A 236786-nucleotide genomic window follows, 5' to 3' on the forward strand; every position below is an offset into this window, starting at 1 on the left:
AACAATCTCCTGTTGCTTCTATGAAGGCCATAATAGACGACATCACCAAACAGCTCCATAGTCACATACACAGCAAAGGAGAGATGTTGTTTACACCTAGTGATGTCAGTGGTATTGAGTGACATCACAGCACAGTGCTAAGGCTCCTGGGCCTGGACACAGCAGCGGCTGCAATATCTCAACGGAGAATACGTTTATATATATGTGTGTGTGTGCGCGTATATATATATATATATATATATATATATATAATATATATATATATATATTTCTCCGCCGAAATCACTTTTAAACCCATTTCCACCTTTTTTTCCCTTCTCTTCCTCTTACTTTTTTTTCACGTTTTTTTACGTTTTTCTCCTTTTCGCCTCTTTTCTGGGCGTATTATTCTTCTTTTTCTTCTTTTTTTTCGTCTAATGCATACCCCATCAGTGCAGCAATGCTTATTCAATACCGCCAGCAGATGGAGACACTGGGGGATAATTTTCTAAGGATTTATACTGATTTTTCCTGTCTGAATTTGTCGCACAGAAAGTTGCAGGCCAAATATGTGTGACATTTCTGCGACTTTAGCTTCTAGAGCATTTTTACAACATTATACATAGGTGCTGAATACATAAAAAGCGACTGTTCAGCGACAGACAAGTCACATCGGCTGAAAGTAGGCCAGAATGTCAGTCCATGTTGGAGCAGGTTTAGATACAGTCTAAAGTATAGATCTCAAAGTCTGTGCACAGAATTTAGCAAGGGCCTCGCACCTTCTGATGCATCAGGTAGGTGCACAATAGCATAGCCTAACCCTCTGTACTTTGGTCTATATTGATGCGGGACATAGACAGCCAGCTGATGACCAATCCATTAGTGCAATGGATGGCTGGAAGCATTTGTCTTTGCCTTTGCAATACCACAGAAGCAATGCATGGTCAATGTACAGCAATGACACACCTGTGTGAACAGCCAGGAGACCCCCCCCCCCCCCCCATGTTATGTTACATAGTTACATAGTTAGTACGGTCGAAAAAAGACATATGTCCATCAAGTTCAACCAGGGAATTAAGGGGTAGGGGTGTGGCGCGATATTGGGGAAGGGATGAGATTTTATATTTCTTCATAAGCATTAATCTTATTTTGTCAATTAGGAACATTCAGCACCCACCCGCTATCAAGGCAGCTGCCTATCATGTCATGCCCTACCTGCACAGGTGTGCTGGCTACTCAAATGATCCAATTAAGGAGGCCATTTAGTCAGCAGCAGCAGAAGTCCTGTGCCTGGACGCTCCAACAGCGGCCAGACACAAGCAGAAGCAGAAGCAGCAGAAGCAGCAGCAGCACCACCTTTTGTTTTTTGGCTGCAGCAGCAGCAAGGCCCACAGGGCTGGCTAGCTGGCTAGCCAGCAAGCAGGTAGCAATGAAAGTAGGAATCTTTCTTTTTAACCCTGTAAGGGGGTGGTGCACTGTACCCGAAGATACTGCCATATCGGGTCAATGCATAGGGCGACGGAAGCAAGCTTCGAAATCGGCCCCCGTTCTCAAAAATCCATTTAATATATGGTCCCCAGATAGGGGACGTATCAGATATTAAACTGATAAGAACAGATACTACACTTGATCTTAGCCAAAAGGCCGAGAAGCGATAACCGTGAAAGGGGCGGGCCCAACAAGGTGCCCTTCATGGGCACTATCACTGCTTGCTGTCAGGGAGGCTGCCAGACAATTTTCCATGCACACTCTGGGCTGGGGGGCAGTCAACCACCAGTACACACAGCAGAACCTAAACCCATACCATTATTGCTAAGCAGCAAGACAGGGGCCCATTGCACTCCCACGGGGCCTTTTTAAATGCAATCCATAACCCGGATTTGCCAGGAACCCTTCTTACTCCTCTTACTTGCATGTGACACTGGGCTTAGGATCTGCATAGGAAACACACACACAAGCACACACCTACCTTTGTTGCCTGCAGATGCCTCCTTGGCTGTCCCCAAACGGTATCAAACCAACACCCACGGGAAGCTGTAAGCATAGAGGACATGCCTGCACCCCATTGGACTTACCTGTGTGGGTTAAACCCGGGTTATTTGACAACCTATGGCGGTGATGGTTCTGCTCAGGCAGAGCAGTGCTGATGCTCCTCATAAAGCTGTCGCTGCTGTGAAGGTTCTAGGTGACATCACAAATCCCTATGGTTACATACACAACAAAGCTGGGTTGTTGTTGTTTACACTCTGCAAGGCCTGTGGAAGCGAGTGACATCATAGCACTGTAGTTCTGAGGGTTCTAGATGGATGCAACAATCTCCTGTTGCTTCTATGAAGGCCATAATAGACGACATCACCAAACAGCTCCATAGTCACATACACAGCAAAGGAGAGATGTTGTTTACACCTAGTGATGTCAGTGGTATTGAGTGACATCACAGCACAGTGCTAAGGCTCCTGGGCCTGGACACAGCAGCGGCTGCAATATCTCAACGGAGAATACGTTTATATATATGTGTGTGTGTGCGCGTATATATATATATATATATATATATATATATATATATATATATTTCTCCGCCGAAATCACTTTTAAACCCATTTCCACCTTTTTTTCCCTTCTCTTCCTCTTACTTTTTTTTCACGTTTTTTTACGTTTTTCTCCTTTTCGCCTCTTTTCTGGGCGTATTATTCTTCTTTTTCTTCTTTTTTTTCGTCTAATGCATACCCCATCAGTGCAGCAATGCTTATTCAATACCGCCAGCAGATGGAGACACTGGGGGATAATTTTCTAAGGATTTATACTGATTTTTCCTGTCTGAATTTGTCGCACAGAAAGTTGCAGGCCAAATATGTGTGACATTTCTGCGACTTTAGCTTCTAGAGCATTTTTACAACATTATACATAGGTGCTGAATACATAAAAAGCGACTGTTCAGCGACAGACAAGTCACATCGGCTGAAAGTAGGCCAGAATGTCAGTCCATGTTGGAGCAGGTTTAGATACAGTCTAAAGTATAGATCTCAAAGTCTGTGCACAGAATTTAGCAAGGGCCTCGCACCTTCTGATGCATCAGGTAGGTGCACAATAGCATAGCCTAACCCTCTGTACTTTGGTCTATATTGATGCGGGACATAGACAGCCAGCTGATGACCAATCCATTAGTGCAATGGATGGCTGGAAGCATTTGTCTTTGCCTTTGCAATACCACAGAAGCAATGCATGGTCAATGTACAGCAATGACACACCTGTGTGAACAGCCAGGAGACCCCCCCCCCCCCCCCCATGTTATGTTACATAGTTACATAGTTAGTACGGTCGAAAAAAGACATATGTCCATCAAGTTCAACCAGGGAATTAAGGGGTAGGGGTGTGGCGCGATATTGGGGAAGGGATGAGATTTTATATTTCTTCATAAGCATTAATCTTATTTTGTCAATTAGGAACATTCAGCACCCACCCGCTATCAAGGCAGCTGCCTATCATGTCATGCCCTACCTGCACAGGTGTGCTGGCTACTCAAATGATCCAATTAAGGAGGCCATTTAGTCAGCAGCAGCAGAAGTCCTGTGCCTGGACGCTCCAACAGCGGCCAGACACAAGCAGAAGCAGAAGCAGCAGAAGCAGCAGCAGCACCACCTTTTGTTTTTTGGCTGCAGCAGCAGCAAGGCCCACAGGGCTGGCTAGCTGGCTAGCCAGCAAGCAGGTAGCAATGAAAGTAGGAATCTTTCTTTTTAACCCTGTAAGGGGGTGGTGCACTGTACCCGAAGATACTGCCATATCGGGTCAATGCATAGGGCGACGGAAGCAAGCTTCGAAATCGGCCCCCGTTCTCAAAAATCCATTTAATATATGGTCCCCAGATAGGGGACGTATCAGATATTAAACTGATAAGAACAGATACTACACTTGATCTTAGCCAAAAGGCCGAGAAGCGATAACCGTGAAAGGGGCGGGCCCAACAAGGTGCCCTTCATGGGCACTATCACTGCTTGCTGTCAGGGAGGCTGCCAGACAATTTTCCATGCACACTCTGGGCTGGGGGGCAGTCAACCACCAGTACACACAGCAGAACCTAAACCCATACCATTATTGCTAAGCAGCAAGACAGGGGCCCATTGCACTCCCACGGGGCCTTTTTAAATGCAATCCATAACCCGGATTTGCCAGGAACCCTTCTTACTCCTCTTACTTGCATGTGACACTGGGCTTAGGATCTGCATAGGAAACACACACACAAGCACACACCTACCTTTGTTGCCTGCAGATGCCTCCTTGGCTGTCCCCAAACGGTATCAAACCAACACCCACGGGAAGCTGTAAGCATAGAGGACATGCCTGCACCCCATTGGACTTACCTGTGTGGGTTAAACCCGGGTTATTTGACAACCTATGGCGGTGATGGTTCTGCTCAGGCAGAGCAGTGCTGATGCTCCTCATAAAGCTGTCGCTGCTGTGAAGGTTCTAGGTGACATCACAAATCCCTATGGTTACATACACAACAAAGCTGGGTTGTTGTTGTTTACACTCTGCAAGGCCTGTGGAAGTGAGTGACATCATAGCACTGTAGTTCTGAGGGTTCTAGATGGATGCAACAATCTCCTGTTGCTTCTATGAAGGCCATAATAGACGACATCACCAAACAGCTCCATAGTCACATACACAGCAAAGGAGAGATGTTGTTTACACCTAGTGATGTCAGTGGTATTGAGTGACATCACAGCACAGTGCTAAGGCTCCTGGGCCTGGACACAGCAGCGGCTGCAATATCTCAACGGAGAATACGTTTATATATATGTGTGTGTGTGCGCGTATATATATATATATATATATATATATATATATATATATATATATATTTCTCCGCCGAAATCACTTTTAAACCCATTTCCACCTTTTTTTCCCTTCTCTTCCTCTTACTTTTTTTTCACGTTTTTTTACGTTTTTCTCCTTTTCGCCTCTTTTCTGGGCGTATTATTCTTCTTTTTCTTCTTTTTTTTCGTCTAATGCATACCCCATCAGTGCAGCAATGCTTATTCAATACCGCCAGCAGATGGAGACACTGGGGGATAATTTTCTAAGGATTTATACTGATTTTTCCTGTCTGAATTTGTCGCACAGAAAGTTGCAGGCCAAATATGTGTGACATTTCTGCGACTTTAGCTTCTAGAGCATTTTTACAACATTATACATAGGTGCTGAATACATAAAAAGCGACTGTTCAGCGACAGACAAGTCGCATCGGCTGAAAGTAGGCCAGAATGTCAGTCCATGTTGGAGCAGGTTTAGATACAGTCTAAAGTATAGATCTCAAAGTCTGTGCACAGAATTTAGCAAGGGCCTCGCACCTTCTGATGCATCAGGTAGGTGCACAATAGCATAGCCTAACCCTCTGTACTTTGGTCTATATTGATGCGGGACATAGACAGCCAGCTGATGACCAATCCATTAGTGCAATGGATGGCTGGAAGCATTTGTCTTTGCCTTTGCAATACCACAGAAGCAATGCATGGTCAATGTACAGCAATGACACACCTGTGTGAACAGCCAGGAGACCCCCCCCCCCCCCCATGTTATGTTACATAGTTACATAGTTAGTACGGTCGAAAAAAGACATATGTCCATCAAGTTCAACCAGGGAATTAAGGGGTAGGGGTGTGGCGCGATATTGGGGAAGGGATGAGATTTTATATTTCTTCATAAGCATTAATCTTATTTTGTCAATTAGGAACATTCAGCACCCACCCGCTATCAAGGCAGCTGCCTATCATGTCATGCCCTACCTGCACAGGTGTGCTGGCTACTCAAATGATCCAATTAAGGAGGCCATTTAGTCAGCAGCAGCAGAAGTCCTGTGCCTGGACGCTCCAACAGCGGCCAGACACAAGCAGAAGCAGAAGCAGCAGAAGCAGCAGCAGCACCACCTTTTGTTTTTTGGCTGCAGCAGCAGCAAGGCCCACAGGGCTGGCTAGCTGGCTAGCCAGCAAGCAGGTAGCAATGAAAGTAGGAATCTTTCTTTTTAACCCTGTAAGGGGGTGGTGCACTGTACCCGAAGATACTGCCATATCGGGTCAATGCATAGGGCGACGGAAGCAAGCTTCGAAATCGGCCCCCGTTCTCAAAAATCCATTTAATATATGGTCCCCAGATAGGGGACGTATCAGATATTAAACTGATAAGAACAGATACTACACTTGATCTTAGCCAAAAGGCCGAGAAGCGATAACCGTGAAAGGGGCGGGCCCAACAAGGTGCCCTTCATGGGCACTATCACTGCTTGCTGTCAGGGAGGCTGCCAGACAATTTTCCATGCACACTCTGGGCTGGGGGGCAGTCAACCACCAGTACACACAGCAGAACCTAAACCCATACCATTATTGCTAAGCAGCAAGACAGGGGCCCATTGCACTCCCACGGGGCCTTTTTAAATGCAATCCATAACCCGGATTTGCCAGGAACCCTTCTTACTCCTCCTACTTGCATGTGACACTGGGCTTAGGATCTGCATAGGAAACACACACACAAGCACACACCTACCTTTGTTGCCTGCAGATGCCTCCTTGGCTGTCCCCAAACGGTATCAAACCAACACCCACGGGAAGCTGTAAGCATAGAGGACATGCCTGCACCCCATTGGACTTACCTGTGTGGGTTAAACCCGGGTTATTTGACAACCTATGGCGGTGATGGTTCTGCTCAGGCAGAGCAGTGCTGATGCTCCTCATAAAGCTGTCGCTGCTGTGAAGGTTCTAGGTGACATCACAAATCCCTATGGTTACATACACAACAAAGCTGGGTTGTTGTTGTTTACACTCTGCAAGGCCTGTGGAAGTGAGTGACATCATAGCACTGTAGTTCTGAGGGTTCTAGATGGATGCAACAATCTCCTGTTGCTTCTATGAAGGCCATAATAGACGACATCACCAAACAGCTCCATAGTCACATACACAGCAAAGGAGAGATGTTGTTTACACCTAGTGATGTCAGTGGTATTGAGTGACATCACAGCACAGTGCTAAGGCTCCTGGGCCTGGACACAGCAGCGGCTGCAATATCTCAACGGAGAATACGTTTATATATATGTGTGTGTGTGCGCGTATATATATATATATATATATATATATATATATATATATATATTTCTCCGCCGAAATCACTTTTAAACCCATTTCCACCTTTTTTTCCCTTCTCTTCCTCTTACTTTTTTTTCACGTTTTTTTTTACGTTTTTCTCCTTTTCGCCTCTTTTCTGGGCGTATTATTCTTCTTTTTCTTCTTTTTTTTCGTCTAATGCATACCCCATCAGTGCAGCAATGCTTATTCAATACCGCCAGCAGATGGAGACACTGGGGGATAATTTTCTAAGGATTTATACTGATTTTTCCTGTCTGAATTTGTCGCACAGAAAGTTGCAGGCCAAATATGTGTGACATTTCTGCGACTTTAGCTTCTAGAGCATTTTTACAACATTATACATAGGTGCTGAATACATAAAAAGCGACTGTTCAGCGACAGACAAGTCGCATCGGCTGAAAGTAGGCCAGAATGTCAGTCCATGTTGGAGCAGGTTTAGATACAGTCTAAAGTATAGATCTCAAAGTCTGTGCACAGAATTTAGCAAGGGCCTCGCACCTTCTGATGCATCAGGTAGGTGCACAATAGCATAGCCTAACCCTCTGTACTTTGGTCTATATTGATGCGGGACATAGACAGCCAGCTGATGACCAATCCATTAGTGCAATGGATGGCTGGAAGCATTTGTCTTTGCCTTTGCAATACCACAGAAGCAATGCATGGTCAATGTACAGCAATGACACACCTGTGTGAACAGCCAGGAGACCCCCCCCCCCCCCCCCCATGTTATGTTACATAGTTACATAGTTAGTACGGTCGAAAAAAGACATATGTCCATCAAGTTCAACCAGGGAATTAAGGGGTAGGGGTGTGGCGCGATATTGGGGAAGGGATGAGATTTTATATTTCTTCATAAGCATTAATCTTATTTTGTCAATTAGGAACATTCAGCACCCACCCGCTATCAAGGCAGCTGCCTATCATGTCATGCCCTACCTGCACAGGTGTGCTGGCTACTCAAATGATCCAATTAAGGAGGCCATTTAGTCAGCAGCAGCAGAAGTCCTGTGCCTGGACGCTCCAACAGCGGCCAGACACAAGCAGAAGCAGAAGCAGCAGAAGCAGCAGCAGCACCACCTTTTGTTTTTTGGCTGCAGCAGCAGCAAGGCCCACAGGGCTGGCTAGCTGGCTAGCCAGCAAGCAGGTAGCAATGAAAGTAGGAATCTTTCTTTTTAACCCTGTAAGGGGGTGGTGCACTGTACCCGAAGATACTGCCATATCGGGTCAATGCATAGGGCGACGGAAGCAAGCTTCGAAATCGGCCCCCGTTCTCAAAAATCCATTTAATATATGGTCCCCAGATAGGGGACGTATCAGATATTAAACTGATAAGAACAGATACTACACTTGATCTTAGCCAAAAGGCCGAGAAGCGATAACCGTGAAAGGGGCGGGCCCAACAAGGTGCCCTTCATGGGCACTATCACTGCTTGCTGTCAGGGAGGCTGCCAGACAATTTTCCATGCACACTCTGGGCTGGGGGGCAGTCAACCACCAGTACACACAGCAGAACCTAAACCCATACCATTATTGCTAAGCAGCAAGACAGGGGCCCATTGCACTCCCACGGGGCCTTTTTAAATGCAATCCATAACCCGGATTTGCCAGGAACCCTTCTTACTCCTCCTACTTGCATGTGACACTGGGCTTAGGATCTGCATAGGAAACACACACACAAGCACACACCTACCTTTGTTGCCTGCAGATGCCTCCTTGGCTGTCCCCAAACGGTATCAAACCAACACCCACGGGAAGCTGTAAGCATAGAGGACATGCCTGCACCCCATTGGACTTACCTGTGTGGGTTAAACCCGGGTTATTTGACAACCTATGGCGGTGATGGTTCTGCTCAGGCAGAGCAGTGCTGATGCTCCTCATAAAGCTGTCGCTGCTGTGAAGGTTCTAGGTGACATCACAAATCCCTATGGTTACATACACAACAAAGCTGGGTTGTTGTTGTTTACACTCTGCAAGGCCTGTGGAAGTGAGTGACATCATAGCACTGTAGTTCTGAGGGTTCTAGATGGATGCAACAATCTCCTGTTGCTTCTATGAAGGCCATAATAGACGACATCACCAAACAGCTCCATAGTCACATACACAGCAAAGGAGAGATGTTGTTTACACCTAGTGATGTCAGTGGTATTGAGTGACATCACAGCACAGTGCTAAGGCTCCTGGGCCTGGACACAGCAGCGGCTGCAATATCTCAACGGAGAATACGTTTATATATATGTGTGTGTGTGCGCGTATATATATATATATATATATATATATATATATATATATATATATATTTCTCCGCCGAAATCACTTTTAAACCCATTTCCACCTTTTTTTCCCTTCTCTTCCTCTTACTTTTTTTTCACGTTTTTTTACGTTTTTCTCCTTTTCGCCTCTTTTCTGGGCGTATTATTCTTCTTTTTCTTCTTTTTTTTCGTCTAATGCATACCCCATCAGTGCAGCAATGCTTATTCAATACCGCCAGCAGATGGAGACACTGGGGGATAATTTTCTAAGGATTTATACTGATTTTTCCTGTCTGAATTTGTCGCACAGAAAGTTGCAGGCCAAATATGTGTGACATTTCTGCGACTTTAGCTTCTAGAGCATTTTTACAACATTATACATAGGTGCTGAATACATAAAAAGCGACTGTTCAGCGACAGACAAGTCGCATCGGCTGAAAGTAGGCCAGAATGTCAGTCCATGTTGGAGCAGGTTTAGATACAGTCTAAAGTATAGATCTCAAAGTCTGTGCACAGAATTTAGCAAGGGCCTCGCACCTTCTGATGCATCAGGTAGGTGCACAATAGCATAGCCTAACCCTCTGTACTTTGGTCTATATTGATGCGGGACATAGACAGCCAGCTGATGACCAATCCATTAGTGCAATGGATGGCTGGAAGCATTTGTCTTTGCCTTTGCAATACCACAGAAGCAATGCATGGTCAATGTACAGCAATGACACACCTGTGTGAACAGCCAGGAGACCCCCCCCCCCCCCCCATGTTATGTTACATAGTTACATAGTTAGTACGGTCGAAAAAAGACATATGTCCATCAAGTTCAACCAGGGAATTAAGGGGTAGGGGTGTGGCGCGATATTGGGGAAGGGATGAGATTTTATATTTCTTCATAAGCATTAATCTTATTTTGTCAATTAGGAACATTCAGGACCCACCCGCTATCAAGGCAGCTGCCTATCATGTCATGCCCTACCTGCACAGGTGTGCTGGCTACTCAAATGATCCAATTAAGGAGGCCATTTAGTCAGCAGCAGCAGAAGTCCTGTGCCTGGACGCTCCAACAGCGGCCAGACACAAGCAGAAGCAGCAGAAGCAGCAGCAGCACCACCTTTTGTTTTTTGGCTGCAGCAGCAGCAAGGCCCACAGGGCTGGCTAGCTGGCTAGCCAGCAAGCAGGTAGCAATGAAAGTAGGAATCTTTCTTTTTAACCCTGTAAGGGGGTGGTGCACTGTACCCGAAGATACTGCCATATCGGGTCAATGCATAGGGCGACGGAAGCAAGCTTCGAAATCGGCCCCCGTTCTCAAAAATCCATTTAATATATGGTCCCCAGATAGGGGACGTATCAGATATTAAACTGATAAGAACAGATACTACACTTGATCTTAGCCAAAAGGCCGAGAAGCGATAACCGTGAAAGGGGCGGGCCCAACAAGGTGCCCTTCATGGGCACTATCACTGCTTGCTGTCAGGGAGGCTGCCAGACAATTTTCCATGCACACTCTGGGCTGGGGGGCAGTCAACCACCAGTACACACAGCAGAACCTAAACCCATACCATTATTGCTAAGCAGCAAGACAGGGGCCCATTGCACTCCCACGGGGCCTTTTTAAATGCAATCCATAACCCGGATTTGCCAGGAACCCTTCTTACTCCTCCTACTTGCATGTGACACTGGGCTTAGGATCTGCATAGGAAACACACACACAAGCACACACCTACCTTTGTTGCCTGCAGATGCCTCCTTGGCTGTCCCCAAACGGTATCAAACCAACACCCACGGGAAGCTGTAAGCATAGAGGACATGCCTGCACCCCATTGGACTTACCTGTGTGGGTTAAACCCGGGTTATTTGACAACCTATGGCGGTGATGGTTCTGCTCAGGCAGAGCAGTGCTGATGCTCCTCATAAAGCTGTCGCTGCTGTGAAGGTTCTAGGTGACATCACAAATCCCTATGGTTACATACACAACAAAGCTGGGTTGTTGTTGTTTACACTCTGCAAGGCCTGTGGAAGTGAGTGACATCATAGCACTGTAGTTCTGAGGGTTCTAGATGGATGCAACAATCTCCTGTTGCTTCTATGAAGGCCATAATAGACGACATCACCAAACAGCTCCATAGTCACATACACAGCAAAGGAGAGATGTTGTTTACACCTAGTGATGTCAGTGGTATTGAGTGACATCACAGCACAGTGCTAAGGCTCCTGGGCCTGGACACAGCAGCGGCTGCAATATCTCAACGGAGAATACGTTTATATATATGTGTGTGTGTGCGCGTATATATATATATATATATATATATATATATATATATATATATATTTCTCCGCCGAAATCACTTTTAAACCCATTTCCACCTTTTTTTCCCTTCTCTTCCTCTTACTTTTTTTTCACGTTTTTTTACGTTTTTCTCCTTTTCGCCTCTTTTCTGGGCGTATTATTCTTCTTTTTCTTCTTTTTTTTCGTCTAATGCATACCCCATCAGTGCAGCAATGCTTATTCAATACCGCCAGCAGATGGAGACACTGGGGGATAATTTTCTAAGGATTTATACTGATTTTTCCTGTCTGAATTTGTCGCACAGAAAGTTGCAGGCCAAATATGTGTGACATTTCTGCGACTTTAGCTTCTAGAGCATTTTTACAACATTATACATAGGTGCTGAATACATAAAAAGCGACTGTTCAGCGACAGACAAGTCGCATCGGCTGAAAGTAGGCCAGAATGTCAGTCCATGTTGGAGCAGGTTTAGATACAGTCTAAAGTATAGATCTCAAAGTCTGTGCACAGAATTTAGCAAGGGCCTCGCACCTTCTGATGCATCAGGTAGGTGCACAATAGCATAGCCTAACCCTCTGTACTTTGGTCTATATTGATGCGGGACATAGACAGCCAGCTGATGACCAATCCATTAGTGCAATGGATGGCTGGAAGCATTTGTCTTTGCCTTTGCAATACCACAGAAGCAATGCATGGTCAATGTACAGCAATGACACACCTGTGTGAACAGCCAGGAGACCCCCCCCCCCCCCATGTTATGTTACATAGTTACATAGTTAGTACGGTCGAAAAAAGACATATGTCCATCAAGTTCAACCAGGGAATTAAGGGGTAGGGGTGTGGCGCGATATTGGGGAAGGGATGAGATTTTATATTTCTTCATAAGCATTAATCTTATTTTGTCAATTAGGAACATTCAGCACCCACCCGCTATCAAGGCAGCTGCCTATCATGTCATGCCCTACCTGCACAGGTGTGCTGGCTACTCAAATGATCCAATTAAGGAGGCCATTTAGTCAGCAGCAGCAGAAGTCCTGTGCCTGGACGCTCCAACAGCGGCCAGACACAAGCAGAAGCAGAAGCAGCAGCAGCAGCAGCAGCACCACCTTTTGTTTTTTGGCTGCAGCAGCAGCAAGGCCCACAGGGCTGGCTAGCTGGCTAGCCAGCAAGCAGGTAGCAATGAAAGTAGGAATCTTTCTTTTTAACCCTGTAAGGGGGTGGTGCACTGTACCCGAAGATACTGCCATATCGGGTCAATGCATAGGGCGACGGAAGCAAGCTTCGAAATCGGCCCCCGTTCTCAAAAATCCATTTAATATATGGTCCCCAGATAGGGGACGTATCAGATATTAAACTGATAAGAACAGATACTACACTTGATCTTAGCCAAAAGGCCGAGAAGCGATAACCGTGAAAGGGGCGGGCCCAACAAGGTGCCCTTCATGGGCACTATCACTGCTTGCTGTCAGGGAGGCTGCCAGACAATTTTCCATGCACACTCTGGGCTGGGGGGCAGTCAACCACCAGTACACACAGCAGAACCTAAACCCATACCATTATTGCTAAGCAGCAAGACAGGGGCCCATTGCACTCCCACGGGGCCTTTTTAAATGCAATCCATAACCCGGATTTGCCAGGAACCCTTCTTACTCCTCCTACTTGCATGTGACACTGGGCTTAGGATCTGCATAGGAAACACACACACAAGCACACACCTACCTTTGTTGCCTGCAGATGCCTCCTTGGCTGTCCCCAAACGGTATCAAACCAACACCCACGGGAAGCTGTAAGCATAGAGGACATGCCTGCACCCCATTGGACTTACCTGTGTGGGTTAAACCCGGGTTATTTGACAACCTATGGCGGTGATGGTTCTGCTCAGGCAGAGCAGTGCTGATGCTCCTCATAAAGCTGTCGCTGCTGTGAAGGTTCTAGGTGACATCACAAATCCCTATGGTTACATACACAACAAAGCTGGGTTGTTGTTGTTTACACTCTGCAAGGCCTGTGGAAGTGAGTGACATCATAGCACTGTAGTTCTGAGGGTTCTAGATGGATGCAACAATCTCCTGTTGCTTCTATGAAGGCCATAATAGACGACATCACCAAACAGCTCCATAGTCACATACACAGCAAAGGAGAGATGTTGTTTACACCTAGTGATGTCAGTGGTATTGAGTGACATCACAGCACAGTGCTAAGGCTCCTGGGCCTGGACACAGCAGCGGCTGCAATATCTCAACGGAGAATACGTTTATATATATGTGTGTGTGTGCGCGTATAATATATATATATATATATATATATATATATTTCTCCGCCGAAATCACTTTTAAACCCATTTCCACCTTTTTTTCCCTTCTCTTCCTCTTACTTTTTTTTCACGTTTTTTTACGTTTTTCTCCTTTTCGCCTCTTTTCTGGGCGTATTATTCTTCTTTTTCTTCTTTTTTTTCGTCTAATGCATACCCCATCAGTGCAGCAATGCTTATTCAATACCGCCAGCAGATGGAGACACTGGGGGATAATTTTCTAAGGATTTATACTGATTTTTCCTGTCTGAATTTGTCGCACAGAAAGTTGCAGGCCAAATATGTGTGACATTTCTGCGACTTTAGCTTCTAGAGCATTTTTACAACATTATACATAGGTGCTGAATACATAAAAAGCGACTGTTCAGCGACAGACAAGTCGCATCGGCTGAAAGTAGGCCAGAATGTCAGTCCATGTTGGAGCAGGTTTAGATACAGTCTAAAGTATAGATCTCAAAGTCTGTGCACAGAATTTAGCAAGGGCCTCGCACCTTCTGATGCATCAGGTAGGTGCACAATAGCATAGCCTAACCCTCTGTACTTTGGTCTATATTGATGCGGGACATAGACAGCCAGCTGATGACCAATCCATTAGTGCAATGGATGGCTGGAAGCATTTGTCTTTGCCTTTGCAATACCACAGAAGCAATGCATGGTCAATGTACAGCAATGACACACCTGTGTGAACAGCCAGGAGACCCCCCCCCCCCCCCCCATGTTATGTTACATAGTTACATAGTTAGTACGGTCGAAAAAAGACATATGTCCATCAAGTTCAACCAGGGAATTAAGGGGTAGGGGTGTGGCGCGATATTGGGGAAGGGATGAGATTTTATATTTCTTCATAAGCATTAATCTTATTTTGTCAATTAGGAACATTCAGCACCCACCCGCTATCAAGGCAGCTGCCTATCATGTCATGCCCTACCTGCACAGGTGTGCTGGCTACTCAAATGATCCAATTAAGGAGGCCATTTAGTCAGCAGCAGCAGAAGTCCTGTGCCTGGACGCTCCAACAGCGGCCAGACACAAGCAGAAGCAGAAGCAGCAGAAGCAGCAGCAGCACCACCTTTTGTTTTTTGGCTGCAGCAGCAGCAAGGCCCACAGGGCTGGCTAGCTGGCTAGCCAGCAAGCAGGTAGCAATGAAAGTAGGAATCTTTCTTTTTAACCCTGTAAGGGGGTGGTGCACTGTACCCGAAGATACTGCCATATCGGGTCAATGCATAGGGCGACGGAAGCAAGCTTCGAAATCGGCCCCCGTTCTCAAAAATCCATTTAATATATGGTCCCCAGATAGGGGACGTATCAGATATTAAACTGATAAGAACAGATACTACACTTGATCTTAGCCAAAAGGCCGAGAAGCGATAACCGTGAAAGGGGCGGGCCCAACAAGGTGCCCTTCATGGGCACTATCACTGCTTGCTGTCAGGGAGGCTGCCAGACAATTTTCCATGCACACTCTGGGCTGGGGGGCAGTCAACCACCAGTACACACAGCAGAACCTAAACCCATACCATTATTGCTAAGCAGCAAGACAGGGGCCCATTGCACTCCCACGGGGCCTTTTTAAATGCAATCCATAACCCGGATTTGCCAGGAACCCTTCTTACTCCTCCTACTTGCATGTGACACTGGGCTTAGGATCTGCATAGGAAACACACACACAAGCACACACCTACCTTTGTTGCCTGCAGATGCCTCCTTGGCTGTCCCCAAACGGTATCAAACCAACACCCACGGGAAGCTGTAAGCATAGAGGACATGCCTGCACCCCATTGGACTTACCTGTGTGGGTTAAACCCGGGTTATTTGACAACCTATGGCGGTGATGGTTCTGCTCAGGCAGAGCAGTGCTGATGCTCCTCATAAAGCTGTCGCTGCTGTGAAGGTTCTAGGTGACATCACAAATCCCTATGGTTACATACACAACAAAGCTGGGTTGTTGTTGTTTACACTCTGCAAGGCCTGTGGAAGTGAGTGACATCATAGCACTGTAGTTCTGAGGGTTCTAGATGGATGCAACAATCTCCTGTTGCTTCTATGAAGGCCATAATAGACGACATCACCAAACAGCTCCATAGTCACATACACAGCAAAGGAGAGATGTTGTTTACACCTAGTGATGTCAGTGGTATTGAGTGACATCACAGCACAGTGCTAAGGCTCCTGGGCCTGGACACAGCAGCGGCTGCAATATCTCAACGGAGAATACGTTTATATATATGTGTGTGTGTGCGCGTATATATATATATATATATATATATATATATATATATTCTCCGCCGAAATCACTTTTAAACCCATTTCCACCTTTTTTTCCCTTCTCTTCCTCTTACTTTTTTTTCACGTTTTTTTACGTTTTTCTCCTTTTCGCCTCTTTTCTGGGCGTATTATTCTTCTTTTTCTTCTTTTTTTTCGTCTAATGCATACCCCATCAGTGCAGCAATGCTTATTCAATACCGCCAGCAGATGGAGACACTGGGGGATAATTTTCTAAGGATTTATACTGATTTTTCCTGTCTGAATTTGTCGCACAGAAAGTTGCAGGCCAAATATGTGTGACATTTCTGCGACTTTAGCTTCTAGAGCATTTTTACAACATTATACATAGGTGCTGAATACATAAAAAGCGACTGTTCAGCGACAGACAAGTCGCATCGGCTGAAAGTAGGCCAGAATGTCAGTCCATGTTGGAGCAGGTTTAGATACAGTCTAAAGTATAGATCTCAAAGTCTGTGCACAGAATTTAGCAAGGGCCTCGCACCTTCTGATGCATCAGGTAGGTGCACAATAGCATAGCCTAACCCTCTGTACTTTGGTCTATATTGATGCGGGACATAGACAGCCAGCTGATGACCAATCCATTAGTGCAATGGATGGCTGGAAGCATTTGTCTTTGCCTTTGCAATACCACAGAAGCAATGCATGGTCAATGTACAGCAATGACACACCTGTGTGAACAGCCAGGAGACCCCCCCCCCCATGTTATGTTACATAGTTACATAGTTAGTACGGTCGAAAAAAGACATATGTCCATCAAGTTCAACCAGGGAATTAAGGGGTAGGGGTGTGGCGCGATATTGGGGAAGGGATGAGATTTTATATTTCTTCATAAGCATTAATCTTATTTTGTCAATTAGGAACATTCAGCACCCACCCGCTATCAAGGCAGCTGCCTATCATGTCATGCCCTACCTGCACAGGTGTGCTGGCTACTCAAATGATCCAATTAAGGAGGCCATTTAGTCAGCAGCAGCAGAAGTCCTGTGCCTGGACGCTCCAACAGCGGCCAGACACAAGCAGAAGCAGAAGCAGCAGAAGCAGCAGCAGCACCACCTTTTGTTTTTTGGCTGCAGCAGCAGCAAGGCCCACAGGGCTGGCTAGCTGGCTAGCCAGCAAGCAGGTAGCAATGAAAGTAGGAATCTTTCTTTTTAACCCTGTAAGGGGGTGGTGCACTGTACTCGAAGATACTGCCATATCGGGTCAATGCATAGGGCGACGGAAGCAAGCTTCGAAATCGGCCCCCGTTCTCAAAAATCCATTTAATATATGGTCCCCAGATAGGGGACGTATCAGATATTAAACTGATAAGAACAGATACTACACTTGATCTTAGCCAAAAGGCCGAGAAGCGATAACCGTGAAAGGGGCGGGCCCAACAAGGTGCCCTTCATGGGCACTATCACTGCTTGCTGTCAGGGAGGCTGCCAGACAATTTTCCATGCACACTCTGGGCTGGGGGGCAGTCAACCACCAGTACACACAGCAGAACCTAAACCCATACCATTATTGCTAAGCAGCAAGACAGGGGCCCATTGCACTCCCACGGGGCCTTTTTAAATGCAATCCATAACCCGGATTTGCCAGGAACCCTTCTTACTCCTCCTACTTGCATGTGACACTGGGCTTAGGATCTGCATAGGAAACACACACACAAGCACACACCTACCTTTGTTGCCTGCAGATGCCTCCTTGGCTGTCCCCAAACGGTATCAAACCAACACCCACGGGAAGCTGTAAGCATAGAGGACATGCCTGCACCCCATTGGACTTACCTGTGTGGGTTAAACCCGGGTTATTTGACAACCTATGGCGGTGATGGTTCTGCTCAGGCAGAGCAGTGCTGATGCTCCTCATAAAGCTGTCGCTGCTGTGAAGGTTCTAGGTGACATCACAAATCCCTATGGTTACATACACAACAAAGCTGGGTTGTTGTTGTTTACACTCTGCAAGGCCTGTGGAAGTGAGTGACATCATAGCACTGTAGTTCTGAGGGTTCTAGATGGATGCAACAATCTCCTGTTGCTTCTATGAAGGCCATAATAGACGACATCACCAAACAGCTCCATAGTCACATACACAGCAAAGGAGAGATGTTGTTTACACCTAGTGATGTCAGTGGTATTGAGTGACATCACAGCACAGTGCTAAGGCTCCTGGGCCTGGACACAGCAGCGGCTGCAATATCTCAACGGAGAATACGTTTATATATATGTGTGTGTGTGCGCGTATATATATATATATATATATATATATATATATATATATATATATTTCTCCGCCGAAATCACTTTTAAACCCATTTCCACCTTTTTTTCCCTTCTCTTCCTCTTACTTTTTTTTCACGTTTTTTTACGTTTTTCTCCTTTTCGCCTCTTTTCTGGGCGTATTATTCTTCTTTTTCTTCTTTTTTTTCGTCTAATGCATACCCCATCAGTGCAGCAATGCTTATTCAATACCGCCAGCAGATGGAGACACTGGGGGATAATTTTCTAAGGATTTATACTGATTTTTCCTGTCTGAATTTGTCGCACAGAAAGTTGCAGGCCAAATATGTGTGACATTTCTGCGACTTTAGCTTCTAGAGCATTTTTACAACATTATACATAGGTGCTGAATACATAAAAAGCGACTGTTCAGCGACAGACAAGTCGCATCGGCTGAAAGTAGGCCAGAATGTCAGTCCATGTTGGAGCAGGTTTAGATACAGTCTAAAGTATAGATCTCAAAGTCTGTGCACAGAATTTAGCAAGGGCCTCCCACCTTCTGATGCATCAGGTAGGTGCACAATAGCATAGCCTAACCCTCTGTACTTTGGTCTATATTGATGCGGGACATAGACAGCCAGCTGATGACCAATCCATTAGTGCAATGGATGGCTGGAAGCATTTGTCTTTGCCTTTGCAATACCACAGAAGCAATGCATGGTCAATGTACAGCAATGACACACCTGTGTGAACAGCCAGGAGACCCCCCCCCCCCCATGTTATGTTACATAGTTACATAGTTAGTACGGTCGAAAAAAGACATATGTCCATCAAGTTCAACCAGGGAATTAAGGGGTAGGGGTGTGGCGCGATATTGGGGAAGGGATGAGATTTTATATTTCTTCATAAGCATTAATCTTATTTTGTCAATTAGGAACATTCAGCACCCACCCGCTATCAAGGCAGCTGCCTATCATGTCATGCCCTACCTGCACAGGTGTGCTGGCTACTCAAATGATCCAATTAAGGAGGCCATTTAGTCAGCAGCAGCAGAAGTCCTGTGCCTGGACGCTCCAACAGCGGCCAGACACAAGCAGAAGCAGAAGCAGCAGAAGCAGCAGCAGCAGCACCACCTTTTGTTTTTTGGCTGCAGCAGCAGCAAGGCCCACAGGGCTGGCTGGCTGGCTAGCCAGCAAGCAGGTAGCAATGAAAGTAGGAATCTTTCTTTTTAACCCTGTAAGGGGGTGGTGCACTGTACCCGAAGATACTGCCATATCGGGTCAATGCATAGGGCGACGGAAGCAAGCTTCGAAATCGGCCCCCGTTCTCAAAAATCCATTTAATATATGGTCCCCAGATAGGGGACGTATCAGATATTAAACTGATAAGAACAGATACTACACTTGATCTTAGCCAAAAGGCCGAGAAGCGATAATCGTGAAAGGGGCGGGCCCAACAAGGTGCCCTTCATGGGCACTATCACTGCTTGCTGTCAGGGAGGCTGCCAGACAATTTTCCATGCACACTCTGGGCTGGGGGGCAGTCAACCACCAGTACACACAGCAGAACCTAAACCCATACCATTATTGCTAAGCAGCAAGACAGGGGCCCATTGCACTCCCACGGGGCCTTTTTAAATGCAATCCATAACCCGGATTTGCCAGGAACCCTTCTTACTCCTCCTACTTGCATGTGACACTGGGCTTAGGATCTGCATAGGAAACACACACACAAGCACACACCTACCTTTGTTGCCTGCAGATGCCTCCTTGGCTGTCCCCAAACGGTATCAAACCAACACCCACGGGAAGCTGTAAGCATAGAGGACATGCCTGCACCCCATTGGACTTACCTGTGTGGGTTAAACCCGGGTTATTTGACAACCTATGGCGGTGATGGTTCTGCTCAGGCAGAGCAGTGCTGATGCTCCTCATAAAGCTGTCGCTGCTGTGAAGGTTCTAGGTGACATCACAAATCCCTATGGTTACATACACAACAAAGCTGGGTTGTTGTTGTTTACACTCTGCAAGGCCTGTGGAAGTGAGTGACATCATAGCACTGTAGTTCTGAGGGTTCTAGATGGATGCAACAATCTCCTGTTGCTTCTATGAAGGCCATAATAGACGACATCACCAAACAGCTCCATAGTCACATACACAGCAAAGGAGAGATGTTGTTTACACCTAGTGATGTCAGTGGTATTGAGTGACATCACAGCACAGTGCTAAGGCTCCTGGGCCTGGACACAGCAGCGGCTGCAATATCTCAACGGAGAATACGTTTATATATATGTGTGTGTGTGCGCGTATATATATATATATATATATATATATATATATATATATTTCTCCGCCGAAATCACGTTTAAACCCATTTCCACCTTTTTTTCCCTTCTCTTCCTCTTACTTTTTTTTCACGTTTTTTTACGTTTTTCTCCTTTTCGCCTCTTTTCTGGGCGTATTATTCTTCTTTTTCTTCTTTTTTTTCGTCTAATGCATACCCCATCAGTGCAGCAATGCTTATTCAATACCGCCAGCAGATGGAGACACTGGGGGATAATTTTCTAAGGATTTATACTGATTTTTCCTGTCTGAATTTGTCGCACAGAAAGTTGCAGGCCAAATATGTGTGACATTTCTGCGACTTTAGCTTCTAGAGCATTTTTACAACATTATACATAGGTGCTGAATACATAAAAAGCGACTGTTCAGCGACAGACAAGTCGCATCGGCTGAAAGTAGGCCAGAATGTCAGTCCATGTTGGAGCAGGTTTAGATACAGTCTAAAGTATAGATCTCAAAGTCTGTGCACAGAATTTAGCAAGGGCCTCGCACCTTCTGATGCATCAGGTAGGTGCACAATAGCATAGCCTAACCCTCTGTACTTTGGTCTATATTGATGCGGGACATAGACAGCCAGCTGATGACCAATCCATTAGTGCAATGGATGGCTGGAAGCATTTGTCTTTGCCTTTGCAATACCACAGAAGCAATGCATGGTCAATGTACAGCAATGACACACCTGTGTGAACAGCCAGGAGACCCCCCCCCCCCCCCATGTTATGTTACATAGTTACATAGTTAGTACGGTCGAAAAAAGACATATGTCCATCAAGTTCAACCAGGGAATTAAGGGGTAGGGGTGTGGCGCGATATTGGGGAAGGGATGAGATTTTATATTTCTTCATAAGCATTAATCTTATTTTGTCAATTAGGAACATTCAGCACCCACCCGCTATCAAGGCAGCTGCCTATCATGTCATGCCCTACCTGCACAGGTGTGCTGGCTACTCAAATGATCCAATTAAGGAGGCCATTTAGTCAGCAGCAGCAGAAGTCCTGTGCCTGGACGCTCCAACAGCGGCCAGACACAAGCAGAAGCAGAAGCAGCAGAAGCAGCAGCAGCACCACCTTTTGTTTTTTGGCTGCAGCAGCAGCAAGGCCCACAGGGCTGGCTAGCTGGCTAGCCAGCAAGCAGGTAGCAATGAAAGTAGGAATCTTTCTTTTTAACCCTGTAAGGGGGTGGTGCACTGTACCCGAAGATACTGCCATATCGGGTCAATGCATAGGGCGACGGAAGCAAGCTTCGAAATCGGCCCCCGTTCTCAAAAATCCATTTAATATATGGTCCCCAGATAGGGGACGTATCAGATATTAAACTGATAAGAACAGATACTACACTTGATCTTAGCCAAAAGGCCGAGAAGCGATAACCGTGAAAGGGGCGGGCCCAACAAGGTGCCCTTCATGGGCACTATCACTGCTTGCTGTCAGGGAGGCTGCCAGACAATTTTCCATGCACACTCTGGGCTGGGGGGCAGTCAACCACCAGTACACACAGCAGAACCTAAACCCATACCATTATTGCTAAGCAGCAAGACAGGGGCCCATTGCACTCCCACGGGGCCTTTTTAAATGCAATCCATAACCCGGATTTGCCAGGAACCCTTCTTACTCCTCCTACTTGCATGTGACACTGGGCTTAGGATCTGCATAGGAAACACACACACAAGCACACACCTACCTTTGTTGCCTGCAGATGCCTCCTTGGCTGTCCCCAAACGGTATCAAACCAACACCCACGGGAAGCTGTAAGCATAGAGGACATGCCTGCACCCCATTGGACTTACCTGTGTGGGTTAAACCCGGGTTATTTGACAACCTATGGCGGTGATGGTTCTGCTCAGGCAGAGCAGTGCTGATGCTCCTCATAAAGCTGTCGCTGCTGTGAAGGTTCTAGGTGACATCACAAATCCCTATGGTTACATACACAACAAAGCTGGGTTGTTGTTGTTTACACTCTGCAAGGCCTGTGGAAGTGAGTGACATCATAGCACTGTAGTTCTGAGGGTTCTAGATGGATGCAACAATCTCCTGTTGCTTCTATGAAGGCCATAATAGACGACATCACCAAACAGCTCCATAGTCACATACACAGCAAAGGAGAGATGTTGTTTACACCTAGTGATGTCAGTGGTATTGAGTGACATCACAGCACAGTGCTAAGGCTCCTGGGCCTGGACACAGCAGCGGCTGCAATATCTCAACGGAGAATACGTTTATATATATGTGTGTGTGTGCGCGTATATATATATATATATATATATATATATATATATATATTTCTCCGCCGAAATCACTTTTAAACCCATTTCCACCTTTTTTTCCCTTCTCTTCCTCTTACTTTTTTTTCACGTTTTTTTACGTTTTTCTCCTTTTCGCCTCTTTTCTGGGCGTATTATTCTTCTTTTTCTTCTTTTTTTTCGTCTAATGCATACCCCATCAGTGCAGCAATGCTTATTCAATACCGCCAGCAGATGGAGACACTGGGGGATAATTTTCTAAGGATTTATACTGATTTTTCCTGTCTGAATTTGTCGCACAGAAAGTTGCAGGCCAAATATGTGTGACATTTCTGCGACTTTAGCTTCTAGAGCATTTTTACAACATTATACATAGGTGCTGAATACATAAAAAGCGACTGTTCAGCGACAGACAAGTCGCATCGGCTGAAAGTAGGCCAGAATGTCAGTCCATGTTGGAGCAGGTTTAGATACAGTCTAAAGTATAGATCTCAAAGTCTGTGCACAGAATTTAGCAAGGGCCTCGCACCTTCTGATGCATCAGGTAGGTGCACAATAGCATAGCCTAACCCTCTGTACTTTGGTCTATATTGATGCGGGACATAGACAGCCAGCTGATGACCAATCCATTAGTGCAATGGATGGCTGGAAGCATTTGTCTTTGCCTTTGCAATACCACAGAAGCAATGCATGGTCAATGTACAGCAATGACACACCTGTGTGAACAGCCAGGAGACCCCCCCCCCCCCCCCATGTTATGTTACATAGTTACATAGTTAGTACGGTCGAAAAAAGACATATGTCCATCAAGTTCAACCAGGGAATTAAGGGGTAGGGGTGTGGCGCGATATTGGGGAAGGGATGAGATTTTATATTTCTTCATAAGCATTAATCTTATTTTGTCAATTAGGAACATTCAGCACCCACCCGCTATCAAGGCAGCTGCCTATCATGTCATGCCCTACCTGCACAGGTGTGCTGGCTACTCAAATGATCCAATTAAGGAGGCCATTTAGTCAGCAGCAGCAGAAGTCCTGTGCCTGGACGCTCCAACAGCGGCCAGACACAAGCAGAAGCAGAAGCAGCAGAAGCAGCAGCAGCACCACCTTTTGTTTTTTGGCTGCAGCAGCAGCAAGGCCCACAGGGCTGGCTAGCTGGCTAGCCAGCAAGCAGGTAGCAATGAAAGTAGGAATCTTTCTTTTTAACCCTGTAAGGGGGTGGTGCACTGTACCCGAAGATACTGCCATATCGGGTCAATGCATAGGGCGACGGAAGCAAGCTTCGAAATCGGCCCCCGTTCTCAAAAATCCATTTAATATATGGTCCCCAGATAGGGGACGTATCAGATATTAAACTGATAAGAACAGATACTACACTTGATCTTAGCCAAAAGGCCGAGAAGCGATAACCGTGAAAGGGGCGGGCCCAACAAGGTGCCCTTCATGGGCACTATCACTGCTTGCTGTCAGGGAGGCTGCCAGACAATTTTCCATGCACACTCTGGGCTGGGGGGCAGTCAACCACCAGTACACACAGCAGAACCTAAACCCATACCATTATTGCTAAGCAGCAAGACAGGGGCCCATTGCACTCCCACGGGGCCTTTTTAAATGCAATCCATAACCCGGATTTGCCAGGAACCCTTCTTACTCCTCCTACTTGCATGTGACACTGGGCTTAGGATCTGCATAGGAAACACACACACAAGCACACACCTACCTTTGTTGCCTGCAGATGCCTCCTTGGCTGTCCCCAAACGGTATCAAACCAACACCCACGGGAAGCTGTAAGCATAGAGGACATGCCTGCACCCCATTGGACTTACCTGTGTGGGTTAAACCCGGGTTATTTGACAACCTATGGCGGTGATGGTTCTGCTCAGGCAGAGCAGTGCTGATGCTCCTCATAAAGCTGTCGCTGCTGTGAAGGTTCTAGGTGACATCACAAATCCCTATGGTTACATACACAACAAAGCTGGGTTGTTGTTGTTTACACTCTGCAAGGCCTGTGGAAGTGAGTGACATCATAGCACTGTAGTTCTGAGGGTTCTAGATGGATGCAACAATCTCCTGTTGCTTCTATGAAGGCCATAATAGACGACATCACCAAACAGCTCCATAGTCACATACACAGCAAAGGAGAGATGTTGTTTACACCTAGTGATGTCAGTGGTATTGAGTGACATCACAGCACAGTGCTAAGGCTCCTGGGCCTGGACACAGCAGCGGCTGCAATATCTCAACGGAGAATACGTTTATATATATGTGTGTGTGTGCGCGTATATATATATATATATATATATATATTTCTCCGCCGAAATCACTTTTAAACCCATTTCCACCTTTTTTTCCCTTCTCTTCCTCTTACTTTTTTTTCACGTTTTTTTACGTTTTTCTCCTTTTCGCCTCTTTTCTGGGCGTATTATTCTTCTTTTTCTTCTTTTTTTTCGTCTAATGCATACCCCATCAGTGCAGCAATGCTTATTCAATACCGCCAGCAGATGGAGACACTGGGGGATAATTTTCTAAGGATTTATACTGATTTTTCCTGTCTGAATTTGTCGCACAGAAAGTTGCAGGCCAAATATGTGTGACATTTCTGCGACTTTAGCTTCTAGAGCATTTTTACAACATTATACATAGGTGCTGAATACATAAAAAGCGACTGTTCAGCGACAGACAAGTCGCATCGGCTGAAAGTAGGCCAGAATGTCAGTCCATGTTGGAGCAGGTTTAGATACAGTCTAAAGTATAGATCTCAAAGTCTGTGCACAGAATTTAGCAAGGGCCTCGCACCTTCTGATGCATCAGGTAGGTGCACAATAGCATAGCCTAACCCTCTGTACTTTGGTCTATATTGATGCGGGACATAGACAGCCAGCTGATGACCAATCCATTAGTGCAATGGATGGCTGGAAGCATTTGTCTTTGCCTTTGCAATACCACAGAAGCAATGCATGGTCAATGTACAGCAATGACACACCTGTGTGAACAGCCAGGAGACCCCCCCCCCCCCCATGTTATGTTACATAGTTACATAGTTAGTACGGTCGAAAAAAGACATATGTCCATCAAGTTCAACCAGGGAATTAAGGGGTAGGGGTGTGGCGCGATATTGGGGAAGGGATGAGATTTTATATTTCTTCATAAGCATTAATCTTATTTTGTCAATTAGGAACATTCAGCACCCACCCGCTATCAAGGCAGCTGCCTATCATGTCATGCCCTACCTGCACAGGTGTGCTGGCTACTCAAATGATCCAATTAAGGAGGCCATTTAGTCAGCAGCAGCAGAAGTCCTGTGCCTGGACGCTCCAACAGCGGCCAGACACAAGCAGAAGCAGAAGCAGCAGAAGCAGCAGCAGCACCACCTTTTGTTTTTTGGCTGCAGCAGCAGCAAGGCCCACAGGGCTGGCTAGCTGGCTAGCCAGCAAGCAGGTAGCAATGAAAGTAGGAATCTTTCTTTTTAACCCTGTAAGGGGGTGGTGCACTGTACCCGAAGATACTGCCATATCGGGTCAATGCATAGGGCGACGGAAGCAAGCTTCGAAATCGGCCCCCGTTCTCAAAAATCCATTTAATATATGGTCCCCAGATAGGGGACGTATCAGATATTAAACTGATAAGAACAGATACTACACTTGATCTTAGCCAAAAGGCCGAGAAGCGATAACCGTGAAAGGGGCGGGCCCAACAAGGTGCCCTTCATGGGCACTATCACTGCTTGCTGTCAGGGAGGCTGCCAGACAATTTTCCATGCACACTCTGGGCTGGGGGGCAGTCAACCACCAGTACACACAGCAGAACCTAAACCCATACCATTATTGCTAAGCAGCAAGACAGGGGCCCATTGCACTCCCACGGGGCCTTTTTAAATGCAATCCATAACCCGGATTTGCCAGGAACCCTTCTTACTCCTCCTACTTGCATGTGACACTGGGCTTAGGATCTGCATAGGAAACACACACACAAGCACACACCTACCTTTGTTGCCTGCAGATGCCTCCTTGGCTGTCCCCAAACGGTATCAAACCAACACCCACGGGAAGCTGTAAGCATAGAGGACATGCCTGCACCCCATTGGACTTACCTGTGTGGGTTAAACCCGGGTTATTTGACAACCTATGGCGGTGATGGTTCTGCTCAGGCAGAGCAGTGCTGATGCTCCTCATAAAGCTGTCGCTGCTGTGAAGGTTCTAGGTGACATCACAAATCCCTATGGTTACATACACAACAAAGCTGGGTTGTTGTTGTTTACACTCTGCAAGGCTGTGGAAGTGAGTGACATCATAGCACTGTAGTTCTGAGGGTTCTAGATGGATGCAACAATCTCCTGTTGCTTCTATGAAGGCCATAATAGACGACATCACCAAACAGCTCCATAGTCACATACACAGCAAAGGAGAGATGTTGTTTACACCTAGTGATGTCAGTGGTATTGAGTGACATCACAGCACAGTGCTAAGGCTCCTGGGCCTGGACACAGCAGCGGCTGCAATATCTCAACGGAGAATACGTTTATATATATGTGTGTGTGTGCGCGTATATATATATATATATATATATATATATATATATATATATTTCTCCGCCGAAATCACTTTTAAACCCATTTCCACCTTTTTTTCCCTTCTCTTCCTCTTACTTTTTTTTCACGTTTTTTTTACGTTTTTCTCCTTTTCGCCTCTTTTCTGGCGTATTATTCTTCTTTTTCTTCTTTTTTTTCGTCTAATGCATACCCCATCAGTGCAGCAATGCTTATTCAATACCGCCAGCAGATGGAGACACTGGGGGATAATTTTCTAAGGATTTATACTGATTTTTCCTGTCTGAATTTGTCGCACAGAAAGTTGCAGGCCAAATATGTGTGACATTTCTGCGACTTTAGCTTCTAGAGCATTTTTACAACATTATACATAGGTGCTGAATACATAAAAAGCGACTGTTCAGCGACAGACAAGTCGCATCGGCTGAAAGTAGGCCAGAATGTCAGTCCATGTTGGAGCAGGTTTAGATACAGTCTAAAGTATAGATCTCAAAGTCTGTGCACAGAATTTAGCAAGGGCCTCGCACCTTCTGATGCATCAGGTAGGTGCACAATAGCATAGCCTAACCCTCTGTACTTTGGTCTATATTGATGCGGGACATAGACAGCCAGCTGATGACCAATCCATTAGTGCAATGGATGGCTGGAAGCATTTGTCTTTGCCTTTGCAATACCACAGAAGCAATGCATGGTCAATGTACAGCAATGACACACCTGTGTGAACAGCCAGGAGACCCCCCCCCCCCATGTTATGTTACATAGTTACATAGTTAGTACGGTCGAAAAAAGACATATGTCCATCAAGTTCAACCAGGGAATTAAGGGGTAGGGGTGTGGCGCGATATTGGGGAAGGGATGAGATTTTATATTTCTTCATAAGCATTAATCTTATTTTGTCAATTAGGAACATTCAGCACCCACCCGCTATCAAGGCAGCTGCCTATCATGTCATGCCCTACCTGCACAGGTGTGCTGGCTACTCAAATGATCCAATTAAGGAGGCCATTTAGTCAGCAGCAGCAGAAGTCCTGTGCCTGGACGCTCCAACAGCGGCCAGACACAAGCAGAAGCAGAAGCAGCAGAAGCAGCAGCAGCACCACCTTTTGTTTTTTGGCTGCAGCAGCAGCAAGGCCCACAGGGCTGGCTAGCTGGCTAGCCAGCAAGCAGGTAGCAATGAAAGTAGGAATCTTTCTTTTTAACCCTGTAAGGGGGTGGTGCACTGTACCCGAAGATACTGCCATATCGGGTCAATGCATAGGGCGACGGAAGCAAGCTTCGAAATCGGCCCCCGTTCTCAAAAATCCATTTAATATATGGTCCCCAGATAGGGGACGTATCAGATATTAAACTGATAAGAACAGATACTACACTTGATCTTAGCCAAAAGGCCGAGAAGCGATAACCGTGAAAGGGGCGGGCCCAACAAGGTGCCCTTCATGGGCACTATCACTGCTTGCTGTCAGGGAGGCTGCCAGACAATTTTCCATGCACACTCTGGGCTGGGGGGCAGTCAACCACCAGTACACACAGCAGAACCTAAACCCATACCATTATTGCTAAGCAGCAAGACAGGGCCCATTTGCACTCCCACGGGGCCTTTTTAAATGCAATCCATAACCCGGATTTGCCAGGAACCCTTCTTACTCCTCCTACTTGCATGTGACACTGGGCTTAGGATCTGCATAGGAAACACACACACAAGCACACACCTACCTTTGTTGCCTGCAGATGCCTCCTTGGCTGTCCCCAAACGGTATCAAACCAACACCCACGGGAAGCTGTAAGCATAGAGGACATGCCTGCACCCCATTGGACATACCTGTGTGGGTTAAACCCGGGTTATTTGACAACCTATGGCGGTGATGGTTCTGCTCAGGCAGAGCAGTGCTGATGCTCCTCATAAAGCTGTCGCTGCTGTGAAGGTTCTAGGTGACATCACAAATCCCTATGGTTACATACACAACAAAGCTGGGTTGTTGTTGTTTACACTCTGCAAGGCCTGTGGAAGTGAGTGACATCATAGCACTGTAGTTCTGAGGGTTCTAGATGGATGCAACAATCTCCTGTTGCTTCTATGAAGGCCATAATAGACGACATCACCAAACAGCTCCATAGTCACATACACAGCAAAGGAGAGATGTTGTTTACACCTAGTGATGTCAGTGGTATTGAGTGACATCACAGCACAGTGCTAAGGCTCCTGGGCCTGGACACAGCAGCGGCTGCAATATCTCAACGGAGAATACGTTTATATATATGTGTGTGTGTGCGCGTATATATATATATATATATATTATATATATATATATATATATTTCTCCGCCGAAATCACTTTTAAACCCATTCCACCTTTTTTTCCCTTCTCTTCCTCTTACTTTTTTTTCACGTTTTTTTACGTTTTTCTCCTTTTCGCCTCTTTTCTGGGCGTATTATTCTTCTTTTTCTTCTTTTTTTTCGTCTAATGCATACCCCATCAGTGCAGCAATGCTTATTCATACCGCCAGCAGATGGAGACACTGGGGGATAATTTTCTAAGGATTTATACTGATTTTTCCTGTCTGAATTGTCGCACAGAAAGTTGCAGGCCAAATATGTGTGACATTTCTGCGACTTTAGCTTCTAGAGCATTTTTACAACATTATACATAGGTGCTGAATACATAAAAAGCGACTGTTCAGCGACAGACAAGTCGCATCGGCTGAAAGTAGGCCAGAATGTCAGTCCATGTTGGAGCAGGTTTAGATACAGTCTAAAGTATAGATCTCAAAGTCTGTGCACAGAATTTAGCAAGGGCCTCGCACCTTCTGATGCATCAGGTAAGGTGCACAATAGCATAGCCTAACCCTCTGTACTTTGGTCTATATTGATGCGGGGACATAGACAGCCAGCTGATGACCAATCCATTAGTGCAATGGATGGCTGGAAGCATTTGTCTTTGCCTTTGCAATACCACAGAAGCAATGCATGGTCAATGTACAGCAATGACACACCTGTGTGAACAGCCAGGAGACCCCCCCCCCCCCCCCCATGTTATGTTACATAGTTACATAGTTAGTACGGTCGAAAAAAGACATATGTCCATCAAGTTCAACCAGGGAATTAAGGGGTAGGGGTGTGGCGCGATATTGGGGAAGGGATGAGATTTTATATTTCTTCATAAGCATTAATCTTATTTTGTCAATTAGGAACATTCAGCACCCACCCGCTATCAAGGCAGCTGCCTATCATGTCATGCCCTACCTGCACAGGTGTGCTGGCTACTCAAATGATCCAATTAAGGAGGCCATTTAGTCAGCAGCAGCAGAAGTCCTGTGCCTGGACGCTCCAACAGCGGCCAGACACAAGCAGAAGCAGAAGCAGCAGCAGCAGCACCACCTTTTGTTTTTTGGCTGCAGCAGCAGCAAGGCCCACAGGGCTGGCTAGCTGCTAGCCAGCAAGCAGGTAGCAATGAAAGTAGGAATCTTTCTTTTAACACCCTGTAAGGGGGTGGTGCACTGTACCCGAAGATACTGCCATATCGGGTCAATGCATAGGGCGACGGAAGCAAGCTTCGAAATCGGCCCCCGTTCTCAAAAATCCATTTAATATATGGTCCCCAGATAGGGGACGTATCAGATATTAAACTGATAAGAACAGATACTACACTTGATCTTAGCCAAAAGGCCGAGAAGCGATAACCGTGAAAGGGGCGGGCCCAACAAGGTGCCCTTCATGGGCACTATCACTGCTTGCTGTCAGGGAGGCTGCCAGACAATTTTCCATGCACACTCTGGGCTGGGGGGCAGTCAACCACCAGTACACACAGCAGAACCTAAACCCATACCATTATTGCTAAGCAGCAAGACAGGGGCCCATTGCACTCCCACGGGGCCTTTTTAAATGCAATCCATAACCCGGATTTGCCAGGAACCCTTCTTACTCCTCCTACTTGCATGTGACACTGGGCTTAGGATCTGCATAGGAAACACACACACAAGCACACACCTACCTTTGTTGCCTGCAGATGCCTCCTTGGCTGTCCCCAAACGGTATCAAACCAACACCCACGGGAAGCTGTAAGCATAGAGGACATGCCTGCACCCCATTGGACTTACCTGTGTGGGTTAAACCCGGGTTATTTGACAACCTATGGCGGTGATGGTTCTGCTCAGGCAGAGCAGTGCTGATGCTCCTCATAAAGCTGTCGCTGCTGTGAAGGTTCTAGGTGACATCACAAATCCCTATGGTTACATACACAACAAAGCTGGGTTGTGTTGTTTACACTCTGCAAGGCCTGTGGAAGTGAGTGACATCATAGCACTGTAGTTCTGAGGGTTCTAGATGGATGCAACAATCTCCTGTTGCTTCTATGAAGGCCATAATAGACGACATCACCAAACAGCTCCATAGTCACATACACAGCAAAGGAGAGATGTTGTTTACACCTAGTGATGTCAGTGGTATTGAGTGACATCACAGCACAGTGCTAAGGCTCCTGGGCCTGGACACAGCAGCGGCTGCAATATCTCAACGGAGAATACGTTTATATATATGTGTGTGTGTGCGCGTATATATATATATATATATATATATATATATATATATATATATTTCTCCGCCGAAATCACTTTTAAACCCATTTCCACCTTTTTTTCCCTTCTCTTCCTCTTACTTTTTTTTCACGTTTTTTTACGTTTTTCTCCTTTTCGCCTCTTTTCTGGGCGTATTATTCTTCTTTTTCTTCTTTTTTTTCGTCTAATGCATACCCCATCAGTGCAGCAATGCTTATTCAATACCGCCAGCAGATGGAGACACTGGGGATAATTTTCTAAGGATTTATACTGATTTTCCTGTCTGAATTTGTCGCACAGAAAGTTGCAGGCCAAATATGTTGTGACATTTCTGCGACTTTAGCTTCTAGAGCATTTTTACAACATTATACATAAGGTGCTGAATACATAAAAAGCGACTGTTCAGCGACAGACAAGTCGCATCGGCTGAAAGTAGGCCAGAATGTCAGTCCATGTTGGAGCAGGTTTAGATACAGTCTAAAGTATAGATCTCAAAGTCTGTGCACAGAATTTAGCAAGGGCCTCGCACCTTCTGATGCATCAGGTAGGTGCACAATAGCATAGCCTAACCCTCTGTACTTTGGTCTATATTGATGCGGGACATAGACAGCCAGCTGATGACCAATCCATTAGTGCAATGGATGGCTGGAAGCATTTGTCTTTGCCTTTGCAATACCACAGAAGCAATGCATGGTCAATGTACAGCAATGACACACCTGTGTGAACAGCCAGGAGACCCCCCCCCCCCCCTCATGTTATGTTACATAGTTACATAGTTAGTACGGTCGAAAAAAGACATATGTCCATCAAGTTCAACCAGGGAATTAAGGGGTAGGGGTGTGGCGCGATATTGGGGAAGGGATGAGATTTTATATTTCTTCATAAGCATTAATCTTATTTTGTCAATTAGGAACATTCAGCACCCACCCGCTATCAAGGCAGCTGCCTATCATGTCATGCCCTACCTGCACAGGTGTGCTGGCTACTCAAATGATCCAATTAAGGAGGCCATTTAGTCAGCAGCAGCAGAAGTCCTGTGCCTGGACGCTCCAACAGCGGCCAGACACAAGCAGAAGCAGAAGCAGCAGAAGCAGCAGCAGCACCACCTTTTGTTTTTTGGCTGCAGCAGCAGCAAGGCCCACAGGGCTGGCTAGCTGGCTAGCCAGCAAGCAGGTAGCAATGAAAGTAGGAATCTTTCTTTTTAACCCTGTAAGGGGGTGGTGCACTGTACCCGAAGATACTGCCATATCGGGTCAATGCATAGGGCGACGGAAGCAAGCTTCGAAATCGGCCCCCCGTTCTCAAAAATCCATTTAATATATGGTCCCCAGATAGGGGACGTATCAGATATTAAACTGATAAGAACAGATACTACACTTGATCTTAGCCAAAAGGCCGAGAAGCGATAACCGTGAAAGGGGCGGGCCCAACAAGGTGCCCTTCATGGGCACTATCACTGCTTGCTGTCAGGGAGGCTGCCAGACAATTTTCCATGCACACTCTGGGCTGGGGGGCAGTCAACCACCAGTACACACAGCAGAACCTAAACCCATACCATTATTGCTAAGCAGCAAGACAGGGGCCCATTGCACTCCCACGGGGCCTTTTTAAATGCAATCCATAACCCGGATTTGCCAGGAACCCTTCTTACTCCTCCTACTTGCATGTGACACTGGGCTTAGGATCTGCATAGGAAACACACACACAAGCACACACCTACCTTTGTTGCCTGCAGATGCCTCCTTGGCTGTCCCCAAACGGTATCAAACCAACACCCACGGGAAGCTGTAAGCATAGAGGACATGCCTGCACCCCATTGGACTTACCTGTGTGGGTTAAACCCGGGTTATTTGACAACCTATGGCGGTGATGGTTCTGCTCAGGCAGAGCAGTGCTGATGCTCCTCATAAAGCTGTCGCTGCTGTGAAGGTTCTAGGTGACATCACAAATCCCTATGGTTACATACACAACAAAGCTGGGTTGTTGTTGTTTACACTCTGCAAGGCCTGTGGAAGTGAGTGACATCATAGCACTGTAGTTCTGAGGGTTCTAGATGGATGCAACAATCTCCTGTTGCTTCTATGAAGGCCATAATAGACGACATCACCAAACAGCTCCATAGTCACATACACAGCAAAGGAGAGATGTTGTTTACACCTAGTGATGTCAGTGGTATTGAGTGACATCACAGCACAGTGCTAAGGCTCCTGGGCCTGGACACAGCAGCGGCTGCAATATCTCAACGGAGAATACGTTTATATATATGTGTGTGTGTGCGCGTATATATATATATATATATATATATATATATATATATATATATATTTCTCCGCCGAAATCACTTTTAAACCCATTTCCACCTTTTTTTCCCTTCTCTTCCTCTTACTTTTTTTTCACGTTTTTTTACGTTTTTCTCCTTTTCGCCTCTTTTCTGGGCGTATTATTCTTCTTTTTCTTCTTTTTTTTCGTCTAATGCATACCCCATCAGTGCAGCAATGCTTATTCATACCGCCAGCAGATGGAGACACTGGGGGATAATTTTCTAAGGATTTATACTGATTTTTCCTGTCTGAATTTGTCGCACAGAAAGTTGCAGGCCAAATATGTGTGACATTTCCTGCGACTTTAGCTTCTAGAGCATTTTTACAACATTATACATAGGTGCTGAATACATAAAAAGCGACTGTTCAGCGACAGACAAGTCGCATCGGCTGAAAGTAGGCCAGAATGTCAGTCCATGTTGGAGCAGGTTTAGATACAGTCTAAAGTATAGATCTCAAAGTCTGTGCACAGAATTTAGCAAGGGCCTCGCACCTTCTGATGCATCAGGTAGGTGCACAATAGCATAGCCTAACCCTCTGTACTTTGGTCTATATTGATGCGGGACATAGACAGCCAGCTGATGACCAATCCATTAGTGCAATGGATGGCTGGAAGCATTTGTCTTTGCCTTTGCAATACCACAGAAGCAATGCATGGTCAATGTACAGCAATGACACACCTGTGTGAACAGCCAGGAGACCCCCCCCCCCCCCTCATGTTATGTTACATAGTTACATAGTTAGTACGGTCGAAAAAAGACATATGTCCATCAAGTTCAACCAGGGAATTAAGGGGTAGGGGTGTGGCGCGATATTGGGGAAGGGATGAGATTTTATATTTCTTCATAAGCATTAATCTTATTTGTCAATTAGGAACATTCAGCACCCACCCGCTATCAAGGCAGCTGCCTATCATGTCATGCCCTACCTGCACAGGTGTGCTGGCTACTCAAATGATCCAATTAAGGAGGCCATTTAGTCAGCAGCAGCAGAAGTCCTGTGCCTGGACGCTCCAACAGCGGCCAGACACAAGCAGAAGCAGAAGCAGCAGAAGCAGCAGCAGCACCAAGGCTGCAGCAGCAGCAAGGCCCACAGGGCTGGCTAGCTGGCTAGCCAGCAAGCAGGTAGCAATGAAAGTAGGAATCTTTCTTTTTAACCCTGTAAGGGGGTGGTGCACTGTACCCGAAGATACTGCCATATCGGGTCAATGCATAGGGCGACGGAAGCAAGCTTCGAAATCGGCCCCCGTTCTCAAAAATCCATTTAATATATGGTCCCCAGATAGGGGACGTATCAGATATTAAACTGATAAGAACAGATACTACACTTGATCTTAGCCAAAAGGCCGAGAAGCGATAACCGTGAAAGGGGCGGGCCCAACAAGGTGCCCTTCATGGGCACTATCACTGCTTGCTGTCAGGGAGGCTGCCAGACAATTTTCCATGCACACTCTGGGCTGGGGGGCAGTCAACCACCAGTACACACAGCAGAACCTAAACCCATACCATTATTGCTAAGCAGCAAGACAGGGGCCCATTGCACTCCCACGGGGCCTTTTTAAATGCAATCCATAACCCGGATTTGCCAGGAACCCTTCTTACTCCTCCTACTTGCATGTGACACTGGGCTTAGGATCTGCATAGGAAACACACACACAAGCACACACCTACCTTTGTTGCCTGCAGATGCCTCCTTGGCTGTCCCCAAACGGTATCAAACCAACACCCACGGGAAGCTGTAAGCATAGAGGACATGCCTGCACCCCATTGGACTTACCTGTGTGGGTTAAACCCGGGTTATTTGACAACCTATGGCGGTGATGGTTCTGCTCAGGCAGAGCAGTGCTGATGCTCCTCATAAAGCTGTCGCTGCTGTGAAGGTTCTAGGTGACATCACAAATCCCTATGGTTACATACACAACAAAGCTGGGTTGTTGTTGTTTACACTCTGCAAGGCCTGTGGAAGTGAGTGACATCATAGCACTGTAGTTCTGAGGGTTCTAGATGGATGCAACAATCTCCTGTTGCTTCTATGAAGGCCATAATAGACGACATCACCAAACAGCTCCATAGTCACATACACAGCAAAGGAGAGATGTTGTTTACACCTAGTGATGTCAGTGGTATTGAGTGACATCACAGCACAGTGCTAAGGCTCCTGGGCCTGGACACAGCAGCGGCTGCAATATCTCAACGGAGAATACGTTTATATATATGTGTGTGTGTGCGCGTATATATATATATATATATATATATATATATATATATATATATATATATATTTCTCCGCCGAAATCACTTTTAAACCCATTTCCACCTTTTTTTCCCTTCTCTTCCTCTTACTTTTTTTTCACGTTTTTTTACGTTTTTCTCCTTTTCGCCTCTTTTCTGGGCGTATTATTCTTCTTTTTCTTCTTTTTTTTCGTCTAATGCATACCCCATCAGTGCAGCAATGCTTATTCAATACCGCCAGCAGATGGAGACACTGGGGGATAATTTTCTAAGGATTTATACTGATTTTTCCTGTCTGAATTTGTCGCACAGAAAGTTGCAGGCCAAATATGTGTGACATTTCTGCGACTTTAGCTTCTAGAGCATTTTTACAACATTATACATAGGTGCTGAATACATAAAAAGCGACTGTTCAGCGACAGACAAGTCGCATCGGCTGAAAGTAGGCCAGAATGTCAGTCCATGTTGGAGCAGGTTTAGATACAGTCTAAAGTATAGATCTCAAAGTCTGTGCACAGAATTTAGCAAGGGCCTCGCACCTTCTGATGCATCAGGTAGGTGCACAATAGCATAGCCTAACCCTCTGTACTTTGGTCTATATTGATGCGGGACATAGACAGCCAGCTGATGACCAATCCATTAGTGCAATGGATGGCTGGAAGCATTTGTCTTTGCCTTTGCAATACCACAGAAGCAATGCATGGTCAATGTACAGCAATGACACACCTGTGTGAACAGCCAGGAGACCCCCCCCCCCCCCCCATGTTATGTTACATAGTTACATAGTTAGTACGGTCGAAAAAAGACATATGTCCATCAAGTTCAACCAGGGAATTAAGGGGTAGGGGTGTGGCGCGATATTGGGGAAGGGATGAGATTTTATATTTCTTCATAAGCATTAATCTTATTTTGTCAATTAGGAACATTCAGCACCCACCCGCTATCAAGGCAGCTGCCTATCATGTCATGCCCTACCTGCACAGGTGTGCTGGCTACTCAAATGATCCAATTAAGGAGGCCATTTAGTCAGCAGCAGCAGAAGTCCTGTGCCTGGACGCTCCAACAGCGGCCAGACACAAGCAGAAGCAGAAGCAGCAGAAGCAGCAGCAGCACCACCTTTTGTTTTTTGGCTGCAGCAGCAGCAAGGCCCACAGGGCTGGCTAGCTGGCTAGCCAGCAAGCAGGTAGCAATGAAAGTAGGAATCTTTCTTTTTAACCCTGTAAGGGGGTGGTGCACTGTACCCGAAGATACTGCCATATCGGGTCAATGCATAGGGCGACGGAAGCAAGCTTCGAAATCGGCCCCCGTTCTCAAAAATCCATTTAATATATGGTCCCCAGATAGGGGACGTATCAGATATTAAACTGATAAGAACAGATACTACACTTGATCTTAGCCAAAAGGCCGAGAAGCGATAACCGTGAAAGGGGCGGGCCCAACAAGGTGCCCTTCATGGGCACTATCACTGCTTGCTGTCAGGGAGGCTGCCAGACAATTTTCCATGCACACTCTGGGCTGGGGGGCAGTCAACCACCAGTACACACAGCAGAACCTAAACCCATACCATTATTGCTAAGCAGCAAGACAGGGGCCCATTGCACTCCCACGGGGCCTTTTTAAATGCAATCCATAACCCGGATTTGCCAGGAACCCTTCTTACTCCTCCTACTTGCATGTGACACTGGGCTTAGGATCTGCATAGGAAACACACACACAAGCACACACCTACCTTTGTTGCCTGCAGATGCCTCCTTGGCTGTCCCCAAACGGTATCAAACCAACACCCACGGGAAGCTGTAAGCATAGAGGACATGCCTGCACCCCATTGGACTTACCTGTGTGGGTTAAACCCGGGTTATTTGACAACCTATGGCGGTGATGGTTCTGCTCAGGCAGAGCAGTGCTGATGCTCCTCATAAAGCTGTCGCTGCTGTGAAGGTTCTAGGTGACATCACAAATCCCTATGGTTACATACACAACAAAGCTGGGTTGTTGTTGTTTACACTCTGCAAGGCCTGTGGAAGTGAGTGACATCATAGCACTGTAGTTCTGAGGGTTCTAGATGGATGCAACAATCTCCTGTTGCTTCTATGAAGGCATAATAGACGACATCACCAAACAGCTCCATAGTCACATACACAGCAAAGGAGAGATGTTGTTTACACCTAGTGATGTCAGTGGTATTGAGTGACATCACAGCACAGTGCTAAGGCTCCTGGGCCTGGACACAGCAGCGGCTGCAATATCTCAACGGAGAATACGTTTATATATATGTGTGTGTGTGCGCGTATATATACATATATATATATATATATATATATATATTTCTCCGCCGAAATCACTTTTAAACCCATTTCCACCTTTTTTCCCTTCTCTTCCTCTTACTTTTTTTTCACGTTTTTTTACGTTTTTCTCCTTTTCGCCTCTTTTCTGGGCGTATTATTCTTCTTTTTCTTCTTTTTTTTCGTCTAATGCATACCCCATCAGTGCAGCAATGCTTATTCAATACCGCCAGCAGATGGAGACACTGGGGGATAATTTTCTAAGGATTTATACTGATTTTTCCTGTCTGAATTTGTCGCACAGAAAGTTGCAGGCCAAATATGTGTGACATTTCTGCGACTTTAGCTTCTAGAGCATTTTTACAACATTATACATAGGTGCTGAATACATAAAAAGCGACTGTTCAGCGACAGACAAGTCGCATCGGCTGAAAGTAGGCCAGAATGTCAGTCCATGTTGGAGCAGGTTTAGATACAGTCTAAAGTAAAGATCTCAAAGTCTGTGCACAGAATTTAGCAAGGGCCTCGCACCTTCTGATGCATCAGGTAGGTGCACAATAGCATAGCCTAACCCTCTGTACTTTGGTCTATATTGATGCGGGACATAGACAGCCAGCTGATGACCAATCCATTAGTGCAATGGATGGCTGGAAGCATTTGTCTTTGCCTTTGCAATACCACAGAAGCAATGCATGGTCAATGTACAGCAATGACACACCTGTGTGAACAGCCAGGAGACCCCCCCCCCCCCCCATGTTATGTTACATAGTTACATAGTTAGTACGGTCGAAAAAAGACATATGTCCATCAAGTTCAACCAGGGAATTAAGGGGTAGGGGTGTGGCGCGATATTGGGGAAGGGATGAGATTTTATATTTCTTCATAAGCATTAATCTTATTTTGTCAATTAGGAACATTCAGCACCCACCCGCTATCAAGGCAGCTGCCTATCATGTCATGCCCTACCTGCACAGGTGTGCTGGCTACTCAAATGATCCAATTAAGGAGGCCATTTAGTCAGCAGCAGCAGAAGTCCTGTGCCTGGACGCTCCAACAGCGGCCAGACACAAGCAGAAGCAGAAGCAGCAGCAGCAGCACCACCTTTTGTTTTTTGGCTGCAGCAGCAGCAAGGCCCACAGGGCTGGCTAGCTGGCTAGCCAGCAAGCAGGTAGCAATGAAAGTAGGAATCTTTCTTTTTAACCCTGTAAGGGGGTGGTGCACTGTACCCGAAGATACTGCCATATCGGGTCAATGCATAGGGCGACGGAAGCAAGCTTCGAAATCGGCCCCCGTTCTCAAAAATCCATTTAATATATGGTCCCCAGATAGGGGACGTATCAGATATTAAACTGATAAGAACAGATTTTTTTTTTTTTTTTTTTTTTTGATTGAAAGAGCTTTATTTTCCGTTCAGTCATTACAAGTCGTACAATAAATTACAGTCACACAAAGCATGATAGTACAATACACAGCAAAGGTTCCCTAAGCTATACATCGCACACCATGCTACTCTAACATTCAGCTCAATCCTGCAATAGAAAAGCACAAGAGATCAAACAAAAACCAAATAATACAATCTGTGATCGGGGTAGGGGTGTGGGCGACTATGTGGGGTAGGGAGGGGGCGGATCACAGGGCCAAACTGTTGGGCTGTATCTTCAGGGAGACATGGGAGAAGGAGAGGGTCTTCACTCCTCTTCTTCCTCATCAACGGCCGAGCTGTCCAAGATGGAATAGTCTCTAAGCAGGTTCTTGATGAACCTGCGGCAGTCCCGGACGGACATGTTTTCCCTGTTGATCACGAGGCGGTTCCTGGAGAGCCACACTGCGTCCTTAAAACAGTTCATAAGGCGCCAGGCCTCCTGGATGGCCTCCACGTCGTGGGTCCCAGGGAACAGGCCGTAAAGCACCGAATGGTACGATAGGCAGCTCCTGGGCACTGAGTCTCTGAGTTCCTGTTCTAGGGCGTCCAACAGACCCTGTGCAAAGGGGCACTGCCAAAACACGTGGAAAGATGTTTCCTCCACGTAGGGGCAACGGGGGCAGTACCGGGTCTTGCACAGGTTGCGGGCATGCATGAATGACCTGAGAGAGAGACCTCCCATGACGGCCATCCACGACAAGTCCTTGTGTCCATTGGTAAGCCGCTTTGAGGCCACATTGTTCCAAACTGTCTCTGCAGTGGCTGCGGGGAGTCCCGGAACCAGCTCGGTCGAGTCCTTAGCTCGGATGAGCTTGTGGATTGTCTTTGGCTTCCATAGGTCGGGTTTCAGTCCTTCCAGCTGGTGCTCCCTCACAAACCGGACAACATCCCCATAGAACCAGGGAGTGTTCCAGTTGTAAGGGATGGAGCTGTCCCACTTGTCCCAGCCCAGCTGTCTCCAGAGGGGCATGAGAAGCAAGCGAGACATGGACCTGCCCGCTGAGCCAGTCTTTTCAACAAGAGTCCGCTGCACCGTGACACATGCAAAGGAGGCCCTCAGCAGAGCGGGGATGTCGGGTATTCCCTTCCCACCCTTGCGGGGTTCCTTGTACATCACGGTCCTCTTGACTCTGTCCATTTTGCCCCAGACGAAGCCAAACACTGTCCGGGTGATGGCCTTGCAAACGGTGGTATGGGGAGGCCAGGCCTGTGCGGTATATTGGAGCACAGGCAAAACTTCACTCCGCAGGACAAGTGCCTTGCCTTCCATCGTGAGCTTTCTGGAGCTCCACAGTCCGATCTTCGAGTTTATCCTTCCTAGTCGGTCTTGCCAAGACTTAAGGGCCGCTCCTTCCTTCCCGAACCAGACTCCAAGAATTTGAATGAAGTCCGGCTTAACGGCAAAGGGGAAGGGGGCGGGAGAAGCCAGGTGCCATTCCCCGAAGAGCATGGCCTCCGACTTCCCGCAGTTGACTTTTGCCCCCGAAGCTCTGCCGAAGTCCTCGCAGGTCTGGACGAGTGCAGTCACCGAACGCTGGTCAGCGCAGAAGACGGTCACGTCGTCCATGTAGAGCGAGCACTTGACCTCGTGGCGATCTGGTCCTGGTGCGGTGATCCCTCTGATCTCTCCATTCTGCCGGATAGTCTCAGCGAAGAGCTCTATAACACAAACAAAAAGGAGAGGTGAAAGAGGGCAGCCTTGTCTAACCCCTGAAAGAATGGAAAAGGGGTCAGTCTTCCAGCCGTTCACCAACACCGTGCTGTAAATGTCAAAATACATAACGTTAACAAAAGAGCAAAACATCTTCCCCAGACCCAGCCTGCGCAAAACCCTGTCCATGAATGCGTGGGAGACACGGTCGAACGCCTTCTCCTGATCTAAGCTGACCAGGGCGGCGCGGCCCCCGCGGTCCTGGATGTAATGGACCGTGTCTCTCACAAGGGCAAGGCTGTCGGCAATCCTGCGGCCAGGAATGCTGCAGGTCTGGTCCGGATGGACGATCTGCCCCATGACAGGTTTCAGCCTGTTGGCCAGCACCTTGGCGAGGATCTTGTAGTCCACGTTCAGGAGAGAGATGGGACGCCAGTTTTTCAGGTCACATCTCTCCCCCTTCCGCTTATACAAGATCGTGATCATCCCTTCCCTCAACGACGGAGGCATTCTGCCCCCCACCACCATCTCCTCGTACACCTCCAACAGGTCCGGACAGATCAGGTCACCCAGCGCTACGTAGAGCTCGGCCGGGAGACCGTCACTGCCCGGGGTCCTGCCGGGCTTAAAGGATTTAGCGGCAGAGAGCAGCTCCCCCACCGTCAAGGGATCGTCCATTGCCGCCGCACCTGCGGGATCAACAACGTTAGTGACACCTGACAGGAACCTCTCGGCGGCTTCGGGGTCGGATGACTTGGGGGCGTAGAGGTTGCTGTAGAAGTCGTGGACGACCCCCATCACTTCCTCCTTGCCGCTCCTCATGTGTCCGGTCTCATCTCGTAGCTCAGTCAGGGGCGTGTGGCCGGCATGGAGCTTCCTGAAAAAGAAAGAGTTACATTTCTCACCCTTCTCCAGGTTCTCCACCTTGGAACGAAAGACGATTCGCTTGGATTCCTCCTCAAAGTGCCTTTTCAAGCTCTTTTTGGTCTCCTCCAGCTCCTCCCTGACGTCCCAGCCACACTGGAGCAGGTCCTGCAGGGACCGCAGCTCGCGCTGCAGTTTCCTCAAGTCCCACTTCTTCGCACACGCCTGTTGTCTGCCTTTTGCCTGAAAGAAACAACGGAATTCGACTTTAACATATTCCCACCAATCGCTGATGCACTTGAACAGACATTTGTCATTTCGCCATACAAGGTAAGCATCCCTAAGTTCCTCCATGACCTCCCTCTGCTCCAACAGGGCACAATTCAACTTCCAGGAGCCCGGGCCAGGTGGGAATCCATGGCCCAGAGTCCCCCGGAATCGAATGGCCCTGTGGTCAGAGAAGAAGCAGGGGACCATAGAGTACGACACCTTTCTGACTGCTCTCGAAGTGAAGATGAAGTCTATCCGAGAACGGAGCGAGCCATCGGGGCGGCTCCACGTATAGTTTACGGAGCCGTTCCCGACGGACCCGACAACGTCCTGCAAGGATGCCTCCGTCACCATCTCAATCAGCAGTTTAGACGTCACGTCCAGGTTGGCGGATGTGCCAGAACTGCGCCCGTCCACCTCAATGGGGCAGTTGAAGTCACCACCCAACACTACTGCTCTAGTGGTGGCGAGTTCAGCCCGCAGGGCCTGGAGAACCTCCAGTCGGACATCCCTCTCAGGGGAGGCATACACGTTGATGAGCCGCACGGGCTCACCCGCCCAGGAACCGTCTGCGACAAGAAGTCTGCCACAGACGAGCTCCCGGACGGAATCAAGTGCAAAGTTACCTCCCCTGATCAGGATGGCCACCCCCGCAGACCTATTGTCGCCCCCACCAGACCAGTAGGAAGGGCCGTGAGGCCACTGCCTGGCCAGATGGTTGTAAGACCTAGAAGCAGACAAAGCACATTCCTGCAACATGTAAACATCACACCTCTGGGAATCTAAGAACGTAAGAACAGTCTGAAATCTAAACCAAGCTCTAATACTCCTCACATTAATGCAGAAGATGTTGAGATCAGCCATGGGAATAAAAAGAGAGGTTAGTTCTGATACTAGTTACCAGTCTGGTCGGACGGGTCCTCTTCTCTGGCGCCTGTCGGCTCCTGTGGCTTCTCGTAGCGCCCTTCCAAGAACTCGTCGTAGACCGTGTTGGACGGAGTGTCCAGGATTTTCTTAACCTCTGGGTCCTGCAGCAGCTCCTCCATAGATTGAGCTTGGACTGGCTCTGCTTGGACCTGCTCCACTTGGGCCTGCTCCATCACCTCCTCTCCTTCTGAAGCCTCAAGGCTCTCGCAGACCTGCTCCATCTCCTCCTCCTCATCTGAAGCTTGAGGGGTCTCGCAGGTCTCGATTATCTTTCTTTTGTGGGACTCTTCTGATACGTTGTCCCTTCCTTTCCTCTTCCTCTGTATGGTACCTGGGGGAGGAAGAACAGGAAAGTCCTCCGAAGGGCGGGTGCCAGCAGCTGGAGGGGGGTTAGGTGCTGCTGGGCCAGGAGAGAAAGGAGGCTGGGTGGGGCGGGGGGCAGGAGAGAGTGCCCGGGCAGGGGAGGACGGGGCAGGGGTGGGCCGGGCAGGGGAGGACGGGGCAGGGGTGGGCCGGGCAGGGGAGGACGGGGCAGGGGTGGGCCGGGGTGGGGTACGGGGGGCAGGGGTGGGGCGGGATGGGGCAGGAGGGGCAGGGGTGGGACGGGATGGGGCAGGGGTGGGACGGGATGGGGCAGGGGTGGGACGGGATGGGGCAGGGGTGGGGCGGGATGGGGCAGGAGATGGGGCGGGAGGGGCAGGGGATGGGGCGGGAGGGGCAGGGGAGGGGCGGGACGGGGCAGGGGTGGTGGCTTTCGCCTTCTTACCCTCCTTGGTCGGCTTGGCCATCCGTGGTGTTGGCTCCGGAGCTGGGGCTGGCTTCGGTGCTCTCGCTGCCACAGATGCCCATGTTCTCTCCCTCTGGGGGCAGTCCTTGTAGCTGTGGGCTGCCAGTCCGCAGAGGTTGCAGGTCTTGCTCTTGGGGCAGTCCTTGGTCGTGTGACCTGTCACACGGCAATACCTGCAGGCATCCTCCGTACAGTCCTTGCCCTCGTGGCCCATCTTGCCACATCTCCTGCAGGTCTGCGGCATGTCCGGGTAGAAGATAAGTCCTGTGGAGTTGCCCAAGGAAAATGTCGTTGGCAGGTGCTGTAGTCCGTCTGGAGAAGCAGGGTTCTTGTTGAGTCTGACGACCACAGACCACTTGCAGGTCCAGTATCCGAGTGAGTTCAGGATGCGGGTGGGCTCCCTCACCACGGTGCAGAAGCGCTTCAGGAAGGTCGAGATGTCCGTGCCTGGGGTGTGTGGGTTCCGCATTGAGACCGTCACCCGCCTCTCCTCTCTTTGAATAAGGCAGTTGCCCACAAAGCGAGAGAAAGGGGATTCGGGACTCGCCGCTTTCACCACCTCCCAGTATCTTCTACAGGTCCCAATGGTGGCAAAGGTGATGTAGAAGATTCCCGAAAAGAAGGTTGCTATTCCCAGGGTGTCAGCCGTGGGGAAGCCTTGATCCGCCAGCATCTTCTTGCAGAACACGTCGTGGGACATGTCCGGCACCCTTCCGTCCACGGGCTTGAGCTTCAAGGCAACAGTCTGCCTCATCCAGGGCTCCAGGGTTGGAGCTTCCAGGTTAGGAATTCTGCCGCCCTTCTGCCTTGCCGTGGTGGAGGTTGAAGCTTGCTGTGGTTGGGGCTGGACCTCCAGGCCTTGCCCTGCAGCCTCCTGGGTGGACTTGCTGGTTGAGGCCATGGCTTCTTCCAGCAGGCTCTTTTCCGCTTCCTTGCTTGCTTGTGGAGAGAGGCTTCGCAAAGTCTTCTTTCCCGGGTGGGAGGAGCTATGCAGATCCGGTCCCGGTGGGAGGAGCTATGCAAATCCTTCTCCAGAGGCAGCGAGTTTCTTCGAAAAGATTCTGCGCCGCCTTCCTCTTCGCCGCTGTTCCGGAATTCACCGCCGATTCCCTTCTTCCAGGTTCTTCGTCGGCTTCTTCCGGAGCTGCAGTCTTCAAGATCTTCTCCTTCTTCAGATGTTCCGAGGCAGGCAGGAGACGATCTTCAGGTGGTATGCTCTAGAGAAATGCGGTTCTAATAAGAACGAAAAGTACTGCAATCGTACTACGCAAAATCTCTACCACAATGCTTGGAGTTCTTCAGACCGTAGCGATCATGGTATCTCCCCTGCCAGGTCAGTATAAACTGATAAGAACAGATACTACACTTGATCTTAGCCAAAAGGCCGAGAAGCAATAACCGTGAAAGGGGCGGGCCCAAGAAGGTGCCCTTCATGGGCACTATCACTGCTTGCTGTCAGGGAGGCTGCCAGACAATTTTCCATGCACACTCTGGGCTGGGGGGCAGTCAACCACCAGTACACACAGCAGAACCTAAACCCATACCATTATTGCTAAGCAGCAAGACAGGGGCCCATTGCACTCCCACGGGGCCTTTTTAAATGCAATCCATAACCCGGATTTGCCAGGAACCCTTCTTACTCCTCCTACTTGCATGTGACACTGGGCTTAGGATCTGCATAGGAAACACACACACAAGCACACACCTACCTTTGTTGCCTGCAGATGCCTCCTTGGCTGTCCCCAAACGGTATCAAACCAACACCCACGGGAAGCTGTAAGCATAGAGGACATGCCTGCACCCCATTGGACTTACCTGTGTGGGTTAAACCCGGGTTATTTGACAACCTATGGCGGTGATGGTTCTGCTCAGGCAGAGCAGTGCTGATGCTCCTCATAAAGCTGTCGCTGCTGTGAAGGTTCTAGGTGACATCACAAATCCCTATGGTTACATACACAACAAAGCTGGGTTGTTGTTGTTTACACTCTGCAAGGCCTGTGGAAGTGAGTGACATCATAGCACTGTAGTTCTGAGGGTTCTAGATGGATGCAACAATCTCCTGTTGCTTCTATGAAGGCCATAATAGACGACATCACCAAACAGCTCCATAGTCACATACACAGCAAAGGAGAGATGTTGTTTACACCTAGTGATGTCAGTGGTATTGAGTGACATCACAGCACAGTGCTAAGGCTCCTGGGCCTGGACACAGCAGCGGCTGCAATATCTCAACGGAGAATACGTTTATATATATGTGTGTGTGTGCGCGTATATATACATATATATATATATATATATATTTCTCCGCCGAAATCACTTTTAAACCCATTTCCACCTTTTTTTCCCTTCTCTTCCTCTTACTTTTTTTTCACGTTTTTTTACGTTTTTCTCCTTTTCGCCTCTTTTCTGGGCGTATTATTCTTCACAGACAAGTCGCATCGGCTGAAAGTAGGCCAGAATGTCAGTCCATGTTGGAGCAGGTTTAGATACAGTCTAAAGTATAGATCTCAAAGTCTGTGCACAGAATTTAGCAAGGGCCTCGCACCTTCTGATGCATCAGGTAGGTGCACAATAGCATAGCCTAACCCTCTGTACTTTGGTCTATATTGATGCGGGACATAGACAGCCAGCTGATGACCAATCCATTAGTGCAATGGATGGCTGGAAGCATTTGTCTTTGCCTTTGCAATACCACAGAAGCAATGCATGGTCAATGTACAGCAATGACACACCTGTGTGAACAGCCAGGAGACCCCCCCCCCCCCCATGTTATGTTACATAGTTACATAGTTAGTACGGTCGAAAAAAGACATATGTCCATCAAGTTCAACCAGGGAATTAAGGGGTAGGGGTGTGGCGCGATATTGGGGAAGGGATGAGATTTTATATTTCTTCATAAGCATTAATCTTATTTTGTCAATTAGGAACATTCAGCACCCACCCGCTATCAAGGCAGCTGCCTATCATGTCATGCCCTACCTGCACAGGTGTGCTGGCTACTCAAATGATCCAATTAAGGAGGCCATTTAGTCAGCAGCAGCAGAAGTCCTGTGCCTGGACGCTCCAACAGCGGCCAGACACAAGCAGAAGCAGCAGAAGCAGCAGCAGCACCACCTTTTGTTTTTTGGCTGCAGCAGCAGCAAGGCCCACAGGGCTGGCTAGCTGGCTAGCCAGCAAGCAGGTAGCAATGAAAGTAGGAATCTTTCTTTTTAACCCTGTAAGGGGGTGGTGCACTGTACCCGAAGATACTGCCATATCGGGTCAATGCATAGGGCGACGGAAGCAAGCTTCGAAATCGGCCCCCGTTCTCAAAAATCCATTTAATATATGGTCCCCAGATAGGGGACGTATCAGATATTAAACTGATAAGAACAGATACTACACTTGATCTTAGCCAAAAGGCCGAGAAGCGATAACCGTGAAAGGGGCGGGCCCAACAAGGTGCCCTTCATGGGCACTATCACTGCTTGCTGTCAGGGAGGCTGCCAGACAATTTTCCATGCACACTCTGGGCTGGGGGGCAGTCAACCACCAGTACACACAGCAGAACCTAAACCCATACCATTATTGCTAAGCAGCAAGACAGGGGCCCATTGCACTCCCACGGGGCCTTTTTAAATGCAATCCATAACCCGGATTTGCCAGGAACCCTTCTTACTCCTCCTACTTGCATGTGACACTGGGCTTAGGATCTGCATAGGAAACACACACACAAGCACACACCTACCTTTGTTGCCTGCAGATGCCTCCTTGGCTGTCCCCAAACGGTATCAAACCAACACCCACGGGAAGCTGTAAGCATAGAGGACATGCCTGCACCCCATTGGACTTACCTGTGTGGGTTAAACCCGGGTTATTTGACAACCTATGGCGGTGATGGTTCTGCTCAGGCAGAGCAGTGCTGATGCTCCTCATAAAGCTGTCGCTGCTGTGAAGGTTCTAGGTGACATCACAAATCCCTATGGTTACATACACAACAAAGCTGGGTTGTTGTTGTTTACACTCTGCAAGGCCTGTGGAAGTGAGTGACATCATAGCACTGTAGTTCTGAGGGTTCTAGATGGATGCAACAATCTCCTGTTGCTTCTATGAAGGCCATAATAGACGACATCACCAAACAGCTCCATAGTCACATACACAGCAAAGGAGAGATGTTGTTTACACCTATTGATGTCAGTGGTATTGAGTGACATCACAGCACAGTGCTAAGGCTCCTGGGCCTGGACACAGCAGCGGCTGCAATATCTCAACGGAGAATACGTTTATATATATGTGTGTGTGTGCGCGTATATATATATATATATATATATATATATATATATATATATATTTCTCCGCCGAAATCACTTTTAAACCCATTTCGAACTTTTTTTCCCTTCTCTTCCTCTTACTTTTTTTTCACATTTTTTTACGTTTTTCTCCTTTTCGCCTCTTTTCTGGGCGTATTATTCTTCTTTTTCTTCTTTTTTTTCGTCTAATGCATACCCCATCAGTGCAGCAATGCTTATTCAATACCACCAGCAGATGGAGACACTGGGGGATAATTTTCTAAGGATTTATACTGATTTTTCCTGTCTGAATTTGTCGCACAGAAAGTTGCAGGCCAAATATGTGTGACATTTCTGCGACTTTAGCTTCTAGAGCATTTTTACAACATTATACATAGGTGCTGAATACATAAAAAGCGACTGTTCAGCGACAGACAAGTCGCATCGGCTGAAAGTAGGCCAGAATGTCAGTCCATGTTGGAGCAGGTTTAGATACAGTCTAAAGTATAGATCTCAAAGTCTGTGCACAGAATTTAGCAAGGGCCTCGCACCTTCTGATGCATCAGGTAGGTGCACAATAGCATAGCCTAACCCTCTGTACTTTGGTCTATATTGATGCGGGACATAGACAGCCAGCTGATGACCAATCCATTAGTGCAATGGATGGCTGGAAGCATTTGTCTTTGCCTTTGCAATACCACAGAAGCAATGCATGGTCAATGTACAGCAATGACACACCTGTGTGAACAGCCAGGAGACCCCCCCCCCCCATGTTATGTTACATAGTTACATAGTTGAAGAGTATAGGATTACTCAGCTCACCCTTTCAGCCAGACGCCTGTCGCACGGCACCGTGTGAACCAACACCAGGATAGCAATGAAGAAATAGATGGTCCAGCGCAGGATAACGTGCAATAAAAGCCAAAATTTATTGTAGATTCAAGCCATAGGACAGCAGGACACAAGGTAACGCGTTTCAGCCGGAAAAAACAGCCTTATTCATACAAAGATACAAAAGAAATGGCCATTCTTTTATGGGAAGTGGTGGAGGGGAACACCCAGGTGAACACCTGGTGTAATCACGCCCACCAGATCCCGTAGTAGAAATACAAAGACATGTGTATACATATAGAAATAAACACAGTTTAAAATACTGACAACAAACATTTTTTGAGATATAGCTATATAAAAATTAATATAATAATAGATATATAGAAATGGCCCAAACTGGTTACAGGTATGTAAATTTCTCTAATATACAAATATAACAGAAGGTATAAATTTCCAAATATATTGTATGGGCATATGTAGTATATACAAAAGTATACAGATGTGAATTACAATAACCATAAAACCATTAGAAAGGAGAGGCATTGAGAGACATGGGGTCGTAATCGTGGACATGGATGTCATAAATAGTTTCAATTGCATATTCATAATGAAAAATTTATTTAAATATTAGTAATGTAAAATCACATCCTGTCTACGGTTAAGGCCCTTGGGAAATCTACAGTCTAATTCCATAATCCAATAGACCTCGCGGTCTAACAATTTTTGTCTGAAATCACCCCCTCTTTTAGGTGGAATAACTTTTTCAATTCCGCATAAGATCATGGAAGAATAATCTCCCTGGTGTACTCGAGCACAGTGCTGGGATACCATTGATGTGTGTCGGGAGTTAAAATGGGCAATGTCTGAGATGTGCTTCCTGGTCCTAGTTTTGAGGGAATTGGAGGTGCATCCAACATATTGGAGTTTGCAGATAGTACAGGAGAACATGTAAATGACATGCATAGTATTGCAATTTATATATTGTTGTATTTTATATTTTTTTCCAGTGGAATAAGAACTAAATTCTACAACACTGTGCATGAATTTACAACAAATGCATATTTTATGTCCACATTTGTATGAGCCCTTGGTGGTAAGCCATGTTTGTGCAGTGGGCCTGGTGCTTGTGAAAAGACTCGGGGATAATTTTTGTCCCAAGGTGGGAGCTTTTCTAGAGACACATCTGTAGCCTGAGTCCATAATGGAACTGTATAATGGATCACCTGTAATAATAGGTATATATTTGTGGACTAGGCGACAGATGGTATTATAATCACTGCTGTATTGGGTGACAAACATGACTGGCTTTTTGCTTTTTTGTAATTGCTGTGGTGAATTTTCCGGTATAACTGTGCTACTAGACTCTGGATTGTTATGTACTATAGGGGCAGAGGAAATTAATTGGGAACGATTTTTGTTTAGTGCAATTTGCCTCGCTCTCTCTATGCTCCATTTTGGATAACCTCTGCATCTAAGACGTGCCTCAATAATGTCCGCCTCCCTGTGAAAGAGCTCCAATGAAGAGCAATTTCTTCTAGCTCTTATCATCTCCCCCACGGGAAGATTGCGGATCACGTGGGGGGGATGGCAAGATGAGGAATGCAAAATCGTGTTAGATGCTGATTCTTTACGAAATGTGGTGGTAACAATGGATTTAGAGACATGATCGCCCTTCAGGTAAAGATCCAAAAAGGAAATGGTGCTTGTACTAAAGGAGACTGTAAATTTAAGTCCTATCTGATTGTCATTCAAGAATTGAGTGAAGGTGTCATCTGCCGCCACATCGGACCCCCAGATAAACAGGAGGTCATCAATGTAGCGGCCATACCACCGAATGCAATTAAAAAAAGGATTGTTGGGGGCGAAAAGAATCCCCTTCTCCCACCAACACATATATATGTTGGCGAGAGAAGGGGAGAATTTCGCCCCCATAGCAGCTCCGGTGACCTGCAGGTAGTATACATCGTCAAACATGAAATAATTATGAGAAAGTAAAAATTCGACACATATGACAATGTATTCCTGGAGGTGACTGGGGTATTGTGAGTATGTAGACAGAAACCATGTTAATGCAGTGACTGCTTTGTCATGGGGAATAACTGAATATAATGCAGAGACATCTGCCGTGACCCATGAAAAATTAGATCCCCATTCAATTTGACTAAAAGCGGCCAGTACATGTTTAGTGTCCCTCAAAAAACCAGGCATGGTGACAACAAGGGGTTGAAGTAAGGTGTCAATCCATGAACACAATCTTTCATTCAAAGAAGAGATGCCAGACACTGGGGGATAATTTTCTAAGGATTTATACTGATTTTTCCTGTCTGAATTTGTCGCACAGAAAGTTGCAGGCCAAATATGTGTGACATTTCTGCGACTTTAGCTTCTAGAGCATTTTTACAACATTATACATAGGTGCTGAATACATAAAAAGCGACTGTTCAGCGACAGACAAGTCGCATCGGCTGAAAGTAGGCCAGAATGTCAGTCCATGTTGGAGCAGGTTTAGATACAGTCTAAAGTATAGATCTCAAAGTCTGTGCACAGAATTTAGCAAGGGCCTCGCACCTTCTGATGCATCAGGTAGGTGCACAATAGCATAGCCTAACCCTCTGTACTTTGGTCTATATTGATGCGGGACATAGACAGCCAGCTGATGACCAATCCATTAGTGCAATGGATGGCTGGAAGCATTTGTCTTTGCCTTTGCAATACCACAGAAGCAATGCATGGTCAATGTACAGCAATGACACACCTGTGTGAACAGCCAGGAGACCCCCCCCCCCCCCCCATGTTATGTTACATAGTTACATAGTTAGTACGGTCGAAAAAAGACATATGTCCATCAAGTTCAACCAGGGAATTAAGGGGTAGGGGTGTGGCGCGATATTGGGGAAGGGATGAGATTTTATATTTCTTCATAAGCATTAATCTTATTTTGTCAATTAGGAACATTCAGCACCCACCCGCTATCAAGGCAGCTGCCTATCATGTCATGCCCTACCTGCACAGGTGTGCTGGCTACTCAAATGATCCAATTAAGGAGGCCATTTAGTCAGCAGCAGCAGAAGTCCTGTGCCTGGACGCTCCAACAGCGGCCAGACACAAGCAGAAGCAGAAGCAGCAGAAGCAGCAGCAGCACCACCTTTTGTTTTTTGGCTGCAGCAGCAGCAAGGCCCACAGGGCTGGCTAGCTGGCTAGCCAGCAAGCAGGTAGCAATGAAAGTAGGAATCTTTCTTTTTAACCCTGTAAGGGGGTGGTGCACTGTACCCGAAGATACTGCCATATCGGGTCAATGCATAGGGCGACGGAAGCAAGCTTCGAAATCGGCCCCCGTTCTCAAAAATCCATTTAATATATGGTCCCCAGATAGGGGACGTATCAGATATTAAACTGATAAGAACAGATTTTTTTTTTTTTTTTTTTTTAAACCTTCAGGTTTAGACTAAACACCACTTAGATAACGCATCATTTTTGACTCATGGTGATGTCTAACTCATCATTAGGTCATTCTTTATTTGTTCAAAGCAAATTCAAAACAAATTCAAATACCATCACCATTACACCCTTACAACATGTCTCCACTTCAAAAATTTCCATATCCCCTCTGCATCTATTTCACCTAATTTCTTTTTATCACGTAAATAAACGGTGTACAACCTATCCAGAATCATTCTTAAACTTCCTTCCACAGTCACATCTTTTCTCTTAAACACATATAAATTTCTAACATCCCACAAGACTTCCTTCACAATCGCCAACAACACAAACAACACCCTTTCATTCTTTCTTCCAATCATACTAAGACCAAACATCACAACCTCATATGACAACCTATTTATCCCAGTCAACTCCTTACACAACGGACCTATCCCTCTCCATACATTCTGAGCCATGTCACAATTCCAAATCACATGCATCACACTTTCAACCCCACTACAATCTTCCCTCGGACATATTTCACTCCTTCCTATACCTCTATTCCTTTGGAACTCTCTTACTGGTAAGGCTCCATGCAAACACTGCCATTCTATCTCTCTCTGTCTATTTGATATTCCATCTGTCATTAAACTCTTCCACACCTTAGACACATCCTGGCCTCTTACCATATTAATCGGACACTCCACCTCACTTGCGGCGACATACCCAAACACATTCTTCTTACTTTCAAACAACTCTTTTCTCACACCAATCAACCTGTAACTCTCCAAAAACTTTTCCACATACAAATACCAACTCGGGCACACAAACGCATAAGGCACTCTCAGATCTCTCTCCAGCCAACCTAATTTGCATAACACACGCCCACCTAAATATCTCAACATACATGCAAAATTCTTTTCTCCTCTCATCATCCTTCTAACCGCAAACACCACATTCACTCCCAAATACACATCTAGATTTGGAAATCCCATTCCACCCTTACTACCATCCTTCATCACAACTTCTCTCCTCACTCTTTCCACTTTTGTACCCCAAAAAAACACAAACAAAATTCTTTTTAACTTCCTTAAAACCATATAACTTGGCGGAAACACTATTGCCACATACAATAAAATAGGCAATATTACACTTTTCACAACCAGCACTTTCCCAACCATAGACAAATCTCTCAACCTCCAAAGACTCAATTTTTTGGACACTCTCTTCTCTACATCATCCCAACTTTCTCTCCCATCCAATCTTTCATCCATTTTAACACCTAAAACCTGAATACCACCTTCAATATTCTTCATACCCACATCCTCACTTCCTTGCATACTACCAAAACATTTATACTCACTTTTGTCCCAATTCACCTTAAACCCAGACGCTCCACAAAACAATCCAACTAGTAACTTTGCCCTTCTCATAACAGCCACAGACTCTCCCAAAATACACACATCATCCATGTAGGCCAAAACTTTGACTTCTCTCCCACCACTCCCTGGAATTTTTAAACCTCTAACACACTTATCCCGCCGCAACATCTCTAATAATGGCTCCATAGCACATATAAAAGCCATAGGGGACAACGGACAACCCTGCCTTACACCAGAACATACTTTCACCTTCTCAGACATCCAACCATTTATCAAAACCTTACTATATACTCCATCATACAGCATCCTTACAACATTTACAAAATCACCCGGGAATCCCATTCTCACTAATACTCTAAACAAAAACCTATGTGACAGACGATCAAACGCCTTTTCAAAATCTATCGACATCACTCTAACCTCCTGTTTCCTACTCATACTATCCCATAACAAATCTCTCAACAAACACAAATTTTCATTTATTCTTCTCCCAGGCACTCCACACACTTGTTCTTCTCCAATCACCTGCTCAACCACATCTCTCATCCTATTTGTAATTATTTTAGCAAACACCTTATAATCTACATTCAACAAAGTTATCGGCCTCCAATTCCTCACATCATTCACATCACCTTTCTTATAAATCAACACAACCACTCCACTCTTCATACTTTCCACCATTCTCTCATTCCTCCACATATACCTATACACTTCCACCAAATCATCCTTCACAACATCCCAAATCCAAGCATAAAATTCAACAGGCAACCCATCCTCTCCAGGCGTTTTATTTCTTGACATACTATCCACAGTCCTCTTCACTTCCTCCTCTCCAATCTCTCTCATCAGAGTCCCATATTCACTACCATCCACCCTCTTATCAAGCACTCTCAACACTTCATCCTGCAAGTCCTCTTCACAATCTTTTACCGCATACAACTCTTCATAAAAATTTTTAACCACTCCCAACACAGCTTTACCTTTAACCAGACAGCCATCATCATCATACACTCTTACCATATCCTCTCTCTTCCCAATAACTTTTTTAAAGAAATATCTCGAACATTTCTCATCTTTCTCTAACTTATCAAGTTTTGCTTGATACATCAACTCTTTACCTTTCTCATTCAACCAATTTTTTAGATCACTCTTCACAACCTCAATCTGCTCACCCACACTCCAGCCATACTTCTTTAACTTATTGAGAAACACCAATCTTTTATTCAACCATTCATACTTCTTCTTCCTCCCAGCATTCCGCTTATATCCCTCTCTTTTAAAGAAAACTTTTGTTTGACCCTTAACCCATTCCCACCAACACAATATATCAGGAAAATCATTCTTTTTCTTACACCAACCCCTATACTTATTAACATATCTATCATACACTCCTTCCACTTCCAACAATTTAACATTTAATTTCCATACACCCCTCCCACTCACACAATCTGCATCCAATACTAACTCACAACACACATACTCATGATCTGAATATCCTACTTTTTCTTGCATATAATTCTTACATAACACACCCTTAGACACAAAACACATATCAAGTCTGGAACTATGACTTCCACTATCAGAATAATATGTATCTAACAAAGGACACACTCCACACGCTTCAGCCACATCCTTTAACTTAAAGTCACACACCATACTTTTAAGAATATTCCCAGATACATCCACATTCCCCTCAATTTCACAATTGAAATCCCCCACCCACACCAAAGGTATTTTACCCGGCAGAAACCTCTTAATTACCTCCAACAACCCCACCCGCTCCTCCCTCCTTACCGGCGCATACACATTTATCAACCTAAATTTAACCCCCTGCACCTTAACCTCCACCATGATACACCTCCCCTCCTCTATTACCACATAACTACAAACTTCAAACTTAAAGCTCTTAAAAAGCACCCCTACCCCATCATTCCTATTATGCCCAGACACCGACCAAACAGCAGGACCATAAGCCCATTCTCCCTTCCCCGGAATATCATTTAGCCCACATTCCTGCAAACAAATAATGTCCGCTTTTTTCCCTGCCAAGTCCTCCAAAATTACTGTCCTTCTGACTTTACTTCTAAAGACTCTAACGTTTATAGAACCGACTAAAAAAGACATACCACCATCTTAACAACCCTAAGGAAGAATTTGACAGAAAAGAAGAAAGTTATTTAGGTAGCTTTCCTCAGCGGTGTGGGAGAAGCTTCTCCCGCAGAGCACGCATCCATGTCGCTCTCAGATAGCGGTTGATACCGATTGTCCGTAGCCACCAGCGTCGACTCCATCTGTCCACCAGAAAGCTTCCTGGCCGTCTTCTTGGGGGGACGAAAAAGATCAAAGTCATCCTCTCTCTCTCTATGTCTCTCCTCACGGTCTTCACCCTCAGAAGAAGACCACTCTTCAATTTGCGGCGACTCCTCAGCCGGGGGACTGGGAGCATCCTCAATCTCCCCTTCTTCCACTTGCACCGCCATTTGCTCCTCCTCCACCACCACTTGCTCCTCCACCACCTTCACTTGCTCCTCTACCACCACAGGACTCTGTACCTCTCCAATAATAACGCTCTCTCTTGCAGGAACCACTGCAGCCGCAGCTGCAGCTGCCCTCCTCCTCTCCACCATTTCCTCTTCCATTCTCCTCTCCTCCTCCCTCCTCTTCAACACTGGACAGTTCTTGTACACATGGCCAGCTTCCCCACATAGGTCACAGGTCCTCGGGTGTGGACATGCACCCGCCTCATGCCCCGGTTGCTTACAGTTCCTGCATTTCTTACTGCCAGGGCAGGCCTCCTTCACATGTCCAAACAATAGACAATTTCTACAGAAAGATGGCTGTCCGTAGTAATAGAGATAACCTCTGAAACCAGCAATGGTAAAGTTCGCCGGAGGGTGCTTAACGCCTCCAATGCAATCTCCATCAAGCCGCAACTTCACAAAGAACTTATACGTGCCATTAAATACACCAATGCTGCTTGTCTGCTTAGTACCACCAGCAATAGACTCACAATAGATGCTCAAGAAGTTCTTAATCATAGAGACATCAACAAACGGATTGTACATGTGGATAAACAAAGTCTTTGTCCCCATTTCAAAAAGGGGATAAAAGGACACATCCCGCAAAACCTCACTTCCACTGTTCCGTTTTAAGCACTCATAAAAGTTCTGGCAGTCAGCATCATATAAGAAGGACACGTCATAAATACCTTGGCGCTTGTTCTCCTGGACACAAAAGAGGTCGCTCAAGGAAAATCCTGCCAGTCGCTCCACAATGGTATGGCCGATGTATTCAATGCTGTTTCTTAGACGATCCGTGGTTAGCACCTTGATGCGTACGGTCTTCTCCACTGCAGACATGTTGGATCCAGCCATCTTTCCAAATCTGTCGGTAACGAGTACCACAGTCTTGATCACCTACGCAGCTAGTCGCGGCGCAGTTCACTCGCACCCTCAGCGCCGACCGAGGCAATAAACCCCGATCTTAGCCAAAAGGCCGAGAAGCGATAACCGTGAAAGGGGCGGGCCCAACAAGGTGCCCTTCATGGGCACTATCACTGCTTGCTGTCAGGGAGGCTGCCAGACAATTATCCATGCACACTCTGGGCTGGGGGGCAGTCAACCACCAGTACACACAGCAGAACCTAAACCCATACCATTATTGCTAAGCAGCAAGACAGGGGCCCATTGCACTCCCACGGGGCCTTTTTAAATGCAATCCATAACCCGGATTTGCCAGGAACCCTTCTTACTCCTCCTACTTGCATGTGACACTGGGCTTAGGATCTGCATAGGAAACACACACACAAGCACACACCTACCTTTGTTGCCTGCAGATGCCTCCTTGGCTGTCCCCAAACGGTATCAAACCAACACCCACGGGAAGCTGTAAGCATAGAGGACATGCCTGCACCCCATTGGACTTACCTGTGTGGGTTAAACCCGGGTTATTTGACAACCTATGGCGGTGATGGTTCTGCTCAGGCAGAGCAGTGCTGATGCTCCTCATAAAGCTGTCGCTGCTGTGAAGGTTCTAGGTGACATCACAAATCCCTATGGTTACATACACAACAAAGCTGGGTTGTTGTTGTTTACACTCTGCAAGGCCTGTGGAAGTGAGTGACATCATAGCACTGTAGTTCTGAGGGTTCTAGATGGATGCAACAATCTCCTGTTGCTTCTATGAAGGCCATAATAGACGACATCACCAAACAGCTCCATAGTCACATACACAGCAAAGGAGAGATGTTGTTTACACCTAGTGATGTCAGTGGTATTGAGTGACATCACAGCACAGTGCTAAGGCTCCTGGGCCTGGACACAGCAGCGGCTGCAATATCTCAACGGAGAATACGTTTATATATATGTGTGTGTGTGCGCGTATATATATATATATATATATATTTCTCCGCCGAAATCACTTTTAAACCCATTTCCACCTTTTTTTCCCTTCTCTTCCTCTTACTTTTTTTTCACGTTTTTTTACGTTTTTCTCCTTTTCGCCTCTTTTCTGGGCGTATTATTCTTCTTTTTCTTCTTTTTTTTCGTCTAATGCATACCCCATCAGTGCAGCAATGCTTATTCAATACCGCCAGCAGATGGAGACACTGGGGGATAATTTTCTAAGGATTTATACTGATTTTTCCTGTCTGAATTTGTCGCACAGAAAGTTGCAGGCCAAATATGTGTGACATTTCTGCGACTTTAGCTTCTAGAGCATTTTTACAACATTATACATAGGTGCTGAATACATAAAAAGCGACTGTTCAGCGACAGACAAGTCGCATCGGCTGAAAGTAGGCCAGAATGTCAGTCCATGTTGGAGCAGGTTTAGATACAGTCTAAAGTATAGATCTCAAAGTCTGTGCACAGAATTTAGCAAGGGCCTCGCACCTTCTGATGCATCAGGTAGGTGCACAATAGCATAGCCTAACCCTCTGTACTTTGGTCTATATTGATGCGGGACATAGACAGCCAGCTGATGACCAATCCATTAGTGCAATGGATGGCTGGAAGCATTTGTCTTTGCCTTTGCAATACCACAGAAGCAATGCATGGTCAATGTACAGCAATGACACACCTGTGTGAACAGCCAGGAGACCCCCCCCCCCCCATGTTATGTTACATAGTTACATAGTTAGTACGGTCGAAAAAAGACATATGTCCATCAAGTTCAACCAGGGAATTAAGGGGTAGGGGTGTGGCGCGATATTGGGGAAGGGATGAGATTTTATATTTCTTCATAAGCATTAATCTTATTTTGTCAATTAGGAACATTCAGCACCCACCCGCTATCAAGGCAGCTGCCTATCATGTCATGCCCTACCTGCACAGGTGTGCTGGCTACTCAAATGATCCAATTAAGGAGGCCATTTAGTCAGCAGCAGCAGAAGTCCTGTGCCTGGACGCTCCAACAGCGGCCAGACACAAGCAGAAGCAGAAGCAGCAGAAGCAGCAGCAGCACCACCTTTTGTTTTTTGGCTGCAGCAGCAGCAAGGCCCACAGGGCTGGCTAGCTGGCTAGCCAGCAAGCAGGTAGCAATGAAAGTAGGAATCTTTCTTTTTAACCCTGTAAGGGGGTGGTGCACTGTACCCGAAGATACTGCCATATCGGGTCAATGCATAGGGCGACGGAAGCAAGCTTCGAAATCGGCCCCCGTTCTCAAAAATCCATTTAATATATGGTCCCCAGATAGGGGACGTATCAGATATTAAACTGATAAGAACAGATACTACACTTGATCTTAGCCAAAAGGCCGAGAAGCGATAACCGTGAAAGGGGCGGGCCCAACAAGGTGCCCTTCATGGGCACTATCACTGCTTGCTGTCAGGGAGGCTGCCAGACAATTTTCCATGCACACTCTGGGCTGGGGGGCAGTCAACCACCAGTACACACAGCAGAACCTAAACCCATACCATTATTGCTAAGCAGCAAGACAGGGGCCCATTGCACTCCCACGGGGCCTTTTTAAATGCAATCCATAACCCGGATTTGCCAGGAACCCTTCTTACTCCTCCTACTTGCATGTGACACTGGGCTTAGGATCTGCATAGGAAACACACACACAAGCACACACCTACCTTTGTTGCCTGCAGATGCCTCCTTGGCTGTCCCCAAACGGTATCAAACCAACACCCACGGGAAGCTGTAAGCATAGAGGACATGCCTGCACCCCATTGGACTTACCTGTGTGGGTTAAACCCGGGTTATTTGACAACCTATGGCGGTGATGGTTCTGCTCAGGCAGAGCAGTGCTGATGCTCCTCATAAAGCTGTCGCTGCTGTGAAGGTTCTAGGTGACATCACAAATCCCTATGGTTACATACACAACAAAGCTGGGTTGTTGTTGTTTACACTCTGCAAGGCCTGTGGAAGTGAGTGACATCATAGCACTGTAGTTCTGAGGGTTCTAGATGGATGCAACAATCTCCTGTTGCTTCTATGAAGGCCATAATAGACGACATCACCAAACAGCTCCATAGTCACATACACAGCAAAGGAGAGATGTTGTTTACACCTAGTGATGTCAGTGGTATTGAGTGACATCACAGCACAGTGCTAAGGCTCCTGGGCCTGGACACAGCAGCGGCTGCAATATCTCAACGGAGAATACGTTTATATATATGTGTGTGTGTGCGCGTATATATATATATATATATATATTTCTCCGCCGAAATCACTTTTAAACCCATTTCCACCTTTTTTTCCCTTCTCTTCCTCTTACTTTTTTTTCACGTTTTTTTACGTTTTTCTCCTTTTCGCCTCTTTTCTGGGCGTATTATTCTTCTTTTTCTTCTTTTTTTTCGTCTAATGCATACCCCATCAGTGCAGCAATGCTTATTCAATACCGCCAGCAGATGGAGACACTGGGGGATAATTTTCTAAGGATTTATACTGATTTTTCCTGTCTGAATTTGTCGCACAGAAAGTTGCAGGCCAAATATGTGTGACATTTCTGCGACTTTAGCTTCTAGAGCATTTTTACAACATTATACATAGGTGCTGAATACATAAAAGCGACTGTTCAGCGACAGACAAGTCGCATCGGCTGAAAGTAGGCCAGAATGTCAGTCCATGTTGGAGCAGGTTTAGATACAGTCTAAAGTATAGATCTCAAAGTCTGTGCACAGAATTTAGCAAGGGCCTCGCACCTTCTGATGCATCAGGTAGGTGCACAATAGCATAGCCTAACCCTCTGTACTTTGGTCTATATTGATGCGGGACATAGACAGCCAGCTGATGACCAATCCATTAGTGCAATGGATGGCTGGAAGCATTTGTCTTTGCCTTTGCAATACCACAGAAGCAATGCATGGTCAATGTACAGCAATGACACACCTGTGTGAACAGCCAGGAGACCCCCCCCCCCCCATGTTATGTTACATAGTTACATAGTTAGTACGGTCGAAAAAAGACATATGTCCATCAAGTTCAACCAGGGAATTAAGGGGTAGGGGTGTGGCGCGATATTGGGGAAGGGATGAGATTTTATATTTCTTCATAAGCATTAATCTTATTTTGTCAATTAGGAACATTCAGCACCCACCCGCTATCAAGGCAGCTGCCTATCATGTCATGCCCTACCTGCACAGGTGTGCTGGCTACTCAAATGATCCAATTAAGGAGGCCATTTAGTCAGCAGCAGCAGAAGTCCTGTGCCTGGACGCTCCAACAGCGGCCAGACACAAGCAGAAGCAGAAGCAGCAGAAGCAGCAGCAGCACCACCTTTTGTTTTTTGGCTGCAGCAGCAGCAAGGCCCACAGGGCTGGCTAGCTGGCTAGCTGGCTAGCCAGCAAGCAGGTAGCAATGAAAGTAGGAATCTTTCTTTTTAACCCTGTAAGGGGGTGGTGCACTGTACCCGAAGATACTGCCATATCGGGTCAATGCATAGGGCGACGGAAGAAAGCTTCGAAATCGGCCCCCGTTCTCAAAAATCCATTTAATATATGGTCCCCAGATAGGGGACGTATCAGATATTAAACTGATAAGAACAGATACTACACTTGATCTTAGCCAAAAGGCCGAGAAGCGATAACCGTGAAAGGGGCGGGCCCAACAAGGTGCCCTTCATGGGCACTATCACTGCTTGCTGTCAGGGAGGCTGCCAGACAATTTTCCATGCACACTCTGGGCTGGGGGGCAGTCAACCACCAGTACACACAGCAGAACCTAAACCCATACCATTATTGCTAAGCAGCAAGACAGGGGCCCATTGCACTCCCACGGGGCCTTTTTAAATGCAATCCATAACCCGGATTTGCCAGGAACCCTTCTTACTCCTCCTACTTGCATGTGACACTGGGCTTAGGATCTGCATAGGAAACACACACACAAGCACACACCTACCTTTGTTGCCTGCAGATGCCTCCTTGGCTGTCCCCAAACGGTATCAAACCAACACCCACGGGAAGCTGTAAGCATAGAGGACATGCCTGCACCCCATTGGACTTACCTGTGTGGGTTAAACCCGGGTTATTTGACAACCTATGGCGGTGATGGTTCTGCTCAGGCAGAGCAGTGCTGATGCTCCTCATAAAGCTGTCGCTGCTGTGAAGGTTCTAGGTGACATCACAAATCCCTATGGTTACATACACAACAAAGCTGGGTTGTTGTTGTTTACACTCTGCAAGGCCTGTGGAAGTGAGTGACATCATAGCACTGTAGTTCTGAGGGTTCTAGATGGATGCAACAATCTCCTGTTGCTTCTATGAAGGCCATAATAGACGACATCACCAAACAGCTCCATAGTCACATACACAGCAAAGGAGAGATGTTGTTTACACCTAGTGATGTCAGTGGTATTGAGTGACATCACAGCACAGTGCTAAGGCTCCTGGGCCTGGACACAGCAGCGGCTGCAATATCTCAACGGAGAATACGTTTATATATATGTGTGTGTGTGCGCGTATATATATATATATATATATATATATATATATATATATATATTTCTCCGCCGAAATCACTTTTAAACCCATTTCCACCTTTTCTTCCCTTCTCTTCCTCTTACTTTTTTTTCACGTTTTTTTACGTTTTTCTCCTTTTCGCCTCTTTTCTGGGCGTATTATTCTTCTTTTTCTTCTTTTTTTTCGTCTAATGCATACCCCATCAGTGCAGCAATGCTTATTCAATACCGCCAGCAGATGGAGACACTGGGGGATAATTTTCTAAGGATTTATACTGATTTTTCCTGTCTGAATTTGTCGCACAGAAAGTTGCAGGCCAAATATGTGTGACATTTCTGCGACTTTAGCTTCTAGAGCATTTTTACAACATTATACATAGGTGCTGAATACATAAAAAGCGACTGTTCAGCGACAGACAAGTCGCATCGGCTGAAAGTAGGCCAGAATGTCAGTCCATGTTGGAGCAGGTTTAGATACAGTCTAAAGTATAGATCTCAAAGTCTGTGCACAGAATTTAGCAAGGGCCTCGCACCTTCTGATGCATCAGGTAGGTGCACAGTAGCATAGCCTAACCCTCTGTACTTTGGTCTATATTGATGCGGGACATAGACAGCCAGCTGATGACCAATCCATTAGTGCAATGGATGGCTGGAAGCATTTGTCTTTGCCTTTGCAATACCACAGAAGCAATGCATGGTCAATGTACAGCAATGACACACCTGTGTGAACAGCCAGGAGACCCCCCCCCCCCCCATGTTATGTTACATAGTTACATAGTTAGTACGGTCGAAAAAAGACATATGTCCATCAAGTTCAACCAGGGAATTAAGGGGTAGGGGTGTGGCGCGATATTGGGGAAGGGATGAGATTTTATATTTCTTCATAAGCATTAATCTTATTTTGTCAATTAGGAACATTCAGCACCCACCCGCTATCAAGGCAGCTGCCTATCATGTCATGCCCTACCTGCACAGGTGTGCTGGCTACTCAAATGATCCAATTAAGGAGGCCATTTAGTCAGCAGCAGCAGAAGTCCTGTGCCTGGACGCTCCAACAGCGGCCAGACACAAGCAGAAGCAGAAGCAGCAGAAGCAGCAGCAGCACCACCTTTTGTTTTTTGGCTGCAGCAGCAGCAAGGCCCACAGGGCTGGCTGGCTAGCTGGCTAGCCAGCAAGCAGGTAGCAATGAAAGTAGGAATCTTTCTTTTTAACCCTGTAAGGGGGTGGTGCACTGTACCCGAAGATACTGCCATATCGGGTCAATGCATAGGGCGACGGAAGCAAGCTTCGAAATCGGCCCCCGTTCTCAAAAATCCATTTAATATATGGTCCCCAGATAGGGGACGTATCAGATATTAAACTGATAAGAACAGATACTACACTTGATCTTAGCCAAAAGGCCGAGAAGCGATAACCGTGAAAGGGGCGGGCCCAACAAGGTGCCCTTCATGGGCACTATCACTGCTTGCTGTCAGGGAGGCTGCCAGACAATTTTCCATGCACACTCTGGGCTGGGGGGCAGTCAACCACCAGTACACACAGCAGAACCTAAACCCATACCATTATTGCTAAGCAGCAAGACAGGGGCCCATTGCACTCCCACGGGGCCTTTTTAAATGCAATCCATAACCCGGATTTGCCAGGAACCCTTCTTACTCCTCCTACTTGCATGTGACACTGGGCTTAGGATCTGCATAGGAAACACACACACAAGCACACACCTACCTTTGTTGCCTGCAGATGCCTCCTTGGCTGTCCCCAAACGGTATCAAACCAACACCCACGGGAAGCTGTAAGCATAGAGGACATGCCTGCACCCCATTGGACTTACCTGTGTGGGTTAAACCCGGGTTATTTGACAACCTATGGCGGTGATGGTTCTGCTCAGGCAGAGCAGTGCTGATGCTCCTCATAAAGCTGTCGCTGCTGTGAAGGTTCTAGGTGACATCACAAATCCCTATGGTTACATACACAACAAAGCTGGGTTGTTGTTGTTTACACTCTGCAAGGCCTGTGGAAGTGAGTGACATCATAGCACTGTAGTTCTGAGGGTTCTAGATGGATGCAACAATCTCCTGTTGCTTCTATGAAGGCCATAATAGACGACATCACCAAACAGCTCCATAGTCACATACACAGCAAAGGAGAGATGTTGTTTACACCTAGTGATGTCAGTGGTATTGAGTGACATCACAGCACAGTGCTAAGGCTCCTGGGCCTGGACACAGCAGCGGCTGCAATATCTCAACGGAGAATACGTTTATATATATGTGTGTGTGTGCGCGTATATATATATATATATATATATATATATATATATATATATATATATATTTCTCCGCCGAAATCACTTTTAAACCCATTTCCACCTTTTTTTCCCTTCTCTTCCTCTTACTTTTTTTTCACGTTTTTTTACGTTTTTCTCCTTTTCGCCTCTTTTCTGGGCGTATTATTCTTCTTTTTCTTCTTTTTTTTCGTCTAATGCATACCCCATCAGTGCAGCAATGCTTATTCAATACCGCCAGCAGATGGAGACACTGGGGGATAATTTTCTAAGGATTTATACTGATTTTTCCTGTCTGAATTTGTCGCACAGAAAGTTGCAGGCCAAATATGTGTGACATTTCTGCGACTTTAGCTTCTAGAGCATTTTTACAACATTATACATAGGTGCTGAATACATAAAAAGCGACTGTTCAGCGACAGACAAGTCGCATCGGCTGAAAGTAGGCCAGAATGTCAGTCCATGTTGGAGCAGGTTTAGATACAGTCTAAAGTATAGATCTCAAAGTCTGTGCACAGAATTTAGCAAGGGCCTCGCACCTTCTGATGCATCAGGTAGGTGCACAATAGCATAGCCTAACCCTCTGTACTTTGGTCTATATTGATGCGGGACATAGACAGCCAGCTGATGACCAATCCATTAGTGCAATGGATGGCTGGAAGCATTTGTCTTTGCCTTTGCAATACCACAGAAGCAATGCATGGTCAATGTACAGCAATGACACACCTGTGTGAACAGCCAGGAGACCCCCCCCCCCCCCCCATGTTATGTTACATAGTTACATAGTTAGTACGGTCGAAAAAAGACATATGTCCATCAAGTTCAACCAGGGAATTAAGGGGTAGGGGTGTGGCGCGATATTGGGGAAGGGATGAGATTTTATATTTCTTCATAAGCATTAATCTTATTTTGTCAATTAGGAACATTCAGCACCCACCCGCTATCAAGGCAGCTGCCTATCATGTCATGCCCTACCTGCACAGGTGTGCTGGCTACTCAAATGATCCAATTAAGGAGGCCATTTAGTCAGCAGCAGCAGAAGTCCTGTGCCTGGACGCTCCAACAGCGGCCAGACACAAGCAGAAGCAGAAGCAGCAGAAGCAGCAGCAGCACCACCTTTTGTTTTTTGGCTGCAGCAGCAGCAAGGCCCACAGGGCTGGCTAGCTGGCTAGCCAGCAAGCAGGTAGCAATGAAAGTAGGAATCTTTCTTTTTAACCCTGTAAGGGGGTGGTGCACTGTACCCGAAGATACTGCCATATCGGGTCAATGCATAGGGCGACGGAAGCAAGCTTCGAAATCGGCCCCCGTTCTCAAAAATCCATTTAATATATGGTCCCCAGATAGGGGACGTATCAGATATTAAACTGATAAGAACAGATACTACACTTGATCTTAGCCAAAAGGCCGAGAAGCGATAACCGTGAAAGGGGCGGGCCCAACAAGGTGCCCTTCATGGGCACTATCACTGCTTGCTGTCAGGGAGGCTGCCAGACAATTTTCCATGCACACTCTGGGCTGGGGGGCAGTCAACCACCAGTACACACAGCAGAACCTAAACCCATACCATTATTGCTAAGCAGCAAGACAGGGGCCCATTGCACTCCCACGGGGCCTTTTTAAATGCAATCCATAACCCGGATTTGCCAGGAACCCTTCTTACTCCTCCTACTTGCATGTGACACTGGGCTTAGGATCTGCATAGGAAACACACACACAAGCACACACCTACCTTTGTTGCCTGCAGATGCCTCCTTGGCTGTCCCCAAACGGTATCAAACCAACACCCACGGGAAGCTGTAAGCATAGAGGACATGCCTGCACCCCATTGGACTTACCTGTGTGGGTTAAACCCGGGTTATTTGACAACCTATGGCGGTGATGGTTCTGCTCAGGCAGAGCAGTGCTGATGCTCCTCATAAAGCTGTCGCTGCTGTGAAGGTTCTAGGTGACATCACAAATCCCTATGGTTACATACACAACAAAGCTGGGTTGTTGTTGTTTACACTCTGCAAGGCCTGTGGAAGTGAGTGACATCATAGCACTGTAGTTCTGAGGGTTCTAGATGGATGCAACAATCTCCTGTTGCTTCTATGAAGGCCATAATAGACGACATCACCAAACAGCTCCATAGTCACATACACAGCAAAGGAGAGATGTTGTTTACACCTAGTGATGTCAGTGGTATTGAGTGACATCACAGCACAGTGCTAAGGCTCCTGGGCCTGGACACAGCAGCGGCTGCAATATCTCAACGGAGAATACGTTTATATATATGTGTGTGTGTGCGCGTATATATATATATATATATATATATATATATATATATATTTCTCCGCCGAAATCACTTTTAAACCCATTTCCACCTTTTTTTCCCTTCTCTTCCTCTTACTTTTTTTTCACGTTTTTTTACGTTTTTCTCCTTTTCGCCTCTTTTCTGGGCGTATTATTCTTCTTTTTCTTCTTTTTTTTCGTCTAATGCATACCCCATCAGTGCAGCAATGCTTATTCAATACCGCCAGCAGATGGAGACACTGGGGGATAATTTTCTAAGGATTTATACTGATTTTTCCTGTCTGAATTTGTCGCACAGAAAGTTGCAGGCCAAATATGTGTGACATTTCTGCGACTTTAGCTTCTAGAGCATTTTTACAACATTATACATAGGTGCTGAATACATAAAAAGCGACTGTTCAGCGACAGACAAGTCGCATCGGCTGAAAGTAGGCCAGAATGTCAGTCCATGTTGGAGCAGGTTTAGATACAGTCTAAAGTATAGATCTCAAAGTCTGTGCACAGAATTTAGCAAGGGCCTCGCACCTTCTGATGCATCAGGTAGGTGCACAATAGCATAGCCTAACCCTCTGTACTTTGGTCTATATTGATGCGGGACATAGACAGCCAGCTGATGACCAATCCATTAGTGCAATGGATGGCTGGAAGCATTTGTCTTTGCCTTTGCAATACCACAGAAGCAATGCATGGTCAATGTACAGCAATGACACACCTGTGTGAACAGCCAGGAGACCCCCCCCCCCCCCATGTTATGTTACATAGTTACATAGTTAGTACGGTCGAAAAAAGACATATGTCCATCAAGTTCAACCAGGGAATTAAGGGGTAGGGGTGTGGCGCGATATTGGGGAAGGGATGAGATTTTATATTTCTTCATAAGCATTAATCTTATTTTGTCAATTAGGAACATTCAGCACCCACCCGCTATCAAGGCAGCTGCCTATCATGTCATGCCCTACCTGCACAGGTGTGCTGGCTACTCAAATGATCCAATTAAGGAGGCCATTTAGTCAGCAGCAGCAGAAGTCCTGTGCCTGGACGCTCCAACAGCGGCCAGACACAAGCAGAAGCAGAAGCAGCAGAAGCAGCAGAAGCAGCAGCAGCACCACCTTTTGTTTATTGGCTGCAGCAGCAGCAAGGCCCACAGGGCTGGCTAGCTGGCTAGCCAGCAAGCAGGTAGCAATGAAAGTAGGAATCTTTCTTTTTAACCCTGTAAGGGGGTGGTGCACTGTACCCGAAGATACTGCCATATCGGGTCAATGCATAGGGCGACGGAAGCAAGCTTCGAAATCGGCCCCCGTTCTCAAAAATCCATTTAATATATGGTCCCCAGATAGGGGACGTATCAGATATTAAACTGATAAGAACAGATACTACACTTGATCTTAGCCAAAAGGCCGAGAAGCGATAACCGTGAAAGGGGCGGGCCCAACAAGGTGCCCTTCATGGGCACTATCACTGCTTGCTGTCAGGGAGGCTGCCAGACAATTTTCCATGCACACTCTGGGCTGGGGGGCAGTCAACCACCAGTACACACAGCAGAACCTAAACCCATACCATTATTGCTAAGCAGCAAGACAGGGGCCCATTGCACTCCCACGGGGCCTTTTTAAATGCAATCCATAACCCGGATTTGCCAGGAACCCTTCTTACTCCTCCTACTTGCATGTGACACTGGGCTTAGGATCTGCATAGGAAACACACACACAAGCACACACCTACCTTTGTTGCCTGCAGATGCCTCCTTGGCTGTCCCCAAACGGTATCAAACCAACACCCACGGGAAGCTGTAAGCATAGAGGACATGCCTGCACCCCATTGGACTTACCTGTGTGGGTTAAACCCGGGTTATTTGACAACCTATGGCGGTGATGGTTCTGCTCAGGCAGAGCAGTGCTGATGCTCCTCATAAAGCTGTCGCTGCTGTGAAGGTTCTAGGTGACATCACAAATCCCTATGGTTACATACACAACAAAGCTGGGTTGTTGTTGTTTACACTCTGCAAGGCCTGTGGAAGTGAGTGACATCATAGCACTGTAGTTCTGAGGGTTCTAGATGGATGCAACAATCTCCTGTTGCTTCTATGAAGGCCATAATAGACGACATCACCAAACAGCTCCATAGTCACATACACAGCAAAGGAGAGATGTTGTTTACACCTAGTGATGTCAGTGGTATTGAGTGACATCACAGCACAGTGCTAAGGCTCCTGGGCCTGGACACAGCAGCGGCTGCAATATCTCAACGGAGAATACGTTTATATATATGTGTGTGTGTGCGCGTATATATATATATATATATATATATATATATATATATATATATATTTCTCCGCCGAAATCACTTTTAAACCCATTTCCACCTTTTTTTCCCTTCTCTTCCTCTTACTTTTTTTTCACGTTTTTTTACGTTTTTCTCCTTTTCGCCTCTTTTCTGAGCGTATTATTCTTCTTTTTCTTCTTTTTTTTCGTCTAATGCATACCCCATCAGTGCAGCAATGCTTATTCAATACCGCCAGCAGATGGAGACACTGGGGGATAATTTTCTAAGGATTTATACTGATTTTTCCTGTCTGAATTTGTCGCACAGAAAGTTGCAGGCCAAATATGTGTGACATTTCTGCGACTTTAGCTTCTAGAGCATTTTTACAACATTATACATAGGTGCTGAATACATAAAAAGCGACTGTTCAGCGACAGACAAGTCGCATCGGCTGAAAGTAGGCCAGAATGTCAGTCCATGTTGGAGCAGGTTTAGATACAGTCTAAAGTATAGATCTCAAAGTCTGTGCACAGAATTTAGCAAGGGCCTCGCACCTTCTGATGCATCAGGTAGGTGCACAATAGCATAGCCTAACCCTCTGTACTTTGGTCTATATTGATGCGGGACATAGACAGCCAGCTGATGACCAATCCATTAGTGCAATGGATGGCTGGAAGCATTTGTCTTTGCCTTTGCAATACCACAGAAGCAATGCATGGTCAATGTACAGCAATGACACACCTGTGTGAACAGCCAGGAGACCCCCCCCCCCCCATGTTATGTTACATAGTTACATAGTTAGTACGGTCGAAAAAAGACATATGTCCATCAAGTTCAACCAGGGAATTAAGGGGTAGGGGTGTGGCGCGATATTGGGGAAGGGATGAGATTTTATATTTCTTCATAAGCATTAATCTTATTTTGTCAATTAGGAACATTCAGCACCCACCCGCTATCAAGGCAGCTGCCTATCATGTCATGCCCTACCTGCACAGGTGTGCTGGCTACTCAAATGATCCAATTAAGGAGGCCATTTAGTCGGCAGCAGCAGAAGTCCTGTGCCTGGACGCTCCAACAGCGGCCAGACACAAGCAGAAGCAGAAGCAGCAGAAGCAGCAGCAGCACCACCTTTTGTTTTTTGGCTGCAGCAGCAGCAAGGCCCACAGGGCTGGCTAGCTGGCTAGCCAGCAAGCAGGTAGCAATGAAAGTAGGAATCTTTCTTTTTAACCCTGTAAGGGGGTGGTGCACTGTACCCGAAGATACTGCCATATCGGGTCAATGCATAGGGCGACGGAAGCAAGCTTCGAAATCGGCCCCCGTTCTCAAAAATCCATTTAATATATGGTCCCCAGATAGGGGACGTATCAGATATTAAACTGATAAGAACAGATACTACACTTGATCTTAGCCAAAAGGCCGAGAAGCGATAACCGTGAAAGGGGCGGGCCCAACAAGGTGCCCTTCATGGGCACTATCACTGCTTGCTGTCAGGGAGGCTGCCAGACAATTTTCCATGCACACTCTGGGCTGGGGGGCAGTCAACCACCAGTACACACAGCAGAACCTAAACCCATACCATTATTGCTAAGCAGCAAGACAGGGGCCCATTGCACTCCCACGGGGCCTTTTTAAATGCAATCCATAACCCGGATTTGCCAGGAACCCTTCTTACTCCTCCTACTTGCATGTGACACTGGGCTTAGGATCTGCATAGGAAACACACACACAAGCACACACCTACCTTTGTTGCCTGCAGATGCCTCCTTGGCTGTCCCCAAACGGTATCAAACCAACACCCACGGGAAGCTGTAAGCATAGAGGACATGCCTGCACCCCATTGGACTTACCTGTGTGGGTTAAACCCGGGTTATTTGACAACCTATGGCGGTGATGGTTCTGCTCAGGCAGAGCAGTGCTGATGCTCCTCATAAAGCTGTCGCTGCTGTGAAGGTTCTAGGTGACATCACAAATCCCTATGGTTACATACACAACAAAGCTGGGTTGTTGTTGTTTACACTCTGCAAGGCCTGTGGAAGTGAGTGACATCATAGCACTGTAGTTCTGAGGGTTCTAGATGGATGCAACAATCTCCTGTTGCTTCTATGAAGGCCATAATAGACGACATCACCAAACAGCTCCATAGTCACATACACAGCAAAGGAGAGATGTTGTTTACACCTAGTGATGTCAGTGGTATTGAGTGACATCACAGCACAGTGCTAAGGCTCCTGGGCCTGGACACAGCAGCGGCTGCAATATCTCAACGGAGAATACGTTTATATATATGTGTGTGTGTGCGCGTATATATATATATATATATATATATATATATATATATATATTTCTCCGCCGAAATCACTTTTAAACCCATTTCCACCTTTTTTTCCCTTCTCTTCCTCTTACTTTTTTTTCACGTTTTTTTACGTTTTTCTCCTTTTCGCCTCTTTTCTGGGCGTATTATTCTTCTTTTTCTTCTTTTTTTTCGTCTAATGCATACCCCATCAGTGCAGCAATGCTTATTCAATACCGCCAGCAGATGGAGACACTGGGGGATAATTTTCTAAGGATTTATACTGATTTTTCCTGTCTGAATTTGTCGCACAGAAAGTTGCAGGCCAAATATGTGTGACATTTCTGCGACTTTAGCTTCTAGAGCATTTTTACAACATTATACATAGGTGCTGAATACATAAAAAGCGACTGTTCAGCGACAGACAAGTCGCATCGGCTGAAAGTAGGCCAGAATGTCAGTCCATGTTGGAGCAGGTTTAGATACAGTCTAAAGTATAGATCTCAAAGTCTGTGCACAGAATTTAGCAAGGGCCTCGCACCTTCTGATGCATCAGGTAGGTGCACAATAGCATAGCCTAACCCTCTGTACTTTGGTCTATATTGATGCGGGACATAGACAGCCAGCTGATGACCAATCCATTAGTGCAATGGATGGCTGGAAGCATTTGTCTTTGCCTTTGCAATACCACAGAAGCAATGCATGGTCAATGTACAGCAATGACACACCTGTGTGAACAGCCAGGAGACCCCCCCCCCCCATGTTATGTTACATAGTTACATAGTTAGTACGGTCGAAAAAAGACATATGTCCATCAAGTTCAACCAGGGAATTAAGGGGTAGGGGTGTGGCGCGATATTGGGGAAGGGATGAGATTTTATATTTCTTCATAAGCATTAATCTTATTTTGTCAATTAGGAACATTCAGCACCCACCCGCTATCAAGGCAGCTGCCTATCATGTCATGCCCTACCTGCACAGGTGTGCTGGCTACTCAAATGATCCAATTAAGGAGGCCATTTAGTCAGCAGCAGCAGAAGTCCTGTGCCTGGACGCTCCAACAGCGGCCAGACACAAGCAGAAGCAGAAGCAGCAGAAGCAGCAGCAGCACCACCTTTTGTTTTTTGGCTGCAGCAGCAGCAAGGCCCACAGGGCTGGCTAGCTGGCTAGCCAGCAAGCAGGTAGCAATGAAAGTAGGAATCTTTCTTTTTAACCCTGTAAGGGGGTGGTGCACTGTACCCGAAGATACTGCCATATCGGGTCAATGCATAGGGCGACGGAAGCAAGCTTCGAAATCGGCCCCCGTTCTCAAAAATCCATTTAATATATGGTCCCCAGATAGGGGACGTATCAGATATTAAACTGATAAGAACAGATACTACACTTGATCTTAGCCAAAAGGCCGAGAAGCGATAACCGTGAAAGGGGCGGGCCCAACAAGGTGCCCTTCATGGGCACTATCACTGCTTGCTGTCAGGGAGGCTGCCAGACAATTTTCCATGCACACTCTGGGCTGGGGGGCAGTCAACCACCAGTACACACAGCAGAACCTAAACCCATACCATTATTGCTAAGCAGCAAGACAGGGGCCCATTGCACTCCCACGGGGCCTTTTTAAATGCAATCCATAACCCGGATTTGCCCGGAACCCTTCTTACTCCTCCTACTTGCATGTGACACTGGGCTTAGGATCTGCATAGGAAACACACACACAAGCACACACCTACCTTTGTTGCCTGCAGATGCCTCCTTGGCTGTCCCCAAACGGTATCAAACCAACACCCACGGGAAGCTGTAAGCATAGAGGACATGCCTGCACCCCATTGGACTTACCTGTGTGGGTTAAACCCGGGTTATTTGACAACCTATGGCGGTGATGGTTCTGCTCAGGCAGAGCAGTGCTGATGCTCCTCATAAAGCTGTCGCTGCTGTGAAGGTTCTAGGTGACATCACAAATCCCTATGGTTACATACACAACAAAGCTGGGTTGTTGTTGTTTACACTCTGCAAGGCCTGTGGAAGTGAGTGACATCATAGCACTGTAGTTCTGAGGGTTCTAGATGGATGCAACAATCTCCTGTTGCTTCTATGAAGGCCATAATAGACGACATCACCAAACAGCTCCATAGTCACATACACAGCAAAGGAGAGATGTTGTTTACACCTAGTGATGTCAGTGGTATTGAGTGACATCACAGCACAGTGCTAAGGCTCCTGGGCCTGGACACAGCAGCGGCTGCAATATCTCAACGGAGAATACGTTTATATATATGTGTGTGTGTGCGCGTATATATATATATATATATATATATATATATATATATATATATATATATATATTCTCCGCCGAAATCACTTTTAAACCCATTTCCACCTTTTTTTCCCTTCTCTTCCTCTTACTTTTTTTTCACGTTTTTTTACGTTTTTCTCCTTTTCGCCTCTTTTCTGGGCGTATTATTCTTCTTTTTCTTCTTTTTTTTCGTCTAATGCATACCCCATCAGTGCAGCAATGCTTATTCAATACCGCCAGCAGATGGAGACACTGGGGGATAATTTTCTAAGGATTTATACTGATTTTTCCTGTCTGAATTTGTCGCACAGAAAGTTGCAGGCCAAATATGTGTGACATTTCTGCGACTTTAGCTTCTAGAGCATTTTTACAACATTATACATAGGTGCTGAATACATAAAAAGCGACTGTTCAGCGACAGACAAGTCGCATCGGCTGAAAGTAGGCCAGAATGTCAGTCCATGTTGGAGCAGGTTTAGATACAGTCTAAAGTATAGATCTCAAAGTCTGTGCACAGAATTTAGCAAGGGCCTCGCACCTTCTGATGCATCAGGTAGGTGCACAATAGCATAGCCTAACCCTCTGTACTTTGGTCTATATTGATGCGGGACATAGACAGCCAGCTGATGACCAATCCATTAGTGCAATGGATGGCTGGAAGCATTTGTCTTTGCCTTTGCAATACCACAGAAGCAATGCATGGTCAATGTACAGCAATGACACACCTGTGTGAACAGCCAGGAGACCCCCCCCCCCCCCATGTTATGTTACATAGTTACATAGTTAGTACGGTCGAAAAAAGACATATGTCCATCAAGTTCAACCAGGGAATTAAGGGGTAGGGGTGTGGCGCGATATTGGGGAAGGGATGAGATTTTATATTTCTTCATAAGCATTAATCTTATTTTGTCAATTAGGAACATTCAGCACCCACCCGCTATCAAGGCAGCTGCCTATCATGTCATGCCCTACCTGCACAGGTGTGCTGGCTACTCAAATGATCCAATTAAGGAGGCCATTTAGTCAGCAGCAGCAGAAGTCCTGTGCCTGGACGCTCCAACAGCGGCCAGACACAAGCAGAAGCAGAAGCAGCAGCAGCACCACCTTTTGTTTTTTGGCTGCAGCAGCAGCAAGGCCCACAGGGCTGGCTAGCTGGCTAGCCAGCAAGCAGGTAGCAATGAAAGTAGGAATCTTTCTTTTTAACCCTGTAAGGGGGTGGTGCACTGTACCCGAAGATACTGCCATATCGGGTCAATGCATAGGGCGACGGAAGCAAGCTTCGAAATCGGCCCCCGTTCTCAAAAATCCATTTAATATATGGTCCCCAGATAGGGGACGTATCAGATATTAAACTGATAAGAACAGATACTACACTTGATCTTAGCCAAAAGGCCGAGAAGCGATAACCGTGAAAGGGGCGGGCCCAACAAGGTGCCCTTCATGGGCACTATCACTGCTTGCTGTCAGGGAGGGTGCCAGACAATTTTCCATGCACACTCTGGGCTGGGGGGCAGTCAACCACCAGTACACACAGCAGAACCTAAACCCATACCATTATTGCTAAGCAGCAAGACAGGGGCCCATTGCACTCCCACGGGGCCTTTTTAAATGCAATCCATAACCCGGATTTGCCAGGAACCCTTCTTACTCCTCCTACTTGCATGTGACACTGGGCTTAGGATCTGCATAGGAAACACACACACAAGCACACACCTACCTTTGTTGCCTGCAGATGCCTCCTTGGCTGTCCCCAAACGGTATCAAACCAACACCCACGGGAAGCTGTAAGCATAGAGGACATGCCTGCACCCCATTGGACTTACCTGTGTGGGTTAAACCCGGGTTATTTGACAACCTATGGCGGTGATGGTTCTGCTCAGGCAGAGCAGTGCTGATGCTCCTCATAAAGCTGTCGCTGCTGTGAAGGTTCTAGGTGACATCACAAATCCCTATGGTTACATACACAACAAAGCTGGGTTGTTGTTGTTTACACTCTGCAAGGCCTGTGGAAGTGAGTGACATCATAGCACTGTAGTTCTGAGGGTTCTAGATGGATGCAACAATCTCCTGTTGCTTCTATGAAGGCCATAATAGACGACATCACCAAACAGCTCCATAGTCACATACACAGCAAAGGAGAGATGTTGTTTACACCTAGTGATGTCAGTGGTATTGAGTGACATCACAGCACAGTGCTAAGGCTCCTGGGCCTGGACACAGCAGCGGCTGCAATATCTCAACGGAGAATACGTTTATATATATGTGTGTGTGTGCGCGTATATATATATATATATATATATATATATATATATATATATATTTCTCCGCCGAAATCACTTTTAAACCCATTTCCACCTTTTTTTCCCTTCTCTTCCTCTTACTTTTTTTTCACGTTTTTTTACGTTTTTCTCCTTTTCGCCTCTTTTCTGGGCGTATTATTCTTCTTTTTCTTCTTTTTTTTTGTCTAATGCATACCCCATCAGTGCAGCAATGCTTATTCAATACCGCCAGCAGATGGAGACACTGGGGGATAATTTTCTAAGGATTTATACTGATTTTTCCTGTCTGAATTTGTCGCACAGAAAGTTGCAGGCCAAATATGTGTGACATTTCTGCGACTTTAGCTTCTAGAGCATTTTTACAACATTATACATAGGTGCTGAATACATAAAAAGCGACTGTTCAGCGACAGACAAGTCGCATCGGCTGAAAGTAGGCCAGAATGTCAGTCCATGTTGGAGCAGGTTTAGATACAGTCTAAAGTATAGATCTCAAAGTCTGTGCACAGAATTTAGCAAGGGCCTCGCACCTTCTGATGCATCAGGTAGGTGCACAATAGCATAGCCTAACCCTCTGTACTTTGGTCTATATTGATGCGGGACATAGACAGCCAGCTGATGACCAATCCATTAGTGCAATGGATGGCTGGAAGCATTTGTCTTTGCCTTTGCAATACCACAGAAGCAATGCATGGTCAATGTACAGCAATGACACACCTGTGTGAACAGCCAGGAGACCCCCCCCCCCCCCCCATGTTATGTTACATAGTTACATAGTTAGTACGGTCGAAAAAAGACATATGTCCATCAAGTTCAACCAGGGAATTAAGGGGTAGGGGTGTGGCGCGATATTGGGGAAGGGATGAGATTTTATATTTCTTCATAAGCATTAATCTTATTTTGTCAATTAGGAACATTCAGCACCCACCCGCTATCAAGGCAGCTGCCTATCATGTCATGCCCTACCTGCACAGGTGTGCTGGCTACTCAAATGATCCAATTAAGGAGGCCATTTAGTCAGCAGCAGCAGAAGTCCTGTGCCTGGACGCTCCAACAGCGGCCAGACACAAGCAGAAGCAGAAGCAGCAGAAGCAGCAGCAGCACCACCTTTTGTTTTTTGGCTGCAGCAGCAGCAAGGCCCACAGGGCTGGCTAGCTGGCTAGCCAGCAAGCAGGTAGCAATGAAAGTAGGAATCTTTCTTTTTAACCCTGTAAGGGGGTGGTGCACTGTACCCGAAGATACTGCCATATCGGGTCAATGCATAGGGCGACGGAAGCAAGCTTCGAAATCGGCCCCCGTTCTCAAAAATCCATTTAATATATGGTCCCCAGATAGGGGACGTGTCAGATATTAAACTGATAAGAACAGATACTACACTTGATCTTAGCCAAAAGGCCAAGAAGCGATAACCGTGAAAGGGGCGGGCCCAACAAGGTGCCCTTCATGGGCACTATCACTGCTTGCTGTCAGGGAGGCTGCCAGACAATTTTCCATGCACACTCTGGGCTGGGGGGCAGTCAACCACCAGTACACACAGCAGAACCTAAACCCATACCATTATTGCTAAGCAGCAAGACAGGGGCCCATTGCACTCCCACGGGGCCTTTTTAAATGCAATCCATAACCCGGATTTGCCAGGAACCCTTCTTACTCCTCCTACTTGCATGTGACACTGGGCTTAGGATCTGCATAGGAAACACACACACAAGCACACACCTACCTTTGTTGCCTGCAGATGCCTCCTTGGCTGTCCCCAAACGGTATCAAACCAACACCCACGGGAAGCTGTAAGCATAGAGGACATGCCTGCACCCCATTGGACTTACCTGTGTGGGTTAAACCCGGGTTATTTGACAACCTATGGCGGTGATGGTTCTGCTCAGGCAGAGCAGTGCTGATGCTCCTCATAAAGCTGTCGCTGCTGTGAAGGTTCTAGGTGACATCACAAATCCCTATGGTTACATACACAACAAAGCTGGGTTGTTGTTGTTTACACTCTGCAAGGCCTGTGGAAGTGAGTGACATCATAGCACTGTAGTTCTGAGGGTTCTAGATGGATGCAACAATCTCCTGTTGCTTCTATGAAGGCCATAATAGACGACATCACCAAACAGCTCCATAGTCACATACACAGCAAAGGAGAGATGTTGTTTACACCTAGTGATGTCAGTGGTATTGAGTGACATCACAGCACAGTGCTAAGGCTCCTGGGCCTGGACACAGCAGCGGCTGCAATATCTCAACGGAGAATACGTTTATATATATGTGTGTGTGTGCGCGTATATATATATATATATATATATATATATATATATATATATATTTCTCCGCCGAAATCACTTTTAAACCCATTTCCACCTTTTTTCCCCTTCTCTTCCTCTTACTTTTTTTTCACGTTTTTTTACGTTTTTCTCCTTTTCGCCTCTTTTCTGGGCGTATTATTCTTCTTTTTCTTCTTTTTTTTCGTCTAATGCATACCCCATCAGTGCAGCAATGCTTATTCAATACCGCCAGCAGATGGAGACACTGGGGGATAATTTTCTAAGGATTTATACTGATTTTTCCTGTCTGAATTTGTCGCACAGAAAGTTGCAGGCCAAATATGTGTGACATTTCTGCGACTTTAGCTTCTAGAGCATTTTTACAACATTATACATAGGTGCTGAATACATAAAAAGCGACTGTTCAGCGACAGACAAGTCGCATCGGCTGAAAGTAGGCCAGAATGTCAGTCCATGTTGGAGCAGGTTTAGATACAGTCTAAAGTATAGATCTCAAAGTCTGTGCACAGAATTTAGCAAGGGCCTCGCACCTTCTGATGCATCAGGTAGGTGCACAATAGCATAGCCTAACCCTCTGTACTTTGGTCTATATTGATGCGGGACATAGACAGCCAGCTGATGACCAATCCATTAGTGCAATGGATGGCTGGAAGCATTTGTCTTTGCCTTTGCAATACCACAGAAGCAATGCATGGTCAATGTACAGCAATGACACACCTGTGTGAACAGCCAGGAGACCCCCCCCCCCCCCCCCATGTTATGTTACATAGTTACATAGTTAGTACGGTCGAAAAAAGACATATGTCCATCAAGTTCAACCAGGGAATTAAGGGGTAGGGGTGTGGCGCGATATTGGGGAAGGGATGAGATTTTATATTTCTTCATAAGCATTAATCTTATTTTGTCAATTAGGAACATTCAGCACCCACCCGCTATCAAGGCAGCTGCCTATCATGTCATGCCCTACCTGCACAGGTGTGCTGGCTACTCAAATGATCCAATTAAGGAGGCCATTTAGTCAGCAGCAGCAGAAGTCCTGTGCCTGGACGCTCCAACAGCGGCCAGACACAAGCAGAAGCAGAAGCAGCAGAAGCAGCAGCAGCACCACCTTTTGTTTTTTGGCTGCAGCAGCAGCAAGGCCCACAGGGCTGGCTAGCTGGCTAGCCAGCAAGCAGGTAGCAATGAAAGTAGGAATCTTTCTTTTTAACCCTGTAAGGGGGTGGTGCACTGTACCCGAAGATACTGCCATATCGGGTCAATGCATAGGGCGACGGAAGCAAGCTTCGAAATCGGCCCCCGTTCTCAAAAATCCATTTAATATATGGTCCCCAGATAGGGGACGTATCAGATATTAAACTGATAAGAACAGATACTACACTTGATCTTAGCCAAAAGGCCGAGAAGCGATAACCGTGAAAGGGGCGGGCCCAACAAGGTGCCCTTCATGGGCACTATCACTGCTTGCTGTCAGGGAGGCTGCCAGACAATTTTCCATGCACACTCTGGGCTGGGGGGCAGTCAACCACCAGTACACACAGCAGAACCTAAACCCATACCATTATTGCTAAGCAGCAAGACAGGGGCCCATTGCACTCCCACGGGGCCTTTTTAAATGCAATCCATAACCCGGATTTGCCAGGAACCCTTCTTACTCCTCCTACTTGCATGTGACACTGGGCTTAGGATCTGCATAGGAAACACACACACAAGCACACACCTACCTTTGTTGCCTGCAGATGCCTCCTTGGCTGTCCCCAAACGGTATCAAACCAACACCCACGGGAAGCTGTAAGCATAGAGGACATGCCTGCACCCCATTGGACTTACCTGTGTGGGTTAAACCCGGGTTATTTGACAACCTATGGCGGTGATGGTTCTGCTCAGGCAGAGCAGTGCTGATGCTCCTCATAAAGCTGTCGCTGCTGTGAAGGTTCTAGGTGACATCACAAATCCCTATGGTTACATACACAACAAAGCTGGGTTGTTGTTGTTTACACTCTGCAAGGCCTGTGGAAGTGAGTGACATCATAGCACTGTAGTTCTGAGGGTTCTAGATGGATGCAACAATCTCCTGTTGCTTCTATGAAGGCCATAATAGACGACATCACCAAACAGCTCCATAGTCACATACACAGCAAAGGAGAGATGTTGTTTACACCTAGTGATGTCAGTGGTATTGAGTGACATCACAGCACAGTGCTAAGGCTCCTGGGCCTGGACACAGCAGCGGCTGCAATATCTCAACGGAGAATACGTTTATATATATGTGTGTGTGTGCGCGTATATATATATATATATATATATATATATATATATATATATATTTCTCCGCCGAAATCACTTTTAAACCCATTTCCACCTTTTTTTCCCTTCTCTTCCTCTTACTTTTTTTTCACGTTTTTTTACGTTTTTCTCCTTTTCGCCTCTTTTCTGGGCGTATTATTCTTCTTTTTCTTCTTTTTTTTCGTCTAATGCATACCCCATCAGTGCAGCAATGCTTATTCAATACCGCCAGCAGATGGAGACACTGGGGGATAATTTTCTAAGGATTTATACTGATTTTTCCTGTCTGAATTTGTCGCACAGAAAGTTGCAGGCCAAATATGTGTGACATTTCTGCGACTTTAGCTTCTAGAGCATTTTTACAACATTATACATAGGTGCTGAATACATAAAAAGCGACTGTTCAGCGACAGACAAGTCGCATCGGCTGAAAGTAGGCCAGAATGTCAGTCCATGTTGGAGCAGGTTTAGATACAGTCTAAAGTATAGATCTCAAAGTCTGTGCACAGAATTTAGCAAGGGCCTCGCACCTTCTGATGCATCAGGTAGGTGCACAATAGCATAGCCTAACCCTCTGTACTTTGGTCTATATTGATGCGGGACATAGACAGCCAGCTGATGACCAATCCATTAGTGCAATGGATGGCTGGAAGCATTTGTCTTTGCCTTTGCAATACCACAGAAGCAATGCATGGTCAATGTACAGCAATGACACACCTGTGTGAACAGCCAGGAGACCCCCCCCCCCCCATGTTATGTTACATAGTTACATAGTTAGTACGGTCGAAAAAAGACATATGTCCATCAAGTTCAACCAGGGAATTAAGGGGTAGGGGTGTGGCGCGATATTGGGGAAGGGATGAGATTTTATATTTCTTCATAAGCATTAATCTTATTTTGTCAATTAGGAACATTCAGCACCCACCCGCTATCAAGGCAGCTGCCTATCATGTCATGCCCTACCTGCACAGGTGTGCTGGCTACTCAAATGATCCAATTAAGGAGGCCATTTAGTCAGCAGCAGCAGAAGTCCTGTGCCTGGACGCTCCAACAGCGGCCAGACACAAGCAGAAGCAGAAGCAGCAGAAGCAGCAGCAGCACCACCTTTTGTTTTTTGGCTGCAGCAGCAGCAAGGCCCACAGGGCTGGCTAGCTGGCTAGCCAGCAAGCAGGTAGCAATGAAAGTAGGAATCTTTCTTTTTAACCCTGTAAGGGGGTGGTGCACTGTACCCGAAGATACTGCCATATCGGGTCAATGCATAGGGCGACGGAAGCAAGCTTCGAAATCGGCCCCCGTTCTCAAAAATCCATTTAATATATGGTCCCCAGATAGGGGACGTGTCAGATATTAAACTGATAAGAACAGATACTACACTTGATCTTAGCCAAAAGGCCGAGAAGCGATAACCGTGAAAGGGGCGGGCCCAACAAGGTGCCCTTCATGGGCACTATCACTGCTTGCTGTCAGGGAGGCTGCCAGACAATTTTCCATGCACACTCTGGGCTGGGGGGCAGTCAACCACCAGTACACACAGCAGAACCTAAACCCATACCATTATTGCTAAGCAGCAAGACAGGGGCCCATTGCACTCCCACGGGGCCTTTTTAAATGCAATCCATAACCCGGATTTGCCAGGAACCCTTCTTACTCCTCCTACTTGCATGTGACACTGGGCTTAGGATCTGCATAGGAAACACACACACAAGCACACACCTACCTTTGTTGCCTGCAGATGCCTCCTTGGCTGTCCCCAAACGGTATCAAACCAACACCCACGGGAAGCTGTAAGCATAGAGGACATGCCTGCACCCCATTGGACTTACCTGTGTGGGTTAAACCCGGGTTATTTGACAACCTATGGCGGTGATGGTTCTGCTCAGGCAGAGCAGTGCTGATGCTCCTCATAAAGCTGTCGCTGCTGTGAAGGTTCTAGGTGACATCACAAATCCCTATGGTTACATACACAACAAAGCTGGGTTGTTGTTGTTTACACTCTGCAAGGCCTGTGGAAGTGAGTGACATCATAGCACTGTAGTTCTGAGGGTTCTAGATGGATGCAACAATCTCCTGTTGCTTCTATGAAGGCCATAATAGACGACATCACCAAACAGCTCCATAGTCACATACACAGCAAAGGAGAGATGTTGTTTACACCTAGTGATGTCAGTGGTATTGAGTGACATCACAGCACAGTGCTAAGGCTCCTGGGCCTGGACACAGCAGCGGCTGCAATATCTCAACGGAGAATACGTTTATATATATGTGTGTGTGTGCGCGTATATATATATATATATATATATATATATATATATATATATATATATATTTCTCCGCCGAAATCACTTTTAAACCCATTTCCACCTTTTTTCCCCTTCTCTTCCTCTTACTTTTTTTTCACGTTTTTTTACGTTTTTCTCCTTTTCGCCTCTTTTCTGGGCGTATTATTCTTCTTTTTCTTCTTTTTTTTCGTCTAATGCATACCCCATCAGTGCAGCAATGCTTATTCAATACCGCCAGCAGATGGAGACACTGGGGGATAATTTTCTAAGGATTTATACTGATTTTTCCTGTCTGAATTTGTCGCACAGAAAGTTGCAGGCCAAATATGTGTGACATTTCTGCGACTTTAGCTTCTAGAGCATTTTTACAACATTATACATAGGTGCTGAATACATAAAAAGCGACTGTTCAGCGACAGACAAGTCGCATCGGCTGAAAGTAGGCCAGAATGTCAGTCCATGTTGGAGCAGGTTTAGATACAGTCTAAAGTATAGATCTCAAAGTCTGTGCACAGAATTTAGCAAGGGCCTCGCACCTTCTGATGCATCAGGTAGGTGCACAATAGCATAGCCTAACCCTCTGTACTTTGGTCTATATTGATGCGGGACATAGACAGCCAGCTGATGACCAATCCATTAGTGCAATGGATGGCTGGAAGCATTTGTCTTTGCCTTTGCAATACCACAGAAGCAATGCATGGTCAATGTACAGCAATGACACACCTGTGTGAACAGCCAGGAGACCCCCCCCCCCCCCCCATGTTATGTTACATAGTTACATAGTTAGTACGGTCGAAAAAAGACATATGTCCATCAAGTTCAACCAGGGAATTAAGGGGTAGGGGTGTGGCGCGATATTGGGGAAGGGATGAGATTTTATATTTCTTCATAAGCATTAATCTTATTTTGTCAATTAGGAACATTCAGCACCCACCCGCTATCAAGGCAGCTGCCTATCATGTCATGCCCTACCTGCACAGGTGTGCTGGCTACTCAAATGATCCAATTAAGGAGGCCATTTAGTCAGCAGCAGCAGAAGTCCTGTGCCTGGACGCTCCAACAGCGGCCAGACACAAGCAGAAGCAGAAGCAGCAGAAGCAGCAGCAGCACCACCTTTTGTTTTTTGGCTGCAGCAGCAGCAAGGCCCACAGGGCTGGCTAGCTGGCTAGCCAGCAAGCAGGTAGCAATGAAAGTAGGAATCTTTCTTTTTAACCCTGTAAGGGGGTGGTGCACTGTACCCGAAGATACTGCCATATCGGGTCAATGCATAGGGCGACGGAAGCAAGCTTCGAAATCGGCCCCCGTTCTCAAAAATCCATTTAATATATGGTCCCCAGATAGGGGACGTGTCAGATATTAAACTGATAAGAACAGATACTACACTTGATCTTAGCCAAAAGGCCGAGAAGCGATAACCGTGAAAGGGGCGGGCCCAACAAGGTGCCCTTCATGGGCACTATCACTGCTTGCTGTCAGGGAGGCTGCCAGACAATTTTCCATGCACACTCTGGGCTGGGGGGCAGTCAACCACCAGTACACACAGCAGAACCTAAACCCATACCATTATTGCTAAGCAGCAAGACAGGGGCCCATTGCACTCCCACGGGGCCTTTTTAAATGCAATCCATAACCCGGATTTGCCAGGAACCCTTCTTACTCCTCCTACTTGCATGTGACACTGGGCTTAGGATCTGCATAGGAAACACACACACAAGCACACACCTACCTTTGTTGCCTGCAGATGCCTCCTTGGCTGTCCCCAAACGGTATCAAACCAACACCCACGGGAAGCTGTAAGCATAGAGGACATGCCTGCACCCCATTGGACTTACCTGTGTGGGTTAAACCCGGGTTATTTGACAACCTATGGCGGTGATGGTTCTGCTCAGGCAGAGCAGTGCTGATGCTCCTCATAAAGCTGTCGCTGCTGTGAAGGTTCTAGGTGACATCACAAATCCCTATGGTTACATACACAACAAAGCTGGGTTGTTGTTGTTTACACTCTGCAAGGCCTGTGGAAGTGAGTGACATCATAGCACTGTAGTTCTGAGGGTTCTAGATGGATGCAACAATCTCCTGTTGCTTCTATGAAGGCCATAATAGACGACATCACCAAACAGCTCCATAGTCACATACACAGCAAAGGAGAGATGTTGTTTACACCTAGTGATGTCAGTGGTATTGAGTGACATCACAGCACAGTGCTAAGGCTCCTGGGCCTGGACACAGCAGCGGCTGCAATATCTCAACGGAGAATACGTTTATATATATGTGTGTGTGTGCGCGTATATATATATATATATATATATATATATATATATATATATATATTTCTCCGCCGAAATCACTTTTAAACCCATTTCCACCTTTTTTCCCCTTCTCTTCCTCTTACTTTTTTTTCACGTTTTTTTACGTTTTTCTCCTTTTCGCCTCTTTTCTGGGCGTATTATTCTTCTTTTTCTTCTTTTTTTTCGTCTAATGCATACCCCATCAGTGCAGCAATGCTTATTCAATACCGCCAGCAGATGGAGACACTGGGGGATAATTTTCTAAGGATTTATACTGATTTTTCCTGTCTGAATTTGTCGCACAGAAAGTTGCAGGCCAAATATGTGTGACATTTCTGCGACTTTAGCTTCTAGAGCATTTTTACAACATTATACATAGGTGCTGAATACATAAAAAGCGACTGTTCAGCGACAGACAAGTCGCATCGGCTGAAAGTAGGCCAGAATGTCAGTCCATGTTGGAGCAGGTTTAGATACAGTCTAAAGTATAGATCTCAAAGTCTGTGCACAGAATTTAGCAAGGGCCTCGCACCTTCTGATGCATCAGGTAGGTGCACAATAGCATAGCCTAACCCTCTGTACTTTGGTCTATATTGATGCGGGACATAGACAGCCAGCTGATGACCAATCCATTAGTGCAATGGATGGCTGGAAGCATTTGTCTTTGCCTTTGCAATACCACAGAAGCAATGCATGGTCAATGTACAGCAATGACACACCTGTGTGAACAGCCAGGAGACCCCCCCCCCCCCATGTTATGTTACATAGTTACATAGTTAGTACGGTCGAAAAAAGACATATGTCCATCAAGTTCAACCAGGGAATTAAGGGGTAGGGGTGTGGCGCGATATTGGGGAAGGGATGAGATTTTATATTTCTTCATAAGCATTAATCTTATTTTGTCAATTAGGAACATTCAGCACCCACCCGCTATCAAGGCAGCTGCCTATCATGTCATGCCCTACCTGCACAGGTGTGCTGGCTACTCAAATGATCCAATTAAGGAGGCCATTTAGTCAGCAGCAGCAGAAGTCCTGTGCCTGGACGCTCCAACAGCGGCCAGACACAAGCAGAAGCAGAAGCAGCAGAAGCAGCAGCAGCACCACCTTTTGTTTTTTGGCTGCAGCAGCAGCAAGGCCCACAGGGCTGGCTAGCTGGCTAGCCAGCAAGCAGGTAGCAATGAAAGTAGGAATCTTTCTTTTTAACCCTGTAAGGGGGTGGTGCACTGTACCCGAAGATACTGCCATATCGGGTCAATGCATAGGGCGACGGAAGCAAGCTTCGAAATCGGCCCCCGTTCTCAAAAATCCATTTAATATATGGTCCCCAGATAGGGGACGTATCAGATATTAAACTGATAAGAACAGATACTACACTTGATCTTAGCCAAAAGGCCGAGAAGCGATAACCGTGAAAGGGGCGGGCCCAACAAGGTGCCCTTCATGGGCACTATCACTGCTTGCTGTCAGGGAGGCTGCCAGACAATTTTCCATGCACACTCTGGGCTGGGGGGCAGTCAACCACCAGTACACACAGCAGAACCTAAACCCATACCATTATTGCTAAGCAGCAAGACAGGGGCCCATTGCACTCCCACGGGGCCTTTTTAAATGCAATCCATAACCCGGATTTGCCAGGAACCCTTCTTACTCCTCCTACTTGCATGTGACACTGGGCTTAGGATCTGCATAGGAAACACACACACAAGCACACACCTACCTTTGTTGCCTGCAGATGCCTCCTTGGCTGTCCCCAAACGGTATCAAACCAACACCCACGGGAAGCTGTAAGCATAGAGGACATGCCTGCACCCCATTGGACTTACCTGTGTGGGTTAAACCCGGGTTATTTGACAACCTATGGCGGTGATGGTTCTGCTCAGGCAGAGCAGTGCTGATGCTCCTCATAAAGCTGTCGCTGCTGTGAAGGTTCTAGGTGACATCACAAATCCCTATGGTTACATACACAACAAAGCTGGGTTGTTGTTGTTTACACTCTGCAAGGCCTGTGGAAGTGAGTGACATCATAGCACTGTAGTTCTGAGGGTTCTAGATGGATGCAACAATCTCCTGTTGCTTCTATGAAGGCCATAATAGACGACATCACCAAACAGCTCCATAGTCACATACACAGCAAAGGAGAGATGTTGTTTACACCTAGTGATGTCAGTGGTATTGAGTGACATCACAGCACAGTGCTAAGGCTCCTGGGCCTGGACACAGCAGCGGCTGCAATATCTCAACGGAGAATACGTTTATATATATGTGTGTGTGTGCGCGTATATATATATATATATATATATATATATATATATATATATATATATTTCTCCGCCGAAATCACTTTTAAACCCATTTCCACCTTTTTTTCCCTTCTCTTCCTCTTACTTTTTTTTCACGTTTTTTTACGTTTTTCTCCTTTTCGCCTCTTTTCTGGGCGTATTATTCTTCTTTTTCTTCTTTTTTTTCGTCTAATGCATACCCCATCAGTGCAGCAATGCTTATTCAATACCGCCAGCAGATGGAGACACTGGGGGATAATTTTCTAAGGATTTATACTGATTTTTCCTGTCTGAATTTGTCGCACAGAAAGTTGCAGGCCAAATATGTGTGACATTTCTGCGACTTTAGCTTCTAGAGCATTTTTACAACATTATACATAGGTGCTGAATACATAAAAAGCGACTGTTCAGCGACAGACAAGTCGCATCGGCTGAAAGTAGGCCAGAATGTCAGTCCATGTTGGAGCAGGTTTAGATACAGTCTAAAGTATAGATCTCAAAGTCTGTGCACAGAATTTAGCAAGGGCCTCGCACCTTCTGATGCATCAGGTAGGTGCACAATAGCATAGCCTAACCCTCTGTACTTTGGTCTATATTGATGCGGGACATAGACAGCCAGCTGATGACCAATCCATTAGTGCAATGGATGGCTGGAAGCATTTGTCTTTGCCTTTGCAATACCACAGAAGCAATGCATGGTCAATGTACAGCAATGACACACCTGTGTGAACAGCCAGGAGACCCCCCCCCCCCCCCCCCATGTTATGTTACATAGTTACATAGTTAGTACTAGGGGTGTGAATCGCCAAGAATTTGGCGATTCGATTCGAATCGCGATACCAGTGTGGCGATTCGATATATCGCGATATATCGCGATACCGTCTAGGTGACGATACATCGCGATATATCGCCCACCTGGGAGCATTCATAGATCCCAATAGACGCCGCTGTCAGCTTTGACAGCGGCGATCTAGTACTCCGGTGCTGCAAAATAAAATAAAACACACTTTATCTTACCTTCCAACGAGCCCCCGGAGCTCCGGTACAGTCCAGTACAGGTGTTCGGTCCCCGGGCTGTATTCTTCTTACTTCCTGTTAGTTCGGCACGTCACATGGAGCTTCAGCCTATCACCAGCAGAGGCGGGACATCGCTGCGGCTGGTGATAGGCTGAAGCTCCATGTGACGTGCCGGACTAACAGGAAGTAAGAAGAATACAGCCCGGGGACCGAACACCTGTACCGGAGCTCCGCGGGCTCGTTGGCAGGTAAGAAAAGTGCGTTTTATTAAAAATTCCACATCCCTAAAAGAATCGATTCAAAAATATTTTGAATCGATTCTGTATCGGCAAATGAAAAATCGCGATTATCGCGAGAATCGATTTTTTTCTTACATCCCTAGTTAGTACGGTCGAAAAAAGACATATGTCCATCAAGTTCAACCAGGGAATTAAGGGGTAGGGGTGTGGCGCGATATTGGGGAAGGGATGAGATTTTATATTTCTTCATAAGCATTAATCTTATTTTGTCAATTAGGAACATTCAGCACCCACCCGCTATCAAGGCAGCTGCCTATCATGTCATGCCCTACCTGCACAGGTGTGCTGGCTACTCAAATGATCCAATTAAGGAGGCCATTTAGTCAGCAGCAGCAGAAGTCCTGTGCCTGGACGCTCCAACAGCGGCCAGACACAAGCAGAAGCAGAAGCAGCAGAAGCAGCAGCAGCACCACCTTTTGTTTTTTGGCTGCAGCAGCAGCAAGGCCCACAGGGCTGGCTAGCTGGCTAGCCAGCAAGCAGGTAGCAATGAAAGTAGGAATCTTTCTTTTTAACCCTGTAAGGGGGTGGTGCACTGTACCCAAAGATACTGCCATATCGGGTCAATGCATAGGGCGACGGAAGCAAGCTTCGAAATCGGCCCCCGTTCTCAAAAATCCATTTAATATATGGTCCCCAGATAGGGGACGTATCAGATATTAAACTGATAAGAACAGATACTACACTTGATCTTAGCCAAAAGGCCGAGAAGCGATAACCGTGAAAGGGGCGGGCCCAACAAGGTGCCCTTCATGGGCACTATCACTGCTTGCTGTCAGGGAGGCTGCCAGACAATTTTCCATGCACACTCTGGGCTGGGGGGCAGTCAACCACCAGTACACACAGCAGAACCTAAACCCATACCATTATTGCTAAGCAGCAAGACAGGGGCCCATTGCACTCCCACGGGGCCTTTTTAAATGCAATCCATAACCCGGATTTGCCAGGAACCCTTCTTACTCCTCCTACTTGCATGTGACACTGGGCTTAGGATCTGCATAGGAAACACACACACAAGCACACACCTACCTTTGTTGCCTGCAGATGCCTCCTTGGCTGTCCCCAAACGGTATCAAACCAACACCCACGGGAAGCTGTAAGCATAGAGGACATGCCTGCACCCCATTGGACTTACCTGTGTGGGTTAAACCCGGGTTATTTGACAACCTATGGCAGTGATGGTTCTGCTCAGGCAGAGCAGTGCTGATGCTCCTCATAAAGCTGTCGCTGCTGTGAAGGTTCTAGGTGACATCACAAATCCCTATGGTTACATACACAACAAAGCTGGGTTGTTGTTGTTTACACTCTGCAAGGCCTGTGGAAGTGAGTGACATCATAGCACTGTAGTTCTGAGGGTTCTAGATGGATGCAACAATCTCCTGTTGCTTCTATGAAGGCCATAATAGACGACATCACCAAACAGCTCCATAGTCACATACACAGCAAAGGAGAGATGTTGTTTACACCTAGTGATGTCAGTGGTATTGAGTGACATCACAGCACAGTGCTAAGGCTCCTGGGCCTGGACACAGCAGCGGCTGCAATATCTCAACGGAGAATACGTTTATATATATGTGTGTGTGTGCGCGTATATATATATATATATATATATATATATATATATATATATTTCTCCGCCGAAATCAATTTTAAACCCATTTCCACCTTTTTTCCCCTTCTCTTCCTCTTACTTTTTTTTCACGTTTTTTTACGTTTTTCTCCTTTTCGCCTCTTTTCTGGGCGTATTATTCTTCTTTTTCTTCTTTTTTTTCGTCTAATGCATACCCCATCAGTGCAGCAATGCTTATTCAATACCGCCAGCAGATGGAGACACTGGGGGATAATTTTCTAAGGATTTATACTGATTTTTCCTGTCTGAATTTGTCGCACAGAAAGTTGCAGGCCAAATATGTGTGACATTTCTGCGACTTTAGCTTCTAGAGCATTTTTACAACATTATACATAGGTGCTGAATACATAAAAAGCGACTGTTCAGCGACAGACAAGTCGCATCGGCTGAAAGTAGGCCAGAATGTCAGTCCATGTTGGAGCAGGTTTAGATACAGTCTAAAGTATAGATCTCAAAGTCTGTGCACAGAATTTAGCAAGGGCCTCGCACCTTCTGATGCATCAGGTAGGTGCACAATAGCATAGCCTAACCCTCTGTACTTTGGTCTATATTGATGCGGGACATAGACAGCCAGCTGATGACCAATCCATTAGTGCAATGGATGGCTGGAAGCATTTGTCTTTGCCTTTGCAATACCACAGAAGCAATGCATGGTCAATGTACAGCAATGACACACCTGTGTGAACAGCCAGGAGCCCCCCCCCCCCCCCCATGTTATGTTACATAGTTACATAGTTAGTACGGTCGAAAAAAGACATATGTCCATCAAGTTCAACCAGGGAATTAAGGGGTAGGGGTGTGGCGCGATATTGGGGAAGGGATGAGATTTTATATTTCTTCATAAGCATTAATCTTATTTTGTCAATTAGGAACATTCAGCACCCACCCGCTATCAAGGCAGCTGCCTATCATGTCATGCCCTACCTGCACAGGTGTGCTGGCTACTCAAATGATCCAATTAAGGAGGCCATTTAGTCAGCAGCAGCAGAAGTCCTGTGCCTGGACGCTCCAACAGCGGCCAGACACAAGCAGAAGCAGAAGCAGCAGAAGCAGCAGCAGCACCACCTTTTGTTTTTTGGCTGCAGCAGCAGCAAGGCCCACAGGGCTGGCTAGCTGGCTAGCCAGCAAGCAGGTAGCAATGAAAGTAGGAATCTTTCTTTTTAACCCTGTAAGGGGGTGGTGCACTGTACCCGAAGATACTGCCATATCGGGTCAATGCATAGGGCGACGGAAGCAAGCTTCGAAATCGGCCCCCGTTCTCAAAAATCCATTTAATATATGGTCCCCAGATAGGGGACGTATCAGATATTAAACTGATAAGAACAGATACTACACTTGATCTTAGCCAAAAGGCCGAGAAGCGATAACCGTGAAAGGGGCGGGCCCAACAAGGTGCCCTTCATGGGCACTATCACTGCTTGCTGTCAGGGAGGCTGCCAGACAATTTTCCATGCACACTCTGGGCTGGGGGGCAGTCAACCACCAGTACACACAGCAGAACCTAAACCCATACCATTATTGCTAAGCAGCAAGACAGGGGCCCATTGCACTCCCACGGGGCCTTTTTAAATGCAATCCATAACCCGGATTTGCCAGGAACCCTTCTTACTCCTCCTACTTGCATGTGACACTGGGCTTAGGATCTGCATAGGAAACACACACACAAGCACACACCTACCTTTGTTGCCTGCAGATGCCTCCTTGGCTGTCCCCAAACGGTATCAAACCAACACCCACGGGAAGCTGTAAGCATAGAGGACATGCCTGCACCCCATTGGACTTACCTGTGTGGGTTAAACCCGGGTTATTTGACAACCTATGGCGGTGATGGTTCTGCTCAGGCAGAGCAGTGCTGATGCTCCTCATAAAGCTGTCGCTGCTGTGAAGGTTCTAGGTGACATCACAAATCCCTATGGTTACATACACAACAAAGCTGGGTTGTTGTTGTTTACACTCTGCAAGGCCTGTGGAAGTGAGTGACATCATAGCACTGTAGTTCTGAGGGTTCTAGATGGATGCAACAATCTCCTGTTGCTTCTATGAAGGCCATAATAGACGACATCACCAAACCAGCTCCATAGTCACATACACAGCAAAGGAGAGATGTTGTTTACACCTAGTGATGTCAGTGGTATTGAGTGACATCACAGCACAGTGCTAAGGCTCCTGGGCCTGGACACAGCAGCGGCTGCAATATCTCAACGGAGAATACGTTTATATATATGTGTGTGTGTGCGCGTATATATATATATATATATATATATATATATATATATATATATTTCTCCGCCGAAATCACTTTTAAACCCATTTCCACCTTTTTTTCCCTTCTCTTCCTCTTACTTTTTTTTCACGTTTTTTTACGTTTTTCTCCTTTTCGCCTCTTTTCTGGGCGTATTATTCTTCTTTTTCTTCTTTTTTTTCGTCTAATGCATACCCCATCAGTGCAGCAATGCTTATTCAATACCGCCAGCAGATGGAGACACTGGGGGATAATTTTCTAAGGATTTATACTGATTTTTCCTGTCTGAATTTGTCGCACAGAAAGTTGCAGGCCAAATATGTGTGACATTTCTGCGACTTTAGCTTCTAGAGCATTTTTACAACATTATACATAGGTGCTGAATACATAAAAAGCGACTGTTCAGCGACAGACAAGTCGCATCGGCTGAAAGTAGGCCAGAATGTCAGTCCATGTTGGAGCAGGTTTAGATACAGTCTAAAGTATAGATCTCAAAGTCTGTGCACAGAATTTAGCAAGGGCCTCGCACCTTCTGATGCATCAGGTAGGTGCACAATAGCATAGCCTAACCCTCTGTACTTTGGTCTATATTGATGCGGGACATAGACAGCCAGCTGATGACCAATCCATTAGTGCAATGGATGGCTGGAAGCATTTGTCTTTGCCTTTGCAATACCACAGAAGCAATGCATGGTCAATGTACAGCAATGACACACCTGTGTGAACAGCCAGGAGACCCCCCCCCATGTTATGTTACATAGTTACATAGTTGGTACGGTCGAAAAAAGACATATGTCCATCAAGTTCAACCAGGGAATTAAGGGGTAGGGGTGTGGCGCGATATTGGGGAAGGGATGAGATTTTATATTTCTTCATAAGCATTAATCTTATTTTGTCAATTAGGAACATTCAGCACCCACCCGCTATCAAGGCAGCTGCCTATCATGTCATGCCCTACCTGCACAGGTGTGCTGGCTACTCAAATGATCCAATTAAGGAGGCCATTTAGTCAGCAGCAGCAGAAGTCCTGTGCCTGGACGCTCCAACAGCGGCCAGACACAAGCAGAAGCAGAAGCAGCAGAAGCAGCAGAAGCAGCAGCAGCACCACCTTTTGTTTTTTGGCTGCAGCAGCAGCAAGGCCCACAGGGCTGGCTAGCTAGCAAGCAGGTAGCAATGAAAGTAGGAATCTTTCTTTTTAACCCTGTAAGGGGGTGGTGCACTGTACCCGAAGATACTGCCATATCGGGTCAATGCATAGGGCGACGGAAGCAAGCTTCGAAATCGGCCCCCGTTCTCAAAAATCCATTTAATATATGGTCCCCAGATAGGGGACGTATCAGATATTAAACTGATAAGAACAGATACTACACTTGATCTTAGCCAAAAGGCCGAGAAGCGATAACCGTGAAAGGGGCGGGCTCAACAAGGTGCCCTTCATGGGCACTATCACTGCTTGCTGTCAGGGAGGCTGCCAGACAATTTTCCATGCACACTCTGGGCTGGGGGGCAGTCAACCACCAGTACACACAGCAGAACCTAAACCCATACCATTATTGCTAAGCAGCAAGACAGGGGCCCATTGCACTCCCACGGGGCCTTTTTAAATGCAATCCATAACCCGGATTTGCCAGGAACCCTTCTTACTCCTCCTACTTGCATGTGACACTGGGCTTAGGATCTGCATAGGAAACACACACACAAGCACACACCTACCTTTGTTGCCTGCAGATGCCTCCTTGGCTGTCCCCAAACGGTATCAAACCAACACCCACGGGAAGCTGTAAGCATAGAGGACATGCCTGCACCCCATTGGACTTACCTGTGTGGGTTAAACCCGGGTTATTTGACAACCTATGGCGGTGATGGTTCTGCTCAGGCAGAGCAGTGCTGATGCTCCTCATAAAGCTGTCGCTGCTGTGAAGGTTCTAGGTGACATCACAAATCCCTATGGTTACATACACAACAAAGCTGGGTTGTTGTTGTTTACACTCTGCAAGGCCTGTGGAAGTGAGTGACATCATAGCACTGTAGTTCTGAGGGTTCTAGATGGATGCAACAATCTCCTGTTGCTTCTATGAAGGCCATAATAGACGACATCACCAAACAGCTCCATAGTCACATACACAGCAAAGGAGAGATGTTGTTTACACCTAGTGATGTCAGTGGTATTGAGTGACATCACAGCACAGTGCTAAGGCTCCTGGGCCTGGACACAGCAGCGGCTGCAATATCTCAACGGAGAATACGTTTATATATATGTGTGTGTGTGCGCGTATATATATATATATATATATATATATATATATATATTTCTCCGCCGAAATCACTTTTAAACCCATTTCCACCTTTTTTTCCCTTCTCTTCCTCTTACTTTTTTTTCACGTTTTTTTACGTTTTTCTCCTTTTCGCCTCTTTTCTGGGCGTATTATTCTTCTTTTTCTTCTTTTTTTTCGTCTAATGCATACCCCATCAGTGCAGCAATGCTTATTCAATACCGCCAGCAGATGGAGACACTGGGGGATAATTTTCTAAGGATTTATACTGATTTTTCCTGTCTGAATTTGTCGCACAGAAAGTTGCAGGCCAAATATGTGTGACATTTCTGCGACTTTAGCTTCTAGAGCATTTTTACAACATTATACATAGGTGCTGAATACATAAAAAGCGACTGTTCAGCGACAGACAAGTCGCATCGGCTGAAAGTAGGCCAGAATGTCAGTCCATGTTGGAGCAGGTTTAGATACAGTCTAAAGTATAGATCTCAAAGTCTGTGCACAGAATTTAGCAAGGGCCTCGCACCTTCTGATGCATCAGGTAGGTGCACAATAGCATAGCCTAACCCTCTGTACTTTGGTCTATATTGATGCGGGACATAGACAGCCAGCTGATGACCAATCCATTAGTGCAATGGATGGCTGGAAGCATTTGTCTTTGCCTTTGCAATACCACAGAAGCAATGCATGGTCAATGTACAGCAATGACACACCTGTGTGAACAGCCAGGAGACCCCCCCCCCCCCATGTTATGTTACATAGTTACATAGTTAGTACGGTCGAAAAAAGACATATGTCCATCAAGTTCAACCAGGGAATTAAGGGGTAGGGGTGTGGCGCGATATTGGGGAAGGGATGAGATTTTATATTTCTTCATAAGCATTAATCTTATTTTGTCAATTAGGAACATTCAGCACCCACCCGCTATCAAGGCAGCTGCCTATCATGTCATGCCCTACCTGCACAGGTGTGCTGGCTACTCAAATGATCCAATTAAGGAGGCCATTTAGTCAGCAGCAGCAGAAGTCCTGTGCCTGGACGCTCCAACAGCGGCCAGACACAAGCAGAAGCAGAAGCAGCAGAAACAGCAGCAGCACCACCTTTTGTTTTTTGGCTGCAGCAGCAGCAAGGCCCACAGGGCTGGCTAGCTGGCTAGCCAGCAAGCAGGTAGCAATGAAAGTAGGAATCTTTCTTTTTAACCCTGTAAGGGGGTGGTGCACTGTACCCGAAGATACTGCCATATCGGGTCAATGCATAGGGCGACGGAAGCAAGCTTCGAAATCGGCCCCCGTTCTCAAAAATCCATTTAATATATGGTCCCCAGATAGGGGACGTATCAGATATTAAACTGATAAGAACAGATTTTTTCTATCTAAAGCCGAGGAACGTGCTTTCGATTCACCCAAAGTGCAAGAAAAAGTGCAAACGTGTTACACTAAAAAAACGTGCACAAAGGATGCGGTCTATCGCAAGCCCTTCTCCGATAGGAGAGAGGCCCCCCAACAAACCTTACCCTTCGCCTCCGGACCAAAAGGTACCTGCGAGGTTCCAGGTTCGATGTCCCTTTTCGCCGAAGCTACTAGGAGACCACAAATGCTCCCGGCATCCCCCTTGGCGTTAGCCAAGGTATCTGCCCGCAGAGCCGATTACGGTAGGTACCCTGCGAAGCAGGAGTACCCGGGGTGTTTGCAGGGAGGTGCGGAACCTAATGGCCACACACACCTCCCCTAGACCGCCAGGAGGGACACCCAGAAGGGCTACCGCATCCTGACAAATCCTGTGAACACACAACACGCAAAAAGTGACACAGTGAGACAAAAAATAAATAAATAAGTGAATGTGTGCAGATATACTGCCCGGACATCCGGCCGGATCTATAAAAATTTCTCTGATCCTAGCCAGAAGGCCGGGAATCAAGAGGTGAGTGCCACAAGGTGAAGAGATTATGGTGCCCGTGCTTCAACTCAGTGAGCCTATTCTCCCAGTGAGTTTCGGCACCTCGGGGTCACCACTCCCCGAGGCACAAAAGTACCTCGGCTCTAGACCCTCTCAGCCTCATGGCGAGACCCGGAGGGAACAGGTCACATCGGGGCAGCCGTCGAGCTGATTCCTCAGAACCAGCCCCGGAAAGCCCTGGTACACCTGCATCCTCCATGCAGCACCCATCCCCACCAGCATGAAAACTGATAAGAACAGATACTACACTTGATCTTAGCCAAAAGGCCGAGAAGCGATAACCGTGAAAGGGGCGGGCCCAACAAGGTGCCCTTCATGGGCACTATCACTGCTTGCTGTCAGGGAGGCTGCCAGACAATTTTCCATGCACACTCTGGGCTGGGGGGCAGTCAACCACCAGTACACACAGCAGAACCTAAACCCATACCATTATTGCTAAGCAGCAAGACAGGGGCCCATTGCACTCCCACGGGGCCTTTTTAAATGCAATCCATAACCCGGATTTGCCAGGAACCCTTCTTACTCCTCCTACTTGCATGTGACACTGGGCTTAGGATCTGCATAGGAAACACACACACAAGCACACACCTACCTTTGTTGCCTGCAGATGCCTCCTTGGCTGTCCCCAAACGGTATCAAACCAACACCCACGGGAAGCTGTAAGCATAGAGGACATGCCTGCACCCCATTGGACTTACCTGTGTGGGTTAAACCCGGGTTATTTGACAACCTATGGCGGTGATGGTTCTGCTCAGGCAGAGCAGTGCTGATGCTCCTCATAAAGCTGTCGCTGCTGTGAAGGTTCTAGGTGACATCACAAATCCCTATGGTTACATACACAACAAAGCTGGGTTGTTGTTGTTTACACTCTGCAAGGCCTGTGGAAGTGAGTGACATCATAGCACTGTAGTTCTGAGGGTTCTAGATGGATGCAACAATCTCCTGTTGCTTCTATGAAGGCCATAATAGACGACATCACCAAACAGCTCCATAGTCACATACACAGCAAAGGAGAGATGTTGTTTACACCTAGTGATGTCAGTGGTATTGAGTGACATCACAGCACAGTGCTAAGGCTCCTGGGCCTGGACACAGCAGCGGCTGCAATATCTCAACGGAGAATACGTTTATATATATGTGTGTGTGTGCGCGTATATATATATATATATATATATATATATATATATATATTTCTCCGCCGAAATCACTTTTAAACCCATTTCCACCTTTTTTTCCCTTCTCTTCCTCTTACTTTTTTTCACGTTTTTTTACGTTTTTCTCCTTTTCGCCTCTTTTCTGGGCGTATTATTCTTCTTTTTCTTCTTTTTTTTCGTCTAATGCATACCCCATCAGTGCAGCAATGCTTATTCAATACCGCCAGCAGATGGAGACACTGGGGGATAATTTTCTAAGGATTTATACTGATTTTTCCTGTCTGAATTTGTCGCACAGAAAGTTGCAGGCCAAATATGTGTGACATTTCTGCGACTTTAGCTTCTAGAGCATTTTTACAACATTATACATAGGTGCTGAATACATAAAAAGCGACTGTTCAGCGACAGACAAGTCGCATCGGCTGAAAGTAGGCCAGAATGTCAGTCCATGTTGGAGCAGGTTTAGATACAGTCTAAAGTATAGATCTCAAAGTCTGTGCACAGAATTTAGCAAGGGCCTCGCACCTTCTGATGCATCAGGTAGGTGCACAATAGCATAGCCTAACCCTCTGTACTTTGGTCTATATTGATGCGGGACATAGACAGCCAGCTGATGACCAATCCATTAGTGCAATGGATGGCTGGAAGCATTTGTCTTTGCCTTTGCAATACCACAGAAGCAATGCATGGTCAATGTACAGCAATGACACACCTGTGTGAACAGCCAGGAGACCCCCCCCCCCCCATGTTATGTTACATAGTTACATAGTTAGTACGGTCGAAAAAAGACATATGTCCATCAAGTTCAACCAGGGAATTAAGGGGTAGGGGTGTGGCGCGATATTGGGGAAGGGATGAGATTTTATATTTCTTCATAAGCATTAATCTTATTTTGTCAATTAGGAACATTCAGCACCCACCCGCTATCAAGGCAGCTGCCTATCATGTCATGCCCTACCTGCACAGGTGTGCTGGCTACTCAAATGATCCAATTAAGGAGGCCATTTAGTCAGCAGCAGCAGAAGTCCTGTGCCTGGACGCTCCAACAGCGGCCAGACACAAGCAGAAGCAGCAGCAGCAGAAGCAGCAGCAGCACCACCTTTTGTTTTTTGGCTGCAGCAGCAGCAAGGCCCACAGGGCTGGCTAGCTGGCTAGCCAGCAAGCAGGTAGCAATGAAAGTAGGAATCTTTCTTTTTAACCCTGTAAGGGGGTGGTGCACTGTACCCGAAGATACTGCCATATCGGGTCAATGCATAGGGCGACGGAAGCAAGCTTCGAAATCGGCCCCCGTTCTCAAAAATCCATTTAATATATGGTCCCCAGATAGGGGACGTATCAGATATTAAACTGATAAGAACAGATACTACACTTGATCTTAGCCAAAAGGCCGAGAAGCGATAACCGTGAAAGGGGCGGGCCCAACAAGGTGCCCTTCATGGGCACTATCACTGCTTGCTGTCAGGGAGGCTGCCAGACAATTTTCCATGCACACTCTGGGCTGGGGGGCAGTCAACCACCAGTACACACAGCAGAACCTAAACCCATACCATTATTGCTAAGCAGCAAGACAGGGGCCCATTGCACTCCCACGGGGCCTTTTTAAATGCAATCCATAACCCGGATTTGCCAGGAACCCTTCTTACTCCTCCTACTTGCATGTGACACTGGGCTTAGGATCTGCATAGGAAACACACACACAAGCACACACCTATCTTTGTTGCCTGCAGATGCCTCCTTGGCTGTCCCCAAACGGTATCAAACCAACACCCACGGGAAGCTGTAAGCATAGAGGACATGCCTGCACCCCATTGGACTTACCTGTGTGGGTTAAACCCGGGTTATTTGACAACCTATGGCGGTGATGGTTCTGCTCAGGCAGAGCAGTGCTGATGCTCCTCATAAAGCTGTCGCTGCTGTGAAGGTTCTAGGTGACATCACAAATCCCTATGGTTACATACACAACAAAGCTGGGTTGTTGTTGTTTACACTCTGCAAGGCCTGTGGAAGTGAGTGACATCATAGCACTGTAGTTCTGAGGGTTCTAGATGGATGCAACAATCTCCTGTTGCTTCTATGAAGGCCATAATAGACGACATCACCAAACAGCTCCATAGTCACATACACAGCAAAGGAGAGATGTTGTTTACACCTAGTGATGTCAGTGGTATTGAGTGACATCACAGCACAGTGCTAAGGCTCCTGGGCCTGGACACAGCAGCGGCTGCAATATCTCAACGGAGAATACGTTTATATATATGTGTGTGTGTGCGCGTATATATATATATATATATATATATATATATATATATATATATATATATTTCTCCGCCGAAATCACTTTTAAACCCATTTCCACCTTTTTTTCCCTTCTCTTCCTCTTACTTTTTTTTCACGTTTTTTTACGTTTTTCTCCTTTTCGCCTCTTTTCTGGGCGTATTATTCTTCTTTTTCTTCTTTTTTTTTGTCTAATGCATACCCCATCAGTGCAGCAATGCTTATTCAATACCGCCAGCAGATGGAGACACTGGGGGATAATTTTCTAAGGATTTATACTGATTTTTCCTGTCTGAATTTGTCGCACAGAAAGTTGCAGGCCAAATATGTGTGACATTTCTGCGACTTTAGCTTCTAGAGCATTTTTACAACATTATACATAGGTGCTGAATACATAAAAAGCGACTGTTCAGCGACAGACAAGTCGCATCGGCTGAAAGTAGGCCAGAATGTCAGTCCATGTTGGAGCAGGTTTAGATACAGTCTAAAGTATAGATCTCAAAGTCTGTGCACAGAATTTAGCAAGGGCCTCGCACCTTCTGATGCATCAGGTAGGTGCACAATAGCATAGCCTAACCCTCTGTACTTTGGTCTATATTGATGCGGGACATAGACAGCCAGCTGATGACCAATCCATTAGTGCAATGGATGGCTGGAAGCATTTGTCTTTGCCTTTGCAATACCACAGAAGCAATGCATGGTCAATGTACAGCAATGACACACCTGTGTGAACAGCCAGGAGACCCCCCCCCCCCCCCATGTTATGTTACATAGTTACATAGTTAGTACGGTCGAAAAAAGACATATGTCCATCAAGTTCAACCAGGGAATTAAGGGGTAGGGGTGTGGCGCGATATTGGGGAAGGGATGAGATTTTATATTTCTTCATAAGCATTAATCTTATTTTGTCAATTAGGAACATTCAGCACCCACCCGCTATCAAGGCAGCTGCCTATCATGTCATGCCCTACCTGCACAGGTGTGCTGGCTACTCAAATGATCCAATTAAGGAGGCCATTTAGTCAGCAGCAGCAGAAGTCCTGTGCCTGGACGCTCCAACAGCGGCCAGACACAAGCAGAAGCAGAAGCAGCAGAAGCAGCAGCAGCACCACCTTTTGTTTTTTGGCTGCAGCAGCAGCAAGGCCCACAGGGCTGGCTAGCTGGCTAGCCAGCAAGCAGGTAGCAATGAAAGTAGGAATCTTTCTTTTTAACCCTGTAAGGGGGTGGTGCACTGTACCCGAAGATACTGCCATATCGGGTCAATGCATAGGGCGACGGAAGCAAGCTTCGAAATCGGCCCCCGTTCTCAAAAATCCATTTAATATATGGTCCCCAGATAGGGGACGTATCAGATATTAAACTGATAAGAACAGATACTACACTTGATCTTAGCCAAAAGGCCGAGAAGCGATAACCGTGAAAGGGGCGGGCCCAACAAGGTGCCCTTCATGGGCACTATCACTGCTTGCTGTCAGGGAGGCTGCCAGACAATTTTCCATGCACACTCTGGGCTGGGGGGCAGTCAACCACCAGTACACACAGCAGAACCTAAACCCATACCATTATTGCTAAGCAGCAAGACAGGGGCCCATTGCACTCCCACGGGGCCTTTTTAAATGCAATCCATAACCCGGATTTGCCAGGAACCCTTCTTACTCCTCCTACTTGCATGTGACACTGGGCTTAGGATCTGCATAGGAAACACACACACAAGCACACACCTACCTTTGTTGCCTGCAGATGCCTCCTTGGCTGTCCCCAAACGGTATCAAACCAACACCCACGGGAAGCTGTAAGAATAGAGGACATGCCTGCACCCCATTGGACTTACCTGTGTGGGTTAAACCCGGGTTATTTGACAACCTATGGCGGTGATGGTTCTGCTCAGGCAGAGCAGTGCTGATGCTCCTCATAAAGCTGTCGCTGCTGTGAAGGTTCTAGGTGACATCACAAATCCCTATGGTTACATACACAACAAAGCTGGGTTGTTGTTGTTTACACTCTGCAAGGCCTGTGGAAGTGAGTGACATCATAGCACTGTAGTTCTGAGGGTTCTAGATGGATGCAACAATCTCCTGTTGCTTCTATGAAGGCCATAATAGACGACATCACCAAACAGCTCCATAGTCACATACACAGCAAAGGAGAGATGTTGTTTACACCTAGTGATGTCAGTGGTATTGAGTGACATCACAGCACAGTGCTAAGGCTCCTGGGCCTGGACACAGCAGCGGCTGCAATATCTCAACGGAGAATACGTTTATATATATGTGTGTGTGTGCGCGTATATATATATATATATATATATATATATATATATATTTCTCCGCCGAAATCACTTTTAAACCCATTTCCACCTTTTTTTCCCTTCTCTTCCTCTTACTTTTTTTTCACGTTTTTTTACGTTTTTCTCCTTTTCGCCTCTTTTCTGGGCGTATTATTCTTCTTTTTCTTCTTTTTTTTCGTCTAATGCATACCCCATCAGTGCAGCAATGCTTATTCAATACCGCCAGCAGATGGAGACACTGGGGGATAATTTTCTAAGGATTTATACTGATTTTTCCTGTCTGAATTTGTCGCACAGAAAGTTGCAGGCCAAATATGTGTGACATTTCTGCGACTTTAGCTTCTAGAGCATTTTTACAACATTATACATAGGTGCTGAATACATAAAAAGCGACTGTTCAGCGACAGACAAGTCGCATCGGCTGAAAGTAGGCCAGAATGTCAGTCCATGTTGGAGCAGGTTTAGATACAGTCTAAAGTATAGATCTCAAAGTCTGTGCACAGAATTTAGCAAGGGCCTCGCACCTTCTGATGCATCAGGTAGGTGCACAATAGCATAGCCTAACCCTCTGTACTTTGGTCTATATTGATGCAGGACATAGACAGCCAGCTGATGACCAATCCATTAGTGCAATGGATGGCTGGAAGCATTTGTCTTTGCCTTTGCAATACCACAGAAGCAATGCATGGTCAATGTACAGCAATGACACACCTGTGTGAACAGCCAGGAGACCCCCCCCCCCCCCCCCCCATGTTATGTTACATAGTTACATAGTTAGTACGGTCGAAAAAAGACATATGTCCATCAAGTTCAACCAGGGAATTAAGGGGTAGGGGTGTGGCGCGATATTGGGGAAGGGATGAGATTTTATATTTCTTCATAAGCATTAATCTTATTTTGTCAATTAGGAACATTCAGCACCCACCCGCTATCAAGGCAGCTGCCTATCATGTCATGCCCTACCTGCACAGGTGTGCTGGCTACTCAAATGATCCAATTAAGGAGGCCATTTAGTCAGCAGCAGCAGAAGTCCTGTGCCTGGACGCTCCAACAGCGGCCAGACACAAGCAGAAGCAGAAGCAGCAGAAACAGCAGCAGCACCACCTTTTGTTTTTTGGCTGCAGCAGCAGCAAGGCCCACAGGGCTGGCTAGCTGGCTAGCCAGCAAGCAGGTAGCAATGAAAGTAGGAATCTTTCTTTTTAACCCTGTAAGGGGGTGGTGCACTGTACCCGAAGATACTGCCATATCGGGTCAATGCATAGGGCGACGGAAGCAAGCTTCGAAATCGGCCCCCGTTCTCAAAAATCCATTTAATATATGGTCCCCAGATAGGGGACGTATCAGATATTAAACTGATAAGAACAGATACTACACTTGATCTTAGCCAAAAGGCCGAGAAGCGATAACCGTGAAAGGGGCGGGCCCAACAAGGTGCCCTTCATGGGCACTATCACTGCTTGCTGTCAGGGAGGCTGCCAGACAATTTTCCATGCACACTCTGGGCTGGGGGGCAGTCAACCACCAGTACACACAGCAGAACCTAAACCCATACCATTATTGCTAAGCAGCAAGACAGGGGCCCATTGCACTCCCACGGGGCCTTTTTAAATGCAATCCATAACCCGGATTTGCCAGGAACCCTTCTTACTCCTCCTACTTGCATGTGACACTGGGCTTAGGATCTGCATAGGAAACACACACACAAGCACACACCTATCTTTGTTGCCTGCAGATGCCTCCTTGGCTGTCCCCAAACGGTATCAAACCAACACCCACGGGAAGCTGTAAGCATAGAGGACATGCCTGCACCCCATTGGACTTACCTGTGTGGGTTAAACCCGGGTTATTTGACAACCTATGGCGGTGATGGTTCTGCTCAGGCAGAGCAGTGCTGATGCTCCTCATAAAGCTGTCGCTGCTGTGAAGGTTCTAGGTGACATCACAAATCCCTATGGTTACATACACAACAAAGCTGGGTTGTTGTTGTTTACACTCTGCAAGGCCTGTGGAAGTGAGTGACATCATAGCACTGTAGTTCTGAGGGTTCTAGATGGATGCAACAATCTCCTGTTGCTTCTATGAAGGCCATAATAGACGACATCACCAAACAGCTCCATAGTCACATACACAGCAAAGGAGAGATGTTGTTTACACCTAGTGATGTCAGTGGTATTGAGTGACATCACAGCACAGTGCTAAGGCTCCTGGGCCTGGACACAGCAGCGGCTGCAATATCTCAACGGAGAATACGTTTATATATATGTGTGTGTGTGCGCGTATATATATATATATATATATATATATATATATATATATATATATATTTCTCCGCCGAAATCACTTTTAAACCCATTTCCACCTTTTTTTCCCTTCTCTTCCTCTTACTTTTTTTTCACGTTTTTTTACGTTTTTCTCCTTTTCGCCTCTTTTCTGGGCGTATTATTCTTCTTTTTCTTCTTTTTTTTCGTCTAATGCATACCCCATCAGTGCAGCAATGCTTATTCAATACCGCCAGCAGATGGAGACACTGGGGGATAATTTTCTAAGGATTTATACTGATTTTTCCTGTCTGAATTTGTCGCACAGAAAGTTGCAGGCCAAATATGTGTGACATTTCTGCGACTTTAGCTTCTAGAGCATTTTTACAACATTATACATAGGTGCTGAATACATAAAAAGCGACTGTTCAGCGACAGACAAGTCGCATCGGCTGAAAGTAGGCCAGAATGTCAGTCCATGTTGGAGCAGGTTTAGATACAGTCTAAAGTATAGATCTCAAAGTCTGTGCACAGAATTTAGCAAGGGCCTCGCACCTTCTGATGCATCAGGTAGGTGCACAATAGCATAGCCTAACCCTCTGTACTTTGGTCTATATTGATGCGGGACATAGACAGCCAGCTGATGACCAATCCATTAGTGCAATGGATGGCTGGAAGCATTTGTCTTTGCCTTTGCAATACCACAGAAGCAATGCATGGTCAATGTACAGCAATGACACACCTGTGTGAACAGCCAGGAGACCCCCCCCCCCCATGTTATGTTACATAGTTACATAGTTAGTACGGTCGAAAAAAGACATATGTCCATCAAGTTCAACCAGGGAATTAAGGGGTAGGGGTGTGGCGCGATATTGGGGAAGGGATGAGATTTTATATTTCTTCATAAGCATTAATCTTATTTTGTCAATTAGGAACATTCAGCACCCACCCGCTATCAAGGCAGCTGCCTATCATGTCATGCCATACCTGCACAGGTGTGCTGGCTACTCAAATGATCCAATTAAGGAGGCCATTTAGTCAGCAGCAGCAGAAGTCCTGTGCCTGGACGCTCCAACAGCGGCCAGACACAAGCAGAAGCAGCAGAAGCAGCAGCAGCACCACCTTTTGTTTTTTGGCTGCAGCAGCAGCAAGGCCCACAGGGCTGGCTAGCTGGCTAGCCAGCAAGCAGGTAGCAATGAAAGTAGGAATCTTTCTTTTTAACCCTGTAAGGGGGTGGTGCACTGTACCCGAAGATACTGCCATATCGGGTCAATGCATAGGGCGACGGAAGCAAGCTTCGAAATCGGCCCCCGTTCTCAAAAATCCATTTAATATATGGTCCCCAGATAGGGGACGTATCAGATATTAAACTGATAAGAACAGATACTACACTTGATCTTAGCCAAAAGGCCGAGAAGCGATAACCGTGAAAGGGGCGGGCCCAACAAGGTGCCCTTCATGGGCACTATCACTGCTTGCTGTCAGGGAGGCTGCCAGACAATTTTCCATGCACACTCTGGGCTGGGGGGCAGTCAACCACCAGTACACACAGCAGAACCTAAACCCATACCATTATTGCTAAGCAGCAAGACAGGGGCCCATTGCACTCCCACGGGGCCTTTTTAAATGCAATCCATAACCCGGATTTGCCAGGAACCCTTCTTACTCCTCCTACTTGCATGTGACACTGGGCTTAGGATCTGCATAGGAAACACACACACAAGCACACACCTACCTTTGTTGCCTGCAGATGCCTCCTTGGCTGTCCCCAAACGGTATCAAACCAACACCCACGGGAAGCTGTAAGAATAGAGGACATGCCTGCACCCCATTGGACTTACCTGTGTGGGTTAAACCCGGGTTATTTGACAACCTATGGCGGTGATGGTTCTGCTCAGGCAGAGCAGTGCTGATGCTCCTCATAAAGCTGTCGCTGCTGTGAAGGTTCTAGGTGACATCACAAATCCCTATGGTTACATACACAACAAAGCTGGGTTGTTGTTGTTTACACTCTGCAAGGCCTGTGGAAGTGAGTGACATCATAGCACTGTAGTTCTGAGGGTTCTAGATGGATGCAACAATCTCCTGTTGCTTCTATGAAGGCCATAATAGACGACATCACCAAACAGCTCCATAGTCACATACACAGCAAAGGAGAGATGTTGTTTACACCTAGTGATGTCAGTGGTATTGAGTGACATCACAGCACAGTGCTAAGGCTCCTGGGCCTGGACACAGCAGCGGCTGCAATATCTCAACGGAGAATACGTTTATATATATGTGTGTGTGTGCGCGTATATATATATATATATATATATATATATATATATATATATATTTCTCCGCCGAAATCACTTTTAAACCCATTTCCACCTTTTTTTCCCTTCTCTTCCTCTTACTTTTTTTTCACGTTTTTTTACGTTTTTCTCCTTTTCGCCTCTTTTCTGGGCGTATTATTCTTCTTTTTCTTCTTTTTTTTCGTCTAATGCATACCCCATCAGTGCAGCAATGCTTATTCAATACCGCCAGCAGATGGAGACACTGGGGGATAATTTTCTAAGGATTTATACTGATTTTTCCTGTCTGAATTTGTCGCACAGAAAGTTGCAGGCCAAATATGTGTGACATTTCTGCGACTTTAGCTTCTAGAGCATTTTTACAACATTATACATAGGTGCTGAATACATAAAAAGCGACTGTTCAGCGACAGACAAGTCGCATCGGCTGAAAGTAGGCCAGAATGTCAGTTCATGTTGGAGCAGGTTTAGATACAGTCTAAAGTATAGATCTCAAAGTCTGTGCACAGAATTTAGCAAGGGCCTCGCACCTTCTGATGCATCAGGTAGGTGCACAATAGCATAGCCTAACCCTCTGTACTTTGGTCTATATTGATGCGGGACATAGACAGCCAGCTGATGACCAATCCATTAGTGCAATGGATGGCTGGAAGCATTTGTCTTTGCCTTTGCAATACCACAGAAGCAATGCATGGTCAATGTACAGCAATGACACACCTGTGTGAACAGCCAGGAGACCCCCCCCCCCCCCATGTTATGTTACATAGTTACATAGTTAGTACGGTCGAAAAAAGACATATGTCCATCAAGTTCAACCAGGGAATTAAGGGGTAGGGGTGTGGCGCGATATTGGGGAAGGGATGAGATTTTATATTTCTTCATAAGCATTAATCTTATTTTGTCAATTAGGAACATTCAGCACCCACCCGCTATCAAGGCAGCTGCCTATCATGTCATGCCCTACCTGCACAGGTGTGCTGGCTACTCAAATGATCCAATTAAGGAGGCCATTTAGTCAGCAGCAGCAGAAGTCCTGTGCCTGGACGCTCCAACAGCGGCCAGACACAAGCAGAAGCAGCAGCAGCACCACCTTTTGTTTTTTGGCTGCAGCAGCAGCAAGGCCCACAGGGCTGGCTAGCTGGCTAGCCAGCAAGCAGGTAGCAATGAAAGTAGGAATCTTTCTTTTTAACCCTGTAAGGGGGTGGTGCACTGTACCCGAAGATACTGCCATATCGGGTCAATGCATAGGGCGACGGAAGCAAGCTTCGAAATCGGCCCCCGTTCTCAAAAATCCATTTAATATATGGTCCCCAGATAGGGGACGTATCAGATATTAAACTGATAAGAACAGATACTACACTTGATCTTAGCCAAAAGGCCGAGAAGCGATAACCGTGAAAGGGGCGGGCCCAACAAGGTGCCCTTCATGGGCACTATCACTGCTTGCTGTCAGGGAGGCTGCCAGACAATTTTCCATGCACACTCTGGGCTGGGGGGCAGTCAACCACCAGTACACACAGCAGAACCTAAACCCATACCATTATTGCTAAGCAGCAAGACAGGGGCCCATTGCACTCCCACGGGGCCTTTTTAAATGCAATCCATAACCCGGATTTGCCAGGAACCCTTCTTACTCCTCCTACTTGCATGTGACACTGGGCTTAGGATCTGCATAGGAAACACACACACAAGCACACACCTACCTTTGTTGCCTGCAGATGCCTCCTTGGCTGTCCCCAAACGGTATCAAACCAACACCCACGGGAAGCTGTAAGCATAGAGGACATGCCTGCACCCCATTGGACTTACCTGTGTGGGTTAAACCCGGGTTATTTGACAACCTATGGCGGTGATGGTTCTGCTCAGGCAGAGCAGTGCTGATGCTCCTCATAAAGCTGTCGCTGCTGTGAAGGTTCTAGGTGACATCACAAATCCCTATGGTTACATACACAACAAAGCTGGGTTGTTGTTGTTTACACTCTGCAAGGCCTGTGGAAGTGAGTGACATCATAGCACTGTAGTTCTGAGGGTTCTAGATGGATGCAACAATCTCCTGTTGCTTCTATGAAGGCCATAATAGACGACATCACCAAACAGCTCCATAGTCACATACACAGCAAAGGAGAGATGTTGTTTACACCTAGTGATGTCAGTGGTATTGAGTGACATCACAGCACAGTGCTAAGGCTCCTGGGCCTGGACACAGCAGCGGCTGCAATATCTCAACGGAGAATACGTTTATATATATGTGTGTGTGTGCGCGTATATATATATATATATATATATATATATATATATATATATATATATATATTTCTCCGCCGAAATCACTTTTAAACCCATTTCCACCTTTTTTTCCCTTCTCTTCCTCTTACTTTTTTTTCACGTTTTTTTTTACGTTTTTCTCCTTTTCGCCTCTTTTCTGGGCGTATTATTCTTCTTTTTCTTCTTTTTTTTCGTCTAATGCATACCCCATCAGTGCAGCAATGCTTATTCAATACCGCCAGCAGATGGAGACACTGGGGGATAATTTTCTAAGGATTTATACTGATTTTTCCTGTCTGAATTTGTCGCACAGAAAGTTGCAGGCCAAATATGTGTGACATTTCTGCGACTTTAGCTTCTAGAGCATTTTTACAACATTATACATAGGTGCTGAATACATAAAAAGCGACTGTTCAGCGACAGACAAGTCGCATCGGCTGAAAGTAGGCCAGAATGTCAGTCCATGTTGGAGCAGGTTTAGATACAGTCTAAAGTATCTAAAGTATAGATCTCAAAGTCTGTGCACAGAATTTAGCAAGGGCCTCGCACCTTCTGATGCATCAGGTAGGTGCACAATAGCATAGCCTAACCCTCTGTACTTTGGTCTATATTGATGCGGGACATAGACAGCCAGCTGATGACCAATCCATTAGTGCAATGGATGGCTGGAAGCATTTGTCTTTGCCTTTGCAATACCACAGAAGCAATGCATGGTCAATGTACAGCAATGACACACCTGTGTGAACAGCCAGGAGACCCCCCCCCCCCCCCCCCATGTTATGTTACATAGTTACATAGTTAGTACGGTCGAAAAAAGACATATGTCCATCAAGTTCAACCAGGGAATTAAGGGGTAGGGGTGTGGCGCGATATTGGGGAAGGGATGAGATTTTATATTTCTTCATAAGCATTAATCTTATTTTGTCAATTAGGAACATTCAGCACCCACCCGCTATCAAGGCAGCTGCCTATCATGTCATGCCCTACCTGCACAGGTGTGCTGGCTACTCAAATGATCCAATTAAGGAGGCCATTTAGTCAGCAGCAGCAGAAGTCCTGTGCCTGGACGCTCCAACAGCGGCCAGACACAAGCAGAAGCAGAAGCAGCAGAAGCAGCAGCAGCACCACCTTTTGTTTTTTGGCTGCAGCAGCAGCAAGGCCCACAGGGCTGGCTAGCCAGCAAGCAGGTAGCAATGAAAGTAGGAATCTTTCTTTTTAACCCTGTAAGGGGGTGGTGCACTGTACCCGAAGATACTGCCATATCGGGTCAATGCATAGGGCGACGGAAGCAAGCTTCGAAATCGGCCCCCGTTCTCAAAAATCCATTTAATATATGGTCCCCAGATAGGGGACGTATCAGATATTAAACTGATAAGAACAGATACTACACTTGATCTTAGCCAAAAGGCCGAGAAGCGATAACCGTGAAAGGGGCGGGCCCAACAAGGTGCCCTTCATGGGCACTATCACTGCTTGCTGTCAGGGAGGCTGCCAGACAATTTTCCATGCACACTCTGGGCTGGGGGGCAGTCAACCACCAGTACACACAGCAGAACCTAAACCCATACCATTATTGCTAAGCAGCAAGACAGGGGCCCATTGCACTCCCACAGGGCCTTTTTAAATGCAATCCATAACCCGGATTTGCCAGGAACCCTTCTTACTCCTCCTACTTGCATGTGACACTGGGCTTAGGATCTGCATAGGAAACACACACACAAGCACACACCTACCTTTGTTGCCTGCAGATGCCTCCTTGGCTGTCCCCAAACGGTATCAAACCAACACCCACGGGAAGCTGTAAGCATAGAGGACATGCCTGCACCCCATTGGACTTACCTGTGTGGGTTAAACCCTGGTTATTTGACAACCTATGGCGGTGATGGTTCTGCTCAGGCAGAGCAGTGCTGATGCTCCTCATAAAGCTGTCGCTGCTGTGAAGGTTCTAGGTGACATCACAAATCCCTATGGTTACATACACAACAAAGCTGGGTTGTTGTTGTTTACACTCTGCAAGGCCTGTGGAAGTGAGTGACATCATAGCACTGTAGTTCTGAGGGTTCTAGATGGATGCAACAATCTCCTGTTGCTTCTATGAAGGCCATAATAGACGACATCACCAAACAGCTCCATAGTCACATACACAGCAAAGGAGAGATGTTGTTTACACCTAGTGATGTCAGTGGTATTGAGTGACATCACAGCACAGTGCTAAGGCTCCTGGGCCTGGACACAGCAGCGGCTGCAATATCTCAACGGAGAATACGTTTATATATATGTGTGTGTGTGCGCGTATATATATATATATATATATATATATATATATATGTCTCCGCCGAAATCACTTTTAAACCCATTTCCACCTTTTTTTCCCTTCTCTTCCTCTTACTTTTTTTTCACGTTTTTTTACGTTTTTCTCCTTTTCGCCTCTTTTCTGGGCGTATTATTCTTCTTTTTCTTCTTTTTTTTCGTCTAATGCATACCCCATCAGTGCAGCAATGCTTATTCAATACCGCCAGCAGATGGAGACACTGGGGGATAATTTTCTAAGGATTTATACTGATTTTTCCTGTCTGAATTTGTCGCACAGAAAGTTGCAGGCCAAATATGTGTGACATTTCTGCGACTTTAGCTTCTAGAGCATTTTTACAACATTATACATAGGTGCTGAATACATAAAAAGCGACTGTTCAGCGACAGACAAGTCGCATCGGCTGAAAGTAGGCCAGAATGTCAGTCCATGTTGGAGCAGGTTTAGATACAGTCTAAAGTATAGATCTCAAAGTCTGTGCACAGAATTTAGCAAGGGCCTCGCACCTTCTGATGCATCAGGTAGGTGCACAATAGCATAGCCTAACCCTCTGTACTTTGGTCTATATTGATGCGGGACATAGACAGCCAGCTGATGACCAATCCATTAGTGCAATGGATGGCTGGAAGCATTTGTCTTTGCCTTTGCAATACCACAGAAGCAATGCATGGTCAATGTACAGCAATGACACACCTGTGTGAACAGCCAGGAGACCCCCCCCCCCCCCCCCATGTTATGTTACATAGTTACATAGTTAGTACGGTCGAAAAAAGACATATGTCCATCAAGTTCAACCAGGGAATTAAGGGGTAGGGGTGTGGCGCGATATTGGGGAAGGGATGAGATTTTATATTTCTTCATAAGCATTAATCTTATTTTGTCAATTAGGAACATTCAGCACCCACCCGCTATCAAGGCAGCTGCCTATCATGTCATGCCCTACCTGCACAGGTGTGCTGGCTACTCAAATGATCCAATTAAGGAGGCCATTTAGTCAGCAGCAGCAGAAGTCCTGTGCCTGGACGCTCCAACAGCGGCCAGACACAAGCAGAAGCAGAAGCAGCAGAAGCAGCAGCAGCACCACCTTTTGTTTTTTGGCTGCAGCAGCAGCAAGGCCCACAGGGCTGGCTAGCTGGCTAGCCAGCAAGCAGGTAGCAATGAAAGTAGGAATCTTTCTTTTTAACCCTGTAAGGGGGTGGTGCACTGTACCCGAAGATACTGCCATATCGGGTCAATGCATAGGGCGACGGAAGCAAGCTTCGAAATCGGCCCCCGTTCTCAAAAATCCATTTAATATATGGTCCCCAGATAGGGGACGTATCAGATATTAAACTGATAAGAACAGATACTACACTTGATCTTAGCCAAAAGGCCGAGAAGCGATAACCGTGAAAGGGGCGGGCCCAACAAGGTGCCCTTCATGGGCACTATCACTGCTTGCTGTCAGGGAGGCTGCCAGACAATTTTCCATGCACACTCTGGGCTGGGGGGCAGTCAACCACCAGTACACACAGCAGAACCTAAACCCATACCATTATTGCTAAGCAGCAAGACAGGGGCCCATTGCACTCCCACGGGGCCTTTTTAAATGCAATCCATAACCCGGATTTGCCAGGAACCCTTCTTACTCCTCCTACTTGCATGTGACACTGGGCTTAGGATCTGCATAGGAAACACACACACAAGCACACACCTACCTTTGTTGCCTGCAGATGCCTCCTTGGCTGTCCCCAAACGGTATCAAACCAACACCCACGGGAAGCTGTAAGCATAGAGGACATGCCTGCACCCCATTGGACTTACCTGTGTGGGTTAAACCCGGGTTATTTGACAACCTATGGCGGTGATGGTTCTGCTCAGGCAGAGCAGTGCTGATGCTCCTCATAAAGCTGTCGCTGCTGTGAAGGTTCTAGGTGACATCACAAATCCCTATGGTTACATACACAACAAAGCTGGGTTGTTGTTGTTTACACTCTGCAAGGCCTGTGGAAGTGAGTGACATCATAGCACTGTAGTTCTGAGGGTTCTAGATGGATGCAACAATCTCCTGTTGCTTCTATGAAGGCCATAATAGACGACATCACCAAACAGCTCCATAGTCACATACACAGCAAAGGAGAGATGTTGTTTACACCTAGTGATGTCAGTGGTATTGAGTGACATCACAGCACAGTGCTAAGGCTCCTGGGCCTGGACACAGAAGCGGCTGCAATATCTCAACAGAGAATACGTTTATATATATGTGTGTGTGTGCGCGTATATATATATATATATATATATATATATATATATATATATATATATATATATATATATTTCTCCGCCGAAATCACTTTTAAACCCATTTCCACCTTTTTTTCCCTTCTCTTCCTCTTACTTTTTTTTCACGTTTTTTTACGTTTTTCTCCTTTTTGCCTCTTTTCTGGGCGTATTATTCTTCTTTTTCTTCTTTTTTTTCGTCTAATGCATACCCCATCAGTGCAGCAATGCTTATTCAATACCGCCAGCAGATGGAGACACTGGGGGATAATTTTCTAAGGATTTATACTGATTTTTCCTGTCTGAATTTGTCGCACAGAAAGTTGCAGGCCAAATATGTGTGACATTTCTGCGACTTTAGCTTCTAGAGCATTTTTACAACATTATACATAGGTGCTGAATACATAAAAAGCGACTGTTCAGCGACAGACAAGTCGCATCGGCTGAAAGTAGGCCAGAATGTCAGTCCATGTTGGAGCAGGTTTAGATACAGTCTAAAGTATAGATCTCAAAGTCTGTGCACAGAATTTAGCAAGGGCCTCGCACCTTCTGATGCATCAGGTAGGTGCACAATAGCATAGCCTAACCCTCTGTACTTTGGTCTATATTGATGCGGGACATAGACAGCCAGCTGATGACCAATCCATTAGTGCAATGGATGGCTGGAAGCATTTGTCTTTGCCTTTGCAATACCACAGAAGCAATGCATGGTCAATGTACAGCAATGACACACCTGTGTGAACAGCCAGGAGACCCCCCCCCCCCCATGTTATGTTACATAGTTACATAGTTAGTACGGTCGAAAAAAGACATATGTCCATCAAGTTCAACCAGGGAATTAAGGGGTAGGGGTGTGGCGCGATATTGGGGAAGGGATGAGATTTTATATTTCTTCATAAGCATTAATCTTATTTTGTCAATTAGGAACATTCAGCACCCACCCGCTATCAAGGCAGCTGCCTATCATGTCATGCCCTACCTGCACAGGTGTGCTGGCTACTCAAATGATCCAATTAAGGAGGCCATTTAGTCAGCAGCAGCAGAAGTCCTGTGCCTGGACGCTCCAACAGCGGCCAGACACAAGCAGAAGCAGAAGCAGCAGAAGCAGCAGCAGCACCACCTTTTGTTTTTTGGCTGCAGCAGCAGCAAGGCCCACAGGGCTGGCTAGCTGGCTAGCCAGCAAGCAGGTAGCAATGAAAGTAGGAATCTTTCTTTTTAACCCTGTAAGGGGGTGGTGCACTGTACCCGAAGATACTGCCATATCGGGTCAATGCATAGGGCGACGGAAGCAAGCTTCGAAATCGGCCCCCGTTCTCAAAAATCCATTTAATATATGGTCCCCAGATAGGGGACGTATCAGATATTAAACTGATAAGAACAGATACTACACTTGATCTTAGCCAAAAGGCCGAGAAGCGATAACCGTGAAAGGGGCGGGCCCAACAAGGTGCCCTTCATGGGCACTATCACTGCTTGCTGTCAGGGAGGCTGCCAGACAATTTTCCATGCACACTCTGGGCTGGGGGGCAGTCAACCACCAGTACACACAGCAGAACCTAAACCCATACCATTATTGCTAAGCAGCAAGACAGGGGCCCATTGCACTCCCACGGGGCCTTTTTAAATGCAATCCATAACCCGGATTTGCCAGGAACCCTTCTTACTCCTCCTACTTGCATGTGACACTGGGCTTAGGATCTGCATAGGAAACACACACACAAGCACACACCTACCTTTGTTGCCTGCAGATGCCTCCTTGGCTGTCCCCAAACGGTATCAAACCAACACCCACGGGAAGCTGTAAGCATAGAGGACATGCCTGCACCCCATTGGACTTACCTGTGTGGGTTAAACCCGGGTTATTTGACAACCTATGGCGGTGATGGTTCTGCTCAGGCAGAGCAGTGCTGATGCTCCTCATAAAGCTGTCGCTGCTGTGAAGGTTCTAGGTGACATCACAAATCCCTATGGTTACATACACAACAAAGCTGGGTTGTTGTTGTTTACACTCTGCAAGGCCTGTGGAAGTGAGTGACATCATAGCACTGTAGTTCTGAGGGTTCTAGATGGATGCAACAATCTCCTGTTGCTTCTATGAAGGCCATAATAGACGACATCACCAAACAGCTCCATAGTCACATACACAGCAAAGGAGAGATGTTGTTTACACCTAGTGATGTCAGTGGTATTGAGTGACATCACAGCACAGTGCTAAGGCTCCTGGGCCTGGACACAGCAGCGGCTGCAATATCTCAACGGAGAATACGTTTATATATATGTGTGTGTGTGCGCGTATATATATATATATATATATATATATATATATATATATATATTTCTCCGCCAAAATCACTTTTAAACCCATTTCCACCTTTTTTTCCCTTCTCTTCCTCTTACTTTTTTTTCACGTTTTTTTACGTTTTTCTCCTTTTCGCCTCTTTTCTGGGCGTATTATTCTTCTTTTTCTTCTTTTTTTTCGTCTAATGCATACCCCATAAGTGCAGCAATGCTTATTCAATACCGCCAGCAGATGGAGACACTGGGGGATAATTTTCTAAGGATTTATACTGATTTTTCCTGTCTGAATTTGTCGCACAGAAAGTTGCAGGCCAAATATGTGTGACATTTCTGCGACTTTAGCTTCTAGAGCATTTTTACAACATTATACATAGGTGCTGAATACATAAAAAGCGACTGTTCAGCGACAGACAAGTCGCATCGGCTGAAAGTAGGCCAGAATGTCAGTCCATGTTGGAGCAGGTTTAGATACAGTCTAAAGTATAGATCTCAAAGTCTGTGCACAGAATTTAGCAAGGGCCTCGCACCTTCTGATGCATCAGGTAGGTGCACAATAGCATAGCCTAACCCTCTGTACTTTGGTCTATATTGATGCGGGACATAGACAGCCAGCTGATGACCAATCCATTAGTGCAATGGATGGCTGGAAGCATTTGTCTTTGCCTTTGCAATACCACAGAAGCAATGCATGGTCAATGTACAGCAATGACACACCTGTGTGAACAGCCAGGAGACCCCCCCCCTCCCCCCCCCATGTTATGTTACATAGTTACATAGTTAGTACGGTCGAAAAAAGACATATGTCCATCAAGTTCAACCAGGGAATTAAGGGGTAGGGGTGTGGCGCGATATTGGGGAAGGGATGAGATTTTATATTTCTTCATAAGCATTAATCTTATTTTGTCAATTAGGAACATTCAGCACCCACCCGCTATCAAGGCAGCTGCCTATCATGTCATGCCCTACCTGCACAGGTGTGCTGGCTACTCAAATGATCCAATTAAGGAGGCCATTTAGTCAGCAGCAGCAGAAGTCCTGTGCCTGGACGCTCCAACAGCGGCCAGACACAAGCAGAAGCAGAAGCAGCAGAAGCAGCAGCAGCACCACCTTTTGTTTTTTGGCTGCAGCAGCAGCAAGGCCCACAGGGCTGGCTAGCTGGCTAGCCAGCAAGCAGGTAGCAATGAAAGTAGGAATCTTTCTTTTTAACCCTGTAAGGGGGTGGTGCACTGTACCCGAAGATACTGCCATATCGGGTCAATGCATAGGGCGACGGAAGCAAGCTTCGAAATCGGCCCCCGTTCTCAAAAATCCATTTAATATATGGTCCCCAGATAGGGGACGTATCAGATATTAAACTGATAAGAACAGATACTACACTTGATCTTAGCCAAAAGGCCGAGAAGCGATAACCGTGAAAGGGGCGGGCCCAACAAGGTGCCCTTCATGGGCACTATCACTGCTTGCTGTCAGGGAGGCTGCCAGACAATTTTCCATGCACACTCTGGGCTGGGGGGCAGTCAACCACCAGTACACACAGCAGAACCTAAACCCATACCATTATTGCTAAGCAGCAAGACAGGGGCCCATTGCACTCCCACGGGGCCTTTTTAAATGCAATCCATAACCCGGATTTGCCAGGAACCCTTCTTACTCCTCCTACTTGCATGTGACACTGGGCTTAGGATCTGCATAGGAAACACACACACAAGCACACACCTACCTTTGTTGCCTGCAGATGCCTCCTTGGCTGTCCCCAAACGGTATCAAACCAACACCCACGGGAAGCTGTAAGCATAGAGGACATGCCTGCACCCCATTGGACTTACCTGTGTGGGTTAAACCCGGGTTATTTGACAACCTATGGCGGTGATGGTTCTGCTCAGGCAGAGCAGTGCTGATGCTCCTCATAAAGCTGTCGCTGCTGTGAAGGTTCTAGGTGACATCACAAATCCCTATGGTTACATACACAACAAAGCTGGGTTGTTGTTGTTTACACTCTGCAAGGCCTGTGGAAGTGAGTGACATCATAGCACTGTAGTTCTGAGGGTTCTAGATGGATGCAACAATCTCCTGTTGCTTCTATGAAGGCCATAATAGACGACATCACCAAACAGCTCCATAGTCACATACACAGCAAAGGAGAGATGTTGTTTACACCTAGTGATGTCAGTGGTATTGAGTGACATCACAGCACAGTGCTAAGGCTCCTGGGCCTGGACACAGCAGCGGCTGCAATATCTCAACGGAGAATACGTTTATATATATGTGTGTGTGTGCGCGTATATATATATATATATATATATATATATATATATATATATATATATTTCTCCGCCGAAATCACTTTTAAACCCATTTCCACCTTTTTTTCCCTTCTCTTCCTCTTACTTTTTTTTCACGTTTTTTTACGTTTTTCTCCTTTTCGCCTCTTTTCTGGGCGTATTATTCTTCTTTTTCTTCTTTTTTTTTCGTCTAATGCATACCCCATCAGTGCAGCAATGCTTATTCAATACCGCCAGCAGATGGAGACACTGGGGGATAATTTTCTAAGGATTTATACTGATTTTTCCTGTCTGAATTTGTCGCACAGAAAGTTGCAGGCCAAATATGTGTGACATTTCTGCGACTTTAGCTTCTAGAGCATTTTTACAACATTATACATAGGTGCTGAATACATAAAAAGCGACTGTTCAGCGACAGACAAGTCGCATCGGCTGAAAGTAGGCCAGAATGTCAGTCCATGTTGGAGCAGGTTTAGATACAGTCTAAAGTATAGATCTCAAAGTCTGTGCACAGAATTTAGCAAGGGCCTCGCACCTTCTGATGCATCAGGTAGGTGCACAATAGCATAGCCTAACCCTCTGTACTTTGGTCTATATTGATGCGGGACATAGACAGCCAGCTGATGACCAATCCATTAGTGCAATGGATGGCTGGAAGCATTTGTCTTTGCCTTTGCAATACCACAGAAGCAATGCATGGTCAATGTACAGCAATGACACACCTGTGTGAACAGCCAGGAGACCCCCCCCCCCCCATGTTATGTTACATAGTTACATAGTTAGTACGGTCGAAAAAAGACATATGTCCATCAAGTTCAACCAGGGAATTAAGGGGTAGGGGTGTGGCGCGATATTGGGGAAGGGATGAGATTTTATATTTCTTCATAAGCATTAATCTTATTTTGTCAATTAGGAACATTCAGCACCCACCCGCTATCAAGGCAGCTGCCTATCATGTCATGCCCTACCTGCACAGGTGTGCTGGCTACTCAAATGATCCAATTAAGGAGGCCATTTAGTCAGCAGCAGCAGAAGTCCTGTGCCTGGACGCTCCAACAGCGGCCAGACACAAGCAGAAGCAGAAGCAGCAGAAGCAGCAGCAGCACCACCTTTTGTTTTTTGGCTGCAGCAGCAGCAAGGCCCACAGGGCTGGCTAGCTGGCTAGCCAGCAAGCAGGTAGCAATGAAAGTAGGAATCTTTCTTTTTAACCCTGTAAGGGGGTGGTGCACTGTACCCGAAGATACTGCCATATCGGGTCAATGCATAGGGCGACGGAAGCAAGCTTCGAAATCGGCCCCCGTTCTCAAAAATCCATTTAATATATGGTCCCCAGATAGGGGACGTATCAGATATTAAACTGATAAGAACAGATACTACACTTGATCTTAGCCAAAAGGCCGAGAAGCGATAACCGTGAAAGGGGCGGGCCCAACAAGGTGCCCTTCATGGGCACTATCACTGCTTGCTGTCAGGGAGGCTGCCAGACAATTTTCCATGCACACTCTGGGCTGGGGGGCAGTCAACCACCAGTACACACAGCAGAACCTAAACCCATACCATTATTGCTAAGCAGCAAGACAGGGGCCCATTGCACTCCCACGGGGCCTTTTTAAATGCAATCCATAACCCGGATTTGCCAGGAACCCTTCTTACTCCTCCTACTTGCATGTGACACTGGGCTTAGGATCTGCATAGGAAACACACACACAAGCACACACCTACCTTTGTTGCCTGCAGATGCCTCCTTGGCTGTCCCCAAACGGTATCAAACCAACACCCACGGGAAGCTGTAAGCATAGAGGACATGCCTGCACCCCATTGGACTTACCTGTGTGGGTTAAACCCGGGTTATTTGACAACCTATGGCGGTGATGGTTCTGCTCAGGCAGAGCAGTGCTGATGCTCCTCATAAAGCTGTCGCTGCTGTGAAGGTTCTAGGTGACATCACAAATCCCTATGGTTACATACACAACAAAGCTGGGTTGTTGTTGTTTACACTCTGCAAGGCCTGTGGAAGTGAGTGACATCATAGCACTGTAGTTCTGAGGGTTCTAGATGGATGCAACAATCTCCTGTTGCTTCTATGAAGGCCATAATAGACGACATCACCAAACAGCTCCATAGTCACATACACAGCAAAGGAGAGATGTTGTTTACACCTAGTGATGTCAGTGGTATTGAGTGACATCACAGCACAGTGCTAAGGCTCCTGGGCCTGGACACAGCAGCGGCTGCAATATCTCAACAGAGAATACGTTTATATATATGTGTGTGTGTGCGCGTATATATATATATATATATATATATATATATATATATATTTCTCCGCCGAAATCACTTTTAAACCCATTTCCACCTTTTTTTCCCTTCTCTTCCTCTTACTTTTTTTTCACGTTTTTTTACGTTTTTCTCCTTTTCGCCTCTTTTCTGGGCGTATTATTCTTCTTTTTCTTCTTTTTTTTCGTCTAATGCATACCCCATCAGTGCAGCAATGCTTATTCAATACCGCCAGCAGATGGAGACACTGGGGGATAATTTTCTAAGGATTTATACTGATTTTTCCTGTCTGAATTTGTCGCACAGAAAGTTGCAGGCCAAATATGTGTGACATTTCTGCGACTTTAGCTTCTAGAGCATTTTTACAACATTATACATAGGTGCTGAATACATAAAAAGCGACTGTTCAGCGACAGACAAGTCGCATCGGCTGAAAGTAGGCCAGAATGTCAGTCCATGTTGGAGCAGGTTTAGATACAGTCTAAAGTATAGATCTCAAAGTCTGTGCACAGAATTTAGCAAGGGCCTCGCACCTTCTGATGCATCAGGTAGGTGCACAATAGCATAGCCTAACCCTCTGTACTTTGGTCTATATTGATGCGGGACATAGACAGCCAGCTGATGACCAATCCATTAGTGCAATGGATGGCTGGAAGCATTTGTCTTTGCCTTTGCAATACCACAGAAGCAATGCATGGTCAATGTACAGCAATGACACACCTGTGTGAACAGCCAGGAGACCCCCCCCCCCCCCATGTTATGTTACATAGTTACATAGTTAGTACGGTCGAAAAAAGACATATGTCCATCAAGTTCAACCAGGGAATTAAGGGGTAGGGGTGTGGCGCGATATTGGGGAAGGGATGAGATTTTATATTTCTTCATAAGCATTAATCTTATTTTGTCAATTAGGAACATTCAGCACCCACCCGCTATCAAGGCAGCTGCCTATCATGTCATGCCCTACCTGCACAGGTGTGCTGGCTACTCAAATGATCCAATTAAGGAGGCCATTTAGTCAGCAGCAGCAGAAGTCCTGTGCCTGGACGCTCCAACAGCGGCCAGACACAAGCAGAAGCAGAAGCAGCAGAAGCAGGAGCAGCACCACCTTTTGTTTTTTGGCTGCAGCAGCAGCAAGGCCCACAGGGCTGGCTAGCTGGCTAGCCAGCAAGCAGGTAGCAATGAAAGTAGGAATCTTTCTTTTTAACCCTGTAAGGGGGTGGTGCACTGTACCCGAAGATACTGCCATATCGGGTCAATGCATAGGGCGACGGAAGCAAGCTTCGAAATCGGCCCCCGTTCTCAAAAATCCATTTAATATATGGTCCCCAGATAGGGGACGTATCAGATATTAAACTGATAAGAACAGATACTACACTTGATCTTAGCCAAAAGGCCGAGAAGCGATAACCGTGAAAGGGGCGGGCCCAACAAGGTGCCCTTCATGGGCACTATCACTGCTTGCTGTCAGGGAGGCTGCCAGACAATTTTCCATGCACACTCTGGGCTGGGGGGCAGTCAACCACCAGTACACACAGCAGAACCTAAACCCATACCATTATTGCTAAGCAGCAAGACAGGGGCCCATTGCACTCCCACGGGGCCTTTTTAAATGCAATCCATAACCCGGATTTGCCAGGAACCCTTCTTACTCCTCCTACTTGCATGTGACACTGGGCTTAGGATCTGCATAGGAAACACACACACAAGCACACACCTACCTTTGTTGCCTGCAGATGCCTCCTTGGCTGTCCCCAAACGGTATCAAACCAACACCCACGGGAAGCTGTAAGCATAGAGGACATGCCTGCACCCCATTGGACTTACCTGTGTGGGTTAAACCCGGGTTATTTGACAACCTATGGCGGTGATGGTTCTGCTCAGGCAGAGCAGTGCTGATGCTCCTCATAAAGCTGTCGCTGCTGTGAAGGTTCTAGGTGACATCACAAATCCCTATGGTTACATACACAACAAAGCTGGGTTGTTGTTGTTTACACTCTGCAAGGCCTGTGGAAGTGAGTGACATCATAGCACTGTAGTTCTGAGGGTTCTAGATGGATGCAACAATCTCCTGTTGCTTCTATGAAGGCCATAATAGACGACATCACCAAACAGCTCCATAGTCACATACACAGCAAAGGAGAGATGTTGTTTACACCTAGTGATGTCAGTGGTATTGAGTGACATCACAGCACAGTGCTAAGGCTCCTGGGCCTGGACACAGCAGCGGCTGCAATATCTCAACGGAGAATACGTTTATATATATGTGTGTGTGTGCGCGTATATATATATATATATATATATATATATATATATATATATATTTCTCCGCCGAAATCACTTTTAAACCCATTTCCACCTTTTTTTCCCTTCTCTTCCTCTTACTTTTTTTTCACGTTTTTTTACGTTTTTCTCCTTTTCGCCTCTTTTCTGGGCGTATTATTCTTCTTTTTCTTCTTTTTTTTCGTCTAATGCATACCCCATCAGTGCAGCAATGCTTATTCAATACCGCCAGCAGATGGAGACACTGGGGGATAATTTTCTAAGGATTTATACTGATTTTTCCTGTCTGAATTTGTCGCACAGAAAGTTGCAGGCCAAATATGTGTGACATTTCTGCGACTTTAGCTTCTAGAGCATTTTTACAACATTATACATAGGTGCTGAATACATAAAAAGCGACTGTTCAGCGACAGACAAGTCGCATCGGCTGAAAGTAGGCCAGAATGTCAGTCCATGTTGGAGCAGGTTTAGATACAGTCTAAAGTATAGATCTCAAAGTCTGTGCACAAAATTTAGCAAGGGCCTCGCACCTTCTGATGCATCAGGTAGGTGCACAATAGCATAGCCTAACCCTCTGTACTTTGGTCTATATTGATGCGGGACATAGACAGCCAGCTGATGACCAATCCATTAGTGCAATGGATGGCTGGAAGCATTTGTCTTTGCCTTTGCAATACCACAGAAGCAATGCATGGTCAATGTACAGCAATGACACACCTGTGTGAACAGCCAGGAGACCCCCCCCCCCCCCCATGTTATGTTACATAGTTACATAGTTAGTACGGTCGAAAAAAGACATATGTCCATCAAGTTCAACCAGGGAATTAAGGGGTAGGGGTGTGGCGCGATATTGGGGAAGGGATGAGATTTTATATTTCTTCATAAGCATTAATCTTATTTTGTCAATTAGGAACATTCAGCACCCACCCGCTATCAAGGCAGCTGCCTATCATGTCATGCCCTTCCTGCACAGGTGTGCTGGCTACTCAAATGATCCAATTAAGGAGGCCATTTAGTCAGCAGCAGCAGAAGTCCTGTGCCTGGACGCTCCAACAGCGGCCAGACACAAGCAGAAGCAGAAGCAGCAGAAGCAGCAGCAGCACCACCTTTTGTTTTTTGGCTGCAGCAGCAGCAAGGCCCACAGGGCTGGCTAGCTGGCTAGCCAGCAAGCAGGTAGCAATGAAAGTAGGAATCTTTCTTTTTAACCCTGTAAGGGGGTGGTGCACTGTACCCGAAGATACTGCCATATCGGGTCAATGCATAGGGCGACGGAAGCAAGCTTCGAAATCGGCCCCCGTTCTCAAAAATCCATTTAATATATGGTCCCCAGATAGGGGACGTATCAGATATTAAACTGATAAGAACAGATTTTTTTTTTTTTTTTACATTTTTATTGAAAAAACTCAAAAACTTAAATACATCACAAAAAATGTTTACAATACATCAAATACTGTTTTCCATAAATGTAAATTCCACATAGCTAATGCTTTTTTCTGCCCATATCTCTTTTTATCAATTAAATAGTACAAGTAAACTTCACTGTATATCATCTTCAAACATTCTTTTTCACAAATAAAATCTCTTTTGAAGACAAGGATATTACGAACTTTCCATAATACATTTTTTGTACAGTTGATAAAAATCCACAAAATTCTCTCTTTTTCTTTCGTAACTCCATCACTTTTGCCATATAAAACAACTTCATGATTTAAAACTTTTAGACCTGTTAGGAATTTCAATAAAGAACCAATTAGTCTAAAAACCTTTTGTGCAAAATAACAATTCCAGAAAAGGTGCAAAACAGTTTCATCTATATTGCAATTTTCCCGGGGACAGACACATACAGCATTTAGACCTCTTCTATATTGGAAAAATCTTACCGGAAGACACTCATGGATAATCATCCATGCTAAATCCTTGTGCTCATTAAAAAGATATGGCTCGTTTACCTTTTTCCATATTTGTACACACCTATTATAAGAAAAATTAGAGACCATACATATTTCTTCTTGCAAATTTAACTGTACTTCTATCTTGCGAGCATCCCTCAAGGTTAACAAGTCAAAGTCTTTAAGGTTATACATACGTATAATTTTTTCTAAGATGGCATAATGTTTAGGCGGAGTTAAAAGTACAGGAGAAGATAATGATAAAAACACCCATTCTCTTTTTCTAAAAATATGTCCCGCAGAGTACTTTAAAAAACAGGACCATACACTTTTCATAAAAAGTCCCCTAAAACACCAACTAAAAAACCTTAAGTATAAAAATTTTCTAATACAGGGAACCTGTTTTCCTCCATTTTTTTGTGACTTATACATAGTATCTCTTTTTAATTTTTCTGCTTTAGAACTCCATAGAAACTCAAAGAGAATCCTCTGAAGTTGCCTAGACATAAGTTCATTAGGAGGATAAATCATATTTAAATAGAGCATAATGGGTATTAGCATAGCCTTAATCACCAAAATTTTACCTTCTAAGGATAATTTCCTAAGGGACCAAAAGTCTACCTTTTTCTTTACCTTTTCTTTTACCATTAGCCAACTTTCCTCACCATTGTTATTTTTATCAAAGATGACTCCAAGGATTTTTATTTTTTCTGACTGTAATTTTAGGTTTGGTATTTGCACGTTTTCCCATTTACCTATATAAAAACAGTCACATTTAGATAAATTAAGTTTAAAAGCAGAAGCTTTACAAAAGAAATCAGTAACATCAACAACTCTTTGTAAAGAGAAGGCACTTTCACAAAAAACATTAATATCATCCATATAGCCACACACTTTAAGGGTGGCATTATTACCTCCAGGAACTGGCACTCCTTTTATTATTTTATCATTCCTTATTAAGTTTAACAGAGGTTCTATTGCACATATAAACAGTATAGGAGACAGAGGGCAGCCTTGCTTTACCCCTGATGATAAATTAATAAAATCTGTAAGGAAACCATTTATTAAAATCCTGCTAAAAGAACCTTTATATAAGAGAGCAATTTGCTTAATAAATATGTTAGGAAAACCCATGCGTTGTAAAACCATCCATAAAAAACAATGTGATACTCTATCGAACGCTTTATGAAAATCTAGAGATAGAATGGCTAGATTTTGATTCCGCTCTTGCTGATACCATATGACGTCCCTAATAGCATTTAAAGGTTCAGCTACACTCCTTCCTGGGACACCACATACCTGATCCACATGGATGACCTTGTACAAAAACGGCTTCATTCTGTTAACAAAAATTTTTGACATAATCTTATAATCAACATTAAGAAGCGTAATTGGTCTCCAATTTTCTAAGCTGTTCCTATCCCCCTTTTTGGGGATCAGAGACACTATACCACTCCTCCAAGATAAAGGTAGAACATCAGAATTAAAAGCCTCCTTAAAAATATTAAGCAAATCATCTTTAAAAATGTCCCAAAAGGTTTTATAAAACTCTACAGGAAGTCCATCAGAACCTGGTGTTTTACCTGTGGATAAACTTTTAGCAGCAATTTCTAATTCTTGGCATCTTACTTCTGTGCAAAGTGCATCTTGGTCCTCCTTACTTAAACCACAATCTAAAGTGCTTAGGAGAAAATTAGCAGCAGATATATCAATGGGTTTCTCATTAAACAGATCTTGATAAAAGGATTTAGCTTTGGATAACATTCCTACATTAGTAGTTTCATCCTCAATGTTAATCATTAACTTTTTTGTTTCCATTACCTTTTTAAAAAAGAATCTTGTACACTTTTCATCCTTCTCTTTACATTCAACTTTGGAGTTAAAAATTATTTCTTTCCCTTTGTTAGTTATAGCCTTCTGAATATCACTTTTAACACTTAAAATCAGATCGTCTACATATACACCCAGCTCTTTGAGTTGATAATAGGTTTGTAGTTTTGTGTTAAGATCTCTATACCATTTCAATTTCTCTTTTGTTTTTTTAACACCCATCTTAATAAAATACTCTTTAAATTTTACCTTGCAGAATTCCCACCATGCTAAAAGAGAATTAAAATTAGTCCTTGAGTTCTGCAATTTTTTAAAAAGATAGATAAAATTACATTTAATTTCTTCATCTTCAAGCAAAGAGATATTCAGACGCCAGACTCCTTTGGCTCTGCAAACCCCATCAAACTTACATGTAGCAGATAAAATCTTATGATCTGAAAAAAAGGTAGAAGTCAATTGCATATTCCCATAAAATGCAAATCCAGAAGCAAAAATATAATCAATCCTTGACATATAAAGGCTATTCCCCCAGGTATACCCAGGGTCATTAGGGAAAGAGGTTCTCCACAAATCTTTTAAATTAAAATCAACTATAAAATCCTTTAGTTGTTTTTCAGTCTTATCTTTCCTTTGTTCAGATCCTCCAGCCCGCTCCTCTCCTGCCATTATACAATTAAAATCACCAGCGATGATAAGCGGGGATGAACCCGGTAAATAAAACTGAATTTTCTCTAATAAATCAGATCTTTCATCCTTATCTGGAGAGGCATATACATTTAAAAGTCTCATATTCATGTCATTATAAATAATATGAACGAGCAGGGCTCTACCGGGTACAATGTCTGTGAAGGAGGTAACTTTATACTCACTGCTCTTGAACAGTATGCAAACACCAGTCACTTTCCTCTCATTATCCCCTGACCACACAGACGGGCCAAGAGTCCATTCAGATCTCAAAGATGAATAATTGATATCATAATCAATGGCACATTCCTGTAAAAATAAAATGTCTGTAGGCAAAGAAGACAAGAAAGAAAATAAAGCAGCCCTCCTCTCTGGGCTCTTCAAACTCCTCACATTGAAGGAGGAGATATTAACACTTGGTAGCTCCTGGGTCATTCATTATCCTCAGACAAAGAACCCCAATCTGTAGGTGGTGACACAAATTCCTCAATATTAACAGGGTCGGATGCTGTTATAACCTTTTGGCAGACAATCTCCACGTTCCCCTCGTCCGCACTAACTCGACCACTCCTTTTGATGTTAAGGCCCTTTTCCTCTTTCCGGTCTCTGCTTTTCCTCTTTCGCCGTTCTTCTACATCCATCTCCTCTGTATCCCTTCTGGGCGGTCCAGGACCCTCAACTTCCATGAGAGGAGAACCCCTCACTTCTGTCTCAGGTCCCACGACCTTCCCCGGGGACACAATGCTTTTGGAGACATGAGCCACAGCAGGTATCACAGGAATTCCGGTAGCAGAAGACTCAGGCATCACTTTCAGGGTGTGGGTCTTAGGCACAGGCACAGCATCCATGGAGCTCTTCCTCATCGAGGGACCAGCCGACGTAGCCACAATATTGGCCCAGGAGCGTTGAGGACAATCCTTAAAAGCGTGTCCTTTCTGCTTACACACATTACACAGAATCTCATTTTGACAGTCCAAAGTGGTGTGGCCTTTTTGGCCACATCTTTTGCAAATAACCACTTCCTCTTTGCAAGATTCTTGTGTATGACCATATTCATGGCATTTCCTGCAATAATACGGCATCCCAGGGTAGAATAAATAGCCACGTTTACGCCCAATTAAAAAATTTGCAGGTGGGCGACACAGACCTCCAATTCCTCTCACATCTTCTCTGAACTTAACAGCAAACTTATGCTTTCCAGTCCAAAAGTCCATTGCATTCATTATTTTATGAGAGTATTTGACTTCCGCACAATATTGGTTTAAAAATAAGACAATGTCTCTTATATCCACGTATGGATCGTGCATAGTAACCACCAGTGGAACATCGCCATTAGAATATAGAGCAATGAAAACAAGTCCTTTCATATCCTCCTCATTGGCAAGCTCCCGAACTTTCTCAAACATATGGTCACATGCAGATGCGGAAGTCAAGGTAAGAATGAAAAGTCCTTTACCTGGGTCTTTTAGGCAAAACACATCTTCTCTCTGAATGTGCAATAAATCCAGCATAATTCTCTTGACAAAAAATTCCAAAGTCATCTTCTCCTTTTTCTCCTCATCCACTTCAATACGGAAGGTGTTCTTAATCCGAGTTTCAGTATGCGCAGCAAACCTAAGGGTCGCCATGGGGGATCGCCTTCCCGTTCTTTGTAAGTCCTCCTCCTATAGCAGCATGAGGCTTAAGACGGCTAAAAAACCGCCGATGCCTCAAGGCCGAAGGTTCGACGAACTCAGAGCCCCTTGACAAGATACAAGATCTTAGCCAAAAGGCCGAGAAGCGATAACCGTGAAAGGGGCGGGCCCAACAAGGTGCCCTTCATGGGCACTATCACTGCTTGCTGTCAGGGAGGCTGCCAGACAATTTTCCATGCACACTCTGGGCTGGGGGGCAGTCAACCACCAGTACACACAGCAGAACCTAAACCCATACCATTATTGCTAAGCAGCAAGACAGGGGCCCATTGCACTCCCACGGGGCCTTTTTAAATGCAATCCATAACCCGGATTTGCCAGGAACCCTTCTTACTCCTCCTACTTGCATGTGACACTGGGCTTAGGATCTGCATAGGAAACACACACACAAGCACACACCTATCTTTGTTGCCTGCAGATGCCTCCTTGGCTGTCCCCAAACGGTATCAAACCAACACCCACGGGAAGCTGTAAGCATAGAGGACATGCCTGCACCCCATTGGACTTACCTGTGTGGGTTAAACCCGGGTTATTTGACAACCTATGGCGGTGATGGTTCTGCTCAGGCAGAGCAGTGCTGATGCTCCTCATAAAGCTGTCGCTGCTGTGAAGGTTCTAGGTGACATCACAAATCCCTATGGTTACATACACAACAAAGCTGGGTTGTTGTTGTTTACACTCTGCAAGGCCTGTGGAAGTGAGTGACATCATAGCACTGTAGTTCTGAGGGTTCTAGATGGATGCAACAATCTCCTGTTGCTTCTATGAAGGCCATAATAGACGACATCACCAAACAGCTCCATAGTCACATACACAGCAAAGGAGAGATGTTGTTTACACCTAGTGATGTCAGTGGTATTGAGTGACATCACAGCACAGTGCTAAGGCTCCTGGGCCTGGACACAGCAGCGGCTGCAATATCTCAACGGAGAATACGTTTATATATATGTGTGTGTGTGCGCGTATATATATATATATATATATATATATATATATATATATATATATTTCTCCGCCGAAATCACTTTTAAACCCATTTCCACCTTTTTTTCCCTTCTCTTCCTCTTACTTTTTTTTCACGTTTTTTTACGTTTTTCTCCTTTTCGCCTCTTTTCTGGGCGTATTATTCTTCTTTTTCTTCTTTTTTTTCGTCTAATGCATACCCCATCAGTGCAGCAATGCTTATTCAATACCGCCAGCAGATGGAGACACTGGGGGATAATTTTCTAAGGATTTATACTGATTTTTCCTGTCTGAATTTGTCGCACAGAAAGTTGCAGGCCAAATATGTGTGACATTTCTGCGACTTTAGCTTCTAGAGCATTTTTACAACATTATACATAGGTGCTGAATACATAAAAAGCGACTGTTCAGCGACAGACAAGTCGCATCGGCTGAAAGTAGGCCAGAATGTCAGTCCATGTTGGAGCAGGTTTAGATACAGTCTAAAGTATAGATCTCAAAGTCTGTGCACAGAATTTAGCAAGGGCCTCGCACCTTCTGATGCATCAGGTAGGTGCACAATAGCATAGCCTAACCCTCTGTACTTTGGTCTATATTGATGCGGGACATAGACAGCCAGCTGATGACCAATCCATTAGTGCAATGGATGGCTGGAAGCATTTGTCTTTGCCTTTGCAATACCACAGAAGCAATGCATGGTCAATGTACAGCAATGACACACCTGTGTGAACAGCCAGGAGACCCCCCCCCCCCCCCATGTTATGTTACATAGTTACATAGTTAGTACGGTCGAAAAAAGACATATGTCCATCAAGTTCAACCAGGGAATTAAGGGGTAGGGGTGTGGCGCGATATTGGGGAAGGGATGAGATTTTATATTTCTTCATAAGCATTAATCTTATTTTGTCAATTAGGAACATTCAGCACCCACCCGCTATCAAGGCAGCTGCCTATCATGTCATGCCCTACCTGCACAGGTGTGCTGGCTACTCAAATGATCCAATTAAGGAGGCCATTTAGTCAGCAGCAGCAGAAGTCCTGTGCCTGGACGCTCCAACAGCGGCCAGACACAAGCAGAAGCAGAAGCAGCAGAAGCAGCAGCAGCAAGGCCCACAGGGCTGGCTAGCTGGCTAGCCAGCAAGCAGGTAGCAATGAAAGTAGGAATCTTTCTTTTTAACCCTGTAAGGGGGTGGTGCACTGTACCCGAAGATACTGCCATATCGGGTCAATGCATAGGGCGACGGAAGCAAGCTTCGAAATCGGCCCCCGTTCTCAAAAATCCATTTAATATATGGTCCCCAGATAGGGGACGTATCAGATATTAAACTGATAAGAACAGATACTACACTTGATCTTAGCCAAAAGGCCGAGAAGCGATAACCGTGAAAGGGGCGGGCCCAACAAGGTGCCCTTCATGGGCACTATCACTGCTTGCTGTCAGGGAGGCTGCCAGACAATTTTCCATGCACACTCTGGGCTGGGGGGCAGTCAACCACCAGTACACACAGCAGAACCTAAACCCATACCATTATTGCTAAGCAGCAAGACAGGGGCCCATTGCACTCCCACGGGGCCTTTTTAAATGCAATCCATAACCCGGATTTGCCAGGAACCCTTCTTACTCCTCCTACTTGCATGTGACACTGGGCTTAGGATCTGCATAGGAAACACACACACAAGCACACACCTACCTTTGTTGCCTGCAGATGCCTCCTTGGCTGTCCCCAAACGGTATCAAACCAACACCCACGGGAAGCTGTAAGCATAGAGGACATGCCTGCACCCCATTGGACTTACCTGTGTGGGTTAAACCCGGGTTATTTGACAACCTATGGCGGTGATGGTTCTGCTCAGGCAGAGCAGTGCTGATGCTCCTCATAAAGCTGTCGCTGCTGTGAAGGTTCTAGGTGACATCACAAATCCCTATGGTTACATACACAACAAAGCTGGGTTGTTGTTGTTTACACTCTGCAAGGCCTGTGGAAGTGAGTGACATCATAGCACTGTAGTTCTGAGGGTTCTAGATGGATGCAACAATCTCCTGTTGCTTCTATGAAGGCCATAATAGACGACATCACCAAACAGCTCCATAGTCACATACACAGCAAAGGAGAGATGTTGTTTACACCTAGTGATGTCAGTGGTATTGAGTGACATCACAGCACAGTGCTAAGGCTCCTGGGCCTGGACACAGCAGCGGCTGCAATATATCAACGGAGAATACGTTTATATATATGTGTGTGTGTGCGCGTATATATATATATATATATATATATATATATATATATATATATATATATTTCTCCGCCGAAATCACTTTTAAACCCATTTCCACCTTTTTTTCCCTTCTCTTCCTCTTACTTTTTTTTCACGTTTTTTTACGTTTTTCTCCTTTTCGCCTCTTTTCTGGGCGTATTATTCTTCTTTTTCTTCTTTTTTTTCGTCTAATGCATACCCCATCAGTGCAGCAATGCTTATTCAATACCGCCAGCAGATGGAGACACTGGGGGATAATTTTCTAAGGATTTATACTGATTTTTCCTGTCTGAATTTGTCGCACAGAAAGTTGCAGGCCAAATATGTGTGACATTTCTGCGACTTTAGCTTCTAGAGCATTTTTACAACATTATACATAGGTGCTGAATACATAAAAAGCGACTGTTCAGCGACAGACAAGTCGCATCGGCTGAAAGTAGGCCAGAATGTCAGTCCATGTTGGAGCAGGTTTAGATACAGTCTAAAGTATAGATCTCAAAGTCTGTGCACAGAATTTAGCAAGGGCCTCGCACCTTCTGATGCATCAGGTAGGTGCACAATAGCATAGCCTAACCCTCTGTACTTTGGTCTATATTGATGCGGGACATAGACAGCCAGCTGATGACCAATCCATTAGTGCAATGGATGGCTGGAAGCATTTGTCTTTGCCTTTGCAATACCACAGAAGCAATGCATGGTCAATGTACAGCAATGACACACCTGTGTGAACAGCCAGGAGACCCCCCCCCCCCCCCCCCATGTTATGTTACATAGTTACATAGTTAGTACGGTCGAAAAAAGACATATGTCCATCAAGTTCAACCAGGGAATTAAGGGGTAGGGGTGTGGCGCGATATTGGGGAAGGGATGAGATTTTATATTTCTTCATAAGCATTAATCTTATTTTGTCAATTAGGAACATTCAGCACCCACCCGCTATCAAGGCAGCTGCCTATCATGTCATGCCCTACCTGCACAGGTGTGCTGGCTACTCAAATGATCCAATTAAGGAGGCCATTTAGTCAGCAGCAGCAGAAGTCCTGTGCCTGGACGCTCCAACAGCGGCCAGACACAAGCAGAAGCAGAAGCAGCAGAAGCAGCAGCAGCACCACCTTTTGTTTTTTGGCTGCAGCAGCAGCAAGGCCCACAGGGCTGGCTAGCTGGCTAGCCAGCAAGCAGGTAGCAATGAAAGTAGGAATCTTTCTTTTTAACCCTGTAAGGGGGTGGTGCACTGTACCCGAAGATACTGCCATATCGGGTCAATGCATAGGGCGACGGAAGCAAGCTTCGAAATCGGCCCCCGTTCTCAAAAATCCATTTAATATATGGTCCCCAGATAGGGGACGTATCAGATATTAAACTGATAAGAACAGATACTACACTTGATCTTAGCCAAAAGGCCGAGAAGCGATAACCGTGAAAGGGGCGGGCCCAACAAGGTGCCCTTCATGGGCACTATCACTGCTTGCTGTCAGGGAGGCTGCCAGACAATTTTCCATGCACACTCTGGGCTGGGGGGCAGTCAACCACCAGTACACACAGCAGAACCTAAACCCATACCATTATTGCTAAGCAGCAAGACAGGGGCCCATTGCACTCCCACGGGGCCTTTTTAAATGCAATCCATAACCCGGATTTGCCAGGAACCCTTCTTACTCCTCCTACTTGCATGTGACACTGGGCTTAGGATCTGCATAGGAAACACACACACAAGCACACACCTACCTTTGTTGCCTGCAGATGCCTCCTTGGCTGTCCCCAAACGGTATCAAACCAACACCCACGGGAAGCTGTAAGCATAGAGGACATGCCTGCACCCCATTGGACTTACCTGTGTGGGTTAAACCCGGGTTATTTGACAACCTATGGCGGTGATGGTTCTGCTCAGGCAGAGCAGTGCTGATGCTCCTCATAAAGCTGTCGCTGCTGTGAAGGTTCTAGGTGACATCACAAATCCCTATGGTTACATACACAACAAAGCTGGGTTGTTGTTGTTTACACTCTGCAAGGCCTGTGGAAGTGAGTGACATCATAGCACTGTAGTTCTGAGGGTTCTAGATGGATGCAACAATCTCCTGTTGCTTCTATGAAGGCCATAATAGACGACATCACCAAACAGCTCCATAGTCACATACACAGCAAAGGAGAGATGTTGTTTACACCTAGTGATGTCAGTGGTATTGAGTGACATCACAGCACAGTGCTAAGGCTCCTGGGCCTGGACACAGCAGCGGCTGCAATATCTCAACGGAGAATACGTTTATATATATGTGTGTGTGTGCGCGTATATATATATATATATATATATATATATATATATATATATATTTCTCCGCCGAAATCACTTTTAAACCCATTTCCCCCTTTTTTTCCCTTCTCTTCCTCTTACTTTTTTTTTCACGTTTTTTTACGTTTTTCTCCTTTTCGCCTCTTTTCTGGGCGTATTATTCTTCTTTTTCTTCTTTTTTTTCGTCTAATGCATACCCCATCAGTGCAGCAATGCTTATTCAATACCGCCAGCAGATGGAGACACTGGGGGATAATTTTCTAAGGATTTATACTGATTTTTCCTGTCTGAATTTGTCGCACAGAAAGTTGCAGGCCAAATATGTGTGACATTTCTGCGACTTTAGCTTCTAGAGCATTTTTACAACATTATACATAGGTGCTGAATACATAAAAAGCGACTGTTCAGCGACAGACAAGTCGCATCGGCTGAAAGTAGGCCAGAATGTCAGTCCATGTTGGAGCAGGTTTAGATACAGTCTAAAGTATAGATCTCAAAGTCTGTGCACAGAATTTAGCAAGGGCCTCGCACCTTCTGATGCATCAGGTAGGTGCACAATAGCATAGCCTAACCCTCTGTACTTTGGTCTATATTGATGCGGGACATAGACAGCCAGCTGATGACCAATCCATTAGTGCAATGGATGGCTGGAAGCATTTGTCTTTGCCTTTGCAATACCACAGAAGCAATGCATGGTCAATGTACAGCAATGACACACCTGTGTGAACAGCCAGGAGACCCCCCCCCCCCCCCATGTTATGTTACATAGTTACATAGTTAGTACGGTCGAAAAAAGACATATGTCCATCAAGTTCAACCAGGGAATTAAGGGGTAGGGGTGTGGCGCGATATTGGGGAAGGGATGAGATTTTATATTTCTTCATAAGCATTAATCTTATTTTGTCAATTAGGAACATTCAGCACCCACCCGCTATCAAGGCAGCTGCCTATCATGTCATGCCCTACCTGCACAGGTGTGCTGGCTACTCAAATGATCCAATTAAGGAGGCCATTTAGTCAGCAGCAGCAGAAGTCCTGTGCCTGGACGCTCCAACAGCGACCAGACACAAGCAGAAGCAGAAGCAGCAGAAGCAGCAGCAGCAGCACCACCTTTTGTTTTTTGGCTGCAGCAGCAGCAAGGCCCACAGGGCTGGCTAGCTGGCTAGCCAGCAAGCAGGTAGCAATGAAAGTAGGAATCTTTCTTTTTAACCCTGTAAGGGGGTGGTGCACTGTACCCGAAGATACTGCCATATCGGGTCAATGCATAGGGCGACGGAAGCAAGCTTCGAAATCGGCCCCCGTTCTCAAAAATCCATTTAATATATGGTCCCCAGATAGGGGACGTATTAGATATTAAACTGATAAGAACAGATTTTTTTTTTTTTTTTTTATCTAAAGCCGAGGAACGTGCTTTCGATTCACCCAAAGTGCAAGAAAAAGTGCAAACGTGTTACACTAAAAAAACGTGCACAAAGGATGCGGTCTATCGCAAGCCCTTCTCCGATAGGAGAGAGGCCCCCCAACAAACCTTACCCTTCGCCTCCGGACCAAAAGGTACCTGCGAGGTTCCAGGTTCGATGTCCCTTTTCGCCGAAGCTACTAGGGGACCACAAATGCTCCCGGCATCCCCCTTGGCGTTAGCCAAGGTATCTGCCCGCAGAGCCGATTACGGTAGGTACCCTGCCAAAGCAGGAGTACCCGGGGTGTTTGCAGGGAGGTGCGGAACCTAATGGCCACACACACCTCCCCTAGACCGCCAGGAGTGACACCCAGAAGGGCTACCGCATCCTGACCAATCATGTGAACACACAACACGCAAAACGTGACACAGTGAGACAAAAAAGAAATAAATAAGTGAATGTGTGCAGATATACTGCCCGGACATCCGGCCGGATCTATAAAAATTTCTCTGATCCTAGCCAGAAGGCCGGGAATCAAGAGGTGAGTGCCACAAGGTGAAGAGATTATGGTGCCCGAGCTTCAACTCAGTGAGTCTATCCTCCCAGTGAGTTTCGGCACCTCGGGGTCACCACTCCCCGAGGCACAAAAGTACCTCGGCTCTAGACCCTCTCAGCCTCATGGCGAGACCCGGAGGGAACAGGTCACATCGGGGCAGCCGTCGAGCTGATTCCTCAGAACCAGCCCCGGAAAGCCCTGGTACACCTGCATCCTCCATGCAGCACCCATCCCCACCAGCCCCATACCGGCGTTACTGTCCACCGGCATGAAAAACTGATAAGAACAGATACTACACTTGATCTTAGCCAAAAGGCCGAGAAGCGTTAACCGTGAAAGGGGCGGGCCCAACAAGGTGCCCTTCATGGGCACTATCACTGCTTGCTGTCAGGGAGGCTGCCAGACAATTTTCCATGCACACTCTGGGCTGGGGGGCAGTCAACCACCAGTACACACAGCAGAACCTAAATCCATACCATTATTGCTAAGCAGCAAGACAGGGGCCCATTGCACTCCCACGGGGCCTTTTTAAATGCAATCCATAACCCGGATTTGCCAGGAACCCTTCTTACTCCTCCTACTTGCATGTGACACTGGGCTTAGGATCTGCATAGGAAACACACACACAAGCACACACCTACCTTTGTTGCCTGCAGATGCCTCCTTGGCTGTCCCCAAACGGTATCAAACCAACACCCACGGGAAGCTGTAAGCATAGAGGACATGCCTGCACCCCATTGGACTTACCTGTGTGGGTTAAACCCGGGTTATTTGACAACCTATGGCGGTGATGGTTCTGCTCAGGCAGAGCAGTGCTGATGCTCCTCATAAAGCTGTCGCTGCTGTGAAGGTTCTAGGTGACATCACAAATCCCTATGGTTACATACACAACAAAGCTGGGTTGTTGTTGTTTACACTCTGCAAGGCCTGTGGAAGTGAGTGACATCATAGCACTGTAGTTCTGAGGGTTCTAGATGGATGCAACAATCTCCTGTTGCTTCTATGAAGGCCATAATAGACGACATCACCAAACAGCTCCATAATCACATACACAGCAAAGGAGAGATGTTGTTTACACCTAGTGATGTCAGTGGTATTGAGTGACATCACAGCACAGTGCTAAGGCTCCTGGGCCTGGACACAGCAGCGGCTGCAATATCTCAACGGAGAATACGTTTATATATATGTGTGTGTGCGCGTATATATATATATATATATATATATATATATATATATATATATTTCTCCGCCGAAATCACTTTTAAACCCATTTCCACCTTTTTTTCCCTTCTCTTCCTCTTACTTTTTTTTCACGTTTTTTTACGTTTTTCTCCTTTTCGCCTCTTTTCTGGGCGTATTATTCTTCTTTTTCTTCTTTTTTTTCATCTAATGCATACCCCATCAGTGCAGCAATGCTTATTCAATACCGCCAGCAGATGGAGACACTGGGGGATAATTTTCTAAGGATTTATACTGATTTTTCCTGTCTGAATTTGTCGCACAGAAAGTTGCAGGCCAAATATGTGTGACATTTCTGCGACTTTAGCTTCTAGAGCATTTTTACAACATTATACATAGGTGCTGAATACATAAAAAGCGACTGTTCAGCGACAGACAAGTCGCATCGGCTGAAAGTAGGCCAGAATGTCAGTCCATGTTGGAGCAGGTTTAGATACAGTCTAAAGTATAGATCTCAAAGTCTGTGCACAGAATTTAGCAAGGGCCTCACACCTTCTGATGCATCAGGTAGGTGCACAATAGCATAGCCTAACCCTCTGTACTTTGGTCTATATTGATGCGGGACATAGACAGCCAGCTGATGACCAATCCATTAGTGCAATGGATGGCTGGAAGCATTTGTCTTTGCCTTTGCAATACCACAGAAGCAATGCATGGTCAATGTACAGCAATGACACACCTGTGTGAACAGCCAGGAGACCCCCCCCCCCCCCCCATGTTATGTTACATAGTTACATAGTTAGTACGGTCGAAAAAAGACATATGTCCATCAAGTTCAACCAGGGAATTAAGGGGTAGGGGTGTGGCGCGATATTGGGGAAGGGATGAGATTTTATATTTCTTCATAAGCATTAATCTTATTTTGTCAATTAGGAACATTCAGCACCCACCCGCTATCAAGGCAGCTGCCTATCATGTCATGCCCTACCTGCACAGGTGTGCTGGCTACTCAAATGATCCAATTAAGGAGGCCATTTAGTCAGCAGCAGCAGAAGTCCTGTGTCTGGACGCTCCAACAGCGGCCAGACACAAGCAGAAGCAGAAGCAGCAGAAGCAGCAGCAGCACCACCTTTTGTTTTTTGGCTGCAGCAGCAGCAAGGCCCACAGGGCTGGCTAGCTGGCTAGCCAGCAAGCAGCAATGAAAGTAGGAATCTTTCTTTTTAACCCTGTAAGGGGGTGGTGCACTGTACCCGAAGATACTGCCATATCGGGTCAATGCATAGGGCGACGGAAGCAAGCTTCGAAATCGGCCCCCGTTCTCAAAAATCCATTTAATATATGGTCCCCAGATAGGGGACGTATCAGATATTAAACTGATAAGAACAGATACTACACTTGATCTTAGCCAAAAGGCCGAGAAGCGATAACCGTGAAAGGGGCGGGCCCAACAAGGTGCCCTTCATGGGCACTATCACTGCTTGCTGTCAGGGAGGCTGCCAGACAATTTTCCATGCACACTCTGGGCTGGGGGGCAGTCAACCACCAGTACACACAGCAGAACCTAAACCCATACCATTATTGCTAAGCAGCAAGACAGGGGCCCATTGCACTCCCACGGGGCCTTTTTAAATGCAATCCATAACCCGGATTTGCCAGGAACCCTTCTTACTCCTCCTACTTGCATGTGACACTGGGCTTAGGATCTGCATAGGAAACACACACACAAGCACACACCTACCTTTGTTGCCTGCAGATGCCTCCTTGGCTGTCCCCAAACGGTATCAAACCAACACCCACGGGAAGCTGTAAGCATAGAGGACATGCCTGCACCCCATTGGACTTACCTGTGTGGGTTAAACCCGGGTTATTTGACAACCTATGGCGGTGATGGTTCTGCTCAGGCAGAGCAGTGCTGATGCTCCTCATAAAGCTGTCGCTGCTGTGAAGGTTCTAGGTGACATCACAAATCCCTATGGTTACATACACAACAAAGCTGGGTTGTTGTTGTTTACACTCTGCAAGGCCTGTGGAAGTGAGTGACATCATAGCACTGTAGTTCTGAGGGTTCTAGATGGATGCAACAATCTCCTGTTGCTTCTATGAAGGCCATAATAGACGACATCACCAAACAGCTCCATAGTCACATACACAGCAAAGGAGAGATGTTGTTTACACCTAGTGATGTCAGTGGTATTGAGTGACATCACAGCACAGTGCTAAGGCTCCTGGGCCTGGACACAGCAGCGGCTGCAATATCTCAACGGAGAATACGTTTATATATATGTGTGTGTGTGCGCGTGTATATATATATATATATATATATATATATATATATATATATATATATATATCTCCGCCGAAATCACTTTTAAACCCATTTCCACCTTTTTTTCCCTTCTCTTCCTCTTACTTTTTTTTCACGTTTTTTTACGTTTTTCTCCTTTTCGCCTCTTTTCTGGGCGTATTATTCTTCTTTTTCTTCTTTTTTTTCGTCTAATGCATACCCCATCAGTGCAGCAATGCTTATTCAATACCGCCAGCAGATGGAGACACTGGGGGATAATTTTCTAAGGATTTATACTGATTTTTCCTGTCTGAATTTGTCGCACAGAAAGTTGCAGGCCAAATATGTGTGACATTTCTGCGACTTTAGCTTCTAGAGCATTTTTACAACATTATACATAGGTGCTGAATACATAAAAAGCGACTGTTCAGCGACAGACAAGTCGCATCGGCTGAAAGTAGGCCAGAATGTCAGTCCATGTTGGAGCAGGTTTAGATACAGTCTAAAGTATAGATCTCAAAGTCTGTGCACAGAATTTAGCAAGGGCCTCGCACCTTCTGATGCATCAGGTAGGTGCACAATAGCATAGCCTAACCCTCTGTACTTTGGTCTATATTGATGCGGGACATAGACAGCCAGCTGATGACCAATCCATTAGTGCAATGGATGGCTGGAAGCATTTGTCTTTGCCTTTGCAATACCACAGAAGCAATGCATGGTCAATGTACAGCAATGACACACCTGTGTGAACAGCCAGGAGACCCCCCGCCCCCCATGTTATGTTACATAGTTACATAGTTAGTACGGTCGAAAAAAGACATATGTCCATCAAGTTCAACCAGGGAATTAAGGGGTAGGGGTGTGGCGCGATATTGGGGAAGGGATGAGATTTTATATTTCTTCATAAGCATTAATCTTATTTTGTCAATTAGGAACATTCAGCACCCACCCGCTATCAAGGCAGCTGCCTATCATGTCATGCCCTACCTGCACAGGTGTGCTGGCTACTCAAATGATCCAATTAAGGAGGCCATTTAGTCAGCAGCAGCAGAAGTCCTGTGCCTGGACGCTCCAACAGCGGCCAGACACAAGCAGAAGCAGAAGCAGCAGCAGCACCACCTTTTGTTTTTTGGCTGCAGCAGCAGCAAGGCCCACAGGGCTGGCTAGCTGGCTAGCCAGCAAGCAGGTAGCAATGAAAGTAGGAATCTTTCTTTTTAACCCTGTAAGGGGGTGGTGCACTGTACCCGAAGATACTGCCATATCGGGTCAATGCATAGGGCGACGGAAGCAAGCTTCGAAATCGGCCCCCGTTCTCAAAAATCCATTTAATATATGGTCCCCAGATAGGGGACGTATCAGATATTAAACTGATAAGAACAGATACTACACTTGATCTTAGCCAAAAGGCCGAGAAGCGATAACCGTGAAAGGGGCGGGCCCAACAAGGTGCCCTTCATGGGCACTATCACTGCTTGCTGTCAGGGAGGCTGCCAGACAATTTTCCATGCACACTCTGGGCTGGGGGGCAGTCAACCACCAGTACACACAGCAGAACCTAAACCCATACCATTATTGCTAAGCAGCAAGACAGGGGCCCATTGCACTCCCACGGGGCCTTTTTAAATGCAATCCATAACCCGGATTTGCCAGGAACCCTTCTTACTCCTCCTACTTGCATGTGACACTGGGCTTAGGATCTGCATAGGAAACACACACACAAGCACACACCTACCTTTGTTGCCTGCAGATGCCTCCTTGGCTGTCCCCAAACGGTATCAAACCAACACCCACGGGAAGCTGTAAGCATAGAGGACATGCCTGCACCCCATTGGACTTACCTGTGTGGGTTAAACCCGGGTTATTTGACAACCTATGGTGGTGATGGTTCTGCTCAGGCAGAGCAGTGCTGATGCTCCTCATAAAGCTGTCGCTGCTGTGAAGGTTCTAGGTGACATCACAAATCCCTATGGTTACATACACAACAAAGCTGGGTTGTTGTTGTTTACACTCTGCAAGGCCTGTGGAAGTGAGTGACATCATAGCACTGTAGTTCTGAGGGTTCTAGATGGATGCAACAATCTCCTGTTGCTTCTATGAAGGCCATAATAGACGACATCACCAAACAGCTCCATAGTCACATACACAGCAAAGGAGAGATGTTGTTTACACCTAGTGATGTCAGTGGTATTGAGTGACATCACAGCACAGTGCTAAGGCTCCTGGGCCTGGACACAGCAGCGGCTGCAATATCTCAACGGAGAATACGTTTATATATATGTGTGTGTGTGCGCGTATATATATATATATATATATATATATATATATATATATATATATATTTCTCCGCCGAAATCACTTTTAAACCCATTTCCCCTTTTTTTTCCCTTCTCTTCCTCTTACTTTTTTTTCACGTTTTTTTACGTTTTTCTCCTTTTCGCCTCTTTTCTGGGCGTATTATTCTTCTTTTTCTTCTTTTTTTTCGTCTAATGCATACCCCATCAGTGCAGCAATGCTTATTCAATACCGCCAGCAGATGGAGACACTGGGGGATAATTTTCTAAGGATTTATACTGATTTTTCCTGTCTGAATTTGTCGCACAGAAAGTTGCAGGCCAAATATGTGTGACATTTCTGCGACTTTAGCTTCTAGAGCATTTTTACAACATTATACATAGGTGCTGAATACATAAAAAGCGACTGTTCAGCGACAGACAAGTCGCATCGGCTGAAAGTAGGCCAGAATGTCAGTCCATGTTGGAGCAGGTTTAGATACAGTCTAAAGTATAGATCTCAAAGTCTGTGCACAGAATTTAGCAAGGGCCTCGCACCTTCTGATGCATCAGGTAGGTGCACAATAGCATAGCCTAACCCTCTGTACTTTGGTCTATATTGATATGGGACATAGACAGCCAGCTGATGACCAATCCATTAGTGCAATGGATGGCTGGAAGCATTTGTCTTTGCCTTTGCAATACCACAGAAGCAATGCATGGTCAATGTACAGCAATGACACACCTGTGTGAACAGCCAGGAGACCCCCCCCCCCCCCCCATGTTATGTTACATAGTTACATAGTTAGTATGGTCGAAAAAAGACATATGTCCATCAAGTTCAACCAGGGAATCAAGGGGTAGGGGTGTGGCGCGATATTGGGGAAGGGATGAGATTTTATATTTCTTCATAAGCATTAATCTTATTTTGTCAATTAGGAACATTCAGCACCCACCCGCTATCAAGGCAGCTGCCTATCATGTCATGCCCTACCTGCACAGGTGTGCTGGCTACTCAAATGATCCAATTAAGGAGGCCATTTAGTCAGCAGCAGCAGAAGTCCTGTGCCTGGACGCTCCAACAGCGGCCAGACACAAGCAGAAGCAGAAGCAGCAGAAGCAGCAGCACCACCTTTTGTTTTTTGGCTGCAGCAGCAGCAAGGCCCACAGGGCTGGCTAGCTGGCTAGCCAGCAAGCAGGTAGCAATGAAAGTAGGAATCTTTCTTTTTAACCCTGTAAGGGGGTGGTGCACTGTACCCGAAGATACTGCCATATCGGGTCAATGCATAGGGCGACGGAAGCAAGCTTCGAAATCGGCCCCCGTTCTCAAAAATCCATTTAATATATGGTCCCCAGATAGGGGACGTATCAGATATTAAACTGATAAGAACAGATACTACACTTGATCTTAGCCAAAAGGCCGAGAAGCGATAACCGTGAAAGGGGCGGGCCCAACAAGGTGCCCTTCATGGGCACTATCACTGCTTGCTGTCAGGGAGGCTGCCAGACAATTTTCCATGCACACTCTGGGCTGGGGGGCAGTCAACCACCAGTACACACAGCAGAACCTAAACCCATACCATTATTGCTAAGCAGCAAGACAGGGGCCCATTGCACTCCCACGGGGCCTTTTTAAATGCAATCCATAACCCGGATTTGCCAGGAACCCTTCTTACTCCTCCTACTTGCATGTGACACTGGGCTTAGGATCTGCATAGGAAACACACACACAAGCACACACCTACCTTTGTTGCCTGCAGATGCCTCCTTGGCTGTCCCCAAACGGTATCAAACCAACACCCACGGGAAGCTGTAAGCATAGAGGACATGCCTGCACCCCATTGGACTTACCTGTGTGGGTTAAACCCGGGTTATTTGACAACCTATGGCGGTGATGGTTCTACTCAGGCAGAGCAGTGCTGATGCTCCTCATAAAGCTGTCGCTGCTGTGAAGGTTCTAGGTGACATCACAAATCCCTATGGTTACATACACAACAAAGCTGGGTTGTTGTTGTTTACACTCTGCAAGGCCTGTGGAAGTGAGTGACATCATAGCACTGTAGTTCTGAGGGTTCTAGATGGATGCAACAATCTCCTGTTGCTTCTATGAAGGCCATAATAGACGACATCACCAAACAGCTCCATAGTCACATACACAGCAAAGGAGAGATGTTGTTTACACCTAGTGATGTCAGTGGTATTGAGTGACATCACAGCACAGTGCTAAGGCTCCTGGGCCTGGACACAGCAGCGGCTGCAATATCTCAACGGAGAATACGTGTGTGTGCGCGTATATATATATATATATATATATATATATATATATATATATATATTCTCCGCCGAAATCACTTTTAAACCCATTTCCACCTTTTTTTCCCTTCTCTTCCTCTTACTTTTTTTTCACGTTTTTTTACGTTTTTCTCCTTTTCGCCTCTTTTCTGGGCGTATTATTCTTCTTTTTCTTCTTTTTTTTCGTCTAATGCATACCCCATCAGTGCAGCAATGCTTATTCAATACCGCCAGCAGATGGAGACACTGGGGGATAATTTTCTAAGGATTTATACTGATTTTTCCTGTCTGAATTTGTCGCACAGAAAGTTGCAGGCCAAATATGTGTGACATTTCTGCGACTTTAGCTTCTAGAGCATTTTTACAACATTATACATAGGTGCTGAATACATAAAAAGCGACTGTTCAGCGACAGACAAGTCGCATCGGCTGAAAGTAGGCCAGAATGTCAGTCCATGTTGGAGCAGGTTTAGATACAGTCTAAAGTATAGATCTCAAAGTCTGTGCACAGAATTTAGCAAGGGCCTCGCACCTTCTGATGCATCAGGTAGGTGCACAATAGCATAGCCTAACCCTCTGTACTTTGGTCTATATTGATGCGGGACATAGACAGCCAGCTGATGACCAATCCATTAGTGCAATGGATGGCTGGAAGCATTTGTCTTTGCCTTTGCAATACCACAGAAGCAATGCATGGTCAATGTACAGCAATGACACACCTGTGTGAACAGCCAGGAGACCCCCCCCCCCCCCCCCCATGTTATGTTACATAGTTACATAGTTAGTACGGTCGAAAAAAGACATATGTCCATCAAGTTCAACCAGGGAATCAAGGGGTAGGGGTGTGGCGCGATATTGGGGAAGGGATGAGATTTTATATTTCTTCATAAGCATTAATCTTATTTTGTCAATTAGGAACATTCAGCACCCACCCGCTATCAAGGCAGCTGCCTATCATGTCATGCCCTACCTGCACAGGTGTGCTGGCTACTCAAATGATCCAATTAAGGAGGCCATTTAGTCAGCAGCAGCAGAAGTCCTGTGCCTGGACGCTCCAACAGCGGCCAGACACAAGCAGAAGCAGAAGCAGCAGAAGCAGCAGCACCACCTTTTGTTTTTTGGCTGCAGCAGCAGCAAGGCCCACAGGGCTGGCTAGCTGGCTAGCCAGCAAGCAGGTAGCAATGAAAGTAGGAATCTTTCTTTTTAACCCTGTAAGGGGGTGGTGCACTGTACCCGAAGATACTGCCATATCGGGTCAATGCATAGGGCGACGGAAGCAAGCTTCGAAATCGGCCCCCGTTCTCAAAAATCCATTTAATATATGGTCCCCAGATAGGGGACGTATCAGATATTAAACTGATAAGAACAGATTTTTTTTTTTTTTTTTTTTTTTTTTTTTTTTAAAACCTTCAGGTTTGAATTAAAACTTAATCGTTCAGGTTTACTTCACGTTTGCCTCTCAGATTTACTGAACTTAGTCACAATTCATCAAACTCATCATTAGGTTACTTTATCAACATATAACAAAATACACCCAAAAACAAAGTACATAGCATAACAACACACCACCCTCAAACCCTCACCACGTGTCTCCATTTTAAAAACTTCCAAGTCCCCTCCGCATCATCCTCTCCAAATCTCTTCTTATCCCACAAATATACAGTATGCAATCTATCTAATATCATTCTCATACACTCTTCAACCGACACATCCTTCTTCTTAAATATATACAAATTCCTAACATCCCACAATACCTCCTTAATTATCGCTAACAACACATATAACATTCTCTCCTTCCTCCCACCTACCACCGCCAGACCAAACATAATCACTTCAAAAGACCACTTTCTTACCCCCATCAATTCTTTGGCCAACGGACCAATTCCCTTCCACACTTCTTGCGCTCTATCACAATTCCAAAACAAATGCATAATACTCTCATTCCCTCCACAACCCTCTCTCGGACATCTCTCACTCCTTCCAATCCCCCGACTCTTCTGTACCTCTCTTACTGGCAATGCACCATGCAAACTCTGCCATACAATCTCTCTCTGTCTATTAGTCATACCATCTGTCTGCAAACTCTTCCACACTTTACTCACATTCTGTCCTCTCACCATATTAATATTACACTGAACTTCCTTCTCCCTAATACACTTCACCATACTCTTCTTCTCCTTTAACACATCCTGTCTCACACCTATCAAACCAAACTTTCTCATGAACACCTCAACAAACCCATACCAACCAGGACTCACCAAAGCATACGGCTTTCTCAGATCTCTCTCCATCCACCCTAATCTGCATAACACACCCCCTCCTAGAAACCTCATCATACATGCAAATTTCCACTGCTCTCCCATACTTCTCCTCACAGCAAACAATAGATTAATCCCCAGATACACTTCAACATTAGGAAAATTCATTCCTCCATTCCTACACTCTTTCATCACATTCTCTCTTCTCACCTTCTCCACTTTCGACCCCCAGAAAAATACAAACAAAATCCTATTCAACTTTCTCAGTGTCATATAACCTGGTGGAAACACCAAAGCCACATACAACAGGATCGGCAATATCACACTCTTGATCACCACAATCTTACCAATCATTGACAACTCTCTCATACTCCAAAAATCCAACTTCCTCTTTATTCTAACACCAACCTCTTCCCAACTTTCTCTTCCATCCAGCCTCTCATCAAATTTAACTCCCAACACCTTAATCGCTCCATCTACACATTTCACCCCTACATCCTCTACTTCATACATCCTTCCAAAAACCTTATACTCACTCTTATCCCAATTAACTCTAAAACCAGAAGCACCGCAAAAATACCCAGCCAACAACTTTGCTCTCTGCAAAGCTCCAACATACTCACAGATCACACAAACATCATCCATATATGCCAACACTTTCAAGTCTCTCCCACCACTCCCAGGAATCCTCACACCTCTCATACACTTATCCCTTCTCAACAACTCCAACAAAGGCTCTATCGCACATATAAAGACCAAGGGTGACAGGGGACACCCCTGTCTCACTCCAGAACACACATTCACTTTCTTACTAACCCAGCCATTAATTAATACTTTACTATACACTCCATCATACAATACTCTAATCATTTTAACAAAACCTTCCGGAAAACCCATTCTATCCAACACTTTAAATAAAAACTCATGTGACAACCTATCAAAAGCTTTCTCAAAATCCAAAGACAACACTCCAACACACTGATCTCTACCCAAGCAATCCCATAATACATCACGCAACAAACCCAAATTCTCACTTATCCTTCTTTTTGGCACACCACATACTTGTTCTTCTCCAATCACCTGATCAATCACATCCCTCATTCTATTCGCCAACACCTTTGCAAGAATTTTATAATCAACATTCAATAACGTAATCGGTCTCCAATTCCTCACATCCTTTCTATCCCCTTTTTTAAAGATCAATACCACCACTCCACTCTTCATACTTTCCTCCAATCTACCATTCTTGCACACAAAATCATAAATCTCCACCAAATCCACTTTAACCGTCTCCCACATTCTAGCATAAAATTCCACCGGCAACCCATCCTCACCTGGTGTCTTATTTCTAGCCATACTTTTAATCACCAACTCCAATTCTTTCACTCCCACACCTTTCACCAGGCTATCTGCCTCCCTGTCATGCACTCTGCTCTCAATCTTCCCAATCACCTCAGACTGCAGACCCATATCACACTCCTTCTCAGCATATAAATCCTTATAAAAATCCTCAACCACACTCAACACTCTTTTACCTTTAACCATCACACCATTCTTATCATACACCTCTATCAACTCCTCTCTTTTACCAGACACCCTTTTAAAGAAAAACCTTGAGCATCTCTCACCCTTCTCCAACTTATTCAACTTAGCCTGATACACAATCTCTCTTCCTCTCTCCAACATCCACTTCTCTACTTCCTTCTTAATCTCTTCAATCTCACTCTCCACACAACCACCACTCTTCCTCCATTTTTTCAAAAAGATCAATCTCTTCTGCAGCCACTCATACCTTCTTCTCTTTCCCGCAGCTCTCTTATACCCCTCTCTTTTAAAGAAAACATGCGTTCTCTCCTTCACCCAACTCCACCACTGCAATACATCCACAAAATCAGCTTTCCTCCTCTTCCAAACCTCATACTTCTTCACATACCTCTCATACACCCCTCCCTCCTCCATCAAACTAACATTCAATTTCCATAAACCCCGCCCACTCAAACATTCCACATTAAACCCCAAATCACATCTTACACACTCATGATCTGAATACAATACCTTCATTTGCATATACTTCCTACCCACCACTCCTTTTGACACAAAACACATATCCAATCTTGAAGCACACTTTCCCCTATCTGAAAAATAAGTCGGACACACATCAACATTACACAACTTAGCCACATCTTGCAACCTCAAATCATTCACCACATTCCTCAACATCCTACCAGATACATCGATCTTACTCCCTTCAATCTCACAATTGAAATCCCCCACACATACCATAGGCTCTCTCCCCGGCAAAAACAACTTTAACTTCTCAAACAACTCCACCCTCTCATTCTTCTTAACAGACGCATACACATTAAATATTCGAACCTTAACTCCACCCACCTCCACCTTAACCATCAAACACCTTCCCTCTTCAATCACTGTATGGCTCTCTACCTTGAACCTCTTATCCTTAAATAACACACCAACCCCATCATTCCTATTTACAGAAGACATAGACCACACAGAATCCCCATATCCCCACTCCCCCTTCCCTACCTCTTCCACCAACCCACACTCTTGTACACAAATAACATCAGCCCCCATACCTGCCAACTCCTGCAAAATTGCAGCCCTCCTAACCCTACTCCTAAACACCCTAACATTAGATGAAATTATTTTAAAAGACATACTACTATCCCCATATGAAAAAAAACAAAGGAAAAAAACACAACAAAACAATCACCTATATACAAAAGAAAACACCAATCAATGCGATGTTCTACGGGTTAAGGTACCAAGCGGTACTTGTCCATGACCTTCCTGATCCACCTCGGATCTAAATAATGGTTCGAAAGGGTTTCTCGAACTAAACGAAGTCTCCTCACTCCTCTCAGCCCATTCTTTCTTTCTCGCTTTTTTTGGATACCTGTGACACAAATCATCCGCCACTTTCTTCCCTCTATGCCTTCCTGAAGACACAGCACTCTCTGAATCGGTAGTAAAATCTTCAATCACAGGCTCATTCTCCATCTCTTCCTCCAACTCCTTCTGCACCACAGCCACAGTCTTGCTCTCCATAAGCTTAAGTCCAGGTTTTCCCGCCAAAACGGGTTTTCCCTCCAAAATGGGATTTCCCTCCAAAATTGGAGACCCCTCCAAAACTGGAGTCCCCTCCAAAACTGGAGTCCCCTCCATCACAGCACTTGTCTCCATTTTATCTCTCTCTTCCAGGTATCTCTTTCCCTCCTCCTGCTTCCTTTCTACCTCTTTCTGTCTTTCGATCTTCTCCTCCTCCCTCCTTTTTCTCTCTTCCGGGCACTCTCTCATCACATGTCCAGCCTCTCCACATACATGGCATTTTTTTGGCTCAGGACACGCATTGGCCTCATGTCCCTCTTTCTGGCAATTCCTGCACACTCTCACAGCCGCACAATTCTCCTTCACATGCCCAAACATATGGCACTTTCTGCAGAACATGGGCTGCCCAGGGTAGGTAAGATAACCTCTCTGCCCCGCAATAGAAAAACTCGCCGGGGGATGCTGCACTCCGTAAATTCCACTGGCATCTTGCTTCAACTTCACCAAAAACTTATACTCCGCATTAAACACTCCCAATATGCTCTTCTGTGCAATCCCTCCTCTGACAGTCTCACAGTACTGCTTCAAAAAATTTTCCACCAACTTCACATCCATAAACGGGTTGTATACACGGACTAAAAGGGGTTTCTCCTCCAACTCAAACAAAGGCTCAAATGACACATTCTTCATAATGGTATTTTCCACATTCTCACGCAGGCTCTGGTAAAAGGACAGGCACCCATTAATAGTGTAGAAACTCACATCATATATACCTTGCCGCTTACTTTCCTGTAAGCAAAAGACGTCCTTCATCGGTATCCCGGCCATGTCCTCCACCAAACGACGCCCCACAAACGTGATCTTATTCTTCTCCACATCAGAAACCTCCACCTTCACCCGAATAGTGTTCTTAACGAATCCAGCTGCCATCTTCTCTGTCGGTCTGAGACCACAGTATCGCCTCCTGAAAAAACCCTCTGCAAGCAGAGAAACACGCACCCCTGACCCAGACCAAGTTTACACTTGATCTGAGCCAAAAGGCCGAGAAGCGATAACCGTGAAAGGGGCGGGCCCAACAAGGTGCCCTTCATGGGCACTATCACTGCTTGCTGTCAGGGAGGCTGCCAGACAATTTTCCATGCACACTCTGGGCTGGGGGGCAGTCAACCACCAGTACACACAGCAGAACCTAAACCCATACCATTATTGCTAAGCAGCAAGACAGGGGCCCATTGCACTCCCACGGGGCCTTTTTAAATGCAATCCATAACCCGGATTTGCCAGGAACCCTTCTTACTCCTCCTACTTGCATGTGACACTGGGCTTAGGATCTGCATAGGAAACACACACACAAGCACACACCTACCTTTGTTGCCTGCAGATGCCTCCTTGGCTGTCCCCAAACGGTATCAAACCAACACCCACGGGAAGCTGTAAGCATAGAGGACATGCCTGCACCCCATTGGACTTACCTGTGTGGGTTAAACCCGGGTTATTTGACAACCTATGGCGGTGATGGTTCTGCTCAGGCAGAGCAGTGCTGATGCTCCTCATAAAGCTGTCGCTGCTGTGAAGGTTCTAGGTGACATCACAAATCCCTATGGTTACATACACAACAAAGCTGGGTTGTTGTTGTTTACACTCTGCAAGGCCTGTGGAAGTGAGTGACATCATAGCACTGTAGTTCTGAGGGTTCTAGATGGATGCAACAATCTCCTGTTGCTTCTATGAAGGCCATAATAGACGACATCACCAAACAGCTCCATAGTCACATACACAGCAAAGGAGAGATGTTGTTTACACCTAGTGATGTCAGTGGTATTGAGTGACATCACAGCACAGTGCTAAGGCTCCTGGGCCTGGACACAGCAGCGGCTGCAATATCTCAACGGAGAATACGTATATATATACGTGTGTGTGTGCGCGTATATATATATATATATATATATATATTTCTCCGCCGAAATCACTTTTAAACCCATTTCCACCTTTTTTTCCCTTCTCTTCCTCTTACTTTTTTTTCACGTTTTTTTACGTTTTTCTCCTTTTCGCCTCTTTTCTGGGCGTATTATTCTTCTTTTTCTTCTTTTTTTTCGTCTAATGCATACCCCATCAGTGCAGCAATGCTTATTCAATACCGCCAGCAGATGGAGACACTGGGGGATAATTTTCTAAGGATTTATACTGATTTTTCCTGTCTGAATTTGTCGCACAGAAAGTTGCAGGCCAAATATGTGTGACATTTCTGCGACTTTAGCTTCTAGAGCATTTTTACAACATTATACATAGGTGCTGAATACATAAAAAGCGACTGTTCAGCGACAGACAAGTCGCATCGGCTGAAAGTAGGCCAGAATGTCAGTCCATGTTGGAGCAGGTTTAGATACAGTCTAAAGTATAGATCTCAAAGTCTGTGCACAGAATTTAGCAAGGGCCTCGCACCTTCTGATGCATCAGGTAGGTGCACAATAGCATAGCCTAACCCTCTGTACTTTGGTCTATATTGATGCGGGACATAGACAGCCAGCTGATGACCAATCCATTAGTGCAATGGATGGCTGGAAGCATTTGTCTTTGCCTTTGCAATACCACAGAAGCAATGCATGGTCAATGTACAGCAATGACACACCTGTGTGAACAGCCAGGAGACCCCCACCCCCCCCCCCCCATGTTACATAGTTACATAGTTACATAGTTAGTACGGTCGAAAAAAGACATATGTCCATCAAGTTCAACCAGGGAATTAAGGGGTAGGGGTGTGGCGCGCTATTGGGGAAGGGATGAGATTTTATATTTCTTCATAAGCATTAATCTTATTTTGTTCCAGGAATGTATCTAATCCTGTTTTAAAGCTGTTAATTGTTCCTGCTGTGACCAGTTCCTGAGGTAGACCGTTCCATAAATTCACAGTCCTCACGGTAAAGAAGGCGTGTCGCCCCTTGATACTAAACTTTTTTTTCTCCAGACGGAGGGAGTGCCCCCTCGTCCTTTGGGGGGGTTAACCTGGAACAGTTTTTCTCCATATTTTTTGTATGGGCCATTAATATACTTATATACGTTTATCATATCCCCCCTTAAACGTCTCTTCTCAAGACTAAACAATTGTAACTCCTTTAATCGCTCCTCATAGCTAAGATGTTCCATGCCCCATATTAGTTTAGTCGCGCGTCTCTGCACCCTTTCCAACTCCGCAGTGTCCCTTTTATGGACAGGTGACCAAAACTGAACAGCATATTCCAGGTGAGGCCGTACCAATGCTTTATAAAGGGGGAGTATTATGTCCCTGTCCCTCGAGTCCATGCCTCTTTTGATACATGACAATATCCTGCCGGCTTTGGAAGCAGCAGCCTGACATTGCATGCTATTCTGTAGTCTGTGATCTACAAGTACACCCAGATCCTTCTCTACCAGTGACTCTGACAGTTTAATCCCCCCTAAGACATACGATGCATGCAGGTTATTAGTACCCAGATGCATAACTTTACATTTATCCACATTGAACCTCATTTGCCAAGTGGATGCCCAGACACTTAGTCTATCCAAGTCATCTTGTAACTTATGCACATCCTCTATAGACTGTACCGTGCTACAAAGCTTGGTGTCATCTGCAAAGATAGAAACAGAGCTGTTAATACCATCCTCTATATCATTGATAAATAAATTAAACAACAGCGGTCCCAGTACTGAACCTTGGGGTACACCACTAATAACCGGGGACCAATCAGAGTACGAATCATTGACCACCACTCTCTGGGTACGATCCATGAGCCAGTGTTCAATCCAGTTACAAACTAAAATTTCCAAACCCAAAGACCTTAACTTACCTGTCAGACGTCTATGAGGGACAGTATCAAATGCTTTAGCAAAATCCAGAAACACTATATCCACAGCCATTCCTCTGTCAAGGCTTCTACTCACCTCTTCATAAAAGCAAATTAGATTGGTTTGACAACTTCTATCCTTAGTAAACCCATGCTGGCTATCACTTATAATACAATTATCCCCTATGTATTCCTGTATGTAATCCCTTATAAGTCCTTCAAACAATTTACCCACAATGCACGTTAAACTTACCGGTCTATAGTTTCCTGGGGAAGACCTAGAGCCCTTTTTGAAGATTGGCACCACATTCGCCTTGCGCCAGTCCCTTGGCACAATACCAGACACCAGAGAATCTCTAAATATCATGAACAGGGGTACAGATATTACTGAACTTACCTCTCTAATGTTATGTTACATAGTTACATAGTTAGTACGGTCGAAAAAAGACATATGTCCATCAAGTTCAACCAGGGAATTAAGGGGTAGGGGTGTGGCGCGATATTGGGGAAGGGATGAGATTTTATATTTCTTCATAAGCATTAATCTTATTTTGTCAATTAGGAACATTCAGCACCCACCCGCTATCAAGGCAGCTGCCTATCATGTCATGCCCTACCTGCACAGGTGTGCTGGCTACTCAAATGATCCAATTAAGGAGGCCATTTAGTCAGCAGCAGCAGAAGTCCTGTGCCTGGACGCTCCAACAGCGGCCAGACACAAGCAGAAGCAGAAGCAGCAGAAGCAGCAGCAGCAGCACCACCTTTTGTTTTTTGGCTGCAGCAGCAGCAAGGCCCACAGGGCTGGCTAGCTGGCTAGCCAGCAAGCAGGTAGCAATGAAAGTAGGAATCTTTCTTTTTAACCCTGTAAGGGGGTGGTGCACTGTACCCGAAGATACTGCCATATCGGGTCAATGCATAGGGCGACGGAAGCAAGCTTCGAAATCGGCCCCCGTTCTCAAAAATCCATTTAATATATGGTCCCCAGATAGGGGACGTATCAGATATTAAACTGATAAGAACAGATTTTTTTTTTTTTTTTTTTTTTTTTTCCTCAGTTACAGACTATTGTTTGAACGATCATCAGGTCTCCTACCAGGACTCGTCACTTAAAACAATGTCTGAAAAAACATCATGCGGAAAGACAAAAAAAAGGGAACCGAGGGTCAAGAACTTAAAACCAAAAGGTAAAAGCTGAAGGAAAACAAAAACATTTAAAAAACAAAACATAAACTGGTCAGACTTACAGTTTCCACCATTGGGTATATTTCCAGATCTTTTCAGCATTGTCTTCTCCCATTCTCTTCTTATCTAATAAATATGCAATAAAAAGTCTTCCGAGCAACAACCTCCTACATTCACTTGGAGAAATGGAAACATTTTTAAAAACAACCAAATTCCTGGAGTCCCATAAAACTTCTTTAAAAACAGAAAAAATTATCCAAGTAACACGTGCATCATTCTTCATGTTAAAGTCCTGACCGATAAAAATTTTCTCAAAAGTAAAATCATTAAAACCCATAAGTGCAATAAAAAATCTTGTTAAAAGCCTAAAAACTTCCTTGGCATAAAAACAGTCCCACCACAAATGTACAATATCTTCTTTACCTCCACAACCCTCTCTTGGACACTGTTCACTCACTCTTATTCCTCTTCCTCTTAAAAACACTCGAGTTGGGAGGCAACCATGGTAAGACATCCATACCACATCTTTTTGTCTATTTGATAAACCAAAGGAATTAAAAAGGCTCCAAATCTTAACTGACTGTGCAATATTACAGAATGGTACTTCATTAAATTTTTCACTCTTTCTCAACTCATATTCTATTTTCTTCTTTTCAGGTTTCCCCAAGGAGCTCAAATTAAACTGATCATTGAAAGACCGAAGAACCACATAAAAGGTAGGTATAATCAGCGCCATTGGTTTCCTCAGATCCCTCTCACACCAGCCCCACTTAGAAAACAACCATCCTGCTAAATATTTACACATATCAGCTGTTTTACTATTGCACTGGATCGTCTTGAAAATTAAAAGAAAATAGTGTAACTTTAAAAACAAATCAATATTTGGAAAGTCATATCCACCATTCTTTACAGTACTCATTACCTTCTCTCTTTTCATTTTTTCCATTTTGGATCCCCAAAAGAAAACAAAAAGTCTTCTTGTTGTCTTCCTCATCCAAAGCTTACCAGGTGGAAAAACCATCGCAGTATATAAAAGTAAAGGTAAAATCACAGTCTTAATAACAAGTACTTTCCCTTTAAGGGATAAACTCCTCAATTTCCAAAAATTCAATTTCTTTTCAGTTTTACTGTCCAGCTTGTTGTAAGTCTCTGTCCCTTTAAGATTCTTTTCAAAAATGACCCCTAAAACTTCCACATTCTCCTTTATCTCTACTCCATCCACCAACACATCTTCGCATTTCCCAAAATTCACCAAATGACATTTGCCCCAGTTTACACACATTCCGGCCACACAGCAAAAAATTTGAATATGCAAATTCACTCTATTCAAATCTGCTTTTGAAGTACATGTAAACACAACATCATCCATGTAGCTTAAAACCTTAAGATCACTCCCACCACTGCCAGGTATAAAAACTCCTTTAACACATTTGTCTTTCTGAACATTCTTTAACAAGGCCTCTATTACACAGATGAAAAGGATTGGGGAGAGTGGGCAACCCTGCCGAACCCCTGATAAAATCTTAAAAGCAGGACCAACATGGCCATTCATTAAAACTTGTCCAGTAACACCATTATATAACCCTTTAATAACATGTAATAACTTCATTGGGATCCCCATATGTTTTAGGGCCATAAACATAAATTTGTGTGCGACTTTATCATAGGCCTTCTCGAAATCCACTGACTCGACAAAAAGAGGCACCTTATTAAAATTACAATAATAAATAACATCCCTTAAAATCAATAAATTATCAGTAATTCTTCTCCCGGGTACAGCACATACTTGGTAATTATCTACCATATGGCCAATAATATTCCTAAGCCTGTTTGCAACAATTTTAGCAATAATTTTATAGTCACTGTTTAACAATGAAATTGGTCTCCAATTTTTTATATCACGTTCGTCACCTTTCTTATGTATTAGTGTGATAATTCCCTTCTTCATTGAATCAGCTAAAATCCCAAACTTAAAAACATATTGCACAACCCGAGTAAAAACATCTTTTAAAAGAGGCCAAAATACAACATAAAACTCAGCTGGAAGGCCGTCACTACCAGGGGTTTTACCTTTTGCCATTCCATTCAGCGCCATTCTAATTTCATTTTCACTAACATCTTCCACCAAAAAAACTTTCTCCTCATCTGGAATTTGATCCTCTAAAATGTTACAGTAGTCTTCCATTTCATTAATAGCAGCTTTACTTTCATTACTAAAAAGTGTTTCATAAAATTTACAAACCTCCTCCTCCATCTCCCTACCAACCACCTCACCACTTGAGGTTAAAACTGACTTAAAGACCCCCTTTGGCTTAAAACACTTTTTAAAAAAATATCGACTACATTGTTCATTCTCCTCCAAATGTTGCACCTTAGCCCTGTAAACAATATTCCTTCCTCTTTCCTTCAACCTTGTCTTCATCTCTTCCTTAATTTCACAAATTTCAGCATCCACCTCTAGACCAGCGTTCTTAAACTTAAAGAGAGTCTCCAACTGTGAAACTAAAGTCTCATCTCTCCGCCTCTTCTCCTGTGCTCTCTTAATGCAAACAGACTTAAAATAACCAGCAAAGTTCACTTTAGCCCAATCCCACCAGTCTAAAATATTTTTAAAACAGTCTTGTTTAGCAGCACAGGATAAAAATATATTTTTAAAACCTGCCATTACCTCCTCTTCTTCAAGTAAACTCACATTCAACTTCCAGAGTCCCCTACCAAAGGCAATGGACTCTGAGATGCTTATTTCAGCAGATAAAATTTTATGATCTGAGAAAATCGACATCATCTGATTACACCGGGCCACCTTCATCCCTTCAGACACAAAAATATAATCTATTCGGGATTTACAGTGACCACTATCCGATACATATGTATATCTATCATCAGTGTCAATCATCAGTCCAGCATCTATATAGTGTAAGTCTTGTACTAATTGATTTAAAGCATTAGAGGTAATGTCAGTTCGGACTTCAGCAGCACTCTCACGGTCATTAACAGTACGGATACAGTTAAAATCACCAGCCACTATAGTACTTTCCCGACCAGGGATAAAAAACTTCAAGGACTCTAAAAAAACCAACCGCTCTTTCTTCTCTGCTGGGGCATATACGTTAAAAACTCTAATCCTCTGGTCTAAAAACTCAAAGTTTAAAACCATGCAACGGCCTGGTATTAAAATCTGGCAATTTAAAACTTTGATATTGTTATTTTTGATTAAAAAACCAACTCCTTCATTTTTGTTATCCGTACTAGTTGACCAAAAAGATTGTCCCATCCTCCACTCATCAGCATAAGGTGCAGATTTAATTGCACACTCCTGTAAACATATTATATCAGCTCTCACATTCTCCAACACCTCAAAAATAGCAGCTCTTCTTACTTCTGATCCAATACTCCTGACATTAAGGGTTGTTAAGATAAGAGTCATAATAACTAAAATGAATAAAATCAAAACTTTAATATCCATCATAGTTAAAAATTACTGCTCTGACTCTCAACTTTCCTTAAAACATTTTCATAACAATCAGGCGACCCTGGATCAGAGTCCCTGTCCATTTCAACTCCTCTTCCAACCACTGGGTCCTCTTGATCCCCAGTCCAACTTCCTTTTTTACTTCTTTTACTTTCCACCCCCACCTCATCCTCCTCATCACTGCTGACAAATCTCTGAGCAGGTGTAAGGGACTTCTCAGATGACTGCACATTTTCTTGGAATTCCATTCCCTCCTCCTCCCCCACAACAGGGTCTGGACATTCCACATCACCACTCATGCTTCCACAAGGAAACACATCTCCATACACAGTTTCAATCTTCTTGACCTCCACCCCCTTTGCACATGTTACTTCACTTGTGGAGACCACTTTCTTATACTCCTGTTCAACCACCACACTTGTCTCCACAAAAGCCTCTTTAATCACATCCACCTGAGCAACAACATTTTTAACAATCGTACCACCTGCGCTCCTCCCGACTTCACATTCCCCCTCCACATTAGATTTTTCACCTCCATCCACACCTCCATCCACACCTCCATCCACACCTCCATCCACACCTGTGGCTTCTGAAAAAGACCTCCTTCCCATTCCCTGTTCATTGCTCTGTCCACCTTTACTTCCAGCCGCATCAGCATAACTCCTTCTCTTGTACCATAAGTGACATCCTCTTGCCAAATGGGAATTACTCCCACAAATATCACAAGTCTTTTCCTCAACGCAAAAACTTGTTTCATGCCCAGTCTTGCCACAGTTCCTACAAACAACACCCTTCACAGGACATGCGTCCTGCACGTGGCCATATGCTTGACATTTGCGGCAAAACTGAAGCTGCCCCTCATAAAAACAAAAACCACGCTCTCCTCCAATGGAAAAAACTTGAGGAATACTCTTAATTCCCTCCTCCATAGACTCATCCTTCTTGAACTTCACAACATATTTCCTCTTACAGTTAAAAAAAACATGTCTGTTCTTTAGTTTTCCAAAAAACTTCACTTCTTCACAATAACGATAAAGAAAATTTGTTACCATTGAGTCTGTAACTTTGGGATTGTACATATGTACGATGACCACTTTCTCTGTACTCAGAAACAAAGGCTCTACTTTAACTTTCCTCATAATATCCGGCTCATTCTTTCTCTTCATTCCTTCCAGGTCCTTGTAGACCCTCTGACAAATCTCGGAATTAACAAATGTAACATCATAAATACCCTGTCTAGGGAAATCTTGCATTGTAAATACATCTGTTACCTTTAGGTACTGGAGCCTGCGTAGAATCTCCAGCACAATCTGGTCCAGGCCAACCATTCCCCGATGTTCCGTTGGGACGAAAATCCTGACCGTGTCTTCCATTCCGCGAATCCTCTCTCCTCCACTCATTTTTGCAGGCGATGAAACCCACTATCGCAACTCCGAAATAACCCAGGGCCCCCCGCAAAGAGGGCCCCGATCACCACCCCCTTCAACTCCTAACCCGCCCGGTAAACCGCACGGGATCGAAGCCAAAAGGCCGAGAAGCGATAACCGTGAAAGGGGCGGGCCCAACAAGGTGCCCTTCATGGGCACTATCACTGCTTGCTGTCAGGGAGGCTGCCAGACAATTTTCCATGCACACTCTGGGCTGGGGGGCAGTCAACCACCAGTACACACAGCAGAACCTAAACCCATACCATTATTGCTAAGCAGCAAGACAGGGGCCCATTGCACTCCCACGGGGCCTTTTTAAATGCAATCCATAACCCGGATTTGCCAGGAACCCTTCTTACTCCTCCTACTTGCATGTGACACTGGGCTTAGGATCTGCATAGGAAACACACACACAAGCACACACCTACCTTTGTTGCCTGCAGATGCCTCCTTGGCTGTCCCCAAACGGTATCAAACCAACACCCACGGGAAGCTGTAAGCATAGAGGACATGCCTGCACCCCATTGGACTTACCTGTGTGGGTTAAACCCGGGTTATTTGACAACCTATGGCGGTGATGGTTCTGCTCAGGCAGAGCAGTGCTGATGCTCCTCATAAAGCTGTCGCTGCTGTGAAGGTTCTAGGTGACATCACAAATCCCTATGGTTACATACACAACAAAGCTGGGTTGTTGTTGTTTACACTCTGCAAGGCCTGTGGAAGTGAGTGACATCATAGCACTGTAGTTCTGAGGGTTCTAGATGGATGCAACAATCTCCTGTTGCTTCTATGAAGGCCATAATAGACGACATCACCAAACAGCTCCATAGTCACATACACAGCAAAGGAGAGATGTTGTTTACACCTAGTGATGTCAGTGGTATTGAGTGACATCACAGCACAGTGCTAAGGCTCCTGGGCCTGGACACAGCAGCGGCTGCAATATCTCAACGGGGAATACGTTTATATATATGTGTGTGTGTGCGCGTATATATATATATATATATATATATATATATATATATATATTTCTCCGCCGAAATCACTTTTAAACCCATTTCCACCTTTTTTTCCCTTCTCTTCCTCTTACTTTTTTTTCACGTTTTTTTACGTTTTTCTCCTTTTCGCCTCTTTTCTGGGCGTATTATTCTTCTTTTTCTTCTTTTTTTTCGTCTAATGCATACCCCATCAGTGCAGCAATGCTTATTCAATACCGCCAGCAGATGGAGACACTGGGGGATAATTTTCTAAGGATTTATACTGATTTTTCCTGTCTGAATTTGTCGCACAGAAAGTTGCAGGCCAAATATGTGTGACATTTCTGCGACTTTAGCTTCTAGAGCATTTTTACAACATTATACATAGGTGCTGAATACATAAAAAGCGACTGTTCAGCGACAGACAAGTCGCATCGGCTGAAAGTAGGCCAGAATGTCAGTCCATGTTGGAGCAGGTTTAGAAACAGTCTAAAGTATAGATCTCAAAGTCTGTGCACAGAATTTAGCAAGGGCCTCGCACCTTCTGATGCATCAGGTAGGTGCACAATAGCATAGCCTAACCCTCTGTACTTTGGTCTATATTGATGCGGGACATAGACAGCCAGCTGATGACCAATCCATTAGTGCAATGGATGGCTGGAAGCATTTGTCTTTGCCTTTGCAATACCACAGAAGCAATGCATGGTCAATGTACAGCAATGACACACCTGTGTGAACAGCCAGGAGACCCCCCCCCCATGTTATGTTACATAGTTACATAGTTAGTACGGTCGAAAAAAGACATATGTCCATCAAGTTCAACCAGGGAATTAAGGGGTAGGGGTGTGGCGCGATATTGGGGAAGGGATGAGATTTTATATTTCTTCATAAGCATTAATCTTATTTTGTCAATTAGGAACATTCAGCACCCACCCGCTATCAAGGCAGCTGCCTATCATGTCATGCCCTACCTGCACAGGTGTGCTGGCTACTCAAATGATCCAATTAAGGAGGCCATTTAGTCAGCAGCAGCAGAAGTCCTGTGCCTGGACGCTCCAACAGCGGCCAGACACAAGCAGAAGCAGAAGCAGCAGAAGCAGCAGCAGCACCACCTTTTGTTTTTTGGCTGCAGCAGCAGCAAGGCCCACAGGGCTGGCTAGCTGGCTAGCCAGCAAGCAGGTAGCAATGAAAGTAGGAATCTTTCTTTTTAACCCTGTAAGGGGGTGGTGCACTGTACCCGAAGATACTGCCATATCGGGTCAATGCATAGGGCGACGGAAGCAAGCTTCGAAATCGGCCCCCGTTCTCAAAAATCCATTTAATATATGGTCCCCAGATAGGGGACGTATCAGATATTAAACTGATAAGAACAGATTTTTTTTACATTTTTATTGAAAAAACTCAAAAACTTAAATACATCACAAGAAAATTTTTACAATACTTCAAATACTGTTTTCCATAAATGTAAATTCCACATAGCTAATGCTTTTTTCTGCCCATATCTCTTTTTATCAATTAAATAGTACAAGTAAACTTCACTGTATATCATCTTCAAACATTCTTTTTCACAAATAAAATCTCTTTTGAAGACAAGGATATTTCGAACTTTCCATAATACATTTTTTGTACAGTTGATAAAAATCCACAAAATTCTCTCTTTTTCTTTCGTAACTCCATCACTTTTGCCATATAAAACAACTTCATGATTTAAAACTTTTAGACCTGTTAGGAATTTCAATAAAGAACCAATTAGTCTAAAAACCTTTTGTGCAAAATAACAATTCCAGAAAAGGTGCAAAACAGTTTCATCTATATTGCAATTTTCCCGGGGACAGACACATACAGCATTTAGACCTCTTCTATATTGGAAAAATCTTACCGGAAGACACTCATGGATAATCATCCATGCTAAATCCTTGTGCTCATTAAAAAGATATGGCTCGTTTACCTTTTTCCATATTTGTACACACCTATTATAAGAAAAATTAGAGACCATACATATTTCTTCTTGCAAATTTAACTGTACTTCTATCTTGCGAGCATCCCTCAAGGTTAACAAGTCAAAGTCTTTAAGGTTATACATACGTATAATTTTTTCTAAGATGGCATAATGTTTAGGCGGAGTTAAAAGTACAGGAGAAGATAATGATAAAAACACCCATTTTCTTCTTCTAAAAATATGTCCCGCAGAGTACTTTAAAAAACAGGACCATACACTTTTCATAAAAAGTCCCCTAAAACACCAACTAAAAAACCTTAAGTATAAAAATTTTCTAATACAGGGAACCTGTTTTCCTCCATTTTTTTGTGACTTATACATAATATCTCTTTTTAATTTTTCTGCTTTAGAACTCCATAGAAACTCAAAGAGAATCCTCTGAAGTTGCCTAGACATAAGTTCATTAGGAGGATAAATCATATTTAAATAGAGCATAATGGGTATTAGCATAGCCTTAATCACCAAAATTTTACCTTCTAAAGATAATTTCCTAAGGGACCAAAAGTCTACTTTCTTCTTTACCTTTTCTTTTACCATTAGCCAACTTTCCTCACCATTGTTATTTTTATCAAAGATGACTCCAAGGATTTTTATTTTTTCTGACTGTAATTTTAGGTTTGGTATTTGCACGTTTTCCCATTTACCTATATAAAAACAGTCACATTTAGATAAATTAAGTTTAAAAGCAGAAGCTTTACAAAAGAAATCAGTAACATCAACAACTCTTTGTAAAGAGAAGGAACTTTCACAAAAAACATTAATATCATCCATATAGCCACACACTTTAAGGGTGGCATTATTACCTCCAGGAACTGGCACTCCTTTTATTATTTTATCATTCCTTATTAAGTTTAACAGAGGTTCTATTGCACATATAAACAGTATAGGAGACAAAGGGCAGCCTTGCTTTACCCCTGATGATAAATTAATAAAATCTGTAAGGAAACCATTTATTAAAATCCTGCTAAAAGAACCTTTATATAAGAGAGCAATTTGCTTAATAAGTATGTTAGGAAAACCCATGCGTTGTAAAACCATCCATAAAAAACAATGTGATACTCTATCGAACGCTTTATGAAAATCTAGAGATAGAATGGCTATATTTTGATTCCGCTCTTGCTGATACCATATGACGTCCCTAATAGCATTTAAAGGTTCAGCTACACTCCTTCCTGGGACACCACATACCTGATCCACATGGATGACCTTGTGCAAAAATGGCTTCATTCTGTTAACAAAAATTTTTGACATAATCTTATAATCAACATTAAGAAGCGTAATTGGTCTCCAATTTTCTAAGCTGTTCCTATCCCCCTTTTTGGGGATCAGAGACACTATACCACTCCTCCAAGATAAAGGTAGAACATCAGAATTAAAAGCCTCCTTAAAAATATTAAGCAAATCATCTTTAAAAATTTCCCAAAAGGTTTTATAAAACTCTACAGGAAGTCCATCAGAACCTGGTGTTTTACCTGTGGATAAACTTTTAGCAGCAATTTCTAATTCTTGGCATCTTACTTCTGTGCAAAGTGCATCTTGGTCCTCCTTACTTAAACCACAATCTAAAGTGCTTAGGAGAAAATTAGCAGCAGATATATCAATGGGTTTCTCATTAAACAGATCTTGATAAAAGGATTTAGCTTTGGATAACATTCCTACATTAGTAGTTTCATCCTCAATGTTAATCATTAACTTTTTTGTTTCCATTACCTTTTTAAAAAAGAATCTTGTACACTTTTCATCCTTCTCTTTACATTCAACTTTGGAGTTAAAAATTATTTCTTTCCCTTTGTTAGTTATAGCCTTCTGAATATCACTTTTAACACTTAAAATCAGATCGTCTACATATACACCCAGCTCTTTGAGTTGATAATAGGTTTGTAGTTTTGTGTTAAGATCTCTATACCATTTCAATTTCTCTTTTGTTTTTTTAACACCCATCTTAATAAAATACTCTTTAAATTTTACCTTGCAGAATTCCCACCATGCTAAAAGAGAATTAAAATTAGTCCTTGAGTTCTGCAATTTTTTAAAAAGATAGATAAAATTACATTTAATTTCTTCATCTTCAAGCAAAGAGACATTCAGACGCCAGACTCCTTTGGCTCTGCAAACCCCATCAAACTTACATGTAGCAGATAAAATCTTATGATCTGAAAAAAAGGTAGAAGTCAATTGCATATTCCCATAAAATGCAAATCCAGAAGCAAAAATATAATCAATCCTTGACATATAAAGGCTATTCCCCCAGGTATACCCAGGGTCATTAGGGAAAGAGGTTCTCCACAAATCTTTTAAATTAAAATCAACTATAAAATCCTTTAGTTGTTTTTCAGTCTTATCTTTCCTTTGTTCAGATCCTCCAGCCCGCTCCTCTCCTGCCATTATACAATTAAAATCACCAGCGATGATAAGCGGGGATGAACCCGGTAAATAAAACTGAATTTTCTCTAATAAATCAGATCTTTCATCCTTATCTGGAGAGGCATATACATTTAAAAGTCTCATATTCATGTCATTATAAATAATATGAACGAGCAGGGCTCTACCGGGTACAATGTCTGTGAAGGAGGTAACTTTATACTCACTGCTCTTGAACAGTATGCCAACACCAGTCACTTTCCTCTCATTATCCCCTGACCACACAGACGGGCCAAGAGTCCATTCAGATCTCAAAGATGAATAATTGATATCATAATCAATGGCACATTCCTGTAAAAATAAAATGTCTGTAGGCAAAGAAGACAAGAAAGAAAATAAAGCAGCCCTCCTCTCTGGGCTCTTCAAACTCCTCACATTGAAGGAGGAGATATTAACACTTGGTAGCTCCTGGGTCATTCATTATCCTCAGACAAAGAACCCCAATCTGTAGGTGGTGACACAAATTCCTCAATATTAACAGGGTCGGATGCTGTTATAACCTTTTGGCAGACAATCTCCACGTTCCCCTCGTCCGCACTAACTCGACCACTCCTTTTGATGTTAAGGCCCTTTTCCTCTTTCCGGTCTCTGCTTTTCCTCTTTCGCCGTTCTTCTACATCCATCTCCTCTGTATCCCTTCTGGGCGGTCCAGGACCCTCAACTTCCATGAGAGGAGAACCCCTCACTTCTGTCTCAGGTCCCACGACCTTCCCCGGGGACACAATGCTTTTGGAGACATGAGCCACAGCAGGTATCACAGGAATTCCGGTAGCAGAAGACTCAGGCATCACTTTCAGGGTGTGGGTCTTAGGCACAGGCACAGCATCCATGGAGCTCTTCCTCATCGAGGGACCAGCCGACGTAGCCACAATATTGGCCCAGGAGCGTTGAGGACAATCCTTAAAAGCGTGTCCTTTCTGCTTACACACATTACACAGAATCTCATTTTGACAGTCCAAAGTGGTGTGGCCTTTTTGGCCACATCTTTTGCAAATAACCACTTCCTCTTTGCAAGATTCTTGTGTATGACCATATTCATGGCATTTCCTGCAATAATACGGCATCCCAGGGTAGAATAAATAGCCACGTTTACGCCCAATTAAAAAATTTGCAGGTGGGCGACACAGACCTCCAATTCCTCTCACATCTTCTCTGAACTTAACAGCAAACTTATGCTTTCCAGTCCAAAAGTCCATTGCATTCATTATTTTATGAGAGTATTTGACTTCCGCACAATATTGGTTTAAAAATAAGACAATGTCTCTTATATCCACGTATGGATCGTGCATAGTAACCACCAGTGGAACATCGCCATTAGAATATAGAGCAATGAAAACAAGTCCTTTCATATCCTCCTCATTGGCAAGCTCCCGAACTTTCTCAAACATATGGTCACATGCAGATGCGGAAGTCAAGGTAAGAATGAAAAGTCCTTTACCTGGGTCTTTTAGGCAAAACACATCTTCTCTCTGAATGTGCAATAAATCCAGCATAATTCTCTTGACAAAAAATTCCAAAGTCATCTTCTCCTTTTTCTCCTCATCCACTTCAATACGGAAGGTGTTCTTAATCCGAGTTTCAGTATGCGCAGCAAACCTAAGGGTCGCCATGGGGGATCGCCTTCCCGTTCTTTGTAAGTCCTCCTCCTATAGCAGCATGAGGCTTAAGACGGCTAAAAAACCGCCGATGCCTCAAGGCCGAAGGTTCGACGAACTCAGAGCCCCTTGACAAGATACAAGATCTTAGCCAAAAGGCCGAGAAGCGATAACCGTGAAAGGGGCGGGCCCAACAAGGTGCCCTTCATGGGCACTATCACTGCTTGCTGTCAGGGAGGCTGCCAGACAATTTTCCATGCACACTCTGGGCTGGGGGGCAGTCAACCACCAGTACACACAGCAGAACCTAAACCCATACCATTATTGCTAAGCAGCAAGACAGGGGCCCATTGCACTCCCACGGGGCCTTTTTAAATGCAATCCATAACCCGGATTTGCCAGGAACCCTTCTTACTCCTCCTACTTGCATGTGACACTGGGCTTAGGATCTGCATAGGAAACACACACACAAGCACACACCTACCTTTGTTGCCTGCAGATGCCTCCTTGGCTGTCCCCAAACGGTATCAAACCAACACCCACGGGAAGCTGTAAGCATAGAGGACATGCCTGCACCCCATTGGACTTACTTGTGTGGGTTAAACCCGGGTTATTTGACAACCTATGGCGGTGATGGTTCTGCTCAGGCAGAGCAGTGCTGATGCTCCTCATAAAGCTGTCGCTGCTTTGAAGGTTCTAGGTGACATCACAAATCCCTATGGTTACATACACAACAAAGCTGGGTTGTTGTTGTTTACACTCTGCAAGGCCTGTGGAAGTGAGTGACATCATAGCACTGTAGTTCTGAGGGTTCTAGATGGATGCAACAATCTCCTGTTGCTTCTATGAAGGCCATAATAGACGACATCACCAAACAGCTCCATAGTCACATACACAGCAAAGGAGAGATGTTGTTTACACCTAGTGATGTCAGTGGTATTGAGTGACATCACAGCACAGTGCTAAGGCTCCTGGGCCTGGACACAGCAGCGGCTGCAATATCTCAACGGAGAATACGTTTATATATATGTGTGTGTGTGCGCGTATATATATATATATATATATATATATATATATATATATATATATATATATATATATATATTTCTCCGCCGAAATCACTTTTAAACCCATTTCCACCTTTTTTTCCCTTCTCTTCCTCTTACTTTTTTTTCACGTTTTTTTACGTTTTTCTCCTTTTCGCCTCTTTTCTGGGCGTATTATTCTTCTTTTTCTTCTTTTTTTTCGTCTAATGCATACCCCATCAGTGCAGCAATGCTTATTCAATACCGCCAGCAGATGGAGACACTGGGGGATAATTTTCTAAGGATTTATACTGATTTTTCCTGTCTGAATTTGTCGCACAGAAAGTTGCAGGCCAAATATGTGTGACATTTCTGCGACTTTAGCTTCTAGAGCATTTTTACAACATTATACATAGGTGCTGAATACATAAAAAGCGACTGTTCAGCGACAGACAAGTCGCATCGGCTGAAAGTAGGCCAGAATGTCAGTCCATGTTGGAGCAGGTTTAGATACAGTCTAAAGTATAGATCTCAAAGTCTGTGCACAGAATTTAGCAAGGGCCTCGCACCTTCTGATGCATCAGGTAGGTGCACAATAGCATAGCCTAACCCTCTGTACTTTGGTCTATATTGATGCGGGACATAGACAGCCAGCTGATGACCAATCCATTAGTGCAATGGATGGCTGGAAGCATTTGTCTTTGCCTTTGCAATACCACAGAAGCAATGCATGGTCAATGTACAGCAATGACACACCTGTGTGAACAGCCAGGAGACCCCCCCCCATGTTATGTTACATAGTTACATAGTTAGTACGGTCGAAAAAAGACATATGTCCATCAAGTTCAACCAGGGAATTAAGGGGTAGGGGTGTGGCGCGATATTGGGGAAGGGATGAGATTTTATATTTCTTCATAAGCATTAATCTTATTTTGTCAATTAGGAACATTCAGCACCCACCCGCTATCAAGGCAGCTGCCTATCATGTCATGCCCTACCTGCACAGGTGTGCTGGCTACTCAAATGATCCAATTAAGGAGGCCATTTAGTCAGCAGCAGCAGAAGTCCTGTGCCTGGACGCTCCAACAGCGGCCAGACACAAGCAGAAGCAGCAGAAGCAGCAGAAGCAGCAGCAGCACCACCTTTTGTTTTTTGGCTGCAGCAGCAGCAAGGCCCACAGGGCTGGCTAGCTGGCTAGCCAGCAAGCAGGTAGCAATGAAAGTAGGAATCTTTCTTTTTAACCCTGTAAGGGGGTGGTGCACTGTACCCGAAGATACTGCCATATCGGGTCAATGCATAGGGCGACAGAAGCAAGCTTCGAAATCGGCCCCCGTTCTCAAAAATCCATTTAATATATGGTCCCCAGATAGGGGACGTATCAGATATTAAACTGATAAGAACAGATTTTTTTTTTTTTTTTTGATTGAAAGAGCTTTATTTTCCGTTCAGTCATTACAAGTCGTACAATAAATTACAGTCACACAAAGCATGATAGTACAATACACAGCAAAGGTTCCCTAAGCTATACATCGCACACCATGCTACTCTAACATTCAGCTCAATCCTGCAATATAAAGGCACAAGAGATCAAACAAAAACCAAATAATACAATCTGTGATCGGGGTAGGGGTGTGGGCGACTATGTGGGGGTAGGGAGGGGGCGGATCACAGGGCCAAACTGTTGGGCTGTATCTTCAGGGAGACATGGGAGAAGGAGAGGGGTCTTCACTCCTCTTCTTCCTCATCAACGGCCGAGCTGTCCAAGATGGAATAGTCTCTAAGCAGGTTCTTGATGAACCTGCGGCAGTCCCGGACGGACATGTTTTCCCTGTTGATCACGAGGCGGTTCCTGGCAAGCCACACTGCGTCCTTAAAACAGTTCATAAGGCGCCAGGCCTCCTGGATGGCCTCCACGTCGTGGGTCCCAGGGAACAGGCCGTAAAGCACCGAATGGTACGATAGGCAGCTCCTGGGCACTGAGTCTCTGAGTTCCTGTTCTAGGGCGTCCAACAGACCCTGTGCAAAGGGGCACTGCCAAAACACGTGGAAAGATGTTTCCTCCACGTAGGGGCAACGGGGGCAGTACCGGGTCTTGCACAGGTTGCGGGCATGCATGAATGACCTGAGAGAGAGACCTCCCATGACGGCCATCCACGACAAGTCCTTGTGTCCATTGGTAAGCCGCTTTGAGGCCACATTGTTCCAAACTGTCTCAGCAGTGGCTGCGGGGAGTCCCGGAACCAGCTCGGTCGAGTCCTTAGCTCGGATGAGCTTGTGGATTGTCTTTGGCTTCCATAGGTCTGGTTTCAGTCCTTCCAGCTGGTGCTCCCTCACAAACCGGACAACATCCCCATAGAACCAGGGAGTGCTCCAGTTGTAAGGGATGGAGCTGTCCCACTTGTCCCAGCCCAGCTGTCTCCAGAGGGGCATGAGAAGCAAGCGAGACATGGACCTGCCCGCTGAGCCAGTCTTTTCTACAAGAGTCCGCTGCACCGTGACACATGCAAAGGAGGCCCTCAGCAGAGCGGGGATGTCGGGTATTCCCTTCCCACCCTTGCGGGGTTCCTTGTACATCACGGTCCTCTTGACTCTGTCCATTTTGCCCCAGACGAAGCCAAACACTGTCCGGGTGATGGCCTTGCAAACGGTGGTATGGGGAGGCCAGGCCTGTGCGGTATATTGGAGCACAGGCAAAACTTCACTCCGCAGGACAAGTGCCTTGCCTTCCATCGTGAGCTTTCTGGAGCTCCACAGTCCGATCTTCGAGTTTATCCTTCCTAGTCGGTCTTGCCAAGACTTAAGGGCCGCTCCTTCCTTCCCGAACCAGACTCCAAGAATTTGAATGAAGTCCGGCTTGACAGCAAAGGGGAAGGGGGCGGAAGAAGCCAGGTGCCATTCCCCGAAGAGCATGGCCTCCGACTTCCCGCAGTTGACTTTTGCCCCCGAAGCTCTGCCGAAGTCCTCGCAGGTCTGGACGAGTGCAGTCACCGAACGCTGGTCAGCGCAGAAGACGGTCACGTCGTCCATGTAGAGCGAGCACTTGACCTCGTGGCGATCTGGTCCTGGTGCGGTGATCCCTCTGATCTCTCCATTCTGCCGGATAGTCTCAGCGAAGAGCTCTATAACACAAACAAAAAGGAGAGGTGAAAGAGGGCAGCCTTGTCTAACCCCTGAAAGAATAGGAAAGGGGTCAGTCTTCCAGCCGTTCACCAACACCGTGCTGTAAATGTCAAAATACATAACGTTAACAAAAGAGCAAAACATCTTCCCCAGACCCAGCCTGCGCAAAACCCTGTCCATGAATGCGTGGGAGACACGGTCGAACGCCTTCTCCTGATCTAAGCTGACCAGGGCGGCGCGGCCCCCGCGGTCCTGGATGTAATGGACCGTGTCTCTCACAAGGGCAAGGCTGTCGGCAATCCTGCGGCCAGGAATGCTGCAGGTCTGGTCCGGATGGACGATTTGCCCCATGACAGGTTTCAGCCTGTTGGCCAGCACCTTGGCGAGGATCTTGTAGTCCACGTTCAGGAGAGAGATGGGACGCCAGTTTTTCAGGTCACATCTCTCCCCCTTCCGCTTATACAAGATCGTGATCATCCCTTCCCTCAACGACGGAGGCATTCTGCCCCCCACCACCACCTCCTTGTACACCTCCAACAGGTCCGGACAGATCAGGTCACCCAGCGCTACGTAGAGCTCGGCCGGGAGACCGTCACTGCCCGGGGTCCTGCCGGGCTTAAAGGATTTAGCGGCAGAGAGCAGCTCCCCCACCGTCAAGGGATCGTCCATAGCCGCCGCACCTGCGGGATCAACAACGTTAGTGACACCTGACAGGAACCTCTCGGCGGCTTCGGGGTCGGATGACTTGGGGGCGTAGAGGTTGCTGTAGAAGTCGTGGACGACCCCCATCACTTCCTCCTTGCCGCTCCTCATGTGTCCGGTCTCATCTCGTAGCTCAGTCAGGGGGGTGTGGCCGGCATGGAGCTTCCTGAAAAAGAAAGAGTTACATTTCTCACCCTTCTCCAGGTTCTCCACCTTGGAACGAAAGACGATTCGCTTGGATTCCTCCTCAAAGTGCCTTTTCAAGCTCTTTTTGGTCTCCTCCAGCTCCTCCCTGACGTCCCAGCCACACTGGAGCAGGTCCTGCAGGGACCGCAGCTCGCGCTGCAGTTTCCTCAAGTCCCACTTCTTCGCACACGCCTGTTGTCTGCCTTTTGCCTGAAAGAAACAACGGAATTCGACTTTAACATATTCCCACCAATCGCTGATGCACTTGAACAGACATTTGTCATTTCGCCATACAAGGTAAGCATCCCTAAGTTCCTCCATGACCTCCCTCTGCTCCAACAGGGCACAATTCAACTTCCAGGAGCCCGGGCCAGGTGGGAATCCATGGCCCAGAGTCCCCCGGAATCGAATGGCCCTGTGGTCAGAGAAGAAGCAGGGGACCATAGAGTACGACACCTTTCTGACTGCTCTCGAAGTGAAGATGAAGTCTATCCGAGAACGGAGCGAGCCATCGGGGCGGCTCCACGTATAGTTTACGGAGCCGTTCCCGATGGACCCGACAACGTCCTGCAAGGATGCCTCCGTCACCATCTCAATCAGCAGTTTAGACGTCACGTCCAGGTTGGCGGATGTGCCAGAACTGCGCCCGTCCACCTCAATGGGGCAGTTGAAGTCACCACCCAACACTACTGCTCTAGTGGTGGCGAGTTCAGCCCGCAGGGCCTGGAGAACCTCCAGTCGGACATCCCTCTCAGGGGAGGCATACACGTTGATGAGCCGCACGGGCTCACCCGCCCAGGAACCGTCTGCGACAAGAAGTCTGCCACAGACGAGCTCCCGGACGGAATCAAGTGCAAAGTTACCTCCCCTGATCAGGATGGCCACCCCCGCAGACCTATTGTCGCCCCCACCAGACCAGTAGGAAGGGCCGTGAGGCCACTGCCTGGCCAGATGGTTGTAAGACCTAGAAGCAGACAAAGCACATTCCTGCAACATGTAAACATCACACCTCTGGGAATCTAAGAACGTAAGAACAGTCTGAAATCTAAACCAAGCTCTAATACTCCTCACATTAATGCAGAAGATGTTGAGATCAGCCATGGGAATAAAAAGAGAGGTTAGTTCTGATACTAGTTACCAGTCTGGTCGGACGGGTCCTCTTCTCTGGCGCCTGTCGGCTCTTGTGGCTTCTCGTAGCGCCCTTCCAAGAACTCGTCGTAGACCGTGTTGGACGGAGTGTCCAGGATTTTCTTAACCTCTGGGTCCTGCAGCAGCTCCTCCATAGATTGAGCTTGGACTGGCTCTGCTTGGACCTGCTCCACTTGGGCCTGCTCCATCACCTCTTCTTCTTCTGAAGCCTCAAGGCTCTCGCAGACCTGCTCCATCTCCTCCTCCTCATCTGAAGCTTGAGGGGTCTCGCAGGTCTCGATTATCTTTCTTTTGTGGGACTCTTCTGATACGTTGTCCCTTCCTTTCCTCTTCCTCTGTATGGTACCTGGGGGAGGAAGCACAGGAAAGTCCTCCGAAGGGCGGGCACCAGCAGCTGGAGGGGGGTTAGGTGCTGCTGGGCCAGGAGAGAAAGGAGGCTGGGTGGGGCGGGGGGCAGGAGAGAGTGCCCGGGCAGGGGAGGACGGGGCAGGGGTGGGCCGGGCAGGGGAGGACGGGGCAGGGGTGGGCCGGGCAGGGGAGGACGGGGCAGGGGTGGGCCGGGGTGGGGTACGGGGGGCAGGGGTGGGCCGGGGTGGGGTACGGGGGGCAGGGGTGGGGCGGGATGGGGCAGGAGGGGCAGGGGTGGGACGGGATGGGGCAGGGGTGGGACGGGATGGGGCAGGGGTGGGACGGGATGGGGCAGGGGTGGGGGTGGGGCGGGATGGGGCAGGAGATGGGGCGGGAGGGGTAGGGGATGGGGCGGAAGGGGCAGGGGAGGGGCGGGACGGGGCAGGGGTGGTGGCTTTCGCCTTCTTACCCTCCTTGGTCGGCTTGGCCATCCGTGGTGTTGGCTCCGGAGCTGGGGCTGGCTTCGGTGCTCTCGCTGCCACAGATGCCCATGTTCTCTCCCTCTGGGGGCAGTCCTTGTAGCTGTGGGCTGCCAGTCCGCAGAGGTTGCAGGTCTTGCTCTTGGGGCAGTCCTTGGTCGTGTGACCTGTCACACGGCAATACCTGCAGGCATCCTCCGTACAGTCCTTGCCCTCGTGGCCCATCTTGCCACATCTCCTGCAGGTCTGCGGCATGTCCGGGTAGAAGATAAGTCCTGCGGGGTTGCCCAAGGAAAATGTCGTTGGCAGGTGCTGTAGTCCGTCTGGAGAAGCAGGGTTCTTGTTGAGTCTGACGACCACAGACCACTTGCAGGTCCAGTATCCGAGTGAGTTCAGGATGCGGGTGGGCTCCCTCACCACGGTGCAGAAGCGCTTCAGGAAGGTCGAGATGTCCGTGCCTGGGGTGTGTGGGTTCCGCATTGAGACCGTCACCCGCCTCTCCTCTCTTTGAATAAGGCAGTTGCCCACAAAGCGAGAGAAAGGGGATTCGGGACTCGCCGCTTTCACCACCTCCCAGTATCTTCTACAGGTCCCAATGGTGGCAAAGGTGATGTAGAAGATTCCCGAAAAGAAGGTTACTATTCCCAGGGTGTCAGCCGTGGGGAAGCCTTGATCCGCCAGCATCTTCTTGCAGAACACGTCGTGGGACATGTCCGGCACCCTTCCGTCCACGGGCTTGAGCTTCAAGGCAACAGTCTGCCTCATCCAGGGCTCCAGGGTTGGAGCTTCCAGGTTAGGAATTCTGCCGCCCTTCTGCCTTGCCGTGGTGGAGGTTGAAGCTTGCTGTGGTTGGGGCTGGACCTCCAGGCCTTGCCCTGCAGCCTCCTGGGTGGACTTGCTGGTTGAGGCCATGGCTTCTTCCAGCAGGCTCTTTTCCGCTTCCTTGCTTGCTTGTGGAGAGAGGCTTCGCAAAGTCTTCTTTCCCGGGTGGGAGGAGCTATGCAGATCCGGTCCCAGTGGGAGGAGCTATGCAAATCCTTCTCCAGAGGCAGCGAGTTTCTTCGAAAAGATTCTGCGCCGCCTTCCTCTTCGCCGCTGTTCCGGAATTCACCGCCGATTCCCTTCTTCCAGGTTCTTCGTCGGCTTCTTCCGGAGCTGCAGTCTTCAAGAACTTCTCCTTCTTCAGATGTTCCGAGGCAGGCAGGAGACGATCTTCAGGTGGTATGCTCTAGAGAAATGCGGTTCTAATAAGAACGAAAAGTACTGCAATCGTACTACGCAAAATCTCTACCACAATGCTTGGAGTTCTTCAGACCTTAGTGATCATGGTATCTCCCCTGCCAGGTAAGTAAGAACAGATTTTTTTTTTTTTTTTTTATCTAAAGCCGAGGAACGTGCTTTCGATTCACCCAAAGTGCAAGAAAAAGTGCAAACGTGTTACACTAAAAAAAACGTGCACAAAGGATGCGGTCTATCGCAAGCCCTTCTCCGATAGGAGAGAGGCCCCCCAACAAACCTTACCCTTCGCCTCCGGACCAAAAGGTACCTGCGAGGTTCCAGGTTCGATGTCCCTTTTCGCCGAAGCTACTAGGAGACCACAAATGCTCCCGGCATCCCCCTTGGCGTTAGCCAAGGTATCTGCCCGCAGAGCCGATTACGGTAGGTACCCTGCGAAGCAGGAGTACCCGGGGTGTTTGCAGGGAGGTGCGGAACCTAATGGCCACACACACCTCCCCTAGACCGCCAGGAGGGAAACCCAGAAGGGCTACCGCATCCTGACAAATCCTGTGAACACACAACACGCAAAAAGTGACACAGTGAGACAAAAAATAAATAAATAAGTGAATGTGTGCAGATATACTGCCCGGACATCCGGCCGGATCTATAAAAATTTCTCTGATCCTAGCCAGAAGGCCGGGAATCAAGAGGTGAGTGCCACAAGGTGAAGAGATTATGGTGCCCGTGCTTCAACTCAGTGAGCCTATTCTCCCAGTGAGTTTCGGCACCTCGGGGTCACCACTCCCCGAGGCACAAAAGTACCTCGGCTCTAGACCCTCTCAGCCTCATGGCGAGACCCGGAGGGAACAGGTCACATCGGGGCAGCCGTCGAGCTGATTCCTCAGAACCAGCCCCGGAAAGCCCTGGTACACCTGCATCCTCCATGCAGCACCCATCCCCACCAGCATGAAAACTGATAAGAACAGATACTACACTTGATCTTAGCCAAAAGGCCGAGAAGCGATAACCGTGAAAGGGGCGGGCCCAACAAGGTGCCCTTCATGGGCACTATCACTGCTTGCTGTCAGGGAGGCTGCCAGACAATTTTCCATGCACACTCTGGGCTGGGGGGCAGTCAACCACCAGTACACACAGCAGAACCTAAACCCATACCATTATTGCTAAGCAGCAAGACAGGGGCCCATTGCACTCCCACGGGGCCTTTTTAAATGCAATCCATAACCCGGATTTGCCAGGAACCCTTCTTACTCCTCCTACTTGCATGTGACACTGGGCTTAGGATCTGCATAGGAAACACACACACAAGCACACACCTACCTTTGTTGCCTGCAGATGCCTCCTTGGCTGTCCCCAAACGGTATCAAACCAACACCCACGGGAAGCTGTAAGCATAGAGGACATGCCTGCACCCCATTGGACTTACCTGTGTGGGTTAAACCCGGGTTATTTGACAACCTATGGCGGTGATGGTTCTGCTCAGGCAGAGCAGTGCTGATGCTCCTCATAAAGCTGTCGCTGCTGTGAAGGTTCTAGGTGACATCACAAATCCCTATGGTTACATACACAACAAAGCTGGGTTGTTGTTGTTTACACTCTGCAAGGCCTGTGGAAGTGAGTGACATCATAGCACTGTAGTTCTGAGGGTTCTAGATGGATGCAACAATCTCCTGTTGCTTCTATGAAGGCCATAATAGACGACATCACCAAACAGCTCCATAGTCACATACACAGCAAAGGAGAGATGTTGTTTACACCTAGTGATGTCAGTGGTATTGAGTGACATCACAGCACAGTGCTAAGGCTCCTGGGCCTGGACACAGCAGCGGCTGCAATATCTCAACGGGGAATACGTTTATATATATGTGTGTGTGTGCGCGTATATATATATATATATATATATATATATATATATATATATATATATTTCTCCGCCGAAATCACTTTTAAACCCATTTCCACCTTTTTTTCCCTTCTCTTCCTCTTACTTTTTTTTCACGTTTTTTTACGTTTTTCTCCTTTTCGCCTCTTTTCTGGGCGTATTATTCTTCTTTTTCTTCTTTTTTTTCGTCTAATGCATACCCCATCAGTGCAGCAATGCTTATTCAATACCGCCAGCAGATGGAGACACTGGGGGATAATTTTCTAAGGATTTATACTGATTTTTTCTGTCTGAATTTGTCGCACAGAAAGTTGCAGGCCAAATATGTGTGACATTTCTGCGACTTTAGCTTCTAGAGCATTTTTACAACATTATACATAGGTGCTGAATACATAAAAAGCGACTGTTCAGCGACAGACAAGTCGCATCGGCTGAAAGTAGGCCAGAATGTCAGTCCATATTGGAGCAGGTTTAGAAACAGTCTAAAGTATAGATCTCAAAGTCTGTGCACAGAATTTAGCAAGGGCCTCGCACCTTCTGATGCATCAGGTAGGTGCACAATAGCATAGCCTAACCCTCTGTACTTTGGTCTATATTGATGCGGGACATAGACAGCCAGCTGATGACCAATCCATTAGTGCAATGGATGGCTGGAAGCATTTGTCTTTGCCTTTGCAATACCACAGAAGCAATGCATGGTCAATGTACAGCAATGACACACCTGTGTGAACAGCCAGGAGACCCCCCCCCCCCCATGTTATGTTACATAGTTACATAGTTAGTACGGTCGAAAAAAGACATATGTCCATCAAGTTCAACCAGGGAATTAAGGGGTAGGGGTGTGGCGCGATATTGGGGAAGGGATGAGATTTTATATTTCTTCATAAGCATTAATCTTATTTTGTCAATTAGGAACATTCAGCACCCACCCGCTATCAAGGCAGCTGCCTATCATGTCATGCCCTACCTGCACAGGTGTGCTGGCTACTCAAATGATCCAATTAAGGAGGCCATTTAGTCAGCAGCAGCAGAAGTCCTGTGCCTGGACGCTCCAACAGCGGCCAGACACAAGCAGAAGCAGAAGCAGCAGAAGCAGCAGCAGCACCACCTTTTGTTTTTTGGCTGCAGCAGCAGCAAGGCCCACAGGGCTGGCTAGCTGGCTAGCCAGCAAGCAGGTAGCAATGAAAGTAGGAATCTTTCTTTTTAACCCTGTAAGGGGGTGGTGCACTGTACCCGAAGATACTGCCATATCGGGTCAATGCATAGGGCGACGGAAGCAAGCTTCGAAATCGGCCCCCGTTCTCAAAAATCCATTTAATATATGGTCCCCAGATAGGGGACGTATCAGATATTAAACTGATAAGAACAGATTTTTTTTTTTTTTTTTTCCTCAGTTACAGACTATTGTTTGGACGATCATCAGGTCACCTACCAAGACTCGTCACTTAAAACAATATCTGAAAAAACATCATACGGAAAAAACTAACTAAGGGAACCGAGTGCCAAGAAAAAGTGACCAAACAACAAAACAAAAAAACATGTCAAAAACAATCACAGAAATTGGTCAAAAACTTACAGCTTTCTCCTTTACGTACTTCTTATAAATGTTTCCATCGTGTATGCATCCAGATTTTCTCCGCTTCTTCTTCACCAATTCTCTTTTTGTCCAGTAGAAAGATAGTAAAAATCCTTCCTAAAAACAATCTTTTCAATTCCCTCGGAGAAATAACAACATTTTTAAAAACAAGCAAATTGCGTGAGTCCCATAAAACCTCTTTAAAAACAGAAAAAAGAATCCAATTAGTACGTGTATCTTCCTTTTTACTAAGATCTTGACCAATAAAAACTTTCTCAAAAGAAAAACTGTTATATCCAGTGAGTTGGATTAAAAACTTCTTTAAAAACATAAAAAATTCTTTTGCATAAAAACAGTCCCAATAAAGGTGCACTAAGTCTTCTCTACCTCCACAACCCTCTCTTGGGCATCTGTCACTTATTCTCAAACCTCTTCCATTTAAAAAAGATCGGGTTGGGAGGCAGCCATGAAAGGACATCCAACTAACGTCTTTTTGTCTGTTTGATAGTCCAATAACTTTAAAAAACTTCCAAATCTTCACAGACTGAGCATTAGTGCAGAATGGTACTTCATATAATGTCTCATTTTTCCTTATTTCTTGTTCTATTTTATTTTTATCAGGTTCACCTAAAGAGCTCAAACCAAATTGATCATTGAAAGACCTGAGGAGCACATAGAAGGTAGGTATCACATGTGCTATGGGTCTCCTCAAATCCCTCTCACACCAGCCCCATTTGGAAAACAACCATCCTGCAAGGTATTTACTCATGTCTGCCGCCCTATTATTGCACTGTATCAATTTAAAAATTAAAAGAAAATAGTGCACCTTTAAAAACAGATCAATGTTTGGAAAGTTATATCCGCCCAAATTCATACTCTTCATCACTTCTTCTCTTCTCATTTTCTCCATCTTAGACCCCCAGAAGAACACAAAAAGCTTCCTTGTGACTCTCCTAGTCCATAACTTCCCTGGAGGAAGCACCATAGCCGTATACAAGAGAAGCGGTAGGATTACAGACTTAATGATAAGAACTTTCCCTTTAAGTGACAAGTTCCTTAACCTCCAGAAGGATAGCTTCTTCTCAATTTTACTGTCCAAAGTCTCATAACTTTTCTTTCCTTTGAGGTCTTTATCAAATATCACTCCTAGCACTTCAATGTCTTCTTTTTCCTTAACACCATCCACTACTATATTCTCTTGGTTCCCAAAACTGCATAATTGGCACTTCCCCCAGTTCACATTCATCCCAGCCACACAACAAAAAATCCTCACATGCAAATTTACTCTGTTGAGATCTGCTTGGGATGTACAAGTAAAAACCACATCGTCCATATAACTTAAAACCTTTAACTTACTACCATCACTACCTGGAATAAAAACACCACTCACACATTTATCTTTCTGCACATTCTTCAACAGGCCCTCTATAACGCATATAAACAGAATTGGGGAGAGTGGGCATCCCTGTCTGACTCCAGACAAGACATTAAAAGCAGGCCCCACATGCCCATTTACTAAAATCTGACTTGTCACCCCATGATAAAAACTCATAATAACAGATAATAACTTTTCTGGAATACCTAAGTGTTTTAAAGCAATGAACATAAAATCATGTGCAACCTTATCATAAGCCTTTTCGAAATCTATGGACTCAACAAACAGTGCATTCTTGTTAAAGTTACTGTAATAAATAGAGTCTCTTAAAAGCAATAAATTATCTGTTATTTTTCTTTTCGGTACTGCACAAACTTGGTATTCTCCCACAAGGTGGTCCACTACATCACTCAGTCTATTAGCCACAATCTTAGCAATTATCTTGTAGTCACAATTTAATAAAGTTATAGGTCTCCAATTTTTAAGATCTCTGCCATCACCTTTTTTATGAATTAATGTTATGACCCCTTTCTTCATAGATTCAGCTAAAACACCTGAGTTAAAAACATATTGCACCACCCGTGTAAACTCTTTACTTAAAATATTCCAGAACGCGGAATAAAACTCAGTGGGGAGACCATCACAGCCTGGTGTCTTCCCTTTGGCCATCTTATCCAGGGCCTGCTTGATCTCCCCTTCACTAACATCATCAATCAAAAAATCTACTTTTTCAACAGGAACATTATTCTCCAAAATATTACAATAATCATTCATCTCCGTCTCACTGGCTCTGCTCTTATTACTAAAGAGTGTCTCATAAAATCTGCCAATCTCCTTCACCATCTCCTCTCCAAAAACTTCCCCCGTAGGGGTAAAAACAGATTTAAAAACACCTTTAGCATTAAAACATTTTTTAAAGAAATACCGTGTACACTGCTCATTTTCTTCTAGGTGCTGCACTTTAGACTTATATACAATATTCCTTCCCTTTTCCAACAACCTTTTTTTCATCTCCCCCTTCACCTTAACAATCTCATCCTCCACCTCCACACCAACACGTTTAAACTTATAGAGAGTCTCTAACCGGGATACAAGCCTTTCATCACTCCTCCTCTTCTCTTGTGCTCTCTTTATGCAAAACATCTTAAAGAAATTAGAAAACTCTCCTTTAGCCCATTCCCACCACACTAAGACATTACTAAAATCAGGTTGTTTAGAAACACAGGATAAAAAGACATGATTAAAACCAGCCATTACTTCCTCATCTTCCAATAGACTTACATTTAATTTCCAGAGCCCCCTCCCAAAATGAAGGGACTCTGTGACACTTATCTCAGCCAACACCATCTTGTGGTCTGAGAAAGTTGACATCATTTGATTGCACCGGACCACCTTAATCCCATCAGAGACCAGGATGTAATCGATCCGGGATTTACAGCGGCCACTATCTGATATGTACGTATATCTTTCATCAGTGCTAACCATCAGTCCAACATCAGTAAAATGCAAGTCTTGAATAATTTGATTTAAAACATTGGAAGTAATATCAGTTCTAACCTCAGCAGAGCTCTCACGATCATTGACGGATCTAATGCAGTTAAAATCGCCAACAATAATAGTATCTTCACGACCAGGGATAAAAAACTTAAGGGACTCTAAAAAAGACAAACGTGCTTGTTTTTCTGCTGGAGCATACACATTAAAAATTCTCATCCTCTGGCCCAAAACCTCAAAAATTAAAACAATACAACGACCAGGTACTAAAGTTTGGCAATTTAAAACTTTAATGTCCCTGTTTCGCAATAAAATCCCAACACCTTCATTTTTGTTTTCTGCACATGTGGACCAGAAGGACTGCCCACACTTCCACTCATTTGCATAAGGTGCTGACTTTATTGCACACTCCTGTAAACATATCACATCACTTCTAACATTCTCAAGAATATCAAAAATTGCAGCTCTCCTAATTTCAGACTCAATACTTCTTACATTAATAGTTGTTACAACCAAAGTCATAATAACTAGGAAAAGAAAACCAAATGCTTTAAAATCCATCTTAACTTAGAAATTAACATTTTGGCCTTCAACTTTCCTATGTAAACTTGCAAAACAATCAGGCGACCCTATGTTAGAGTCCCTGTCTATTTCATTATCACTACCAAGAACAAGGGCTTCCTGATCCTCAGACCAGCTCCCTGTCTTACACCTTTTATTCACAACCTGCACATCCTCATCTTCCTCCTCCTCTTCTTCCTTACTGCGAGAAACTCTCTGACCAGGTGTTAGAGATCTCTGAGATGACCCAACAACTTCCATTCCCTCCTCCTCCCCCACAATTGGGTTTGGACATTCAATATCATCCATAGCCTCTTCACTAGAAAGAACATCACCATACACTGTCTCAATTTTCTCCACCACTTTCACTTTTTTTGCTTTTTTCTTTTTCACCAAGGTAAATTCACCTCCCACACCTGTCTCCTCACCAGTCACAGCAGTGGAAACACCCTCCTCCCCTGACCTCTCCTGAGTGCTAATGTGCTCCACTATCACAGAACTTTCCTCAGCCACCTGTGCCACATTAACACTCACACTCACACTCTCACCAACTCCAGGAACAAACCTCCCTCCCCCTTTTTCTCTTTGTTCTCCTCTATTCCCAGCTGCATCAGCATAACTTCTCTTCTTTTTATACCACATATCACAGCCTCTTGCCAAATGTTCCTCACTTCCACAGATATCACATGTCTTCTTCTCTGTACAAATACTTGCTTCATGACCAGTTTTCCCACAATTTCTGCAACATTCTCCTTTCTCAGGGCAATAATCCTGCACATGGCCATAGGCATGGCACTTTCTACAATATTGCAACTGGCCTTCATAAAAGCAGAAACCTCTCTCTCCTCCGATAGAAAACACCTGTGGTATGCTCTTCCTTCCATCTTGCATTCCTTCATCTTTTTTAAATTTTACAATAAACTTTCTCTTACAATTAAAGTACCCAAACTTGTTCTTAAGTCTTCCTATAAATTTCACTTCCTCGCAATACCGGAACAAAAAGTTTGTAACCATTTCATCAGAAACCTTAGGATTATACATGTGGACAATTACTACCTTTGTTGTATTCATAAATAACGGTTCCACTTTAATCTTCTTCATTATAGCAGGCTCACTTTTCCTCTTCATTTCTTCAAGATCCATATAGACTCTCTGGCAAATCTCAGAACCACAAAAAGTAATATCATAAATTCCTTGCCTAGGAAAATCCTGTATAGCCAATACATTCCATACCTGTAGGTAATCAAGCTTGCGAAGAATCTCCACAACGATTTGGTCAAGTCCGATCGTCCCCCGGTGCTCGCCAGGAACGTAGATCCGCACCGTGTCCTCAAGTCCACGCGCCTTCTCGCTCATTTTTGCAGGTAAAACCCACGATCGCAGCTCAGCAACAATCCAGGGCCCCCCGTAAAGAGGGCCCCGATCACCACTCCTTTCAACCCAAACCACGCACAGAAATCCACACGTGATCTTAGCCAAAAGGCCGAGAAGCGATAACCGTGAAAGGGGCGGGCCCAACAAGGTGCCCTTCATGGGCACTATCACTGCTTGCTGTCAGGGAGGCTGCCAGACAATTTTCCATGCACACTCTGGGCTGGGGGGCAGTCAACCACCAGTACACACAGCAGAACCTAAACCCATACCATTATTGCTAAGCAGCAAGACAGGGGCCCATTGCACTCCCACGGGGCCTTTTTAAATGCAATCCATAACCCGGATTTGCCAGGAACCCTTCTTACTCCTCCTACTTGCATGTGACACTGGGCTTAGGATCTGCATAGGAAACACACACACAAGCACACACCTACCTTTGTTGCCTGCAGATGCCTCCTTGGCTGTCCCCAAACGGTATCAAACCAACACCCACGGGAAGCTGTAAGCATAGAGGACATGCCTGCACCCCATTGGACTTACCTGTGTGGGTTAAACCCGGGTTATTTGACAACCTATGGCGGTGATGGTTCTGCTCAGGCAGAGCAGTGCTGATGCTCCTCATAAAGCTGTCGCTGCTGTGAAGGTTCTAGGTGACATCACAAATCCCTATGGTTACATACACAACAAAGCTGGGTTGTTGTTGTTTACACTCTGCAAGGCCTGTGGAAGTGAGTGACATCATAGCACTGTAGTTCTGAGGGTTCTAGATGGATGCAACAATCTCCTGTTGCTTCTATGAAGGCCATAATAGACGACATCACCAAACAGCTCCATAGTCACATACACAGCAAAGGAGAGATGTTGTTTACACCTAGTGATGTCAGTGGTATTGAGTGACATCACAGCACAGTGCTAAGGCTCCTGGGCCTGGACACAGCAGCGGCTGCAATATCTCAACGGAGAATACGTTTATATATATGTGTGTGTGTGCGCGTATATATATATATATATATATATATATATATATATATTTCTCCGCCGAAATCACTTTTAAACCCATTTCCACCTTTTTTTCCCTTCTCTTCCTCTTACTTTTTTTTCACGTTTTTTTACGTTTTTCTCCTTTTCGCCTCTTTTCTGGGCGTATTATTCTTCTTTTTCTTCTTTTTTTTCGTCTAATGCATACCCCATCAGTGCAGCAATGCTTATTCAATACCGCCAGCAGATGGAGACACTGGGGGATAATTTTCTAAGGATTTATACTGATTTTTCCTGTCTGAATTTGTCGCACAGAAAGTTGCAGGCCAAATATGTGTGACATTTCTGCGACTTTAGCTTCTAGAGCATTTTTACAACATTATACATAGGTGCTGAATACATAAAAAGCGACTGTTCAGCGACAGTCAAGTCGCATCGGCTGAAAGTAGGCCAGAATGTCAGTCCATGTTGGAGCAGGTTTAGATACAGTCTAAAGTATAGATCTCAAAGTCTGTGCACAGAATTTAGCAAGGGCCTCGCACCTTCTGATGCATCAGGTAGGTGCACAATAGCATAGCCTAACCCTCTGTACTTTGGTCTATATTGATGCGGGACATAGACAGCCAGCTGATGACCAATCCATTAGTGCAATGGATGGCTGGAAGCATTTGTCTTTGCCTTTGCAATACCACAGAAGCAATGCATGGTCAATGTACAGCAATGACACACCTGTGTGAACAGCCAGGAGACCCCCCCCCCCCCCCATGTTATGTTACATAGTTACATAGTTAGTACGGTCGAAAAAAGACATATGTCCATCAAGTTCAACCAGGGAATTAAGGGGTAGGGGTGTGGCGCGATATTGGGGAAGGGATGAGATTTTATATTTCTTCATAAGCATTAATCTTATTTTGTCAATTAGGAACATTCAGCACCCACCCGCTATCAAGGCAGCTGCCTATCATGTCATGCCCTACCTGCACAGGTGTGCTGGCTACTCAAATGATCCAATTAAGGAGGCCATTTAGTCAGCAGCAGCAGAAGTCCTGTGCCTGGACGCTCCAACAGCGGCCAGACACAAGCAGAAGCAGAAGCAGCAGAAGCAGCAGCAGCACCACCTTTTGTTTTTTGGCTGCAGCAGCAGCAAGGCCCACAGGGCTGGCTAGCTGGCTAGCCAGCAAGCAGGTAGCAATGAAAGTAGGAATCTTTCTTTTTAACCCTGTAAGGGGGTGGTGCACTGTACCCGAAGATACTGCCATATCGGGTCAATGCATAGGGCGACGGAAGCAAGCTTCGAAATCGGCCCCCGTTCTCAAAAATCCATTTAATATATGGTCCCCAGATAGGGGACGTATCAGATATTAAACTGATAAGAACAGATACTACACTTGATCTTAGCCAAAAGGCCGAGAAGCGATAACCGTGAAAGGGGCGGGCCCAACAAGGTGCCCTTCATGGGCACTATCACTGCTTGCTGTCAGGGAGGCTGCCAGACAATTTTCCATGCACACTCTGGGCTGGGGGGCAGTCAACCACCAGTACACACAGCAGAACCTAAACCCATACCATTATTGCTAAGCAGCAAGACAGGGGCCCATTGCACTCCCACGGGGCCTTTTTAAATGCAATCCATAACCCGGATTTGCCAGGAACCCTTCTTACTCCTCCTACTTGCATGTGACACTGGGCTTAGGATCTGCATAGGAAACACACACACAAGCACACACCTACCTTTGTTGCCTGCAGATGCCTCCTTGGCTGTCCCCAAACGGTATCAAACCAACACCCACGGGAAGCTGTAAGCATAGAGGACATGCCTGCACCCCATTGGACTTACCTGTGTGGGTTAAACCCGGGTTATTTGACAACCTATGGCGGTGATGGTTCTGCTCAGGCAGAGCAGTGCTGATGCTCCTCATAAAGCTGTCGCTGCTGTGAAGGTTCTAGGTGACATCACAAATCCCTATGGTTACATACACAACAAAGCTGGGTTGTTGTTGTTTACACTCTGCAAGGCCTGTGGAAGTGAGTGACATCATAGCACTGTAGTTCTGAGGGTTCTAGATGGATGCAACAATCTCCTGTTGCTTCTATGAAGGCCATAATAGACGACATCACCAAACAGCTCCATAGTCACATACACAGCAAAGGAGAGATGTTGTTTACACCTAGTGATGTCAGTGGTATTGAGTGACATCACAGCACAGTGCTAAGGCTCCTGGGCCTGGACACAGCAGCGGCTGCAATATCTCAACGGAGAATACGTTTATATATATGTGTGTGTGTGCGCGTATATATATATATATATATATATATATATATATATATATATATATATATATATTTCTCCGCCGAAATCACTTTTAAACCCATTTCCACCTTTTTTTCCCTTCTCTTCCTCTTACTTTTTTTTCACGTTTTTTTACGTTTTTCTCCTTTTCGCCTCTTTTCTGGGCGTATTATTCTTCTTTTTCTTCTTTTTTTTCGTCTAATGCATACCCCATCAGTACAGCAATGCTTATTCAATACCGCCAGCAGATGGAGACACTGGGGGATAATTTTCTAAGGATTTATACTGATTTTTCCTGTCTGAATTTGTCGCACAGAAAGTTGCAGGCCAAATATGTGTGACATTTCTGCGACTTTAGCTTCTAGAGCATTTTTACAACATTATACATAGGTGCTGAATACATAAAAAGCGACTGTTCAGCGACAGACAAGTCGCATCAGCTGAAAGTAGGCCAGAATGTCAGTCCATGTTGGAGCAGGTTTAGATACAGTCTAAAGTATAGATCTCAAAGTCTGTGCACAGAATTTAGCAAGGGCCTCGCACCTTCTGATGCATCAGGTAGGTGCACAATAGCATAGCCTAACCCTCTGTACTTTGGTCTATATTGATGCGGGACATAGACAGCCAGCTGATGACCAATCCATTAGTGCAATGGATGGCTGGAAGCATTTGTCTTTGCCTTTGCAATACCACAGAAGCAATGCATGGTCAATGTACAGCAATGACACACCTGTGTGAACAGCCAGGAGACCCCCCCCCCCCATGTTATGTTACATAGTTACATAGTTAGTACGGTCGAAAAAAGACATATGTCCATCAAGTTCAACCAGGGAATTAAGGGGTAGGGGTGTGGCGCGATATTGGGGAAGGGATGAGATTTTATATTTCTTCATAAGCATTAATCTTATTTTGTCAATTAGGAACATTCAGCACCCACCCGCTATCAAGGCAGCTGCCTATCATGTCATGCCCTACCTGCACAGGTGTGCTGGCTACTCAAATGATCCAATTAAGGAGGCCATTTAGTCAGCAGCAGCAGAAGTCCTGTGCCTGGACGCTCCAACAGCGGCCAGACACAAGCAGAAGCAGAAGCAGCAGAAGCAGCAGCAGCACCACCTTTTGTTTTTTGGCTGCAGCAGCAGCAAGGCCCACAGGGCTGGCTAGCTGGCTAGCCAGCAAGCAGGTAGCAATGAAAGTAGGAATCTTTCTTTTTAACCCTGTAAGGGGGTGGTGCACTGTACCCGAAGATACTGCCATATCGGGTCAATGCATAGGGCGACGGAAGCAAGCTTCGAAATCGGCCCCCGTTCTCAAAAATCCATTTAATATATGGTCCCCAGATAGGGGACGTATCAGATATTAAACTGATAAGAACAGATTTTTTTTTTTTTTTTTTAACTTGACTACCCTTACGGGGGCAACTTTATTAAAAATTAAATAATGTTAACAAAGTTGTGCAAATATGCCAATAAATACAGTTACATATAAATAACATATTTACAACATATTAAAACATAAAATGGACACTTGGTGGCTTTACAAGATAGAATTCCATTCTTTTAAAAACCATTTTCTAGATAAAAGCGGAAATCTCTTCTTGTCTAAAAGATAGTACTGGTACATTTCATAAAAACAGATAGATAAAATGTCCTTCACAGATAAAACCTCATGCTTGAACAATAAAATATTCCTGGCCTTCCACAGAGCTGCCTTCACACAGTTTATGATCTTCCATGCAATAGTCTCTTGAGTCCGTGTTGGGCATTCCAGGCAACCACAAAAAACCACTGCAATATTTAAGTCTTTTAGTCCAGTTATCCTTTTTACCAGAGGGAGTATCTTTGTCCATATTTTCTGCGAGTAAAAACAAGTCCATATTAGATGGTGCACGGTCTCCTCTTGTCGGCATCCCTCCCTCGGGCAGGTTGCAGAGTTGGATAATCCTCTTCGGTGCTGGAATGCCCGGCATGGAAGACACTCGTGTGCGCAGCTCCAGGCCAGGTCCTTCTGTGAATTAAAAAGATAATTAATACTCAACATCTTCCAAATCTGTATACACTTCTGTTCGTTAAAATTTTTGATGGGAGTCACGGTACTGGTTTCTTTTATTTCCTTTAGTAGTTTTTTGCTATTGCACAGATCCTGAACACTTTTACCTTTAAAATTATATAAGTTTAAAATTTTTCCTAAAATCATGTATTGAGGGGGTAAATTCAAAGAATAAGGGCAACTTAAAACTGTAGAAAACCAGCCGTTCCTCCGCATAAAATAACCAGTATTAAAACGAACAAAATAAGACCAGTAGCTATCTTTAAAAACAGTAGTAAAACACATGCTAAAAAACTTTATTAAAAGGAAAGCTTTAAAATCTGGAAAATCATTACCGCCCCTGGAGTTCGGTTTTATCACAATTTGTCTCTTTAATTTTTCGTTCTTAGAACTCCAAAAGAAAGTAAAACAAGCTTTTGTTATTTTCTTTAGAACCATTTCGGGGGGTGGGAAAACCAGACTTAAATACAATAAAATAGGTAAAAGCACCATTTTTGTAATTAAAACCTTCCCTTCCATTGTAAGTTCTCGCATGTTCCACATACATATTTTCTTATTTATTTTTTGAGCCACCAAGTCCCAGCTATTAAAACCATTATTAGACTCGTCAAAGGAGACACCTAAAATCTGCACCGACTCAGACACAGGGACGGGCACATCATACAAAGGCATTCCGCCTATGTTTAAAATGTTACTTTTGTTAAAATTGACTTTAAAACCGGAGGCACAATTAAAATATTGAATCTGTTTTAGCGTCTTCTGAAGCGATGGGGTGTCCCTGCAAAACACCGCAACATCGTCCATGTACCCCACTACCTTCGCCTCTAGTCCCCCTCCTCCTGGCAGGGGGACTCCATGGATCTGCTTATCCTTTCGTATTGTACATAAAAGAGGCTCTATTGCGCAAATGAAGAGTAGTGGGGACAAGGGACACCCCTGCTTCACTCCGGAATTTAAAATCACGCCCTGTGTCTTAAAACCATTTACTAAAATTTTACTAGTACAGTTATCATAGAAAGCTCTAAGAGACAATAAAAAGCCATCAGGTATACCCATTTTCTCTAAAACCTTAAAAAGATAAAAATGTGACACCCTGTCGAAAGCTTTTTCAAAATCTATGGATAAAACCGCCAGCTTTCCTTTTCTTAATTTGGTGTCGCTAATTACATCCTTTAAAAGGTTTAGGTTCTCCCATAAACTCCTCCCAGGCACCCCACAGACTTGGTTTGTATGAATTATTTTATGGATTACGTTCTTTAAGCGGTTAGCACACAGTTTCGCCATTATTTTATAGTCGCAGTTCAGAAGGGTGATTGGTCTCCAGTTTTTGAGTTCCGACCGGTCTCCCTTTTTGAATAGCAGGGAGACATCACCCTTCTTCCATGAGCCTGGGAGGATTTTAGACTTAAAGACTTCCGTAAAAAGGGAGAACAAATCTTCTTTTAAAATACCATAAAAAGTAACATAAAATTCAATGGGTATACCATCCGGCCCAGGCACTTTACCTGTTTTAAAACTCTTGACGGTCTCTAAAATCTCCTGCTCTGAAATATTCTGCAATAAAAAAGACTGTGAGACAGGATCTAAAAAATTGGTGATCTCCTTTAACGAGTCATTCATAAAACATTCATCAATGTGTTTTACATTAAAAAGATCCGCATAAAACTCTTGCACCTTTTTTAAAATACCCTGTACATCATTCACTCCTTCAATGTTTTCTATTAACCTTCTATTTTCATGTATTTTCTTAAAAAAATACCTGGAGCAGGTCTCGTTTTCCTCAAGATGCTGTATTCGAGACCTAAAGATAATTTCTTTTCCTTTCTGCTCCAGGCACTTAGTTATTTCTTTTTTAAGATCATGTACCTCCTTCTCCACCTCCATCCCATGTGCTCTGAATTTGTACAGGGTTTGCAGACGAGTATTTAGGATATTATAAAATTCACGTTTTTCTTTAGCTTTCCTAACCCCAACACGGATAAAAAATTCTTTTATTTTTAGTTTCATTTTTTCCCACCAGATACTGGTGGGAGTGTTGGGGTCTTTTACTCGTCTGCATTCCTTGTAAAAGGTGATAAAATCTGATAAAACCTGCGGATCTTCTAAAAGGGACACGTTTAACTTCCAGGCATTCCTACCAGTTCTCCTTTTAAAATCACTTTTAACTTTAAAATACAATAATTTATGGTCAGAAAAAACATTGGTAAAAAGATCACAGTTAAAAGGCAGTACTTGATAAGAACAAAAAATAAAATCTATCCTGGAGCTACAGCTTGCATTGCTCCAGGTAACACCGTCTTCCTCTGGTACGTTAAAATTACATTTTTTAAAAACATCAGTGAGATTAAAATCTAAAATCAAGTTTTTTAACATAAAAGACGTCTTATCATAGTTCCTACTCACTGCGTTCGAAAAACGGCGTTCTCCCCTTAAAATACAATTAAAATCACCTGATAAAACAAGAGGACTAGAATTGTTAATAAAAAGGGGTAAAATCTTTAACATTTTTATTCTTTCATTCTTATCAGGAGAACCATAAAAATTTAAAAACTGCCATTTAATACCATTAATAAAAGCGCTGACCAATAAAATTCTGCCTGGTAAAATTTCGTTAAAACTCTCAATTAAAACGTTCCCTTTAAAAAGTATGGCGACCCCTGCTGATCTGGACTCATTTGATCCAGACCAGACTGATGGACCGTGCACCCAATCATCTTCATATTCTTTATAATTTAATCTGTGCGGGATGCCACATTCCTGCAGGAAAAGGACGGAAGCAGCAAAAACCGACAAGTAATTAAATAGGGCAACCCTTCTTACTCTGGCGCTCACACTTCTCACGTTCAAGGACAGACCGGACAACTCAGCCATGGGAATGTACAAGAAAACGTCTTACACCTCTGATTCCCCCTCCGAAGCCTCATACCCCCCAAAATCTGACTCAACTGTACGCATAGAGGAAGCAGGAGAGGAGGCACCATCACTCAGCCGACCCCCCTCCTCCATCATGATTGAGGCATAGTTGTTCTCGGGCATCCTGGCAATCAGGGCTCCAGACTCATTGGGTTCTTCCACCTCTTGCCCCTCCATAGGGGTCGGGTGTTCACTTAGTTCCGTCTCTGGTACCTCAGAGACGGTCACCCCTGAAACCTCCTCCTGGCAGGGAGGAGGGGGGGTATCCCCTATGGGGACCTGTGGAGGAACGTCACTTGGGTTCCCTGCATCCGCAGGTACTTCCATCGGCTCCCCCTGGACCGCCTCCGAATAGAGTCTTCTGGAGCCCCTCCGCCTTTTAACCTTCACCTCTCCACCCGGATCATCGCTCTCAGGGGGACCCTGAGCCAGAGGTTGCTGAGGAGCGGATTCGGCCGCCGTCCGCTCCTCTCTTAACCCAGCATGCTCCTGGGGGCCAGTTTTTTCACCACTTGCACGTTTTTTGGCCATCCTCTGCTCTTTAGGGTCCCCTCCTTTTGCCTGAGGGGGGTCTTTCTCCTTCTCCATCTCACCGCTTACCTCTTGTGGGGGGGTAATCACTGGCTCTGCTTGCCTCGGCTGGTGTCCCGGTTGCTGTCCTTGCTGCCTCCAGGGTTGCCACTGCTGCTCCGTCCTATGTCTGTGGGGACAAGAGGAGAAAAGGTGACCGAATTGTTGACAGAAATTGCACCTCCCTCCTCTTGTGCATTTCTCTGTCTCGTGCTGTGTGCTACCACATTTTTTGCATGTACTTTCACAGTTTTCTTTTGTGTGTCCATATCTGTGACACTTCCTGCAGTAGCTTGGCATCCCCGCATAAAAGAGGTCGCCATACATATTATTTATTTTAAAACGAGCTGGTGGTAGTTGTATTCCCCCTGGCAATCTGGCATCTTTTTTGCATGTAACCTGAAATCTCCACTTAGATGTCCAGATGCCACAGCTGTTCATTATTTTTCCTCTGCACTCAACCTTACTAAAATAGACTTGTAAAAACAACTCAACATCGTGTAGGTTGGCGAAAGGGGAATACATCTTTACTACCACCAGCTTAATATCGTCTAGAACATGCTCAATAATCCGGACACCCTGAAGCTTTTTGTCTTTACTCGCAGCAGCTCTGGTAACAAAATCTCTGTGGATGCCATTTTGTGTGAACGTCACATCAAAAATTTTACACTTCGGGTAGTCCTGGATTGCCAATATCTCGCCCTTCTGTATTCCGAAAACTCCTCCGAGTACGTCCTCTACTACGAATTTTAAATCGTCCGCCCTTTTGGTATCATCCGTGAGAATGACTCTCACGGTGTTTTTGATCCTTGCGTATGCCGGCACAGAACCTGGATCCGGATCATCATCCATGGTTCTAACCTCTCTCCACCCGAAGGTCTTGAGAGGCGATCGCTACTCGTTACCCTGGGACTAGGCCCTCTCCCCAATAGCAACAAGTGGGTGAAGCCCAGGCAATAAACCTGGGCGATCCCACAAGGCCGAGGAGAGGGGTACCCGAGTACCTTCTGACCAGATCTCCTGTATTACTACACTTGATCTTAGCCAAAAGGCCGAGAAGCGATAACCGTGAAAGGGGCGGGCCCAACAAGGTGCCCTTCATGGGCACTATCACTGCTTGCTGTCAGGGAGGCTGCCAGACAATTTTCCATGCACACTCTGGGCTGGGGGGCAGTCAACCACCAGTACACACAGCAGAACCTAAACCCATACCATTATTGCTAAGCAGCAAGACAGGGGCCCATTGCACTCCCACGGGGCCTTTTTAAATGCAATCCATAACCCGGATTTGCCAGGAACCCTTCTTACTCCTCCTACTTGCATGTGACACTGGGCTTAGGATCTGCATAGGAAACACACACACAAGCACACACCTACCTTTGTTGCCTGCAGATGCCTCCTTGGCTGTCCCCAAACGGTATCAAACCAACACCCACGGGAAGCTGTAAGCATAGAGGACATGCCTGCACCCCATTGGACTTACCTGTGTGGGTTAAACCCGGGTTATTTGACAACCTATGGCGGTGATGGTTCTGCTCAGGCAGAGCAGTGCTGATGCTCCTCATAAAGCTGTCGCTGCTGTGAAGGTTCTAGGTGACATCACAAATCCCTATGGTTACATACACAACAAAGCTGGGTTGTTGTTGTTTACACTCTGCAAGGCCTGTGGAAGTGAGTGACATCATAGCACTGTAGTTCTGAGGGTTCTAGATGGATGCAACAATCTCCTGTTGCTTCTATGAAGGCCATAATAGACGACATCACCAAACAGCTCCATAGTCACATACACAGCAAAGGAGAGATGTTGTTTACACCTAGTGATGTCAGTGGTATTGAGTGACATCACAGCACAGTGCTAAGGCTCCTGGGCCTGGACACAGCAGCGGCTGCAATATCTCAACGGAGAATACGTTTATATATATGTGTGTGTGTGCGCGTATATATATATATATATATATATATATATATATATATTTCTCCGCCGAAATCACTTTTAAACCCATTTCCACCTTTTTTTCCCTTCTCTTCCTCTTACTTTTTTTTCACGTTTTTTTACGTTTTTCTCCTTTTCGCCTCTTTTCTGGGCGTATTATTCTTCTTTTTCTTCTTTTTTTTCGTCTAATGCATACCCCATCAGTGCAGCAATGCTTATTCAATACCGCCAGCAGATGGAGACACTGGGGGATAATTTTCTAAGGATTTATACTGATTTTTCCTGTCTGAATTTGTCGCACAGAAAGTTGCAGGCCAAATATGTGTGACATTTCTGCGACTTTAGCTTCTAGAGCATTTTTACAACATTATACATAGGTGCTGAATACATAAAAAGCGACTGTTCAGCGACAGACAAGTCGCATCGGCTGAAAGTAGGCCAGAATGTCAGTCCATGTTGGAGCAGGTTTAGATACAGTCTAAAGTATAGATCTCAAAGTCTGTGCACAGAATTTAGCAAGGGCCTCGCACCTTCTGATGCATCAGGTAGGTGCACAATAGCATAGCCTAACCCTCTGTACTTTGGTCTATATTGATGCGGGACATAGACAGCCAGCTGATGACCAATCCATTAGTGCAATGGATGGCTGGAAGCATTTGTCTTTGCCTTTGCAATACCACAGAAGCAATGCATGGTCAATGTACAGCAATGACACACCTGTGTGAACAGCCAGGAGACCCCCCCCCCCCCCATGTTATGTTACATAGTTACATAGTTAGTACGGTCGAAAAAAGACATATGTCCATCAAGTTCAACCAGGGAATTAAGTGGTAGGGGTGTGGCGCGATATTGGGGAAGGGATGAGATTTTATATTTCTTCATAAGCATTAATCTTATTTTGTCAATTAGGAACATTCAGCACCCACCCGCTATCAAGGCAGCTGCCTATCATGTCATGCCCTACCTGCACAGGTGTGCTGGCTACTCAAATGATCCAATTAAGGAGGCCATTTAGTCAGCAGCAGCAGAAGTCCTGTGCCTGGACGCTCCAACAGCGGCCAGACACAAGCAGAAGCAGAAGCAGCAGAAGCAGCAGCAGCACCACCTTTTGTTTTTTGGCTGCAGCAGCAGCAAGGCCCACAGGGCTGGCTAGCTGGCTAGCCAGCAAGCAGGTAGCAATGAAAGTAGGAATCTTTCTTTTTAACCCTGTAAGGGGGTGGTGCACTGTACCCGAAGATACTGCCATATCGGGTCAATGCATAGGGCGACGGAAGCAAGCTTCGAAATCGGCCCCCGTTCTCAAAAATCCATTTAATATATGGTCCCCAGATAGGGGACGTATCAGATATTAAACTGATAAGAACAGATACTACACTTGATCTTAGCCAAAAGGCCGAGAAGCGATAACCGTGAAAGGGGCGGGCCCAACAAGGTGCCCTTCATGGGCACTATCACTGCTTGCTGTCAGGGAGGCTGCCAGACAATTTTCCATGCACACTCTGGGCTGGGGGGCAGTCAACCACCAGTACACACAGCAGAACCTAAACCCATACCATTATTGCTAAGCAGCAAGACAGGGGCCCATTGCACTCCCACGGGGCCTTTTTAAATGCAATCCATAACCCGGATTTGCCAGGAACCCTTCTTACTCCTCCTACTTGCATGTGACACTGGGCTTAGGATCTGCATAGGAAACACACACACAAGCACACACCTACCTTTGTTGCCTGCAGATGCCTCCTTGGCTGTCCCCAAACGCTATCAAACCAACACCCACGGGAAGCTGTAAGCATAGAGGACATGCCTGCACCCCATTGGACTTACCTGTGTGGGTTAAACCCGGGTTATTTGACAACCTATGGCGGTGATGGTTCTGCTCAGGCAGAGCAGTGCTGATGCTCCTCATAAAGCTGTCGCTGCTGTGAAGGTTCTAGGTGACATCACAAATCCCTATGGTTACATACACAACAAAGCTGGGTTGTTGTTGTTTACACTCTGCAAGGCCTGTGGAAGTGAGTGACATCATAGCACTGTAGTTCTGAGGGTTCTAGATGGATGCAACAATCTCCTGTTGCTTCTATGAAGGCCATAATAGACGACATCACCAAACAGCTCCATAGTCACATACACAGCAAAGGAGAGATGTTGTTTACACCTAGTGATGTCAGTGGTATTGAGTGACATCACAGCACAGTGCTAAGGCTCCTGGGCCTGGACACAGCAGCGGCTGCAATATCTCAACGGAGAATACGTTTATATATATGTGTGTGTGTGCGCGTATATATATATATATATATATATATATATATATATATATATATATATATTTCTCCGCCGAAATCACTTTTAAACCCATTTCCACCTTTTTTTCCCTTCTCTTCCTCTTACTTTTTTTTCACGTTTTTTTACGTTTTTCTCCTTTTCGCCTCTTTTCTGGGCGTATTATTCTTCTTTTTCTTCTTTTTTTTCGTCTAATGCATACCCCATCAGTGCAGCAATGCTTATTCAATACCGCCAGCAGATGGAGACACTGGGGGATAATTTTCTAAGGATTTATACTGATTTTTCCTGTCTGAATTTGTCGCACAGAAAGTTGCAGGCCAAATATGTGTGACATTTCTGCGACTTTAGCTTCTAGAGCATTTTTACAACATTATACATAGGTGCTGAATACATAAAAAGCGACTGTTCAGCGACAGACAAGTCGCATCGGCTGAAAGTAGGCCAGAATGTCAGTCCATGTTGGAGCAGGTTTAGATACAGTCTAAAGTATAGATCTCAAAGTCTGTGCACAGAATTTAGCAAGGGCCTCGCACCTTCTGATGCATCAGGTAGGTGCACAATAGCATAGCCTAACCCTCTGTACTTTGGTCTATATTGATGCGGGACATAGACAGCCAGCTGATGACCAATCCATTAGTGCAATGGATGGCTGGAAGCATTTGTCTTTGCCTTTGCAATACCACAGAAGCAATGCATGGTCAATGTACAGCAATGACACACCTGTGTGAACAGCCAGGAGACCCCCCCCCCCCCCCCCCATGTTATGTTACATAGTTACATAGTTAGTACGGTCGAAAAAAGACATATGTCCATCAAGTTCAACCAGGGAATTAAGGGGTAGGGGTGTGGCGCGATATTGGGGAAGGGATGAGATTTTATATTTCTTCATAAGCATTAATCTTATTTTGTCAATTAGGAACATTCAGCACCCACCCGCTATCAAGGCAGCTGCCTATCATGTCATGCCCTACCTGCACAGGTGTGCTGGCTACTCAAATGATCCAATTAAGGAGGCCATTTAGTCAGCAGCAGCAGAAGTCCTGTGCCTGGACGCTCCAACAGCGGCCAGACACAAGCAGAAGCAGAAGCAGCAGAAGCAGCAGCAGCACCACCTTTTGTTTTTTGGCTGCAGCAGCAGCAAGGCCCACAGGGCTGGCTAGCTGGCTAGCCAGCAAGCAGGTAGCAATGAAAGTAGGAATCTTTCTTTTTAACCCTGTAAGGGGGTGGTGCACTGTACCCGAAGATACTGCCATATCGGGTCAATGCATAGGGCGACGGAAGCAAGCTTCGAAATCGGCCCCCGTTCTCAAAAATCCATTTAATATATGGTCCCCAGATAGGGGACGTATCAGATATTAAACTGATAAGAACAGATACTACACTTGATCTTAGCCAAAAGGCCGAGAAGCGATAACCGTGAAAGGGGCGGGCCCAACAAGGTGCCCTTCATGGGCACTATCACTGCTTGCTGTCAGGGAGGCTGCCAGACAATTTTCCATGCACACTCTGGGCTGGGGGGCAGTCAACCACCAGTACACACAGCAGAACCTAAACCCATACCATTATTGCTAAGCAGCAAGACAGGGGCCCATTGCACTCCCACGGGGCCTTTTTAAATGCAATCCATAACCCGGATTTGCCAGGAACCCTTCTTACTCCTCCTACTTGCATGTGACACTGGGCTTAGGATCTGCATAGGAAACACACACAAGCACACACCTACCTTTGTTGCCTGCAGATGCCTCCTTGGCTGTCCCCAAACGGTATCAAACCAACACCCACGGGAAGCTGTAAGCATAGAGGACATGCCTGCACCCCATTGGACTTACCTGTGTGGGTTAAACCCGGGTTATTTGACAACCTATGGCGGTGATGGTTCTGCTCAGGCAGAGCAGTGCTGATGCTCCTCATAAAGCTGTCGCTGCTGTGAAGGTTCTAGGTGACATCACAAATCCCTATGGTTACATACACAACAAAGCTGGGTTGTTGTTGTTTACACTCTGCAAGGCCTGTGGAAGTGAGTGACATCATAGCACTGTAGTTCTGAGGGTTCTAGATGGATGCAACAATCTCCTGTTGCTTCTATGAAGGCCATAATAGACGACATCACCAAACAGCTCCATAGTCACATACACAGCAAAGGAGAGATGTTGTTTACACCTAGTGATGTCAGTGGTATTGAGTGACATCACAGCACAGTGCTAAGGCTCCTGGGCCTGGACACAGCAGCGGCTGCAATATCTCAACGGAGAATACGTTTATATATATGTGTGTGTGTGCGCGTATATATATATATATATATATATATATATATATATATATATTTCTCCGCCGAAATCACTTTTAAACCCATTTCCACCTTTTTTTCCCTTCTCTTCCTCTTACTTTTTTTTCACGTTTTTTTACGTTTTTCTCCTTTTCGCCTCTTTTCTGGGCGTATTATTCTTCTTTTTCTTCTTTTTTTTCGTCTAATGCATACCCCATCAGTGCAGCAATGCTTATTCAATACCGCCAGCAGATGGAGACACTGGGGGATAATTTTCTAAGGATTTATACTGATTTTTCCTGTCTGAATTTGTCGCACAGAAAGTTGCAGGCCAAATATGTGTGACATTTCTGCGACTTTAGCTTCTAGAGCATTTTTACAACATTATACATAGGTGCTGAATACATAAAAAGCGACTGTTCAGCGACAGACAAGTCGCATCGGCTGAAAGTAGGCCAGAATGTCAGTCCATGTTGGAGCAGGTTTAGATACAGTCTAAAGTATAGATCTCAAAGTCTGTGCACAGAATTTAGCAAGGGCCTCGCACCTTCTGATGCATCAGGTAGGTGCACAATAGCATAGCCTAACCCTCTGTACTTTGGTCTATATTGATGCGGGACATAGACAGCCAGCTGATGACCAATCCATTAGTGCAATGGATGGCTGGAAGCATTTGTCTTTGCCTTTGCAATACCACAGAAGCAATGCATGGTCAATGTACAGCAATGACACACCTGTGTGAACAGCCAGGAGACCCCCCCCCCCCCCCCATGTTATGTTACATAGTTACATAGTTAGTACGGTCGAAAAAAGACATATGTCCATCAAGTTCAACCAGGGAATTAAGGGGTAGGGGTGTGGCGCGATATTGGGGAAGGGATGAGATTTTATATTTCTTCATAAGCATTAATCTTATTTTGTCAATTAGGAACATTCAGCACCCACCCGCTATCAAGGCAGCTGCCTATCATGTCATGCCCTACCTGCACAGGTGTGCTGGCTACTCAAATGATCCAATTAAGGAGGCCATTTAGTCAGCAGCAGCAGAAGTCCTGTGCCTGGACGCTCCAACAGCGGCCAGACACAAGCAGAAGCAGAAGCAGCAGAAGCAGCAGCAGCACCACCTTTTGTTTTTTGGCTGCAGCAGCAGCAAGGCCCACAGGGCTGGCTAGCTGGCTAGCCAGCAAGCAGGTAGCAATGAAAGTAGGAATCTTTCTTTTTAACCCTGTAAGGGGGTGGTGCACTGTACCCGAAGATACTGCCATATCGGGTCAATGCATAGGGCGACGGAAGCAAGCTTCGAAATCGGCCCCCGTTCTCAAAAATCCATTTAATATATGGTCCCCAGATAGGGGACGTATCAGATATTAAACTGATAAGAACAGATACTACACTTGATCTTAGCCAAAAGGCCGAGAAGCGATAACCGTGAAAGGGGCGGGCCCAACAAGGTGCCCTTCATGGGCACTATCACTGCTTGCTGTCAGGGAGGCTGCCAGACAATTTTCCATGCACACTCTGGGCTGGGGGGCAGTCAACCACCAGTACACACAGCAGAACCTAAACCCATACCATTATTGCTAAGCAGCAAGACAGGGGCCCATTGCACTCCCACGGGGCCTTTTTAAATGCAATCCATAACCCGGATTTGCCAGGAACCCTTCTTACTCCTCCTACTTGCATGTGACACTGGGCTTAGGATCTGCATAGGAAACACACACACAAGCACACACCTACCTTTGTTGCCTGCAGATGCCTCCTTGGCTGTCCCCAAACGGTATCAAACCAACACCCACGGGAAGCTGTAAGCATAGAGGACATGCCTGCACCCCATTGGACTTACCTGTGTGGGTTAAACCCGGGTTATTTGACAACCTATGGCGGTGATGATTCTGCTCAGGCAGAGCAGTGCTGATGCTCCTCATAAAGCTGTCGCTGCTGTGAAGGTTCTAGGTGACATCACAAATCCCTATGGTTACATACACAACAAAGCTGGGTTGTTGTTGTTTACACTCTGCAAGGCCTGTGGAAGTGAGTGACATCATAGCACTGTAGTTCTGAGGGTTCTAGATGGATGCAACAATCTCCTGTTGCTTCTATGAAGGCCATAATAGACGACATCACCAAACAGCTCCATAGTCACATACACAGCAAAGGAGAGATGTTGTTTACACCTAGTGATGTCAGTGGTATTGAGTGACATCACAGCACAGTGCTAAGGCTCCTGGGCCTGGACACAGCAGCGGCTGCAATATCTCAACGGAGAATACGTTTATATATATGTGTGTGTGTGCGCGTATATATATATATATATATATATATATATATATATATATATATTTCTCCGCCAAAATCACTTTTAAACCCATTTCCACCTTTTTTTCCCTTCTCTTCCTCTTACTTTTTTTTCACGTTTTTTTACGTTTTTCTCCTTTTCGCCTCTTTTCTGGGCGTATTATTCTTCTTTTTCTTCTTTTTTTTCGTCTAATGCATATCCCATCAGTGCAGCAATGCTTATTCAATACCGCCAGCAGATGGAGACACTGGGGGATAATTTTCTAAGGATTTATACTGATTTTTCCTGTCTGAATTTGTCGCACAGAAAGTTGCAGGCCAAATATGTGTGACATTTCTGCGACTTTAGCTTCTAGAGCATTTTTACAACATTATACATAGGTGCTGAATACATAAAAAGCGACTGTTCAGCGACAGACAAGTCGCATCGGCTGAAAGTAGGCCAGAATGTCAGTCCATGTTGGAGCAGGTTTAGATACAGTCTAAAGTATAGATCTCAAAGTCTGTGCACAGAATTTAGCAAGGGCCTCGCACCTTCTGATGCATCAGGTAGGTGCACAATAGCATAGCCTAACCCTCTGTACTTTGGTCTATATTGATGCGGGACATAGACAGCCAGCTGATGACCAATCCATTAGTGCAATGGATGGCTGGAAGCATTTGTCTTTGCCTTTGCAATACCACAGAAGCAATGCATGGTCAATGTACAGCAATGACACACCTGTGTGAACAGCCAGGAGACCCCCCCCCCCCATGTTATGTTACATAGTTACATAGTTAGTACGGTCGAAAAAAGACATATGTCCATCAAGTTCAACCAGGGAATTAAGGGGTAGGGGTGTGGCGCGATATTGGGGAAGGGATGAGATTTTATATTTCTTCATAAGCATTAATCTTATTTTGTCAATTAGGAACATTCAGCACCCACCCGCTATCAAGGCAGCTGCCTATCATGTCATGCCCTACCTGCACAGGTGTGCTGGCTACTCAAATGATCCAATTAAGGAGGCCATTTAGTCAGCAGCAGCAGAAGTCCTGTGCCTGGACGCTCCAACAGCGGCCAGACACAAGCAGAAGCAGAAGCAGCAGAAGCAGCAGCAGCACCACCTTTTGTTTTTTGGCTGCAGCAGCAGCAAGGCCCACAGGGCTGGCTAGCTGGCTAGCCAGCAAGCAGGTAGCAATGAAAGTAGGAATCTTTCTTTTTAACCCTGTAAGGGGGTGGTGCACTGTACCCGAAGATACTGCCATATCGGGTCAATGCATAGGGCGACGGAAGCAAGCTTCGAAATCGGCCCCCGTTCTCAAAAATCCATTTAATATATGGTCCCCAGATAGGGGACGTATCAGATATTAAACTGATAAGAACAGATACTACACTTGATCTTAGCCAAAAGGCCGAGAAGCGATAACCGTGAAAGGGGCGGGCCCAACAAGGTGCCCTTCATGGGCACTATCACTGCTTGCTGTCAGGGAGGCTGCCAGACAATTTTCCATGCACACTCTGGGCTGGGGGGCAGTCAACCACCAGTACACACAGCAGAACCTAAACCCATACCATTATTGCTAAGCAGCAAGACAGGGGCCCATTGCACTCCCACGGGGCCTTTTTAAATGCAATCCATAACCCGGATTTGCCAGGAACCCTTCTTACTCCTCCTACTTGCATGTGACACTGGGCTTAGGATCTGCATAGGAAACACACACACAAGCACACACCTACCTTTGTTGCCTGCAGATGCCTCCTTGGCTGTCCCCAAACGGTATCAAACCAACACCCACGGGAAGCTGTAAGCATAGAGGACATGCCTGCACCCCATTGGACTTACCTGTGTGGGTTAAACCCGGGTTATTTGACAACCTATGGCGGTGATGGTTCTGCTCAGGCAGAGCAGTGCTGATGCTCCTCATAAAGCTGTCGCTGCTGTGAAGGTTCTAGGTGACATCACAAATCCCTATGGTTACATACACAACAAAGCTGGGTTGTTGTTGTTTACACTCTGCAAGGCCTGTGGAAGTGAGTGACATCATAGCACTGTAGTTCTGACGGTTCTAGATGGATGCAACAATCTCCTGTTGCTTCTATGAAGGCCATAATAGACGACATCACCAAACAGCTCCATAGTCACATACACAGCAAAGGAGAGATGTTGTTTACACCTAGTGATGTCAGTGGTATTGAGTGACATCACAGCACAGTGCTAAGGCTCCTGGGCCTGGACACAGCAGCGGCTGCAATATCTCAACGGAGAATACGTTTATATATATGTGTGTGTGTGCGCGTATATATATATATATATATATATATTTCTCCGCCAAAATCACTTTTAAACCCATTTCCACCTTTTTTTCCCTTCTCTTCCTCTTACTTTTTTTTCACGTTTTTTTACGTTTTTCTCCTTTTCGCCTCTTTTCTGGGCGTATTATTCTTCTTTTTCTTCTTTTTTTTCGTCTAATGCATATCCCATCAGTGCAGCAATGCTTATTCAATACCGCCAGCAGATGGAGACACTGGGGGATAATTTTCTAAGGATTTATACTGATTTTTCCTGTCTGAATTTGTCGCACAGAAAGTTGCAGGCCAAATATGTGTGACATTTCTGCGACTTTAGCTTCTAGAGCATTTTTACAACATTATACATAGGTGCTGAATACATAAAAAGCGACTGTTCAGCGACAGACAAGTCGCATCGGCTGAAAGTAGGCCAGAATGTCAGTCCATGTTGGAGCAGGTTTAGATACAGTCTAAAGTATAGATCTCAAAGTCTGTGCACAGAATTTAGCAAGGGCCTCGCACCTTCTGATGCATCAGGTAGGTGCATAATAGCATAGCCTAACCCTCTGTACTTTGGTCTATATTGATGCGGGACATAGACAGCCAGCTGATGACCAATCCATTAGTGCAATGGATGGCTGGAAGCATTTGTCTTTGCCTTTGCAATACCACAGAAGCAATGCATGGTCAATGTACAGCAATGACACACCTGTGTGAACAGCCAGGAGACCCCCCCCCCCCCCCCATGTTATGTTACATAGTTACATAGTTAGTACGGTCGAAAAAAGACATATGTCCATCAAGTTCAACCAGGGAATTAAGGGGTAGGGGTGTGGCGCGATATTGGGGAAGGGATGAGATTTTATATTTCTTCATAAGCATTAATCTTATTTTGTCAATTAGGAACATTCAGCACCCACCCGCTATCAAGGCAGCTGCCTATCATGTCATGCCCTACCTGCACAGGTGTGCTGGCTACTCAAATGATCCAATTAAGGAGGCCATTTAGTCAGCAGCAGCAGAAGTCCTGTGCCTGGACGCTCCAACAGCGGCCAGACACAAGCAGAAGCAGAAGCAGCAGAAGCAGCAGCAGCACCACCTTTTGTTTTTTGGCTGCAGCAGCAGCAAGGCCCACAGGGCTGGCTAGCTGGCTAGCCAGCAAGCAGGTAGCAATGAAAGTAGGAATCTTTCTTTTTAACCCTGTAAGGGGGTGGTGCACTGTACCCGAAGATACTGCCATATCGGGTCAATGCATAGGGCGACGGAAGCAAGCTTCGAAATCGGCCCCCGTTCTCAAAAATCCATTTAATATATGGTCCCCAGATAGGGGACGTATCAGATATTAAACTGATAAGAACAGATACTACACTTGATCTTAGCCAAAAGGCCGAGAAGCGATAACCGTGAAAGGGGCGGGCCCAACAAGGTGCCCTTCATGGGCACTATCACTGCTTGCTGTCAGGGAGGCTGCCAGACAATTTTCCATGCACACTCTGGGCTGGGGGGCAGTCAACCACCAGTACACACAGCAGAACCTAAACCCATACCATTATTGCTAAGCAGCAAGACAGGGGCCCATTGCACTCCCACGGGGCCTTTTTAAATGCAATCCATAACCCGGATTTGCCAGGAACCCTTCTTACTCCTCCTACTTGCATGTGACACTGGGCTTAGGATCTGCATAGGAAACACACACACAAGCACACACCTACCTTTGTTGCCTGCAGATGCCTCCTTGGCTGTCCCCAAACGGTATCAAACCAACACCCACGGGAAGCTGTAAGCATAGAGGACATGCCTGCACCCCATTGGACTTACCTGTGTGGGTTAAACCCGGGTTATTTGACAACCTATGGCGGTGATGGTTCTGCTCAGGCAGAGCAGTGCTGATGCTCCTCATAAAGCTGTCGCTGCTGTGAAGGTTCTAGGTGACATCACAAATCCCTATGGTTACATACACAACAAAGCTGGGTTGTTGTTGTTTACACTCTGCAAGGCCTGTGGAAGTGAGTGACATCATAGCACTGTAGTTCTGAGGGTTCTAGATGGATGCAACAATCTCCTGTTGCTTCTATGAAGGCCATAATAGACGACATCACCAAACAGCTCCATAGTCACATACACAGCAAAGGAGAGATGTTGTTTACACCTAGTGATGTCAGTGGTATTGAGTGACATCACAGCACAGTGCTAAGGCTCCTGGGCCTGGACACAGCAGCGGCTGCAATATCTCAACGGAGAATACGTTTATATATATGTGTGTGTGTGCGCGTATATATATATATATATATATATATATATATATATATATATATATATATTTCTCCGCCGAAATCACTTTTAAACCCATTTCCACCTTTTTTTCCCTTCTCTTCCTCTTACTTTTTTTTCACGTTTTTTTACGTTTTTCTCCTTTTCGCCTCTTTTCTGGGCGTATTATTCTTCTTTTTCTTCTTTTTTTTCGTCTAATGCATACCCCATCAGTGCAGCAATGCTTATTCAATACCGCCAGCAGATGGAGACACTGGGGGATAATTTTCTAAGGATTTATACTGATTTTTCCTGTCTGAATTTGTCGCACAGAAAGTTGCAGGCCAAATATGTGTGACATTTCTGCGACTTTAGCTTCTAGAGCATTTTTACAACATTATACATAGGTGCTGAATACATAAAAAGCGACTGTTCAGCGACAGACAAGTCGCATCGGCTGAAAGTAGGCCAGAATGTCAGTCCATGTTGGAGCAGGTTTAGATACAGTCTAAAGTATAGATCTCAAAGTCTGTGCACAGAATTTAGCAAGGGCCTCGCACCTTCTGATGCATCAGGTAGGTGCACAATAGCATAGCCTAACCCTCTGTACTTTGGTCTATATTGATGCGGGACATAGACAGCCAGCTGATGACCAATCCATTAGTGCAATGGATGGCTGGAAGCATTTGTCTTTGCCTTTGCAATACCACAGAAGCAATGCATGGTCAATGTACAGCAATGACACACCTGTGTGAACAGCCAGGAGACCCCCCCCCCCCCCCCCCATGTTATGTTACATAGTTACATAGTTAGTACGGTCGAAAAAAGACATATGTCCATCAAGTTCAACCAGGGAATTAAGGGGTAGGGGTGTGGCGCGATATTGGGGAAGGGATGAGATTTTATATTTCTTCATAAGCATTAATCTTATTTTGTCAATTAGGAACATTCAGCACCCACCCGCTATCAAGGCAGCTGCCTATCATGTCATGCCCTACCTGCACAGGTGTGCTGGCTACTCAAATGATCCAATTAAGGAGGCCATTTAGTCAGCAGCAGCAGAAGTCCTGTGCCTGGACGCTCCAACAGCGGCCAGACACAAGCAGAAGCAGAAGCAGCAGAAGCAGCAGCAGCACCACCTTTTGTTTTTTGGCTGCAGCAGCAGCAAGGCCCACAGGGCTGGCTAGCTGGCTAGCCAGCAAGCAGGTAGCAATGAAAGTAGGAATCTTTCTTTTTAACCCTGTAAGGGGGTGGTGCACTGTACCCGAAGATACTGCCATATCGGGTCAATGCATAGGGCGACGGAAGCAAGCTTCGAAATCGGCCCCCGTTCTCAAAAATCCATTTAATATATGGTCCCCAGATAGGGGACGTATCAGATATTAAACTGATAAGAACAGATACTACACTTGATCTTAGCCAAAAGGCCGAGAAGCGATAACCGTGAAAGGGGCGGGCCCAACAAGGTGCCCTTCATGGGCACTATCACTGCTTGCTGTCAGGGAGGCTGCCAGACAATTTTCCATGCACACTCTGGGCTGGGGGGCAGTCAACCACCAGTACACACAGCAGAACCTAAACCCATACCATTATTGCTAAGCAGCAAGACAGGGGCCCATTGCACTCCCACGGGGCCTTTTTAAATGCAATCCATAACCCGGATTTGCCAGGAACCCTTCTTACTCCTCCTACTTGCATGTGACACTGGGCTTAGGATCTGCATAGGAAACACACACACAAGCACACACCTACCTTTGTTGCCTGCAGATGCCTCCTTGGCTGTCCCCAAACGGTATCAAACCAACACCCACGGGAAGCTGTAAGCATAGAGGACATGCCTGCACCCCATTGGACTTACCTGTGTGGGTTAAACCCGGGTTATTTGACAACCTATGGCGGTGATGGTTCTGCTCAGGCAGAGCAGTGCTGATGCTCCTCATAAAGCTGTCGCTGCTGTGAAGGTTCTAGGTGACATCACAAATCCCTATGGTTACATACACAACAAAGCTGGGTTGTTGTTGTTTACACTCTGCAAGGCCTGTGGAAGTGAGTGACATCATAGCACTGTAGTTCTGAGGGTTCTAGATGGATGCAACAATCTCCTGTTGCTTCTATGAAGGCCATAATAGACGACATCACCAAACAGCTCCATAGTCACATACACAGCAAAGGAGAGATGTTGTTTACACCTAGTGATGTCAGTGGTATTGAGTGACATCACAGCACAGTGCTAAGGCTCCTGGGCCTGGACACAGCAGCGGCTGCAATATCTCAACGGAGAATACGTTTATATATATGTGTGTGTGTGCGCGTATATATATATATATATATATATATATATATATATATATATATATTTCTCCGCCGAAATCACTTTTAAACCCATTTCCACCTTTTTTTCCCTTCTCTTCCTCTTACTTTTTTTTCACGTTTTTTTACGTTTTTCTCCTTTTCGCCTCTTTTCTGGGCGTATTATTCTTCTTTTTCTTCTTTTTTTTCGTCTAATGCATACCCCATCAGTGCAGCAATGCTTATTCAATACCGCCAGCAGATGGAGACACTGGGGGATAATTTTCTAAGGATTTATACTGATTTTTCCTGTCTGAATTTGTCGCACAGAAAGTTGCAGGCCAAATATGTGTGACATTTCTGCGACTTTAGCTTCTAGAGCATTTTTACAACATTATACATAGGTGCTGAATACATAAAAAGCGACTGTTCAGCGACAGACAAGTCGCATCGGCTGAAAGTAGGCCAGAATGTCAGTCCATGTTGGAGCAGGTTTAGATACAGTCTAAAGTATAGATCTCAAAGTCTGTGCACAGAATTTAGCAAGGGCCTCGCACCTTCTGATGCATCAGGTAGGTGCACAATAGCATAGCCTAACCCTCTGTACTTTGGTCTATATTGATGCGGGACATAGACAGCCAGCTGATGACCAATCCATTAGTGCAATGGATGGCTGGAAGCATTTGTCTTTGCCTTTGCAATACCACAGAAGCAATGCATGGTCAATGTACAGCAATGACACACCTGTGTGAACAGCCAGGAGACCCCCCCCCCCCCCCCCCATGTTATGTTACATAGTTACATAGTTAGTACGGTCGAAAAAAGACATATGTCCATCAAGTTCAACCAGGGAATTAAGGGGTAGGGGTGTGGCGCGATATTGGGGAAGGGATGAGATTTTATATTTCTTCATAAGCATTAATCTTATTTTGTCAATTAGGAACATTCAGCACCCACCCGCTATCAAGGCAGCTGCCTATCATGTCATGCCCTACCTGCACAGGTGTGCTGGCTACTCAAATGATCCAATTAAGGAGGCCATTTAGTCAGCAGCAGCAGAAGTCCTGTGCCTGGACGCTCCAACAGCGGCCAGACACAAGCAGAAGCAGAAGCAGCAGAAGCAGCAGCAGCACCACCTTTTGTTTTTTGGCTGCAGCAGCAGCAAGGCCCACAGGGCTGGCTAGCTGGCTAGCCAGCAAGCAGGTAGCAATGAAAGTAGGAATCTTTCTTTTTAACCCTGTAAGGGGGTGGTGCACTGTACCCGAAGATACTGCCATATCGGGTCAATGCATAGGGCGACGGAAGCAAGCTTCGAAATCGGCCCCCGTTCTCAAAAATCCATTTAATATATAGTCCCCAGATAGGGGACGTATCAGATATTAAACTGATAAGAACAGATACTACACTTGATCTTAGCCAAAAGGCCGAGAAGCGATAACCGTGAAAGGGGCGGGCCCAACAAGGTGCCCTTCATGGGCACTATCACTGCTTGCTGTCAGGGAGGCTGCCAGACAATTTTCCATGCACACTCTGGGCTGGGGGGCAGTCAACCACCAGTACACACAGCAGAACCTAAACCCATACCATTATTGCTAAGCAGCAAGACAGGGGCCCATTGCACTCCCACGGGGCCTTTTTAAATGCAATCCATAACCCGGATTTGCCAGGAACCCTTCTTACTCCTCCTACTTGCATGTGACACTGGGCTTAGGATCTGCATAGGAAACACACACACAAGCACACACCTACCTTTGTTGCCTGCAGATGCCTCCTTGGCTGTCCCCAAACGGTATCAAACCAACACCCACGGGAAGCTGTAAGCATAGAGGACATGCCTGCACCCCATTGGACTTACCTGTGTGGGTTAAACCCGGGTTATTTGACAACCTATGGCGGTGATGGTTCTGCTCAGGCAGAGCAGTGCTGATGCTCCTCATAAAGCTGTCGCTGCTGTGAAGGTTCTAGGTGACATCACAAATCCCTATGGTTACATACACAACAAAGCTGGGTTGTTGTTGTTTACACTCTGCAAGGCCTGTGGAAGTGAGTGACATCATAGCACTGTAGTTCTGACGGTTCTAGATGGATGCAACAATCTCCTGTTGCTTCTATGAAGGCCATAATAGACGACATCACCAAACAGCTCCATAGTCACATACACAGCAAAGGAGAGATGTTGTTTACACCTAGTGATGTCAGTGGTATTGAGTGACATCACAGCACAGTGCTAAGGCTCCTGGGCATGGACACAGCAGCGGCTGCAATATCTCAACGGAGAATACGTTTATATATATGTGTGTGTGTGCGCGTATATATATATATATATATATATATATATATATATATATATATATATATAAATATATATATTTCTCCGCCGAAATCACTTTTAAACCCATTTCCACCTTTTTTTCCCTTCTCTTCCTCTTACTTTTTTTTCACGTTTTTTTACGTTTTTCTCCTTTTCGCCTCTTTTCTGGGCGTATTATTCTTCTTTTTCTTCTTTTTTTTCGTCTAATGCATACCCCATCAGTGCAGCAATGCTTATTCAATACCGCCAGCAGATGGAGACACTGGGGGATAATTTTCTAAGGATTTATACTGATTTTTCCTGTCTGAATTTGTCGCACAGAAAGTTGCAGGCCAAATATGTGTGACATTTCTGCGACTTTAGCTTCTAGAGCATTTTTACAACATTATACATAGGTGCTGAATACATAAAAAGCGACTGTTCAGCGACAGACAAGTCGCATCGGCTGAAAGTAGGCCAGAATGTCAGTCCATGTTGGAGCAGGTTTAGATACAGTCTAAAGTATAGATCTCAAAGTCTGTGCACAGAATTTAGCAAGGGCCTCGCACCTTCTGATGCATCAGGTAGGTGCACAATAGCATAGCCTAACCCTCTGTACTTTGGTCTATATTGATGCGGGACATAGACAGCCAGCTGATGACCAATCCATTAGTGCAATGGATGGCTGGAAGCATTTGTCTTTGCCTTTGCAATACCACAGAAGCAATGCATGGTCAATGTACAGCAATGACACACCTGTGTGAACAGCCAGGAGACCCCCCCCCCCCCATGTTATGTTACATAGTTACATAGTTAGTACGGTCGAAAAAAGACATATGTCCATCAAGTTCAACCAGGGAATTAAGGGGTAGGGGTGTGGCGCGATATTGGGGAAGGGATGAGATTTTATATTTCTTCATAAGCATTAATCTTATTTTGTCAATTAGGAACATTCAGCACCCACCCGCTATCAAGGCAGCTGCCTATCATGTCATGCCCTACCTGCACAGGTGTGCTGGCTACTCAAATGATCCAATTAAGGAGGCCATTTAGTCAGCAGCAGCAGAAGTCCTGTGCCTGGACGCTCCAACAGCGGCCAGACACAAGCAGAAGCAGAAGCAGCAGAAGCAGCAGCAGCACCACCTTTTGTTTTTTGGCTGCAGCAGCAGCAAGGCCCACAGGGCTGGCTAGCTGGCTAGCCAGCAAGCAGGTAGCAATGAAAGTAGGAATCTTTCTTTTTAACCCTGTAAGGGGGTGGTGCACTGTACCCGAAGATACTGCCATATCGGGTCAATGCATAGGGCGACGGAAGCAAGCTTCGAAATCGGCCCCCGTTCTCAAAAATCCATTTAATATATGGTCCCCAGATAGGGGACGTATCAGATATTAAACTGATAAGAACAGATACTACACTTGATCTTAGCCAAAAGGCCGAGAAGCGATAACCGTGAAAGGGGCGGGCCCAACAAGGTGCCCTTCATGGGCACTATCACTGCTTGCTGTCAGGGAGGCTGCCAGACAATTTTCCATGCACACTCTGGGCTGGGGGGCAGTCAACCACCAGTACACACAGCAGAACCTAAACCCATACCATTATTGCTAAGCAGCAAGACAGGGGCCCATTGCACTCCCACGGGGCCTTTTTAAATGCAATCCATAACCCGGATTTGCCAGGAACCCTTCTTACTCCTCCTACTTGCATGTGACACTGGGCTTAGGATCTGCATAGGAAACACACACACAAGCACACACCTACCTTTGTTGCCTGCAGATGCCTCCTTGGCTGTCCCCAAACGGTATCAAACCAACACCCACGGGAAGCTGTAAGCATAGAGGACATGCCTGCACCCCATTGGACTTACCTGTGTGGGTTAAACCCGGGTTATTTGACAACCTATGGCGGTGATGGTTCTGCTCAGGCAGAGCAGTGCTGATGCTCCTCATAAAGCTGTCGCTGCTGTGAAGGTTCTAGGTGACATCACAAATCCCTATGGTTACATACACAACAAAGCTGGGTTGTTGTTGTTTACACTCTGCAAGGCCTGTGGAAGTGAGTGACATCATAGCACTGTAGTTCTGACGGTTCTAGATGGATGCAACAATCTCCTGTTGCTTCTATGAAGGCCATAATAGACGACATCACCAAACAGCTCCATAGTCACATACACAGCAAAGGAGAGATGTTGTTTACACCTAGTGATGTCAGTGGTATTGAGTGACATCACAGCACAGTGCTAAGGCTCCTGGGCCTGGACACAGCAGCGGCTGCAATATCTCAACGGAGAATACGTTTATATATATGTGTGTGTGTGCGCGTATATATATATATATATATATATATATATATATTTCTCCGCCGAAATCACTTTTAAACCCATTTCCACCTTTTTTTTCCCTTCTCTTCCTCTTACTTTTTTTTCACGTTTTTTTACGTTTTTCTCCTTTTCGCCTCTTTTCTGGGCGTATTATTCTTCTTTTTCTTCTATTTTTTCGTCTAATGCATACCCCATCAGTGCAGCAATGCTTATTCAATACCGCCAGCAGATGGAGACACTGGGGGATAATTTTCTAAGGATTTATACTGATTTTTCCTGTCTGAATTTGTCGCACAGAAAGTTGCAGGCCAAATATGTGTGACATTTCTGCGACTTTAGCTTCTAGAGCATTTTTACAACATTATACATAGGTGCTGAATACATAAAAAGCGACTGTTCAGCGACAGACAAGTCGCATCGGCTGAAAGTAGGCCAGAATGTCAGTCCATGTTGGAGCAGGTTTAGATACAGTCTAAAGTATAGATCTCAAAGTCTGTGCACAGAATTTAGCAAGGGCCTCGCACCTTCTGATGCATCAGGTAGGTGCACAATAGCATAGCCTAACCCTCTGTACTTTGGTCTATATTGATGCGGGACATAGACAGCCAGCTGATGACCAATCCATTAGTGCAATGGATGGCTGGAAGCATTTGTCTTTGCCTTTGCAATACCACAGAAGCAATGCATGGTCAATGTACAGCAATGACACACCTGTGTGAACAGCCAGGAGACCCCCCCCCCATGTTATGTTACATAGTTACATAGTTAGTACGGTCGAAAAAAGACATATGTCCATCAAGTTCAACCAGGGAATTAAGGGGTAGGGGTGTGGCGCGATATTGGGGAAGGGATGAGATTTTATATTTCTTCATAAGCATTAATCTTATTTTGTCAATTAGGAACATTCAGCACCCACCCGCTATCAAGGCAGCTGCCTATCATGTCATGCCCTACCTGCACAGGTGTGCTGGCTACTCAAATGATCCAATTAAGGAGGCCATTTAGTCAGCAGCAGCAGAAGTCCTGTGCCTGGACGCTCCAACAGCGGCCAGACACAAGCAGAAGCAGAAGCAGCAGAAGCAGCAGCAGCACCACCTTTTGTTTTTTGGCTGCAGCAGCAGCAAGGCCCACAGGGCTGGCTAGCTGGCTAGCCAGCAAGCAGGTAGCAATGAAAGTAGGAATCTTTCTTTTTAACCCTGTAAGGGGGTGGTGCACTGTACCCGAAGATACTGCCATATCGGGTCAATGCATAGGGCGACGGAAGCAAGCTTCGAAATCGGCCCCCGTTCTCAAAAATCCATTTAATATATGGTCCCCAGATAGGGGACGTATCAGATATTAAACTGATAAGAACAGATACTACACTTGATCTTAGCCAAAAGGCCGAGAAGCGATAACCGTGAAAGGGGCGGGCCCAACAAGGTGCCCTTCATGGGCACTATCACTGCTTGCTGTCAGGGAGGCTGCCAGACAATTTTCCATGCACACTCTGGGCTGGGGGGCAGTCAACCACCAGTACACACAGCAGAACCTAAACCCATACCATTATTGCTAAGCAGCAAGACAGGGGCCCATTGCACTCCCACGGGGCCTTTTTAAATGCAATCCATAACCCGGATTTGCCAGGAACCCTTCTTACTCCTCCTACTTGCATGTGACACTGGGCTTAGGATCTGCATAGGAAACACACACACAAGCACACACCTACCTTTGTTGCCTGCAGATGCCTCCTTGGCTGTCCCCAAACGGTATCAAACCAACACCCACGGGAAGCTGTAAGCATAGAGGACATGCCTGCACCCCATTGGACTTACCTGTGTGGGTTAAACCCGGGTTATTTGACAACCTATGGCGGTGATGGTTCTGCTCAGGCAGAGCAGTGCTGATGCTCCTCATAAAGCTGTCGCTGCTGTGAAGGTTCTAGGTGACATCACAAATCCCTATGGTTACATACACAACAAAGCTGGGTTGTTGTTGTTTACACTCTGCAAGGCCTGTGGAAGTGAGTGACATCATAGCACTGTAGTTCTGAGGGTTCTAGATGGATGCAACAATCTCCTGTTGCTTCTATGAAGGCCATAATAGACGACATCACCAAACAGCTCCATAGTCACATACACAGCAAAGGAGAGATGTTGTTTACACCTAGTGATGTCAGTGGTATTGAGTGACATCACAGCACAGTGCTAAGGCTCCTGGGCCTGGACACAGCAGCGGCTGCAATATCTCAACGGAGAATACGTTTATATATATGTGTGTGTGTGCGCGTATATATATATATATATATATATATATATATATATATATATATATATATTTCTCCGCCGAAATCACTTTTAAACCCATTTCCACCTTTTTTTCCCTTCTCTTCCTCTTACTTTTTTTTCACGTTTTTTTACGTTTTTCTCCTTTTCGCCTCTTTTCTGGGCGTATTATTCTTCTTTTTCTTCTATTTTTTCGTCTAATGCATACCCCATCAGTGCAGCAATGCTTATTCAATACCGCCAGCAGATGGAGACACTGGGGGATAATTTTCTAAGGATTTATACTGATTTTTCCTGTCTGAATTTGTCGCACAGAAAGTTGCAGGCCAAATATGTGTGACATTTCTGCGACTTTAGCTTCTAGAGCATTTTTACAACATTATACATAGGTGCTGAATACATAAAAAGCGACTGTTCAGCGACAGACAAGTCGCATCGGCTGAAAGTAGGCCAGAATGTCAGTCCATGTTGGAGCAGGTTTAGATACAGTCTAAAGTATAGATCTCAAAGTCTGTGCACAGAATTTAGCAAGGGCCTCGCACCTTCTGATGCATCAGGTAGGTGCACAATAGCATAGCCTAACCCTCTGTACTTTGGTCTATATTGATGCGGGACATAGACAGCCAGCTGATGACCAATCCATTAGTGCAATGGATGGCTGGAAGCATTTGTCTTTGCCTTTGCAATACCACAGAAGCAATGCATGGTCAATGTACAGCAATGACACACCTGTGTGAACAGCCAGGAGACCCCCCCCCCCCCCCCCATGTTATGTTACATAGTTACATAGTTAGTACGGTCGAAAAAAGACATATGTCCATCAAGTTCAACCAGGGAATTAAGGGGTAGGGGTGTGGCGCGATATTGGGGAAGGGATGAGATTTTATATTTCTTCATAAGCATTAATCTTATTTTGTCAATTAGGAACATTCAGCACCCACCCGCTATCAAGGCAGCTGCCTATCATGTCATGCCCTACCTGCACAGGTGTGCTGGCTACTCAAATGATCCAATTAAGGAGGCCATTTAGTCAGCAGCAGCAGAAGTCCTGTGCCTGGACGCTCCAACAGCGGCCAGACACAAGCAGAAGCAGAAGCAGCAGAAGCAGCAGCAGCACCACCTTTTGTTTTTTGGCTGCAGCAGCAGCAAGGCCCACAGGGCTGGCTAGCTGGCTAGCCAGCAAGCAGGTAGCAATGAAAGTAGGAATCTTTCTTTTTAACCCTGTAAGGGGGTGGTGCACTGTACCCGAAGATACTGCCATATCGGGTCAATGCATAGGGCGACGGAAGCAAGCTTCGAAATCGGCCCCCGTTCTCAAAAATCCATTTAATATATGGTCCCCAGATAGGGGACGTATCAGATATTAAACTGATAAGAACAGATACTACACTTGATCTTAGCCAAAAGGCCGAGAAGCGATAACCGTGAAAGGGGCGGGCCCAACAAGGTGCCCTTCATGGGCACTATCACTGCTTGCTGTCAGGGAGGCTGCCAGACAATTTTCCATGCACACTCTGGGCTGGGGGGCAGTCAACCACCAGTACACACAGCAGAACCTAAACCCATACCATTATTGCTAAGCAGCAAGACAGGGGCCCATTGCACTCCCACGGGGCCTTTTTAAATGCAATCCATAACCCGGATTTGCCAGGAACCCTTCTTACTCCTCCTACTTGCATGTGACACTGGGCTTAGGATCTGCATAGGAAACACACACACAAGCACACACCTACCTTTGTTGCCTGCAGATGCCTCCTTGGCTGTCCCCAAACGGTATCAAACCAACACCCACGGGAAGCTGTAAGCATAGAGGACATGCCTGCACCCCATTGGACTTACCTGTGTGGGTTAAACCCGGGTTATTTGACAACCTATGGCGGTGATGGTTCTGCTCAGGCAGAGCAGTGCTGATGCTCCTCATAAAGCTGTCGCTGCTGTGAAGGTTCTAGGTGACATCACAAATCCCTATGGTTACATACACAACAAAGCTGGGTTGTTGTTGTTTACACTCTGCAAGGCCTGTGGAAGTGAGTGACATCATAGCACTGTAGTTCTGAGGGTTCTAGATGGATGCAACAATCTCCTGTTGCTTCTATGAAGGCCATAATAGACGACATCACCAAACAGCTCCATAGTCACATACACAGCAAAGGAGAGATGTTGTTTACACCTAGTGATGTCAGTGGTATTGAGTGACATCACAGCACAGTGCTAAGGCTCCTGGGCCTGGACACAGCAGCGGCTGCAATATCTCAACGGAGAATACGTTTATATATATGTGTGTGTGTGCGCGTATATATATATATATATATATATATATATATATATATTTCTCCGCCGAAATCACTTTTAAACCCATTTCCACCTTTTTTTCCCTTCTCTTCCTCTTACTTTTTTTTCACGTTTTTTTACGTTTTTCTCCTTTTCGCCTCTTTTCTGGGCGTATTATTCTTCTTTTTCTTCTTTTTTTTCGTCTAATGCATACCCCATCAGTGCAGCAATGCTTATTCAATACCGCCAGCAGATGGAGACACTGGGGGATAATTTTCTAAGGATTTATACTGATTTTTCCTGTCTGAATTTGTCGCACAGAAAGTTGCAGGCCAAATATGTGTGACATTTCTGCGACTTTAGCTTCTAGAGCATTTTTACAACATTATACATAGGTGCTGAATACATAAAAAGCGACTGTTCAGCGACAGACAAGTCGCATCGGCTGAAAGTAGGCCAGAATGTCAGTCCATGTTGGAGCAGGTTTAGATACAGTCTAAAGTATAGATCTCAAAGTCTGTGCACAGAATTTAGCAAGGGCCTCGCACCTTCTGATGCATCAGGTAGGTGCACAATAGCATAGCCTAACCCTCTGTACTTTGGTCTATATTGATGCGGGACATAGACAGCCAGCTGATGACCAATCCATTAGTGCAATGGATGGCTGGAAGCATTTGTCTTTGCCTTTGCAATACCACAGAAGCAATGCATGGTCAATGTACAGCAATGACACACCTGTGTGAACAGCCAGGAGACCCCCCCCCCCCCCCATGTTATGTTACATAGTTACATAGTTAGTACGGTCGAAAAAAGACATATGTCCATCAAGTTCAACCAGGGAATTAAGGGGTAGGGGTGTGGCGCGATATTGGGGAAGGGATGAGATTTTATATTTCTTCATAAGCATTAATCTTATTTTGTCAATTAGGAACATTCAGCCCCCACCCGCTATCAAGGCAGCTGCCTATCATGTCATGCCCTACCTGCACAGGTGTGCTGGCTACTCAAATGATCCAATTAAGGAGGCCATTTAGTCAGCAGCAGCAGAAGTCCTGTGCCTGGACGCTCCAACAGCGGCCAGACACAAGCAGAAGCAGAAGCAGCAGAAGCAGCAGCAGCACCACCTTTTGTTTTTTGGCTGCAGCAGCAGCAAGGCCCACAGGGCTGGCTAGCTGGCTAGCCAGCAAGCAGGTAGCAATGAAAGTAGGAATCTTTCTTTTTAACCCTGTAAGGGGGTGGTGCACTGTACCCGAAGATACTGCCATATCGGGTCAATGCATAGGGCGACGGAAGCAAGCTTCGAAATCGGCCCCCGTTCTCAAAAATCCATTTAATATATGGTCCCCAGATAGGGGACGTATCAGATATTAAACTGATAAGAACAGATTTTTTTTTAAGTTAGCCCTCAAAACTCACTCAGAGTTCCAAGATCTTATTTGGAACTCAATTTTGTGTTCATCATCAGGTAACATGTTTTTATTTCTTTTCTTAAACACTAATGAAACAAAATAGAACATTTAAAAACAAAATAAGAAACAACATAAAATAGCAAAACCAAACATTACTTTCTAATTAAACAAAACCAAATTAGAAGGTCATCCCCTTCCTCCATGCAAACACCATTAGAAAGTCTATCAGTCCTCGACTGATATTGCCATTTGCTATATCTTTCTTAACTTGAGACGCCAACCAGCCTGGAATTTTATACGTTTCAACAAAACGGTTCATGTCTGCCTTGAAAGAAAAATAGACTTTATCCCGAGCTTCTTCCTCCCGGTTCTTCAAGCCTATCTTTAGATCCATCATATCTTTGTCAAACGTTTTTCTTTCTGCTTCCGACAAATTTTCCAACAAACCACCAAGCACACCAAAATACTGCACTGGCACATACCCTTCCTCCTCTCTCTTCTTCTTCTGCTCTGTAGGTCTTCTAGTTGGAACCTGCTCCACTTCTGGTTCTTTCACTTCAGCTGGTTCCTCTCTGCTTCTTTTTACAGCTTCCTTTTTCTCTGAATTTTTCTCAGACTTTTTCTTAGGACACGAGCCAAGCAGATGGCCCTCCTCACCACACAGATGGCATTTCCTTTTCTTTTGACAATTTTCCACCTCGTGACCCTCCTCTTGACACTTGAAACACCACAAAAACGTGCAATCCTCCTTTCTGTGACCGTACTGTTTACATTTGCGGCAAAAATCTTGCATGCCAGAAAAATACAGATCCCCGTTCACAGAACCAATTTTAAACCGTCCTGGGGGGATCACTAACTTGCCATCTGCCATTTTAAATTTCACATAGAACCTCCACTTGGTGGTCCATAGTCCATATTGATTAAATACCTTGCCTTTAGGCAGAACACTGTCACAGAATCGAGACAAAAAGGTAACGATATCCTCCTCCGAAGTATATGGGCTATACATCCTTATAGTCACCAATCGTTCTCTACGTGGGAAATGTGGAACTATCTCCACCCCTTCCAAAACCGGACATACCTTCTTTTGCTGCAATATGTTCCAAAATGACTCATAGTCCTCTTCAGAAGCCAGCACCACGTCGTAGTATCCACTTCTGGGAAACTCAAGCATGGATAGGATTTGCTCCCTCTTGACTTCCAGCAACTTAAACAGCACTTCTTCCACGACAAAGACAAGGCCTCTTTCCTTCTTCCGGACATCGAGCAGGGAAATACGAACTCCATTCCGAAGTCTCACAAAAGGCGGCACGCCTTCCGAAGAAAAACCGCAATCTTCCTCCATGTCCATGATGTCCAGACACCTCCCCCACCGAAGTAGGTAGGTGGGGATCGCCTCCCGTTGTCTGGGGACTAAGCCGGCTCCCTGATAGCAGCAGGGGGGTGAAGTCCCTCCGTTAAGAAGGACGATCCCCCAAGGCAAAGGAGCCGGGTACCCCAGACACCCTCTGGCCAGACCAAGTGAGCAGAACTACACTTGATCTTAGCCAAAAGGCCGAGAAGCGATAACCGTGAAAGGGGCGGGCCCAACAAGGTGCCCTTCATGGGCACTATCACTGCTTGCTGTCAGGGAGGCTGCCAGACAATTTTCCATGCACACTCTGGGCTGGGGGGCAGTCAACCACCAGTACACACAGCAGAACCTAAACCCATACCATTATTGCTAAGCAGCAAGACAGGGGCCCATTGCACTCCCACGGGGCCTTTTTAAATGCAATCCATAACCCGGATTTGCCAGGAACCCTTCTTACTCCTCCTACTTGCATGTGACACTGGGCTTAGGATCTGCATAGGAAACACACACACAAGCACACACCTACCTTTGTTGCCTGCAGATGCCTCCTTGGCTGTCTCCAAACGGTATCAAACCAACACCCACGGGAAGCTGTAAGCATAGAGGACATGCCTGCACCCCATTGGACTTACCTGTGTGGGTTAAACCCGGGTTATTTGACAACCTATGGCGGTGATGGTTCTGCTCAGGCAGAGCAGTGCTGATGCTCCTCATAAAGCTGTCGCTGCTGTGAAGGTTCTAGGTGACATCACAAATCCCTATGGTTACATACACAACAAAGCTGGGTTGTTGTTGTTTACACTCTGCAAGGCCTGTGGAAGTGAGTGACATCATAGCACTGTAGTTCTGAGGGTTCTAGATGGATGCAACAATCTCCTGTTGCTTCTATGAAGGCCATAATAGACGACATCACCAAACAGCTCCATAGTCACATACACAGCAAAGGAGAGATGTTGTTTACACCTAGTGATGTCAGTGGTATTGAGTGACATCACAGCACAGTGCTAAGGCTCCTGGGCCTGGACACAGCAGCGGCTGCAATATCTCAACGGAGAATACGTTTATATATATATATATGTGTGTGTGTGCGCGTATATATATATATATATATATATATATATATATATATATATTTCTCCGCCGAAATCACTTTTAAACCCATTTCCACCTTTTTTTCCCTTCTCTTCCTCTTACTTTTTTTTCACGTTTTTTTACGTTTTTCTCCTTTTCGCCTCTTTTCTGGGCGTATTATTCTTCTTTTTCTTCTTTTTTTTCGTCTAATGCATACCCCATCAGTGCAGCAATGCTTATTCAATACCGCCAGCAGATGGAGACACTGGGGGATAATTTTCTAAGGATTTATACTGATTTTTCCTGTCTGAATTTGTCGCACAGAAAGTTGCAGGCCAAATATGTGTGACATTTCTGCGACTTTAGCTTCTAGAGCATTTTTACAACATTATACATAGGTGCTGAATACATAAAAAGCGACTGTTCAGCGACAGACAAGTCGCATCGGCTGAAAGTAGGCCAGAATGTCAGTCCATGTTGGAGCAGGTTTAGATACAGTCTAAAGTATAGATCTCAAAGTCTGTGCACAGAATTTAGCAAGGGCCTCGCACCTTCTGATGCATCAGGTAGGTGCACAATAGCATAGCCTAACCCTCTGTACTTTGGTCTATATTGATGCGGGACATAGACAGCCAGCTGATGACCAATCCATTAGTGCAATGGATGGCTGGAAGCATTTGTCTTTGCCTTTGCAATACCACAGAAGCAATGCATGGTCAATGTACAGCAATGACACACCTGTGTGAACAGCCAGGAGACCCCCCCCCCCCCCCCATGTTATGTTACATAGTTACATAGTTAGTACGGTCGAAAAAAGACATATGTCCATCAAGTTCAACCAGGGAATTAAGGGGTAGGGGTGTGGCGCGATATTGGGGAAGGGATGAGATTTTATATTTCTTCATAAGCATTAATCTTATTTTGTCAATTAGGAACATTCAGCACCCACCCGCTATCAAGGCAGCTGCCTATCATGTCATGCCCTACCTGCACAGGTGTGCTGGCTACTCAAATGATCCAATTAAGGAGGCCATTTAGTCAGCAGCAGCAGAAGTCCTGTGCCTGGACGCTCCAACAGCGGCCAGACACAAGCAGAAGCAGAAGCAGCAGAAGCAGCAGCAGCACCACCTTTTGTTTTTTGGCTGCAGCAGCAGCAAGGCCCACAGGGCTGGCTAGCTGGCTAGCCAGCAAGCAGGTAGCAATGAAAGTAGGAATCTTTCTTTTTAACCCTGTAAGGGGGTGGTGCACTGTACCCGAAGATACTGCCATATCGGGTCAATGCATAGGGCGACGGAAGCAAGCTTCGAAATCGGCCCCCGTTCTCAAAAATCCATTTAATATATGGTCCCCAGATAGGGGACGTATCAGATATTAAACTGATAAGAACAGATACTACACTTGATCTTAGCCAAAAGGCCGAGAAGCGATAACCGTGAAAGGGGCGGGCCCAACAAGGTGCCCTTCATGGGCACTATCACTGCTTGCTGTCAGGGAGGCTGCCAGACAATTTTCCATGCACACTCTGGGCTGGGGGGCAGTCAACCACCAGTACACACAGCAGAACCTAAACCCATACCATTATTGCTAAGCAGCAAGACAGGGGCCCATTGCACTCCCACGGGGCCTTTTTAAATGCAATCCATAACCCGGATTTGCCAGGAACCCTTCTTACTCCTCCTACTTGCATGTGACACTGGGCTTAGGATCTGCATAGGAAACACACACACAAGCACACACCTACCTTTGTTGCCTGCAGATGCCTCCTTGGCTGTCCCCAAACGGTATCAAACCAACACCCACGGGAAGCTGTAAGCATAGAGGACATGCCTGCACCCCATTGGACTTACCTGTGTGGGTTAAACCCGGGTTATTTGACAACCTATGGCGGTGATGGTTCTGCTCAGGCAGAGCAGTGCTGATGCTCCTCATAAAGCTGTCGCTGCTGTGAAGGTTCTAGGTGACATCACAAATCCCTATGGTTACATACACAACAAAGCTGGGTTGTTGTTGTTTACACTCTGCAAGGCCTGTGGAAGTGAGTGACATCATAGCACTGTAGTTCTGACGGTTCTAGATGGATGCAACAATCTCCTGTTGCTTCTATGAAGGCCATAATAGACGACATCACCAAACAGCTCCATAGTCACATACACAGCAAAGGAGAGATGTTGTTTACACCTAGTGATGTCAGTGGTATTGAGTGACATCACAGCACAGTGCTAAGGCTCCTGGGCATGGACACAGCAGCGGCTGCAATATCTCAACGGAGAATACGTTTATATATATGTGTGTGTGTGCGCGTATATATATATATATATATATATATATATATATATATATATATATATTTCTCCGCCGAAATCACTTTTAAACCCATTTCCACCTTTTTTTCCCTTCTCTTCCTCTTACTTTTTTTTCACGTTTTTTTACGTTTTTCTCCTTTTCGCCTCTTTTCTGGGCGTATTATTCTTCTTTTTCTTCTTTTTTTTCGTCTAATGCATACCCCATCAGTGCAGCAATGCTTATTCAATACCGCCAGCAGATGGAGACACTGGGGGATAATTTTCTAAGGATTTATACTGATTTTTCCTGTCTGAATTTGTCGCACAGAAAGTTGCAGGCCAAATATGTGTGACATTTCTGCGACTTTAGCTTCTAGAGCATTTTTACAACATTATACATAGGTGCTGAATACATAAAAAGCGACTGTTCAGCGACAGACAAGTCGCATCGGCTGAAAGTAGGCCAGAATGTCAGTCCATGTTGGAGCAGGTTTAGATACAGTCTAAAGTATAGATCTCAAAGTCTGTGCACAGAATTTAGCAAGGGCCTCGCACCTTCTGATGCATCAGGTAGGTGCACAATAGCATAGCCTAACCCTCTGTACTTTGGTCTATATTGATGCGGGACATAGACAGCCAGCTGATGACCAATCCATTAGTGCAATGGATGGCTGGAAGCATTTGTCTTTGCCTTTGCAATACCACAGAAGCAATGCATGGTCAATGTACAGCAATGACACACCTGTGTGAACAGCCAGGAGACCCCCCCCCCCCCCCCCCATGTTATGTTACATAGTTACATAGTTAGTACGGTCGAAAAAAGACATATGTCCATCAAGTTCAACCAGGGAATTAAGGGGTAGGGGTGTGGCGCGATATTGGGGAAGGGATGAGATTTTATATTTCTTCATAAGCATTAATCTTATTTTGTCAATTAGGAACATTCAGCACCCACCCGCTATCAAGGCAGCTGCCTATCATGTCATGCCCTACCTGCACAGGTGTGCTGGCTACTCAAATGATCCAATTAAGGAGGCCATTTAGTCAGCAGCAGCAGAAGTCCTGTGCCTGGACGCTCCAACAGCGGCCAGACACAAGCAGAAGCAGAAGCAGCAGAAGCAGCAGAAGCAGCAGCAGCACCACCTTTTGTTTTTTGGCTGCAGCAGCAGCAAGGCCCACAGGGCTGGCTAGCTGGCTAGCCAGCAAGCAGGTAGCAATGAAAGTAGGAATCTTTCTTTTTAACCCTGTAAGGGGGTGGTGCACTGTACCCGAAGATACTGCCATATCGGGTCAATGCATAGGGCGACGGAAGCAAGCTTCGAAATCGGCCCCCGTTCTCAAAAATCCATTTAATATATGGTCCCCAGATAGGGGACGTATCAGATATTAAACTGATAAGAACAGATACTACACTTGATCTTAGCCAAAAGGCCGAGAAGCGATAACCGTGAAAGGGGCGGGCCCAACAAGGTGCCCTTCATGGGCACTATCACTGCTTGCTGTCAGGGAGGCTGCCAGACAATTTTCCATGCACACTCTGGGCTGGGGGGCAGTCAACCACCAGTACACACAGCAGAACCTAAACCCATACCATTATTGCTAAGCAGCAAGACAGGGGCCCATTGCACTCCCACGGGGCCTTTTTAAATGCAATCCATAACCCGGATTTGCCAGGAACCCTTCTTACTCCTCCTACTTGCATGTGACACTGGGCTTAGGATCTGCATAGGACACACACACACAAGCACACACCTACCTTTGTTGCCTGCAGATGCCTCCTTGGCTGTCCCCAAACGGTATCAAACCAACACCCACGGGAAGCTGTAAGCATAGAGGACATGCCTGCACCCCATTGGACTTACCTGTGTGGGTTAAACCCGGGTTATTTGACAACCTATGGCGGTGATGGTTCTGCTCAGGCAGAGCAGTGCTGATGCTCCTCATAAAGCTGTCGCTGCTGTGAAGGTTCTAGGTGACATCACAAATCCCTATGGTTACATACACAACAAAGCTGGGTTGTTGTTGTTTACACTCTGCAAGGCCTGTGGAAGTGAGTGACATCATAGCACTGTAGTTCTGACGGTTCTAGATGGATGCAACAATCTCCTGTTGCTTCTATGAAGGCCATAATAGACGACATCACCAAACAGCTCCATAGTCACATACACAGCAAAGGAGAGATGTTGTTTACACCTAGTGATGTCAGTGGTATTGAGTGACATCACAGCACAGTGCTAAGGCTCCTGGGCCTGGACACAGCAGCGGCTGCAATATCTCAACGGAGAATACGTTTATATATATGTGTGTGTGTGCGCGTATATATATATATATATATATATATATATATATATTTCTCCGCCGAAATCACTTTTAAACCCATTTCCACCTTTTTTTTCCCTTCTCTTCCTCTTACTTTTTTTTCACGTTTTTTTACGTTTTTCTCCTTTTCGCCTCTTTTCTGGGCGTATTATTCTTCTTTTTCTTCTATTTTTTCGTCTAATGCATACCCCATCAGTGCAGCAATGCTTATTCAATACCGCCAGCAGATGGAGACACTGGGGGATAATTTTCTAAGGATTTATACTGATTTTTCCTGTCTGAATTTGTCGCACAGAAAGTTGCAGGCCAAATATGTGTGACATTTCTGCGACTTTAGCTTCTAGAGCATTTTTACAACATTATACATAGGTGCTGAATACATAAAAAGCGACTGTTCAGCGACAGACAAGTCGCATCGGCTGAAAGTAGGCCAGAATGTCAGTCCATGTTGGAGCAGGTTTAGATACAGTCTAAAGTATAGATCTCAAAGTCTGTGCACAGAATTTAGCAAGGGCCTCGCACCTTCTGATGCATCAGGTAGGTGCACAATAGCATAGCCTAACCCTCTGTACTTTGGTCTATATTGATGCGGGACATAGACAGCCAGCTGATGACCAATCCATTAGTGCAATGGATGGCTGGAAGCATTTGTCTTTGCCTTTGCAATACCACAGAAGCAATGCATGGTCAATGTACAGCAATGACACACCTGTGTGAACAGCCAGGAGACCCCCCCCCCCCCCCATGTTATGTAACATAGTTACATAGTTAGTACGGTCGAAAAAAGACATATGTCCATCAAGTTCAACCAGGGAATTAAGGGGTAGGGGTGTGGCGCGATATTGGGGAAGGGATGAGATTTTATATTTCTTCATAAGCATTAATCTTATTTTGTCAATTAGGAACATTCAGCACCCACCCGCTATCAAGGCAGCTGCCTATCATGTCATGCCCTACCTGCACAGGTGTGCTGGCTACTCAAATGATCCAATTAAGGAGGCCATTTAGTCAGCAGCAGCAGAAGTCCTGTGCCTGGACGCTCCAACAGCGGCCAGACACAAGCAGAAGCAGAAGCAGCAGAAGCAGCAGCAGCACCACCTTTTGTTTTTTGGCTGCAGCAGCAGCAAGGCCCACAGGGCTGGCTAGCTGGCTAGCCAGCAAGCAGGTAGCAATGAAAGTAGGAATCTTTCTTTTTAACCCTGTAAGGGGGTGGTGCACTGTACCCGAAGATACTGCCATATCGGGTCAATGCATAGGGCGACGGAAGCAAGCTTCGAAATCGGCCCCCGTTCTCAAAAATCCATTTAATATATGGTCCCCAGATAGGGGACGTATCAGATATTAAACTGATAAGAACAGATACTACACTTGATCTTAGCCAAAAGGCCGAGAAGCGATAACCGTGAAAGGGGCGGGCCCAACAAGGTGCCCTTCATGGGCACTATCACTGCTTGCTGTCAGGGAGGCTGCCAGACAATTTTCCATGCACACTCTGGGCTGGGGGGCAGTCAACCACCAGTACACACAGCAGAACCTAAACCCATACCATTATTGCTAAGCAGCAAGACAGGGGCCCATTGCACTCCCACGGGGCCTTTTTAAATGCAATCCATAACCCGGATTTGCCAGGAACCCTTCTTACTCCTCCTACTTGCATGTGACACTGGGCTTAGGATCTGCATAGGAAACACACACACAAGCACACACCTACCTTTGTTGCCTGCAGATGCCTCCTTGGCTGTCCCCAAACGGTATCAAACCAACACCCACGGGAAGCTGTAAGCATAGAGGACATGCCTGCACCCCATTGGACTTACCTGTGTGGGTTAAACCCGGGTTATTTGACAACCTATGGCGGTGATGGTTCTGCTCAGGCAGAGCAGTGCTGATGCTCCTCATAAAGCTGTCGCTGCTGTGAAGGTTCTAGGTGACATCACAAATCCCTATGGTTACATACACAACAAAGCTGGGTTGTTGTTGTTTACACTCTGCAAGGCCTGTGGAAGTGAGTGACATCATAGCACTGTAGTTCTGAGGGTTCTAGATGGATGCAACAATCTCCTGTTGCTTCTATGAAGGCCATAATAGACGACATCACCAAACAGCTCCATAGTCACATACACAGCAAAGGAGAGATGTTGTTTACACCTAGTGATGTCAGTGGTATTGAGTGACATCACAGCACAGTGCTAAGGCTCCTGGGCCTGGACACAGCAGCGGCTGCAATATCTCAACGGAGAATACGTTTATATATATGTGTGTGTGTGCGCGTATATATATATATATATATATATATATATATATATATATATATATATTTCTCCGCCGAAATCACTTTTAAACCCATTTCCACCTTTTTTTCCCTTCTCTTCCTCTTACTTTTTTTTCACGTTTTTTTACGTTTTTCTCCTTTTCGCCTCTTTTCTGGGCGTATTATTCTTCTTTTTCTTCTTTTTTTTCGTCTAATGCATACCCCATCAGTGCAGCAATGCTTATTCAATACCGCCAGCAGATGGAGACACTGGGGGATAATTTTCTAAGGATTTATACTGATTTTTCCTGTCTGAATTTGTCGCACAGAAAGTTGCAGGCCAAATATGTGTGACATTTCTGCGACTTTAGCTTCTAGAGCATTTTTACAACATTATACATAGGTGCTGAATACATAAAAAGCGACTGTTCAGCGACAGACAAGTCGCATCGGCTGAAAGTAGGCCAGAATGTCAGTCCATGTTGGAGCAGGTTTAGATACAGTCTAAAGTATAGATCTCAAAGTCTGTGCACAGAATTTAGCAAGGGCCTCGCACCTTCTGATGCATCAGGTAGGTGCACAATAGCATAGCCTAACCCTCTGTACTTTGGTCTATATTGATGCGGGACATAGACAGCCAGCTGATGACCAATCCATTAGTGCAATGGATGGCTGGAAGCATTTGTCTTTGCCTTTGCAATACCACAGAAGCAATGCATGGTCAATGTACAGCAATGACACACCTGTGTGAACAGCCAGGAGACCCCCCCCCCCCCCCATGTTATGTTACATAGTTACATAGTTAGTACGGTCGAAAAAAGACATATGTCCATCAAGTTCAACCAGGGAATTAAGGGGTAGGGGTGTGGCGCGATATTGGGGAAGGGATGAGATTTTATATTTCTTCATAAGCATTAATCTTATTTTGTCAATTAGGAACATTCAGCACCCACCCGCTATCAAGGCAGTTGCCTATCATGTCATGCCCTACCTGCACAGGTGTGCTGGCTACTCAAATGATCCAATTAAGGAGGCCATTTAGTCAGCAGCAGCAGAAGTCCTGTGCCTGGACGCTCCAACAGCGGCCAGACACAAGCAGAAGCAGAAGCAGCAGAAGCAGCAGCAGCACCACCTTTTGTTTTTTGGCTGCAGCAGCAGCAAGGCCCACAGGGCTGGCTAGCTGGCTAGCCAGCAAGCAGGTAGCAATGAAAGTAGGAATCTTTCTTTTTAACCCTGTAAGGGGGTGGTGCACTGTACCCGAAGATACTGCCATATCGGGTCAATGCATAGGGCGACGGAAGCAAGCTTCGAAATCGGCCCCCGTTCTCAAAAATCCATTTAATATATGGTCCCCAGATAGGGGACGTATCAGATATTAAACTGATAAGAACAGATTTTTTTTTAAGTTAGCCCTCAAAACTCACTCAGAGTTCCAAGATCTTATTTGGAACTCAATTTTGTGTTCATCATCAGGTAACATGTTTTTATTTCTTTTCTTAAACACTAATGAAACAAAATAGAACATTTAAAAACAAAATAAGAAACAACATAAAATAGCAAAACCAAACATTACTTTCTAATTAAACAAAACCAAATTAGAAGGTCATCCCCTTCCTCCATGCAAACACCATTAGAAAGTCTATCAGTCCTCGACTGATATTGCCATTTGCTATATCTTTCTTAACTTGAGACGCCAACCAGCCTGGAATTTTATACGTTTCAACAAAACGGTTCATGTCTGCCTTGAAAGAAAAATAGACTTTATCCCGAGCTTCTTCCTCCCGGTTCTTCAAGCCTATCTTTAGATCCATCATATCTTTGTCAAACGTTTTTCTTTCTGCTTCCGACAAATTTTCCAACAAACCACCAAGCACACCAAAATACTGCACTGGCACATACCCTTCCTCCTCTCTCTTCTTCTTCTGCTCTGTAGGTCTTCTAGTTGGAACCTGCTCCACTTCTGGTTCTTTCACTTCAGCTGGTTCCTCTCTGCTTCTTTTTACAGCTTCCTTTTTCTCTGAATTTTTCTCAGACTTTTTCTTAGGACACGAGCCAAGCAGATGGCCCTCCTCACCACACAGATGGCATTTCCTTTTCTTTTGACAATTTTCCACCTCGTGACCCTCCTCTTGACACTTGAAACACCACAAAAACGTGCAATCCTCCTTTCTGTGACCGTACTGTTTACATTTGCGGCAAAAATCTTGCATGCCAGAAAAATACAGATCCCCGTTCACAGAACCAATTTTAAACCGTCCTGGGGGGATCACTAACTTGCCATCTGCCATTTTAAATTTCACATAGAACCTCCACTTGGTGGTCCATAGTCCATATTGATTAAATACCTTGCCTTTAGGCAGAACACTGTCACAGAATCGAGACAAAAAGGTAACGATATCCTCCTCCGAAGTATATGGGCTATACATCCTTATAGTCACCAATCGTTCTCTACGTGGGAAATGTGGAACTATCTCCACCCCTTCCAAAACCGGACATACCTTCTTTTGCTGCAATATGTTCCAAAATGACTCATAGTCCTCTTCAGAAGCCAGCACCACGTCGTAGTATCCACTTCTGGGAAACTCAAGCATGGATAGGATTTGCTCCCTCTTGACTTCCAGCAACTTAAACAGCACTTCTTCCACGACAAAGACAAGGCCTCTTTCCTTCTTCCGGACATCGAGCAGGGAAATACGAACTCCATTCCGAAGTCTCACAAAAGGCGGCACGCCTTCCGAAGAAAAACCGCAATCTTCCTCCATGTCCATGATGTCCAGACACCTCCCCCACCGAAGTAGGTAGGTGGGGATCGCCTCCCGTTGTCTGGGGACTAAGCCGGCTCCCTGATAGCAGCAGGGGGGTGAAGTCCCTCCGTTAAGAAGGACGATCCCCCCAGGCAAAGGAGCCGGGTACCCCAGACACCCTCTGGCCAGACCAAGTGAGCAGAACTACACTTGATCTTAGCCAAAAGGCCGAGAAGCGATAACCGTGAAAGGGGCGGGCCCAACAAGGTGCCCTTCATGGGCACTATCACTGCTTGCTGTCAGGGAGGCTGCCAGACAATTTTCCATGCACACTCTGGGCTGGGGGGCAGTCAACCACCAGTACACACAGCAGAACCTAAACCCATACCATTATTGCTAAGCAGCAAGACAGGGGCCCATTGCACTCCCACGGGGCCTTTTTAAATGCAATCCATAACCCGGATTTGCCAGGAACCCTTCTTACTCCTCCTACTTGCATGTGACACTGGGCTTAGGATCTGCATAGGAAACACACACACAAGCACACACCTACCTTTGTTGCCTGCAGATGCCTCCTTGGCTGTCCCCAAACGGTATCAAACCAACACCCACGGGAAGCTGTAAGCATAGAGGACATGCCTGCACCCCATTGGACTTACCTGTGTGGGTTAAACCCGGGTTATTTGACAACCTATGGCGGTGATGGTTCTGCTCAGGCAGAGCAGTGCTGATGCTCCTCATAAAGCTGTCGCTGCTGTGAAGGTTCTAGGTGACATCACAAATCCCTATGGTTACATACACAACAAAGCTGGGTTGTTGTTGTTTACACTCTGCAAGGCCTGTGGAAGTGAGTGACATCATAGCACTGTAGTTCTGAGGGTTCTAGATGGATGCAACAATCTCCTGTTGCTTCTATGAAGGCCATAATAGACGACATCACCAAACAGCTCCATAGTCACATACACAGCAAAGGAGAGATGTTGTTTACACCTAGTGATGTCAGTGGTATTGAGTGACATCACAGCACAGTGCTAAGGCTCCTGGGCCTGGACACAGCAGCGGCTGCAATATCTCAACGGAGAATACGTTTATATATATATGTGTGTGTGTGCGCGTATATATATATATATATATATATATATATATATATATATATATATATATTTCTCCGCCGAAATCACTTTTAAACCCATTTCCACCTTTTTTTCCCTTCTCTTCCTCTTACTTTTTTTTCACGTTTTTTTACGTTTTTCTCCTTTTCGCCTCTTTTCTGGGCGTATTATTCTTCTTTTTCTTCTTTTTTTTCGTCTAATGCATACCCCATCAGTGCAGCAATGCTTATTCAATACCGCCAGCAGATGGAGACACTGGGGGATAATTTTCTAAGGATTTATACTGATTTTTCCTGTCTGAATTTGTCGCACAGAAAGTTGCAGGCCAAATATGTGTGACATTTCTGCGACTTTAGCTTCTAGAGCATTTTTACAACATTATACATAGGTGCTGAATACATAAAAAGCGACTGTTCAGCGACAGACAAGTCGCATCGGCTGAAAGTAGGCCAGAATGTCAGTCCATGTTGGAGCAGGTTTAGATACAGTCTAAAGTATAGATCTCAAAGTCTGTGCACAGAATTTAGCAAGGGCCTCGCACCTTCTGATGCATCAGGTAGGTGCACAATAGCATAGCCTAACCCTCTGTACTTTGGTCTATATTGATGCGGGACATAGACAGCCAGCTGATGACCAATCCATTAGTGCAATGGATGGCTGGAAGCATTTGTCTTTGCCTTTGCAATACCACAGAAGCAATGCATGGTCAATGTACAGCAATGACACACCTGTGTGAACAGCCAGGAGACCCCCCCCCCCCCCATGTTATGTTACATAGTTACATAGTTAGTACGGTCGAAAAAAGACATATGTCCATCAAGTTCAACCAGGGAATTAAGGGGTAGGGGTGTGGCGCGATATTGGGGAAGGGATGAGATTTTATATTTCTTCATAAGCATTAATCTTATTTTGTCAATTAGGAACATTCAGCACCCACCCGCTATCAAGGCAGCTGCCTATCATGTCATGCCCTACCTGCACAGGTGTGCTGGCTACTCAAATGATCCAATTAAGGAGGCCATTTAGTCAGCAGCAGCAGAAGTCCTGTGCCTGGACGCTCCAACAGCGGCCAGACACAAGCAGAAGCAGAAGCAGCAGAAGCAGCAGCAGCACCACCTTTTGTTTTTTGGCTGCAGCAGCAGCAAGGCCCACAGGGCTGGCTAGCTGGCTAGCCAGCAAGCAGGTAGCAATGAAAGTAGGAATCTTTCTTTTTAACCCTGTAAGGGGGTGGTGCACTGTACCCGAAGATACTGCCATATCGGGTCAATGCATAGGGCGACGGAAGCAAGCTTCGAAATCGGCCCCCGTTCTCAAAAATCCATTTAATATATGGTCCCCAGATAGGGGACGTATCAGATATTAAACTGATAAGAACAGATTTTTTTTTAAGTTAGCCCTCAAAACTCACTCAGAGTTCCAAGATCTTATTTGGAACTCAATTTTGTGTTCATCATCAGGTAACATGTTTTTATTTCTTTTCTTAAACACTAATGAAACAAAATAGAACATTTAAAAACAAAATAAGAAACAACATAAAATAGCAAAACCAAACATTACTTTCTAATTAAACAAAACCAAATTAGAAGGTCATCCCCTTCCTCCATGCAAACACCATTAGAAAGTCTATCAGTCCTCGACTGATATTGCCATTTGCTATATCTTTCTTAACTTGAGACGCCAACCAGCCTGGAATTTTATACGTTTCAACAAAACGGTTCATGTCTGCCTTGAAAGAAAAATAGACTTTATCCCGAGCTTCTTCCTCCCGGTTCTTCAAGCCTATCTTTAGATCCATCATATCTTTGTCAAACGTTTTTCTTTCTGCTTCCGACAAATTTTCCAACAAACCACCAAGCACACCAAAATACTGCACTGGCACATACCCTTCCTCCTCTCTCTTCTTCTTCTGCTCTGTAGGTCTTCTAGTTGGAACCTGCTCCACTTCTGGTTCTTTCACTTCAGCTGGTTCCTCTCTGCTTCTTTTTACAGCTTCCTTTTTCTCTGAATTTTTCTCAGACTTTTTCTTAGGACACGAGCCAAGCAGATGGCCCTCCTCACCACACAGATGGCATTTCCTTTTCTTTTGACAATTTTCCACCTCGTGACCCTCCTCTTGACACTTGAAACACCACAAAAACGTGCAATCCTCCTTTCTGTGACCGTACTGTTTACATTTGCGGCAAAAATCTTGCATGCCAGAAAAATACAGATCCCCGTTCACAGAACCAATTTTAAACCGTCCTGGGGGGATCACTAACTTGCCATCTGCCATTTTAAATTTCACATAGAACCTCCACTTGGTGGTCCATAGTCCATATTGATTAAATACCTTGCCTTTAGGCAGAACACTGTCACAGAATCGAGACAAAAAGGTAACGATATCCTCCTCCGAAGTATATGGGCTATACATCCTTATAGTCACCAATCGTTCTCTACGTGGGAAATGTGGAACTATCTCCACCCCTTCCAAAACCGGACATACCTTCTTTTGCTGCAATATGTTCCAAAATGACTCATAGTCCTCTTCAGAAGCCAGCACCACGTCGTAGTATCCACTTCTGGGAAACTCAAGCATGGATAGGATTTGCTCCCTCTTGACTTCCAGCAACTTAAACAGCACTTCTTCCACGACAAAGACAAGGCCTCTTTCCTTCTTCCGGACATCGAGCAGGGAAATACGAACTCCATTCCGAAGTCTCACAAAAGGCGGCACGCCTTCCGAAGAAAAACCGCAATCTTCCTCCATGTCCATGATGTCCAGACACCTCCCCCACCGAAGTAGGTAGGTGGGGATCGCCTCCCGTTGTCTGGGGACTAAGCCGGCTCCCTGATAGCAGCAGGGGGGTGAAGTCCCTCCGTTAAGAAGGACGATCCCCCCAGGCAAAGGAGCCGGGTACCCCAGACACCCTCTGGCCAGACCAAGTGAGCAGAACTACACTTGATCTTAGCCAAAAGGCCGAGAAGCGATAACCGTGAAAGGGGCGGGCCCAACAAGGTGCCCTTCATGGGCACTATCACTGCTTGCTGTCAGGGAGGCTGCCAGACAATTTTCCATGCACACTCTGGGCTGGGGGGCAGTCAACCACCAGTACACACAGCAGAACCTAAACCCATACCATTATTGCTAAGCAGCAAGACAGGGGCCCATTGCACTCCCACGGGGCCTTTTTAAATGCAATCCATAACCCGGATTTGCCAGGAACCCTTCTTACTCCTCCTACTTGCATGTGACACTGGGCTTAGGATCTGCATAGGAAACACACACACAAGCACACACCTACCTTTGTTGCCTGCAGATGCCTCCTTGGCTGTCCCCAAACGGTATCAAACCAACACCCACGGGAAGCTGTAAGCATAGAGGACATGCCTGCACCCCATTGGACTTACCTGTGTGGGTTAAACCCGGGTTATTTGACAACCTATGGCGGTGATGGTTCTGCTCAGGCAGAGCAGTGCTGATGCTCCTCATAAAGCTGTCGCTGCTGTGAAGGTTCTAGGTGACATCACAAATCCCTATGGTTACATACACAACAAAGCTGGGTTGTTGTTGTTTACACTCTGCAAGGCCTGTGGAAGTGAGTGACATCATAGCACTGTAGTTCTGAGGGTTCTAGATGGATGCAACAATCTCCTGTTGCTTCTATGAAGGCCATAATAGACGACATCACCAAACAGCTCCATAGTCACATACACAGCAAAGGAGAGATGTTGTTTACACCTAGTGATGTCAGTGGTATTGAGTGACATCACAGCACAGTGCTAAGGCTCCTGGGCCTGGACACAGCAGCGGCTGCAATATCTCAACGGAGAATACGTTTATATATATATGTGTGTGTGTGCGCGTATATATATATATATATATATATATATATATATATATATATATATTTCTCCGCCGAAATCACTTTTAAACCCATTTCCACCTTTTTTTCCCTTCTCTTCCTCTTACTT

At 45.6% G+C, this 236786-nt stretch overlaps 77 non-coding genes and 6 pseudogenes across 77 annotated transcripts; all 83 read right to left on the bottom strand.

Moving 5' to 3' along the window:
• Window positions 1-1444: 1444 nt before the first annotated feature.
• LOC130312490 (U2 spliceosomal RNA) lies at window positions 1445-1635 on the bottom strand. Its single transcript, XR_008860604.1, has one exon. It is a non-coding gene; the product is annotated as a U2 spliceosomal RNA (small nuclear RNA).
• A 2092-nt stretch (window positions 1636-3727) lies between these two features.
• On the bottom strand, window positions 3728-3918 carry LOC130312501 (U2 spliceosomal RNA). Its single transcript, XR_008860615.1, has one exon. It is a non-coding gene; the product is annotated as a U2 spliceosomal RNA (small nuclear RNA).
• A 2094-nt stretch (window positions 3919-6012) lies between these two features.
• On the bottom strand, window positions 6013-6203 carry LOC130312513 (U2 spliceosomal RNA). Its single transcript, XR_008860626.1, has one exon. It is a non-coding gene; the product is annotated as a U2 spliceosomal RNA (small nuclear RNA).
• A 2095-nt stretch (window positions 6204-8298) lies between these two features.
• Window positions 8299-8489, bottom strand: LOC130312524 (U2 spliceosomal RNA). The gene has a single exon (XR_008860637.1). It is a non-coding gene; the product is annotated as a U2 spliceosomal RNA (small nuclear RNA).
• Window positions 8490-10578: 2089 nt separating this feature from the next.
• Window positions 10579-10769, bottom strand: LOC130312535 (U2 spliceosomal RNA). The gene has a single exon (XR_008860648.1). It is a non-coding gene; the product is annotated as a U2 spliceosomal RNA (small nuclear RNA).
• Window positions 10770-12860: 2091 nt separating this feature from the next.
• On the bottom strand, window positions 12861-13051 carry LOC130312547 (U2 spliceosomal RNA). Its single transcript, XR_008860659.1, has one exon. It is a non-coding gene; the product is annotated as a U2 spliceosomal RNA (small nuclear RNA).
• Window positions 13052-15134: 2083 nt separating this feature from the next.
• Window positions 15135-15325, bottom strand: LOC130312559 (U2 spliceosomal RNA). The gene has a single exon (XR_008860670.1). It is a non-coding gene; the product is annotated as a U2 spliceosomal RNA (small nuclear RNA).
• A 2079-nt stretch (window positions 15326-17404) lies between these two features.
• On the bottom strand, window positions 17405-17595 carry LOC130312566 (U2 spliceosomal RNA). The gene has a single exon (XR_008860677.1). It is a non-coding gene; the product is annotated as a U2 spliceosomal RNA (small nuclear RNA).
• A 2093-nt stretch (window positions 17596-19688) lies between these two features.
• LOC130312570 (U2 spliceosomal RNA) lies at window positions 19689-19879 on the bottom strand. Its single transcript, XR_008860681.1, has one exon. It is a non-coding gene; the product is annotated as a U2 spliceosomal RNA (small nuclear RNA).
• A 2086-nt stretch (window positions 19880-21965) lies between these two features.
• LOC130312582 (U2 spliceosomal RNA) lies at window positions 21966-22156 on the bottom strand. The gene has a single exon (XR_008860692.1). It is a non-coding gene; the product is annotated as a U2 spliceosomal RNA (small nuclear RNA).
• Window positions 22157-24243: 2087 nt separating this feature from the next.
• On the bottom strand, window positions 24244-24434 carry LOC130312594 (U2 spliceosomal RNA). The gene has a single exon (XR_008860704.1). It is a non-coding gene; the product is annotated as a U2 spliceosomal RNA (small nuclear RNA).
• A 2073-nt stretch (window positions 24435-26507) lies between these two features.
• Window positions 26508-26698, bottom strand: LOC130312605 (U2 spliceosomal RNA). The gene has a single exon (XR_008860712.1). It is a non-coding gene; the product is annotated as a U2 spliceosomal RNA (small nuclear RNA).
• Window positions 26699-28782: 2084 nt separating this feature from the next.
• Window positions 28783-28973, bottom strand: LOC130312617 (U2 spliceosomal RNA). The gene has a single exon (XR_008860717.1). It is a non-coding gene; the product is annotated as a U2 spliceosomal RNA (small nuclear RNA).
• A 2084-nt stretch (window positions 28974-31057) lies between these two features.
• LOC130312619 (U2 spliceosomal RNA) lies at window positions 31058-31248 on the bottom strand. Its single transcript, XR_008860718.1, has one exon. It is a non-coding gene; the product is annotated as a U2 spliceosomal RNA (small nuclear RNA).
• A 2090-nt stretch (window positions 31249-33338) lies between these two features.
• Window positions 33339-33530, bottom strand: LOC130312561 (U2 spliceosomal RNA). The gene has a single exon (XR_008860672.1). It is a non-coding gene; the product is annotated as a U2 spliceosomal RNA (small nuclear RNA).
• Window positions 33531-35610: 2080 nt separating this feature from the next.
• LOC130312621 (U2 spliceosomal RNA) lies at window positions 35611-35801 on the bottom strand. The gene has a single exon (XR_008860719.1). It is a non-coding gene; the product is annotated as a U2 spliceosomal RNA (small nuclear RNA).
• A 2099-nt stretch (window positions 35802-37900) lies between these two features.
• On the bottom strand, window positions 37901-38091 carry LOC130312622 (U2 spliceosomal RNA). The gene has a single exon (XR_008860720.1). It is a non-coding gene; the product is annotated as a U2 spliceosomal RNA (small nuclear RNA).
• Window positions 38092-40167: 2076 nt separating this feature from the next.
• Window positions 40168-40358, bottom strand: LOC130312584 (U2 spliceosomal RNA). The gene has a single exon (XR_008860694.1). It is a non-coding gene; the product is annotated as a U2 spliceosomal RNA (small nuclear RNA).
• A 5765-nt stretch (window positions 40359-46123) lies between these two features.
• LOC130312608 (U2 spliceosomal RNA) lies at window positions 46124-46275 on the bottom strand (annotated as a pseudogene).
• A 1827-nt stretch (window positions 46276-48102) lies between these two features.
• Window positions 48103-48293, bottom strand: LOC130312623 (U2 spliceosomal RNA). Its single transcript, XR_008860721.1, has one exon. It is a non-coding gene; the product is annotated as a U2 spliceosomal RNA (small nuclear RNA).
• A 4939-nt stretch (window positions 48294-53232) lies between these two features.
• Window positions 53233-53413, bottom strand: LOC130312603 (U2 spliceosomal RNA; annotated as a pseudogene).
• Window positions 53414-60355: 6942 nt separating this feature from the next.
• Window positions 60356-60546, bottom strand: LOC130312624 (U2 spliceosomal RNA). Its single transcript, XR_008860722.1, has one exon. It is a non-coding gene; the product is annotated as a U2 spliceosomal RNA (small nuclear RNA).
• A 2075-nt stretch (window positions 60547-62621) lies between these two features.
• On the bottom strand, window positions 62622-62812 carry LOC130312573 (U2 spliceosomal RNA). Its single transcript, XR_008860684.1, has one exon. It is a non-coding gene; the product is annotated as a U2 spliceosomal RNA (small nuclear RNA).
• A 2093-nt stretch (window positions 62813-64905) lies between these two features.
• Window positions 64906-65096, bottom strand: LOC130312625 (U2 spliceosomal RNA). Its single transcript, XR_008860723.1, has one exon. It is a non-coding gene; the product is annotated as a U2 spliceosomal RNA (small nuclear RNA).
• A 2097-nt stretch (window positions 65097-67193) lies between these two features.
• Window positions 67194-67384, bottom strand: LOC130312626 (U2 spliceosomal RNA). The gene has a single exon (XR_008860724.1). It is a non-coding gene; the product is annotated as a U2 spliceosomal RNA (small nuclear RNA).
• A 2094-nt stretch (window positions 67385-69478) lies between these two features.
• Window positions 69479-69669, bottom strand: LOC130312628 (U2 spliceosomal RNA). The gene has a single exon (XR_008860726.1). It is a non-coding gene; the product is annotated as a U2 spliceosomal RNA (small nuclear RNA).
• A 2090-nt stretch (window positions 69670-71759) lies between these two features.
• On the bottom strand, window positions 71760-71950 carry LOC130312629 (U2 spliceosomal RNA). The gene has a single exon (XR_008860727.1). It is a non-coding gene; the product is annotated as a U2 spliceosomal RNA (small nuclear RNA).
• Window positions 71951-74035: 2085 nt separating this feature from the next.
• On the bottom strand, window positions 74036-74226 carry LOC130312630 (U2 spliceosomal RNA). Its single transcript, XR_008860728.1, has one exon. It is a non-coding gene; the product is annotated as a U2 spliceosomal RNA (small nuclear RNA).
• A 2089-nt stretch (window positions 74227-76315) lies between these two features.
• Window positions 76316-76506, bottom strand: LOC130312631 (U2 spliceosomal RNA). The gene has a single exon (XR_008860729.1). It is a non-coding gene; the product is annotated as a U2 spliceosomal RNA (small nuclear RNA).
• A 2091-nt stretch (window positions 76507-78597) lies between these two features.
• On the bottom strand, window positions 78598-78788 carry LOC130312571 (U2 spliceosomal RNA). The gene has a single exon (XR_008860682.1). It is a non-coding gene; the product is annotated as a U2 spliceosomal RNA (small nuclear RNA).
• Window positions 78789-80880: 2092 nt separating this feature from the next.
• LOC130312632 (U2 spliceosomal RNA) lies at window positions 80881-81071 on the bottom strand. Its single transcript, XR_008860730.1, has one exon. It is a non-coding gene; the product is annotated as a U2 spliceosomal RNA (small nuclear RNA).
• A 2088-nt stretch (window positions 81072-83159) lies between these two features.
• On the bottom strand, window positions 83160-83350 carry LOC130312568 (U2 spliceosomal RNA). Its single transcript, XR_008860679.1, has one exon. It is a non-coding gene; the product is annotated as a U2 spliceosomal RNA (small nuclear RNA).
• A 2097-nt stretch (window positions 83351-85447) lies between these two features.
• LOC130312569 (U2 spliceosomal RNA) lies at window positions 85448-85638 on the bottom strand. Its single transcript, XR_008860680.1, has one exon. It is a non-coding gene; the product is annotated as a U2 spliceosomal RNA (small nuclear RNA).
• A 2090-nt stretch (window positions 85639-87728) lies between these two features.
• LOC130312633 (U2 spliceosomal RNA) lies at window positions 87729-87919 on the bottom strand. Its single transcript, XR_008860731.1, has one exon. It is a non-coding gene; the product is annotated as a U2 spliceosomal RNA (small nuclear RNA).
• A 2713-nt stretch (window positions 87920-90632) lies between these two features.
• On the bottom strand, window positions 90633-90823 carry LOC130312564 (U2 spliceosomal RNA). The gene has a single exon (XR_008860675.1). It is a non-coding gene; the product is annotated as a U2 spliceosomal RNA (small nuclear RNA).
• Window positions 90824-92911: 2088 nt separating this feature from the next.
• LOC130312634 (U2 spliceosomal RNA) lies at window positions 92912-93102 on the bottom strand. Its single transcript, XR_008860732.1, has one exon. It is a non-coding gene; the product is annotated as a U2 spliceosomal RNA (small nuclear RNA).
• Window positions 93103-95188: 2086 nt separating this feature from the next.
• LOC130312635 (U2 spliceosomal RNA) lies at window positions 95189-95379 on the bottom strand. The gene has a single exon (XR_008860733.1). It is a non-coding gene; the product is annotated as a U2 spliceosomal RNA (small nuclear RNA).
• Window positions 95380-97461: 2082 nt separating this feature from the next.
• On the bottom strand, window positions 97462-97644 carry LOC130312592 (U2 spliceosomal RNA). The gene has a single exon (XR_008860702.1). It is a non-coding gene; the product is annotated as a U2 spliceosomal RNA (small nuclear RNA).
• A 683-nt stretch (window positions 97645-98327) lies between these two features.
• LOC130312611 (U2 spliceosomal RNA) lies at window positions 98328-98487 on the bottom strand (annotated as a pseudogene).
• A 2083-nt stretch (window positions 98488-100570) lies between these two features.
• LOC130312637 (U2 spliceosomal RNA) lies at window positions 100571-100761 on the bottom strand. Its single transcript, XR_008860734.1, has one exon. It is a non-coding gene; the product is annotated as a U2 spliceosomal RNA (small nuclear RNA).
• Window positions 100762-102857: 2096 nt separating this feature from the next.
• On the bottom strand, window positions 102858-103048 carry LOC130312638 (U2 spliceosomal RNA). The gene has a single exon (XR_008860735.1). It is a non-coding gene; the product is annotated as a U2 spliceosomal RNA (small nuclear RNA).
• A 2088-nt stretch (window positions 103049-105136) lies between these two features.
• LOC130312640 (U2 spliceosomal RNA) lies at window positions 105137-105327 on the bottom strand. The gene has a single exon (XR_008860737.1). It is a non-coding gene; the product is annotated as a U2 spliceosomal RNA (small nuclear RNA).
• A 2085-nt stretch (window positions 105328-107412) lies between these two features.
• On the bottom strand, window positions 107413-107603 carry LOC130312641 (U2 spliceosomal RNA). Its single transcript, XR_008860738.1, has one exon. It is a non-coding gene; the product is annotated as a U2 spliceosomal RNA (small nuclear RNA).
• Window positions 107604-109677: 2074 nt separating this feature from the next.
• LOC130312642 (U2 spliceosomal RNA) lies at window positions 109678-109868 on the bottom strand. The gene has a single exon (XR_008860739.1). It is a non-coding gene; the product is annotated as a U2 spliceosomal RNA (small nuclear RNA).
• A 2104-nt stretch (window positions 109869-111972) lies between these two features.
• LOC130312643 (U2 spliceosomal RNA) lies at window positions 111973-112163 on the bottom strand. Its single transcript, XR_008860740.1, has one exon. It is a non-coding gene; the product is annotated as a U2 spliceosomal RNA (small nuclear RNA).
• A 2084-nt stretch (window positions 112164-114247) lies between these two features.
• On the bottom strand, window positions 114248-114438 carry LOC130312644 (U2 spliceosomal RNA). Its single transcript, XR_008860741.1, has one exon. It is a non-coding gene; the product is annotated as a U2 spliceosomal RNA (small nuclear RNA).
• Window positions 114439-116542: 2104 nt separating this feature from the next.
• LOC130312645 (U2 spliceosomal RNA) lies at window positions 116543-116733 on the bottom strand. The gene has a single exon (XR_008860742.1). It is a non-coding gene; the product is annotated as a U2 spliceosomal RNA (small nuclear RNA).
• Window positions 116734-118827: 2094 nt separating this feature from the next.
• LOC130312646 (U2 spliceosomal RNA) lies at window positions 118828-119018 on the bottom strand. Its single transcript, XR_008860743.1, has one exon. It is a non-coding gene; the product is annotated as a U2 spliceosomal RNA (small nuclear RNA).
• A 2093-nt stretch (window positions 119019-121111) lies between these two features.
• On the bottom strand, window positions 121112-121302 carry LOC130312647 (U2 spliceosomal RNA). The gene has a single exon (XR_008860744.1). It is a non-coding gene; the product is annotated as a U2 spliceosomal RNA (small nuclear RNA).
• A 2085-nt stretch (window positions 121303-123387) lies between these two features.
• Window positions 123388-123578, bottom strand: LOC130312648 (U2 spliceosomal RNA). The gene has a single exon (XR_008860745.1). It is a non-coding gene; the product is annotated as a U2 spliceosomal RNA (small nuclear RNA).
• A 2090-nt stretch (window positions 123579-125668) lies between these two features.
• LOC130312591 (U2 spliceosomal RNA) lies at window positions 125669-125868 on the bottom strand. The gene has a single exon (XR_008860701.1). It is a non-coding gene; the product is annotated as a U2 spliceosomal RNA (small nuclear RNA).
• A 6832-nt stretch (window positions 125869-132700) lies between these two features.
• Window positions 132701-132891, bottom strand: LOC130312649 (U2 spliceosomal RNA). The gene has a single exon (XR_008860746.1). It is a non-coding gene; the product is annotated as a U2 spliceosomal RNA (small nuclear RNA).
• A 2099-nt stretch (window positions 132892-134990) lies between these two features.
• On the bottom strand, window positions 134991-135181 carry LOC130312651 (U2 spliceosomal RNA). The gene has a single exon (XR_008860748.1). It is a non-coding gene; the product is annotated as a U2 spliceosomal RNA (small nuclear RNA).
• Window positions 135182-137275: 2094 nt separating this feature from the next.
• On the bottom strand, window positions 137276-137459 carry LOC130312607 (U2 spliceosomal RNA). The gene has a single exon (XR_008860713.1). It is a non-coding gene; the product is annotated as a U2 spliceosomal RNA (small nuclear RNA).
• Window positions 137460-138152: 693 nt separating this feature from the next.
• On the bottom strand, window positions 138153-138340 carry LOC130312614 (U2 spliceosomal RNA). Its single transcript, XR_008860716.1, has one exon. It is a non-coding gene; the product is annotated as a U2 spliceosomal RNA (small nuclear RNA).
• A 2085-nt stretch (window positions 138341-140425) lies between these two features.
• Window positions 140426-140616, bottom strand: LOC130312653 (U2 spliceosomal RNA). Its single transcript, XR_008860749.1, has one exon. It is a non-coding gene; the product is annotated as a U2 spliceosomal RNA (small nuclear RNA).
• A 2087-nt stretch (window positions 140617-142703) lies between these two features.
• Window positions 142704-142894, bottom strand: LOC130312654 (U2 spliceosomal RNA). The gene has a single exon (XR_008860750.1). It is a non-coding gene; the product is annotated as a U2 spliceosomal RNA (small nuclear RNA).
• Window positions 142895-144986: 2092 nt separating this feature from the next.
• LOC130312655 (U2 spliceosomal RNA) lies at window positions 144987-145177 on the bottom strand. The gene has a single exon (XR_008860751.1). It is a non-coding gene; the product is annotated as a U2 spliceosomal RNA (small nuclear RNA).
• Window positions 145178-147254: 2077 nt separating this feature from the next.
• LOC130312602 (U2 spliceosomal RNA) lies at window positions 147255-147447 on the bottom strand. Its single transcript, XR_008860710.1, has one exon. It is a non-coding gene; the product is annotated as a U2 spliceosomal RNA (small nuclear RNA).
• Window positions 147448-156055: 8608 nt separating this feature from the next.
• On the bottom strand, window positions 156056-156251 carry LOC130312601 (U2 spliceosomal RNA). The gene has a single exon (XR_008860709.1). It is a non-coding gene; the product is annotated as a U2 spliceosomal RNA (small nuclear RNA).
• Window positions 156252-163464: 7213 nt separating this feature from the next.
• On the bottom strand, window positions 163465-163658 carry LOC130312579 (U2 spliceosomal RNA). Its single transcript, XR_008860689.1, has one exon. It is a non-coding gene; the product is annotated as a U2 spliceosomal RNA (small nuclear RNA).
• Window positions 163659-170534: 6876 nt separating this feature from the next.
• LOC130312581 (U2 spliceosomal RNA) lies at window positions 170535-170719 on the bottom strand. Its single transcript, XR_008860691.1, has one exon. It is a non-coding gene; the product is annotated as a U2 spliceosomal RNA (small nuclear RNA).
• A 6631-nt stretch (window positions 170720-177350) lies between these two features.
• LOC130312612 (U2 spliceosomal RNA) lies at window positions 177351-177510 on the bottom strand (annotated as a pseudogene).
• Window positions 177511-179602: 2092 nt separating this feature from the next.
• Window positions 179603-179790, bottom strand: LOC130312599 (U2 spliceosomal RNA). Its single transcript, XR_008860707.1, has one exon. It is a non-coding gene; the product is annotated as a U2 spliceosomal RNA (small nuclear RNA).
• A 7180-nt stretch (window positions 179791-186970) lies between these two features.
• On the bottom strand, window positions 186971-187161 carry LOC130312656 (U2 spliceosomal RNA). The gene has a single exon (XR_008860752.1). It is a non-coding gene; the product is annotated as a U2 spliceosomal RNA (small nuclear RNA).
• Window positions 187162-189258: 2097 nt separating this feature from the next.
• Window positions 189259-189470, bottom strand: LOC130312595 (U2 spliceosomal RNA; annotated as a pseudogene).
• A 5026-nt stretch (window positions 189471-194496) lies between these two features.
• LOC130312616 (U2 spliceosomal RNA) lies at window positions 194497-194629 on the bottom strand (annotated as a pseudogene).
• A 2083-nt stretch (window positions 194630-196712) lies between these two features.
• LOC130312472 (U2 spliceosomal RNA) lies at window positions 196713-196903 on the bottom strand. Its single transcript, XR_008860587.1, has one exon. It is a non-coding gene; the product is annotated as a U2 spliceosomal RNA (small nuclear RNA).
• Window positions 196904-199002: 2099 nt separating this feature from the next.
• On the bottom strand, window positions 199003-199193 carry LOC130312473 (U2 spliceosomal RNA). Its single transcript, XR_008860588.1, has one exon. It is a non-coding gene; the product is annotated as a U2 spliceosomal RNA (small nuclear RNA).
• Window positions 199194-201280: 2087 nt separating this feature from the next.
• Window positions 201281-201471, bottom strand: LOC130312474 (U2 spliceosomal RNA). The gene has a single exon (XR_008860589.1). It is a non-coding gene; the product is annotated as a U2 spliceosomal RNA (small nuclear RNA).
• A 2087-nt stretch (window positions 201472-203558) lies between these two features.
• On the bottom strand, window positions 203559-203749 carry LOC130312475 (U2 spliceosomal RNA). Its single transcript, XR_008860590.1, has one exon. It is a non-coding gene; the product is annotated as a U2 spliceosomal RNA (small nuclear RNA).
• A 2073-nt stretch (window positions 203750-205822) lies between these two features.
• On the bottom strand, window positions 205823-206013 carry LOC130312476 (U2 spliceosomal RNA). Its single transcript, XR_008860591.1, has one exon. It is a non-coding gene; the product is annotated as a U2 spliceosomal RNA (small nuclear RNA).
• A 2099-nt stretch (window positions 206014-208112) lies between these two features.
• Window positions 208113-208303, bottom strand: LOC130312479 (U2 spliceosomal RNA). Its single transcript, XR_008860593.1, has one exon. It is a non-coding gene; the product is annotated as a U2 spliceosomal RNA (small nuclear RNA).
• A 2095-nt stretch (window positions 208304-210398) lies between these two features.
• LOC130312588 (U2 spliceosomal RNA) lies at window positions 210399-210589 on the bottom strand. Its single transcript, XR_008860698.1, has one exon. It is a non-coding gene; the product is annotated as a U2 spliceosomal RNA (small nuclear RNA).
• A 2106-nt stretch (window positions 210590-212695) lies between these two features.
• LOC130312480 (U2 spliceosomal RNA) lies at window positions 212696-212886 on the bottom strand. Its single transcript, XR_008860594.1, has one exon. It is a non-coding gene; the product is annotated as a U2 spliceosomal RNA (small nuclear RNA).
• A 2076-nt stretch (window positions 212887-214962) lies between these two features.
• LOC130312481 (U2 spliceosomal RNA) lies at window positions 214963-215153 on the bottom strand. The gene has a single exon (XR_008860595.1). It is a non-coding gene; the product is annotated as a U2 spliceosomal RNA (small nuclear RNA).
• A 2098-nt stretch (window positions 215154-217251) lies between these two features.
• On the bottom strand, window positions 217252-217442 carry LOC130312482 (U2 spliceosomal RNA). The gene has a single exon (XR_008860596.1). It is a non-coding gene; the product is annotated as a U2 spliceosomal RNA (small nuclear RNA).
• A 2084-nt stretch (window positions 217443-219526) lies between these two features.
• Window positions 219527-219717, bottom strand: LOC130312585 (U2 spliceosomal RNA). The gene has a single exon (XR_008860695.1). It is a non-coding gene; the product is annotated as a U2 spliceosomal RNA (small nuclear RNA).
• Window positions 219718-223364: 3647 nt separating this feature from the next.
• Window positions 223365-223555, bottom strand: LOC130312483 (U2 spliceosomal RNA). Its single transcript, XR_008860598.1, has one exon. It is a non-coding gene; the product is annotated as a U2 spliceosomal RNA (small nuclear RNA).
• A 2106-nt stretch (window positions 223556-225661) lies between these two features.
• LOC130312484 (U2 spliceosomal RNA) lies at window positions 225662-225852 on the bottom strand. Its single transcript, XR_008860599.1, has one exon. It is a non-coding gene; the product is annotated as a U2 spliceosomal RNA (small nuclear RNA).
• A 2083-nt stretch (window positions 225853-227935) lies between these two features.
• On the bottom strand, window positions 227936-228126 carry LOC130312485 (U2 spliceosomal RNA). Its single transcript, XR_008860600.1, has one exon. It is a non-coding gene; the product is annotated as a U2 spliceosomal RNA (small nuclear RNA).
• A 2094-nt stretch (window positions 228127-230220) lies between these two features.
• LOC130312586 (U2 spliceosomal RNA) lies at window positions 230221-230411 on the bottom strand. Its single transcript, XR_008860696.1, has one exon. It is a non-coding gene; the product is annotated as a U2 spliceosomal RNA (small nuclear RNA).
• Window positions 230412-234060: 3649 nt separating this feature from the next.
• LOC130312587 (U2 spliceosomal RNA) lies at window positions 234061-234251 on the bottom strand. Its single transcript, XR_008860697.1, has one exon. It is a non-coding gene; the product is annotated as a U2 spliceosomal RNA (small nuclear RNA).
• Window positions 234252-236786: the final 2535 nt, after the last annotated feature.

Source organism: Hyla sarda, unplaced genomic scaffold (genome assembly GCF_029499605.1).
Source record: "Hyla sarda isolate aHylSar1 unplaced genomic scaffold, aHylSar1.hap1 scaffold_172, whole genome shotgun sequence".
Taxonomy (NCBI): Eukaryota; Metazoa; Chordata; class Amphibia; order Anura; family Hylidae; genus Hyla; species Hyla sarda.